The sequence below is a fragment of the Capricornis sumatraensis genome, chromosome 2 (assembly GCF_032405125.1).
Source record: "Capricornis sumatraensis isolate serow.1 chromosome 2, serow.2, whole genome shotgun sequence".
Lineage (NCBI taxonomy): Eukaryota > Metazoa > Chordata > Mammalia > Artiodactyla > Bovidae > Capricornis > Capricornis sumatraensis.
The window spans coordinates 202,360,814-202,649,171 of record NC_091070.1 but is presented as its reverse complement, the minus strand read 5'-3'; the positions used below and the strand labels follow the sequence as shown (position 1 = coordinate 202,649,171).

Here is a 288,358-nt window from a genome sequence, read left to right as displayed (position 1 = left end):
AATTTAGTTTAATTTTCCCCCTTTATTGAGATATAATGGACATATAGCACTGAATAAATTAAAGGTATACAGCATAGTAACTTCACATACATGTACTGTGAAATGATTACCACAGTAAGTTTAGTAAGTTTCACTGCCTCAGATAGTTTAAAAAAAATTTTTTTTCCCCTTGAGAAGTTCTAGTCTCTTAGCAACCTTCAAATACGCCATACAGCAGTGTTAACTACAGTCACTGTGCTCTCCCCTACACGCCCAGTACTCATTCATCTTATGACTAGGATTTGTACCTTTTGGCCACCTTCATTGAATTCCCCCACCCTTTTCCTTCGTTTTTAAAGCTGAGCAATAGTTCAGCTATATACCACATTTTCTTTATCCCTTCACAGAGTCAAAGCTTTTGAGATATACAAAGTCTTTCCAAGGCTGGAGAGATACCGACTGTTTCATTGGCTATGTAACAGCTGCTGGGTGTGGTTTCTGGATAAGAATGAGGGGTCAGGATCTCTGCCAACTCACCTAAACAGCCAGATTTCATCTCTGCTTTCAAATATTCTGTTTACTTAAACTGAACAAACAATGATAAATTGAGATATATTTTTAATGAGAGAGGGAAAAGCTATGGTACTTGCTAGAAATTATGAATAATTATTCTTTTAGAAAATTTAAAAGTGCTAACCAATAAAGAAAAGGTAAGATTACCGTTTATGCACAAAGATTGGATTTTCCTGTGAAATTTTAGTTAAGTGGAATTAAGTTGCTGAGATTACAGAAATTCTGCCAAGTATGTATTAAAAGGTATTGAATCAGGGTGAAATAAGCTCTATATCCATCCAAACTGTAAACGGTTCCAGTTTTCTCTTTTGATTTGCAATTTTATTGCATACTTTTAAAGGGAACAGCTAAAGTGAATTTAATTGTCAAAGTACTAGTGTGTTGACCCATACCCTTTTGTTTAGGTAACTGTAGGAGAAGGAAATGGCAACCCACTCCAGTACTCTTGCCTGGAAAACCCCATGGGCAGAGGAACCTGGTAGGCTGCAGTCCATGGGGTCGCGAACAGTCAGACACGACTGAGTGACTTCACCTTCACTTTTCACTTTCATGCATTGGAGAAGGAAATCGCAACCCACTCCAGTGTTCTTGCCTGGAGAATCCCAGGGACGGGGGAGCCTGGCAGGCTGCCGTCTATGGGGCAGCACAGAGTCGGACACGACTGAAGCGACTTAGCAGCAGCAGCAGCAGAAGATTGGCCAGAGGTTTCAGAAAACAGATTTTGGTGTTGAATATAAGAGAGTCCCTCTTCTAACATGAACATTAAAAAAAAGAAAATTAATCTGAAATGTGTGGAAGTAACCAAGACAGAATTTCAGATATGTAAATCCAACTAATAAATACCTTTAGTTTGAGCATTCAAAATATCAATAAGTTTATCCACCACATTCACAAATTATAAGAAAAATCATATGACAGTTTCAATAGACATAGAAAAAGCACTTGATAACATTTAATATCTATTCATGAACACTCCTAACAAACTAAGAATAGAATGACATTTCCTTAGCCTGATAAAAGCTGTTTACAAAAACCCTGTAGCAAGCAACAAAGCTTTCCTTTTGAGACTGGAACAAGACATGAATGCCTGCAATCATCGCTTCTATTCAGCACTGTCCTTGAGGTCATAGTCTGTGATGTATGAAAAGGGAAAAATGAAAGATAAAGCACTGGAAAGGAAGAAATAAAACTGACATTATTTGAAGACCCTACGATTTTAGGTATTTTAAAACCTTAAATAATGTAAAGATTACATAAATAAAAGAACACAGTTGCTAGATATAAACCCAGCATTAACAAAATCAATTTTATTTATATATTCCTGTAAGAAAACAAAAATTGAAATAAAAAACTCACAACGGTATTAAAAAAATCAAGTCCTAGGAATATGTCTACCAAAATATGTATAAGACCTCTTCAGGGAAAATGGTAAAACTCTAATGATAGACATTACAGAAGATCAAAATAGTTTATGTGCTGCCGAAGTGAGCATTACAGAAGATCTAGAGAGACAGAAAGACATGTTTATGGATTGGAAGAGTGTATTTAGTCTCTTCAAATAGATTGATAGATTCAATGAAATCCCAAAGATAATGCCAACATGACAAGCATACTGTAAAATACTTGTGGGAATGTCATTGGATAAGAATTACCAATGACTGGAACAATGAAGAAGAGGGAAGAGTGATCCGTGGACTAAACCAAACCTGTGCACAACAGCATCCCTGTGTGTCCAGCACCTAAGTCCCTCTGCCATTATGCCCAAGAGAAAGACTGAAGGGGATGCTGGAGGAAATAAAGCCGAGGTGAAGGACAAACCACAGAGAAGATCTGCGAGGTTGTCGCTAAACCTGCTCCTCCAAAGTCAGAGCCCAAGCCTAAAGAGGCACTTGCAAAGAAGAGAGAGAAGGCACCCAAAGGGAAAAGGAGTGATGCTAGCAAGGATGGGAAGAACCCTGCAAAAAATGGAGCTGCCAAAACAGACAAGGCGCAGAAAGCTGAAGGCGCTGGAGATGCCAAGTGAAGTTTCATGATTCCATCCTCTTCCTGTCTCCACTCCCATTCTACCTCCACTCATCCCCATCTCTGTACTCCTCTCCTCAGCTCCATTCCCAATCCCTACAGATCCTTCTTTCCATCTTTATTCTCATTCCAATCCATGATCAAATCCTCAGATTCTATCCCATCCCCATCTCTATCTGGTCTCCATTCCATCAGCATCTCCATCTTCATGTTTATCTTCAGTTTCATTCATCTTTATCATCAGTTCCTGCTTCTTCCAGGGTTCATTTCTACCCTTTTCCACTACCCATCCTTGGTGATGGCGAATCTGTCTTCATTGCCATCTCCATTTTATCTCCAATGCACCCCATCCCTATATTCTTTTTTAAAAAATAATTTATAAGTATATTTACTTATTTTTGATTGTGCTGGGTCTTTGTTGCTGCTCACGGGCTTTCTCTAGTTGCAGCGAGCAGGGGCAACTCCTTATTGGAATACATTGTGGTGGCTTCTTTTGTTGTGGAGCCCAGGCTCTAGGTGCAGGGGCTCAGCAGTCGTGGGACATAGGTTTAGTTCCACAGCATGAGTAGTATTCCCCAACCGGGGATCAAATCTGTGTCCCCTGCATTGGCAGGCAGATTCTTTTCCACTGTATCACCAGGGAAGTCCATTGTCCCTATTCTTTTACCTTTCCTTTCCATCATCTCTTCCTCCAAGATACAAATAGAGGAAGAGTCTTGAAAAAATCTAAAAGTTTGATGGAATGTTGGGGGATTATGAGAATTGATGATCCCTCCATATAAAATTTCCTCCTCAGTTTCCAGGTGAGAAACTTCAAAAGTAATCACTCAAGTTAGATTTCAGATAGAACTCCACTGTTCATGGTGTATTTAGGGCAGGGTACTCTTGCCTGGAAAATCCCATGGACGGAGGAGCCTGGTAGGCTGCAGTTCATGGGGTTGCGAAGAGTCGGACAAAACTGAGCGACTTCACTTTCACTTTTTACTTTCATGCATTGGAGAGGGAAATGGCAGCCCACTCCAGCGTTCTTGCCTGGACAATCCCAGGACGCGGAGCCTGGTGGGCTGCCGTCTATGGGGTCGCACAGAGTCGGACACGACTGAAGTGACTTAGCAGCAGCAGGGACCAGAATAGGAAGTTGGAGGGAGTAGAGGAGGGGCAAGTCATCCTCAAAGAGATGTGAAGATGCAAAGAGACATGTCAGAGAACAAAAGAGGCAAAAGAGAAAGATGTGTATGGAGTAAGAGATCTCAAGTGCAATTTAATCTGAACCTCTTTCCCATTCCCTTCCCCTCTCTCCCACAGGTCATGCTGTGATACAAGGAATTCGAAGTAGAAAAAGTGAAAGTGTTAGTTGCTCAGTCATGTCAGACTTTTCGACACCTTGGACTGTAGCCCGCCAGGCTCCTCTGTCCATGGGATTCTCCAGGCAAGAATACTGGAGTGAGTTGCCATTTTCTTCTTCATGGGATCTTCTCGACCCAGGTCTCCTGCATTGCAAGCAGATTCTTTACCAACTGAACTATGGGGGAAGCCTAGAACATTACTTTTGCTAGCAATGCTTCTTCGTTTTTCCTTTTGATTCTTTGCTTTGGTTTCTGGTCAAGCCTGTTTGTGATTTGTCTACCTTGTCTTTTGAGCTGTGCCCCTTTCCATAGCTGGTCCATGAAGGGAGGGCACCAGACCGCTAGGCCAGGCTGAATTGCATTCCTGACAATCTGTTAATACTAGAAGTTAATCAGGAAATTCCCTGGCTATCCAGTGGTTAGGAGTCTGTTCTGTCACTACCGAGGGCCCAGGTTCAATCCCTGGTGGGGGAACCAAGATCCTACAAGCCGTGGAGCAGCAAAATAAAAACAAAAAACCAACAACAACAACAACAAAATTTAATTGTGCCGGGGTGATGAATTTCTCCCAGGGTTAGCAGCAAAGGTCAGGAGTCTAGTTTTATGATTGACATTTGGTCATCTCTGCCAGGGGATGATGAAGTCTCTCTGTTGGGTGAGATATGATAGCGATTGTTTGGTTTGTTAGTGCTTTTTGTTTGTCTGATTGTTTATTTGTGAGATAAGTCACTTTAAAATATTTTGTGCCTAATGGAAAGGAGAAGAGCCCTTTGAGATCTGGACTGAGTTTTGTGAATGACTAGCTGTACTACTATTCTGCTGAAGTTGTGGAACTGAAGCTGCAAATTGTAAAATGAAAGACTGCCTGTAGGCCTATACACGAGAAAAGACTTTTTGTTTTGTTTTTAGAGGTTTTTTTTCTCTTTACTATTTTTTTTTTTACTTCTTTGAGAAAAGCCTGAAATCTCATTATTCCAGCTTGGAATATTTTCCTACCTCCTAAGGGTGTTAACAAATTAGATTATAAAAACTTTCAAATTAAAGGAGATTTGTTCTGATTGGTTTATAGGGACTAACAAGAGCTTACATAAATCCAATATTGCCCAAATTCCCAAAAGACAAAGAAACTGAGCTTCTAATACTTTAAAAGGGTTAAAGAAAACAAAACAAAAACACTTCCTCATAGAAATGACTGACTCAGAGGCAATTTTATACAAAATCCAAGTTTATGTAATCAAATAAGCTTTAATCCTTGAACAAGTCAGACTGATCTGAAAATTTTGTCTAAAATACAAGCATGTTGTTTTCCAGATTTTCCAAATACAAACACATATTTTATTTGATATTTTCAGTTTACTTTTGTTTTCTTATGAAGAGAAAGGTTGACACAAACATTCTAATACTCAATATAGTACTCTAATACTATTGCTCCTGGTATAGTTTCAATCACCTTTATTATAACTTTTATGGAAGTGACTAGGTTCTGCTTCAGAGAGCAAGACATTGAGAACTGTCTATCACGGACAAATATTTTATCAAAACTTATAGGTTGGACCCTGACTCTGTGTGTGTGTGTGTGTGTGTGTGTGTGTGTGTATTTCCCAACAATAATGAGTAATGCTGGGTGTCCCATAATTCAGCTCAATTCTGACACTATGTACTCGGAGACAGCATGGGATCCCACAGAGTAAAGGTTCAGACCTACAACCTCCCCCACCCCGCCCTTCTCTAAAGGCTGTTATCTGTGCTTCTGACTAAAGGGCTACATTTTGGAGATTCTTACAATCCACTCTTCCCTTGAGTTTGATTAGTTGGCTAGAGAGGCTCACAGAATTGAGAGAGACATTTTACTCGCTAGATTACTGGTTTATTCAGTTCAGTTCAGTTCAGTTCAGTTCAGTCGCTCAGTCATGTCTGACTCTTTGCGACCCCATGAATCGCAGCATGCCAGGCCTCCCTGTCCATCACCAACTCCCAGAGTTCACTCAGACTCACGTCCCTCGAGTCCGTGATGCCATCCAGCCATCTCATCCTCGGTGGTCCCTTTCTCCTCCTGCCCCCAATCCCTCCCAGCATCAGAGTCTTTTCCAATGAGTCAACTCTTCGCATGAGGTGGCCAAAGTACTGGAGTTTCAGCTTTAGCATCATTCCTTCCAAAGAAATCCCAGGGATGATCTCCTTCAGAATGGACTGGTTGGATCTCCTTGCAGTCCAAGGGACTCTCAAGAGTCTTCTCCAACACCACAGTTCAAAAGCATCAATTCTTTGCGCTTAGCCTTCTTCACAGTCCAACTCTCACATCCATACGTGACCACAGGAAAAACCATAGCCTTGACTAGACGGACCTTAGTCGGCAAAGTAATGTCTCTGCTTTTGAATATACTATCTAGGTTGTTCATAACTTTTCTTCCAAGGAGTAAGCGTCTTTTAATTTCATGGCTGCAGTCACCATCTGCAGTGATTTTGGAGCCCCCAAAAATAAAGTCTGACACTGTTTCTGTTGTTTCCCCATCTGTTTCCCATGAAGTGATGGGACCGGATGCCATGATCTTAGTTTTCTGAATGTTGAGCTTTAAACCAACTTTTTCACTCTCCTCTTTCACTTTCATCAAGAGGCTTTTTAGTTCCTCTTCACTTTCTGGCATAAGGGTGGTGTCATCTGCATATCTGAGGTTATTGATATTTCTTCTGGCAATCTTGATTCCAGCTTGTGTTTCTTTCAGTCTAGCATTTCTCATGATGTACTCTGCATAGAAGTTAAATAAGCAGGGTGACAATATACAGCCTTAATGTACTCCTTTTCCTATTTGGAACCAGTCTGTTGTTCCATGTCCAGTTCTAACTGTTGCTTCCTGACCTGCATACAGATTTCTCAAGAGGCAGGTCAGGTGGTCTGGTATTCCCATCTCTTTCAGAATTTTCCAGTTTATTGTGATCCACACAGTCAAAGGCTTTGGCATAGTCAATAAGGCAGAAATAGATGTTTTTCTGGAACTCTCTTGCTTTTTCCATGATCCAGCGGATGCTGGCAATTTGATCTCTGGTTCCTCTGTCTTTTCTAAAACCAGCTTGAACATCAAGGAGTTCACGGTTCACATATTGCTGAAGCCTGGCTTGGAGAATTTTGAGCATTACTTTACTAGAGTGTGAGATGAGTGCAATTGTGTGGTAGTTTGAGCATTCTTTGGCATTGCCTTTCTTTGGTACTGGAATGAAAACTGACCTCTTCCAGCCCTGTGGCCACTGCTGAGTTTTCTAAATTTGCTGGCATATTGAGTGCAGCACTTTGACAGCATCGTCTTTCAGGATTTGAAACAGCTCAACTGGAATGCCATTACCTCCACTAGCTTTGTTCGTAGTGATGCTTTCTAAGGCCCACTTGACTTCACATTCCAGGATGTCTGGCTCCAGATTAGTGATCACATCATCATGATTATCTGGGTCGTGAAGATCTTTTTTGTACAGTTCTTCTGTGTATTCTTGCCACCTCTTCTTAATATCTCCTGCTTCTGTTAGGTCCATATCATTTCTGTCCTTTATCGAGCCCATCTTTGCATGAAATTTCCCTTGCTATCTCTAATTTTCTTGAAGAGATCGCTAGTCTTTCCCATTCTGTTGTTCTCCTCTATTTCTTTGCACTGATGGCTGAAGAAGGCTTTCTTATCTCTTCTTGCTATTCTTTGGAACTCTGCATTCAGATGCTTATATCTTTCCTTTTTTCCTTTGCTCTTTACCTATCTTCTTTTCACAGCTATTTGTAAGGTCTCCCCAGACAGCCATTCTGCTTTTTTGCATTTCTTTTCCATGGGGATGGTCTTGATCCCTGTCTCCTGCACAATGTCATGAACCTCATTCCATAGTTCATCAGGCACTCTATCTATCAGATCTAGTCCCTTAAATCTATTTCTCACTTCCACTGTATAATCATAAAGGATTTGATTTAGGTCATACCTGAATGGTCTAGCGGTTTTCCCTGCTTTCTTCAATTTGAGTCTGAATTTGGTAATAAGGAGTTCATGATCTGAGCCACAGTCAGCTGCTGGTCTTGTTTTTGTTGACTGTATAGAGCTTCTCCATCTTTGGCTGCAAAGAATATAATCAATCTGATTTTGGTGTTGACCATCTGGTGATGTCCATGTGTAGAGTCTTCTCTTGTGTTGTTGGAAGAGGGTGTTTGCTATGACCAGTGCATTTTCTTGGCAAAACTCTATTAGTCTGGTTTATTACAAAAGGCTATAACTCAGGGACAGCCAGATGGAACAGACACATAGGGTAACGCATGGGGTAAGGGCTTGGAGCTGCCATTTCCTCTCCAGGTGCTCTGCTTTCCCAGAAACTCCATGGGGCCTAGAAGCTCTTTGAACCGAAAATCCTGTTGGGTTTTTATGGACACTTTATTACATAGGCATTACATAGTGCCACCATTCCCAGGTGGCACTAGTGGGAAAGAACCCGCTTGCCAATGCAGGAGACATAAGAGACTCGAGTTCCATCTCTGGGTCGGGAAGATCCCTTGGAGGAGGAAATGGCAACCCACTCTCGTATTCTGGCTTGGAGAATCCCATGGACAGAGGAGCCTGGTGAGCTACAGTCCACGTGGTCACAAAGGATCGGACATGACTGAAACAACTTAGCATGTGTGATTGATTACATCATTGGTCATTGCCAATCAGTTCAGCCTCCAGCTTCTCACCCTCTCCCAGAAATCAGATTGGGATTGAAAATTCCCAACCCTCCAGTCATACAGTTGGTTCCTCTGGTGACCAGCTCCCATCTTTAGGTGATCAAAAACAGTCCAAAAGTCACTTCATTGATATAAGGAAAAACATATTTATTACTCTCAGTCACTTAGAAATTCCAAGGGAGCATCACCAACTCAATGAACATGAATTTGAGCAAACTGGGAGACAGTGGAGGACAGAGGAGCCTGGCATGCTGCATTCCACGGGGTCACAAAGAGTCAGATACAACTTAGTGGCTAAACAACAACATTATAGAACCTGATTACTGTTGCTATTAAAAAATTTGTCAGAATTATACTTCAGTTTAATTAAACCCATTAAATTTTATGTTTGTCTTAATCTTTCTTTTTTCAAAACAGCTTTGTTGATACCATACGACTAACACATTTAATGTGTATGATTTAATGGTTTATGGTTTGGGTATATTGCAATATTAATTTTTTTAATTCCAGTAAAAGAATACAAAAATGCTAATCTGAAAAGATATATGCACTCCTGTGTTCATTGCAACATTTTTTACAAAAACCAAGACCTGAAAGCAATTTAAGTGTTCATCAACAGATGAATCAGATGAATGTATAAAAAGATACAGTAACTACATACAATAGAATATTAGTCATAAAAATAGGAAATTTTGCCATTTGTGACAACATGGATATATCTTAAGGTATTATTCTAAATGAAATAAGCCAGACAGAGAATAACAAATACCATTAGACTGCACTCATTTGTGAAACATAAAAAGCAAACATGCTCCAAATAAATGAATAGACCAAACCAAGCAAAAACAAACATGCTGATACAGAGAACAGAAGAGTGATTTCAACAGAGAGTAGGGGTAGGGACAGGAGGGAGGGAGAAATGGGTAAAGGGGATCAGCTCTACGGTGACTGATGGAAACTAAATTTTTGGTGGTGAGTATAATGTAGTGTATATAGAAGTAGAAGTATAATATTGTACACATGAAGCTTGTATGTTATAAACCAGTTACTCAATAATAAATATTTTAAAAATTTCCTTGATTTATCTGAAAAAAATTATAAAATATATGTAACATAAAAATTGCCACTTTAGACATTTTAAAATGTATAATTCAGTGGCATTAATTGCATTCACAATGTTGTTTATCAGCATTAATTATTTCCAAAATTTTTCATGACCCCAAACAGAATCTTTGTAATCACTTAACAGTAACTCCCCCATCCAACCCATGCTCCAGCTCAGGTAACCTCTAGTGTACTCTCTGTCTGTTTGAATTTGCCTATTCTAGATAGTTCATATAAGTAGCATCATGCAATACTTGTCCTTTTGTGCCCTGGTTCTTCTGTTTATGTTTCCGAGGTTTAGTCATGTTGTAGCACGTGTCAGGATTTCATTTTTTATGGCTGAATAATAATCCATTGTTTTATAGATCTCATTGGTTATCCATTTATCTGTTGATGGACACTTGGGTTGTTTCATCTTTGGGGTACAGTGAATATTGCTGCTGTGAACATTGGTGTACAAATCCTGTTTTTCTTCATCTTAAACATTGTATGACAGTGATACCAGCATGAGTTCAATAATGAGTACCCGTCCTTCTTTATACCAGTATAAAATTGGAAAAATCTATTGTGTACTCACACCCATTCCTGCAACATCATCTTCAAGAATATATCTCATTCAATCCTACAAACCTGATTAAGGAGCAAAGGTTTCAATTCACATGTGGAATCAAATCCCACAAAGCTTTCCCAGGAACCTGAAATGGCATCTTATATGTTCTATTGTTTATAGCATTGCAGCCCTTCAGATAGGAAGGAAGGCCCTTCCTATGGTTTGGTAAGCCAAACCTCAGCTGATTTGGGGCATCTTAAGGAGAAAGGACTCACTGTCTTTATAGTACTACAGGTAAAATATGGTGGAAATAATTTGGTGGGGGGGGGGGTATTCCTAGCCATAAGATTGAAGGGCAAATAATGAAAGTCTTTAAAAGTTTAATCCTTATGAAATCTCTGGACAAAGGTTACATCTCTGGCTTTAGTGCCTGCTCATCACCATGTCGCCCGAGCTCTGCTGACCAGGCTGTGAGAAGACTTACTGCTCACTGTACATGAATCAGGCCAAACAATGTGAGGCCAGGCTTACTTTGTGATCAAGAATAATCTTTGGTAAAATACTTACGATCATAACAGGGGACTATTAAGAAAAATTGTATAAAACTTGTAATAAGGCAAAAAGATCGCTACATGTTCCTTCTTTTGAAGTTTTAAAAAAACTTATTTTGAAATAACTTTCAATTTTCAGAACAGTTTCAGTGATAGTACAGAGTGTTCTCATATATACCTGTCACTCAGAATCTCACATCTTATGTAACCATGTGCTTTACTTTTTTTAGTTTTTGAAAGTTAATACTTTATTCATTAAAGATATAATGTCAAAAAGCCCAGTTCTTCCTTAAACTTTTAATTCATATGCTGATTATTTGATTCTTCAAAGAAATAATTTCTATTAGTTTGTATTCATATGTTCAACATATGTCCATCATGTTTATATTCAGTTGTGTTCAACTGTTTTCTAATGAGTCGGCTCTTCATATCAGGTAGCCAAAGTATTGGAGCTTAAGCTTCAGCATCAGTCCTTACGGTGAATATTCAGGACTGATTTCCTTTAGGACTGACTGGTTTGATCTCCTTGCAGTCCAAAGGACTCTCAAGAGTCTTCTCCAACACCACAGTTCAAAAGCATCAATTCTTCAGAGTTCAGCTTCTTTATGGTCCAACTCTCACATCCATGCATATCTACTGGAAAAACCATAGCCTTGACTAGACAGACCTTTGTTTGCAAACTGATGTCTCTGCTTTTTAATACACTGTCTAGGTTTGTCATAGTTTTTCTTCCAAGGAGCAAGCGTCTTTTTAATTTCATGGCTGCAATCACCATCTGCAGTGATTTTGGACCTCAAGAAAATAATCTCTGTCACTGTTTCCATTGTTTTCCCATCTATTTGCCATGAAGTGATGGGACCATATGCCATGATCTTGATTTTTTGAATGTTGAGCTTTAGTCAGCTTTTTCACTCTCTTCTTTTACCTTCACCAAGAGGCTCTTTAGTTCTTCTTGGTTTTCTGCGATAAGGGTGGTGTCTTCTGCATATCTGAGGTTATTGATATTTCTCCCGGCAATCTTGTGCTTTATCCAGCCCAGCATTTTGCATGATGCACTCTGTATATAAGTTAAATAAACAGGGTGACAATATACAGCCTTGACGTACTTCTTTCCCAATTTGGAACCAGTCCGTTTTTCCATGTCTGGTTCTAACTGTTGCTTCTTGACCTGCATATGGTTTCACAGGAGGCAGATAAGGTGGTCTGGTATTCCCATCTCCTGAATTTTCCACAACTGAGAATCCTATGGAGGAAAGAGCCTGGTAGGTTACAGTCCATGGGGTCACAAAGAGTCAGACACAACTGAGCTACTTCACTTCACTTCACACAGTCAAAGCTTCGGCATAGTCAATGAAGCAGAAGTAGATGTTTTTCTGGAATTATCTTGCTTTTTTTATGATCCAACAGATGCTGGCAATTTGATCTCTGGTTCCTCTGCCTTTTCTAAATCTAGTTTGAATATCTGGAAGTTCTCGGTTCATGCACTGCTGAAGCCTAGCTTGGAGAATTTTGAGCATTACTTTGCTTGCATGTGAGAAGTGCAATGTGCAGTAGTTTGAACATTCTTTGGCATTGCCCTTCTTGGGATTTAAATAAAAATTGCCCTTTTCCAGTCCTGTGGCCACTGCTGAGTTTTCCAAATTTGCTGGCATATTTAGTCCAGCACTTTAACAGCATCATCTTTTAGGATTTGAAATAACTCAGCTGGAATTCCATCACCTCCATTAGCTTTGTTCGTAGTGATGCTTCCTAAAGTCCACTTGACTTCACTCTCCAAGATGTCTGGCTCTAGGTGAGTGATCATACCATCGTGGTAATCTCGGTCATTAAGATCTTTTTTGTATAGTTCTAGTATTCTTGCCACCTCTTCTTAATATCTTCTGTTTCTGTTAGGTCCATACCGTTTCTGTCCTTTATTGTGCCCATGTTTGCATGAAATGTTCCCTTGGTATCTCTAATTTTCTTGAAGAGATCTCCAGTCTTTCCCATTCTATTGTTTTCCTCTATTTCTTTGCATTGATCACAGAGGAAGGCTTTCTTATCTCTCCTTGCTATTCTTTGGAACTCTGCATTCAGATGGGTATATCTTTCCTTTTCTCTTTTGTCTTTCACTTCTCGTCTTTTCTCAGCTATTTGTAAGACCTCCTCAGACAGTCATTTTGCCTTTTTGCATTTCTTTTGCTTGGGGATGGTTTTGATCACCACTTCCTGTACAATGTCATGAACCTCTGTTCATAGTTCTTCAGGCTCTCCATCTGTAGGACCTAATCCCTTGAATCTATTTGTCATTTCCACTGTATAATCATAAGGGATTTGATTTAGGTCATAGCTGAATGGTCTAGTGATTTTCCCTACTTTCTTCAATTTAAGTCTGAATTTTGCAATAAGGAGCTGATGATCTGAGCCACAGTCAGCCTCTGGTCTTATTTTTGGTGACTGTATGGAGCTTCTCCATCTTCAGCTGCAAAGAATATAATCAATCTGATTTCTGTATTGATCATCTGGTGATGTCCATGTGCAGAGTGGTCTCTTCTGTTGTTGTAAGAGGATATTTGCTATGACCAGTGCATTCTCTTGGCAAAACTTTCTTAGCCATTGCCCTGCTTCATTTTATACCCTAGGCCAAACCTGCCTGTTACTCCAGGCATCTCTTGACTTCCTACTTTTGCATTCCAGTCCCCTATGATGAAAAGGACATCTCTTTTTGGTGTTAGTTCTACATCTTGTAGGTCTTCATAGAACCATTCGGCTTCTCCAGCATTAGTGACTGGGGCATAGACTTGGATTACTGTGATATTGAATGGTTTGCCTTGGAAATGAACTGAGACCATTCTGTCGTTTTTGAGATTGCACCCAAGTACTGCATTTCAGACTCTTGTTGATTATGAGGGCTACTCCATTTCTTCTAAGGGAGTCTCACCCACAGTAGTAGATAAATGGTAATCTGAGTTAACTTTGCCCATTCCAGTCCATTTTAGTTTGCTGATTCCTAAAATGTTGATGTTCACTCTTGCCATCTCCTGTTTGATCACTTCCAATTCACCTTCATTCATGGACCTAACATTCCAGGTTCCAGTGGAATAGAGCATCGGACTTTACTCTCACTACCAGATACATCCACAACTGGGTGTTGTTTCCACTTTGGTTCACTCTCTTCTTTCCTTCTGGAGCTATTTCTCCATTCACACCTACTGACCTGGGGAGTTCATCTTTCAGTGTCCTATCTTTTTGCCTGTTCATACTGTTCATGGGGTTCTCAAGGCAAGAATGCTGCAGTGGTTTGCCACTTCCTTCTCCAGTGGACTAGGTTTTGTCAGAACTCTCCACCGTGATCCATCTGTATTGGGTGACCCGACACAGCATGGCTCATAGTTTCACTGAGTTGGACACAGCTGTGATCCATGTGATCAGTTTGGTTAGTCTTCTGTGACTGTGCTTTTCATTCTGTCTGCCCTTTGATGGATGAGGATAAGAGGCTTGTGGAAGCTTCCTGATGAGAAGGACTGGCTGTGGGTAAAACTAGGTCTTGCTCAGGTGGGCCAGGCCATGCTCAGTAAATCTTTAATCCAATTTTCTGCTGATGGGTGGGGCTGTGTTCTCTCCCTGTAGTTTGGCCTGAGACCAAAAATTTAATACAAATTTTCATACAAATTCATACAATTCTAATATTTCATATTATTCTATTTTTATATCCAGAAATTATTGTTAATCATTTAAAGGTAGCTTTTACAATTCTTTTACAATTCTTTCACATTTCCTTAAATTTTAGTTGTGTGTATAAAATAACACTTTCAGTTATCTTTCCTTGATTGGTTTTTTCTAAGGGTTTATCAATGTTATTAATCACTGCAAAACATCAATTTGACCTTGTTGCTTTTCTTTATTTTATGCTTGTTTTCTGTTTCATTATTTCTGCCTTTATTATTATTTATGTCTTTATCATTATTTCTTTTCTTTTTTCATTTACCCCAAGTTAAGATGTAACTGACATATAACATTGCTTAAGTTTTAGGTATGCACAGCCCAATGATTTGGTGCACATTGTGGAATATTACGAAATGATTACCACAATAACATACCACAATAACATCTCCATCACCTCACATATTTGCCTCTGTGTGTTTGTATACAGTGAAAACAATAAGATTTAATCTCTTAGAAACTTTCAAGTATTAATGTTGTACTGTTAAGTATATTTACCACACTGTACATTGGATCCCCAGAACTTTTTCATCTTATAACTGAAACTTCATACCTTTTGACCAACTTCTCTCCATTTCTCCCCACACTAGCTCTTGGAAACCTGTTATTGTTGAATTGCCAAGTTGTGTCTGACTCTGCGACCTCATGGACTGTAGCCCTCCAGGTTGTTCTCCACTATCTCCCAGAGTTTACTTAAATTCTTGTCCATTGAGACAGTGATGCTATCTAGCCATCTTATCCTTTGCTGCCTCCTCCTTTTGCCTTCAACTGCCACTCTATTTGTTTCTATGAATTCAGCTTTTTTAGATTTCACACATAAGTGAGATCTTAGAGTATTTGTCTTTCTCTGTCTGATTTGTTTCACTTAGTAGATATACCCTCAAGGCCCTTCCATGTTGTTGCAAGTGGCAGGATTGCCTTCGTTTTTATGGTTTCCATAAAGTGGCTTCCTTGTCTTGGTTATTGTGAATAATGTTGCGATGAACATGGGAATGCAGGTATCTCTTTAAGAAACTGACTTCGTTTCCTTCAGATATATACCCAGGAAAGGACCTTTTAGTAATATGGTAGCTCCATACTGTTTTCCATAGTAGGCTGTACCAATTTACAGTCTCTCCAACAGTGCACAAGGATTCCCTTGTCTCCACATTCTCATCAACACCTGTTATCTTTTGTCTTGATGGTGGGAGCCATTCTGACAGGTGTGAAGTCATGTCTCATTGGGGTTTTGATTTTCATTTCCCTGATGACTAGTGATGTGAAGCATCTTTTCCTATACCTGTTGCCCTTTTGTATGTGTTCTTTGGAAAAATGTCTATTTGAGTCTTCCACTCATTTTTTTCAACTGGGTTATTTGGTTTTTTGCTGTTGAGTTGTATGAATTCTTTATGTTTGGATATTAATCCTTTATCAGTCATAGATGGTTTACAAGTATTTTCTCCTGATTCATAGGTTGCCTTTTCATTTCGTAGAAGCTTTTCAGTTAAAAAAAAGTCTCAACTGCTTATTTTTGATTTTGTTGTCATATTTTAAAATGTTATGTAGACCAATGGCAAGGAGTTTTCCCCTATGTATTCTTCTAGGTGTTTGACAATTTCAGGTCTTACTTTAAGTCTTTTTTTCTTTTTCAATAAAGTTTTTTATTTTATTTATTTATTTTCGGCTGCACTGGATCTTTGTTGCTGTGTGTGCATTTCTTTAGCTGTGATAAGAGGGAGCTACTCTCTAGCTGAGTGTGGGGTTCTCCTTGCCGTGGCTTCTCTTCTTATAGAGCATGGCCTCTCGAGTGCAAGCCTGGTAGTGGAGCACTGGCTTAGTTGCCCTGAGGCACGTGCAATCTTCCCGGACCAGGGATTGAACCTGTGTCTCCTGCAATGACAAGCAGATTCTTAACCACTGGACCACCAGGGAATTCCTTACATTTAAGTCTTGAATTCACTTTAAGTTAATTTTTGTGAGTGGTATAAGAGAGGGGTCCAGTTTCACTCTTTTACACGTAGATATCCAGTTTTCTTAACACTCTATTAAAGAGACTCCCCCTTGCCTATTGTGTGTTCTTGTTGCCCTTGTCAAAGATCAATTGACCTATACATGTAGGTTTACTTCTGGGCTCTTGATTCAGTTCTATTTGTCTATGTGTCTATTTTTATGCTGTATGCCTTTTATGCCTTGATAATATAGCTTTGTAATAAAGTTTGAAATTGGAAAGTATTTTGCCTCTGACTTTGTTCTTTCTCAGGATTGCTTGTTTTTTTTTTTTCTTTTATTATTATTATTTTTTACTTTACAATATTGTATTGATTTTGCCACACATCAGTATGAATCTGCCACAGGTGTACATGTGTTCCCAATCCCGAACCCCCCTCCCACCTCCCCTACCTCACCCAACATCATCCCTCCGGGTCATCCCCGTGCACCAGCCCCAAGCATCCTGCACCCTGCATCAAACCTAGACTGGCGATTCATTTCTTATATGATATTATACATGTTTCAAAGCCATTCTCCCAAATCATCCCACCCTCTCCCTCTCCCACAGAGTCCAAAAGACTGTTCTATACATCTGTGTCTCTTTTGCTGTCTTGCATACAGGGTTATCATTACCATCTTTCTAAATTCCATATATATGCGTTAGTATACTGTATTGGTGTTTTTCTTTCTGGCTTACTTCACTCTGAATAATAGGCTCCAGTTTCATCCACCTCATTAGAACTGATTCAAATGTATTATTTTTAATGGCTGAGTAATACTCCATGGTATATATGTACCACAGTTTTCTTATCCATTAGTCTGCTGATGGACATCTAGGTTGCTTCCATGTCCTGGCTATTATAAACAGTGCTGCGATGAACATTGGGGTACACGTGTCTCTTTCAATTCTGGTTTCCTCGGTGTGTATGCCCAGCAGTGGGATTGCTGGGTCATAAGGCAGTTCTATTTCCAGTTTTTTAAGGAATCTCCACACTGTTTTCCATAGTGGCTGGACTAGTTTGCATTTCCACCAACAGTGTAAGAGGGTTCCCTTTTCTCCACACCCTCTCCAGCATTTATTGCTTGTAGACTTTTGGATTGCAGCCATTCTGACTTGCATGAAATGATACCTCATTGTGGTTTTGATTTGTATTTCTCTGATAATGAATGATGTTGAGCATCTTTTCATGTGTTTGTTAGCCATCTGTATGTCTTTGGAGAAATGTCTGTTTAGTTCTTTGGCCCATGTTTTGATTGGGTCGTTTATTTTTCTGGAATTGAGCTGCAGGAGTTGCTTGTATATTTTCGAGATTAGTTGTTTGTCAGTTGCTTCATTTGCTATGATTTTCTCCCATTCTGAAGGCTGTCTTTTCACTTTGCTTATAGTTTCCTTTGTTGTGCAGAAGCTTTTTATTTTAATTAGGTCCCATTTGTTTATTTTTGCTTTTATTTCCAGTATTCTGGGAGGTGGGTCATAGAGAATCTCAGGATTGCCTGTTTATTTGGGGGTCTTTTGTGGTTCCATATGAATTTTAGGATTGGTTTTTTTATTCTGTGAAAAATGCCATTGGAATTTTAGTAGGGATTGCATTGACTTTATAGATGGCTTTAGCTAGTATAAACATTTTAACAATATTAATTTTTCCAGTCTATGAACACAAAATATTGTTCTCTTTATTTGTGTCTTCAATTTCTTCCATCAATATCTTATGATTTTCATTATCCAATTCTTTTTTCCCCTTAATTAAATTTATTATTTTATTGTTTTTGGTGCTATTTTAAATGGGGTTGTTTTCTTAATTTCTCTTTCTGATAATTTGCTGTTAGTGTATGGAAACTCAACTGATTTTTGTATGTCAAGTTTGTATTCTGCAACATTACTGAATTATTTTATACTAACAGATTTTTGGCGGCATTGCTTTTGATTTCTTCCTTGACTCATTGATTGTTCAGAAGTGTGTTGTTTAATTTCCATATATTTGTGAAATCTTCAGTCTTCCTCCTGTGACTGACTCCTAGTTTCATACTATTATGGTTGGAAAAGATACTTGGTATGACCTCAGTCTATTTAACTTTGCTAAGACCTGTTTGTGACTTGATATATGATCTATTCTGGAGGAGGTTCAGTGTGTGCTTGAGAAGAATGTGTATTCTGTTTTGTTGCATAGAATGTAATATATCAGTTCTTTTTGTTCAAAAGTGTGGTTCAAGTCCAATGTTTCCCTGTTGATTTTCAGCCTGGTGACTTATCCATTGTTGAGAATGGGGAACTGCCTCCTACTATTATTGTATTGTTGCATATTATTACCTTTATTAAATTAAATATGTTAATTTGCCTAATATATTTAGGTGCTCTTATTGGGTGCATTTATTTACAATCATTTACCCTCTTGCTTCATTGATCCTTTTATCATTAGTGTCCTCTTTGTCTCATAACATTTTTTGCTTTGTCTATTTTTCTGATAGAGTTTAGCTCACCTGCTCTCCTTCTGGTTTCCATTTGCATGGGATGTATTTTTTCATCTTTTTACTTTCAGCCTATGTGTGTCTGTAAAGCTGAAGTGAGTCTCTTTTAGGCAGCTTATAGTTGGGTCTTGTTTTATCCATCCAGCCCCTCTGTCTTTTGCTTGGAGAATTGAATAAACTTACGTTCAAGGTAATTATTGATAAAGACTCACCATTGCCATCTTGTTCATTGTTTTCTGGATGTTTTACAGTTCCATCTTTCCTTTCTTTTTTTCCTGTTGTCTTCCTTTGTGGTTCGATGATCTTCCATAGTGGCATGCCTCGATTCCTTTCTTTTTATCTATTATGGGTTTTTATTTTGTGATTACCATGAGGCTTACATAAAACAACATATAGTTATTAATATAGCAATTTTATTTAAGCTATAACTGATCACATACAAAACCTCTACTTTTTTATTGCTCCCCCATTTTATGATTTTAATGTCACAATTTACATCTTTTTATATTGTATATTTGTTAAAACTATTATAACTATAGTTATATTTAACACTTTTGTTCTTTAACCTTTACGCTAGAGTTAAATAGATAACACTTTACCGTATCACAGTAGTAGAGTATTCTGAATTTGACTATATCCTTACCTCTATCAGTGAGCTTTATACTTTTCAATGTTTTCATGTTACTAATTACTGTCCTTTCATTCCATTGAAGAACTCCCAGTTCTTAGAACAAGTAGGTCTAGTGGTGTGAACTAGCTTTTGTTTGTCTGGAGAAGTCTTTATCTCACTTTCATTTCTATAAGACAAGTTTGCCCGCTAAAGTATTCTTAGCTGAGCAGTTTTTTATTATTATTGCTTTTAGGTGGAAAGTTTTTTTTTTTTCTTTTAGCACTTTGTACATATCATTCTATGATCTTCTTTTTTGCAAGTTTTCTGCTGAGAACTTTACTGATAGCCTTATGGGGGTCCACTTGCATGAGATGAGTTAAATAATTTTTTTTCTGCTTTCAGAATTCTCTCTTTGTTTTTGTTTTTTGACAGTTTTATTATAATGTGCCTCAGTGAGGTCTTCTCTGAGTTGAATCTATATGGGGACCTATGAGCTTCATGTATCTAGATGTCCATATCTCCTTCCAGATTTGGGAATTTTTCAGCTCCTTTAAATAAGCATTCAGCCCTTTTCTCATTCTCTTCTCTTTCTGGGACTCTCATAATGCAAATATAGTAAGTCCCCTACATATGAATGAGTTCCTCTCTGAGAGCATGTTCATACGTTCAGTTTGCTTATAAGTCCAACAAAGTTAGCCTAGGTATCCAGCTAACACAATTGACATATAGTACTGCACTTTAATAGATGTATAATACTCTTCAGAATATTATATATAGAGCATATGATAATAATAATATACAAAAATAATATATAAAAATAACATATAGTAATATATAAAAGTAAACAAGTAATATATAAAAGTAAACACAAAAATAAAGAAAATATATTAAATCTTACAGTATAGTACCTTGAAAAGTACAGTAGTACAGTACAACAGCTGGCATCAGGAGCTGGCTTTGAGTGATTGGAGAAGAGGCAGGAGATGGTAGAGCTAAAGGACTGTCAGCAATAGGAGAAAGAGGGCAGGTTGCAATTTCACTCAAGCCTGATGGTGATAGAACGCACATGTGCATCTTCAAAAGCTCTCCGCTTGAAGGTTCGTGCGTACGAGTCTTGCTGCATTGTTTGCACATATGACATATTGTGTCACATAATTCACGTAGGCTTTCTTCACTCTGTTTTTGTTCGGTAAGAACGTTCAAGAATGTTCTTTGTTCTCCTCTAGCTGGATAATTTCAAATATCCTGTCCTCTACAGGTTCTTTTACTGTGTCCTGTCTGCTGTTTATGCTCTCTATTTATTGCATTTTCCATTTCATTTATTGTATTCTTTACCTCCAGAATTTGTTTGGTACTTTTTTTAAAGTTCTTATCTCTCTATTGAACTATTTTTCAATATTTCAATATGCAATGATTCTACTGAATTATTTTGTTCATGTATTGGTTTCCTGGTTCCATTGAATTGTCTTTTTTGATATTTACTTATAGCTCACCAAGTTTCCTTAAAACAGCTATTTTGAATTCCTTATTGGACAAATTGTAGATATTCATTTCTCTGAGGTTGGTTACTAAAAAATTATTATTATTTTTTGTGGTGTCATGTTTCCTTGATTGTTTGCGTAACTTGAAGCCGTGCATTGCTCTCTTCCCACTTGAAGTGGCAATCACCGATTTCATTCTTAATGACTGGCTTTGGGGTAGAAATATTTTCTGTCACCCCTGCTAGGCATTCTGGGGCTTTCTCAGACCTTTTCTAAGGGTACACTGCTCCATACTTGTCCCCTCTTGTGGTAGAATCCTTAAGCTTTCATACTTTCTCAGTAATGGTACTGAATGCTTAAGTTTGTGATTTCCCCCAGGCCTATAGAGTTGGACTGGCTTTCTTGGTGAGCTTGCTGTGTTGTTGCTGAGTTGTTCAGTCATGTCTGACTCTTTGAGACCCTATGGACTGCAGCACACCAGGCTTTCCTGTCCTTCATCATTTCCCGGAGCTTGCTCAAACTCACGTCCATCGAGTCGGTTATACCCTCCAACCATCTCATCCTTTCTTGTCCCGCTCTCCTCCTGCCTTTAATCTTTCCCAGCATCAGGATCTTTTCCAATGGGAAAAGTCAGCTCTTCCCATCAGGTAGCCAAAGTGTTGGAGCTTCAGCTTTGGCATCAGTCTTTCCAATATTCAGAACTGATTTCCTTTAGGACTGATTGGTTTGATCTCCTTGCTGTCCAAGGGACTCTCAAAGTTCTTCTCCAACACCACAGCTCAAAAGCATCAATTCTTTGGTGCTCAGCCTTCTTTATGGGTCAATTCTCACATTCATACATGACTATTGGAAAAACCAGAGCTTTGGCTATATGGACCTTTGTTGGCAAAGTAATGTCTCTATTTTTTAGTATGCTGTCAGGTTTGCCACAGCTTTTCTTCCAAGGAACAAGCATCTTTTAATTTCATGGCTGCAGCCACCATCTGCAGTGATTTTGGAGCACAAGAAAATAAAGTCTGTTGCTGTTTCCATCGTTTCCCCATCTATTTGCCATGAAGTGATGGGACCGATGCCATGATCTTGGTTTTCTGAATGGTGAGTTTTAAGCCAACTTTTTCAGTCTCCTCTTTCACTCTCATCAAGAGGCTCTATAGTTCCTCTTCAGTTCAGTTCTGTCGCTCAGTTGTGTCCGACTCTGTGATCCCATGGACTGCAGCACGCCAGGCTTCCTTGTCCATCACCAGCTCCCAGAGCTTGCTCAAACTCATGTCCATCGAGTTAGTGATGCCATTCAACAATCTTATCCTCTGTCGGCCCCTTCTCCTCCTGCCTTCAATCTTTCCCAGCATCAGAGTCTTTTCCAATGAGTCTGTTCTTTGCATCAGGTGGCCAAAGTACTGGCGTTTCAGCTTCAGCATCAGTCCTTCCAATGAATATTCAGGACTGATTTCCTTTAGGATAGTTCCTCTTCACTGCCATAAGGGCGGTGTCATCTGCATATCTGAGGTTATTGATACTTCTCCCAGCAATCCTGATTCCAGCTTGTGCTTCATCCAGGCCTGCATTTTGCATGATGTACTCTGCATATAAGTTAAAAAAGCAAGGTGACAATATACAGGCTTGACATACTCCTTTCCCAGTTTGGAACCAGTTCATTGTTTCATGTCTGGTTCTAACTGTTGCTTCTTGACCTGCAACAGGTTTCACAGGAGGCAGGTAAGGTGTTCTGGTATTCCCATCTCTTTAAGAATTTTCCATGGTTTGTTGTGATCCACAGTCAAAGGCTTTAGCTTAGTCAATGAAGCAGAAGTTGGTGTGCTTGCTAACGAACTGCAAAAGTTCATTCTCACCGCTGCTGGGAGCACTGATAGGGAGCCAGTCTTGAGGTGGGGATGTGTGGCCTATGGAGTTCTGGGGGTAATGCGGGGCAGCTGGGGGGATTTGAAGGTGAAGCATCTCCAGTGGCCCATGCACAGATCTCCTGATGGAGTTTGTGGCACAGTTACTAGGATCTGTGTCTCTTGGAAGCCCTATGTGGGCTCTATCTGCTGCTCCCTACCTTTCTGTTGTGCAGCACACCTCAGGTTTTGGGATGGAGCAACAAAGAAGTGGGAGTCTTTGGCAGTGACCTGCACAGCTGAGGATGCTGGGCACCCACTCACAAGCTCACTTTCCTCCATGGGAGGAATCATGGGCCAAAATGGTCCCTTCTTAGCACTGAGCTGTGCCTCTCTGGGGGAAGTAAAGCAAAACTGGCCCTCTTATCATCTTTGTTCAATCTCAAATTGCCTAAATTGTTGCTCTTTGGGAGGAAGATGGTAGAAAGCTCTTATTCTGCCATGATGATAGCGTAACTCTTTTGAGTCCTTTCAATGTTATACTATAGTCCAATAGGATTTATTAGTTAATTCTCTAGGGGATGTACCTTTGACTTGCTATTACTACTAATTACAGCCTAGATTCACTGAAGTTACAAGTTGACTTGTAGATTTTGCCTCATAAAGGTGTAAATGATATTTGGCCAGTAGAGAAGATAACTCCAAATGTAGCGCAGTTCATTGTTCTGCTATAACACAGTACCATAGACGGGGTGGATTATAAACAATGGGGATTTATTTTCCACAGTTCTGAAGGGTGTAAGTCCAAAATCAGGGTGCCAGCATGGTCAGGTTCTGCTGAGGGCCCTCTTCTGTGCTGCAGACTGCCGTCTTCTCGTTATATCCTTACATGCCAGAAAGAGAGGGACAGAGCTCTTTGGGGTCCCTTTCATAAGGGCACTAGTCCCATTCATGACAGTTCCAGCCTCCTTACCTAATTATTTCCCCAAAGCTCCACTTTCTATTACCATCACATTTCAACATATGAATTTTGGGGAACACAAACATTCAGTCCATAAGCCTCTACTTTAGCTAACTTATTTAAACATTCCCTCCCCATGTAATTATGTAAATCTCTGTCCTTTAACTCCTCTCTCAATCAGCTTTCCCAGTCTTCTGAGTTAAGCTTTAAAAATTTTTACTTTGATAGAATTACTGTGAACCTGGGACTGAGGTCTGAGGTGACATTACTGAGAAATTAAGATCTGCTCTACAGTTATATAGAGTGACAATTCAGAAAGTCCTTATGGTCTTTTCTCCCTTCTTAGAAAAATAAAATTAAACATATAAAGAGTAACAGTGATCACCAATGTATTCATCTTCCAAGTGTTTTTCTAGTTTTATGGATATAATTGATACAGTATCAATGATGTAAACTAAATAATAGTATATAGTTTATTTTTATTTTTTGGTACTGCCCTGTGGCTCTTGGTGTCTTAGTTCCCCAACCAGGGATTGAACCGGTGCCCACTGCAGTGGAGGCTTGGATTTCTACCCACTGAACTGCCAGGGAATTTCCTCACCAGTTTTTCCATTTCCATGTCCTTTTCCTGTTTTCTAGAATCCAACCCAGGATGCTACATTACGTTTGTCAGACTACATGTTTGAGGTTTATAATGATACATGGCATTCGTTTTTATTCACTCTGACTCTAGATACAATTCCATTCTTTGACTGTAACCAAGGTATACATTCTCCCATTGGCACATATTTAGGTTGCTTCCAAACGTCCTTTACAATTATAAACTGGTGCAATCCTAGGGTGATCCTTATCAACTTTACATTGTCAGGAAACAGAGAGAGAGCATTTATCTGCAGCATCTGTCTGTAATTTATGATGAAGTGCCAGCCTATAACCTTCAAACTCTGGCTCTAATTTTCTGTTCTAGAAACAGACAGCCTTCAGGTTCCCAGACAACCTTCCAAGTTCACTACTGACTCCTCTAGCTCTCTAATGTTTTCTATTGTGCCCAGTGCTTTCCTGTTCCCCAGACTTGCCTTTGCTGGTCATCTGCCTCACCCCACCATAAGCTCCAGCAGTATCTGTTAGAATGCTGTACAGATTAAGCGCAGAATGGGATTATATGTATGGCTGAGCCCCTTTGCTGTTCACCTGAAACTACCACAACATTGTTAATCGGCTGTTGTTGTTCAGTTGCTCAGTCATGTTCGACTCTTCGGACCCCATGGATTGCAGCATGCCAGGCTTCCCTGTCCTTTACCATCTCTCAGAGCTTGCTCAAACTCATATCCATTGAGTCAATGATGCCATTCAACCATCTCATCCTCTGTCCCCTTCTCCTCCTGCTTTCAATCTTTCCCAGCATCAGGGTCATTTCTAATGAGTCAGCTCTTCTGCATCAGGTGGCCAAAGTACTGGAGCTTCAGCTTCAGCATCAGTCCTTCCAATGAATATTCAGGATTGATTTCCTTTAGGATGGACTGGTTTGATCTTCTTGCAGTCCAAGGGACTCTCAAGAGTCTTCTCCAACACCAACTGTATTGTACTAGCTACACCCCAATACAAAATAAAAAGTTTAAAGCTTGAAAAAAAGTGAGCAGAATGGGATTCATAAGTATGTTTAAGAAATAACTATGTTCTTGATTTTTTTTTTTAATGATCAGTATGGATATGGAATAACACCACATCGAGGCATATGAAAGTGAAAGAGATTTACCATGCTCACAAGCTGTAGAAGAGAGAGGCAGGCATGCCATACAGGGGGCTTATGTGGGAGGATCACTAAGGGAGCCTGCTCAACCAAGCTGGGAGAGACTGAAGACGGTGGGCAAGTTCCTTCCTGAGGATCAGGGTTATGTACACAGCAAAAGGAATGAAGGGATTTCACTGGTGTGCTTGATGCCACTAGGTCACAGTCAGGATAGGACAAGAAGGGGAACTCGTGGCAGGGACCAGCCTCCTCATATCATCCACCTTTTCTCCCAGGCAGGTGGCTCACAGACTGTGGGGCTGTTGAGGCAGCAGGAAAGTATGATAGCTAGTCTGTCCCAGGTGGTCTCATACATCCTAAATGGTTTCAACTCTGTTATCTACACCTCCAGCCTAGACTTTACTTCCCAAGCATCTGACCCATATATCTATCTGCCTCTGGAATATCCCTATTTTGCTATCTCATGTGCTGTGCTGTGCTTAGTTGCTCAGTTGTGTCTGACTCTTTGCAGCCCCATGGACTGTAGCCCACCAGGCTCCTCTGTCCATGGAGATTCTCCAGGCAAGAATACTGAGTGAGTTGCTATGCCCTCCTCCAGGGGATCTTCCCAACCCAGGGACTGAACCCAGGTCTCCTGCATTGCAGGCAGATTCCTTATTGTCTGAGTCACAGGGAAGCCCATGAATACTGGAATGGGTAGCCTATTCTTTCTCCAGGGGATCTTTCCCAACCCAGGAATCAAACCAGGGTCTCCTGCATTACAGGCAGATTCTTTATCAGCTGAGCTACAAGGGAAACCTGGCGATCTGATAGGTAACCTCAAAGTCAACCTGTTCAAAAATGAACTCATCATCTGTAACATGCCCTGAATCTGTTCCCCTTCCAATGTTCCCTATATCTTAGGGAATGACATAAGCAAGCTCCCAGAACTCAAGGTAAACACCTGGGAGTTTCCTTGGGCTCACTTCTCTTCCCCAGCATTAACCTAACACAGCACTAAGTTCTGTCTATTTTATTACCTTAGTGCCGGAAGCCAGTGTGAGGAATCCCGCCCGTGACAAGGTCATGAGGAAGGAAGCTGACATACGCAAGGCGTGCTCAGACTTCAGGGACCCCTCTGGAAATTCCTAAGCATGTACTCCAACAAAAATCTGCCGGCTTTTGTGCTCTGCTTTTCCACTTTTCTGATATTCTCTGGGAAAAAGTCAATTCAGGGTTTTAGTCTTCTGCATTTGAAAGGGATGTTTCAGTTAAACCCCTCTGATAGCTCTCTAGCCTGCCTAACAGGTTCCCCAGACCTCTTGCAGCTTGTGAATTGCTTACAGCCCCCCAACCGCGGGAGGCACAAAGCTTAAAATCATCTTAAAGATATAGAGCCTTTTCTAAAGAGTTAAAAATTATATTGGTAGAGGGTTTTCACTGTTGACTCAAGGATTGCTGCCAGACCTCCATATTCTTTATCTTTTAGGCACCTGGAAGGATGTTAATGTAAGCAGGATGTAGAAAAAGATACATAGTAGTTTTGATGTTAGCAACACTAGACTTTTGAGTTAATTGCTTCTCTTTTGCTGTAAATCACTGTACTCCCTCTACTTGTTATAAGTTGCTGTATCCTTGCTGTGTAAGAATGTAACTTTATTTAGTGCTTTCTGAGAGTGGCACCAGACCTTGGGAAAATCAACACAAATAAGTCTTGTGGTTGACAAACCCTTATCAGAAAAAAGGCTGTAAAATGTTAATTGGCCCTTTTGGTTGGAAGATGATGTAAATTACCTAAGACTTGTGTATACAATTAGGTATGCAGAGAAAAAAGCCTAGTTTTGATAAGAGTCTGGACTGCTAAAGCTGCATAACTTTGTGTTACCCATTGATCTCCATGTTTTATCAAAAGTATAAAAGGCCTTCTGAACAATAAAGGAGGGGACCAGATTCTCGGACCAGATTCTCAGACCAGTTTCTCGGACTAGTCTCGGCCTGGTTTCTTGGGAATCTGGCTCCCCCCGTGTCTCTCTCTCTCTCTCTCTTTTTCTCTCCCTTTTCTTCCCTCTGCTCTTTACTTTAATTTCAGGCTGAATTTCCATCTGGGACGCGGAGGCTCGCCAGGTCTACTTATTTGCCCTGGTTATTAAGATCCGCGCGAAAGGGAGCTTAAGGCGAGGCACCCTTAGATATTCAAGCGGGCACCGGTGGCCCAACGTAGATGGTGCAAATTCCTTGTCTGGAATTTTATTGGTCTTCCGCGTAAACCAAGCTATTCAGCCCTCTTTCTCCACTTAATCTTCCTACTGCACTATAGTTTCTTAATCTAATCTTATATTAATAAATAAGCAAGTCTTTCCACGCCAACGCCGTCCACCCTTCGAATTCCCTGGATCCACCGGGGCTGGACCCCGGCACCTTAGGATAGACACATTTGTCAACTGAATTCACTTTTTATTCACTTTTGCATTTATTCAATGTCTTTTTATACTAGAACCTGTCCTGGCTTCTGGAAAACAAAAGCCAGTGCTTCTCAAACTATCCTAGTGAAGGACCATTTCTTTTCTTCTTTCTTTTTCCAACCAGTCAAGAATGGATTCTTTTGGGACTTCCCTGGTGGTCCTGTGGTTAAGAATCCACCTTGCAATGTAGCAGACTCAGGTTTGATCCCTGGAGAACTAAGATGTCACATGCCTCGGAGCAACTAACCCATGGGCCTCAACTACTGAGCCCACATGCCACAACTAGAGAGTCCCTGAGCCACAGTGAAAGATCCCCGTGATGATGCAACAAAGATCCCGTGTGCCCCCACTAAGACCTGATACAGCCCAATAAATAAATGAATATTTTTTAAAAAGAATAGATTCTTTTATAGAATACAATGAAAATCAATTACTAGAAAAAGGACATAAAAAAAGAATGAAAGGACATAAAAAATACAAGTCCCAGTTTTTCATTACTAGATTCAATCAACAGAAATTACTTGCCAAATTACTATAAAAGTTCATAAATGTTTCTCTCGATTCCTGTACCTATCTCATTGCAGACTGGTTAAGTTTGCAAACTGGTGTCATCCATGGACCACACTCTGAGTAGAACAGAGGAGAGAGAGAGCAAACAGAATGGAGGATGTATATGTGGGCCTCACAGTGAGAGGGGGGAAGGCAGAAAAGAAAGACTCTTAAGCAAATAAATAATAACCACATCATCAGCAAAAAAGCAATTAGTTATTTGCACCAAGATGTGGCTAACCCAAGGCAATGGGAGCCCAGAGAAGGCAGGTAACCCAGCCTAGGTATCAGGAAAGACTACCTTATAGGAGGTACAAGACAGGAGTTAGTCAGATTGCAGATGCTCTAATGACGCGCAGGAAGGATACTCTTGCCAGAGAAACACGCTCTGGAGACATTAAGTAGCATATGGCTTTTGGAATTACCTTCCTATGATTTGAAGGACTGCTCTTCTCTGAGCCTCAGTATGTATAAATGGATGTGATAATCCTCTCTGAATGATGAAAGAAGTGGTGGTGGTGGTCCAGTTGCTCAGTCGTGTCTGACTCTTGCAACCTCATGGACTGTAGCCCACCAGGCTCCTCTGTCCATGGGATTTCCCAGGCAAGAGTACTGTAGTGGGTTGCCACTTCCTTCTCTAGGGGATCTTCCTAAACCAGGGATCGAACCTGGGTCTCCTGAACTGCAGGTGGACTAAGCCACCACAGAAGCCCTGAGAGAGATAAGGATGAAAGCGTAATGATATAACAATGCCCAGTGCTTGGTACCATGCTTTTCTGTGTTTGGAATACTTACAGGAATCAGAGCTACCTTGGATGGTGGGGTAGAGTGGGTGAAGCGACAGGTCACTGACCCAAGACCGGAGTCCAGAATGACCCAGGCTGAGGGGAAATAGGGCGGCATGCCTGCCCCTGAGTCATTCCCAGGCCTGAGGCATATTTCTTTAGGACAGTCAGCAGATCATGAGTGTAGTTTTAGGTGGGGGCAGGAGGCAGGACCCCAGGATAATCTCTTCCTCTCCAGTCCCTGGTGTTCCAGATGTCCACAACAAAAATATGTTCTATATTAAAAGACTGAAGGGTGGGTTGTCTCCATCCTGTTATGCCTTGCCCTGGGGGAAGGGGGCTGATGAAATAAAGACATGAATGGATTGTTCATGAATCACAGAGCTAATCCTCTCAAGTACTGGTTGCTAATAGTGAGAATCAGGAAGATCGTCAGAGATCCCAAATCTCAAAGCCAGAGTGATGTGAAACTGACATGAAATTAATTAATACATTTGATTTATGAAAATAATTTTCCCTGATGGCTCAGAGGTTAAAGCATCTGCCTGCAATGCAGGAGACCTGGGTTCGATCCCTGGGTCAGGAAGATCCCCTGGAGAAGGAATGGCAACCCACTCCAGTATTCTTGCCTGGAGAATCCCATGGGCGGAGGAGCCTGGTGGGCTACAGTCCACGGGGTCACAAAGAGTCGGACACAACTGAGCGACTTCACTCACTCATAGAGGAATAAGGTGTTAAAAAATGACCGACTCTGTTTGTCAAATATGCTTCATTCCACAAATATTTTCTAAGTGCCATGTTAGAAGAAAACTAGGTGTAAGGTAACTGGAAGAGGCATCAAATGGGAGTTAGAGAAGGCCCATAAAGAGGTGATACCAGAGCTGATACCTGAGCAGGTGTTAGTTATGGAAGCATTGGAGCACTACTTCTCAAAGGCCTGCTCTCAGTCACACCCTTCTTAGTGAAGACACTGATTCTTTTTTTTTTTTTAAGACACTGATTCTTAAGACTTATTATCTCACCTGTTACAATAGAGCAGAAGTCCCTGCTCTCACCAAAAGCTCTCTTGTCTATTTGTACCTCAGGTCCTGTCTATTCTTCCCTTATTATTGTCACCCCTATAATTGAACCCTCTCTCTGCTTAAACGTCAGTTTCAGACTCCTTGGAAAAGGAGTGTGTCTACCTTATCAGCACCTGTTCCCTCCTTACGCACTCCAGTCCAGCTTCCATCTCCTCTGTAACTGCCAAAGTCATAGTCAAAGTCACCAAGGCTCCCACCTTGTCAAATCTCATAGGCTCTTACCTGGTTCTGAGCAACATTCGATGTAGTTTAACATTTCCTCTTTTACATACATGTTTCCCTGGATTTTTTTTTTTTTCTCCTGCCACATGGCTTGTGGAATCTGGGCCCCCTACCATGGAAGCCCAGAGTCCTAATCAATGGACTGCCAGGAAATTCCCTCTCTTGGCTCCTTGAAATATAATTTCCTGACTTTCCCTCTGTCTGGTGGTTATTTCCCAATGTCTTTGGATGACCTCACTGTTATACCTGATCTTAAATGTAGGGGGAACTTGGGTTCTGTCCTGTTATCTTCCTAGTTGATATCATCCATTCTTATGACCTTAAAACCACCATCTCTATGCTGACAACACCTAAATTTACATTTATACCCCTGATCTCTCTCTGAACATATTTGTTTGTTGTTTGTTTTAGTTGCTAAGTCATGTCTGACTCTTTTGCAGCCCCATGGGCTGTATGTAGCCCACCTGGCTCCTCAGTCCATGGGATTTCCCAGGCGAGAATACTGGAGTGGGTTGCCATATTCTTCTCCAGGGAATCTCCCCGACCCAGGGATTGAACCTGTGTCTCCTGCACTGGCAGGTGGGTTGTTTACCCTGAGTCACCAGGAAAGTCATCTCCAAGTCAACATGTCTAAAGTGGAATTCTTGTCTCAGCAGCCTCTATATCTTCCCAAATCCCTATCTTTCAGTATTACCAAATGGTGCAGTCAGCACTTGGTTGCTTCCCCAGTAATCTAAGGGTCACCTTTAATTCTTCTTTTCCTCCCAGTCCTTTACCATTCAAACCCACTACCAAGTCCCATCTTTAAAAATTCTAAAATATTCTTTAATGACCATCATCAGCACCCCCACCCCTGCCGACCACTGAACAGTGACTTCTCTTTCTTGGAGACCTCCTTTAGCTTTTTAACTGGTGTCCCTGCTTCTCTCTTGTCCATAAGCCTCAAAGGAATGGAAGGATTATTTTCTTTTTATCAAGGTATAGTTAATTTACAATGTTGTGTTAGTTTCAAGTGTACCGCAAAGTGACTCAGATTCTTTCCCATGATAGGTTATGGCAAGACACTAAATATAGTTCCCTGTGCTATACAGTAGGCCCCTGTTATTTTAAAATTAATTTTAAAATAATTATTTTAAAAACTTAGATCATACCAATTTCTTGCTTAAAAATCCTTCAGTGGATTTTTCACCCCTAGAATAAAACCCAAACTACTTTCCACCGTCTCCAAGGCCCTGCTTATCCCTGCTCTCATGTCACTCCATCCTCCCCCTTTATTCACATCACTGAGGTCGCCTGGCCCTCCCCTGCCCCACTGGCTCCCCAAGTTCTTGCTTCTTCCACCTTCCTCCAATCTTCCCGTGTCTGGTTCCTTTCGGGCACTTGGTTCTCAGCTCACCTGAGAACAGCTCACTTGTCCTGCTTTGTTTTCTCCACAGTGCTCACCCCCATCTAAAATTATGTTTATTATATTTTTTTCCTGTCTGCCCATTTAGGATGAAAATTCCCTGAGCGCAAGGACTTGGTTCTGTCTCGTTTGTCACTGTATCCCTAGTTCCAAAAGATAGCGCCCAACACACAGTGGGTAGTCCCGAAGTACCATAGGAAAAAAAGGCTTTGTTTCCCAGAGCTCCCAGTTTTCAGCTGGTACACTCAAGGACATCGGTACCTGGCCTATAGCGGAGGCCACGGCAAGAACCCCGAGCTGGTGGGGGTGGTGCTGGAAGCTCTCCTGTCTGCAGACGCCCTACACCCCTACACCCCGGCCTGCTGATCCCTCCAGCCTCCTTGCCTCGTCCCTCCATAATGTCCACATGGCCTGCCCGAAGTCTGAAACCTCGGGGTCCCCACCCTCACTTAGGCCAAATGAAAATGCTCAGAAAGGCGGGTGGGGTAGGTAGGGTGGTGGAGACGTGAGCCACAAGTAATGAAAGTCTTGAGGTCCCCTGTTAGGGACCCTGCTGCCTTAGGGCAGGCAGCGCGAGGCTGAAGCGCGGCAGGGTGGGGCAGCGGCTGCTGGGTGGGTCGGTGGGTGCGGCCCTTGGCTCCGCCCCCCCGCGCGGAGAGAAGTAGAAGCTGAGCGCGGTGATTGTGGCGTGGCGGTACCTGCGACGCGCCGCGAGTCTCAGCTCTGCTCGGGTGTGGGTCTGGACCGGAGCGCGGTGTCAATGTGCAACCCGTCCCAAGTTCAGATGGAGCAGGGGGCCGAGGGCCTGAACCAGTGGCGTGTGGCTTCCCACCAGTTCACAGAGGTGAGTCAGGGCGTCACCCCAGGACACCGCGTGGGGGCTGAGGGCATGGAGGTTGGGGTAGTCGAGGGAAGCAGAAATCTGGAGGATTAGGGGTCCGAGGAATAGGTTGGGAAGGGAAGGGATGCGAGGAAGAGAACATTAGTCATGTGTCGTTTGTTCCGCTAGTAGTCTTAGGGTTGGGTGCTGGAAGTAAAGATTTCAGGTAACTTCTGATAGAGACTTTTCTGAGTACTCTGGAAAGAAGACAGAGAAAGTTGGCGGAAGCAGACAGAGAGGAAAAAATTACTAATTGGCAGGCCTTTGACAGACACTGGGAATAGGATGGTGAGTTTACCATCAGATATTTCATCGATCGTTTTGTTAATAAGTAGCCGGATGATTGGAAGTGTAGAAATAACTGTAAAGAAGAAATATAGGGGCCACAGTAACAGAGCAGAGGTGTGTGATCTGATTTAGGATGTGGAGGAGACAGCTGAGTATTCATTCTGGAACGGGAGAGAAATGGTTAGGTGAAGGGTTGGCAGGTCCCGAGCCCGGAGACAGAATGCCTCCACCTTGGAGGTAGTAAAGATTCAGGAAGAGACCGAGGCTAAGAGAGTGATGGGAGAGTGGTCAAGGGGAGGGGAGGCAGGGACTCTGGAACCACCTAAGTCCTGCTGGGCTTGAGTTAGTTGTTCCAAGAGCAGGGGAAAGCCATTGAAGAGTTTAAGTATGATCAATCACAATTAGATTTATCTTTTAAAAAAATACTGATTAGTAAATGGTAAAATATATGATGGTAAACTTACATTGTACTTCGAGTATCTGTCAAAGGCCTGCCAATTAGTAATTTTTTCCTCCCTATCTGCTTCCTGTCAACTTTACATGACTTTACAACTTTGTCTTCTTCTCTGAGTACTCAAAAGTCTCTATCAGAAGTTACTTGGAATTTCTTTAATCCCAGCACCCAATGCTGAGACTATTAACTGAATAAATGACACGTGATTTATGTCCTGGTGGGTGTGGGCAGAATGCAAGGCAATAATTAGAAGCTATCATGATAATCCAATCAAAGTGGTGGCTGAACTAGAAAGGTGAGAGTGGAGAAAATGGAGTAGATCTTGGAGTCATTTTGGAGGTAGAAATCACAAGAATTGGTAATTAACTTGGATTGGCGACATTTTCTGGGAGCAAAGGATGAGAAGGAACAGGAATAATAGTTTTTTTCTCCTGGGGGTAGGTTGCGGGGTGGGTGAGTGGATAAAGCTGATCCTGGGTTTTGGACTTAGTCCAAAAACTAAGTGCCTTTGGGCTATCCAAATTGACTGAGCGTTAAGCATCTGGAAGATTCTGAACAGGTCTGCCCTGGAGCTATTGATTTAAGAATAATTGACTATAAACAGAAGTGGATGTATTAACATGAGAAAGGTCGCCCAGAGAGTAGCATAATGCAAAAGGGGACTGAGGAGGAAGGCCCCAGTGAAGGGAAGAAGAAAAGCCTGGCCAGTGTGTCCCTGTGCTCCAGAGGCCAGGGGGAAGGGGCCATTTAAGGAAACAATGGCCATTATCCTTTTTATGGGAGAAGAATCTAAAAAAGAGTGGGTATATGTGTGCTGCTGCTGCTGCTAAGTCGCTTCAGTTGTGTCTGACTCTGTGTGACCCCATAGACAGCAGCCCACCAGGCTCCTCTGTCCCTGGCATTCTCCAGGCAAGAACACTGGAGTGGGTTGCCATTTCCTTCTCCAGGTCTATGTATATATATAGGTATAACAGATTCGCTTTGCTATACAGCAGAAAATAATACAACATTGTAAATCAACTATACTCCAATAAAAATTTTTAAAAAGAAAGAGAACAATGGCCAGTAGTCTCAGAAACTCGTGAAAGGTCAAGCAGGGGAGGACTCTGACACGTGTTTGGACTTGATAACATGGAGATCATCAGTGACCTTTATGAAAGCTGTTTCTGTGGAGAAATGGGAGCCAGACTGAACTTGGAGGAATAATAAATTATGATAGTGGTAAAGTCTTGTAGACATCCCCAAAGAAGTTTGCCTGTGAAGAATCAGGAAAGGAAAAGGGAGGGAAAAGTGGCTGTGTACCCCAGAAATACCCATCCAGTAGATCTCTGGATGGGTATTTAATAGGCACACGCCTATTATGTGCCTACTTTATGTTAGTTACTGAGTGTAAGGGGTGAATTAAATGGATGGAGTTTTGATAAAACGATAGGATGGCGATTTCTTTTCTTCCATAGTCAAAACACATGATCACATCTTCAGAGTTAATGAATGATAATTTCTAAATATCATCTTAGATGTAGTTCTTTCAAAATTAAAAAAAAATTGTTTTGAAATACAGTTGATCTACAATGTCATGTTATTTTCTGCTGTTCAGCAAAGTGATTCAATCATACACACTTATATATTCTTTTCCCTTACGGTTTATCAAAGGATATTATATATAGTTCCCTGTGCTATATAGTAGCAACTTGTTTACATAGATGTAATTCTTATTCAAATTCCCTAGTTGCTCTTAAAATGTCCTTTCCAGTTAGTGTGTCCAAACCAAAATCCACTTTAAGTCTCTTTGAAATTAGAAGAGTTTTCTTTTTCCTTTACTGACCTTTCATTTTTCATCATATTAACTTTTGCCTTGTAGACTATTCCTCCTTGTAGACTTATCAGATTGCTTTCTTGTGGTATGATTTCAGTTCAGTTCAGTCACTCAGTTGTGTCTGACTCTTTGCGACCCCATGGACTTCAGCACACCAGGCCTCCCTGTCCATCACCAACTCCCGGAGTTTACTCAAACTCATGTCCATTGAGTCATCCAACCATCTCATCCTCTGTCGTCCCCATCTCCTCCCACCTTCAATCTTTCACAGCATCAGGGTCTTTTCAAATGAGTCGGTTCTTTGCATCAGGCGACCAAAGTACTGGAGTTTCAGCTTTGACATCAGTCCTTCCAATATTAGTCCTGAATATTCAGGACTGATTTCCTTTAGTATGGACTGGTTGGATCTCCTTGCAGTCCAAGGGACTCTCAAGAGTCTTCTCCAACACCACAGTTCAAAAGCATCAGTTCTTCGGTGCTCAGCTTTCTTTATAGTCCAACTCTCACATCCATACATGACCACTGGAAAACCTATAGCCTTGACTAGATGGACCTTTGTTGGCAAAATAATGTCTCTGCTTTGGAATATGCTATCTAGGTTGGTCATAACTTTCCTTCCAAGGAGTAAGCGTCTTTTAATTTCATGGCTGCAGTCACCATCTGCAGTGATTTTCGAGCCCCCAAAATAAAGTCTGTCATTGTTCCATTGTTTCCCCATCTATTTGCCTTGAAGTGATGGGACCAGATGCCATGATCTTAGTTTTCTGAATGTTGAGCTTTAAGCCAGCTTTTTCATGCTCCTCTTTCACTTTCATCATTATGATTTAGCTCGGTCTAAATGATTATATATTGTATTCCTTCTAAAGATCTTAAAGCTAATTGGATTCCTTATTTGGGGTAAAGATGTCTCCAAGGTAGTATCTGGAGATACATCTGGCTCCCACCTTTGGTGACATTAGGTGTGGCCCTTGAATTTGGGGAGAGAAAAGCCTCATTGATCTGTTTGAACTTATATTTCAGCTTTATTGTCAGAAAGTAATCTGTAATTTTACCTTCGATCCATCCAAATGTCCCCCTCCCAACTTATCATTCACTTTCATTTAGACAAATACTAATTTTTCCTTAATCAAAAGTTCCCTTAGAGGTTATAAATTGATTTTCCAATTCCACCATTCCTTCTGTATTAGTTTGTACTCTTCTGTAAAGTAGGATATTTCTTAAACAACTGGAATCATTTGGTGAATTTGAAGTAATAGTTTCCTATCAGACAGAATAAATGCTTAATTTTTCACTTCAATTCACAATGTTCAGAGCTGGGGTAATAGCTGACCCATTGTCACTTTTGGTTCATGAATTTTCATAGATTTAATCTATTAAAATCAACAATTGTTCTTTTTGCATCTCAAATTGTTACAAATGTGGCCAGTGGGAACCCCTTCTGTGCTCCTTCTTAAACATTTAAAAAATTATGGTAAAATCTGTAAAACATAAAAATATTATACGTAGTTATGTTTATATAGTTCAGTGGGATTAAACACATTCACATTACTACTTTCTGTCTCCTTGAATTTGACTTCCTTAAGTATCTCATGAGTGGAATCATACATTGTTTTTTGACTGGCTTATTTCACTTGGCTTAATGTCTTAATGTTGAAGCCTGTGTCAGAATTTCCTTCCATTTTAAGACTGAATGCTATTCTACTGTATGTATATATATATATCATATTTTATTTATCTGTTGATGGACACTTGGCTTGCCTCCACATTTTGTCTATTGTGAATGATGCTGCTCTGAATATGTGTGTTACATATCTATTCCAGTCCTTGCTTTCGAGTGGGTTGCCTTTAGGCTCTTTTGATAGTGTCTTATGATGCACAAAGGTTTTAAACTTTGATGAAGTCCATTTTGTCCATATTTTCTTTTGTTACCAGTGCCTTCAGTATCATCTCTTAGAAATTATTGCCAATCCAATATCATGAAATTTTTCTGTTTTTTCCCCAAGAGTTTTATAGTTTGGCTCTTACATTTAGATTTTTTTTATCCATTTGAGTTAATTTTGTATTTTTTTTTTTTTTAAAACCCTTGCCTGAGATCAGCATGTACACACTGCTATATTTATTAATTTATATGATTTATTTCTTTTTGGCTGTGTGGGGTCTTCACTGCTGCATGTAGGCTTTCTCTGGGTGCAGAGAGCAGGGGCTCCTCTCCAGCTTTGATCGCTTCTCTGGAGCACAGGCTCTAGGCCTTCTGACGTCAGTAGCTGCAGCACGGGGGCTCATTAGCTGTGGCTTGTGGACCCTGGAGCATACAAGCTTCAGTAGTTGTGGCCTGTGGGCTCCACACTGGGGCTTCAGTAGTTGAGGTGCATGGGTTTAGTTGTTCTGAGGTATGTGGACTCTTCCCGGACCAGGGATCAAAACCGAGTCCCCTGCCTTGGCAGGTAGATTCTCATCCACTGCATTCACCACCAGGGAAACCCATGTATATGGTGTTAGGTAAGGGTTTAACTTCATTTTTTTGCATGTGGATATATCCAATTATACCAGCACCATTTATTGAAAAGATTGTCCTTTCCCCTATTGAATGGTCTTGTCATCTTTTGACAATCATTTGACTATATATGTAAAGATTTATTTCTTGGCTTTCTTCCTTTCTGTTGGTCTATCCTTAATGCCAAAAATAGGTTTTGCCTTTTGTGTTGTTTTTTGGATTTTTGTACCTATATTCATAAAAATGTTGGTTAGTAGTTTTTTCTTATTTGTAATATCTTTGTCTAGCTTTGGTATCAGGGTAATGCTTAGCTCATAGATTGGATTAAGAAGTAGTCTCCTTTTTTTCAGTTAAAAAAAAAAGTGTTTAGCTGCATTGGGTCTTAGTGGCACTTGGGATCTGCATCATGCAGGATCTCTAGCTGTGGAGCGTGGGCTCATAGTTGGCAGCACATAGGCTTAGTTGCCCTGCAGAGTGTAGAATCTTAATTCCCCAACCAGGGACTGAACCTGGATCCCCTGCATTGTATGGTGGTTTCCTAGCCACTGGACCACCAGGGAAGTCCCCTTTGCAATTTTTTGTTAGAATTTGAGAAGCATTGACATTTTTCTTTAAATGTTTAGTGTAGGATTCAGCATGAAGCCATCAGGTTCAGGATCTTTCTTTGTCCTGGAAGCTTTTGGTTACTGATTTACTAGGTGTGGGGGTATTCAGATTTTCTATTTTTTCATAATTTGGTGTTGGTATGGTTTTTCTATGATTTTATCCCTTTCATTTAGATTATCCAGTTTGTTGGCATGCAGCTGTTCATAGTACTCTATTCTTAACATTTTCATTTCTGTATAATTCGTAGTAATGTATTCACTTTCATTTCTGTGATCAGTAATTTGAGTCTTCTCTTTTTCTTGATCAACTAGCTAAGGGTTTGGGATTTTGGTAATCTTTCCCAAAAGCCAACTTTTGGTTTCAGTAATATTTCTCTAGTATTTCTTTCCTGCTAACTTTGAGTTAATTTGTTCTTTTTCTAGCTAGGTTGTTGGTTTGAGATCTTTTTAAATTATAAGCATTTATGGTTATAAATTCCCTCTTAGCACTGCTTTTGCTCCTACCTTGCAAGTTTTTTAGTGTTGTTTCCATTTTTGTTTGTCTAAGTATTTTCTAATTTCCCTTGTGATTTCTCTTTTGACCTATTGGTTTTTTAAGAGTATGTTGTTTAATTCCATAAATTTGGATATTTTCCAGCATTCTTGTTATTATTGATTTCTGTCTTTTAAAATCTCTTGAGCCTTAATTTGTGACCTGACATGATCTATTCTGAAGACGAATGTACCATGTGCATTTGAGAAGAATGTGTATCTTGTTGAGTAGAGTGTTCTGTGTATGTTTGTTGTATCTAGTTGGTTCATGTTTTGTTCAACTTCTGTTTCCCTGCTCATCTTCTGTCTGGTTGTTCTATTTATTATTTAGAGTGAGATATTGACATCTCCGACTGTTACTTAGAACTGTTTATTTGTCCTTTCAACTGTCAGTTTTGGTTTCAGATATTTTGACCTATTATTAGGTGTAAATCTTTATAATTATGCATCTTTTTGCTATGTTGAACCTTTATTAATATACTGATATATAATGTCCTTTGTCTCTTGAAACTGTTTTTGTTTTAAAGTCTATTGTGTTGGATAGCCACTAGTGTAGCCATGCCAACTCTTTTGTTTACTATTTCCGTGGAATATCTTTTCCCATCTTTTCACTTTCAGCCTATTTTTGTCTCTGGATCTAAAGTAGTCTCTTGTAAACAACATATAATTAGACCATGTTTATTTGAATCCATTCTTCCAACCTCTGTCTTGATTGGAGAGTTTAAACTGTTTATATTTAAAGTAATTAATGATAGGGAGGGACTTCTGTCATTTTGCTCTTTGTTTTCAGTATGCATTTAGCTTTCTTGCACCTTGATTCCTGTATTATATCTTTTGTGTTTAGTTGAATTTTTTTTGTAGTGAAACGTTAATTCCCTTCTCATTTCCTTTTGTGTATATCATACAACTATTTTCTTTGTGTTCACTATATGGATTAAATTTGACATCCCATAATTATACTAATTTGAATTTATACTACTTTAATGTGATTAAAATAAAAGCTCCATCCAGTCCTGTCCCCATTTCAGTTCAGTTATTAATGTCACAAAGTTACATCTTTATGTTTTGAGTACAAAAATACAAACTAGTACATTTTTTATGCATTGGTACCTAAGAAAACTGTTTTCCTTCATTCTCACTCTCACAGCACTTATGACAGCAGATATGTGGGTTTTCTGCAACAAGAAACTAACTGCCTGGAATTAGTGCCCAGTCCTGCAGGTTAAGGGCTTAATCCCACAGACAGTCCCCTACCCTTTATTTCCTCTTTTCTTTAATATTTATTTTTAAATTTAAAAAATAATTTTATTTATGTTATTTATTTTTGGCTGTGCTGGGTCTTTGTTGCTGTGTGGATTTTTCTCTAGTTGCAGTTTGAAGGCTTCTCATTGCAGTGGACTATCTTGTTGTGGAGTACAGGCTCTATGGAGCTCAGGCTTCAGTAGTTGTGACACATGGGCTCAGCAGTTGCAGCTCCTGGACTCTAGGACACAGTTTCAGTAGCTGTGGTGTACAGGCTGAGTTACGCCATGGCATGTGGGATCTTCTCAGCCCACAGATAGATCCCACGTCTCCTGCATTGGCAGCCAGATTTTTTTACCACTGGGCCACCAGGGAAACCCCGTTATTTTTATTTATTTGGCTGTGCTGGGTCTTAGTTGTGGCATGCAGGATTTTTAGCTGAGGCATACGAGATCCTCTAGTCGCAGCATGTGGGACCTGAGTTGTGGCCTGGGAACTCTTGAGGCATGTGGCATCTAGTTTCCTCACCGGGGATGGAGCCCAGGCCATCTGCTTTGGGAGCATTGAATCTTAGCCAAGGGACAGCCAGGGAAGTCCTTGGCCCCGGATTCAGACACCAACAGATTCACAAGTCCAGGTTGTCACCTTGGCTTCAGACCAACTGTCTGTAAATTGGGACCCGTTTCTATGACCTCCTCCTGAGATCTGATAATTTTCTAGAGCAGCTCACAGAACCCAGGAAAAGTTTATTTACTATTGCGGATTTATTACAAAATGATATCTTAAAGAATACAATTGAACAGCCAGGTCAAGAGCTACATAGAGGGTGAAGTACGAGAAAGGGGCACAGAGCTTCCATTCCCTCTCTTAGGTACACCACCCTCCGAGCACCTCCATATGTTCAACAACCCAAAAGCTCCCAGAGCTCTGTACTTTGGGGATTTTTATGGAGACTTGATCATGTAGACATCATCAATTATTAATTCACTTTCTAGGCCCTCTCTTGTCTCTGGAGAATGAGAGATACGGCCCAAAATTCCAAGCTTCTAGTGATGGCTTGGTCTTTCTGGTGACCAGCCCCTATCCAGAAGGTCACCAAGAGTCACCTCATTAGAACAAAAGATGCTCTAATGGTAATAAACTTTTCCAGCATTTATCTGGGAATAACTTAATATCTCCTTCATATTTGAAGGACAGTTTTTCCAGTTATAAGATTTTTGGTTAGACAGTTTTTTCAGCGTTTTGAATATATCAACCCACTGTCTTTTGGCATCCAAGTTTTCTAATGAGAAATCTGTTAATAGTCTTATCTGTGATCCCTGATATGTGATGAGTTACTTTCTTACTGCTCTCAAGATTCTCTTTGTCTTTAGACAGTTTGATTATAATGTGTCTCAGTGAGGATTTCCTTGATTAATTTTATCCTACTTGAAGTTCACTGAGCTCTTTGGAGGGCTATATGCATGCCTTTCACCACATTTGAGATGTTTTCACCCATTATTTTTTCAAGCAGTCTCTCTGCTCCTTTTCTCTCTCTTCTAGGATTCCCACAATGCATATGTTGATCTGCTTGATATTGTCCCACAGGTCCTTTCGGTGTTCATTTCAGTTTTCTTCAATCTTTTTTTCTTCTTGTTCCTCAATTTGACAATTTCAATTGTCCTATCTTCAAATTAGCTGATTCTTCTGCCTATTCACATCTGCTTTTGAATCCCTCTGGTCAGTTTTATTTTAGTTATTATATTTTTAAGCTCCAGAATTTCTTTTTAGTTTATTTTTAGGTTTTCTGTCTTTATCAAAATTACCATTTTGTTCAAACATCAGTTTTGTGACTTTGTCAACATCTTCTTTTAGCTCTTTGAGCATCTTTAAGACAGATAGTTGTTTTAAATTCTTTGTGTAGGAAGTTCATCATCTCGTCTTTCTTAGACATTTATGTTTACTTTTTTCCCCCTTTGAATGGGTCATAACATTCCTGTCGTTTTATGACTCATGATTTTTTTGTTGTTGAAAACAGGACATTTGAATCTTATGATGTAGGAACTCTGGAAATAAAATTCTTCCTCTTCCTCGGGGTTTACTGATTTTGTTTATAGTTTATTTAAATTGATGTATGTTGTCTCTGTGACAGCATCAGCCTGAGAGGTAAGCTTAAGGTTTCCCAGATATTTTATGAGTCTGGATCTTTTCTTAGGTATGTGTGGTGACTTTCTAAATTTTCCATATATGTGGTTGCTCTGGAGTGTGTGTGTGTGTGTGTGTGTGTGTGTGTGTGTGCGCACACACACACGTGCTCAGTTGCTTCAGTCGTGTCTGACTTTTTTCGACTCCAAGGACTGTAGCAGACCAGGCTCCTCTGTCCGATTCTCCAGGCAAGAATACTGGAGCAGGTTGCCATTTCCTCCTCTAGGGTATCTTCCTGACCCAGGGCTTGAACCCCCTTCTCCTATGTCTCCTGCACTGCAGGCAGATTCTTTACCCACTAAACCATCTGGGAAGCTTTTAACTATACTAGTTCACAAAAGGTGAAAAAGGGAAAAATGAAGGGAGAAAAACACAGATGCCAGGGACTTCCCTGGCGGTCCACTGGCTAAGACTCCTTGCTTCCACGGCAAGGGGCACAGTTTCCATATCTGGACTGGGAACTAAGATCCCACAAGCCATGCAACATGGCGAGAGAGAGAGAGAGAGAAGGTGCTGGTCCTTTCAAATCCCCTATAGGAGCTGTCATTTGGAGGGGGAGGTTTGTGACAATTGCAGTGGGAGCTGGAACAATGGCTTCCCACCTCTTTCTGCACCTCCTGATCAGAAGCAGCAGTTAGTGATTAGAACACAGAATACCCATTATTTGGAGCACAAAGTTTTCATTGCCCACTCTGGTTCCCACAAGTTGAGGCAGGCTGCTCCAGAAATGTGTGCACAGCTTCCTTGTATGGGACCCAGGATGTTTGGGAATAGCCACTAACTACCTAAGAACTGAAACTGACTGAAATTAACTGCAGCCTACCTTTCACACCTTCCCTTGAAGTCACAAGCATTTAATAGACTCCATTGTTCCAAAGTAATTACGTCAGGCAAATTCTACAGTCAGAGACGTGAATTTCTGGTGCTTCCTACTCTACTATCTTCCCTGGTGTCAACTTCAGCTGTGTCCATTTTACGCGTTTGAAGTGTGGTGTTGGAGAAGACTCTTGAGAGTCCCTTGGACTACAAGGAGATCCAACCAGTCCATTCTGAAGGAGATCAGCCCTGGGATTTCTTTGGAGGGAATGATGCTAAAGCTGAAACTTTTGGCCACCTCATGTGAAGAGTTGACTCATTGGAAAAGACTCTGATGCTGGGAGGGGTTGGGGGCAGGAGGAGAAGGGGACGACAGAGGATGAGATGGCTGGATGGCATCACGGACTCGATGGACGTGAGTCTGAGTGAACTCCGGGAGTTAGTGATGGACAGGGAGGCCTGGCGTGCTGCGATTCATGGGGTCGCAAAGAGTAGGACACGACTGAGCGACTGAACTGAACTAAATTATCTTGGGACATTTCCTTATTTTCTGGCACAATAAGAAGCACCAGGTTCATTTATTCATTCCTTGCTCCAGACTTGGAGTCAGGAAATTCTCCTGACTCTTCCTTTTAGTAAGGAATGGAATTGAAGGCAAAAATCTGAGCATGAGGGATTTGTGCTTGTATAAAATATTTCCTATTTCAATATAGCATTATTTTTGTTTCTGAATTTTATAATTTCGCTTATGCTGAAAACCCAAATTTCTCACAGTATTATGTTAAAACCTTTTTATTGTGATAAATAGCACTCAAACAAAAGTGTGAATGTAAGTGCACAGTTTAACAGATTATTACAGAATAAGGACCTTGGAAACACTGTTAGCACCACGGCAGCCCCTATGGTTTCCCTTATCATTGTCTCTTTGCCTCCTTCCCCTCTATTATTACTCATAGTCTATTGTCTGGCCATAACTTCTTTGAATTCCTCTGTCTACCCTGTGGTGTTCCTGTAATTGGTAAAAGCTGCAATTGCTTTAAGTTTTGTTTTCCTTTTTTTTTTGTTTAACTTGTGTTTGAATGTTGTTCATTTTTCCTTGATCTTCAACAGAACTTTTCTGGTGAATTTTCCTTCTCTTTTGAGAAATTACAATCTTCCATTTCTGTTTTGGTGTTTTAGTATCTTCCGTGGATACTGTATTTTGCTCATGTTTTGGTTTTCATATTTGAATGGATTGGTCTTTTCTGGAGAGATACTGGGGTTGTGTTCCCAGTCTCTCAGCTCAAGAGCTCTCTCTATTGCAACAGTAATTGACAACTTTAAAAAATATGATTCTTGGATGGTGTCCTGTTTCAAGAAATTCTACCACCAATCTCTTCTCTTTTCTCTTAATATCAGTCAGTCAAGGAATACTACCCTTGACTTCCAAGACAATCCCCGACCCTTTCAAAAAGCGCTCTTAAAAGTCATCCCCTTTTCTTTACTTCCTCCAATGCTTGATCTCAGACTTAACCACTGCATTCCAACTCAGATGAGAGCCTTTTTCCCCCCCTAAATTAGTACCTCTAAAGTTTTTAAATTTAGTTTTGGTTGTGGTGGGTCTTTGTTGCAGCCCACAGTCTTTCTCTAGTTGTGGTGAGTGGGCTCCTCACTGCAGTGACTTCTGCTGGAGCACGGGCTTTAGGAGAGAGGGCTCAGTAGTTGTGGCGCACAGGCTTACTTGCTCAGCAGCATATGGGATCTTCCTGGACCGGAGATCCAACCTGTGTCCCCTGCATTGGCAGGTGGATTCATAACCACTGGACCATCAGGGAATTCCTGAGAGCCTCTTCTGTAGGTAAATGTTTGTGAATGGTTTCTAAGTTTTGCCAAAGCCGAGACCTGTCTGAACCTTCCATTCTTCTTAGCTTTATGGTTTTCTGAACCTGTTCTGCTAGTTTGGGATGATCTTACACCCTCACACTTAAACATTATCTGGAATTTGAGAGTTTTCTCAAGAGTCATAGCTGAAAGTACAGATTGTGGAATATTTTATTTGCCCTTTATACTTTATATGAAATAAAACTAAAAGCATGCTAAGCAGGTAGAGTGGCATGAGTCACTTCTGGGCTTCCGCCATGCTTCTGTCAGCCAGACTGGCATTTTATTTATTTATTTGCCACACTGTGCGGCATGTGGGATCTTAGTTTCCTGAACAAGGATCAAACCCAAGCTCCGTGCAGTGGAAGCAAGGAGTCAACTACCAGACTACCAGGGAAGTCCCCCAGACTTGCATTTTAGGAAACCCAAACTGGAGAATGGCCTGAAGGTGTGATAATTCAGACAAGAGATGATGAGGGCTTGGATTAAGGGGGGGGTCTAGAAATGGGGACATGTGGAAGTGTGGTTTAAGCTATGGTGAATCTCCCCTGACTTTCTTTCTCCAAGGATGCTGAGAAGTCAATGTCCATCTTGAACATGTCTTCATCTCCCGGAAGCAGTGGAATGCACACCTCTTGGAACCATAGTCCATTAGGCATTCAACACATCCCTCAGTGCACAGAGCTGCAGAGGATCCCCTTGGCTTCTGCTGAGGCACCCAGGCAGAATGCCAGCAAAATGGGGCCACAGTTCAGTATGGCACTGCCTGACCACCATGTGAGCTACTGCCCCCAACTGACTTTCACCCCTTCCCAGATGACTTTCACTCAAGGAATGTCTCCTTCACAGCCAGGAATGATGATTTTCGAGGAACCCCAGATGATGCCCCTAGGAGAGCCCAATATTCCAGGGATGGCCATGACCTTTGGTGGGAATCTAAGGATGCCCCTTAATGGGCCACCAGCCTCACCTCCCAGTGGAATCCCAATGATGTCCCACATCAGAATGCGAACAATGTCTTATCCTGGCCTCCCAACAGTAGCTTCTAACAGAGACCCTTTACCACCTAAAGCATTATTAAATCCAACCGTGCCTTCCACTGAGGCCCAAGCACTGCTCCCTCCTGTGGCTCAGATGTTGCCTCCTAGAGAGCCCCACAACTTTGGGATGTCCCCAGGCGGATCTCCAGTATTGCTGGCTTTTAAATCCCAGGGCTCTTTTGTGAACCAGCCAGTCTCCCAAGAAGACCCCTTCCTACCTAAGCAGCCCATACCTGCTCCACAAAGAGCAGAGCGGCAGTACTCCAGGATCCAGGAAAAGGCACCTCAGCGGAGATCCCCAGTTTCAAGGCCTTACCGCTGCAACTATGAGAACTGTGAAAAAGCTTACACTAAGCGCTCCCACCTCGTGAGTCACCAACGCAAACACACAGGTAAATGAAGTATCAGACATGTAGGTTGGGTGGAGAAATCTCTGGGTTTTAGATTTGTGGGGGACCCCTGGTTTGTAATGGTTTGGAATTAGCCCGTCATCCTTAAAGCTTGGGATCAAGCTCTGTTGGCCCCACTGACCTGCTTTCCCACAGTCTGGCACGCCTGTGCTGAGATGGAGACTGCTCGTTACGCTATCTCCTCACTGCCTTCCTACATTTTTCCTTCTGATCCCTCAGCATAAACAGCTCTGCTTCATCAAGTCAGACCCCTTTCCTCCGACCTGCTAGCCTGTTCCTCTAAATCCCTTCTCTCCCTTGTCATTCCCCAGGTGAACGGCCCTATAAATGCACGTGGGAAGCCTGTACTTGGTCCTTCTTCCGTTCTGACGAACTTGGAAGACATACTCGGATACACACCAAACATCGACCACATAAATGTGACCAGTGCGGCCGACAGTTCATGAGATCTGACCATCTCAAGCAACACCAAAGGACTCATATGAGGACTCCAAGATCTCCAGACCCACCGGCAGACAGTGGATGTGTGGCTGGTCCTCCTCCTACTCCTGGTCTTTAGGTCATTTTGCTCATCCCCTCATTTTGGCTTCTCCACCCAGATCGTGCGTGCCTCTGACCAGCTAGTCTCTTTGGTGGGTGTAGGCTTTGATGAAGAGACTAAGATTATGAGGCAATGGTGAAGCCCATATGAGCTCTGGACCCAGTCAGGGTTCCTCAGAAACTGCTGGATGCCCTCACATCTCTGGGGCCACCTACTTGTGCCAAGTTCAGCCACATGGGAAGATGGAGCAAAGTAAAGAATTGGAGCTTTATTCAAAAGCTCTTTATCTTATGTCACTCCCAGCTTGAAACCCTTTAGCGACTCTCCTTTGCCTGCTACCCCTTATTTTGGTCTTTGACAGTTTCCAGAGCCAGACTATGTTCAAATCCTGAATTTACCACTTACTAGCCATGTGACCTTGGGAAAGGTTTTTGACCATTGTGCCAGGTTTCCTCTTCTGATAAGTGAGAAAAACAGTATTGGACTGTTGTGAACATGTCTTATGTACAATATCAAATGCTCTCTGGCACTCACTAGCCACATATCCAGTTTGTCTCCTCCCATCATTTCCAGACTTGGATGAAATGCTCCCCACAGGACATGGGATCTGATATCTCAAGTAGCCACTCCTTCTTCCCAGGAGTGTGGAAGAGTTAATGCTCCAGGCATAGTGTTGACTGTTGGGAGCTGGGAGAGATCCAGGCAGATAAATTGCCTCTTCTTCCCTCCCTTGCCTGAACTGGTGCAGGATTTCTCCTGTGGGGAGGCCATTTCTCCCATGGGGAGGCCTCACCGGCAGCCAGTGCGCACAGCTTCTGCGCCTCTTCCAGGCTTGTCATGGAGCAGACTGTGCTGTCGCCTCCCATTCTTCCTTACCTTGTGCCCCTTTTCTCATCCTCAATGCCCTGGGTTTTTGTCACCCAAATAAAACACTGATGCTTAGTTCATGTTCCATGCTCTGTTTTCTAGGTGACTTGCGGGTGGAGGACATTAGACTGGGACAGAGAAGGATGAACCCCACTGTAATTTCCCCTCTGCCCCCCACCAAGCCCAGGTACCTGGACTCCTAAGCCAGCTGTCACAGGGCCTGTTCTGCCCTGTCCCTCCCCTGGGGTTAAGGGCATAATGACTCCCCTGGCAATTCAACCACAGTTAGTTCAGAACCTCATTTCTGGACCTCAGCCTTACTGTTTTACTGACCAGCAAACTAATAGGAACTGGCCTAAGTCCTCAAGTAGCAGAGCTGGGATCCCAATCAGGAGCTGCCCACTTCAGAGGTGGATCTCTTACCGTAGAGGTGATATCTTCTGCAGGTGTCTCCTAGGCCCAGCACTGCCAGGAGATGGCCGCAGTGAAATGAGTCAGGTCTGGTTCCTGTGGCCCAGAGACCATCTTGGTCTAGAGGCTGAGAGGTCCACCTTGGTGCAATGGCCATGGAGAGGAGGAATACCTGAAGGGGGAAGATCAAAGACTTTCTGGAAGAGGTGACCTTTGAGCTCAATAAGGAAGGGTATATAACATCTAGTAACCCCTTAGTGTTGAAAGAAACCCATCAGATGAAAGAAAGAATTCCAAGCAGAGGGAAGCTGGATCTGGTAATCTGCTCTGAGGAAAGTCAACCTGCAAGCTTCCTTTCATTCAGCACATGTTCTTGAAAGAACCCACAATACAGACAGCACCACAGCTGTGAGGAACAACTCATAGTGAGGGGCTCAGAGAAAACGAAAGGATGAGTCAAGGAAGAAAGACTTCTCAAAGAGGTGCCTGAATCAGACCTAAAGGTTTTATGGGGGCTAGTTGGGTCTCCCATTTCCTGTATGTCTGCCTTTGATCATGCTCTGTGCTGGACAGTAAGGACTCAGAGAATGACAGTGCCTTGCTGGAGGGCAGAAAGATCATGGACGAAAGTTCTGAAAGTGCTCCATGCTGCCAAGGAGAAGAGTCAAACCTCTGTGGACTCAGACTTCTGGGCATCTGGGGGCGTTCTCGTGGCCTTGGTTGTGCCTGCCTCTCTCCCTTCCACCCTGACCCTGTCCTGCAGGACACCTTGGTCTGTTTCCTAAGTGACTCCCTTATACCTGGGCCTGGCATCCTGGTGGCTTTCACCCCAATTGTGAGCCAGGGTAATGGATCTGATTTTTAAAAATTGGGGCAGAGGGCAATCTTCTGTGACCAATTTCTGGCCCCAGGGACAGGAGTCTTAGGTATCCGAAGTCCCTTTGGTTTCTACCTGAGCACTGAGTCCCTTCCATGGAGTGGAGCATCCCAGACTTAGTGGGCCAGAGCTGGTCTCTTGGCATCCCTGCTGGTAAGATCAGCAGAACAGGTTGCTGTTGGGGTGCAAGAGAGATCTGTTGGTGACCCATCACATTCACTGAGGAACGGGAGCAGATAGGAACCAGAGTGTGCAAGAGTGCGCTATGTATACTGCAGTGGTGGGAAAAATAGGCTTCCACCCCTTGGAGGTCACAACCTCGTAGAAGAGGGATGTAGGAAATAGACAGCATACTGTGAGGACAAGTATCTGAAGGTGACTATACTAGGCCAAAGTATTCTTGCCTTGAGAACCCCATGAACAGTATCAAAAGACAACATGATAAGATACTGAAAGAAGAACTCCCCAGGTAGGTAGGTACCCAATATGCTACTGGAGATCACTGGAGAAATAACTCCAGAAAGAATGAAGGGATGGAGCCAAAGCAAAAACAATACCCAGTTGTGGATGGGGCTGGTGATAGAAGCAAGGTCCGATGCTCTAAAGAACAATATTGTATAGGAACCTGGAATCTTAGGTCCATGAATCAAGGCAAATTGGAAGTGGTCAAATGGGAGATGGCGAGAGTGAACGTCGACATTCTAGGAATCAGTAAACTAAAATGGACTGGAATGGGTGAATTTAACTCAGATGACCATTATATCTACTACTGTGGGCAGGAATCCCTTAGAAGAAATGTAGTAGCCATCATGGTCAACAAAAGAGTCTGAAATGCAGTACTTGGATGCAATTTCAAAAATGACAGAATGATATCTGTTCTTTTGGAAGACAAACCATTCAATATCATGGTAATCCAAGCCTGTGCCCCAACCAGTAATGCTGAAGAAGCTGAAGTTGAATGGTTCTATGAAGACCTACAAGACCTTTTAGAACTAACACCCAAAAAAGATGTCCTTTTCATTATAGGGGACTGGAATGCAAAAGTAGGAAGTCAAGAAACACCTGGAGTAACAGGCAAATTTGGCCTTGGAATGTGGAATGAAACAGGGCAAAGACTAATAGAGTTTTATCAAGATAACGCACTGGTCATAGCAAACACCCTCTTCCAACAACACAAGAGAAGACTCTACACATGGACATCACCGAAATAGTCAACACTGATATCAGATTGATTATATTCTTTGCAGCCAGACATGGAGAAGCTCTATACAGACCGCAAAAACAAGACTGGGAGCTGACTGTGGCTCAGATCATGAACTCCTTATTGCCAAACTCAAGACTTAAATTGAAGAAAGTAGGGAAAACCGCTAGACCATTCAGGTATGATCTAAATCAAATCCCTTAAGATTATACAGTGGAAGTGAGAAATAGATTTAAGGGCCTAGATCTGAAAGATAGAGTGCCTGATGAACTATGGACGGAGGTTTGTGACATTGTACAGGAGACAGGGATCAAGACCATCCCCATGGAAAAGAAATGCAAAAGAGCAAAATGGCTGTCTGGGGAGGGGAGGCCTTACAAATAGCTGTGAAAAGAAGAGAAGTGAAAAGTAAAGGAGAAAAGGAGTGATATAAGCATCTGAATGCAGAGTTCCAAAGAATAGCAAGAAGAGATAAGAAAGCCTTCTTCAGCCATCAATGCAAAGAAATAGAGGAAAACAACAGAATGGGAAAGACTAGAGATCTCTTCAAGAAAATTAGAGATACCAAGGGAACATTTCATGCAAATTGGGCTTGATAAAGGACAGAAATTGTATGCACCTAACAGAAGCAGAAGATATTAAGAAGAGGTGGGAAGAACACACAGAAGAACTGTACAAAAAAGATCTTCCTGACCCAGATGATCACAATGGTGTGATCACTTACCTAGAGCTAGACATTATGGAATGTGAAGTCAAGTGGGCCTTAGAAAGCATCACTATGAACAAAGCTAGTGGAGGTGATGGAATTCCAGTGGAGCTGTTTCAAATCCTGAAAGATGATGCTGTGAAAGTGCTGCACTCATTATGCCAGCAAATTAAGAAAACTCAGCAGTGGCCACAGGACTGGAAAAGGTCAGTTTTCATTCCAATCCCAAAGAAAGGCAACACCAAAGAATGCTCAGACTACCACACAATTGCACTCATCTCACATGCTAGTAAAGTAATGCTCAAAATTCTCCAAGCCAGGCTTCAACAATATGTGAACTTCCAGATATTCAAGCTGGATTTAGAAAAGGCAGAGGAACCAGAGATCAAATTGCCAACATCTGCTGGATCATGGAAAAAGCAAGAGAGTTCCAGAAAAACATCTTTTCCTGCTTTATTGACTATGCCAAAGCCTTTGACTGTGTGGATCACAATAAACTGTGGAAAATTCTGAAAGAGATGGGAATACCAGACCAGGTGACCTGCCTCTTGAGAAACCTATATGCAGGTCAGGAAGCAACAGTTAGAACTGGACATGGAACAACAGACTGGTTCCAAACAGGAAAAGGAGTACGTCAAGGCTGTAAACTGTCACCCTGCTTCTTTAACTTATATGCAGAGTACATCATAAGAAACACTGGGCTGGATGAAGCACAAGCTGGAATCAAGATTGCCAGAAGAAATATCAATAACCTCAGATATGCAGATGACACCACCGTTATGGCAGAAAGTGAAGAGGAACTAAAGAGCCTCTTGATGAAAGTGAAAGAGGAGAGTGAAAAAGTTGGCTTGAAGCTCAACATTCAGAAAACGAAGATCATGGCATCTGGTCCCATCACTTCATGGGAAATAGATGGGGAAACAGTGGAAACAGTGTCAGACTTTATTTTTGGGGGCTCCAAAATCACTGCAGATGGTGATTGCAGCCATGAAATTAAAAGACGCTTACTCCTTAGAAGGAAAGTTATGACCAACCCAGACAGCATATTCAAAAGCAGAGACATTACTTTGCCAATAAAATCCGTCCAGTCAAGTCTATGGTTTTTCCTATGGTCATGTATGGATGTGAGAGTTGGACTGTGAAGAAAGCTGAGCACTAAAGAATTGATGGTTTTGAACTGCGGTGTTGGAGAAGACTCTTGAGAGTCCCTTGGACTGCAAGGAGATCCAACCAGTCCATTCTGAAGGAGATCAGCCCTGGGTGCTCATTGGAAGGACTGATGTTAAAGCTGAAACTCCAATACATTGGCCACCTCATGTGAAGAGTTGACTCATTGGAAAAGACCCATCAGCAGGGAGGGATTGGAGGCAGGAGGGAAGGGGATGACAGAAGATGAGATGGCTGGATGGCATCACCGACTCAATGGACATGAGTTTGAGTGAACTCCGGGAGTTGGTGATGGACAGGGAGGCCTGGTGTGCTGCGATTCATAGGGTTGTAAAGAGTCAGACACAACTGAGGGACTGGACTGAACTGAGGAAGATAAAGGAGCTAAAAGGATGATTGGAGAAGAAATAAATCTATCCTTCACATCCCCCAATGTTATCTTGGTTTCAACACAAGACAGGATAATGGATGGATAAGACACTGTGGGCTCTCGAGTAAGTCTAAGTTTTAATCCTGCCTTTGCCATTCCCTAACTCTGTGTGTGTGTGTGTGTGTGTGTGTGTGTGTGTGTGTGTGTGTGTGTGTGTGTGACTCAGTGTGTTCGTCTCTTTGCGACCCCATAGACTGTAGCCTGCCAGGCTCCTCTGTCCGTGGGATTCTCCAGGCAAGACTACTGGGATGGGTTGCAGTTCCCTTCTCTAGGGGATCTTCACAACTCAGGGATCAAACATGGGTCTCCCTCATTGCAGGCAGATACTTTACTATCTGAGCCACAAGGGAAGCCCTTGGGCAAATTAGTTATCTCTGCTTCAAATAGCAGTGAGGCCAGATTAATAGATTCAAGTTCAAGAGAGACAGTTCAGTTCAGTTCAGTTCAGTCACTCAGTCATGTCCGACTCTTTGCGACCCCATGAATCGCAGCACGCCAGGCCTCCCTGTCCATCACCATCTCCCGGAGTTCACTCAGACTCACCTCCATCGAGTCGGTGATGCCATCCAGCCATCTCATCCTCGGTCGTCCCCTTCTCCTCCTGCCCCTAATCCCTCCCAGCATCAGAGTCTTTTCCAATGAGTCAACTCTTCGCATGAGGTGGCCAAAGTACTGGAGTTTCAGCTTTAGCATCAGTCCTTCCAAAGAACACCCAGGACTGATTTCCTCTAGGATGGACTGGTTGGATCTCCTTGCAGTCCAAGGGACTCTCAAGAGTCTTCTCCAACACCACAGTTCAAAACCATCAATTCTTCGGCGCTCAGCCTTCTTCAAAGTCCAACTCTCACATCCATACATGACCACTGGAAAAACCATAGCCTTGACTAGACGGACCTTATTCAGCAAAGTAATGTCTCTGCTTTTGAATATGCTATCTAGGTTGGTCATAACTTTTCTTCCAAGGAGTAAGCGTCTTTTAATTTCATGGCTGCAATCACCATCTGCAGTGATTTTGGAGCCCCAAAAAATAAAGTCTGACACTGTTTCCACTGTTTCCCCGTCTATTTCCCATGAAGTGATGGGACCAGATGCCATGATCTTTGTTTTCTGAATGTTGAGCTTTAAGCCAACTTTTTCACTCTCCTCTTTCACTTTCATCAAGAAGCTTTTTAGCTCCTCGTCACTTTCTGCCATAAGGGTGGTGTCATCTGCCTATCTGAGGTTCTTGATATTTCTTCTGGCAATCTTGATTCCAGCTTGTGCTTCTTCCAGTCCAGCGTTTCTCATGATGTACTCTGCATAGAAGTTAAAGAAGCAGGGTGACAATATACAGCCTTGAAGTACTCCTTTTCCTATTTGGAACCAGTCTGTTGTTCCATGTCCAGTTCTAACTGTTGCTTCCTGACCTGCATACAGATTTCTCAAGGGGCAGGTCAGGTGGTCTGGTATTCCCATCTCTTTCAGAATTTTCCACAGTTTATTGTGATCCACACAGTCAAAGGCTTTGGCATAGTCAATAAAGCAGGAAAAGATGTTTTTCTGGAACTCTCTTGCTTTTTCCATGATCCAGCGGATGTTGGCAATTTGCTCTCTGATTCCTCTGACTTTTCTAAAACCAGCTTGAACATCAGGGAGTTTACGGTTCATGTATTGCTGAAACCTGGCTTGGAGAATTTTGAGCATTACTTTACTAGCATGTGAGATGAGTGCAATTGTGTGGTAGTTTGAGCATTCTTTTGCATTGCCTTTCTTTGGGATTGAAATGAAAACTGACCTTTTCCAGTCCTGTGGCCACTGCTGAGTTTTCTTAATTTGCTGGCATAATGAGTGCAGCACTTTCACAGCATCATCTTTCAGGATTTGAAACAGCTCCACTGGAATTCCATCACCTCCACTAGCTTTGTTCATAGTGATACTTTCCAAGGCCCACTTGACTTCACATTCCAAGATGTCTGGCTCTATATTAGTGATCACAACATCATGATTATCTGGGTCGTGAAGATCTTTTTTGTACAGTTCTTCTGTGTATTCTTGCCACCTCTTAATATCTTCTGCTTCTGTTAAGTCCATACCATTTCTGTCCTTTATTGAGCCCATCTTTGCATGAAATGTTCCCTTGGTATCTCTAATTTTCTTGAAGAGATCTCTAGTCTTTCCCATTCTGTTGTTTTCCTCTATTTCTTTGCATTGATGGCTGAAGAAGGCTTTCTTATCTCTTCTTGCTATTCTTTGGAACTCTGCATTCAGATGCTTATATCTTTCCTTTTCTCCTTTACTTTTCACTTCTTTTCACAGCTATTTGTAAGGCCTCCTCAGACAGCCATTTTGCTTTTTTGCATTTCTTTTCCATGGGGATGGTCTTGATCCCTGTCTCCTGTACAATGTCACAAACCTCCGTCCATAGTTCATCAGGCACTCTATCTTTCAGATCTAGGCCCTTAAATCTATTTCTCACTTCCACTGTATAATCATAAGGGATTTGATTTAGGTCATACCTGAATGGTCTAGCGGTTTTCCCTATGTTCTTCAATTTGAGTCACAGTTAACCATATTCAAAAATGGTTTGACCTAAAAAAGAGGGAGGGATTTTTGTACTCCAGGTGAGATTTGACCAGGTTATGGAAATAGAGGTAGAGGGTAGTAGATTTAGGAGAGAAAATTAACCCTGGTAAAATTAATTAAATTTGGTTGGTAAGGGAGTGGTCAAGATGACACCTAGGTTTCTGGCTTGTGTTGTAAGTAACACAGAAGAGAACTGGATGACAATCATTTATTTTTATTGTGATATTTAATATGTGCAAAAAATCATATATATATACACACACACACACACACAATTAAAAGACTAATTTAAAAAAATGAAGATCATGGCATCTGGTCCCATCACTTCATGGGAAATAGATGGGGAAACAGTAGAAACAGTGTCAGACTTATATTTTTGGGCTCCAAAATCACTGCAGATGGTGACTGCAGCCATGAAATTAAGAGACACTTACTCCTTGGAAGAAAAGTTATGACCAACCTAGATAGCATATTCAAAAGCAGAGACATTACTTTCCCAACAAAGGTCCATCTAGTCAAGGTTATGGTTTTTCCTATGGTCATGTATGGATGTGAGCGTTGGACTGTGAAGAAGGCTGAGCGCTGAAGAATTGATGGTTTTGAACTGTGGTGTTGGAGAAGACTCTTGAGGGTCCCTTGGACTGCAAGGAGATCCAACCAGTCCATCCTAGAGGAAATCAGTCCTGGGTGTTCTTTGGAAGGACTGATGCTAAAGCTGAAACTCCAGTACTTTGGCCACCTCATGCGAAGAGTTGACTCATTGGTAAAGACTCTGATGTTGGGAGGGATTGGGAGCAGGAGGAGAAGGGGATGACAGAGAATGAGATGGCTGGATGGCATCACGGACTCGATGGACGTGAGTCTGAGTGAACTCCGGGAGATGGTGATGGACAGGGAGACCTGGCGTGCTGCGATTCGTGGGGTCGCAAAGAGTCGGACACGACTGAGTGACTGAACTGAACTGAACTGAAGCTTCTTTAAGGTTTTATTGTCTTAATAAAATTTGGAAAAAAATCAGCCATCGTTTTGTCAGTTTTTTGTCACCCCTGCTCTCCTTCTGACACACAGACACACAGTCTGACACGCAGTCCAACAAAGGCGGACATTTTAGTCATGTCTGACTCTTTGCGACCCTCTGGACTTTAGCCCACTAGGCTCCTCTGTCCATAGGATTCTCCAGGCAAGAATATTGCAGTGGGGCCCCTGCCCTTCTCCAGGGGATCTTCCCAACCCAAGGATCGAACCAGCATCTCCTGTATTGACAAATGGGTTCTTTAGCTCTAATGCCACGTGGGAAGCACTGCCCCAAAGATCTGCTGCTGTTGCTAAGTCGCTTCAGTCGTGTCCAACTCTGTGTGACCCCATGGACTGCAGCCCACCAAGCTGCTCCTTCCATGGGATTTTCCAGGCAAGAGTATGCCCCAAAGATCAGTAATACTCAATTTTTTTTTCAGTCTTTGAATGGCTGACTATTTATTTTCTGGATGTCAGGAAATTGTGAATTTACACTGTTGATTGTTGGATTGTTTTATTCTCTTAAGTGTGGTGTTAGCTTTTATTTCTAGCGTGAATTTTACTTGGAATTAGTTAGATCTCTTTGAGGCTTACTATTTTTCTCCCTTTGTTGTTCAGTTGCTCAGTTGTGTCCGACTTTTGACGACCCTATGGACTGCAGCACACCAGGCTTCCCTGCCCTTCACTCTCTCCTGGAGTTGGCTCAAACTCATGTTCATTGGGTCCGTGATGCCATCCAACCATCTCATCTTCCGTCACCCTCTTCTCCTGCTGTCAATCTTTCCCAGCTTCATGGTCTTTTCCAGTGAGTCAGTTCTCATCAGGTGGCCAAAGTATTGGAGCTTCAGCTTCAGCATCAGTCCTTCCAAAGAACACCCAGAACTGATCTCCTCTAGGATGGACTGGTTTGCTCTCCTTGCAGTCCAAGGGACTCTCAACAGTATTTCTCCAGCACCACAGTTCAAAAACATCAATTCTTTGCAGCCATCTTTGTTTGTCGTAACTTTTCTGCCAAGGAGCAAGCGTTTTCCAATTTTGTGGCTACAGTAACCATCTGCAGTGATTTTTGGAGCCCAAGAAAACAAAATCTGCCACTCTAACTTTCAAATAATGAATGACAACTAGATTTCTTTTCATATAGTTATTTCATATATTTTAGCATTCAGTTACTTTAGTACTGAACCCTTTTATTTTACCCTCACTGGCTTCCCTGGTGGCTCAGATGGTAAAGAGTCTGCCTGCAATGCAGGAGACCTAAGTTCGATCCCTGCATCTGGAAGATCCCCTGGAGAAGGGAATGGCAACTTACTCCAGTATTCTTGCCTGGAGAATCCCATGGGCAGAGGTGCCTGGCGGGCTATAGTCCATGGGGTCACAAAGAGTCAGACATGACTGAGTGACTAACACATTTATGGTCTATTATTCTTTGATGTGAATTATCTGTTTATGATCTTGTCCATTTTTTCTTCTTGGTTTTGATGTATTTTCCCCTCATTTTTAGAGTTTGAATTGTTTTTTGATTTTATCTACCATCTATTTATATATTTATGGCCATGTAAAAGATTTTTATTTTCATGCAATCAATTTTCCTCACCTACTTTTATCGTATCTGGATTTGAGTCATAGTTAAAACCCTTTGTCTAAATTCTGGTTATAGAGGAATTCATCTATTTTTTTCCTAGTAATTGTATCTTGAATATTTTGCTTTTAGATTCTTGATCCATTTGAGATTACTTTTACTTATGGAATCAGCTATAGATCTAATATCAACTTTTGCTAGTAGGTTAAGCAGCTATCCCAGAACAGTTTCTTTTCTTTCTTATTTATTTTGTCCATACTGCACAGCATGTGGGATCTTAGTTCCCTGACCAGGAATTGAACCCGTGCCCCCTGCGTTGGAAGTCCAGAGTCTTAACGCCTGGATTGCCAGGAAAGTCCGTCTTTAATAAAACAATTCTATTGATTGATTTTTGGCTGCTCTGGGCCTTTGTTGCTGCGCAGGCTTTCTCTAGTTCCATTGAGCAGGGGCTACCTGTAGCCTCAGTGTGGGCTTTTCCCTGCAGTGACTTCTCTTGCTGAGGAGCACAGGCTTCTGAGCACAGGCTCAGAACTTGTGGCACACAAGCTTAGTTAGCCCACAGCACGTGGAATCTTCCCGGGCCCGGGATCGCATGTGTGTCCCCAGCACTGGCAGGCAGATTCTTAACCACTGGGTCACCAGAACACCCTCAGGCCCTCTGCTAACTCCCAGGGTTGTCTCCTCTGACTCCCCCAGCACCACAGCCCTCCCACCGTGGACACTGTGTATTCTGTGCCTCAGGCTACACTAGCACCTCCTTTCCCTCCATTCTCAGAACTTCATAAAGTTCATTTTTCTTCCAGTGATTTGTTACTTTCATACTTATTTCCCCAATATCCTTATATCTATTTATAGGCTTTCTATTTTATCCCCCCTCATCCACTGGCTCCCCGTTACTCTTTGTTGGCCTTGCAGCCAGAGCAGAGCCCGGAGATCACCCTCCCACAACCCTGTCAATGCAGACACTGCACACTGCCGGCCTCCACCCACACCACCACCCTCAGGCCCTCTGCTAACCCCCAGGGCTGTCTCCTCTGACTCCCCCAACACCACAGCCCTCCCACCATGGACACTGTATTCTGTGCCTCAGCCCACACGAGCACATCTATTCCCTCTCAGGCTCCCAGCCCCTTTCTACAGCTCACCTGCATCCTGGAGGATTTCTTCCTGCCTGATCAGTGACGGTGGACCAGCTCTGCTTCTGCAGTGACTGCAAACCTGCAAAGTTGTCTGCCATCCACCTTCTGCAACTATGCCTTCTTCAGTGAGATCTGAACCCCGACCTCAGAGAGAGGGCTCATCTGCCAAGCTTATCCTTACTCTTAAGCTTGTCTTAAGAAACAGTTAGAACTGGACATGGAAAAATAGACTGGTTCCAAATAGGAAAAGGAGTACGTCAAAGTTGTATATTGTCACCCTGCTTATTTAACTTCTATGCAGAGTACATCATGAGAAACACTGGGCTGGAAGAAGCACAAGCTGGAATCAAGATTGCCGGGAGAAATAGCAATAACCTCAGATATGCAGATGACACCACCCTCGTGGCAGAAAGTAAAGAAGAACTAAAAAGCCTCTTGATGAAAGTGAAAGAGGAGAGTGAAAAAGTTGGTTTAAAGCTCAACATTCAGAAAACCAAGATCATGGCATCTAGTCCCATCACTTCATGGTAAATAGATGGAGAAACAATGGAAACAGTGACAGGCCTTATTTTTGGGGGCTCCAAAATCACTGCAGATGGTGACTGCAGCCATGAAATTAAAAGATGCTTGGTCCTTGGAAGGAAAGTTATGATCAACTTAGACAGCATATTAAAAACCAGAGACATTACTTTGCCAACAAAGGTCCGTCTAGTCAAAGCTATGGTTTTTCCAGTAGTCCTGTATGGATGTGAGAGTTGGACTATAAAGAAAGCTGAGTGCCAAAGAATTGATGGTTTTGAACTGTGGTGTTGGAGAAGACTCTTGAGAGTCCCTTGGACTGCAAGGAGATCCAACCAGTCCATCCTAAAGGAGATCAGTCCTGAATATTCATTGGAAGGACTGATGTTCAAGCTGAAACTCCAATACTTTGGCCACCTGATGCAAAGAGCTGATTCATTTGAAAAGACCCTGATGCTGGGAAAAATTGAAGGTGGGAGGAGAAGGGGACAACAGAGGATGAGATGGCTGGATGGCATCACTGACTCAATGGACTTGACTTTGAGTAAACTCTGGGAGTTGATGATGAACAGGGAGGCCTGATGTGCTACAGTCCATGGGGTCACAAAGAGTCAGACACGACTGAGCGACTGAACTGAACTGAAAGCTTCTCCTTTTTCAGTCTCAGAGTCCCATATAGTGTTCCCTTATATCTTAGAGTTTCTCTTTTATTACAGTTTATTCATTCTGTGTATCAAACTTCTCTTGTGTAAATCACTGTTTACTGTCTCCTGATTGGACTCAGAATGGTGCAGTCACAGAGCATGTTTTTGTGGTGTGAAAGGAAAATGCAATTAGTATCCCAAACTGTACTGTATCATTGCCTACTGCATACAACTGTGTCTACTAATGAGTTTATTACATTAGAAATATATGGAATTGGTTTTAATGCTTCATATAATATGAAATTCTTAGTGGGTTATTATATGAATGTTTTAGTGAAATGTGAGGAAAGTAGCTGAGATATTTAATGGGGTGAGAGTGTGTTACTATTTTTCATATTTAGGTTAATGTCTAGAATTCATTGTCCAGCAGGTTAAACTTGGATAATGAGGGATGGCTGTATTATCTTTTCTCTTTGTGGTGGCTGCAACTGACATAAGATCCTAATGCACTCTCGTATCTCTCTGGTCTCCTTCCCACCCCGTTGAGTTGATAATTTTCCTTGGCAGTTGTTACTGAAGATTTTGGAGGGAGGCGGGGCCTTTCCTCTTGGCATTCAGAATCTTAGTTCCCTGATCAAAGATGGAATTCATGGCCCCTGCAGTGGAGGCACCAAGTCTTAACCACTGGACAGCCAGGGAAATGCTTCGAAAAGCTATACATTTTTAAAATACATACATTTGTGATAAACCGAAATAAGGAAAATCAAGGGAATTTGTATATACAAAATTCAGAGTAGTAGTTAATCCTTGATGATAGAGAGTTGGATGGGAGAAGCATATGAGTAGATACAAAAGTGTCAGTAATATTCCAGTTCTTAAATTGGGTGAGGATTCTAATTCCAGTCCAAACCCTATGTGTGATTTTTTTCAGGGCTGACCTCAAGGCTGTGCCTGGCTGGTCTCCTGGGGGAAGCTGCCCTCCCCACACCAGACATGGTACACAGCAGGGCTCTGCAGTTTCTGAAGGGAGATGAAGGACCCAGGGTCCCTGGGAGCAGACAAGCTGGTGCATGGTTGTATCTCTTGCCTGCTCACCTCCATCCAGAGGCCTTCTTACCGGAGCCCTGGTGAGACATTCTTCTTCACCCAGGACTTTTCTAGTCTTAGCCCTTCCTCCCCAGACTCCCCAGGTGCATGAAAAGACAGGAAGTGTTTGTTTGTGCACCTTTGGCAGTGAGATCATTCCAGTCGGCCTGCATTATCTGACCCTTGACTGGTGCTGTTCTGAGAGAGTGTCAACCCAAATAATCGATAAACAGTCTATAATAAGGAATAGAAGAAAGTGTGATTCTAGCCATACTGAGGACTAGCCTGGGGGTGTAGTCTCCACCAAGAAAGAAAGTGCCCTGGAGACAGGTGGGTGCCATTCAGCACAGCTTTATATCTTCTCAGAACAAGAACATACATCAAACACAACATGAGTGTATTCCTTCAAGGTCTCAAAAGAAAGAAACTAGCATGCGGTGAGTCAGTGTGGCCTTGGCACCTGAGAAGGGAATCTTCCAGTGAGTACTAGCATTGGTGTCATTGGAAGGGTGGCATTGATCCCTATTCTCAAGACATTCTTTTCACTTCTAGACAACGCATGCTGCTCTTCTAGACTTAAAGCAGATGTATAATGGATGTTTGGCCAAAAGCCAGGCTGCTGTAGCCACAAAAAGTTCAGGCCAAATGTTGCATATGCCAGAATGCTTTCCCCACATTCCAATGGTGAAAACCTTTTCCATTTTGGAAAATGGAGCATCAGGGAGCCAGCACCTCTTTGTTTCACCTCTTTCTTGCAGGGTCACAGGAAGTGGGTAGATATTTGACTTTTACCCGCAGTTTGACTTGTTGTCTTAATTAAGCATCTTGGCACCTGGCAACTCAACAAATTCATGCAGCCGGCAGGGTGCTCCATTGAGCCCTAAGCCTTTCCGGTAGAATGAAAAGCCTGAGGGTTCCATGGGCATTTCCATAGCTCTGCCAGTGGACCTTGGGAGCACTAGTGAATGAGATGTGGCAACTTTTAGTTCTGAGAGGAACTGTTGGTCTTGAACTCCTTGGCTGAGTTTCCCTGTGGGTCAAATGAGCAATCCGACAGAGGGGCTCTGGGAAAGCTAGGGAAGCAGCTCCCTGGCCACTGCTCATGGTTCTGGGACCAACAACTGTCAGAGACACCTCCCACTGTGCAGTAACTGTTGTTGAATCCGAGCAGGTCCCTGGTGCCAAGATAAGCCTTGCAACCCCGTGTGTTATCGATTCTCACATAGTGCCAGTATGTGCGGGCGTGTGCTGTCATGTCCGACTCTTGCCACCGCATGGACCACCAGGCTCCTCTGTCCATGGAATTTTCCAGCCAAGAATACCCGAGTAGGTTGTCAAAACACAAAAATTGAGATTCATGGTTTCTGTCAGAGTATAGACTCCTCCAGGGTCACTTTCTTCAGCAGCTCAAAGAGACCTGGAGACTTGGTTAGACTGCCATCACCATGGCAGATATCACCTTGTTAAGCTTTGTGCTGGAGGGATTTCCCTGATTGTCCAGTGGTTAGGGTTCCTCGCTTCCACCATAGAGAGTATGGGTGTGAGCCCTGGTGGGGGGATTAAAACCCCTCATGCCTCGCAGCCAGAACAAATAAACTGTGTGGTGGAGAGTCTGTTTTGGGGTGCATTACTACAGACCCTTCTTTCAGAGTGCCCTGACAGTGTTTGCTTTGGCTGGGAAGCATGAGGAAGATGAAGGGGAGAGGGCCCAACCATCTGAGACCTCCTTCTTCTACAAGTTGCTATTTGGCTCCCTTAGGTTTGATCCACCCGTGACAAGTTCCTCCTCTGGACTATGCTTGCAGAGGCTAGAGCCTCCTTGCCTCCATCCCTGTGGTCCTAAGGGAACCAACAATAAGGGATTGAGGACAGTAGGTGGTAAGACTTAGCCAGATTCAGATTTCTAGGTTTGTAGATGCTGCTTGAGTTGGTCCTGGGCAGCTGGTCCAAGACACAGTTCAAGTCTTAACTGACACGTTCCTAGGTGTGGAAAAAGCCGCCACTGCCAAAATAGCGAAGACTGATGGAGAGAGCAGGTGTTAGAGTAATGACCTGGCGCCCTCTCCTGGGCAACCTGGGCTAAGGTCTCCTCAGAAAGTTCCCTGAACTTGATTCTTCGCTGGCAGTCTCAAAGGAGATTGATCTAGGCCAGGGAAACCCAGACCAAGGGCTGGCCATGGGTCACCTGATGCGGGGGCTCCTGGGGAGCCGGGAGATAAAGAGTACTGCCACTCTTACGTGGACCTCCTGACGTTCCAAAAAACAAATCAACAAGATTATGGGCCATGCTAAGATCCCTCTGTCACCACAAGGGATCGAAGCCCTAGGCCAAGATCAAGGTTCAACAGGGATGTGGGGGAGAACTGCACTTCTTGACCTTTTTTAAAAATTGAAGTTGACTTACAATGTGTTCATTTCTGGTGTTCAGCAAAATGAGTCGGATATCTATATGTGTGTCTGTATGTATTCCTATTCAGATTATTTTCCATTTTAGGTTATTACAAGGTATTGAATATACTTCCCTGTGCTATACAGTAAGTCCTTCTGTTTACCTACTTTGCTTTTTTAAAAAATATTTCTTTGGCTGCACGGGATCTCAGTAGTAGCACATGGAATCTTCATTTCGTCACGTGGGATCTTTGGCTGCTTCATATAGACTCTCTAGTTGTGGCATGTGAGTTTAGTTGCCTCGTGGAATGTGGGATCTTCCCAGACCATGGGTTGAACTGCTGTCCCAGCACTGCAAGGCAAATTCCTAACCACTGGACCACATTAAGAAAGGAAACATCCTTTCCCTGGCAGCCAGCTCTTGACACCAGCACCACCACTGCTGTGTCCTGACAGCATTTGGGGAAGGCAGAGGGGAAAATGAAAACGCTTTGCCTAAGAGAAAAAAAGTTGAGACAACTGTTGAGGAGGTTCCATTTTTTTAATAGATTAAATTCATCCAAATGAGCTTCATTTAATCTGAGACTGCTTGACACTGAAGTGACCAAGTGTCCCCCTCCTCTTAACTCCATAGAAATGGACTTTCAAAAAAATATGAGCTCAGAGATAAAATGCTACATTCTTTATACATTTGAACTATGAATACAATTCTCTACATATAAACATTTTTACATGTAGAAATAGAAGTAAATACACAGATAGTGATCTACAAGGATTCATAGCACACTGATTAAAACATTTGCTATGTACAGGAAATTCGATGCAGAGTGCTTCTGATTCTACTGAAATGCATACACGGATTCTTTATGTTTCAGAAAAAAAATAAATGAAAACTTTACAACTTTACAACTAATATTAAGCATCTACTATATGCTGGCATGGTGCTATTTGCCAAGCAAAGTCTTAGCAGGGAGACTCTTTCAGTTCAAGTCATTTCCTCAAAGGCTGCTGGGTTTGTCATCATGGGAGAAATTCATCTGTGGACTCTCTGATGCTGCTTTAAGTGATCGGATCGGGCAAAGTCTTTGTTGCATATAGTACACCGGTAGGGCCGCTCCCTGGTGTGCCTTTTCTTGTGTCTGTTGAGCTCATCCGAACGGGAGAATGCCCATGTGCATCCATTCACGTTACATTTATAGGGCTTCTCTCCTGGAACCAAGAAAGAAAGGGAGACTTGTCATGATTCAAGGTAGCATGGGACAGGGAAGTTGGAAAAGAATGGAGAAGAAAAACTCTGGGCATGTTGCAGTGGGACAGAGAGAGACAGAAGACAGGACTGGACTATGTGTATGGGAAAGGAAGAGGAGGAGGGCAGGATAGGCTAGAGGGCTGAAGGAGGAAGAGGAAGAGAAAAAGAAAAGTGGGAGGGAAAGCAGGAAGGTAGTGGTGGGTAGAGAAGGTTGCGTGGGGGGTCATCTGTTGGGACTCTGGGAATCCATGAAGAGACAGTCCCAGAAGAGGTAGGGTCAGGACCATCCTAAGAGCTCAAACAAAGCCCTCCACTTCTTCCAACATCCCAGGCAGTCAACACCACAAAACGCTGCAGCCAGGTTGCCTCTGGAGCAGAACTAGGGTCTGTTCTTAGGACTGCTTTTTATACCCTTGCAGACTGGCTGACCTTTTCTAGAGTCTTCTGGGTCCCAGACTTAGAGGGAGATGGCAATGATCTCAAATGATCCCAACGTTTTGTAAAGGCAGAGGCCTTTAGTTATTTTCCTGACACCCCCATGCTTCAGTCTTTACTCACCTGTGTGCACACGCTCATGGATTCGCAGGTGGGAAGATTTGGCATACGCTTTCCCACAGTTATAGGTGCAGATGTAAGGCCTCAAAATGTCAGGCCTCTTCTGCAATGGACACCTCTGAATCTTGGGATTCCACTTCTGCATTTCCACAGGTTGTCCTTGGATCAAATGAGAACTGGCAACACACAGAATTCTAGGATATGACAATGATGCTGAGGATTGTGGCGTTATATGGGCTTCATGGAGAGTGTCATCATTGACTGTCTTCTTCTGACCCCCATAGAGAGTCTGGTCCCCACTGAAGTTCATCTGTCCTACACTGAGGGTCTGGTGTTCATCCATGGTCTCCATCTGATTCCCACAGATGGTCTTGTCTGCAGCGAAGGTCATCTGGGTTCCACTGAGATTCTGGCATACAGTGGGGCTCTTCATCTGACCCCCATAGAGGGCCTGATCCCCACTGATGGTCATCTGGCCTCCACAGAGGCTCTGGTCATCACTGAGGGTCCCTACCTCGCTACCCTCATTGGAGATTGTCCTCTTGTTTGCATTAACAACTGTTACTTGACAATCAGTGATAAATGTCGTTGGGGTGTCAGTGACATCCATTAACTGGGATGCTCCTGTTGGGTTTCTCTCAAAGGAGGTCACCTTGGGGTCAAAAAAAAGTCACTTTAGGTTTTCAAGGGGCAAATCAAGGTTTTAACATGGGCGGTGATTAGTTCTGTCCAGATGTGAGAACAAGCATAAATCTTCATTGTGGGCCTCAAAGGATTCATTACCTGGCTGTTCACGGACTCCATTTGGCTGACGTCATCATGGGCAGTCAGAGGTACGCAGAGCTCCGACTCTGGTGCAGGTGGGGTTTTTGCCTCGTGTATTTCATTGATCTCGTGAAGAAACTCCTCAATGTCCTCAAATGTCACAAAGAAAGAAGTCGTGGAAGCCTCTTTGCTGGTGCCTGATAACTGAACTAGATCTTCAGTTGTGGGTTTCTGCAAAAAAAGTTAAAGTTCAGATACCCTATCCTGTTCAAATTCTGATTCCGTACACCCACCATCACTGCTTAGATAAAAGCCTACAGTTGCCTCTTAATTGGCCTCTGTGAATCTGGAGTTGACTCCACCCTGTGTGCCCCCTGCCACACACACATAGAGTAATATTTCTGAAATGAAAACACTTCCTTTGCACCTCCTATCTATTGGTGGAGGTGGGAATCTAGATGAATGCAAACATCCCACTATTCCCTGCAGATACCTTGCTGTACAGACTTCTTAAAAATTGATGTACCCTTGATGTACCATATTATACATCACAGGTGTACACTCTAGTGATTCACAGTAGTTAAAGGTGAAGCTCAAATTGTAGCTTATATAAAATATCAGCTATATTCCTTGTTTTCTACAATACATCCTTGTAGCTTACCGTATACATAATAGTTTGTATCTCTTAATCCACTATCTCTATATTGTCCCTGTTTCCATGCAGAGACTTTTCCAAAGCTGCCCGATCTCCCAGATATCCTACTGGACATTTGGTTAAATTGATGAACTCCCAACCACATTACCTCACTTTATTGACATTATTACCCCAGAAAGAGGAGCCATGATAAAACCCTATTAAAGAAGAACTCACAGAAGTTCGAAGAGGTGAAATGACTTAGCTTGAATTGGACCTATCTTGCTCTGGGTGCTCACTGACCTGAAGCACTGTAGAAAATACCTGCTGAATCTTCCTGGGATTCCCTCTGGCATTGCAGCTTCCTGAGGACTATCCTGGAAAGCATCAGCTTCCAGAAACCAATCCAGGAAGAAGCTACTCTACAGGCAGAGGCTTAATGTGCACATGCCCAGACTCTATGCTTCTCTTCTCAGTAGCCATCCTTATGCTTCCAGATTCCTATGCATTTGGTAGAGAGTTTACAGTTTGACTGCCAAGAGCCATGGTGTCAGTAGCCTCACAGTTTTCACCCTGAGTGCCTCTTTGTAGCTCTTGCCATACTCTAGTCAGAGAAGTCTGCTCAGTTTTGCCATATCCCTGCCCTGTCTCGAGTTCAGCCTACCTCTGTCAGCGAACTGTCTTGGTACTATAACCTGTCTTATCAAATATGATCTCCATTCCCATCCTGCCACCAAAGCCTGGACACCATGCCTTGTCCTGACTCTCAGAACAGAGACACTGATATCATAATTCTTCCCAGGTTATGTTCAAAACTTATGACTATACAGCCATTGAATACGGTAGACTGAGGACACTCTGACGTCGTCTTCTACACAAAATCCATAGAAGAAATAGATGGCCTTACATCTGTTATCTACAATCACACTCTGAAAGAAGTGGAATTTTCAAAGCCACAGTGTAGCAGAGGTCACTGTCACTTGCAGGTGTGGAAATGGATACTTTCATGAGGCCAATGTCATTGTGGAGACACTCCACCAGAAGGACCATCAAAACCTACAAACTCTCTGAGATGAAGGCCTCATTGAAAGTCAACTTCTAATAATGTCTTACTCTGGCATTTCCTTTCCTCCCATTTTTACTCTTGAAATGGTGTCATGCCTCTCTGCTCCTCTTCCCCCATCACTGAACTTAAAGTTCCTCAAGGCTAGAGGACTCTATTTTTTCCTTAGAAGGGTCTGACAGATCCAGCTGGACATACATCAGAGTAAAGGGACCAAATGAAGGACTTCTGATTCCCCCCCCGCCCCCACCCAGCTCTCGGTCTTCATCCAGCCTCTAAAGTCTCAGGATGTGTTTGGCATGTCAATGACATCTGTCATCTGGCACGTTAGTTACTTGGATTTACTCTCATCAAAGCAGTTCCCAGTGGGGTCAAAAATTGGTCTCACTTAGGTTTCCAGGGGGCAAAACAAGAGTTTTAACATGGGTTGATGTTAGTTCTGCTTGAGAACTGTCCCAGGGATGTTCAAGCATGCATAAATCAAAGGATTCATTACCTGAGGCTCTGGGGCAGCTGGGGTCCTTGCCTTACGTGTCTCATTGGCTTCCTGTAGAAATGCCTTAATTTCCTCAACCGTCTGAAGATAGGAGTACCTCGTCACCTCTTTGCTGTTGCCTGATACCTGAACTAGATCTTCAGTTGTAGGATCCTGCAAGAAAGAAGTTCATGGGTCGTACCCAGATCTAATCCCAGTTCCACACTCCCTTCTTCTCCATCCCTGCTGATACAGTCCGAAGCCCACCAACATATGTTGCCCAATGTCCGTAATTGCATCTTCATTGGCTTCTATGAATTTGGAGTTGACTCTAGCTCATACGCCCTCCACACACACTAACATTTCTAAAATGAGAACTGTTCCTATGCTACACTCCTCTATCGGTAGAGGTGGGCCTCTGGATGAATGCGTGGGTGCTCCACCGTCCCCTGCAGAGGCTTTGCCCCACGGACTATTTTTGAAATTGATGTATACTTGGTGGGTGATGTTATATGTTACAGGGGTACAATATAGTGATTCACAGTAGTTAAAAGTATACCCCCCAAAAAAAGTTTACCCAGTTTTAGTAATTATAAAATATTGGCTGTCTGTTTTGTACAATATATCCTTGTAGCTTATTAAACACATAAGAGTTTGTAACACTTAATCCCCTCTCTCTGTATTTCCTCCCCTCCAATCCCCAGAGAGACTTTTCCAAAGATGCCCCATCTCCCAGACATCCTACTGGAGATTTGCTTACATCAATGGAAGTCCAAACACAGTATCTCGTTTGATTCACACAACGACCCCAGAAACAGGAGCCACGCTTAAACCCTGTGAAAGAAGAATTCAGGACTTGTCTGGTGGCCCACTGGTTAAGACTCCACCTGCCAGTGCAAGGGATCACTTCCTCTTCTCTCCTTTCCTTTCTTGAAATAGTGTTTAGCCTGTCTACTCCCCTTCCTGCACCACTGGACTGAAAACTCCTCAAGACTAGAGAGCTCTATTTCCTCCTTAGAAGGGTCTGACAGAGATAGTTGGGTGGTCTTCAGAGAAAGGGATCCGGTGAAGAACTTCTGATTTTGCTCCCAATTCTAGGTCCCCATCCAGCCTCTAAAGTCTCATAAGGTGTTTGAGGTGTCAATGACATCTATCATCTAGGGTGTTACTTGGGTTTACTCTTATCAAAAGACTTCACTTTGGGGTTTAAAAGAAAAAAGGCCTCACCTACGTTTCCAGGGGGCAAATCAAGGGCTTTAACATGGGTTGATGTTAGTTCTGCAGAAAAAGTGTCCCAGGGATGTTCAAACATGTGTAAATCATCATTGTGGGTCAAAAGATCCATCACCTCATTCTGCATGGATTCCTTTTGGCTGTCCTCTTCATGGGCAGTCGGAGGTACACAGGGTTTTGGCTCAGGTGCAGCTGGACTTCTTGTCCCATATATCTCATCAAGTTTCTGTAAAAATTCCTCAAGCTCTTCTATCGTTTCAAGGTAAGAGTCTCTTGAAGCCTCTTCGCTATTGCCTGACCAATAAACTTGGTCTTCAGTTGTGAAATCCTGCAAAAAAAAAGGTTCGAAGTTCGTGTTCTCTACCTAGCTGAAATCCCAATTCCACACACCATGTGCCTCCCTCTCTGATGACCTAATTCTAGTCTAGCCCACCATCATTGCTTGCCTCAGTTCAGTTCAGTTCAGTCACTCAGTCATGTCCAGCTCTTTGCATCCCCATGAATAGCAGCACACCAGGCCTCCCTGTCCATCACCATCTCCCAAAGCCTACCAAAATCATGTCCATTGAGTCCGTGATGCCATCCAAACATCTTACCCTCTGTCATCCCCTTCTCCTCCTGCCCTTAACCTTTCCCAGTATCAGGGTCTTTCAAATGAGTCAGCTCTTTGCATGAGGTGGCCAAAGTAAAAGCCTGCAATTGCCTCTTAATTGTCCTCTGTGAGCCAGAGGTTGACTTCATCTTGTGTAGCCTCCAAAGACAGTCAGAGTAATATTTCTGAAACTAAAACTCTTTCTATGCTACCCTTATCTATCAGTGGAGGTGGGAAACCCGATAAATACATGAATACCCTACAATCCCCTGCAAAGATATTGCCTTACAGAGTTTAATAAATTGTAACATAGTTTTGATGTTTAAAGTTTCAGGACCCATATAGTCTGAAAATGAAGATGAAATATATTCCATGGAAATGGAAACCAAAAACCAGGGTAGCTAAACTACCTTAGAAAATCTGCTAATCAAAGCTGTTGCATGAGACAAAGAAGGTCAGTATGTAATGATGGCGAACAATTAATCAAGAGATATAACAACTATAAATAAATGGACTCAACATAAGAACACATAAATGTGTTAAACAATACTACAGTTCTGAAGCCAGAAAGAGACAATGACACAACAGTAGTCAGGGACTTCATTCTCCACTTTCAACAACAGATAGGTCATCCAGACAGAAGATCAATACAGAAATGTTGTACTTGAACTGCCTGTTAGCTCCTATGGACCTAACAGTCATACTCACTACATTCAGTCCAGAACAATTTCCAAGATAGATCATAATCAAATTTCACAGAACAAAAACAGACTTAAAAATTTATTAAGACTAAGATCATACCCAGTATCTTTTCTTACCAAAATGGTGAAAAAGTAGAAATGAAACAGAAAGATTGGAAAATTCACAAATGTGTGGAAATTAAACAACACTCCCTAGCAGCCAATGTATCAGAGAAAAGATCAAAAGAAAAGAATACATTTTGAGACAAATGAAAATGGAAATATATATATAACATACCAAAACCTAGGAGAGCAGCAGCAGCAGTTCTGGAAGAGAAGTATCTAATGATAAATGCCCTTATTAAAACTCGCAGGATACAAAGTCAGCATACAAGAATTGGTAGTGTTTCTGTGCACAAGGAACTCTCAGAAAGAGAAATTAAAAAAAAAAAAACCCTTACAATGGCATCAAAATCATAAGATACTTAGGGATGAACTTAGCCTTAGAGGTGAAAAATCTGTACAGTGAAAATTATAAGATGGTGATGAAATTGAAGAAGACACAAAGAAGTGGAAAGATATCCCCTCTTCTTAGACTGAAAAAATTTAATATTGTTAAAATGTCCATATTACCCAAGTTGATCTACAATCAAAGGGATTCCTATCAAAATTCCAATGGCCTCTTTTCACAAAATAGAAAAAGAACAATTCTGAAGTTCAACTCAACCCATCAAAGATACTAATTACAAAAGCAATTTGAGAAAAAAAATTAAAAAGCTGGAGGTAAAGCATCTCCTGATTTCAAACTTATATTATATAGCTATAGTAATTTAAACAATATGGTGCTGGCTGAAAAACAGACACACAGATGAATGAAACAGAATAGAGAGTCAGAAATAAAGCTATGCATGTAGGTCGACTCATCTTTGACCAGGGTACCAAGAAGACACAATGCAAAAAAGATAGTCACTGAAATAAACTAGATTCACACAGGCTTAAGAATGAAACTGGATACTTATCTTATAGAACTTACAAAAATTTAACTTGAAATAGACTAAAGAATTAAATATAAAATTTGAAACCATGAAGTTTCTAGAAATAGACATGGGGGGAAAATCTCCTTGACATTGATCGCGGCATTGATTACTTTGGATCTGACACCAGAAACATGGGAAACAAAAGCCAAAATAAACAATCAGGACTCCATCAGACTGAAAGCTTCTGCACAGTAAACAATGAACAAAGTAAAAAAAACAGCCTGTGGCTGGGAGAAAACCTTTGCAAACCATTTACCTGAGAAGGGGTTCATATCTAAATACACATGGAAACCATACCACTCCATAGCAAAACAACAATCTGACTTGTTCTTATAAATGGACAGAGGACCTTCATAGACATTTTTGCAAAGAGATACAGACAGTCAATAGGCACATAAAAAGATGCTGATCATAACTAATCATCAGAATAATGGAAAGAGAAACCACAGTGAGATAGCACCTCATACTTGTTAGAATAGCTATATTAACAAAAAGAGAAGATATAAATTTGGGGCAGGATGTGGATAAAAAGGGGTCCTTGTACACTGCTGATGGGAATGCAAATTTTTGCAGCTGTTGTGGAAAACAGTATGGAATTTTCTGAAAAATTTAATACTAGATCTACTATGAAAGTGAAGTCTCTCAGTCATGTCTGACTCTTTGCGACCCCATGGACTGTAGCCTACCAGGTTTCTCCGTCCATGGGATTTTCCAGGCAAGAATACTGGAGTGGGTTGCCATTTCCTTCTCCAGGGGATCTTCCTGACCCAGGGATTGAACCCAGGTCTCCCGCATTGTAGGTAGACGCTTTACTGTCTGAGCCACCAGGGAAGTCCTGAACTACTGTATGATCCAGTATTCCACTGCTGGATATTGAAAGGAAATGAAATTTATATCTGGAAAGAGATCTACTCTCAGAGGTTCATTGCAGCCCTAGTCACCATAGCCAAGATATGGAAACAAGTGTCTGTCCACAGGATGAATGATCAAGAAAATGTGTTCTTTAGGTATCCAGAGTTTTTGGAAAGTTTTGTGGTCAATAATCTAAAAAAAAAAGAAAAACCCGAGAAAGAACTTTTGCTTTTACAAAAAGGGGTAAAAATGAAAATAGTGCTCATCATTTGTTTCGCAGTGAACTTGAGTAGAGTGGCAGCTCCTTGCTGGGGAAGTACACTCAGCATCTCCTTAGCAGCACAGCATTGAACTCTGTCTGTGACCGTCTGTGGTTTATTTCCATTTGTTCTGCTAATCCTTGTGCAATAAGTGTCCTAAACGGCCTCATTGCTGTATGCCATTTCAGCTTACACATGTTTTCATAGGAATGTGCCACTTTCTGAGAGCAAAGAAAGCCCTTATATATACTACAGAACATTATCTGGCCATCAGAAAGAGGGGAATCCTGACATTTGTGACAACATGAATGAACCTAGAAGGCATAATTCTATGAAATGTCAGAGAGAAACATGAACTTCATGGTATTACTTATAGGTGAAATAAGAAAAGGGCGTCCTAAGTGGTGCTTGTGGTGAAGAACCAGCCTGCCAGTGTAGGAGATGTAAGAGATGCGGGTTCAGTCCCTGGGTAGAGAAGATTCCCTGGAGGGGAGCATAGCAACCCACTCCAGTATTCTTGCCTGGAGAATCCCATGGCCAGAGAAGTCTGGCAGGCTCCGTAGGGTCCCAGAAAGTCAGATGCAACTGAAACGGCTTTACACGCATAGGACTGGAGAGAAGTGTGGTGGTTGCTAGAGGCTGAGGGTCGGGGAAATGCGGGATGTTGGTCAAAGAGCACATAAGTCATAAGACAAAGAAGTTCTGAGTATCTAAGGTACAGCCCAGGAATGACAGTTAATCACACTGTATTGGACACTAGAGATTTGCTAAGAGAGTGAATCTGGAGCATTATCACCCAAATTAGAAAGGTAACCACATCAGGTGATGATTGTGTTAACCACTTTGAGTGTGGTTATCATTTCACAACATACACATACATCAAATCAGCATGTTGTACACTTTAAAACTATGGGGAGTTCGTCAGTTCAGTTCGGTTCAATCCAGTTGCTCAGTCATGTCAAACTCTTTGCAACCCCATGAACCGCAGCACACCAGGCCTCCCTGTCCATCACCAACTCCCGGAGTTTACCCAAACTCACAGCCATTGAGTCAGTGATGCCATTCAACCATATCATCCTCTGTTGTCCCCTCCTCCTCCCACCCTCAATTTTTCCCTGCATCAGGGTCTTTTCAAATGAGTCAGCTCTTCACATCAGGTGGCCAAAGTATTGGAGTTTCAGCTTCAACATCAGTCCTTCCTATGAACACCCAGGACTGATCTCCATTAGGATGGACTGGTTGAATCTTGTTGCCCTCCAAGGGACTCTCAAGAATCTTCTCCAACACCACAGTTCAAAAGCATCAGTTCTTTAGTGCTCAGCTTCTTTATAGTCCAACTCTCACATCTATACATGACTACGGGAAAAACCATAGCCTTGACTAGACGGACCTTTGTTAGCAAAGTAATGTCTCTGCTTTTGAATATGCTATCTAGGTTGGTCATAACTTTCCTTCCAAAGAGTAAGTGTCTTTTAATTTCATGGCTTCAGTCACCATCTGCAGTGATTTTTGGAGCCCCCCCCCAAAATAAAGTCAGCCACTCTTTCCACTGTTTCCCCATCTATTTGCCATGAAGTAATGGGACCGGATGTCATGATCTTAGTTTTCTGAATGAGCTTTAAGCCAACTTTTTCACTCTCCTCTTTCACTTTCACCAAGAGGCTCTTTAGTTCTTCTTCACTTTCTGCCATAAGGGTGGTAGTTATACCTCAATAAATCTGGGTTTAAAAATATTTTTTTTTTCAAGGAAAGGAGAAATCAGTGCCCCCTCGTGGATTATAACTCCCTCTCTAGATTGTCCAGTTTCTACCAGCACTCACCCAGGCCCCTCCACACATGGCTATGCATTTTGCACCTCCTTCTACCCTTCCCACAGAGGTTGCAGCCACCCTGTACCACGCAGTGATCTGGGGACTCTGGGGACCATCCAGGTAGCAGCCTTGCCTTCAAGGGGCGTTTGGAAACTGGAACCAACTGGACAAATCTCAACACTGTCCACTCTGCAGGAATGGGACTGTCTGGACCAGGGCACCCCCTGGTCAGTGCGTGCATGCAGGGTTGCCCAGTCAACAAGGCCCCAAAGAAATGAACCATTTCGAATATTTGGGTTCCTCTTCCCCAAGTCCTAGCCCCCTGCTAGGATTCATGACTGTCCACCTAGGAGTTGCTGACCTTCCACCCCAGCGCACAGACTTTGGCCCCTCTGTTTAGCAAGTTCACACTCACCATTGACGCATCCATCAGGTGCTCAGGGTCCTCAGTGTGGTGTGTCAAGAGTTACCAGGACTGGGTTGCTGGCTGGAGCGCCTGCCCTTTTATAGAGCCTGGGTGGGATGTACTGGGGTCCCAGACCAACATTCTTTGGTTGGCCACGCCCTGCTGGGCGGATCCCAGCCGTCAGAAACCAATCACCTGGGAATTCTCGACCTCTCAGGGTACCTACCTGATTAGGTCACCCACAAGGCACTTCGGGACATTTTTAGTCTTTTGCCAGGTGTTCAAACAGTGTGGGGTAAATGAGTTACACAGTTCGCCTATTTAATCCTTACCATAGTCCTATAAGGTGGAATTTATAAGTGTCAGCGTACTATGCAGAAACTGAGGCTCAGAGAGGTTAAACAGGTTGCCCGAGGTCACACCCAGAGTCAGTCACGTGTTAATTCAAAAGGTTTAGTGTTTGTAATCCAGGTCCTTAAACACATCAGAGGTGTCAACCCAGGATCCAATCAGCCACTGACTTCTGTATATTTCATCTCTTGGCTGTAAACAAAATCTGAAGTACCTCCAGGGTGAAATCCTGGATTTGATGAGAAATCATTTCCATCTCCCCCCTCCTATCCCCAAGTGTTACTGTAACTTGTTTCATCCCGGCGCAGTGATCCACGTCTGGGGTCACAAGAGTGACTTCCGATCCTCTTGCAACTCCCCTCCAGGTCCGTGTCTGGTCCCCACCGCCAATAACAAGCACCCAGGCTTTAACCATTCATAGACCTGCTCAAGGGGCCCCCCACCAGCCTCCGATCTGTAAAATTTTAAAAGCAAGCAGCACACGTCCCTTCACCTGTGCCCCAAGAGGTGAGGCTAGAGAGGTAGAAGGAGCCTTCCTGGGTTCTTGGGCCGACATCTAGGTCCTTGCTTCTGCGCAGGCTGCTGGGAGGACCTGTCCTCCTGAGCATCTCCAGTCCTCTTGCCCTCCACTCACTCAGAGGCTACAGCTCTCCTGGGATCATGACTGTATAATCCTAAGGGATTTGATTTAGGTCCTACCTGAATGACCTAGTGGTTTTCCCTACTTTCTTCAATTTGTCTGAATCTTGCAATAAGGAGCTGATAATCTGAACCATAGTCAGCTCTGGCGTGTTTTTGCTGACTGTATGGAGCTTCTTTATTGTCAGCTGCAAAGAATATAATCAATCTAATTTCATTATTAACCTTCTGGTGATGTCCATGTGTAGAGTCATCTCATGTGTTGTTGGAAGAGGGTGTTTGCTATGACCAATGCGTTCTCTTGGCAGAACACATTCTCTTGTTAGCCTTTGCCCTGCTTCATTTTGTACTCCAAGGCCAAACTTGCCTATTACTCCAGTTATCTCTTGACTTCCTACTTTTATATTCTGGTCCACTATGATGAAAAAGACATCTTTTTATTTTGATATTAGTTGTAGAAGATCTTGTAGGTCTTCACAGAACTGTTCAACTTTAGCTTCTTCAGCATTAGTTGTTGGGGCATAGACTTGGATTACTGTGATATTGAGTGGTTTGCCTTGGAAATGAACAGAGATCATTCTGTCCTTTTTGAGACTGCATCCAAGTACTGTATTTCAGACTCTTTTGTTTACTATGCTGGCTACTCCATTTCTTCTAAGGGATTCTTGCCTATAGCAGTAGATATAATGGTCGTCTGAATTAAATTCACCCATTCCAGTCCATTTTAGTTCACTGATTCCTAAAATGTTGATGTTCACTCTTGCTGTCTCCTGTTTGACCACTTCCAGTTTACCTTGATTCATGGACCCAACATTCCAGGTTTCTACGCAATATTGTTCTTTACAGCATTGTATTTTGCTTTCACCACCAGACACATCCACAACTGGGCATTGTTTCCACTTTGGTTCAGCCTCTTCTTTCCTTCTGGAGCTATTTCTCTGCTCTTCTCCAGCAGCATATTGGACACCTACTGACCTAGGGAGTTCATCTTTCAGTGATATATCTTTTTGCTTTCTCATATTGTTCATGGGGTTCTCAAGGCAAGAATGTTAAAGTGGTTTGCCATTCCCTTCTCCAGTGGACCACGTTTTGTCAGAACTCTCCACCATGACTCATCTATCTTGGGTGAGATATAATATAATATTCTAACTGATTAGTAACATAGGCAAGGATGTAGCCATTTCATTCTCAGTCGCTTTTGCTCTTATGATTGTGAACTACACCAGTTTTTCTGGCACTTTTGACTTAATCTTAGCTTTCTGCTGGATCCTGCTCTCTTTTGCATCCAGATTATTTCTGTGGTAACTATTTAGACCTTTTTTTTATTTTTGCTTGTGAGACTGCCCAGAGAGACGCTGAATATCACCAGAGGTTTGCTGCTCACTGCTTGGGCATCCTGAGGCAATGCACCACAAAGGGAATTTTAGAAAAAAAAAACAAACTACTAGGCTCCTAATTCTTCCAGAGTGGTTCAACAGTATGGTAAAAACTGCTTTTATTTGTTATTCCCACAATGTGAAAAAGACTGTTAAGACAAAGAGAAAAATGTCAGGGCTGCTGTGAGGTTGTCTCTACCCAGGAGTAATGTCATGTTCATGTCATATACCCTAACAGCACACTTCACCTCTGTGATGAAAAAGGGCATACATCCAATCTAGCCATAGAAAACTTCCGAAAACCTTTAACTGAGGGACATTCTATAAAATACCTGGCCAGTGCTCTTCAAAAATGTCCAGATGGGGAAAAACAAGGAAATAGAGAAACTACTATAGATTGGAGAGGATCAAAGAAGCATGTCAATGAATGCAATATGGGATCCTGGGCTGGAATTTTAAACAAACAAAAAACAATAGTGGAAAACCTGTCAAAATTCGAATATAGTCTTCTTAAGCATTCTAGCTAAACGTGTGTCCATTTTGTGAAGCTTTTAGAAGAATCAGCTTTTAGTTTCACTGATTTCCTACATTCTTTTTCTATTTTGTTTTCTCTACACTAATCTTTATTTATTCCCAAGCTGTCTTTGGATTTAGTTTGCTCTTTTCTAATTCCTTGAGGTAAACATTTAGATTGTTGATTTGATATGTTTCTTCCTTTTTAAAGTGAACATTCCCTCTTTAGTACTGTTTTTACAACACCTCACAAGTTTTTATTGTGTATTTTCATTATTATGCAAATGAAAACTTTTTTTTTTAAGATTTCCACTTATCTCTAAGTATTTATTTCTGTTTTTATTTCTTTCTTGACCTGTTGGTTGTTTAATTCAAACAGTTTTGGGAATTTTCCAGTTTCCCTTTTGTTATTGATTTTAACTTCATTCTATTATAGTCAAAGGAAATACTTGGTAACTTTATCCATCTTTAAAAAAATCTATTGAGAATTGATTCGTGGTTTACTAAATTGTGTGTATTAGAGAACATCCCATGTGGAGGTGGGAAGAATGTCTGTTCTGTTGTCGGGTCTTTGTTAATACTGATTGGTTTTTTGTGTTGTTCAAGTTGTCTTACTTCTGCCTGGTTCTATCCATCATTTACAATGTGGTATTGACATCTCCAACTATATTACTGTGGGACTATTTCTTCCCTCATTGCCTTCAGTTTTTGCTTTATATGCTTTGGTGGTCTGTTATTATGTACTTGCTGCTGCTGCTGCTAAGTCGCTTCAGTCCTGTCTGACTCTGTGCGACCCCGTGGACTGCAGCCTACCAGGCTCCTCCGTCCCTGGGATTTTCCAGGCAAGAGTACTGGAGTAGGGTGCCAGTGCCTTCTCCAATTATGTACTTAAATGTTTGTAATTATAATTACCTTCTTGTTGTATTGAACCTTTAAAAAGATATGTAATAAAGCACTCTGTCTCTTGTAAACTGTTTTGATTTAAAGTCTCCTATCAGCATAGTTACTTCTCTTTTGGCTACTATTTGTGGGGACTATCTTTTCTATTCTTTCAGTTTCAATCTGTTTGTGTACTTGGATCTAAATGGATTCTCTTGTAGACAGCATTTAGTTGGATCATGCTTTTTACTGCACTCCACCAGCCTCTGTCTTTGGAGTGTTTAGTCAGTGAAAGTAATCCCTGCCAAGAGGGCATCACTTCTACCACTTTGCTGCCTCTTTTCTTCTCTGTGCTTCATAGCGTTTTTTGTTGCTCACTTCCTCTATTACTGTCTTCTTTTAGGTTTAGTTGAACTTTGGTATGCTTAATTCCTTCCTTTTGTATCTATTGTACAGCCATTAACTTGTGCCTACCACGGGGACTATGTTTCACATTATGAAGCTTTATACTCTAATTTGAAATTATACTAGCTTAACTTCAAAAACATAAGAAAATTTCGCTCCTCTGCAGCTCAATCTCCACCTCCTTTCAGGAAGAGCTAATGGGAACAATATTCCCTAAATTCTGGCCTGTTTAAAATTGCTTTCCGACAGCCTTGATACTATAGGTAAAGGATTCCACAGTTTCTTTCCTTGTGTAGGTGCTATCCCACTGTTTGTGTGTTGTTGCTTTTACGGATTATTTACATCAAGAACATAATTTCAAACTGATTTCTTCCACTTGAGTCTTTCTGCTTGAAGAAAAGGAGAAAAAAATATCTGCTTATGGAAGAATTACTTTTTACTTTTAAAGTTTAAGAATTCTATGAGGATACATCTCAGAGTTCACTGTACCAAGTTGATTTCTCTAGATAAAGATGGTGCCTTTTAAATATATGCAGATGAATCCTATTTAACGTCAAATGTTTTCTTGAATTAGAATTTTAAAAAATTAGTTCCTTGACTTCTTTGGTTGTCCAGTGGTTAAGAGTCTGCCTGCCAATGTGAGGGACAGAAGTTTGATCTCTGGTCCGGCAAGATTCCACATGCCTTGGGGCAACAGCTACTTTTTTTTTCCTCAATTTATTTATTTAGTTGGAGGCTAATTACTTTACAATATTGTAGTGGTTTTTGCCATACACTGATATGAATCAGCCATGTGTTTACATATGTTCCCCATCCTGAACCCCCCTCCCAACTCCCTCCCCGTCCCATCCCTCTGGGTCACCCCAGTGCACCAGCCCTGAGCACCCTGTCTCATGCATCGAACCTGGACTGGCGATCTGCTTCACATATGATAACATACATGTTTCAATACTATTCTCTCAGATCATCCCACCCTCTCCCTCTCCTACAGAGTCCAACAGACTGTTCTATGCATCTGTGTCTCTTTTGCTGTCTTGCATACAGGGTTATCGTTACCATCTTTCTAAATTCCATATATATGCGTTAGTATACTGTATTGGTGTTTCTCAACTGCTAAGCCAGCACTCGAGAGTCAGTGCTCTGCAACACGAGAAGCAACTGTGATGACAGGCCTAGACAACACAGCTAGGAAGTAGCCTGGCTCTGCACGGCCAGAGCTCCTTTCATTTTGTTCTCTATACCCTTTACTATACTTCCATCTTATTTATTCTCACTGACACCCTATAGTGTAATTTTCATTTCTGAGATCACTTTGTCTTTTTCAATCTGTTTCCTGCTTTAGTAAATAAGCTACATTTTATATGATCCTTTGGTTTGGCCGTTTTTGTATTTTTGCATCTTTGTTTCTTGTGATCCCCTTCCCCCATATTGACAATTGCCTATTTAAATATTTGAGATTCAGGTTGGATTCTTCTTTTGCAACTTTCCTCTGCCAGGGACTTTCGGGGGGCTTCCTTTGGTGGCTCAGATAGTAAAGAATCCACCGGCAATGCAGGAGACCTAGGTTTGATCCCTGGGTGGGGAAAATCCCCTGGAGGAGGGCATGGCAACCCACTCCAGTATTCTTACCTGGAGAATCCCATGGACAGGGGAGCCTGGCAGATTACAGTCCCTGGGGTCAAAAAGGGTCAAGCATGACTGAGAGACTAAGCACATGAGAGGGACTTTTTAATTGTCTTTTTGTCTGAGAAAAATAATTGCTTCTCATTTTTAACAATTATTGTATCTTTGTATCAAGGTTTGATTTTTCTTGTTTATGTTTAGAATGTGTTGGGTTTTTCTGGACCATTTATTTGAAAGGAATTTCTGGTGTATGAGGTGGGGAAATTTAGTACTTTTCAGTTCAAGACTGTCTTCTTTTGTTTGCACAACATAGAGCTATTTCTTTAGTACATGAGCACTTTTATTTCTGCTTGCTTTCTCTGATTCTTAGATCTTCTCTAAGTAGAATCTTTATTCTGGGCTGTTTCCTTCCTTCTTTCATCACCTGCTTAAGCTTCCTGGAAACACTACTGTCTTCTAGGGTGCCCCCTCTCTCTTTTTTGCATTCTGCTACTGCTGCTAAGTCATTTCAGTCATGTCCGACTCTGTGTGACTCCATAGACAGCAGCCCACCAGGCTCCCCCGTCCCTGGGATACTCCAGGCAAAACACTGGAGTGGGTTGCCATTTCCTTCTCCAATGCATGAAAGTGAAAAGTGAAAGTGAAAAGCTCAGTCGTGTCCAACTCCTAGCGACCCCCATGGACTGCAACCCACCAGGCTCCTCCATCCATGGGATTTTCCAGGCAAGAGTGCTGAAGTGGGGTGCCATTGCCTTCTCTAATCATACGTTTATTCAACAGAACTCTTTTACTCTGCCCAACAAAGTACAAACACAATATTATCTAAAATGCTGCAGAGTTACAAAACTCAAAACAAAATTCATAGTACTGAGTGTACAATAAAAGCCAAAAAAGCAATGTGCATGTTGCTAAGGTAACCTGCACCAATACCATGAATATCAACACAACAGGGAGTTCTGTGATGACCAGGCAGTTATTATTGTCAACTTACCAATTTCAGAGAGAGAGACATGTGTGTGTGTGTTTGTGTGTGTGCCTGTGTGTATGCATGCACGTGAATACATGTGAAAAGAACCATTTGGGGCAGATAACAGGGTATTTAGATCCAAAGGTCAGAAGAGGACTCAGGCAGGGGAGCAGGGCCAGGCTACCAGGAAGGACAGCTGGGCATGCCCTTTCCTGTGGGACTCTGCCACACAGATAACCAGATAGGCCTCAGGTCATCTGTGGAATGGGGAAACATGCTCCCAGGTTGGGACGGTACCACTACCTAGAGCCCTCTGCTCATCCTTGCATCTTTACAAGCATTATCCCAAACCAACAACAATTCTGCAGCTGGAACCCTGCCACCTGGGAAAAATCTCAATTGGTGCCTTCATCTTGGAAGTCTGCCTCAGAGGGAGGGAGGGAGTTCAGCTGGGAAAGAGACAAAAGTGAGCTGGCTGAGATATAAGTCACAGGCGCAGAACTTTGGTGGCCTGCTTATCCAGAGGAGTTGGAGCTCGAATGGCTCCTATGGAGGGAGTGGCAGGGGGCGGGGGGCATGCGACCTCTTTCACCCGAGGGGGTGATGGGTGACCTGCACCCCATGGGAGACAGTGCGAGCATTCTCCTGGGAGGGCTGGCTCGCCTGGGGGATGGCTGAGGCCAGGGGGCAGGCACAGCAGTAGCAGTGATCTTCTGGCCATCGATCTTTCCTCTGGCCATGTGCTTTCAGAACCTTCCCAGCCTCACCTGGATTCTCAAACTTCACATAAGCCTAGCCTTTAGACGGATAGGGGTGCATCTTTTTGGCAGACATGTCAGTCATTTTAATTTTTCCACAGGTGGACAATATCTCCACGATGGGACCCTTGGTCACATTCCTGGTCAGCCTCCCACTGTGGACTTTGGTGGATTTAGGGAAAGGGCTCTGCCTTTTCCTCCTCTTTTCATCTCTTTTGGGTGGTTTGGATGTGGAACAAGAATGCCACTTGTCCTGTCTGCCCCAAAAAGGACTTGGAGAGCCTGAGGAGCCTCTGGAGCTGGAGCCATGGGAGGTGCTGGGGCTTCCGGAGTGGCTGGAGCCAGGCCTGGTGCTGCTACCACCGGAATCACTGAACCTCTTCCACCATCTTTCCTTCTTGCTTGATTCATTGAGGGGCCATTTATCTTTAGAGTGATCCTTTGACTTCTCATTAGAGCAGTCTTTGTGTTTGGTAGGAGAAGGAGCCCTTGTTGTTGTTTTTGAGTTGTTCAGTTGTGTCTGACTCTCTGTGACCCCACGGACTGCAGCACACCAAGCCTCCAAATCCTTTACCATCTCCCGGAGTTTGATCAAACTCATTTCCATCGAGTTGGTGATGCCATCCAAACAACTTGTCCTTGATCGTCCCCTTCTCTTCCTGCCCTCAATCTTTCCCAGCATCAGGGTCTTTTCCAATAAGTCAGTTCTTCAAATCATGTGGCTGAAGTATTGGAGCTTCAGCTTCAGCATCAGTCCCTCCAGTGAATATTAAGTGTTGATTTCCTTTATGATTGATTGGTTTGATCTCCTTGCAGTCCAAGGGATGCTCAAAAGTCTTCACCAACACCACAGTTCAAAAGCATCAATTCTTCAGTGCTCAGCTTTCTTTATAGTCCAACTCTCACATCCATCCATACAAGACCACTGGAAACACCATAGCTTTGACTATATGGACCTTTGTAGGCAAAGTAATGTCTCTGCTTTTTAATACATTGTCTGGGTTTGTCATAGCTTTTCTTCCAAGCAGCAAGTGTCTTTTAATTTCATGGCTGCAGTCACCATCTGCAGTGATGTTGGAGCCCCCAAAATAAAGTCTGTCACTGTTTCCACTGTTTCCCCATCTATTTGCCATGAAGTGTTGGGACCAGATGCCATGATCTTCATTTTCTGAATGTTGAGTTTTAAGCCAACTTTTTCCACTCACCTCTTTCACTTTCATCAAGAGCCTCTTTAGTTCTTCTTTGCTTTCTGCCATAGGATGGTGTCATCTGCATATCTGAGGTTATTGATATTTCTCCCAGCAATCTCGATTTCAGCTTGTGCTTCATCCAGCCCGACATTTCGCATGATGTACTCTGCGCATAAGTTAAATAAACAGGGTGACAATGTACAGCCTTGATGTACTCCTTTCCCAATTTTGAAGGGGCCCTAGTGCTGGACTTTTTATTATTTTTTTGGGCTTATAGCATGCTCTTGTTTTTCACTCCTGGTAAATTCATTCTCCCCTTTTGAGGTGTTCAAAGCAGAATGGCAGCCTCACTTATGTGAACACTCACTTCTAGCTGGAGTCTGGGAAAGGGTCCCTAATGAAGTGCAGTTGACGCCAAAGTGCAGCAACTTGCCGCTGCCGCTGCCTCCTCCAGGTCTTCTCAGCCTCCGAGGCCAGCGCCGCCAGAGGTGTTTTTATTTACTCTCAGTTCTCTGTTTGATTTTTAGGAAGAAGTGTGTGAAGTATCAGATCTGTTACCCACTGCCTCAGGTAGATGCGATGTCCAAAAAATACCTAGAGTGATTTTTAATAAATGCCCCCAGAGAAAATGGTGTTTGCCCCAGGCAAACTTTGAGTCTGGTCAAATATTGTCAGTTTTGCAACTGGGGTCTTCCAGGGACCCACCAGACAGGTCAAAGAATGAGAGTTCTCTGGGAAGGGGTGCTTTACAGGAATTCCAGCCTTGTTCTGTCCTCTATAATGGCTGCCAGGCTGCTAGTTTTCACCATGACAGCAGGCTGTTAGTTTTCAAGTCCACAAGGAAGCCTTGACGGATGGAAACAGGACAAGCTGAAATACCACAGAGCTTGTTGTTCTTTTCATGTCAGCCATTTTCCTCATATAAATGCTCCCCAGTCTCAAGTCTGCGACTAATTCCTTGAGTTTAAAATTTTTTATTCTAATCCATTGTCATTACTTTTATGGAGGAGAGGATTTTAGAAGGTCCTTCACCATTTTCACTGCCTTCATTCTTTAACTGTAGTTTTCATTTTTACCCTTCAAATTATAAATGATAGATTTCTTTTCATATATGTACAGGCTATTAAAGTATATTTTCATGTAAATTGTCTATTCAGTGATTTTGTCCATATTTTCCTCTGGGTTTTGGTATATTTTCCCCTCAGTTTTTAGAGTTTGCCAGTTGTCTCTTGATTTTATCTGTCTGCCTGTTAATCTCTCTATTGTTTGCCCTGGGAAAGATTTTTATTTTCATACAGGCAGTTTTACCAACTCTCTTCTTTTATTGCATCTGGACCTGAGTCTTAGAATTCTTTCTATAAATTCTGGTTATATGAGCCAATTCATTGGAAAATGAGCACCCTGCTGCTGAGAAAGATTGAAGGCAAAAGGGGAAGAGGGCAGCAGAAGATGAGATGGTTGATAGCATCACCAACTCAGTGAACATGAACTTGAGCAAACTCCGGGAGATAGTGGAGGATAGAGAATCCTGGCGTGCTTGCAAAGAGTAGAACATGACTTATCAACTGAACAGCAACGTAGAGGAATTCACCTATTTTTTTCTGGTGCTTGTTGTTCAGTTGCCCATACGGCTGCATGTTTTACTTTTAAACACTTGATACATTTGTGTTTACTTTTACACATGGAATGAATTATAGATTTAATTGCAGCTTTTGCTACTAAGTTAAACAGCTATACCCACATTTTCTTCCTTTCTTTTCTTTTTTTTTTTTTTTGGCTGCACTGCAGCCAGTTCTCTGACCAGGTAATGAACCCAGACCACAGCAAAGAAAGCCCAGAATCCTAACCACTGGACCACCACAGAACTCCCCCAGCACAATTTCTTAATGTTCATCTTTCTTCTATTGATTTGTCACTTTTGTACTTATTTCTGATATGTCCTTGTGTCTCTTTATAGGCTTTCTATTTTATCCCATTGATCCATCTCCTCATCCACTGGCTCCACATTGCTATTTGTTGGCCTTGCAGCCAGAGCAGAGCCCGGAGATCGCCCTCCCACAGCCCTGTCAATGCAGACACTGCACACTGCCGGCCTCCACCCACACCACCACCCTCAGGCCCTCTGCTCACCCCCAGGGCTGTCTCCTCTGACTCCCCCAACACCACAGCCCTCCCACCATGGACACTGTATTCTGTGCCTCAGCCCACACGAGCACCTCTATTCCCTCTCAGGCTCCCAGCCCCTTTCTACAGCTCACCTGCATCCTGGAGGATTTCTTCCTGCCTGATCAGTGACGGTGGACCAGCTCTGCTTCTGCAGTGACTGCAAACCTGCAAAGTTGTCTGCCATCCACCTTCTGCAGCTATACCTTCTTCAGTGAGATCTGAACCCCGACCTCAGAGAGAGGGCCCATCTGCCAAGCTTGCCTTTACTCCTTAGCTTGTCCTCTTTCAGCCCTAGAGTCCCATATAGTGCTCCTTTATATCTTAGAGTTACTCTTTTATTACATTCTGTATTTTATTCTTCCACTGCTTTCAGTTCAGTCACTCAATATTGTCCAACTCTTTGTGACCCCATGGACTGCAGCATGCCAGGCTTCCCTGTCCATCACCAACTCCCAGAGTTTACCCAAACTCATGTCCATCGAGTCAGTGATGCCATCCAACCATCTCATCCTCTGTTGTCCCCTTCTCCTGCCCTCAATCTTTCCCAGCATCAGGGTCTTTTCGGATGAGTCAGCTCTTCACATCAGGTGGCCAAAGTATTGGAGTTTCAGCTTCGGCATCAGTCCTTCCAATGAATATTCAGGACTGATTTCCTTTAGGATAGACTGGATGGATCTCCTTCCAGTCCAAGGGACTGTCAAGAGTCTTCACCAAACCACAGTTCAAAAGCATCAATTCTTCAGCACTCAGCTTTCTTTACAGTCCAACTCTCACATCCATACATGACTACTGGAAAAACCATAACCTTAATGTCTCTGTTTTTTAATATGCTGTCTGCTGCTGCTAAGTCGCTTCAGTCGTGTCCGACTCTGTGAGACCCCATAGACGACAGCCCACCAGGCTCCGCCATCCCTGGGATTCTCCAGGCAAGAACACTGGAGTGGGTTGCCATTTCCTTCTCCAATGCATGAAAATGAAAAGTGAAAGTGAGGTCAATCAGTCGTGTCTGACTCTTTGCGACCCCATGGACGGTAGCCTACCAGGCTTTTCCGTCCGTGGGATTTTCCAAGCAAGAGTACTGGTGTGGGATGCCATCGCCTTCTCCGAATATGCTGTCTAGGTTGGTCATAACTTTCCTTCCAAGGAGTAAGCAACTGTCTTTTAATTTCATGGCTACAGTCACCATCTGCAGTGATTTTGGAGCCCCCCAAAATAAAGTCTGACACTGTTTCCACTGTTTCCCCATATATATGCCATGAAGTGACGGGACCAGATGCCATGATCTTGGTTTTCTGAATGTTGAGCTTTAAGCCAACTTGTTCACTCTCCTCTTTCACTTTCATCAAGAGGCTCTTTAGTTCCTCTGCACTTTCTGCCATAAGGCTGGTGTCATCTGCATATTTGAGGTTATTGATATTTCTCCTGGAAATCTGGATTCCAGCTTGTGTTCCTTCCAGTCCAGCGTTTCTCATGATGTACTCTGCATAGAAGTTAAATAAGCAGGGTGACAGTATACAGCCTTGATGTACTCCTTTTCCTATTTGGAACCAGTCTGCTGTTCCATGTCCAGTTCTAACTGTTGCTTCCTGACCTGCATATAGGTTTCTCAAGAGGCAGGTCAGGTGGTCTGGTATTCCCATCTCTTTCAGAATTTTCCACAGTTTATTGTGATCCACACAGTCAAAGGCTTTGGCATAGTCAATAAAGCAGAAGTAGATGTTTTTTTGGAACTCTCTTGCTTTTTTGAGGATCCAATGGATGCTGGCAATTTGATCTCTGGTTCCTCTGCCTTTTCTAAATCCAGCTTAAACATCTGGAAGTTCATGATTCACCTACTGTTGAAGCCTAGCTTGGAGAATTTTGAGCATTACTCTGCTAGCATGTGAGATGAGTATAATTATGCAGTAGCTTGAGCATTCTCTGGCATTGCCTTTCTTTGGGACTTGAATGAAAACTGACCTTTTCCAGTCCTGTGGCCACTGCTGAGTTTTCCAAACTTGCTGGTATATTGAGTGTAGCACTTTCACAGCATCATCTTTTAGGATTTGAAACAGCTCAACTGGAATTCCATCACCTCCACTAGCGTTTTTCATAGTGATGCTTCCTAAGGCCCACTTGACTTCACATTCCACTGCTTGACATAATGTAAAATCCTTAATGAATTTCAGTTTTAGTGAAATTTCAAGAAAATGGCTGGGATTTTTAATGGGGTGGGAATGTGTTACTATTTTTCATATTTAGGTTAATGTCTAAAAGTTCACTGTCCAGCAGATTAAACTTGAATAATGAAGAATTGTGTACTATCTTTTCTCTTCATGGTGGTTGCACTTGATAAAATACTCAAGTGCATGCTCATCTTTCTTTGGTCTCCTTCCCACCCCAGTGTGTTGATAATATATTGAATTTTTCTTTGGTGGTTGTTATTGAGGGTCTTTTGTTTATTTGTTTGTTTGGCCACACCTCACAGCACTCAGAATCTTAGTTCCTTGCTGCTGCTGCTGCTGCTGCTAAGTCGCTTCAGTCATGTCTGACTCTGTGTGACCCCATAGACGGCAGCTCACCAGGCTCCTGTATCCCTGGGATTCTGCAGGCAAGAACGCTGGAGTGGGTTGCCATTTCCTTCTCCAATGCATGCATGCATGCTAAGTCGCTTCAGTCGTGTCCGACTCTGTTCAAACCTATGGACAGCAGCCCATCAGGCTCCTCTGTCCACAGGATTCTCTAAGCAAGAATACTGGAGTGGGTTGCCATTTCCTTCTCCATTAGTTCCCTGACCAGAGATCAAATCTGTGCCGCCTGAAGTCTTAACCACTGGATAGCCAATTCCCAAAGCTATACATTTTTAAAATACATACATTTGTAATAAATCCATAGAAGGTAAATCAAGGGGAGATATACATATATATATATATGCAAAATTCAGAGTAGTAGTTATTCCTAGATGATAGACAGAGGGTTAGATGGGAGAAGCACATGAGTAGATACAAAAACTGCCAGTAATATTCCAATTCTTAAATTAGGTGAGGATTCTGGCTCAAGTCCAAGTCTTATGCGTGATTTTTTTTCAGGGCTGACCCTAAGGCTGTCCCTGGCTGGTTTCCTGGGGGAAGTTACCCTCCCCACATGGCATGTGGTGCATACCAGGGCATTGCACTTTCTGAAGGTGACCCATGGCCCCTTAGATCAGACAGGCTGATGAAAGATTTGTTTCTTGCCTGCTCACTTCCATCCATAAGCCTCTTTACTGGAGGCACTGGTGAGGCACATCTCTTCACTATGACTCATATCTCTCCACATCTAGCCCTTCTTCGTCTTGCTCTCCAGGTCTCCCAGGTCCATAAGAAAGTAGACGACTTTTGTCTGGGGCCCGAGGTGGCTCAGTGGTAAAGATTCAGAAGCTGTGGTTTCCATTTCTGGGTCAGGAAGATCCCCTGAAGGAAGAGTAGCAACCCACGCCAGTATTCTTGCCAGGATCATCCCACGGACAGAGCCTGGTGGGCTGTAGTCCATGGGGGTCACAAAGAGTCATGTATGTCTAATCACACAAACGCACAGCAGTAAAAACATTGCTCTCTACCTGCAAACATCTGACCCTTGACTGGTACTATTCCGAGTGGTTGTCAACCCAGATAATCATTACATAGTCTGACATAAGGAATAGAAAAGAAAGTGAAAGTGAAAGAGAGAAAGTGAAGTCACTCAGTCGTGTCTGACTCTTTGCGACCCCATGGACTGTAGCCTACCAGGCTTCTCTGTCCCTGGGATTTTCCAGGCAAGTATACTGGAGTGGGTTGTTGTTTCCCTCTCCAGGGGATTGTCCCAACTCAGGGATCGAACCTGGGTCTCCCACATGGCAGGCAGACGCTTTACCATCTGAGCCACCAGGGAAGCTAAGGGATAGAAGAGAGTATTATTTTAGCCATACTGAGGACTAGCCTGGGAGTTCAGTCTCTACCAAGGAAGAAAGTGCTCCGGAGATACGTAGCATTCAGCACAGTTTTATATCTCTCAGAACAAAAGCATACATCAAACATGACAAATATTCCTTCAAATTTTCAACAGAAAGAAATTAGCATGTATACGGTAAGTCAGTATGGCCTTGGCATCTGGGAAGGGAGTCTTTCAGGGAGCACTAGCATCGGTGTCATAGGAAGGGTGGCATTGATCCCTGCTCTCAAAGTAGATGTTCTTTTTACTTCAGGACAATGCATTCTCTTAATCTATGGTTAAAGCAAGTGTGCAATGGATGTTGGACAGGCCAAAAGCCAAGCTGTTCTAGTTGCAGGCAGTGACTGTTGTTGACTGTGAGCAGGTCCCTGGTGTCGGTAGACTTTCTGCAGCTCCGTGTGTTATTGAGGCTTATGCTTTCCAGAAAAGAAAGTAAAGTCCTTCAGGGTCACCATCTATAGTAATTCAAAGAGACCTAGAGAGAGATCTTGTTAATTTGTCTTTTCCATGACAAAGATCATTTTCTTATACCTTGTGATGGAGCATCTCTTGATGGGGTGCATTGCCACAGGCCCCCTCTCTCAAAGTGCCCCCACACAGTACAGTTTGGTTGGGAAGGAAGAGAAAAAAGGGGAGGAGAGGGCCCAGTATTTGGTGGGAGGCTTTAGAACTGGTGCCCTCCCACTGACCCATTTGGGGATCTTGATGGTATTTGTCTACTGGGTTACCAGAAAGGCTGCTTCCTTAGAGTGGGGACTCTACCAATGAAATGCCAGGAAGCCATCCAATGGCCCACCCAGTCACCCTTTTCCTGGGCCCCATTTATCTACATTTACTCTTGTCTTACATGTCTCCACAATCTCTCAGATTGGGCAAGAGAACAGTGTCATAGGCCAGGTGTGTTAGTTGGCTTTGGATTCATCAACTCTGATTTGCTTGAAAAGTGCATCTCTTTTGATAGGCAATTAGGGCCTTTCTAGTACCTCAAGTGCAGCAGCACCATCAGTGTGACATTCTTTGTTGATGCAACTGGATTCTGCAGGAGCAAAACACCTCCCTAAATGTCAGTTCACTCCTGTCAGAGAAGGAGGCCACTGGAACATCTGGAAGAGCAGTGGAAAATCCATCGTCAGAGAATTTTGGCCACACTAGTGGTGGCCTTCCTACACTCCTATTCTGCCCAGACTGGTAGTTTCTCTCACTGCTGGAAGCCTCCAACTATTAAAAAGTTCTATGCAACCTGCCATAGGCCCTTGTTGAAGTTAGTAATGATACTTTTTGAGCATTGAAGGCACAACAGAACCGCCCCCGCTCCTTGGCCTGAGTAGCGCTGGCTAACTGCTTAGTCCTTGGCTTCCAGCTGCCCAGTCAAGGAGGGGATCTGTGCCATTGCCAACACTTGGATCAAGAAAACTGGCAAATTAGAGCAGTCCATTAGGAGGCTGAGGCAGAAGTCCTTCTGGCCCTCTAGAATAGACCCTAATGGGTTATAGGCCATCTTTATCTTGCTTAACAAACATAGGGGCTCATGGGTACACTCACTCCTCCAGGCAGGCCTAATCGTTCAACTTGGAGTGGCTTAGATAATGGCCCTCATACCAGTCAGCATGGTCACACCCCCTCAATGTCTGGCTCACAGAGGACCTGATGGTGTAACCTTTGCTTCTCATTCAGATCCTAAAGGACCCAGGAATTAAGGAGTCCAGTTCCAGGAGGTCAATACCTATTTGTGATCTTTGGGGCCAGGCCATTACAAGACTATGGATGGCTTCATGCTGGAAGCTCCCTTCCCTACACCAGACCTGGGGCAGATCCCTGCAGTGCAAATCTCTGAAGCAAGTGGCTGCAAGGACACCCACACCTCCTTACTAGGGGTCTTGGCTGAAGCATTCTTCTCCCATCTGACTCAATATGTTTCCACTCCTAGAATTCCCCTTTCCCACCTCTCTCTCCCTTCCACAAAATGGTAGGGGTCTTTTGTTGGAGGCAATGAGAGAACTCCCCCATAACTGTATGTAATGTAACCCTTGCCTGGTGTTTCACAAGGAAAGAAGGAACGTTGGAGAGCTGCCACCTCTTCTTCTGGTTGCCTGCTCACTCTCCACAGTAAGTGAATAAAGCCTTGATCCCTACTTTCAGGTCGGCTCATTGTCCTGATTGATCATCTCAATACCTGAGTGCAGGCCATTGGGTGATGGGTTCTCACAGATGTTTATTTTTGTACTTACATTAATTCATATCATACTTAATACCACATTAAGAGATAATTAATGTGAGACCCTCAAAGACCCAGGAATCTAGCTCCTGGGGCCTCTGGAGTGAGAGTGGGTGGGTCAAGTAGAACTTTAAATGCTGCAGGGCAAACTGAAGCCCTGGGATTTGCAGTCTGCTTCTTTGTGAAGTCTTGCAGTAGAAAGTGCCTTTCTGAGGGGGCCCAAACTTGGCAATAAACGGAGGGCTTAGCCAGACACTTTTTCAAAGGAATATTATTCAAGCTGGCACTTGGATGAGGGTTCAAGTCAGACCTAAGAGGACAGGGCCTGCAAGAGCTGGGAGAAGGACCTAAACAGCAGATGAAGATGGCTAAGCTCCTTAGGAGCAGGTGTTCAGTCATGCCCAGGACAAGAGAGACAGACCCCAGGTCACTGCAGCTGGAGACGTGTCAGCAGAAGCCTGAGGCCCCATGGAAAGGAAACATCTTTCCCCTGCAGCCAGCACTTGACCAGTCCTCCTCCTCCAACACCCCCACCTGCTGTATCCTGAGAAAGCAGAAGGGGAAAAGAGACACTTTGCCTTAGAGAAAAACAGCTGAGACAGGAGGTTCAACTCTTTAATGAACTTCATCCAAATGAGTTTCATTCAACGAGACCGCTTGACACGGGAAGTGACCAAGCGTCCCTTTCCCCTTAACTCCGTAGAAATGGACCTCCAAAGAAATAAATGAGGCGCTCAGATATGAAATGCTACATTCTTTCTTCTTTCTTTCTTTTTAACTGAAGGCTGACTGCTTTACAATATTGGTTTGATATCTGCCATACATTGCCATACAAGCCATAGGTGGACATATGAACCTCCCTCCCACCTCCCGCTGAAATGCTAATTTCTTAACACATTTGAACTATGCATGCATTACAATCATCTACATAAAACATCTCTACATGTACAAATAGAAATAGAGAATTTCTATTGAAGGAATAAAGGATTTCTACAAGGATTCATAGCACACTGATGAAAACATTCACTAGGTACAGAAAAGTAAATGCAGAGTGCTTCTGATTCTACTGAAGTGTACACACATATTCTTTACACATTACATTTATACAAAAATTAATGAAAACCTTAAAATTTACAACTAATATTACAACTAATATTAAGGAGTTACTATATGCTGGCACGGTGCTATTTGCCAAGCAAAGTCTTAGCAGGGAGACTCTTTCAGTTCAAGTCATTTCCTCAAAGGCTGCTGGGTTTGTCATCATAGGAGAAATTCATCTGTGGACTCTCTGATGCTGCTTTAAGTGATCGGGTCGGGCAAAGTCTTTGTTGCATATAGTACACCGGTAGGGCCGCTCCCTGGTGTGCCTTTTCTTGTGTCTGTTGAGCTCAGATGAACGGGAGAATGCCCATGTGCATCCATTCACGTTACATTTATAGGGCTTCTCTCCTGGAACCAAGAAAGAAAGGGAGACTTGTCATGATTCAAGGTAGCATGGGACAGGGAAGTTGGAAAAGAATGGAGAAGAAAAACTCTGGGCATGTTGCAGTGGGGCAGAGAGAGACAGAAGACAGGACTGGACTATGTGTATGGGAAAGGAAGAGGAGGAGGGCAGGATAGGCTAGAGGGCTGAAGGAGGAAGAGGAAGAGAAAAAGAAAAGTAGGAGGGAAAGCAGGAAGGTAGTGGTGGGTAGAGAAGGTTGCGTGGGGGTCATCTGTTGGGACTCTGGGAATCCATGAAGAGACAGTCCCAGAAGAGGTAGGGTCAGGACCATCCTAAGAGCTCAAACAAAGCCCTCCACTTCTTCCAACATCCCAGGCAGTCAACACCACAAAACGCTGCAGCCAGGTTGCCTCTGGAGCAGAACTAGGGTCTGTTCTTAGGACTGCTTTTTATACCCTTTCAGACTGGCCGACCTTTTCTAGAGTCTTCTGGGTCCCAGACTTAGAGGGAGATGGCAATGATCTCAAATGATCCCAACGTTTTGTAAAGGTGGAGGCCTTTAGTTATTTTCCTGACACCCCCGTGCTTCAGTCTTTACTCACCTGTGTGCACACGCTCATGGATTCGCAGGTGGGAAGATTTGGCATACGCTTTCCCACAGTTATAGGTGCAGATGTAAGGCCTCAAAATGTCAGGCCTCTTCTGCAATGGACACCTCTGAATCTTGGGATTCCACTTCTGCATTTCCACAGGTTGTCCTTGGATCAAATGAGAACTGGCAACACACAGAATTCTAGGATATGACAATGATGCTGAGGATTGTGGCGTTATATAGACTCGGTGGGGAGTGTCTTCATCACTGAGTTTCTTCATCTGACCCAGATAGGTAGTTTGGACCCCACTGAAGGTCATCTGGCCTCCATAGAGGCTCTGGGCATCACTGAGGGTCTTCATCTGGCTACCCTTGCTAGGGATTGTCAACTTGTTTGCGTTAACAGCTGTGGCTTGACAATCAGTGATGAATGTCTTCAGAGTGGCAGTGACATCCATCAACTGGGATGCTGCTACAGGGTTTCTCTCATCAAAGGAGGTCACCTTGGGGTCAAAAAGAAAGTCACTTTAGGTTTCCAAGGGGCAAAGTAAGGCTTTAACATGGACAAAAACTGTCCCAGGGATGACAGAACATGCATAAATCATCATTGTGGGCCTCAAAAGATTCATCACCTGCTTCTGCAGGGACTCCTTTTGGCTGATGTCATCACGGGCAGTCAGAGGTACACAGAGCTCTTACTCTGGTGCAGCCGGGCTTCTTGTTTTATACGTCTCATTGACCTCCTGGAGAAACTCCTCAATGTCCTCAAGTGCCGGAAAGTAATATGTCATAGAAGCCTCTTTGCAGTTGCCTGATAACTGAACTAGATCCTCAGTTGTGGGTTTCTGCAAAAAAAAGTTAGAAGTTCAGATGTTGTGGTGGTGGTAGTTTAGTCACTAAGTCAGGTCCAACACTTGCAAACCCATGGACTATAACCCACCAGGCTCCTCTGTCCGTGGGATTTTCCAGGCAAGAATCTTGGAGTGGGTAGCCATTTCCTTCTCCAGGGGAATCTTCCTGACCCAGGGATCAAACCCAGGTCTCCTACATTGCAGGCGGATTCTTTACCAAATAAGCCACCAGTCAAATGTTGTACCCAGTTCAAATTCTAATTCTACACACCCACCATCACTGGGTGTATAGGTTTCCTAAACATCTGGTAGAAAGTTTACAATTGACTGCAAAAAGCCATGATGTCGTAGTCTCACCCTTTTTCACCCTGTGTGCCTCCCTGCAGCTCTTGTTTTACTCTGATCAATCAGTCTTCTCAGTTTTGCCATGTCCCCATCTGGTCCCTTTCTCAGCCTGCCTTTCTCAGCAAACTGTCTCAGTGACTGTAGCCTGTATTACCAAATATGATCTCCCATTCTCATCCCTGCCAAGAAAGCTCAGACTCTTCTACATTGTTCTGACTCTCAGAGCAGAGAGACAGCCGTGATAATTTGCCCAGGGACTATAATCAAAACTTATCATGATACATCCATTGAATAAGTAAGCTGAGGACATTCTGAAGTCTTCTTCTAAACAAAATCCATAGAAACGAGAGATGGCCTTAACTTTAACTGTTATATATAATCATGCCTGAACCTAAGTGAAAATTTCCCAGCCACAGTGGAGCAAAGGCCAATGTCACCTGGAGGTGTAAAAATAGGATATGCTCGTGAGGCCAATGTCACGGTGGAGACACTCCATCAAGAAGGACCATGAAAACTTATGGATTCTCAGAGATGAAGGTCTCATAGAAAGTCAACTTCTAATGACACCTTAATCTGGCACTTCCTTTCCTCCCATTCTCACTCTTGAAATAGTGTCATGCCAGTCTGCTCCCCTTCCTCCATTACTGAACTGAAAGCGCCTCAAGACTAGAGAACTCCTTAGTGAGTTCTGACAGATATAACTGTGACGACCTCAGAGAAAATGGACTCAATGAAGGACTTGATGTTCACTCCCCCAGCTCTAGGTCTGCATCCAGCCTCTAAAATCTCAGGATGTGTTTGGGGTGTCAGTGACATCTGTCATCTGGGATGTTATCTACTGTCCTCAAAAGATGTCCCCTTGGGTCAAAAAGGATCTTGCCTAAGTTTCCATGGGGCAAATCAAGGGCTTTAACATGGGTTGATGTTAGTTCTGCACAAGAAGCGTCTGAGGGATGTTAGGACACGTATAAATGGTCACTGTGAGTCCAAAGCCTCTTCACCTGGTCCTGCATGGGCTCCTTTCGGTTGTCCTCTTCACGCGCAGTCAGGGGTGCACAGAGTTCTGCTTCTGGTGCTGCTGAGGTTTCTGTCCCATATGCGTCATTGAGTTCCTGGAAAAATGCCTCGAGCTCTTCCATTGCTTCAAGGTAAGAGTCTCTTGAAGCCTCTTGGCTATTGCCTGATAGCTGAGCTTCAGTTGTGGAGTCCTGAAAAAAAAAAAAAAGGAAGCTCATGTACCCTGCTACTGCTGCTGCTAAGTCACTTCAGTCGTGTCCGACTCTGTGTGACCCCATAGACAGCAGCCCACCAGGCTCCCCCATCCCTGGGATTCTCCAGGCAAGAACACTGGAGTGGGTTGCCATTTCCTTCTACCTAGCTCAAATCCCAGTTCCACGTTCATGCTTCTCCCTTCCTATTGATCCAAAAGCCTGCAACTGCCTCTTCACTGGCCTCTGTGAATCAGAGAACTCCATCTTATGTAACCTTCAAGACAGTCAGAGTAATATTTCTAAAATGAAAACTCTTCCTATGCCACTATCTATCACTGGATGTGGGAATCTAGATAAATGTAAAAATATCCCACCACCCCTACATAGATATTGTCCCACAGAGTTTTAAAAATCATAATATGATTCATGTTTAAGATTTCAGGACACAAGTAGGCTTGTGAAATGACGATCAAATATATTGCATGGAAAAGGAAAACAAAAACCAGGTTAGCTACACTATATCAGGAAAATTCACTGGCCAAAGCTGTTACACGGGAGACAGAAGGTCATTATATAATGAAAGGGAACAATTAGTCAAGAGATAGACCAACTGTCCCCTGGAAGAGGAAACAACAACCCACTCCAGTATTCTTGCCTGGAGAATCCCAGGGACAGAGGAGCCTGGCTACAGTCTATAGAGTTGCAAAAAATAGTAAGACTGAAGCAACTGAGCATGTGTGCACAGATGTCCAATAGGCACGTGAAAAGATACTGTTTATTCAGTTCAGTTCAGTCACTCAGTCACTCTCATCCAACTCTTTGTGATCCCATGAGCCACAGCAAGCCAGGCCTCCCTGTCCATCACAAACTCCCGGAGTTTACCCAAACTCATGTCCATTGGGCCAGTGATGCCATCCAACCATCTCATCCTCTGTCATCCCCTTCTCCTCCTGCCCTCAATTTTTCCCAGCATCAGGGTCTTTTCAAATGAGTCAGCTCTTCACATCAGGTGGCCAAAGTATTGGAGTTTCAGCTTCAGCATCAGTCCTTCCAATGAACATTCAGGACTGGTTTCCTTTTGGATGGACTGGTTGGATCTCCTTGCAGTCCAAGGGACTCTCAAGAGTCTTCTCCAACACCACAGTTCAAAAGCATCAATTGTTCAGTGCTCAGCTTTCTTTACAGTCCAACTCTCACATCCATACATGACTACTGGAAAAACCATAACCTTGACTATATGGACCTTTGTTAGCAAAGTAATGTCTTTGCTTTTTAATATGCTATCTAGTTTTGTCATAACTTTTCTTCCAAGGAGCAAAGAAGTGTCTTTTAATTTCATGGCTGCAGTCACCTTCTGCAGTGATTTTGGAACTTCCCAAAATAAAGTCTGTCACTGTTTCCCAATCTATTTGCCATGAAGTGTTTGGACCAGATGCCATGATCTTCGTTTTCTGAATGTTGAATTTTAAGCCAACTTTTTCACTCTTCTCTTTCACTTTCATCAAGAGGCTCTTTAGTTCTTCACTTTCTGCCATAAGGGTGATGTCATCTGCATATTTGAGGTTATTGATAATTCTCCCCGCAATCTTTATTCCAGCTTGTGCTTCATGCATCCCAGGGTTTCTCATGATGTACTCTGCATAGAAGTTAAATAAGCAGGGTGACAGTATACAGCCTTGATGTACTCCTGTTCCTATTTGGAACCAGTCTGTTGTCCCATACCCAGTTCCAACTGTTGCTTCCTGACCTGCATATAGGTTTCTCAAGAGGCAGGTCAGGTGGTCTGGGATTCCCATCTCTTTCAGAATTTTCCAGTTTATTGTGATCCACACAGTCAAAGTCTTGGGCATAGTCAATAAAGTAGAAATAGATGTTTTTCTGGAATTCTCTTGCTTTTTTGATAATCCATCGGATGTTGGCAATTTGATCTCTGGTTCCTCTGCCTTTTCTAAATCCATCTTGAACATCTGGAAGTTCACGGTTCACGTATTGCTGAAGCCTGGCTTGGAGAATTTTGAGCATTACTTTGCTAGCATGTGAGATGATTGCAATTGTGCGGTAGTTTGAACTGTTTATTAAGGAAACACAAGTAGAAACTCCAGTGAGGTAACACCTCTACCTGATAGAATAGCTATATCCAAAAGACAAGATATAAATCTGGGGCAGAATTTGGAGAAAAGGGAATTCTCAAGCACTACTGTTGGGATTGCAAATTTTGCAGCTGTTGTGGAAAACAGTATGGAACCTCTTGAAAATTTAAATACCAGAACTACTGTATGATCCAGTATTCCACTCCTGGGTGTTCAAAGGAAATGAAATTCATATCTTGAAAAGAGATCTAAATTCCGAGGTTGATTGCAGCCCTAGTCACCATAGCCAAGATATGGAAACAACCCAAGTGTCTGTTCAGCAGATGAATGATTATGTGTTATTCAGGTATCCAGCACTTTTTGAAACATTACCATTTTCCTTTTTGGAAAATCTACACTAGTACTTGTTTTCAGTAATCTACAAAAGAAATTTTTTTTTGCTTTTACCAAGAGTTGAAAGTGAAAATAGTGTTCATCATCTGTTTGCAGTGAACTTGAGTAGACTGGCAGACCCTCCCTGGGGAACTACACTCAGCATCTCAGCATGAAGTGCCATAGCCTTGAACTCTCTCCGTGACCATCTGTGCTTTGTCCTCATTTGTTTTGCTAATCCTTTAGCAAGAAGTGTCCTGAGGCTTTATACCATTTCAAGAGGTTTCATAGGAATGTTGCACTTTCTGAGAACAGAGGAAACCTGTGTATATATTACAGAACATCATTCAACCATCAAAAAAGAAAATCCTGACATTTGTAACAACATGGATGAACCTAGAAGGCATTATTTTATGTGAAATGTCAGATAAACCTAAACCTTATGGTACTATTTTATATGTAAGATAAGAAAAAGCATTTGAACTCATAGAATCAGAGAGAAGAGTAGTGGTTGCTAGTGGCTGAGGGGTCGGTAAATGAGAGAGATTGGTCAAAGAGCAAAAAGTCTTAAGACAATTAAGTTCTGAGGATCTAATATATAGCTTGGTGATGACAGTTAATTGAATACCAGAAATTTACTAAGAGATTAAGTCTTAAGCATCATCACCCAAAACAGAGAGGTATCCAGTGATGACTGTGTTCACCACTTTGAGTATGGTCATCATTTCACAATATATACATACATCACATTAGCATGTTGTATATTTTAAATCTATGGGAGTTTGTCAATTATACTTCGATAAAATGAAAGCAAAAGTCACTCATTCATGTCCGACTCTTTGCAACCCCATGGACTATACAGTTCTTGGAATTCTCTAGGCCAGAATACTGGAGTGGCTAGGCTTTCCATCAGAGAAAGCAGTGGCACACCAACCCAGTACTCTTGCCTGCAAATCCCATGGACGGAGGAGCCTGGTAGGCTACAGTCCATGGGGTCACGAAGAGTCGGACACGACTGAGCGACTTCACTTTCACTTTGCACTTTCATGCATTGGAGAAGGAAATGGCAACCCACTTCAGTGTTCTTGCCTGGAGAATCCCAGAGACGGGGGAGCCTGGTGGGCTGCCGTCTATGGGGTCACACAGAGTTGGACACGACTGAAGTGACTTAGCAGCAGAGCCTTTCCATTCTCCAGGGGATCTTCCCAACCCAGGGATTAAACCCAGATCTCCCGCATTGAAGGCGGAGCCACAAGGGAAGGCCTACTTCAATAAAGCTGAGCATAAAAATACATTTTTTCAAGGTAGGAAGAAATCAGTGCCCGTTCCTCATAGATTATAACTCTCTCTCTTAATTGTCCGATATCTATTAATGCCATAATACACCCAGACTCCTCGATACACGGTCACGGTCACACATTTTTCATATCCTTCCATTCTAAGCAGAGGTTGCAGCCACCCTGTTCCACACAGTGATCTGGGGACTCAGGGGACCATCCAGGCAGCATCCTTGCCCTCAAGGGACCTTCGGGGACATGCAACTGAACAGGTCTCAGTGCTATCTGCTTGCAGGAACCTGTCTGTGTGAGGGCAACCCCTGGACAGTGCATGCACACAGGAGTGCCCAGTCAACAACCCTCTGAAGAAATGAGCCATTTCGAATGTTTGGGTTCCTCTTCCCCAAGAGTATACTCCTGCTAGGCCTCATGGCTGTCCACCTGGAAGCTGCTGACCTTCCACCCCAGCGCACAGACTTTGGTGTCTGGTTTAAACGGTGCAGACTCACCATTGGTGCATTCAGCGTGTGCTCAGGGACCTCAGCGTCGTGGGCCAAGAGTTTCCAGGACTGGGCTGCTGGCCGGAGCACCTGGCCTTTTATAGAGCCAGGGACGGATGTACTGCAGTCCCAGACCAGATTTCTTTGGTTGGCCACGCCCTGCTGAGTGGATCCCAGCCTCAGAAACAAATCACCTGGGAATTTTCAACCTCTCAGGGTATCTACCTGATTAGGTCACCCAGAGGCACTTCTGGATGTTTTTTTACAGTCATTTACCAGGTATTCAAACTATGCAGGGAAAATGGTTTACACAAAATGGCAACCCACTCCAGTACTCTTGCCTGGAAAATCCCATGGATGGAGGAGCCTGGTAGGCTGCAGTCCATGGGGTCGCTAGGAGTCGGACACGACTGAGTGACTTCACTTTTACTTTTCACTTTCATGCATTGGAGAAGGACATGGCAACCCACTCCAGTGTTCTTGCCTGGAGAATCCCAGGGATGGGGGAGCCTGGTGGGCTGCTGTCTCTGGGGTCTCACAGAGTCGGACACGACTGAAGTGACTTAGCAGCAGCTTAGCAGCACAGTCATATGTGGTAGAATTTATAACTGTCAGCATGTGCAGAAAGTGAGACTCAGAGAGGTTAAGCAATTTGCTTGAGATTACACCCAATGTCAGTCACAGGTTCTAGATTCGAACTCAAAAGGTTTATAATCCAGGTCCTTAAACACATCAGAGGTGTCAATCTAGGATCCAATCAGCCTATATATCCAATCAGTTCTGTATATTTCATCTCTAGGCTGTAAACAGAATCAGAAGTGCTTCCAGGGTAAAATCCTGGATTTGATGAGATCACCTAGAAATCATTTCGATCTCCCCTCGCCCACCCCCAAGTGTCATGGAGACTGTTTTATTCCAGCAGCATGATCCACGTCTGGGGTCACAAGAGTGATTCCTGACCCTCTTGCAACTCCACTCCAGGGCTGAGTCTGGTCCCCACTGCTTATGGCTCATCCATCAAGAGTAAGCTTCAGGGCTTTAACCATTCACAGACCTGCTGGAGGGGTGCCCCACCAGCCTCAGGTCTCTAAAAATGTTCAAGCTGCTCATGCCTGTTTGCCTGGCCTGATGTGGGTTGAGAGGTGAGTTGAGTGGGACGGAAGGAGCCTGATCGGGTCCTTGGACCCACTTCCTGATTCTGGCTTCTGCTGTTGGCCGCTGGCAGGCTTGTCCTCATGGGCCTCTCCAGGGCTCTCGAGCTCCGCTCATTCAGAGGCTGCTCCTCTGGAGAGATCAGTTGATAATCCAAACAGTTTTCTCACACAGACTCTTTTATCCCCAGGCAAGCACTGTTCTGTTTTTTCTCACTGTCCCACATATGTGAATGAAAAAGTATAATGTTTCTTTGTGTTTTTAGACTCATACGGATGGCATTGTTGTTGTTCAGTGGCTAAGTCATGTTTGATTCTTTTTGACCCCATGGACTTCAGAACGCCAGACTTCCTTGTACTTCACTATCTCCAAGTTTACTCAAATTCATGTCTTTTGAATGGATGATGGAACCATCATACTGAACCACTCACTATGTTGGAACCATCTCATCCCTTGTCCCCACCTTCTCCTCCTGCCATCAATGTTTCCCAGGATCAGGGTCTTTTCCAATGAGTTGGCCTTTCCCATCAGGTGGCCAAAGCATTGGAGCTTCAGCTTCAGGATTAGTCCTTCCAATGAATACTCAGGGTTGATTTCCTTTAGAATTGACTGGTTTGATCTCCTTGCAGTCCAAGGGACTCTCCAGAGTCTTCTCCAACCAAAAGCATCAATTCTTCAGCACTCAGCCTTCTTTATGGTCCAACTCTCATATCTATACATGACTACTGGAAAAACCATAGCTTTAACTATACAGACCTTTGTTGGCAAAGTAATGTCTCTGCTTTTTAATATGCTATCTAGGTTTGTCATCGCTTTTCTTCCAAAGAGCAAGTATCTTTTAATTTCATGGCTGCAGTCACCATCTGCAGTGATTTGGGAGCCCAAGAAAATAAAATCTGGCACTGTTTCCACTTTTCCCCATCTATTTGCCATGAATTGTTGGGACCAGATGCCATGATCTTAGTTTTTAGAATGTTGAATTTTAAGCCAGGTTTTTCACTCTCTTCTTTCACCCTCATCGAGAGGCTCTTTAGTTCCTCTTCACTTTCTGCCGTTAGGATGGTGTCATCTGCATATCTGAGGTTGTAAATATTTCTCTCTGCAGTCTTGATTCCAGCTTGTGACTCATCCAGCCCGGCATTTCCCATGATGTACTCTGTATATACACACATGATGGCATGGCATTACTCAACTCGTGTTCTGAAACTGGCCTTTTCTCACTGGACCTTATATCTTCTATCTGTTCTTGTGGATAGTCACTTAGCGCAATGCTTTTACTGTGGCTTTTTTTCACTTTGTATGAGTAGAGTAATGAGGAAATTTATCCAAGAAAATTTGGGCGCCTCAGGAGGGACTGGCTTTTCTTTTTAAAATTGTTTAATTTGGGGGACATGCCACGTGGCATGTGGGATCTTAGTTCCCTGATCAGGGATGAACCTGTGCCCCCTATAGTGGAAGCTCAGAGTCTTAGCCACTGGACCACCAGCATATTTAGGAGGCATCTGGTGTGAGCCACCAACAGGACAAAGGAGAGCTGGTTCCTTTCTAGGTTATCTTCAAATAAATTTGGAAATTGCTTTTGGTTAAGGACTAAGGGTCTGTCCATGTTCATGGCAAAACAGCAGGCTCAGGCCTCTCAAATCCAGTGTCACTGACTGAATTTGCATTGATTTGTAAAAGAAATATAGTAAACAGTTTTAAGAAATTTTAGTCTGAATCTTATGATAGCTTTGATTTTGAAAAATTGTGTCTGTCTAGTGGGAAAAGTAAAACTTTGGTTAAAAGATAAAAGTTACACTCTGGCAAAAATTTAAAACGTCATGTGAATAACCATATAAGCAACTAAGTACTGGCAAAAATTTAAACATCATTTCTCTAATATTTTTTTGCTTAAAGAGTTTTTTTTAATAAGAAAAGAGAAAAGCTACCTGTAACATAGAATGAACATATGGGAGTCAACATCAGCTCAATAATTCATAGTCATGAATGGAATTCTAAGAAACTCCTCTCTCCAAGATTTTTAGCTGATTTAGAAAATAAACTATTGGGTTAGCCAAAAAGTTTGGATTTTTCTGTACCATCTCGTGGAAATAACTGAACAAACTTTCTGACCAACTCAATAAAGCCAGGAAATTAAAATTTCGTCAAAGTTAATTTTTTATGCCTAGTCACAGAATACCTTTTGATAAATTAAATTTGGAGGCTGAATCTGGAGCTTAAAAGATGGTTATATGACTTCTTGATTTTACCACTAAGAGAAATAAATCTGAAAATATGTCATTTTAATTTACGTAGGATTTGGTTTAAATAAAAAGGTTAAATTAAAACAATCACCTAAATTCCTCATGGTTACCTCATGAGTCATATAGTTTATTATTACTTACAATAATGTTAAGGATTCTAAATGTAAAAATGGGTGTCTAATTAAGTTGGATCATAATTTGGATCACTAGCATCTTTTTATGGAGAAGGCGATAGCACCCCACTCCAGTACTCTTGCCTGGAAAATCCCATGGATGGAGGAGCCTGGTGGGCTGCAGTCGATGGGGTCGCTAGGAGTCGGACACTACTGAGCAACTTCATTTTCACTTCTCACTTTCATGCATTGGAGAAGGAAATAGCAACCCACTCCAGTATTCTTGCCTGGAGAATCCCAGGGACGGGAGAGCTTGGTGGGCTGCCGTCTATGAGGTCGCACAGAGTCGGACACGACTGAAGCGACTTAGCAGCAGCATCTTTATAAATTTTGTCCTTCTAAATCTTGGAAAATACAAAAATTATGTGAGTCTATGGAGTTATGCTAACTAAACTGAACAAAGTCATATTTCTTCATCAGATACTTATTATCAGCAGTTGTATTATTTTTTAGTGATAATTTAATTATGTCATGTAAAGTTGCTAACTGACGTTAGGATCTTGGACTAATCCAATACTGAGAGATAACAGTAGTCATTTTGTATCTGAAAGCCTCATAGAGGTTAAAATTCAGAGAGGGGGAGAAAATAAATTCTTAATTGCCATACAATCTTCAAATGATTTTTTTACAGTATAAAACAAATTTATTTGCAGGAATGCATAATTTTAGATTGTTTGCCATGAGCATTTTGAATTTATGACAAGTCTCATTTTCTTGTTAAATGTGCATTTCCTGGAGAAACTGGTGTATAAAACCTTAATTAAGTATAAGTTCAAATGAGTTTTTAACCTATACATATAATTTTTTACCATATATTTCTTCTTCACGAGACTCAAAATAAGATGGAAAATTATTCCGAGTATTAAAGTGCTTGTTCTAAAATAGTGCATCTTTGCACTAGCTTTAGAGTTTCTAAGAATCACCTGGAAAAGACCACAAATTACAAATGTTAGTGAGGATGTGGAGGAAGGGGAATGCTTGTACACTGCTGGTGGGAATGTAAATTGGTGTGTCTGTTACCAAAAGCTGGGTCTGGCTGCTTGCTCCTCAAAAACCAGTACAGAGGAAAGGTTGGGACTTTCCTTGTGGTTCAATGGCTAAGACTCCCGGCGCAGGGAGCCTGGGTTGGATCCCTGGTTGAGAAACTTGATCCCACTCAGAGTCTGCATGCTGTAATTAAAGATCCCACATACCACCACTGAAAGATTCCATATAGCACAGGAGGGTTGCAGATCCCTGCATGCTGCAACCAAGGCCTGGTACAGCTAAATAAATTTTTTAAAGAAAGAGCGAGGCAAGGTTGGTGAAAAGAAGTTTGCTTTATTCTGGATGCTGGCAACCCATGGGGAGGTAAGAGCTTTTAGCTGAAGGGAGGAGTCTACATGGAGAAACAGCAGTCAGCTCTGACAGTTCTGTTCAGTTCAGTCACTCAGTCATGTCCGACTCTTTGCGACCCCATGAACTGCAGCATGCCAGGCCTCCCTGTCGATCACCATCTCCTGGAGTTCACTCAGACTCATGTCCATCCAGTCCGTGATGCCATCCAGCCATCTCATCCTCTGTTGTCCCCTTCACCTCCTGCCCCCAATCCCTCCCAGCATCAGACTCTTTTCCAATGAGTCAACTCTTTGCATGAGGTGGCCAAAGTACTTCAGCTTCAGCTTTAGCATCATTCCTTCCAAAGAAATCCCAGGGCTGATCTCCTTCAGAATGGACTGGTTGGATCTCCTTGCAGTCCAAGGGACTCTTAAGAGTCTTCTCCAACACCACAGTTCAAAAGCATCAATTCTTTGGCGCTCAGCTTTCTTCACAGTCCAACTCTCACATCCATACATGACCACAGGAAAAACCATAGCCTTGACGAGATGGACCTTAGTCGGCAAAGGAATGTCTCTTCTTTTGAATATGCTATCTAGGTTGCTCATAACTTTTCTTCCAAGGACTAAGCGTCTTTTAATTTCATGGCTGCAGTCACCATCTGCAGTGATTTTGGAGCCCCCCCCCAAAAAAAGTCTGACACTGTTTCCACTGTTTCTCCATCTATTTCCCATGAAGTGATGGGACCAGATGCCATGATCTTCGTTTTCTGAATGTTGAGCTTTAAGCCAACTTTTTCACTCTCCTCTTTCACTTTCATCAAGAGGCTTTTTAGTTCCTCTTCACTTTCTGCCTTAAGGGTGGTGTCATCTGCATATTTGAGGTTATTGATATTTCTCCTGGCAATCTTGATTCTAGCTTGTGTTCCTTCCAGTCCATCGTTTCTCATGATGTACTCTGCATAGAAGTTAAATAAGCAGGGTGACAATATACAGCTTGATGTACTCCTTTTCCTATTTGGAACCAGTCTGTTGTTCCATGTCCAGTTCTAACTGTTGCTTCCTGACCTGCATACAGATTTCTCAAGAGGCAGGTCAGGTAGTCTGGTATTCCCATCTCTTTCAGAATTTTCCACAGTTTATTGTGATCCACACAGTCAAAGGCTTTGGCATAGTCAATAAAGCAGAAATAGATATTTTTCTGGAACTCTCTTGCTTTTTCCATGATCCAGCAGATGTTGGCAATTTGATCTCTGGTTCCTCTGCCTTTTCTAAATCCAGCTTGAACATCAGGGAGTTCACGGTTCACGTATTGCTGAAGCCTGGCTTGGAGAATTTTGAGCATTACTTTACTAGCATGTGAGATGAGTGCAATTGTGTGGTAGTTTGAGCATTCTTTGGCATTGCCTTTCTTTGGGATTGGAATGAAAACTGACCTTTTCCAGTCCTGTGGCCACTGCTGAGTTTTCCAAATTTGCTGGCGTACTGAGTGCAGCACTTTCACAGCATCATCTTATAGGATTTGAAACAGCTCAACTGGAATTCCATCACCTCCACTAGCTTTGTTCGTAGTGATGCTTTCTAAGGCCCACTTGACTTCACATTCCAGGATGTCTGGCTCTAGGTGAGTGATCACACCATCATGATTATCTGGGTCATGAAGATCTTTTTTGTACAGTTCTTCTGTGTATTCTTGCCACCTCTTCTTAATATCTTCTGCTTCAGTTAGGTCCATACCATTTCTGTCCTTTATCGAGCCCATCCTTGCATGAAATATTCCCTTGGTATCTCTAATTATCTTGAAGAGATCTCTAGTCTTTCCCATTCTGTTGTTTTCCTCTATTTCTTTGCATTGATGGCTGAAGAAGGCTTTCTTATCTCTTCTTGCTATTCTTTGGAACTCTGCATTCAGATGCTTATATCTTTCCTTTTCTCCTTTGCTTTTCACTTCACTTCTTTTCACAGCTATTTGTAAGGCCTCCCCAGACAGCCATTTTGCTTTTTTGCATTTCTTTTCCATAGGGATGGTCTTGATCCCTGTCTCCTGTACAATGTCACGAACCTCACTCCATAGTTTATCAGGCACTCTATCTATCAGATCTGGGCCCTTAAATTTATTTCTCACTTCCACTGTATAATCATAAGGGATTTGATTTAGGTCATACCTGAATGGTCTAGTGGTTTTCCCTACTTTCTTCAATTTCAGTCTGAATTTGGTAATAAGGAGTTCATGATCTGAGCCACAGTCAGCTCCTGGTCTTGTTTTTGTTGCCTGTATAGAGCTTCTCCATCTTTGGCTGCAAAGACTATAATCAATCTGTTTTCGGTATTGACCATCTGGTGATGTCCATGTGTAGAGTCTTCTCTTGTGTTGTTGGAAGAGAGTGTTTGCTATGACCAGTGCATTTTCTTGGCAAAACTCTATTAGTCTTTGTCCTGCTTCATTCCGCATTCCAAGGCCAAATTTGCCTGTTACTCCAGGTGTTTCTTGACTTCCTACTTTTGCATTCCAGTCCCCTATAATGAAAAGGACATCTTTCTTGGGTGTTAGTTCTAAAAGGTCTTGTAGGTCTTCATAAAACCGTTCAACTTCAGTTTCTTCAGTGTTACTGGTTGGCGCATAGACTTGGAGAACTGTGATATTGAATGGTTTGCCTTGGAGACGAACAGAGATCATTCTGTCATTTCTGAGATTGCATCCAAGTACTGTATTTCGGACTCTTTTGTTGACCATGATGGCTACTCCATTTCTTCTGAGGGATTCCTGCCCTCAATAGTAGATATAATGGTCATCTGAGTTAAATTCACCCAATTCCAGTCCATTTTAGTTCGCTGATTCCTGGAATGTCGATGTTCACTCTTGGCATCTCTTGTTTGACCACTTCCAATTTGCCTTGATTCATGGACCTGACATTCCAGGTTCCTATGCAATATTGTTCTTTACAGCATCGGATCTTGCTTCTATCACCAGTCACATCCACAACTGGATATTGTCTTTGCTTTGGCTCCATCCCTTCATTCTTTCTGGAGTTATTTCTCCAGTGATCTCCAGTAGCATATTGGGCACCTAATGAACTGGGGAGTTCCTCTTTAGGTATCCTATCATTTTGCCTTTTCATACTGTTCATGGGGTTCTCAAGGCAAGAATACTGAAGTGGCTTGCCATTGCCTTCTCCAGTGGACCACGTTCTGTCAGACCTCTCCACCATGACCCGCCCGTCTTGGGTTGCCCCCGAGGCATGGCTTGGTTTCATTGAGTTAGACAAGGCTGTGGTCCTAGTGTGATTAGATTGACCAGCTCTGACAGTCATCTTGAAATTGGTCCAGGGGTAGTCTTCTTGGAACTGTGGCAGTTTACATCATGGCTAGAGTCTGGCCATCATGTGGTTAACTTCTTCCACCTGGTAGGGCTCAGTATGTATGAAACAGCTCACAGGACATGGCTCAGAATATTATCAATAGCCCATGAAGTCACTCAGTCATGTCCGACCCTTTGTGACCCCGTGGACTGTAGCCTGCCAGGCTCCTCCATCCATGGGATTCTCCAGGCCATATACTGGAGTGGGTTGCCATTGCCTTCTCCACAATAGCCCACGAAGAGGAACTAAATGCCTTAGACTTTTCTTAATGACTAAACCCATTATTTACTCTTGTTGGACTGTTTTCCTCTTCTCGTCCCCATGGACTGTAGCCCTCCAGGCTCCTCTGTCTATGGGATTCTCCAGGCAAGAATATTGGGGGAGGGTTGCCATTCCTTTCTCCACAGGATCATCCTAAGGTAATGCTCCCCACAATGTGTTTTAGAAAAAAACTACTAGGCTCTTAATTCTTCCAGAGTGGTCCAACAGTGCAGTTAAAACTGCTTTTGTTTGTTATACCCACAGTATGAAAAACAACTGTCAAGACAAAGAGAAAAACTTCAGGGCTGCCATTAGAGTGTTTCTGCCCAGGAGTAATAAGTCATGCTCATATCTTGTACCCCAAGGGACATTTCACCCTTGTGGTATTCTTCCCCAAAGGGCATAATAAGTTCAACCTAGTCAAGAGAAAACTTCAGAAAATCCTTAATTGAGGAACATTCTATAAAATATCTGACCAGTACTCTTCAAAAGTTGGAAAAAATAAGGAAATAAAGAAAACTACCATAGATTGGAGAACATCAAGGAAACATGTCAATTAATACAATGTGGAATCCTGGCCTGGATTGAAAACAAACAAACAAAATCGTTCAGTAGTGGGAAAACTGTCAAAATGCAAATATAGTCTTCTCAGTCAATCTAGCTGAAGGTCTGTCCATTTTTAAGCTTTTAGGAGAACCAATTTCGGTTTCATTGATTTCCTCTGTTCTATTTTCTGTTTCATTTGTCTCTTCTTTGTGCATTGTGCGTCTTCAGTCACTTCAGTCGCATCTGACTGTTTTCAGCCCCATGGACTGTAGCCCACCAGGCCCCTCTGTCCATGAGATTTTCCCCGCAAGAATACTGGAGGGGGTTGCCATGCCCTCCTTTGGGGATCTTTTAGACCCGTGGATAGAACCCACATCTCCTGTGTCTCCTACACTGCAGGCAGATTCTATACTGCTGAGCCCCCGGGGGAGGCCCTTATCTCTGCTCTAACCTTTATTATTTCTTCTTCCTACTAGTTTTGGGTTTAGTTTGTTAATCTTTTCTAATTCCTTAAGGTGTACATTTAGGTTATTGATTTGATATGTTTCTTCCCTTTTAAGGTTAGCATTCACAGCATTAAATTTCCCCCTTAGCACTGTTTTCACTACATCTCACAAGTTTCCATCTTTTCATTGTATATTTTCATTGTTTTGCAAATGCAAACAGTGTTTTTCACTTGCATTCATCTCTAAGTATTTTCTTATTTCTGTTTTGATTTCTAATTTGACCTGTTGCTTGGTTAAAATGGTTAAAAGTGTGCTGTTTAATTCCCATAATTTTTTGAATTTTCTAGTTTTCCTTTCATTATTGATTTTAACTTCATTCTGCTGCAATCACAGAAAATACTTGGTGTCCTTAACATCTTTAAAAAATCTATTTGAGAATTGACTTGTGGTCTAACATATGGTCTGTATTAGAGAATGTCCTACGTGCAGGTGAGAAGAATGTTTATTCTGTTGTTGGGTAGAACGTTCTCCTTGTTAAAAGTAATCGGTTTTTTGTGTTGTTCAAATTCTCTTACTTATCTTCTCTCTGGTTCTATCCATTATGGACAGTGTGGTACTGAAATCTTCAACTATTGTTATAGGACTGTTATTTCCTTCTTTTCCTTCAGTTTTTGCTTCATATACTTTGGAGGTTTGTTATTATGTCTGTAAATATTTGTGTTATCTTCTTGCTGTATTGAAACTTTTATGTAAATATAATTTTTGTACAGGAAGGAAGTGAAGAAATGGAAGCACTGATCCAATCTATTACAAAAGCCAAGTAAGGAAGTGGACAAAAACTTATGTAATAGAAAAAAGGCATTTTTATCTGTGGAGGTTAGCTCCTGCGCTAAGCTTAAGCTAATCTCTCAACCCAGTTGGCCAGTGGAAGCGGCAGATGTATTAAAATAAGAATAAATATTCTCCAATAATAAAATCCTCACATGGGGGTTTCTCGGCTTAAAAACTCTGTGCCTTGACTGAGATACTCACCAGCACTTGACTTTGGGGGAAGAGAACCTGTTACATTAGAGGAAGATTTTCTTAAAGTCTCTAGCTTGTGAATTAAGCAAGATCTTCAACTCTTTGAGTGCATGAGATCTTTTTTTAAATTTTTCCTTCTGGAAGAAAGTATGAATTGGTTGAGAGATGGAGAGTGATTTTAGGAAAATTCTGCAACCCCAGAATTACTTTTCGAAAAAAGAAGTTTTATTCTGAAATCATTTCAAACTCACAGAAAAGTTGCAGGACTAGTACACAGGACTTCTATACGTCCAACCAGACTCCCCAAGTTTTAGTATTTTGCCACATCTACCTTATCGTCCTTATTGGAATTTTCTCTCTTTCTCTGTATATATGTAGACATATTTGTTTTTTCCTGAATCATTTAAAAGTTAGGTTGCCACACAGTAGCCTCCAATTAAAGTGAAGTGAAGTCGCTCAGTCATGTCCCGACTCTTTGCGACCCCATGGACTGTAGCCTACCAGGCTCCTCCGTCCGTGGGATTCTCCAGGCAAGAGTACTGGAGTGGGGTGCCATTTCCTTCTCCAGGAGATCTTCCCAACCCAGGGATCGAACCCGGGTCTCCCGCATTGCAGGCAGATGCCTTACCGTCTGAGCCACCAATTAAAATAAATAAATTTAAATTTTTAAAAAAAGGTTGCACACAATGCTCCATTAATACATCAGTTCAGTTCAGTTCAGTTCAGTTCAGTTGCTCAGTCGTGTCGGACTGTTTGTGACCCCACGAATCGCAGTAGCCAGGCCTCCCTGTCCATCACCATCTCCTGGAGTTCACTCAGACTCACGTCCGTCGAGTCCATGATGCCATCCAGCCATCTCATCCTCGGTCGTACTACCCTTTAATGCTTTAGTGTCGATTTGCTAAAAGAAAGGGTACTCTCCACAGTAAAACCAACCAGCAAATCAGAAAACTAACATTGGCGCAATTTGCCTATGTAATTTATATACCCCACTCACATCACTATTATTCTGATATCTTCTATAGGTCCAAGATCCAATCCAGAACCACACATTTAGTTGTTATGTCTCTTTATTCTCCTTCAATAGGCAACAGCTCTTTGGTCTTTCTTTGCTTTTTATCATCTCGACGTTATTTAAAGAGTGCAGACGCACACTCTGGAGCCCGTGCTCTGCAACAAGAGAAGCCACCGCCGCGGCAATGAGAAGGCCGAGCACAGCAGTGGAGAGCGGACCCTGCTCACCACAACTAGAGAAAGCCCATGCGCACCAATGAAGACCCAGCACAGCCAAAAGAAATAATTTTAAAACGAAAGAAAATTGAAATAATGGAAGAAGACAAAAAAATTGCAAAGGAAAGGCTAGGAAGGACTTTTATCGAAGATTTTGAGTGGAAAAGCTTACATTTCTGCAGGCAGAGAGTTCTGGAAAAAATAAGTACCTATATTGACGTCAGTCAGAAGTAATTCCTTGGGGCCACCTCTTTAGTGGGCTCAGAATCAAAACCCACCTCCAAATCTGTCCTCCTCTTATGGGAGCCAAAGAATTAGAAGGTCATTTCCACATTGGGCTGAACTCCTAGGTCACTCAGGTCTTCCTGTTTTCCATACACTAGGTGGCACCCAAGTTAAGGGCTTGTCCCCATGGTCAGTTAGGGTAAGTTCTGGCTTATTCCTCTCTCTTCAAAAATATCTAATGTGGGGATTACTAATCAAAGTGTGACTTCTTCCAACTCTCTCCCTGCAAATGTTACTTTAGGGCCATTCTGCATTTTTAATTAAATCCTCCTTTCCTGTCAACCTGATGTAGACCGGATGGAAAGGGTTTCTGGATGACACCCCATTCCCCCAGGAAAGGAGGGGAGGGAAGCAGGTGGACTTATAAGACTCCCAGGCACTTCCAGCCCTCTGTATGGTAGGGCAAAGGTTTAGGACAATGCATACTTTGCCACAGGTGTTACATTTTAGCACCAAAACATGCAGAAGCTTGAGGGAGGGCACACAGAAAAGATAAAGAGAAAACAAGAGGGTCTGGGTAGGGCCCTGCAGTGACCGCTTCTTGTACATGAATCTATTCTCCAAGTACCTGCTAGGAGCTAAATTGAGTTCCCTTTAAATCCTCGTATTAATGTACTAACCCCCAGTAATTTCAGAATGTGACTGTATTTGGAGATAAGATCTTTAAAGAAGTAAGTTAAAATTGAGGTGATTAGGGAGTGTCCTAATCTTGGTATTAGTCACTAATATGACTAGTGTGTTTTTTATTTGTTTCGTTGGCTGTGTTGCAGCATGTGAGATCTTTCTCGTTGCTGCAATGTGGGATCTAGTTCCCGGAGTCAGGGATCAAACCCTGGCTTGGATCAGACTCCATGCATTGGGAGCATGGAGTCATAGGCACTGGACCACCAGAGAAGTCCCTGGTATCTTTATAAGAAGAGGAAATTTGGCCACAGACATGCACAGAGGAGAGATGCAGGGAGAAGACAGCCATCTATAGGCCAAGGAGAGAGGTCTCAGAAGAAACTAACCCTGTCAACTCCCTGATCTTGGACTTCTAGCCCCCAAAACTGTGAGAAAATAAATTTCTATCTTGGAAGTCATTCAGTCCATAATATTTTGTTACGGCAGCCCAAGCAAACTAGTACAGAATCTATTGCATCTGGAAGCAGATTCTGTAATTATATCGCTTTTAAAGCAAAGTGTTTTCCAAACAAGAGACTTTCTGTACCTGGTTACCTCTATGGAGATCGCAAAGTTAGTCAAAATATGTTTTTTAATTAAAGATGTCCACTCTGTTAATGAAGCAATACTGCCCTTCATTTCCAGTTGCTCCCAACCCAGTCATAATACTGCTAAATATTTCACAGTCACAACCTTGGGTTCTACCTTTTTCTCTCTTCCAGTGTACTAAGAAAACATTCCAAAGATTATCCATTTTTCCTAAATGCTTTGAAAGGGTTTAAATAATATTATGTTTCTTGGTTGTTTGGTCTCATCTGACACAGTGATGACCTATTGCTGTTCTGTCCTTCAGTAGATGCTTGCAAACAAAGCAACTATCTTTCTGTGTAGCCTAAGAGAGCCACAATGCTTTTGTGAAAAATATTACAAAATTTTATGGGACTCTGGCTCCACTACCTAGAACATAATATCTCTTCAAGGGAACAGCATCTTTCCAACAACTGAGAAAAAAAAAAACTATTTTCAAGAACTCCAGACATATTGCAGTTTCACAGATGTACTCTTTATTGGACATGATTGGAAATTTTCTCTTTTCTTTTCATGCATAAGAATAAGATAGACCTATGGCTAATGGGATTCCATATTCAAAATGTGTTGGGTTTCTTTGTGCATTTAAATGAACACGATTCATATGTATGAGTTTCCATAACAGCATAAGGCAGTTAACAAGCTTGGGGCACTAGTGCTGCCAGAGACATGGTGAGCAGGGGAATCAAATCCAAATCAGAATAAGTATCTATTCCCATGGGGGTCAAATCACTACTACGTTTGATTTGTAGTGCCTGACTGTCCCCAAGTGCAGGGGGCTAAGGGTTTGTGACTTGCTCATAAATCGGGCCACAGTAATGGCAATAAGGGCTTCCCTGGTGGCTCAGACAGAAAAGAATCTGCCTGCAATGCGGAAGACCTGGATTCGATCCCTAGGTTGGGAAGAACCACTGGAGAAGGGAATGGCTACCCACTCCAGTATTCTTGCCTGGAGAATTCCATGGACAGTAGGCTATACTCCATGGGGTCACAAACAGTCAGACAACTGAGTGACTAACGCTTCACTTCAATGGCAATAAACATGTCAGCCTTGGGAAGGGGAAGTGCATGTGATTCAGCTGGGCTTAATTTAATTTTTGAATCCACTGGGCAAGTACTGGAGTGACTGGGGAGGGAGGCTGACTGACATCCACGGAACAGGTCATCTTGTTTACCAAGTTAAGGAGCGTCTCCTCCATTCTGAAGATTCTCAAGGTGAATAAATACTCTCATAGTCTAGACCCATTTTAAGAGGGTCTTAAATCCACCTACATATCTCTTCTCCAATCTTCCTTGTCATCGATTTTCTTATCTTGTCCCTTTCAAGTCCCCAACCATAATGTTAACAGTTTACCACTTTTTTGTATGTCCCTGGGGGGCTTTACCTTGGAACATCTTCCCTAACAAGGAAAGTGTACCAGTTGTGCTACCTGAGTCCTGCCCACTGGAAGGATTTCCCTTCTCTGTAGTCTGTCAGGTGAATAGAATCCAGTAGCACACTGCTGGCCACTACCAGCGTCCTGTGCTGAGTATTCTGTAAAAAGTTGAAATGCTTTCTCCCTTGGCTCACTGATCATAGGAAACTGTGAGGTCATTGGTGTTGGCTGAGGGATGGGCGGCAGGGGACGAGAGTGGACAGAGTAGGAATGTAAACAGTTAGCTCGTGCAACTTTCATGCATATTCAGACTCGAGCCTGGTCTTAAGGGACCACTCCCACTTGATGCATGAAGTACCCTCTGTTTTATGGTTTGAGATCAGTTGGGGATGCATAATCACCAAGTGTTTTGTGATTAAGTGTTGTTGTACGCTGCTGGAGTCCAGGAGCAAGCCAGGTGCTAGTTCCCAAAAGAGCCATTTGCTGAATTCGACATGCTTTCTAAATGATACTCTATTTATTAGGATAAAGTTAGCTGGCAACTTCAGATGATTGTACTTGCAGACTTATTGTATGTTTGTTTCTATCACACCAGAGTATCTCAAACCAAAGGCCACCAGCCCCATTCTTTCAGTTCAGTTCAGTTCAGTCGCTCAGTCGTGTCCGACTCTTTGCGACCCCATGAATCGTAGCACACCAGGCCTCCCTGTCCATCACCAACTCCCGGAGTTCACTCAGACTCATGTCCATCGAGTCAGTGATGCCATCCAGCCATCTCATCCTCTGTCATCCCCTTCTCCTCCTGCCCCCTGGGATGCCTCCTTCCTCCCAGCATCAGAGTCTTTTCCAGTGAGTCAACTCTTCGCATGAGGTGGCCAAAGTACTTCAGCTTCAGCTTTAGCATCAGTCCTTCCAAAGAAATCCCAGGGCTGATCTCCTTCAGAATGGACTGGTTGGATCTCCTTGCAGTCCAAGGGACTCTTAAGAGTCTTCTCCAACACCACAGTTCTAAAGCATCAATTCTTCGGCACTCAGCCTTCTTCATAGTCCAACTCTCACATCCATACATGACTACTGGAAAAACCATAGCCTTGACTAGATGGACCTTTGTTGGCAAAGGAATGTCTCTGCTTTTGAATATGCTATCTAGGTTGGTCATAACTTTTCTTCCAAGGAGTAAGCGTCTTTTAATTTCATGGCTGCAATCACCATCTGCAGTGATTTTGGAGCCCCCCAAAATAAAGTCTGACACTGTTTCCACTGTTTCCCCATCTACTCCCCATTCTTTACTTTGTTATAAATAGTCAAATAGGAGATTTTTTCATGCCTCCATTTTTTCCCCATCTGCCTCCCATCCCAATTTTAAAAATTTTTTTAAAAGAAGAAGAAAAGGAAGGATGGAGTGTTAGAGAGTCCTTTAGGAAAATTGTCTATATTGGGTCCTGAATCCCATAAAACTGCCATATAACTATTTATCCTCCTCATGGGAAGCATATGGGATTAACAGACTGTGACAATGGTCTTTTATTTTTCCATAATATTGTAACTTCTATCTGTTAAAAGGCTTTCAAGACCAAAGAAAGCAACTTAAAGAAAGGAATTTATGTTATAAAACTTTTATTTGATCTAACATTTGATCTTGCTCTTTTGAGTTCAGTGGTTTCATCTGGAGAGACATAGGAGTGACAGAATTCATACCTTTTTGTTACGGGAAATTTCAACCATACATAAAGCAGAGAGAATAGTATAATAAGCCTCTAAGCACCTATCTTCCAGCTTCAACACTAATCAACATTCTATTCTTGTTATTTATACACTATCATTCCTACCACTATGTGTTTTCTTTTGCTGGAGTATTCTAAAACAATCTAAGACAGCATATAGTTTCACTTTGTAAATTCTTCAGTAATATAGACTAATTTTATAAACATAGCATAACCACAATTTCATTATCATTGCCCCCAAAATCAACAATTAACTCCTTAATATCATCTAACAATTAGTCCATGTTCAGTTTTTCCCAATGGTCTCAAAATGCCTTTTTATAGTTGGGTTATTTAAATCAGGATCTAAACAAGATATACATATTGCATTTGGTTGGAAGGTCTCTTTAGTTTCTCTCTCATTTTCTAAGGTAAATACAGTCTTTTCTATTGGAGAAATTTGTGTTTTTTCTAGTTTCCAAAATAGGCATCAGGTTTCTAAATATAAGGAAAAAGCCTTAGCTAAAGAGCCACATATTATTCAGACTAGTCTAAGAAAACTAATAAATTGAGTAAATGAACTTGAATAGATTAAAAGCGCACATCAGAATAGAATCGTTGGCCCTGGTGACCCAGTGGTGAGGAGTCTGCCTGCCAGTGCAGGAGACACGAGGAGGATGCCACATGACACAGAGCGACTGGGCCCCTGCGCTGCGACTATGGAGCCCAGGAACAGTAACTACTGAGCCCACGCACTGCAACTGCCGAGGTCGGTGCCCTGGAGCCCCTGCTCTGCAAGGGGAGGGGCCCGCACAAGCCTGCGCAGAGCGACTGCAGGGTGGCACCCCACCCCCATCATCGAAACTAGCGAAAAGCGTGCGCAGCAGCAAAGACCCAGCACAGCCAGAGATAGAAAGAACAGGATTGTACCTTTTGGTCAGAAACATAGGAACCAAAGGCAAAAATCTGCCAAGCTTATGGCCAATTAATATATATATACACACAACACTGTATTTTCCGCATTTTGCATTTATTTTGATATTGCATCAAGTGCATTGCCAAGCCAAAATACAAGCTTTCTGGGACTTCCCTGGAGGCCCAGTGGTTAAGATTATGCACTTCCAATGCAGGGGACACAGGTTCAATCCATGGTCAGGGAACTAAGATCCCACAGGCTGAGCAGCCAAATAAATAAATAATAAAATAAATACAAGCTTCCCAATTAAAAAAATAATGGCATATGAATTTCCCTTTGTTTTAAAGTCTTCCTTATACCTATTAATGGTATTTTGGTTTTGCCTTCACTTATAGGACATTGCTGCAACAATCATATGACTCTAAGGCAAAAGTTTGGGCACAGAGCCTGACAGCCTTCAGCATGATGGCCGTAGTAAGGAATTATTGCTTTTTTCTTTGTGGTTAAGTTTGTGTATATATTTTAATTGTGTATGTATTTTATTATGTCATAAGTATAAAACAAGGTACATTCAGGGAGATATATCCGTACACTTTTCCTTATAGGTAATCATTTTTATTTATTAGTTTTTGGTTTATGCACTTTAAAATTTTGTATATATGTGTGTGTGCATGTGTGTGTGTGTGTATATATATATATATACTTTTTCCATTCTTATACAAAAAGTATAGTACTATACATACTGTTTTGCATGTTGGTTTTCTGCACTTTTATCCTGGAGGTCACTCTTTAGCAAGACATAGAAATACTCTTGTTTTTACAATTGATGAATACCCCATTGCATGTATGTACCATTGTTTATTCACCTGTCCTCTGTAGATAGACCTGTGAGCTGTTGATACTCTTATATTATTACACAGTGTGCTGCAATAAATAGCCTTGAGCATTCATCATTTCAAATTTTTGCCATTTTATCTTACCTAGAAGGGAGGTTTCTTGGGCATAGAATAAATGCACACATAATTTTGCTAGCTAATGTCAAATCTCCCTCCACAGTTGCACCATTTCTCATCTCCATCAGCAATACATGAAAGTACCTGTTTCTGCACAGTCTCACCAGCTTAGTGTGTTATCAAGTTTGAGAGTTTTACAAATCTGATAGATAAGTAGTGCTATCTTATTTTAGTATTAATATACATTTATCTTACTATACAAGTAGCAAATCAAAGTTAAGCATCTTCTCATATACTTAAGAGCTATTTGTATTTACTTTTCTTTAAGTTTCCCATTTACTACTGGATAGTTAGACTAAGATTTGAATTGCTTTTCAATATTTAGAAAAATTTTACATATTAGGGATATTGGCCTTTTGTGATATTAGTTACAGTTTTGTCTTGGTTTTTATTTAACTTTGACATTGCTCGTGGTATTTCAAGCATGCAATTTTTCAACTTTTGAAAATTTCAGGTAGATAAATTTACCCTTCTTTCTGTTACTGAATCCAGATATGGAATCAGAGGAAAGTCCTCCTCATTCCTAAGTTGTAAAAAAATTGACCTATGTTTTCCTCTAGTATTTGTGTGACTTTCTATTTTCACATTTAAATATCTGACTCACTTGGAATTTACCCAAGTGCAAGTCATGAAGAATGGATCCGATTTTGTCTTTATCCACTTCGCCATCAGTTGTTCCAACACCATTTGTTTATCAAACATTAAATGCCTGTATACCTTTGGAATCTGTCTTTAGATTTTATATCCTGTTAAATTAACTATATATCTATTTATGCACCAATACCATGTTTTAATAAAAGAGTTTTAAAAAAAAAAACTAAACTAAAAACTAAAGAAAGAAAAGAAAACAAAGTCGCTCAGTTGTGTCCAACTGTTTGTAGCCTACCAGGCTCCTCAATCCATGGAATTTTCCAGGCAAGAATACTGGAGTGGGTTGCCGTTTCCTTCTCCAGGGGGTCTTCCCGACCCAGGGATCAAACCCGAGTCTCCCACATTGCAGGCAGAAGCATTATGGTCTGAGCCACCAGGTTGGATTATCTTTAGATTTTTATATCCTATTCAATTAACCTATTTATTACCTACTTATGCACCAATACCATGTTTTAATAAGAGTTTTTTTAAAAATAGAGTTGATTTACAATGTTGTATTATACATCATGAGAAACGCTGGACTGGAAGAAACACAAACTGGAATCAAGATTGCCGGGAGAAATATCAATAACCTCAAATAGGCAGATGACACCACCCTTATGGCAGAAAGTGAAGAGGAACTAAAAAGCTTCTTGATGAAAGTGAAAGAGGAGAGTGAAAAAGTTGGTTTAAAGCTCAACATTCAGAAAACAAAGATCATAGCATCCGGTCCCATCACTTCATGGGAAATAGATGGAGAAACAGTAGAAACAGTGTCAGACTTTATTTTTTTGGGCTCCAAAATCACTGCAGATGGTGACTGCAGCCATGAAATTAAAAGACGCTTACTCCTTGGAAGAAAAGTTATGACCAACCTAGATAGCATATTCAAAAGCAGAGACATTCCTTTGCCAACAAAGGTCCGTCTAGTGAAAGCTATGGTTTTTCCTGTGGTCATGTATGGATGTGAGAGTTGGACTGTGAAGAAGGCTGAGCGCCAAAGAATTGATGCTTTTGAACTGTGGTGTTGGAGAAGACTCTTAAGAGTCCCTTGGACTGCAAGGAGATCCAACCAGTCCATTCTGAAGGAGATCAGCCCTGGGATTTCTTTGGAAGGAATGATGCTAAAGCTGAAACTCCAGTACTTTGGCCACCTCATGCAAAGAGTTGACTCATTGGAAAAGACTCTGATGCTGGGAGGGATTGGGGGCAGGAGGAGAAGGGGATGACAGAGGATGAGATGGCTGGATGGCATCACTGACTCGATGGACATGAATCTGAGTGAACTCCAGGAGTTGGTGATGGACAGGGAGGCCTGGTGTGCTGCGATTCATGGGGTCGCAAACAGTCCGACACGACTGAGCAACTGAACTGAACTGAACTGAACTGATTAGTTCCTGATGTACAACAAAGTGATTCATATATATATACATAAATATATATAATATATGAATAAATATATTCTTTCCCATTATGGTTTATTATATTATATTGAATATAGTTCCTGTGCTATACAGTGGGACCTTTTTGTTTACCTATTTTATGCATCGTATTTTGTATTTGCTTTTCCCAAATTCTTAATTTATCCTTCCCCCATCCCCTTTCCCTTTTGGTTACCCTAAGTTTGTTTTCTCTATCTGTGAGTCTGTATCTTCTTTTTTGGGCTGTGTTGGGTCTTTCTTGCTGCGTATGGCCTTTCTCTAGTTTTGGAGATTGGGCGCTACTCTCTGGTTGTGGAGCATGCGATTCTCGTTACAGTAGCTTCTCATTGCAGAGCATGACCAGCTCTAGGCACATTTAGCTCTATTCATGTTGCTGCAGATGGTATTGTTTCATTCAATAAGAGAGTTTTAATAAATGTTTCAATGTGAAGTAGGGCTAGTTTTCCATTTCTCTTCTTTTTTAGGAGATTTCTGGTTAGTCTTGTATTTATTTTCCAAAATAATATATAATCAACTTGTCTGGCTCCAGAAAAAAAATAATACCTGAAGATAACTCCCTGGTAGCTCAGCTGGTAAAGAATCCGCCTGTGCAGAGGCCCTGGTTTGATTCCTGGGTTGGGAAGTTCCCCTGGAGAAGGGATAGGCTACCTACTACAATATTCTTGGGCTTCCCTGGTGGCTCAGATGGGAAAGAGTCTGCCTGCAATGCAGGAGACCTGGATTCAATCCCTGGGTTGGGAAGATCCCCTGGAGGAGGGCATGGCAACCCACTCCAGTATTCTTGCCTGGAGAATCCCCATGGACAGAGAGCCTGGCTAGCTCTAGTCCATGGGATCTCAGAGAGTCAGACACCACTAAGCACAGCACAGAAGATAATTTTACTGGGATCACAAATTGTAATTTGTAGAGTATTGACCTCTTTCTGATATTGAGTCTTCTGATCAATAATATGGTATGTTTTCTCATTTTTTCAAATCTACTTTTTGTCCTAGGAGTATTTTATAGTTTTCCTCATGCAGGAGGGCCTGATTCGATTCCTGGGTTGGGAAGTTCCCCTGGAAAAGGGATAGGCTACCCACTCCAATATTCTTGGGCTTCCCTGGTGGGGAATTACACCTCATTACACAATTCTCATTAAATTTGTGTCTGCATTTTATTTCATTTTATTTTTGCTGTTGTGAATGGAATCAGGACTGTCTTCCTCCTTTATTTCTTACAAGTGATTACTATTTCTTCCAAGTGGTTACAAAGCTCTTTATTTCTATATGCTAATTTTATAACATGCTATGTGACAAAATACATTTATTCTTCATAGGAATAAATTTTCCATTTATTATAAGTTTCCTAGAACTATATCATTTGCACATGAACATAAATTTACCTCTTGTTTTTCCATTCTTATATTTCTAATTGTTTTCTCTTGTGTTAAAATAGTGGACATCCTTGTCTTTATGATTTTTGTGATGAGTTCCAACACTATTTGTCTGATACCAGCTGTGTGCCCTACAATTCAATTCAGTTCTGATACCAGCTACTGACAGTTAGTGAAGATTCCACAGGTTAAGGCTTTCAGTCCCACAAGGATGCCCCCACATCAGGTCCTGGGTGACCCTAGCCCACCCACACTTCTGCCTGGCTGGATACAAATTTGGGACTTCCCACAACATCTTCAAGTGGAAAAGTCACTAGATCCACTCACAGAACTCAGCAAAGTGCTATATTTACAATGACCATTTTATTACAAAGGATATTGATGAACAGCCAGAGGAAGAGATACTACCCTCCTAGACTATTAAGATGTTCCCCAGCTGAGGAAGCTCCCTAAGCATGCTGGCTCTGAGTTTTTAAATCGTTAGTTTGGTGATTGAACTCAACCTCCAGTTCCTCTCCACTTCTTGAAGTTGAGCGTGGGGCTGAAAGTTACAATGCTCTAATCAGGTGGTTTGGTTTTTCTGGCCCCAGCCTTCATCCTGAAGCTACCAAATCCCTCTCTGCTGTGAATCATAACAATGAAACCCCTCATTAGCATAAACTTAAGTATTGAGTTTATAAAGTATTAAATATATAAATTCAAGTATCAAGGGGCTTGTTTTGAGTAATAAGACACCCCTATCACTCAGGAAATTCCAAGGATTTTTGAAGTTCTGTGCCAGGAATCTGGGAGAAAAAAAAATTTTTTTTTAATTATATCACCAGTAGGAAAGCCTCTAGGGTTTGCCCACTAATTAATTTGGGGCCAAGATATTGTAAAGGAAATATCCCTCAATTTCTTTTTATTGAGTCTTTAACATGAATAGGCTTTGAATTGTGTTGAAGGCCTTTTCAATATCTATGGAGATTATCATTTCCTCCTTAGGTGTATAAATTTGATACATTATGTTAATAGATTTCCTAGTATTGAATGATCTTTATATTCCTGAAATAAACCCCACTTAGTTATATGTATTTATTTAATGTTATTAATATATTCTTACTAATATTTTACCTTTTTTATTCATTTACTATCAATGTTATACTTGTTCCACAAAAAGAAATTGGAAGTGTTTCTTCCTCTTCTATGATCTAGAATTCTTTAAGTGGCATTCAGTTATCTTATTTATTTATCTTATTTTTTTATCATGATTTTCCTATTTATTTGCATAAATTATACAAATTAATAGGCTCTGTTTTGATGGCCCTGTCTGGCTTGTCATTAGTTTGTATGTTTTATAGTTTATTTTAAAAATTAAGTTATTCAATAGTTTGTGTACATTGTTAGTGTTTTTAAATAAGCCTTTTGATTTCTGTATTACTTTTACTCTGTTTTATCAGTTCACTGATTTTTCACTCTTATTAATTCTTTGCTTGTGCTTAACTTCGGTTTTCTTTGATCTTTTTCTATCTTTGGGACATCAATGTTTCATTTACTTACTTTCATATTCATTGACAGAGATATCCAACATAATGAATTTTCTTCTGATAACTCTTTTTTTGCCATAGACCATTTATTCAGATGTCATGTTTACACTATTAGCAGTAGTCTTTTCAAGAGTTCTAATTTTTTAACTTTTCCTTCATTGAAGGAATCATTTAAAAGTATGTGTATTAAAACTTTTTTCCAAGTGGCAGAGACTTTATTATTATCATCAATATCTAGCATTGTAGTCATAGAACACAGCTTGTTATTGGCATTTAAATTTTTTACATTATTTTATTTTATTATTTTTAATTGAGGTATAGTTGATTTACAATATTATGTTAGTTTCAAGTATACAGCATAGTGATTCATAGTATTTTTACATATCATACTCCACTAAAAAAGCTGACTCATTGGAAAAGAACCTGATGCTGGGAAAGATTAAGGGGAGGAGTAGGGGGGCAACAGAGGATGAGATGGTTGTATGACATCATCGACTCAGTGGGCACGAGTTTGAGCAAACTTCAGAAGATAGTGAAGGACAGGGAAGCCTGGCATGCTGCATCAGTCCACCGGGTCGAAAAGAGTCAGACACGACTGAGCGACTGAACAACAGCAACAAAAAGGTATTTCAAGATAATGGCTGTAATTTCTTGATACCTTGTCACTTATCTGTTTTATACAGAATAGTTTGTACCTTTTAATCTCATACCCTATCTTGCTGCTCGCTTTTCCCCTCTCCTCAATGGTAACCACTAGTTTGTTTTTTATATCTGTGAGTCTTTTTCTGTTGCTATATACATTCATTTTATTTTTTAGATTTCACTTATCATACAGTATTTATCTTTCTCTGTCTGACATTTCATTAAGCACAATATTCTTTAGGGCCATCCACGATGCTGCAAATGGCAGAATTTCATTCTTTTTGTGGCTGAGTAATATTCCATTGTACATATATATCACATCTTTATCCATGTGCTGTTGATGGGCACTTGGGTTGCTTCCATTTCCTGGCTATTGTAAATAGTGCTGCAGTGAACACTGGGGTGTGTGTGTATTTTTTAATTAGCATTTTTGTTTTTTTCCAGATATATACCCAACGGTGGAATTGCTGGATCATATGGTAGCTCTATTTTTAATTTTTTGAGGAAGTGACATACTGTTCTATAGTGGCTGCACCAATTTACATTCCACCAATTGTGCACAAGTATTCTTTTTTTCTCCATATCCTCTCTGATATTTGTTATTTGTAGACTTTTTGATAACAGGTATGAGGTGATATTTCACTGTTGCTTTGATTTGCATTTTTCAAATAATTATCAATGTTTGTTGCCAGTTTTCTTTATGTCCTAAGATGTCCATTTTCAGGAACATTCCATGTGTACTTCAAAAGGAGGCATATTCATTAATATAAGTATTCAAATTTGATATACATTTGTAAGAGTTACCATACCGATTATGCTGTTTAGGTCAGTGATACTCAAAGTAGCCAGTCTACTATGTCACTAAGCATACAATAGTTCAGCTGATTTTTTTTTTCTTTTTGTGGCAAGACTTTCCAAATGAAGGAAGTAGTGCATTGATTTATATTCTGAAGCAAGCTTCTTATCTCACTGCATCTGCTAACCACAGTTCTTGAATTGGCAGCAGTCTGCAACCACAGTTTCAGTAGCACTGGATAAGGTTTCCTAGATCCTTATTCTTATTTCATCCACTTGCTTTGTCTTGGAATGAGCTTAATGTATCAGTCTTTTCTCTTGTTAATGTGTTTCTGTTTCCTCTGCATCTGCTGTAGTTTTTATTTGGTGGAAGCTGACTCTATGTTATTGACTACATTTTTTAATTAGCCATTAACGTTTCTTAAAGTCCTCCTTTTTATTTTTAAAGTCTTTTGGTCAGAATTCTATCTTGACAGATACCAACATCATGACCCTTGCTGTTTTGTGTTTTGCATCTTGCCTGGTATAAATTTATCCATTCTCTTAATTTTAAGCATTCTAATCTCTTTGTTTTAGGTGTGTTTTTAAATAACATAGGATTAGACTTTGCTTCATTTGACAATTCAAAACTCCTTTCATGTAATATGTGAGTAAGCCTCACTTATAGTATTGGTAAAAATAAGTTTTTAATTATAAACTATTTTACCATATAGTCATCTCTCTCTCTGTTTTAAAAAATATTTCTCTTGACTTGGAGAGGAGACGAGATGGCAGAGTAGAAGGACCTTGAGCTCACCTCCTCCCACAAGAACACCAAAATCAAAACTAACTTCAGAACAACCACTCATAAAAAAAGACTTGAACCTACCAAAGAAAGACCTCCCACATCCAGAAACATGAAGAAGAAGCTCAACAAGATGGCAGGAAGGATGCACTCATCATATAATCAAATCCCATACCCCTTGGGTGGTCGAATCACAAACTGGAGAATAATTATATCAGAGAAGTTCTCTCACCGAAGTGAGAGCTGTGAACCCCTTATCAGGCTCCCCACACTGGGGGTCTGGTATGGGGAGGAGGACCCTCCAGAGCATTTAACCTTGAAGGCCACTGGGGCTTGATTGCAGGAGTGCCACACCATGGGTGGAAGCAGAGACTCCACTCTTGCAGGGTGCATGCAAGTTCTCATGCACACCAGGAGCCAGGGGAAAAGCTGTGACTTCACTGGAGCCTGAGCCAGACCTACATGCTGGTCTTGGGGAGTCTTGTGGGGAGGGAGAAGATGTCTGTTATTCTCTCTGGAGTCATAAAAGCTGGTGACAGAAATATCAGGAAGTCTTCATCTACTTGAACTATTGTTGGAGGCAGATATCTTGCTTGGGTTGCTATTATTCAATCTCTCAGCCATGTCTGACTCTTTGTGACCCCACAGATTGAAGCACACCAGGCTTCCCTGTCCTTCACCAACTCTCAGAGTTTGCTCAAACTCATGTCCATTGAGTCAGTGATGGCATCCAACCATTTCAGCCTCTGTCGTCCCCTTCTCTTCCTGCCTTCAATCTTTCCCAGCATCAGGGTCTTTTCCAATGAGTCAGTTATTCACATCTGGTAGCCAAAGTACTGGACCCTCAGCTTCAGCATCAGTCCTACCAATGAATATTCAGGACTGATTTCCTTTAGGATTGACTGGTTTGATCTCCTTGCAGTCCAAGGGACTCTCAAGAGTCTTATTCAGCACCACAGTTCAAAAGCATTAATTCTTCGGCACTCAGCCTTCTTTATGATCCAACTTTCACATCAGAACATGACTACTGGAAAAACCATAGCCTTGACTATGTGGAGCTTTGTTGGCAAAGTGATGTCTCTGGTTTTTAATACACTGTCAGGTTTGTTGTGCCTTTTTTTCCAAGGAGCAAATGTTTTTTAATGTCGTGGCTACAGTCACCACCTGCAGTGATTTTGGAGCACAAGAAAATAAAGTCTTTCACTGTTTCCATTTATCCCCCATCTATTTGCCGTGAAGTGTTGGGACCAGAGGCCATGATCTTCGTTTATTGAATGCTGAGTTTTAATCCAGCTTTTTCACTTTCTTCTTTCATGTTCATCAAGAAGTGTTATCTGCATATCTAAGGTTATTGATATTTCTCCTGGAAATCTTGATTCCAGCTTGTAATTCATCCAGCCTGGCATTTTGCATGAGGTACTCTGCATATAAATTAAATAAGCAGGATGATAATATACAGGCTTGACATATTTCTTTCTCAATTTTGAATCAGTTCATTGTTCCATGTCTGGTTCTAACTGTTGCTTCTTGACCTGCATGCAGGTTTCTCAGGAGGCAGATCAGGTGGTTTGCTACTCCCACCTCTTTAAGAATTTTCCACAGTTTGCTATGATTCACACAGTCAAAAGCTTTAGCATAGTCAATGGAGCAGAAGTAGATTTTTTTTCTGGAATTCCCTTGTTTTTTCTATGATCCAGTGGATGTTGGCAATTTAATGTCTGATTCCTCTGCCTTTTCTACAACCAGTTTGTATATCTGGATGTTGTTCGTTCATATACTGTTGAAGCCTAGCTTGAAGGATTTTGAGCATTATATTGCTAGCATGTGAATAAGCATGATTGTATGGTAGCTTGAACATTCTTTGGCATTGCCCTCCTTTAGAATTGGAATGAATTAGCACCAAGACCTGGCCCCACCAATCAGGCCCCAGTGCCTTTGGCCAAACAACCAACAGGGTGGGAACACAACCCCACCCATCAGCAGACAGGCTGCCTAAGAACCTCCTGAGCCCGCAGCCAGCTCTACACATATCCTTTGACGTGACCCTGCCTACTAGAGGCCCAAGACCCAGCTCCATTCACCAGTGGGCAGGCACCAGCCCCTCCCACCAAGAAGCCTGCACAAGTCTCTGGACCAGCCTTACCAACCAGGAGGGAGACACCAGAAGCAAGAAAACTATGATCCCACAGCCTTCAGAACTGAGTCTACAAATGCAGTTCAGAACCTACCCTGGGACCAGCTGATCCCTGGCCCTTGTGTGATGAGAGGCGACAAATATGACGTTCCCCACAGAGGGCACTTCTCCAAGGTCAAGAAACAAAAATAACCTTCCATATACATAAAATACAAATAGAAATTTAGACAAAATGAGTTGGCAGAGGACTGTGTTCCAGATGAAGGAACAAAATAAAACAGAAGAACAACAAAGTGATGTGGAGCTAGGCAATCTACCCAAGAAAGAGTTCAGGGACAGTGATGGTAAAAACAATCAAAGAACTCAGGAAAAGAATAGATGCACATGGAGAGGAGTTACAAGAGGTTTTTGACAAAGAGTTAGAAAATATTAAGAACAACCAGAGTTGAAAAATACAATAACTGAAATGAAAAATGCACTAGAAAGAATTGAGAGCAGAATAAATGAGGCAGAATGGGTAAGTGATCTGGAAGACAGAATGGTGAAAATTACTGCCACAGAACAGAATAAAGAACAAAGAATAAAAAGAAATGAAGACAGTCTAGGAGATCTCAGGGCAACAGTAAACACACCAACATTCAAATTATAGGGGTCCCAGGAGAAGAGAGAAATGGCCTGAGACAACATTTGAAGAGATAATAGCTGAAAACTTCCCTAAGATGGGAAAGGAAACAGTCACCCAAGTCCAGGAAGTGCAGAGAGTCCCATTAATGTTTAACCCAAGGAGGAACATGGTGAAACATATAGCAATAAAATTGACCAGAATTGATAAAGAGAAAATATTAAAAACAACAAGAGAAAAAATAATAAATAACATATAAGGGATTCCCCCATAAAGTTATCAGCTGATTTTCCAGCAGAAACTCAGCAGGCCAAAGGAAGTGGCACAACATATTTAAAGTGATGAAGGCAAAAACTTACAACCAAGAATACTCTACCCAACAAGACTCTCATTCAGATTTTGGTGGGTCTCAGGACTGTTTGAATAATTTAAAACTCTTTCCTACAAGCAGAGGACAGGGACAGTATGAATAATATCTTGATAGTACTGGGCAAAGACTTTGATAGTCAGTTCAGTTCAGTTCAGTTCAGTTCAGTTCAGTTCATTTCAGCCGCTCAGTCGTGTCCGACTCTTTGCAACCCCATGAATTGCAGCACGCCAGGCCTCCCTGTCCATCACCAGCTCCCGGAGTTCACTCAAACTCACGTCCATCGAGTCGGTGATGCCATCCAGCCATCTTATCCTCTGTCGTCCCCTTCTTCTTCTGCCCCCAATCCCTCCCAGCATCAGTCTTTTCCAATGAGTCAACTCTTCACATGAGGTGGCCAAAGTACTGGAGTTTCAGCTTTAGCATCATTCCTTCCAAAGAAATCCCAGGGCTGATCTCCTTCAGAATGGACTGGTTGGATCTCCTTGCAGTCCAAGGGACTCTCAGGAGTCTTCTCCAACACCACAGTTCAAAAGCATTAATTCTTCGGTGCTCAGCCTTCTTCACAGTCCAACTCTCACATCCATACATGACCACAGGAAAAACCATAGCCTTGACTAGATGGACCTTAGTCAGCAAAGTAATGTCTCTGCTTTTGAATATGCTATCTAGGTTGCTCATAACTTTTCTTCCAAGGAGTAAGTGTTTTTTTAATTTCATGGCTGCAGTCACCATCTGCAGTGATTTTGGAGCCCGAAAACATAAAGTCTGACACTGTTTCCAATGTTTCCCCATTTATTTCCCATGAAGTGATGGGACCAGATGCCATGATCTTCGTTTTCTGAATGTTGAGCTTTAAGCCAACTCTTTCACTCTCCTCTTTCACTTTCATCAAGAGGCTTTTTAGTTCTTCACTTTCTGCCATAAGGGTGGTGTCATCTGCATATCTGAGTTATTGATATTTCTCCCAGCAATCTTGATTCCAGTTTGTGTTTCTTCCAGCCCAGCGTTTCTCATGATGTACTCTGCATATAAGTTAAATAAGCAGGGTGACAATATACAGCCTTGATGTACTCCTTTTCCTATTTGGAACCAGTCTGTTGTTCCATGTCCAGTTCTAACTGTTGCTTCCTGACTTTGATAGGGAAAGAAGCAATAAACCCCTTTTGATCAATCTGTGCCTCCGAGTGAGGTTTCAATTTCCAATCTATTATGTAATATGAAATCAAAGCATGTGGTCTTGTTTATGGGGCAGGGTGTGGTACTCCCAGATTCTGAAATGAGATCTGCTGTATGAAGCTGTTACACTCACTTTTCAATCACCTCTTTCATTTTTACACACAACATTTTTTTTTGCCGTATCATAATGCAGTATTTATTCTGCCCATTAGTAACTACTATTTGATAACATTATGATATTATTAGAACTTAATATAAAAGAAGTTCAACCTACTTTTTTTTTTTACATTTCAACACTGGATATTAACCAAAAAGACAGTATAAATCAGTATGGTTGAAACCTTTATGTCAAAAATTTATAATAAATGTTTGGTATTAGTCCACATACAATTAAGTTTTGGGGGTAAAGTTATTTGGCTTAAAGAAAGAACATTTGGTTTACTTCACTAACAGGAATATCTCTTAGTGCTGGAATGGCCTCTTCTTGGTCCTTCTCATCCTGTTGATTTTTGGCATAGTCATCTGTGATATTATGAATGGAGTCGAGTGGAGAGGTACTCATCATGTTTATTCCAAATAAGAGGACATAACCGATGCCTACGGTAATGAGGAGATACACAGGCGGAGCAACAACCCAATACTTTTAAGGCCAATAAGTTAAGCCTAAGGAGTTTAGCCAAGATTCAGGAATAAAAGCCCACACAAGAAGCCAAATTGGGAACTTAAGAAAAGAACAAAGCCATAAATTGCTCTTTCTGGCAATGACAATGGTGAATTTTCCACCATTTTCCCCGTGGCTTTAGATATTCTTGGGTCCTCCAAGCGCTGACTCCTACGCACAGTTTTGAGTGAGAGTAATGGTCCCTGCCTTGTTTCTGTCTTTATGGGAGTATACTTAATGTTAAGCCATTTAATATGATGTTTGCTCTTCAGTTCAGTTCAGTTCAGTCGCTCAGTTGTGTCTGACTCCTTGCGGCCCTGTGAACTGGGGGTTCAAAAGCACGATAATTTTGAACTGTGGTGTTGGAGAAGACTATTGAGAGTCCCTTGGACTTCAGGAGATCCACTAGTCCGTCCTAAAGGAGATCAGTCCTGGGTGTTCTTTGGAAGGACTGATGTTGAAGCTGAAACTCCAATGCTTTGGCCACCTGATATGAAGAGCTGACTCATTTGAAAAGATCCTGCTGCTGGGAAAGATTGAGGGCAGGAGGAGAAGGGGACGATGGTTGGATGAGGATGAGATGGTTGGATGGTATCACCGACACAATGGACATGGGTTTGGGTGGACTCCGGAAGTTGGTGGTGGACAGGGAGGCCTGGAGTGCTGCAGTTCATGGGGTTGCAAAGAATCAGACACGACTAACCGACTGAACTGAACTGAACTTAGTTTCTCAGAAAAACAAAAGAAAAGACTCTTCATCATAGTTAGGAAATAGCCTTTGTCTCTTGTTTTACTTAGTGTTTTTTCCAGAAGCTCTTCTTGAATTTTCTTAGCCGTTATATAATTGTACAGTTTTCAACTTGATTTTCATCCATGTGATTAATTAGGTTGAGGTTTCCTAATTTTGAACTATCTGTAAGGGGCCAAGGTAATTTTTATTTTTAGGTTTATTCTTAGGTGGTTAATAGTTTTTGCTGCTATTGTGAATAGAATCTTATTTTCTATTACATTTTCTAATTGGTTATGGCTGGTATATAGGAAAGATATTGATTGTTTTTTTAACGTTAATCTTGTATGTGGTCACCTCGCTGAATTTTCTTATTAATTCTAATAGTTTGTCAATTGATTTTCTTGGGTTTTTCTATGTAAACGATAGTGTCATTTGCAAATAATCACAATTTGCCTCTTCTTTTTTAATACTTTTACCTCTTATTGCTTTCCTTCTCTTTTTGAATTAGAGAAAGTAAATGATACCATTTGAATAGTAGTGGTGATAAAGGTCATTCTTGTCTGTTTCTGACTTCAATTGGAATGTGTTCTATTACTTCACCATTAAGTATGGCATTTGCTGTAAGTTTTTATCATTGTTTTATTAAAAACAAACAATGCATCAAATTAAAGCTATTCTTTTCCTACATGCTAGGAAATTTTTTCTTTTATATCATTAGTGGATGTTGAATTTAAGACAGTCATTTAAATTTTTTTATTTATTAATATAATAAGTTAAATTGATATATAATCTAATGCTGAGCCATCTTAGCAATGCTGGGATAAATCCTCTTTGGGCTTGATGAATTACTCTTTCAATACACTGCTGGATTTAACTTGTTAAGATTTAATTTAAGACTTTTGCTTCATTGCTCATATGTGGGATCATGTACATATATTTTTTCTCTTGCCCTTACCTGGCTTTGGCTTCAGGATATGCCAGTCAGTAAAATGTGTTGGGTGGCTTTCCATCTTTTTTATTTTTTTCTTCTCCTTTCTATCTTCCTTTCTTTCTTTAATGAAAACTTGTTTTTTATACTTAAAGGCTGCTGAGAAACGATTTCTAGTCCTATGAAAGAAAATCTAACATCATAATTGAAAACTATGGTAACTATATGTACTCATTAACTACTATTGAAGTTTTCTAAAACAACTTGAAAACATCATGTGCATGTTTAATTTCAGTATAATGGTTTCAAGAACAGGCATACATGTTACATGCATTAAGCCTAGATTATAAATGACTGTCATCACCATCATCATTATCAATATCACCTTCACATTTTCTTTTAACTTATTTGATGACTCATTGCAAGGCTTTTATGATGGTGTCAGTTCAGTTCAGTCGCTCAGTCGTGTCCGACTCTTTGCAACCCCATGAATCACAGCACACCAGGCCTCCCTGTCCATCACCAACTCCCGGAGTTCACTCAGACTCGCGTCCATCGAGTCAGTGATGCCATCCAGCCATCTCATCCTCGGTCATCTGTTAGTGGTAATAATAGTGGTTTTGGACTCCAGTACTCTTGCCTGGAAAATCCCATGGATGGAGGAGCCTGGAAGGCTGCAGTCCGTGGGGTCTCGAAGAGTCGGACATGACTGAGCGACTTCACTTTCACTTTTCACTTTCCTGCATTGGAGAAGGAAATGGCAACCCACTCCAGTGTTCTTGCCTGGAGAATCCCAGGGACAGGGGAGCCTGGTGGGCTGCCATCTATGGGATCGCACAGAGTCGGACACGACTGAAGCAACTTAGCAGCAGCAACAATGATGGATTAATCCGAATATGGTGAACTGCTGCTGTTGCAAGAACTGATGCTTTTACAGCTGGAGACTGTGAAGCAGGAATCTGTACTGTAAACCTTGGCTCTGTGAGGGACATTGGAGTCCCTATCCTAGTTGAGGGCTTCCCTGGTGGGCTCAGCTGGTAAATAATTAACCTTAGTTGAAACAAACATGGTTTGTGGGATTGGGTGACTGGAGTGGGAGTACTTGGAGAAGGCAATGGCACCCCACTCCAGTACTCTTGCCTGGAAAATCCCATGGACGGAGGAGCCTGGAAGGCTGCAGTCCATGGGGTCTCGAAGAGTCGGACATGACTGAGCGACTTCACTTTCACTTTTCACTTTCCTGCATTGGAGAAGGAAATGGCAACCCACTCCAGTGTTCTTGCCTGGAGAATCCCAGGGACAGGGGGATTCGGTCGGACACGACTGAAGCGACTTAGCAGCAGCAGCAGGAGCAGTGGGAGTACTTGGTGTGCCAAAAACTGAGCCAACATTTACCTGTGGAACTGTTACTCTACCTGCAGAGTATATGTCTTTGTTTGGTAAGGATTAAAGTCTATAGGTTGGAACAGCCAAGCAGTATCTATCGAGTGGCAATCTGCTGCTGTTGCTAAGTCATGTCAGTCGTGTCCGACTCTGTGCGACCCCATAGATGGCAGCCCACCAGGCTCCCCCGTCCCTGGGGTTCTCCAGGCAAGAACACTGGAGCGGGTTGCCATTTCCTTCTCCAGTGCATGAAAGTGAAAAGTGAAAGTGAAGTCGCTCAGTCATGTCCAACTCTTCGCAGCCCCATGGACTGTAGCCTACCAGGCTCCTCTGTCCATGGGATTTTCCAGGCAAAAATACTAGAGTGAGTTGCCATTGCCTTCTCCAAGCGGCAATCTAGGGCCTGAATATGGCTTGATTGATTCCAAAAGAGTTTGATTTCTTTCTTCAAAGTCTAATAAAAAAAAATCTCTTGGGGAAGGAGAGGTAAAAGATTGGTTAGCACAGCACTGGATTGCCAATTGCAAACCATGAGCATCAACGGTAACTCTCTTAGAAATTTTTGCATCATCTAAAATTGTGGTCACAAATTGAAAGGCAGACTCCAACATCTGATTTACAACTCTTATCTCATATTCTGTAATCTGCATGTCCTTCAGGATTTGTGCCATCATCTCTGCATCTTTCAGCATGCTCTTGGGAGAAGGCATCTTGCCAAACTCCATATAATATCCAGCGATCAGACTTCTCGAGTTAAATCACTCACATGAACGTATTTCAGTGGTTTTGATGCAAATCCTTTGCCTAGTGCCTGGTTTACCTTGCCTAACCTACCCTCCATCTCTGCCCTGTTGTGCACCCTGACCAGTGAGCAGGATGTTCAGCCTTTTCTTCTTTTCTTAAAGAGATTTTATAATGTGAAAATTATGTATCCTTCAAATGTGTTTCTCTCTTTTTTAGGCTCTGATATCATGCTACTTTCCTGAGTTGAGGAAATTTCATCTCATACGCTCTAAAGTCAACTTATTTATTTATAAACAAGGAATAATCTTTCCCCTGAAGGTCAACTAGAACTCACCTATTTAAAGTTCTCAGCCTGTTACCTTTTAACTTTGTCATTCAATGACAATATTTTCAGTTTTTCTATGATTATTGCCCCATTTGGTTTTCTAATTCTTTTTGAAACAATTTTGGCTACTTTTTTTAAAAACTGGAAAACATAACTCAGAACTATGAGCTTTAACTGGTAAAGAAATTGGTATCATAATAGGCATGAATTTGTTATTTATTTGGGGGCAGTGAAAAATCCAGGTAATCTTAAAGGTAGCCCTTGGCCTGCTGCCAACTGATTATCACTTGCAATCAATTATCACCTGAATGAATGATGAAGGCAAAGTGTTGGCGAACTAAGTGGCCTCTGCCACAGAACGGTATGGAGGGAAGAAGGGATTTGTGAACACAATAAAGAGGAATTTCCTTCTGAACAGAATGAAAAAAAAAAAGACAGAAATGTGAAACTCAATACCCTAAAATTTTGATTCAAGACAAGTCCCAAACCATTGACTTTCTATGTCTATCATAAAAATAATTTATTTCTTGCAGTCATGGGGCTGATAGTAACTGAAAATCAAATCCAAAGTGTTATATTGAGGATTACTGTAGTATAATACCAATTAAATTCACAGCCTTGCCAGTCTGTTATGTGAATGTCAGAGTGTTGACAAGAAAAGAAAGCAGTCATAACTCTGAGCATCTAAAATCCTACCCGCCTTGAGTCTCTCCGGCCAGTGGAAGTGGCTTCTCTTCCCCTGCTGAGGCTGATGGGAGACTTCTGAGAATCCTTGTCAGCAGGAGGAAACAGTGACACAGTTCTGTGAAAGCCTTTTGTTGACCCCTTCTGGTAAATCAAAGTAAATTCCATGAAAATACACGTGAGTGATGTTTCTGCAGAGCCACTGTTCTAGATGGTATCACAATGTCCTTTCCTAAGTACCAGTTGCTTCACCGGATACCCTCCTACCATATGAAAGTGACAGAATGCTACATGTTACTGATTCACATTTAAAAAAATAAAATGTTGTTGAGGCAAAATTCACATAACTTAAAATTAATTATTTTAAAATGAACAATTCAGTGGCATTTAGTTCATTCACAATATTTTTTTCCAATATTCTAATACCTCTGAAATGGAATTTATGTTACAATCAATGATATGCTATAGTTTAATTGATAATGTTTCATAAAATTCTTCATCAGTTCAGTTCAGTTCAGTCGCTCAATCATGTCCAACCCTTTGCGACCCCATGAATCGCAGCACGCCAGGCCTCCCTGTCCATCACCATCTCCTGGAGTTCACTCAGACTCACGTCCATCAAGTTCGTGATGCCATCCAGCCATCTCATCCTCTGTTGTCCCCTTCTCCTCCTGCCCCCAATCCCTCCCAGCATCAGAGTCTTTTCCAATGAGTCAACTCTTCACATGAGGTGGCCAAAGTACTGGAGTTTCTTCATAGTGGAATATAAATAAAGGTGCACCTTTCAATTGATGGTGTCTTAGAGTAGTTGAATTTGGGTACTTGGTGGTTTTCTTGGATTTTTGAGGAAGCACACTTTATATTTGGATGTCTTGCCAGCCACTCATCTACTGAGTTGAACTGAAAGACCATTATTAGCTTTGAGAGGAATCCAGAGCAAAGGAAACTGTCCAATTGGTCTAGCCTGCAATCTAAGTAAATGGGCCAGTTGGTCTCCATGACCCACCAGATTCCAATCATGTTGCAATCACCTTGCTGGTGGAGACTATAGCAAGCCCAGGAGCAGCAATGCAGAAGTGAAGAAAACCATGCTCTGTCTGATAAGTAACTGATCTCCTTTGAGAAACAGCTTTATCTTACTACTAGGCCCCGATAGAGACTGCATGCTTGTCCCTGGGACAACCAGGTGACCTTCCTTCCATAACCTGGAAACTAGTTGATCCATTCTCAATTCTGTAGTGTCCAAAAACATTCATCATCAGATGGAAAGGATACAAATGAGACCAGGCCTAAGCGTCTTCTCCTTTGCCACTCATCCCTCAATAAATACTTATGTCTTAACAGGCAGAGGTTGTTTGAATGGATAAAGAAAAGCAAAACCCAAATACCTGCTGTGTATAAGAGATGCACTCTAAAAGATGAAATAAAATGGAAGGAAAAAATATATACCATGCAAACAGTAAGCTTGTGAAGGCCGGAGATACTATATGAGTTAAAGACTAGAGATAAAGATAGATACTTCAGGACTTCCCTGGTGGTATAGTGGTTAAGAATCCACCTTCCAAAGCAGGAGATGCAGGTTTGATCCCTGGTCAGAGAATTAAGATCCCACATGCCAGGGGCAACTAGAGAAATCTCACGTGCTGCAAGGGAAGATCCCACACATGCCACAACTAAGACCTGACCAAAATAAATAAATGAAATAAATATTTTAAAAGATAGATATTTCATAATGGCAAAGTGATCAATTCACCAGGAAGCTATAGGAATTACAAATTTGTGACAACAGAGATCATAACCTAATGACAGAGTTTCAAAATACATGGAACAAAAATTGACAGAACTAAAAGAAGAAATACACAATTCTACAATCATAGTTGGAGATGAAAAGAAACCCTCAGCAATAGACTAATAGACATAAAAATATCAAGAAAGACATAGATTATGTGAACAATATCATCAGATATCTTGCCCTAATGGAAATTTATAAAACTGTATACCACAACTGCAGGATATATATTCTTTTCAAACATTGTACACATTGTACACATCATGGACCATATGCTGAGCCATAAAACAAATCTCAATAAATTTGAAAGCTTTGATATCATACAGAATATGTTCTCTGATCACAATGGAATTAAATTAGATATCTATAATTATAAGCTACCTAGAAAACTCTCAAATATTTGGAATTTAAGCAACACAATTCTAAACAATCCATGGATCAAAGAAGTAATCACAAGGGTAGTTAGAATGATAATGAAAACATAAAATGATTAGCAGGATGCAGAATAAACTTTATAGCTCTAAGTACTTGTGATTGAAATTAAGAAAGGATATAAGCATCTGAATGCAGAGTTCCAAAGAATAGCAAGGAGAGATAAGAAAGCCTTCCTCAGCGATCAATGTAAAGAAATAGAGGAAAACAACAGAATGGGAAAGACTAGAGATCTCTTCAAGAAAATTAGAGATACCAAGGGAGCATTTCATGCAAAGATGGGCTTGATAAAGGACAGAAATGGTATGGACCTAACAGAAGCAGAAGATATTAAGAAGAGGTGGCAAGAATATGCAGAAGAACTGTACAAAAAAAGATCTTCACGACCCAGATAATCACCATGGTGCTATCACTCACCTAGAACTAGACATCCTGGAATGTGAAGTCAAGTGGGCCTTAGAAAGCATCACTATGAACAAAGCTAGTGGAGGTGATGGAATTCCAGTGGAGCTATTTCAAATCCTGAAAGATGATGCTGTGAAAGTGCTGCACTCAATATGCCAGCAAATTTGGAAAACTCAGCAGTGGCCACAAGACTGGAAAAGGTCAGTTTTCATTCCAATCCCAAAGAAAGGCAATGCAAAAGAATGCTCAAACTACTGCACAATTGCACTCATCTCACATGCTAGTAAAGTAACGCTCAAAATTCTCCAAGCTAGGTTTCAGCAATATGTGAACCGTGAACTTCCAGATGTTCAAGCTGGTTTTAGAAAAGGCAGAGGAACCAGAGATCAAATTGCCAACATCTGCTGGATCATGGAAAAAGCAAGAGAGTTCCAGAAAAACATCTATTTCTGCTTTATTGACTATGCCAAAGCCTTTGACTGTGTGGATCACAATAAACTGTGGAAAATTCTGAAAGACATGGGAATACCAGACCACCTGACCTGCCTCTTGAGAAACCTTTATGCAGTTCAGGAAGCAACAGTTAGAACTGGACATGGAACAACAGACTGGTTCCAAATAGGAAAAGGAGTACATCAAGGCTGTATATTGTCACCCTGCTTATTTAACTTATATGCAGAGTACATCACGAGAAACGCTGGGCTGGATGAAGCACAAGCTGGAATCAAGATTGCCAGGATATGCAGATGACACCACCCTTATGGCAGAAAGTGAAGAACTAAAGAGCCTCTTGATGAAAGTGAAAGAGGAGAGTGAAAAAGTTGGCTTGAAGCTCAACATTCAGAAAACGAAGATCATGGCACCTGGTCCCATCACTTCATGGGAAATAGATGGGGAAACAGTGGAAACAGTGGCTGACTTTATTTTGGGGGGCTCCAAAATCACTGCAGATGGTGATTGCAGCCATGAAATTAAAAGACACTTACTCCTTAGAAGGAAAGTTATGAGCAACCTAGATAGCATGTTCAAAAGAAGAGACATTCCTTTGCCGACTAAGGTCCGTCTAGTCGAGGCTATGGTTTTTCCAGTGGTCATGTATGGATGTGAGAATTGGACTGTGAAGAAAGCTGAGTGCCGAAGAATTGATGCTTTTGAACTGTGGTGTTGGAGAAGACTCTTGAGAGTCCCTTGGACTGCAAGGAGATCCAACCAGTCCATCCTAGAGGAAATCAGTCCTGGGTGTTCTTTGGAAGGACTGATGCTAAAGCTGATATTCCAATACTTTGGCCACCTCATGCAAAGAGTTGACTCATTGGAAAAGACTCTGATGCTGGGAGGGATTGGGGGCAGGAGGAGAAGGGGATGACAAAGGATGAGATGGCTGGATGGCATCACCGACTCGATTGACGTGAGTTTGAGTGAACTCTGGGAGTTTGTGATGGACAGGGAGGCCTGGCGTGCTGCAATTCATGGGGTCTCAAAGAGCTGGACATGACTGAGTGACTGAACTGAACTGAATATACCCCTTGGGCTTTCTTATATGGGCTTCCCTGGTGGCTTAGACGGTAAAGCATCTGCCCTCAGTGCGGGTGACCTGGGATTGATCCCAGTGTTGGAAATATCCCCTGGAGAAGGAGATGACAACCCACTCCAGTACCCTTGCCTGGAAAATCCCATGGATGGAGGAGCCTGGTAGGCTACAGTCCATTGGGTCGCAGAGAGTCGGACACGACTGAGCGACTTCACTTCACTTCATATACCCCTTACATTTTACCATGGAATGCTGGCTGGCATCCCCAACGTTATGGTCCAATGGATCAAATAATTCTCAGTTCTCATTGGGTGGTTTCATGGCCTCTCACAGACAAGTGTTTAGTTTGTACAACAGTCGTTGTAAGCCAAAAATCCCTTCTCAAGTAGTGGCCTGTGGTTTGTGGGTGGGATCAGAACCTTGCTTCAGAATCCTGGGTGCCCATGCTGTGATTCCCCAATTGGAACTGCCTGAAGGTATTAAGTAAGATTTCTATCACAAAAATACATCCAAAACATTGGGTCTGTTGGATAATCAGGCCCAACTAGTAACACGGATTGCACTGCAACCTAGGCCTATCTTTTGGAGCCAGGCTCCTCTCTAAACCTACAGGTTACTGATAAATGAGTCAGAGCAGCACTCTCAAATATAGTACACATGGCCTTCAAACCCAAGAGGGCCACCAAGCTTTCTAACTCTTTGAGGTGAGTGGTACAAGGTGTGGCCTCTTGTTTCTTACTTTAATTTTTGTTCATTTATTTTTAGTGTAGACAAGCAAAAGAATTGTCTCACAAGGAAGTCTGTAAGAGACTCCAGATTTTGGAAAGACTGGCTCAACAAATTAAAAAAATACATGTGTTTAAAAGAAAAAAAAAAGAAAAGATGTCTTAGCTTGAGCTGCTATAACAGAAATAACTATAGACGGAGTGACTTAAAAGAAATGTATTTCTTAGAGTTCTGGCAACTGAGGAGACTGTTCTGGCAAAAAATTAAAAAAGCCAATAACATAAAATAGACCACAGGAGTCCGCTCAGGAAAGCTGATAATTGATGACATGCAACTGGTAGGGGAAGGAGAAGGGAGATACCTGCAAGAGCTAGAATTTCAAAAAAGCTGAAATGGTACAGGGAGAGACCTCCCACAAATCCTGGAATCCATGGGAGTTGAGTGTGAAAACAGAAATCTTTTCCTTTGTGGAGATTGTTGGAAGCTTCTTCAATCTACTGCAAATTCTGGAGACTTCTGGGGGTGGGGACAGGGGCAGGGCTCCCAAGAATATCCCAGGAGACTCCATCCTGGGAGGAGGGAGCCACCTCCCACTCTGCCTGCTCGACCCCCACTCCCCACCTCTCCACCCACCGCCTGCACACACACTGTCCTGGGACTGCTCGGGGTTGGGCCACACGTGCCCTCCAGCCATCCCAGAGAGGTTTTCATCTTCCTTTCACCCCTAGAACTGGAGGGGGACCACAAAGGCCTTGCCGAGACCCCTGTCCTCCAGCTCCTTGCCCTGGACTTTGTCAATCCTGCTCCCCACTGGCTTTTGCCCCAGGGGCACAGAATGCTTTGGAGAGGTAGTCATCTTGATCAGGCCTCACGGGCACCTCCAGTTCTCATCTACTTGGTCCTTTATATTGAGGTACAATGTTCACGCGATGAAGTGCACAGTTCTTAATGTACCAGCTGAAGGCAGTAATCACATTTTCCTTCAGGATGGCTGCAGCCTTTAAGGCACAGGGCCTGGCATGTAATGGCCTAACTAAATGATTTCCCTGGTGGCTCAGAAGGTAAAGAATCTGCCTGCAATGTGGGAGACCTGGGTTCAATCCCTGGGCCAGAAAGATCCCCTGGAAAAGAGAATGGATACCCAGTCCAGTATTCTTGCTTGGAGACTTCCATGGACAGAGGAGCCTGGCAGGCTATACAGTCCATGAGGTCACAAAAAGTTGGACATTACTGAGTGACTAACACTTTCACTTTCACTTTACAGTTAAATACTGAACAATTATTTGTTGAAAAACTAATGAACAAAATCAAGTCAATGTACATTTCCACCAACAGTATATAGAAATATGGCGCCTATTTCAACCACACCCTTGTCAAAAATAGGTATCACAATTATGTTCAAGTTTTAGCTATTTGATAGTCATAAAATGATTTCACATGATAGCTCTCAGTTCTTCAACTCTTTGAATCGCAGTAAGGTGGAATGCTTATCTGTATGGTTATTGGCTGTTGCACTTGTGTGAATTTCCTAATCATGTTCTTTGCTCATCTCAAAACGTGGGAAATTTGTCCTGTTCGTTGGAAAAAGTCCTTCATAATTCGCCTGAGCAAGACCAGGGCAGATGGAGTGGCTCTGGATCTTGATCACAGCACGAACACACCACCTTCCCTTCCCCACAGTTTCTAAGAAGCCCCTGAAAACAGGGCACATGACCACTTCCTGGGAGAGCCCAGAGGATGACAAAACCCACTGCCACACTTAAGGAGTGCATAGTCCTGGTGAAGAGAGGGGAGGAGGGGGAGGGGTGGAAGAGAAAGAGAGAAGGGAGAGGAGGAAAGGAAGAAGAGAGCCAGGCCAGACCCTCAGGGGCGCCAGTCTACTATTTTCTAGCTGAGCTGTCAACAGACAGGGTGAAGAGGGATGGGCTTCTAGGATTCCTTTTCATTCTTCCTCCTATATCCACATCCCATCAGTTCCTAGTTCCAGTTGACCCTACCATTGCCTCCCACCTTGTTCTCCTGTCTCTAGCTCCCTGCACCAGCAAGCCACCAGTGATCTTTCTTAAAGACGAATCTGACTGTTTTCAACCTTCTTCCCAACTCTCCTCCCCATGCCGCCGCCCCCCCATACCCTTCAGTGGCTTCATATTGTTCTCAGGGTTGAATGAAAACTCTGTTAAAGTTGACTCTGCAGCCCCATGGCACCCCAACCTGAAATCCCTCTCCCAGGGCCCTCAATAGGACACTGCAATGCAAGGGTCTCTTCAGAAGTGATGCTGGGTTTCTGTGGAGGGTCAGCTGTGTGGGCACCGCAGAGCAAGCTCCCCTCGGGCCTGGCGGAGAGACCCACTGTCACCTGCAGTGTGATACAGGAAGTGTGGCAGTGGCTCCCAGAAGGGTCAAGAGAGAGGCATCCCTCTCTCACGCCCTTTTCCCCAATCCTGGACTCCATTTCCCCAAGGAATGAGGCGCTCTGGACCAATCATTCTGAGGGATTTCCTAATGACAGCAGCTAAGGTGGCACTTGAAGAAAAGGAAAGAAACCATGCCATGTCCAAGACAGAAAGATAAATGATTACTCTTAGGATAAAACCCAAACTCATCACTGTGGCCCCTAGTGCCTACCTCTGATCTTGTCTTCCTGTTCTTCCCCTCCTTACCCAGTGGTCACCACACCAGCCTCTTTTCTTTATGTCCTTTCAACACACAGTGTTCCTTCCATTTTAGGGACTTTGTACTTGTTATTCTTCATGTCTGAAACACTCCTTCCCCAGGTATTTTGTGGCTGTTTCCATCATTTAAACCTCAGCTCAAATTTCAGCTCCCCGAGAATCTTTTCCTGACACACTGTTTAGCCCCCTATCCTATTACCCTATTTTTTTCATAGCTCTTGTCCCTATGAAACTTACACTATCTATTTTACTGTTCATAGGCTAGATATGAGCCCCATTGGGAAATGTTTGTATCTCATTCACCCACTGCATTCCCAAAGCCTAGAATAATGCCTATCACAGACACACATTGGTGTACCACATCCTTGTGCTCACAGGAATTATTCTATCAGGAGAGAAATATGTTAAACAAACAATCATGCAACACTGATTACAAACAGAATCAAGTGTTTGAGGCTGAGGTGCAGGACCCTTTCCCACTGCTTTGTCCACTTCTGGCGCCAAATACCCTGTGGGCATTTGCTGCTGCAAGACCCTGGCTTCCCCTGGAAACTGATTAGAGCTCAGAGCATTCACCCAGGAATTAGGCCTCAGAAGCAGGGCAAGGTTTGTATCTCTAGGCCCACTTCTCCAAACTTTTGGGATCTAGCTAGGTTTGTGGCTGCAGCAGCAATTTTCCCCTCCCCCTCCCCCTCCCCCTCCCCAGGTCAGAATAGGATACAACATTGATAGCTCACTTGAGTGGGCTGTCTGTTCCTCCCAGATTTTTGACAAGCCCCTGGCTTGGGATCTGGTCTGCTTAATACCTTACAACAGCAGTCCCCAAGCATTTTTGCACCAGGAACCGCTTTCATGGAAGACAATTTTTGCACTGATTGAGGGGAGGGGGTGGTTTCGGGATGCTTCAAGCACATTACATGTATTGTGCACTTTATTTCACACCATCAGCTCCAACTCAGACCATCAGGCATTAGATCCTGGTGCTTGGGGACCCCTGCCTTACAAGCTCCACTCCATCTTCCATGCCCAATGCCCAGGGTCTTCCATGTCTGCAGGCTATTTTGCAAAGGCTGAAGTTAGGAGCTGCTTCCCCAGTCCCTTTGTCCTTTCTCAGGACCTTCTGCCTCTTGAATTGTCTCTCTCTCTCCAGGAAGATCAGCAAGTTTCTTCCCTTGTGGGATACTTCTTCCAGTTGCTACCTGCTCGGGGCTGTGCTCTTGGACCTCTTTGGAACCCACACAAGCAGCTAGCTCCCAGACAAGTGAAGTTTCAGAAAGCTGGGCTCCAGTAAAGTCCCATGGGACCCCGATCCACAGACAACCCAATCAGAGAAGTTGCAACCGAGGGTCCCCACCTCACACCATCTTGGCAGCCACCCTGGCAAGCTCTGCCTTGTCTGGTTGATCTCTTCAACGCTCAGCAGTGTCTGGTACGTACTTAGCAGTTAATGAACAGAGGCAATTAACACCACTAATTCACATAGTGGAAAAAGGCACCGTGTTAATGTATTACATGGATTATTGGCACTTCGTTTACGCAGGTACCATGACAGTTTCCACTTTGAAGAAACGAGTGCAGAGAAATTAAGTGACTCCCAAGGTCAGAAAGCTGTGCACTCTCTTTTCATTGCGCGATGGCGCAACGCAGAGGGAAAATGCCAGAACTCCAGGCAGTCCAAGAAACCGGCGAGCTCCTGGGAGGCAAGGTAGGTGACAGGCTCTGCGCGGTCAGTAGTTTTCATACTGGGTTGCCAGCCGGCTTGCTTTCCGCTAGCACAGACCGGAAGCGTTCCTGTCGGCCACGTTTCTAAAGCGCACGACCGGAAGTTTCTGTCCGCGGCTTTGAGGAGATAGTGGAGCCGCTGGGCCGCAGTCGGGAAGCCTAGGTGTGGAGGGGCTGAGACTTAGGAGACAGCTGGGGCCGTTGGGGAGACTCAGGTGGCGGGACACTGGCGAGGTCCCGACCTGACCCTGGGCCAGTCTCGTCCTCGCGGCCCGCCTCCTCACCCCGCCCCCACTTGGGGCTGAAGTGGCTCCGCCTCCTGATCTGAGCCTGGTCCCTCTTCAGGCACTGACCCTTGACCTCGGGGCGCTCCCCCATCCTTTGGGCGCGATGGCTACAGGCGCGGATGTCCGGGACATTCTAGAACTCGGGGGTCCAGAGGGAGATGCAGCCTCTGGGACCATCAGCAAGAAGGACATTATCAATCCGGACAAGGTAGCAGTGGTGCCTGGCAGTTGGGTAGCGGGAGTGAAGTGGTGAGGAGGAGTGACAACAGACGAGGGCTCGAGGAGAGATGAGGTGCCGCACTGGAGTGAGACGGGCGGTAAAAGATGTGGCATAACGGGACAGAGAGCGTGTGTCACCTTGGTGAGGTGGGACGGAGGGGGGGACACTCGCGGAAAGTGGTGGGGACCAAGAGAGTGTGACGTGTGTAGGCGAGGACCTGGAGAGTGACACTTGTGTGGGCTGTTTGGGGGAGGGGCATCAAGTCGGGGTGACCATGCTGAGATACTGGAGAAGTAGCTTCTCCTCTGACAGGTCGCGCTCTGAGGTTAGAGGCGCCCCTGGAGTGGGTTTCTGTACCTTCATAGTGGGTCATGATGTGTCAGAGTGTGAGTGTGTGTCGCTCTACCTGTAGGTGCTGGTTTGTTCAGGGATTGAGCTGGGCTAAAGAATTTTCAGGAAAGGGAGTTTAGGCTGTGGTTCCTCTCCTGTGGTTTCCCTCCCCAGAAAAAGTCCAAGAAGTCCTCGGAGACACTGACCTTCAAGAGGCCCGAGGGCATGCACCGGGAGGTCTATGCACTGCTCTACTCTGACAAGAAGCAAGTATTAGAACCCCAGGGCCCCAGGCTTAGGCCCCTGACCAGCCTGCCTGTCCCTAACTCCTGATTATCCCAGCCAGTTTCCTCCTCACCCGGGGCTCTTGCTTGCCTACTAGGATGCAGGAGCTCGATGTCTCACTCTAGGACGTGACTTTCTTGCTCTAGGGTAGAGCAGCGGCCTGGGTCCAAAGGCTCTCTCCACACCTTCTGACTCTATAATCTCCCACCTCCTTAAACCCTGCTCCCAGGGATGCACCCCCACTGCTGCCCAGTGACACTGGCCAAGGCTACCGCACAGTGAAGGCCAAGTTGGGCTCCAAGAAGGTACGGCCCTGGAAGTGGATGCCATTCACCAACCCAGCCCGCAAGGATGGAGCCATGTTCTTCCACTGGCGAAGGGCAGCAGAGGAGGGCAAGGACTACCCCTTCGCCAGGTTCAATAAGGTGAGCCACCACCATGGGGACATAGGCCAAGGTTGTGCCCACCTACTCTGAGCCACATGCCTGAGCTCTCCAGTCTCCTGGTTGGCTCCAGAGGCACTCTCAGACCAGGTCTCGACCATGGTTGCCCACTCAGTCCTTGGGACGCATGCCTGCAGGGTCTTCTCTGCCCTTGGGGTCCTGTCCTCTCCTAGCCCTGCTCTGATTTTTGGGGTGCAGCCTTGGCCTTTCAGTTGTCGCTGTTCTTCAGAGCTATGTCCTAGGTGCTCTACTCTGCTCTCTCTCTACTTTCTCCCTAGTGTGTCTCATTTACACCATGACCTCAGTTACCCTCTCTATGTCTCTAACCCCAACTTAATATCTCCAGTCCAGAGCAGCAGTTCCCATATATCCAGTTGTTTGCTTACCTCTCTCCCTAAAGGCCCCACAGGTACTTCAGATCAAGTGGATTCCTGTAAGCAGAACTTATCATCTTCCCTCTGTTCCCCACCCCTAAACTTGTTCCCCACATCAGTGAATGACACCACCATCCACCCAGTTACCCAAACCAGAAATTTGGGACTCATCCTTAACTAAGCCTCCTTTAGCACTCATATTATTTCAGTCAACACCAGAACAAAGAAAGTAGGGAAGACATACAACAAACATGGAAACAAATAAGTTGGATTCTTTCAGATAGGACCGATCAATGAAACCAGGATATGAAGCGAGATAAAGAGGGAACTTGTAGATGTAGGGGAGGCCTAATCTAGGTAGGGTGGTCAGGGAGGGCCGCTCTGAGAAGCTAGGATTTGAGCTAGACCTCAGTGATACATCTCGTCATGAGTCCTGCTGATGGTTTCTATATAAATGACATCTGCCTATGTTCTTCATTCTCTGTACCAGCACCCTAGCCCACACTGATTTTTCTCTGGTCTAGATGACTGAGGCTCAGATGGAACAGGGCCCTACCCAGACTTACCCAACCAGTGAGAAACAGCTGGGCTAGGCCAAGATTCCCTAGCCATTGTTTAAGCCACTACACAATATGGACCCCAGTCCCTGCAGCTTAGAGCAGCCTAATCTTTGAGCCTGAAAGCCCAAGGGTCTTGTAGCTGGACTCCCAAAGTCCTGACTTCTTTCCCCTCAGCCAGTACATCCACTTGCACCTGGATATGTTCCCCTGAATGGCTCACAGGCTTTTCAGACTCAGCATGTCCAGGTGTGACCCATCATTCTCCCCTATACCGCCAAATTGCTTTTTCTCCACCTCACCACCATCTTTAGGCCCTTCAGGTCCAGTGGAGGGAGAGGCTGGAGATGTAAGACTGAGTAGGGATATCTAAGAGGTAGGAGGTTTGAAGTGGGGGAGGAAAGGTTGGATGAGACAATTCAAGGTGAAAAAAAGAGTGTTCATTTTGTATTTTGTAAATACTGCTCCATGCCAGGACTTCCCTTGTAGCTCAGTGGTAAAGAATCCACCTGCCAGTGCAGGAGATGCAAGTTCGATCGCTGGCCTGGGAAGATCCCCTGGAGAAGGAAATGGCAACCCATTCCAGTATTCTTGCCTGAGAAATTCCATGCACAGAGGAGCCTGGTGGGCTACAGTTCATGGGGTTGCAAGAATTGGATATGACTTAGCGACTGAACTATATATGTGACACACACATTAGTTCAATTCAGTCGCTCAGTCATGTCCGACTCTTTGCAACCTCGTGAATCTCAGCACGCCAGGCCTCCCTGTCCATCACCAACTCCCGGAGTTCACTCAGATTCACATCCATCGAGTCAGTGATGCCATCCAGCCATCTCATCCTCTTTTGTCCCCTTCTCCTGCCCCCAATCCCTCCCAGCATCAGAGTCTTTTCCAATGAGTCAACTCTTCGCATGAGGTGGCCAAAGTACTGGAGTTTCAGCTTTAGCATCATTCCTTCCAAAGAAATCCTAGGGCTGATCTCCTTCAGAATGGACTGGTTGGATCTCCTTGCAGTCCAAGGGACTCTCAAGAGTCTTCTCCAACACCACAGTTCAAAAGCATCAATTCTTTGGCGCTCAGCCTTCTTCACAGTCCAACTCTCACATCCATACATGACCACTGGAAAAACCATAGCCTTGACTAGATGGACCTTAGTCGGCACACACATATATATATATAAATTTTCTTATTCTTTCCTGTTTTAGTTTATTGCAAGTTAATTGAATATAGTTCCCTGTGTTATGCAGTAGGACCTTTTTTTATCTGTTTTATATATGGTAGTTTGTATCTGCTAATCCCCAATTTCCTAATTTATCCCTCCCCTATCCCCATTTGGGAACCATAAATGTGTTTCCTGTGTATGTGAGTCTATTTCTGTTTTGTGAATAAGTTCATGTGTATCATATTTGGATTCCACATATAAGTGATATCATATGACATTTGTCTGACTTCTCTAGTTGCATCTATGTTGCTGCAAATGGCATAATTTCATTCTTTTTTATGGCTGAGCAGTATTCCATTGTGTATATACACCAGTTTTCTTTATCCGTTCACTGTCAGTAGGCATTCAGGTTGCTTCCATGTCTTAACTGTTGTCAATCGTGCTGCTGTGAGCATAGGGGTGCATGTGTCTTTGAAATTAGAGTTTTCTCCAGGTATCTGCCCAGGCACAGGATTCTGGGTCATAAGGTATTGAACTGACTCTTGAAGGATGTCACCAGGTAATAGTAGGAAAGAGTACAGTGACTTGTTCAGGCAGAGGAGTCATCATGAGCAAAGACATAAACGAAAAATCAGTCATGTGTATGGGATGCTGTGGGCATTTCCCTGTTGATGAAGCTTGAAGTCCAGGACAGAACATGGTGGGAGAAGAGGCCTGAGAGGCTAGCAGGGCTGAGTCAGGCAGGGCTTGGCAGGCAGGCTCAGGAATGGGCTTTGCACTGATGTCTTTGGGGAGCCACTAGTAGGTTTTAAGTAGAATGGTGTCAGGGTCAGATTTGAGTTTTAGAAAGATTGTGGTGATTATGGGTGGAGAACAAAGCCAGAGTAAGGAAACTAACCATCTTCCCGCCAATGCTGCTCATTCCTGGGGTCGTGCTTTCAGTCAGTGGCTCCCCATACGATTTCTTGCTCAAGCCAGCAACTCAGGAGTTACTTGTGGCAGCATCTTCCCTCACCCCTTATGGCCAGTTGTCACAACCTGTGCTGTTTAAAGCCTCTCAAGTCTGTGCCCTTTTCTTTACCTTCTGCTGCTACTGCTTTATTTCAGGCCTCTTCACTTCCTACCTGGATTATTTCTTAAACCTGCCAGTTGGTCTCCCAAGCTCATATTTCACCCCCTCTGTCTTCACTGTTGCCAGGGTGGTCTTTGTAGAAGAGAATCATGACTATCTCACTCCTCTCTTTAAAACTAACCTTCTGGCTCCCATCACCTACAAAATGAATTCCAAACTCCTTAGCAGGCGTATAGGCCTGCAGCAGCTCCCCTCTGCTGACTCTCCAGGCTCTCTCAGGCCTTTCCCTGTCTTGCTGTTTTCTTGTTCCCCTAATGTGTCCTGATGCTTCTGGCCATTTCTATCTCATCACTGTTTACATGGTCCCCCTGCTTAGGAGTCTATCCACTGCATTCTCTCACCAGTTCACTTCTATTATACTTAACCAGGCCTCATTTATCTCTTCCCTGTCAACCCTTGTCCCAGGCTGAATCAGGTGTCACTCATTACATCCTAGGCATACCTTTGTCATCAATTTTGCCTCACTGTACTAAATTAGTTTTGCAGCCGGACCGTGAGCTCCGAGAAGGTAAGGCCCATCTTACTCAGCATTGTGTCCCTAGCATAGGTCTAGCAGGCCCATGATATTAATAAATATTGGCTGATCTCTCTTGCTTGACTGTGAACTTCTTTTTATTTTTATGGCTGCACCATGTGGCTTGTGGGATCTTAGTTCCCCAACCAGGATTCAAACCTGGGCCCCAGCAGTGAAAGTGCCAACTCCTAACCTTTGGACCATCAGGGAATTCCCTGATCATGAGCTTCTTGAGAACAGGACCAGCTACACTGTTCCTGAGCATATTTTTTTTTTTAGTTAAATGGAATTAAAATGCATAGGAGGGATACTTAACCAACTGCAGAGAGATCAGAAGGATGAGAAGTTTTCTAGGTAGAATAAATGTGGAAGTGAGAAGGCATTTCAGGCAAGAACAACAAGGCTGAGGGGGAGAGCCTGGTATATTCCAGTAACTGCTAGTTGCTCAGCTGGAACTTAGGGTCCATGGACAGTGGTTGCAGAGGGAGGCCAGGTCATTTACCATGTGTTCACTGATTGATTGAATAAATATTCATTAATACCTACAGTGTGCAGGTCCTGTGCTGAACCCAGGAGGTAGGAAGTGATCCAGACAACCCTTGATCTTGGCAAGTTTGAAAATTATCCAGAAGGCACTTTCAAAGTATCAGGGAGCCTTTGAGGGGTTTCATAAGTGATGGTTGGGTAACATCAGTTATATATTCTAGAACAGTGCTTTTCAAATTATCTGTGATAAAGGACATTTTTTAAAATTTCCCAATTCATCAGAGACTACTGAAGAGAGTAAAATTGTAAGAAAAGACAGAGCATCAGTCCATGCTTCTTCTGAATTATTTAGCAGCATATGATGCTGTAGAATTGTCGTGAAGCTTTCTAAATGCTTATTCTCATTTCTGTGCTTACTGTAGACCAGGTTTATAGCAGCACTGGTCTAAAGGCTGCCCTTTAGCAGTGTCAGAGAGGTCCCATCTTGGCTGCAGATGGAGAATTGCCCGGAAGAGGATTAAATGGAGGCAGAGAGACCAGTGGGGAGGCTGTATCTCTATCCAGGCAAGGGGGTAGTGATGGTCTGGACACGGGCATGGCAGTGGAGAATGGGGAGGTAAAAGCCACAGATTTGGGAAAGAGGAGGGGTTCAAGGGTAAAGGTAGGAATTAAAGATGCCTCCTAGGGTTCTTGCTTGGGTGATGCCAACATTGAGATCTGAACCGGAGGAGATAGAAGTTTGAGGGAGCACAGTGAGCTCAGTACAGAACATACTGAATTTTTTTTATTGAGGTATAACTTACATATATATTAGCTTCAGTTTAGAAGGTAATGATCCCATATTTGTATATAGTGTGAAATGGGCACCCCAGTGAATCTAGTTAACACGTATCACCTGAACACATTCAGTTTGAGATGTATGTAGGACTTCCAGTAGGAAATGTCCCAGAGGCTGTTGGACACAAGGGTTTTGAGAGCCAATGTCGTTTGATGGAGAAACTTCCCTGGTCCAGCCTAGCACTGTCTCCTTCCTGGGGTCTCTTGACTGACAGACCCAGCCCATAGTGGTGCTGTTTCCCCTGAGGGAGGTCTGGGGGACGGGGCATGGGGGTTGGGATGGGGGTTTATGCTGGGAGCAGGATTCAGGTGCCTTTTCTATAGAGATGAAACCTTGGCCAGCTTGGGGAGCTGCAAGTCTCCCTGTCACCACTGGGTGGCAGGAGTGCTTCAGACAAGTGTTCCCTGCTAGGGGCTCCTGGACCTTTCTCTGGAACTTAGCCGTCTGCCCTACTCCAGAGTTGACCCTTGGACGCCACAGACACGCTTACCTGTGGGCCCCTTACCTTAACCATGGGGTCAGGAGCATGTGTTTTGTGCAGTTAGTCCTGGAGTGGATCCAGAGGCGGGCGACAGTCCTGGAGCCTATCAGGGCCTTTGGTCAAGCCATCAGTTTCTTTCCTTGCTCTGGAACCATCTCCAGGGGTCCTGTGCAGGGTCCCAGGCAGAGGATCTGCTTTTGTCCAGCGCAGGGATGGGCAATCAACAGGAGGGACTGTGGTCACGGGGCTGCAGCCTGTGCGACGTGCCGTGACGCGGGTGTGCCCGTCCCCCTCCGCACCGCCCCACCCCCGCCTGTAGACAGTGCAGGTGCCCGTGTACTCAGAGCAGGAGTACCAGCTCTACCTTCATGACGATGCTTGGACAAAGGCAGAGACCGACCACCTCTTTGACCTCAGCCGCCGCTTTGATCTGCGTTTTGTCGTCATCCATGACCGGTATGACCACCAGCAGTTCAAGGTGAGCTGGCGCCTTGTTATCTGCTTGTGTGCCCAACCCCCAGGCCCGGCAGGCCACTAGCTCCGTGCCTTCTTTTTCACACACCTCTGAGTGTTTGTCTCTCTCTCCATGTCTGTCCTTAGAAGCGTTCTGTGGAGGACTTGAAGGAGCGGTACTACCACATCTGTGCCAAGCTTGCCAATGTGCGGGCTGTGCCAGGCACAGACCTCAAGATACCAGTATTTGATGCTGGGCACGAGCGACGGCGGAAGGAACAGCTGGAGCGTCTCTATAACCGGACCCCAGAGCAGGTCAGTGCCGAGTCCCACAGACTCTTCAAGCCCTGAGACCCCTGACCACTGCCTCCATCCTGCACGCCCTCGGCTCCCCTACTGCCCCCGCCCTGACTCCATCCAGTCCCACCCCTCACCAGCCACCCTCCCTGCTCCCTGCACCTCCCTCCTGGCCCCTTGCTGCTCAGAGGCCCTCACAGACTGCCCAGCACCCCTCCATCTCCCTCTCTCCCCTCACTGCCCCTTGAATTTCACACTCCTCTCAGCGTCTCTCTTTCCCAGGTGGCGGAGGAGGAGTACTTGCTGCAGGAGCTGCGCAAGATCGAGGCCCGGAAGAAGGAGCGGGAGAAGCGCAGCCAGGACCTGCAGAAGCTGATCACGGCGGCAGACACCACTGCCGAGCAGCGGCGCACGGAACGCAAGGCCCCCAAGAAGAAGCTCCCCCAGAAAAAGGAGGCTGAGAAGCCGGTGTGGAGACTAAGCCAGCCCAGCTCAGGGTGGGGGGCTGGGACTAACATTGGGCCCTCTCCCTGTGACACCCTGGTCTCCATAACTGCTCCTCCCCAGGCTGTTCCTGAGACGGCAGGCATCAAGTTCCCGGACTTCAAGTCTGCGGGCGTCACGCTGCGGAGCCAGCGGGTACGTGAGTCACCTTGTTCTCTGTGTCTGGGCCTCGGCTCTATGGCCTGAGCGCTGTGGGCCAGGGGCCTGGAGCAGGTGGAGGCGGACACACAGGATCTCAAGCGAATGCCAGGCTGAGCTCAGCTTTCAGCCTCTTCTCCTCACTGGCTGTAGACCCAGAGCTGCCTCTAGGAGTTAACTTCTCTTCTAGTCCTCCCCACCCCGCCCCAATTCCTTTTGTCCCCTTCATTCTAAACTGCTTGTCGGGAGAGGGTCCTGCTTGAGCTGAGCTGCCTGGGTCATTGCAGATGAAGCTGCCCAGCTCTGTGGGACAGAAAAAGATCAAGGCCCTGGAACAGATGCTGCTGGAGCTGGGTGTGGGTGAGTGTGGGGGCTGGGCCCCTCAGGATGGACCTTCCCACCAACCCCCTCCCTCCTCCCCAGGCGAGGTTGTGGATGAAGGCCGGGGTGGTAGGAGGCAGTTCTTGCTGCTGGCCTCCCACCACTGTGCCTCCTGCCCGCCCACAGAGCTGAGCCCGACACCCACAGAGGAGCTGGTGCACATGTTCAATGAGCTGCGGAGTGACCTGGTGCTGCTCTACGAGCTCAAGCAGGCCTGCGCCAACTGCGAGTACGAACTGCAGATGCTGCGGCACCGGCACGAGGCGCTGGCCCGGGCTGGCGTGCTGGGGGGCCCCACCACCCCGGCCTCAGGCCCGGCCCCGGCCCCGGCCGAGCCAGCGGTGTCTGAACCCACTCTTGGCTCTGACCCCAGCAAGGACGCCATCATCGATGTGGTGGGCGCACCCCTCACGCCCAATTCGGTAAGAGGCTGGACCGACCAGGAGAGCTCCAGCTGGCCCTGCTAGTGAGCACATGCAGGTGCATGCACGGGCCCCACCCCCTCTAGCGCCCGAAACAGGGATCATCACTCTGAGGGGTTCTGAGAATGAGTGGGTGGCCAGTGGGCGTCACCTTCCTGACTCAGAGCATGAAACACAGGCACCGAGCCCGAGTCCAGCCATTGACCTCGGCACCTTGTGTCTCCTCAGAGGAAGCGGCGGGAATCGGCCTCCAGCTCCTCTTCTGTGAAGAAAGCCAAGAAGCCATGAGAGGCCCCACAGGGTGTGGGACGCTGCTGTGTAAATAGAGCTGCTGAGCTGGACTGGGCTGCCTCCTTTTCCTCTCACCACTTCTGACGCCCCTGGCTGGGAGGGTGGCCGGGAGGGGTGGCCCTGGGGCTTGCCTGCGCTGAGGCCCTTGGCAGCCCTTTAACCAGTGACCAGCTCCCCCAACTCCTGTATCCGGGAACACCCATCGTTCTACACTTGGGTTGGTTCTCACACAGCATCCCAGCTGCTTCTCACACAGCCTCATGCTCAAGACAGTCCCCGCAGCCCTGTGCATATTCAGAGGGTCTCAGGTGCTCCGCTGATGCCAGCTCTGCTTACTGGTGGCCTTGAGCACAGGGCAGCCTGGCGTGTGTGCTGTCCCCCACAACGTCCAGATGCCGTCAGGCCCGGCACCACCTGGTCCACACACACACACCCAGGGCCTCATTTCCCCGACTTTATTCAGTGGCACGTTCACAGCGGGGACGGGGGCAGACACGAGGTGGGGCCTGATCTGTCCTGGAGCCCTGGGGGCACCACACACCATGCACTACAGATGGGAGGGGGCACAGGGGGGCTTGGTGGCCCCAGCAGAAGCCTGTGTATTGGGAGGAGGCGGTGAGGAGGAGTTCCCCCAGCCCAGGCCCACAGTGGGAGGGGCTGATCCTGGGCTGAGGTTGAGAGGTGGGGGTAGGGGGCACAAAGTGTCTGTTCCAGAGGGGCCAAGTGGCCAGGCCTTACCCAGGGCAGAAGCCCACAGGGCGAGCTGGGGGACACTCTGGACACAGAGCTGTGCCACTCTCCCTTTGCCCCTCTGGTGAGGGAGAGGAAGGTTCTGGGCTGGGCCAAGCAGCTACCCTGTCCTGCCCCATCCCATCCTCGGCCAGTCAGAACGGCTTTGACGTCTGCTTGAAGATGAAGCCTCGATACGCGAGTGTCTTCATGATGTTGGCAATATTCTTGCAGTCATCTAAAAGGAGGGAGAGGAGACAGTTAGGTGGGCCCCAGATCCTTCCCCTGTGGGCCCACAGGTGCTCCTAAACGGGTGTTATGGGAAGCAGGATCGGATTCAGGAGCCAAAGGCTCTAAACCAGGGGGGTCCTATCCCCAGGTGGCAGCATCTCCAGCTTCAGGTTGGGTCGGCAGGAAGCCTGGTCTCAGGGCCTCAGTCCCATAATTCATGCTGGAAATTGGCCAGCGTGTCCCGCCCGGCCCCAGCGGTGATGTATGGGCGCCGTCGCAGTAAGAAAAAGGCAGAGTAAATGTGTAATTTCTCCCTTGACGGCCCCCGGCCGCTGGGCGATCCTTCTTGTTGCCGCCGCGTGGGGACGGCCCGTCCGCCACACTCCGTCTTCCCGCCACCCTCCTTGATGTCTCCATTTCATTACTGTGCGGCCATTCATCACGCCCACGGCCAGGGTGACTTTGCCGGCACTTGCGTGTGTGTGGGAGATGTGGCCCAGGACATAATCACTCGTGACAAGGCACAAGCCTTGGCACTTCCAGTCGGGGCCCCAGGCTCACAATGCTCCAGCAGCAGCTGCCTGGGTGCCTGGTTCTGTGCAGCCCCGGCCAGCAGAGAAGGGCCAGGTCTGTGGTCCTCTCATGCCCTGGCCAGCAGCCTTCTCCCAGACATGCCTGTGGAGCTCAGCCCAAGCTCGCTCTCCTTCCCAGGTAGGCTTCAGACCCTGACTCTGGCAGTATCTCAGATTAAAGACATCTGCGCCTGCCAGATCCTAGCAGCAGTGTCTTCAGTATTGATTCCCATGAGAAACTCCATGGTGAAAGCCATCCCAGACCCCAGACACGGGTAGCCACAGGCGCAGGTACTCCTGGAGGCTCAGTGTCATGGTCATGGACCAGGACTCCCTGCACCACCCGCCTCCCACATCCCATAGGTGGCTCCTATACCACAACCGGGACAGCTGCCACAGCCCTTACAAGACCAATGCCAGGACTGCAGAAGCACTGTACATCGATGTCATAATCAGGTGGGGGAGGGGTGGTAAGGTCAAGGTGAGGTCAGGAGGCCCTGCATCTGTCAAGGACCAACCCCCTCCAGTAAGCTCCCAGCCTCTCCTTGCCAGGATCTTAGACTAGGAAAGGGGACCGACCAGAGCTAGGACAACTGTGGGAGTGGGGCAAGTCCGGTCAGGCCAAGCCTTATGCCATCAGCTGGACCCCAGCTCTGCAGACCCTGCAAAGGGCAGACAAGTCACACATGGTCCTGTTTCTCAGAGCTCGAGATGGATGTAGCCAGCTGGGGTGGATGTGGACACAGACAGGTGACCCAGGCATTTGGGAAGCCATGAAGGCTGGTCTGAGGCAGAACAGTGCGAAGACAGATGGGTGGGTAGTGGCGGCCACGGCAACTCCAGACGTGACCCATCCTTGTGGTTTATGGGCCGGACACGCGCCCTGCTCAGCTGCCGCCCCGTCATTTGTCTCCCTTAGTGTGCACGCCTAGTCTGTGGGGGTAGAGGGTGGAGGGAGGGGGCTGCGACAGGAGGAGCCAGGCAGCCGACAGGAAGGGGAATGGGGCAGGGCTGTGCAGGAGGGGCGGGTGTGGGAGCGGGACAGAAGGGCCTTAACGACAGAGTCCAGGAGCTGTGATGGTACTGTTGATAGGGTGATTTTCTTCCCAAGTAAATCTGGCCTTGTCAGGGCACCTCCAGTCCTTCCTGTCTCTGACACTCTGGGGACCATGGCCACTGTGCATATTAAGAATAAGTCCCCTCGTTATCTGCAATTACCCAGCGGCCACACACCTCATTTCTTCCAGCAGAAAAGAAAATTAGTTTTCTATTGACTTCATCTGGCTCCTCCCTCGTTGCTGGACAAATCGCTCAGTCTGCCTCCCCTGGCCCAAGTGAATGTGCCCAGCCCCTCCCCCCAGGCCACCAGCCATCCAGTGGGCAAGCACTGATCTCCCACCTGTGCCTGGCCTGGGGCTGGGTGAAGGTCCATGCACCCCACTCTCAGCCCTGACCTCTCCTCACTCTACACCCTGGAGGGGTCCATCCACATCCCGAGCTCCAGCTACTTCTGAAAACTGCCTCCTGAGCTCCAGGCCACAGATCCAGATACCTTGGGAATATATCCTAGATTCACACACAAACTCAAAACGGCCAGCAGTGAGCTAGTTTCCTCCCCCCCAGCTCCTTCACTCTCCCGTATTCTCCATCACAGTGAATGGCACCCCGAAATGTCCCAGAAGAAGCCTGGCATGCTGCCTGCTCCCCCAGTCCAATCAAGCATGAACTGAAGGCTTTGTCGTCCTCTCTCCTCTTCTTCCCTTCACTCTGGCACCTCCTCCCAGTCCAGAGCCCAGCATCTCCTGCTCTTCCAACAGCAGCGGCTTCTTTCTCCCCTTTAATCCATTCTCACAGCCAAAGTGATTTTTCTCACACAAATCTGATCACGTTCTTTTCTCCTTAAATCTCTTCAGTGGCTTCCCTGCCCTCAAGTCCACACACTCATTATGACTTCAAGGTTAAAGCCCTGCAAAACCGGACCCCTGCTATCTCTGGTCTCACCCCTGCCACTCTCTACCCTCAACCCCCGGATTCCAGCCTCAAGGGGCCACTTACTGTTTTCTGAAAATGACAAAGTAGGTTTTGGAGTCAGTCAGACCTGTTTCTAGTCTTAACTTCGCCCGTTGGCAAGTTTCCCCAAACTTCAGGTTCACCGGGGCGATAAGAGGTGCTACCTGAGTGTTATGCGAGGAATGAGTGAGTGAAACTGCCATCTTGTCTGCCCATGCTTTATGTCTGGAATAGCTCCTCTTCTTGATGGGTAGGGAAGGATGCTAGTTTTCAGGATGGTCCAGTGGTGAGAAGGTGTATACTGTACAATCTGTGGTATAGGTGACATAGGGGCCAGCACACTTGGTAAAACCACTTATCACTCATGCCACAAACTCTGACTACTGACTTTGTCCACCGGGGATTCCGGAGTCTAACTTGTTGTAACTCGTCTATCATAATGAAGAGAGACCCAGACTAGGCTCATCCAGCAGGTCAGTACTACTGCAGTTTTGGGCTTCCACCCCTGGAAGCTGACCTGAGTCAGCACTCCACTGATCAGCACAGACACAAATCTGGGCTTTTAATAGTAAGTTCAGATAGAGCTCTGGGTGAGCCTGATAACAACATGGCCTCCCGAAAGTCCTCGGCTCGAAGCCCTGGGTCAGCAGTCCCATCTTGTGGCCCATCACTGAGTGACTGGGAATAGCCTGAGGCTGTTCTGGGGGGTCAAGAGCAGGGAGCCTTGTGCCCACAGCAGAGGCCTCTAACAGTAGGTCTTCCACACCTCCAAATTCTAGAAGACTAACCTGTATTTGGAGAAGGCAATGCATCCCACTCCAGTACTCTTGCCTGGCAAATCCCATGGACGGAGGAGCCTGGTGGGCTGCAGTCCATGGGGTCGCTAAGAGTTGGACAAGACTGAGCAACTTCACTTTCACTTTTCACTTTTCACTTTCATGCATTGGAGAAGGAAATGGCAACCCACTCCAGTGTTCTTGCCTGGAGAATCCCAGGGACGGGGTAGCCTGGTGGGCTGCTATGAGGTCGCACAGAGTTGGACACAACTGAAGTGACTTAGCAGCACCAGTGGCAACCTGTTTTTATGTTCCTGCAGGATCATCCTTGTGACAAGACCGCCCTCATCTTTTGGGGGGCATTAATATTTTCAATGTTGGAATTAATTCTTAATGTTTTTATATTGCCAAGGCTGTAATGGGGGGGAGGGGCTAGTTGCATACATTCCTCAAAGGTGAGTGGGGTCAGCACTTAACAGGATGAGCTTGCTGGCTGGGCCCAAGGGTAGTCAAATACCTGCTTGGCAAGGTAGCTGCTAGTGGAGGGTGGCTCAGATCGCTCAGGACAGCCTGTGAGAATTCACACAGGGCAGCCCCCTGCGGCTGACACGCTCCAGCTGGTGCCCTTGTCTGGGACCTGAAAGAGGACAGGATGCGGAGCCTGGGCCAGGGCCACCCTCAGGAGGGAAGGGGCCCCAGGAAGCTCTTGGAGGGCTATCTATCCACACACTCACTCATTCAGCAAATACACTGACATCTCCTGGGTGCCAGGTGCACAGGCCCATGCTGGGCCACGGCCTGCAGACCCTGCAGCTCCCTGCCCTCGAGGAACTTCAGAGACTGCATCTGCAGGTGGCACAGTGTGAACAATGCTGTGCAAAACGCAGGCACCAAAAAGGGCACTTCGTTCAGTCAAGGGTCAGGAGAAGACTCCTGGGAGGAGTAAGTTAAAAATGCAGAAGCAGCTAGCCAGCAAGGTGGGGAGCTGTTCTCAGCACAGTGAACAGCACAGGCACACTTTCAATGGGAAATGTGTGGTGTCCCCCCAAATTTAAGATGAGCAGATGGTGGGTGGAGGTGAAGAAGAGACAGGGGAGTGGCGAGGTCAGCACTGGCTGGCCAGAAGAATGCCTGCAGAGCCCCAAATGCCGAACTAAGGAGCTTTAATTTCTTTATTCTGGGAATGATGGTGAAGACACATATTTGAGGAGCATGATGGGCTCCGATTTGAGTTTCAGAATTATCCTTTGAGGACTGGAGGGGTTAACCCAGAAGGCAGAGATACCAGCTAGCAGACTGTACTATGTATTTCTGGTCCAGGTCAGAAATGCTGGCCCAGAACAGGCCAGTGATGGTGGAGATGAAGGTGTAGAGAGAATGGTCATGTGGAGAAGCGGAGACAAGAGATTTTCAGGAAATAGAATGAGCAAGACTTCATGAGGGGTCTAGCAGGGCTGGAGGAGGCACAAGTCTAGGATGTGAGTACTATTCACTGTAATAAGGCAAACAGGAGAAAGGACAGGTTTAGGTCAGTGATGAACTCAGGTTCAGATGTATTAAGTCCTGAGACGTCTATGGGGCAACTAAACTTATCAGGCATTTCTTTTATGGCTTCTGGGCATTATAGCTTGCTTAAACAGGCCTTCCCTATCCCAGTATTATTAGAGAACTATCATATATTTTCATCTAATACTTTGTTTATAAAAACTCTGACTTTTTAGTCTGCCTAGAATTTACTTTTCTATGTGGTGAGAAACAGATCTAACTTGCTTTTTCCCCTAGTGGATAGCCAGCTGTCTTGTCACCACTGACTCAACTGTCCACACCTGCCCCACACTTTTGAAATGATCCCTCTCATATATACGGAGAAGGCAACGGCACCCCACTCCAGTACTCTTGCCTGGAAAATCCCATGGACGGAGGAGCCTGGAAGGCTGCAGTCCATGGGGTCCCTGAGGGTTGGGCACGACTGAGCGACTTCACTTTCACTTTTCTGCATTGGAGAAGGAAATGGCAACCCACTCCAGTGTTCTTGTCTGGAGAATCCCAGGGACGGGGGAGCCTGGTGGGCTGCCCACTATGGGGCTGCACAGAGTCGGACACGACTGAAGTGACTTAGCAGTAGCAGCTCATATATACAATTTCCATACGTGGATCTGTTAGAGCCAGGAAAGAGAATGAACATGAAATGACCAGAGAGGCAAATCATACTGAGAGGACACCCAGAGCAGAAGGGTAACAAGCTGCTGACCTTATGAGGCTGTGAGGCAGTGAGGCCTAAAGGAAGACTCAGACACAACTGAGGTCCCCTGCCTAAAACGCTCAGCATGGCAACACACTGCATAGTGATCTCCACGAGCCAGCGAGGAACAGGGCTGGAGCACGCAAAGCAGGGACCCAAGAGATGGGTGGAGAGAACAGCGCAAGGAGCAGGAACCACTGGAAGGAAGACGGCAAGAACCTGGCGCGTGTCAGCATTCTAGAACCTCAGCCCATCTCTGCCTCCTTCTGCCGCAGCACGCCTGAGCGCAAAGGATCAGAGGGACTGCCAGAGCAAATTCGCTCCCAGCCCCACGTGGGACATACTTACTCTAAGAAGTTATTGGCTGTTTATCTGAAACCCTAATTTAACTGGCATACTATGTTTTTATTGCTAATTCGGCTACTCGGTGCTGAGGGCAGCATCTCAAGCTATGGCTGGGCGCAGTTCAGGGCACAACAACAAACGGGAGCTCAGAAGACAGGAGACCAAGGCAGGGAATACAGGACTAAGCCAGCAGAGGGCCCCTGCGTATCCCTAGATTCTGGGTTCGAATCCAAACTCCATCACTGGACAACTGTGTGAACACAAGCAGATTACTGTACTTTATTTAACCTCTCTGTGTTTCAGATTCTTCTCTAAAATGGGAATAATAATTCATAACTATAGCAACTACTTCCCTCAAAGGGTTGTTAAAAAGATGAAATGAGTTTTTATTTGTGAAGTGCTTAAAACAGTGGCTGGGTTAGTTATTAGTAGTAGTATTGGTAGTGTTATTCCAATAGTATCCAATGATAATATTGTTATTCCAACAGAAATACTCTGCTAACCCCCAACTCCCATTCCTTGTCCCAGACACAGCCCACGCAGTCCCCAGGGCCCACAGACAGGGTGACCTTGGCCCATCGGAAACACCCCACCCCAGACACAGATTCCCTTCTCCCCACCAACAGGGCTCCTGCAGCTCCCTGCCCTCCCCCCAGACAGGACCCTCTTAGCCTCAACTCCAAAGTGACCCCTTCTTCCAGCCGCCCCCCACCCCGCACAACCCCCCTCCACCCCACCGAGGTGCCTGGAGGTGCCACAGGGCTGATGGTGAAGGATGACGGTGGTTCCACAATAAGGGGAAAAGGCAATTTCATCTTGATTAGCAGGCGATTTCTCTCTCCGTAATAAGCGCGCTCCAAATAATTAGCGTGTTTTACGTAATAATGAAATTACAGAAATGCAGTCCACTTATTCAAACAACTCACCATTACCATATTTTTAAATATTAGACTTAATTAGAGTTTATCACTTCAGAGAAGTATGCGGACCGAAGATGTTTTTAAAAAAATCCTCATAAAGTGTTTATTAAGCGCTGGTAAAGCTGGGATAATGATGTGTTTGGAAATTAAGGCAATCAAACACTTACCGCCGCTCCTGGAGGCCGGGCATGGAAATGAGGCCATTACACGCCCATTACCCGCCAGCTCGAAGCCACTTGGGGGGCGGGGAGAGGATGCGCCTGGCCGAGAGGGCACAGTGCCTGGAAACGCCTGTGCCAACAGCCTGAGACAGCCTGACCAGTAAGCACAGAATCACTTATAGGCCACTAACATGTGGCCACCGGGAGCCTGACTCAGACTTGGCCAGGCAGATGACGGGACAGGTTCCAAATGCCAAAGGCACCCAAGACTAACCTGGGTCCAGACTCCCAGGCCTGGCAGGACAAGTCAACTACATTCAGACCCCAGTGGAGTCTGGGACAGGAGCCTGATCGGGTAGCCAGAGAGGTCAATGAAGAGAGGCAGAAGCTGCAGACCCAAGTGTCCTCTCCCAATTCTAGGCCACACAGGAAGGGGAGCTGGCATGGTAGAGCAGGGTCTAGCAGGAAGCCCGGGGACTGAGTCAGGGGCCGGGCTCAGGAACACACCTAGGGACAGACTCGGACTGGTCAAAGTAGGCAAGAAGGGTGGCGGCAGAGAGGGGCGGGTTGGCTCCAGGCCCCATTTATCCCAGTGAATAACTAATTCCAGAATTTATAGTGCTGGGTTTTTGTTCTGTGGCCATTTATATCTGCGAGGGGAGGAAATGAAGAGGCAGCGCGGACGCCACATCTTTCTGTGTTATTGCTTGTCTGCCATTTGCAAATCATTATTAATTGTGGGCCCTGGTGGCGGGCCGGGCGGGGGCCGGGCCGGGTACATCCACATAGCTCTTCATCAAGGACCCCAGCCGCTGCCCCAGAGAGCCAATTACCCCGCCCTGATTGGGATCAGATAAAGAGGGAATTTTTACAAATTAGGGAATAAATAGAATTTCCACACAGGGCGCGGGCAGGACCTGAGAGGCTGTAATGAAAAACCATCCGTCACCATCAGCGCGGGCTGGGCACGCAGCCCCGGCACTCCCTCCCTTTGTGGGCCCGCCCTAATGCTCAGGGGCCCAGGCGTACAGGTCTAAGGACACCCCAAAGCCCTCCAAGGCCTGGAAGCAGGGAGAGGAGTTCCCACTGGGGCGCATGCACACCCACCGGGCCCAGCTTGGACACGATCCCTGTTGCCTTACCCTTTCCCTGTCTGCCTGTCCCTCAGGGTCTTGACAGGAGGAGACTGAGGCAGTCCTGAGTTGGGGACCATGGGGCAGAGACCACATCCACGCCCCTCCAGCTATGGCAGCCCCAGGGCAGAGCCCCAGACCCGTGGACCAGTCACTCTGGGCTCCCATTAGCGCTCCTCCCCTTGGATCATTAAATATGTATATCTTATTACACGCCTTGTTAGAGTATCGAGCTCTATTGACTGATGATAAATCCTGAGCCTCGTCCTGGCCATAAATTTATCTGGAGATGATGAAGACTCAATAATCTAGTCAGGCAGATAATATCATCGGGCCTTAAAAAAGATCATTACATTATATGTCAGAATTAAAAGTGAAATACGCCGTAGTAACAGGGCGGCTGCTCTGGCCATTACAACGGGTGCCTGCCTCCCCCCACTCATCCCCAGCCAAGACCCCACTGGGCTAGAGGGGCCAATAAGCCTCACCCTCCTCCTGGCTCTGGACACCATGGCTAAAAGTGCTTGATAACCTAAGGCCAAGTAAAGAGGATCTGGTGTGGGAGGGGAGCAGGGAAGAAGTGGCCACTAAGAACTGCGGAGCACACCCGCCATGCCTGGCAGCCTCTTCTGCCCCAACCAAGCTCCCACCTTAGCCTGTCCCTAGGGGTCTCCTGTGGAACTGTCTTCTGGGGGCCCTGGAGTGGCTCCACTGGGAAGGTGATGGGGCTTCCCCTCCTTCCAGAATGGCCTGACCAATGAGGGCAGATTCTTTCCAGAATGGACACCCAGGACACAGAGAGGTTAGGCTGCTTGTCTGCATGCCCCAGGCACCTGTGACGTGGCCCCAGACCCACAGGCCAGCAGCCTATCTGAGGTCTGTCCTGGGAGCATGCGCTGTCAACACAGACCATGGCCACCTCCCTCCCAGGAGCCCTGCCTGTCACGGCCTCTGCATCCTGCCGTTTGCGAACCTTGCTGCCAGCCTCTTAGTGTTTGCCGTCGGCACTAACAACCATCTCCGTTATATCTTATTTTCACCCGTTTCCACAATCACACCTTCCACCTGGCTAACCTCCTCCACTGTTCTTCCTTTGAAATAATAAATTCATACATCTCTACTGAAAGTGAAGTGAAAGCGCTTAGTCATGTCTGACTCTTAGCGACCCCGTGGATTGTATCCCACCAGGCTCCTCCGTCCATGGGATTTTCCAGGCAAGAGTACTGGAGTGGGTTGCCATTCCCTCTCCAGGGGGTCTGCCCAACCCAGGGATCGAACCTGGGTCTCTTGCATTGCAGACAGACGCTTTACCGTCTGAGCCACCAGGGAAGCCCAAAACAGGAGTTTTCCCAACTCAGGGATTGAACCTGGGTCTCCTGCACTGCAGATTCTTTCCCATCTGAGGCACCAGGGAAGCCTTTCTTTCCCCTCACTGGAACCTCAAAACCATTTCGATCCCTCATCTCTCCAGGTACATCCCCCTTCTGGTCTTTCTGCCCACTGTTGGCTGCTTATCCAACAGCCACTCCCTCTCTGCAGAGCTAGTGGAGCCCGCTCCTCCTTCACTGACCCAGGGGGAACCCCCAGGGTCTGAGCCATTTGTGGGGATCCTAACCCCTTGCCAGTCATGGGTTTAGGAGCAGCCAAGCATTCTGGCTACTGGGATATGATGGTAAGTTTGCTGAAAGACCTTCCAAGAAAATTTCTTGACTCTTAAGAAGAGAAGCATGAGGGGGAAATAGTCCTTTATATTCTGGCTGGACGTTTTCATGTCTGTACATCATGTCTGGGACCAAAGAAGCCATCTCCCAGCCTTGAGGGCAGTTAGTCTGTGAAGAACATGCTGAAGATAAAAGGACAGAGAAACGAAAAACAAAAAACCCCTGAATGTCCTTGATGACACTGCTGAGATGCTAAATGAACCAACCCTAGGATAACCTTACCTCTCTTGTGATGTAATAAACCCTCTTATTGTTTAAGATTTAAATTGGGTTTTCTTTTTCTTGTAGGCAAAAGCATAGTAACTGATACAGAATCTAAAGGCAGGAAAGAGAGTGAGAAAATAAATCAGGGGAGGCAAAGGGCAGCAAGGGCACTATTTGAGGCTAGGGAATTGGTAACCCCTGTTATGTTCTCTTAAAATATTTGCTCAAAATGTTTTCCTGCTATATCTCAGGATACAGGCCATGTTACCATAAAGGCTAAAAGAAGTCAAGCTTAGATGGGAACCCAGGAGAAAACAGAGGGAAGAAAATACTTTACTGAGAAAGGATTTTTATGTATGTGACGTGCAATTTAAGTAGACTTTTTCAAAGTCCCACAGCAATACAAAGTCAACAGACTCACTCATGGTTTCTTCTTCCTCCCCTGCCCTTCTTAGCAATGTCACTTCCAATGTCTAGATTATCTCATGGTCCAAAATGGCTGCTGAAGCTCCAACCATCACATCCACATTTTAGGAAAGAGGAAGAAGGAAAAAAGCAAGACTAATGTACTTTCCAGCTGAGTCATTTCCCTTTCAGTATTGCTCCTGAAAGGGATAGGTGTGTTCAGTGTGTTCAGGCCCGCACACTTTTCTTTTTATCTCACTAGCCAGAACTCAGAGATATTAGCATCTAGTTGTATGAGAAACTTAAAGAAAGTAGCATTTAACTGGGTACACCATGTTACCCCTAATTATCCAGGGGCTCTATCTAATGAGGAAGAAGGTCAATGGCTATTGGGTACATACCAAGTAGTTTTGGTCCAGGCAACGTAACGGATACACCTCACTTTGGAGCCTGGATTCCACAGTCCATCATCTCAGTCCTTTCTTGCCAGTAGTTTCAACTCTCTTGCTCCCTTTTCCTCCCATCACCCTTGCCTGGAAAAACCAAACTCTGCCTTCTTTAAGCTTACATCTGGGCTGAGTGTGACTAGAGAAAATAGTAACCTTAGAGGCTCATGTGACTCATAAAATCAGAGTCATCGACCTCACCTGGGTGTATAAACACCACCCCGTTTTCTGTGTACATGCGCTCTTTTTCCTTAGTGACAATCTCACATTTTCTCTACTTTCTACAACTCTCTAACCCCTACCCCCAGCATCACCCGACTGCCTCACCCACACAATCTTGTCTCCTACTTCACAGGAAGCACAGAAGCCAGCCCCCTGCACCTGGGCCGGTCCCCGCCTTTCATCCTGATACAGCAGAGGAATTGTCCTGAAGTTACTTCCGAAGCCACCCTCTCCCCAACTCTACCTGGCTTCTGGAGTCTACCCTGACTGCTTTTCAGGGGTCTTACATTGTGAGTAACCCCCGTTCTCTCTGATACAGCTTCAGTGGGCTGACTCCGGCCTTGAGACGCTTCTCTGGGTTTCAGTGGCACCACCCTTTCTCCCCTCCCCTCCTCCAGCCCCCGGGCCTTTCCTCCTAACCACGGTCATTAGCCTTCCTCCCTTTAGACTCTCTGCACTCTCCCTCAGCAAATGTAAGCTTTATTTACCACCTATCTTCTAATAGTTTCTCAACCTGTACACCTACTACCATCCTCTTGGTCCAGGAGTCAACCTCTCTCAACCAGGTGACATTACTGCCCCCTCTCCACCTCCTCCTCCATGGTGTCCTTCTAAGCCACAAATCTGGTCATTTCACTCCATCTTAAACCCCTTCAATGCTCCTGGAACAGAAAAAGGACATCAGTAGAAATGTCGTGAAACTGAAATAAGGCCTTTTGTTTAATAAGCAGTAAGGGACCAATGCTAACGGCCTGGTGCTGATGGCTGCACTGCAACTGGGCAAGAGGCTAACACTAGGGAAAGCAGGGTAAGAGAAGCTTCTGCAAACAGAAAACCAGTTCCAAGTAAAAAGTTTAAGAGTTCATAATTCAAACCACCACCACCACCACTTTCAACAAAGCCTCACTGCTCCAAGGATAGTGTCCAAACTCCTCCACTCAGTTCCGGGGATCTACCCAGGGTCCCTCTCGGGCCTCATCTTTCCCACACTCCTGTCAGACTGTGGAATTCAGCCTCTTCTCCCTCTTGGCTTTTCCACATGTTCTTCCTTCTGCCTGGGAAGCTCTTCCCCCACTGCTAGGCCGTTCTGAGGGACAGAAGCTTGCTGCGGTTTCCTGCGGTCCTTGCCTGCATCCCCATGGTGACGCTAGGAACCCCTTCTGTGTGTTCCCACAGCAGCCACTGTTTCTCCATGTGACTGCCTCTGTCACCCCCTGCTGGACCACAAATCCCTTGACGGCACTCCTGTTATCTCCACAGAAGCCCTCAGTAAATACGTAGTAAGTGGAGGAAAGGAAGGACTGGAGGAAAAGAAAGAGGGAAGGATGGGGGGACAAGATCACGTGAGCCTACTCTGGCCCTGATACCTGCCGCCTGCCGCCCAGACAGGCCCCAGCCCCAATCCTGCCCCAGGTTCCCACGTGCTGGCAGCTTCGGCTCCTTTCCCACCTCCACTCGTTCCGAGTATCTTTATTTCCCCAAGATCTGCTGTGCCAGAGACAGGTTGGGACCTGAGCTCTCATTGACCTGGCCAGCCCGTCCTGAATCAAGACATCTAGGGCCAGAAGGAGCAGTGTTGGGCTCCACAGTCCCTGCCAGTGATGCCCTGGAGAAGGGCCTAAGCAAGCCTGGGGACTCTGGGAGCGGGGGCTGCCCTCCCTAAGCCCAGTCCCACCTGGTAAATATTTCATCCTCAAGCTGCTCAGCTAATCCCTATTAATTTCAATGCCGCCGCCTTGCCTGGCTCAGCTCCCAATGCATTATTTATCCCCTTTGTTTGTTTGTCGCTAACAGGTGGGCCCCAGCGGAGGCGCTGACTGGGGACAAGCCCACTCCATCACAGTGTGGCTGTGAATTAATCATGAGGACTAATGGGAACCACCTCAGCTCCAGGCACTTCCCTAGCCCCCTCCCCCTGCCCTGGCACCCAGGGGTGGGCCTGAGCTGTCTCAGCACAGCTTAACTCAATTCAAAACAACACATTTTATCCACTATCTACCCACAGGAGTCAGACACTATGTTATGCTTCGGGGACACAAGCTGAACGAAAGAGACAGAAATTCCTGCCCTCAGGGAACTTTCAATCTAGTGCAGCGGAGCGGGGAGGGGGCATTTAACAGATTCTTAGTGAGGACTATGACGGCATGCTCCAAAGGTTGAGTGTGCAGGGGAGGGGACCTGACCAAGGCTAGGAGTCAAGGAGTCTTCCTTGAACAGCAAACTGAGCTGTGCTCCGAAGGCTAAGGGTGGGAATGGGGGCTCCCAAGGAAAATAAAGCCAGGTGGGAAAGCCCGGAGGTAAATGAAGGCATGGCAGGTTCCAGAGAATGAGGAAGGGTGCTGTGGGCTGCAGTACAGGGGGCATGAGGAGAGAGGCTTCAGAAGGGGCCCCTACATCAACGAGGCCCAGCCTGGGTATGCTCCTCTCCCTAAGTGACCAGCATTTGTCCCAGGAGATTAGCACAGAGTCCTCCCAAACACCTGGACACAAGCACACACTCACACCACCTCTGCTGACTTGAGCAGTGTCTGAATTGCTTGCCCTTTGTGCCTGTGGCACTGGACAAGTGGTCAAGACTGTAAGCCTTCAGCTGCACAGATCAGGAAATTCAGGTGAGCATTTGGCCTGGAGGACTCTAAGGAGGCCAGTGTGGGCCTCTGAATGCCCGGAAGCTTAGGTGTGGCAGGCCAGGGCTGGGGACACTGACTGGCCTCAGCCACCATGCTCAAATCACCTCCTAGGAAGGAAGTGGCCTCATCTCTGAAAACTCAGCACCAGACTGGGCACCCAGAAGACCCCAGCAAACACCTTCTGAATGAATCACTGCACAAAAACGAATGCCCACCATCTCCCACAAAGACCTTTCCCCAGACACTCGCCTCAAGTTTCCCAGAGATTTATATAGATAAACGGGCTAACTCATAAGCAGGGTGGTACAATACTTTCATGGTAAGCCTCACAGGTAGGCACCATCAACAATCCCACTTTAAAGAGGAGGAAACAGAGGCCCTGGAAGGTGCATGACTTACCCAGGACCACACAACCCGAAATGATGGATGTAATCAGAATGAGGTCAGCATGGCTCCAGGCTCCTGGCAGGTCCATAGATCTGCCCCTTCGGTGGAGGGATTTCCCCCAGGAATCTCCCTTGGTGACTCCAGGGATCCCCAATCTTGAGAGCAATCCTAAAAGGGACCTTGTTTATGAACCAAATGTAGCTCTGCCAGGGCAAAGACCTCACAGTGCACATGCTTGGGGGTTTGTAATTCTATGCAAAGTGGTCACTTTGAAAATCCATATGTCTCCAGGCTCTCCGTACATCACGGTGTCAAGTCATGGAGCAGTGGCATCCATTAGCAGCTCCCAACGCCAGGGCCTGGGTGCCCATATGCCTGATCCCACCCCATGTGCCTGTCCTTACTAGGGGCTGCTCTGGCAGCATTAGCCACGCTGTGAGAAGGCTCAGGCTAGCCTGCCTGCTTGACCCAGCCTTACCCTGACCCAAACGCCTGCTCTACCCCGCTCAGCCCCTGTCTTCTTGGAGCTAGGCAGCCAGCATGGAGGCAGCCTCGATAACTCGCTAACGTGCTGCCCATGCTGTCCTTAAAAATTTATGACTGTGCAACATGAAAAATCCGGCTGAGGAGCCGTCATTAGCAGCGCTGTCTCCCTCCCCCACCAGAGCCGCCCTCGTAAATTGAGATTTATGGCTGCAGCAGGCAGGGCGGGGGCGCGTGCAGACGATGAGGATGTTGTGGGGGAGACAGGAGAAACCGATGAGGCCGCGGTGGGGCCGGGGGCTCCCCCCTGCGGCAGCTCCGGTTCATCGCAGTCTGCGGAGATACCTACCGAGAGCCGCGTCTGGCCTGGGGTGTCAGCCTAGCGCCCAGGCTGATTCCCTTTAGCCGCCGCACCGGAGGGGCGGAGCCTATCTACGCCAATCACTGGCTCCTCGAGGTCTCGGGCCATATCCTCAGGTCCAGGGGCCAGCAAGCGAAGGTCTCTTAGTAGGATGACTTGGGGAGGGGGAAGGTTGGACCGACTGGGTCTGCCTCCCCCCCACCCCCCCACTGTCCGTTTCTCCAACCAGAGGCATCTGGGTTGGGCTGTGACTGTGGTATGCCACCCAGAGAATAGCAGGGAAGGGAGGGAGGGAGAAGGATGTCAGGAACCCTTCCGAATTCCCTCTCTTGCAGGTAAGAAAGGCCTGAGGAGAGGTTACAGGCGGGAAGGCAGGATGCCATCAGTCTCAGAGCCGCCCCAACCAGAGACCAGGCTGGGGCTGAGAAGAGGAGGTGAGACCGCGAGCCCGCACCCCCACCCCCGCCCCCGCCCCAGGCCCTCCCTATTACCTCCCCTCCGCCTACCCCCCTGCTCACTTAGCCCTGTCAGCCAGGCCATTATGAAATTGGGGTTTCATTTACAGACTAATTAAACATTACAGCTTGTTCACAATTACAACGCGGGGATGAGGGAGTAACTAATTACGGAAGAAATGAGCTAACATTTATCTCTGCTCCCACCCTCCCTCTCCCCCCCACCCCCCCAGTCCGGCTTCCTCCCGCTCTCTGGTCAGTACCAGCTCGCAAGGCTTATTACCTAGGATGGGGGACTGGAAGGGCCCGATACCCACCCACCCCAGACACAAGGTCAGACTGTTCCCAGCCACCCCAGGGGAGGGGCTTAGTTCCCAGGGCCCTGCCGCCACAGACAGTCAGGGCTTTTGCGCAAGACCCTGTGGGTGTACGGGACCCTGTGATGGTGCCTGTGGCCATGAGATGAGGGTGGGGTCCTGCTTTGGTGTGTGAGTGCGACAGCAGTGTGGAGCGACGTGACTGTGCATCTTCATCTTTGGGGCAAGGCATGGGACTACAAATGATGATCTCTGTGATGGAGTATGAGGATGAATGACCCACGCCCTGACCCCCAAGCCCCCAGGGCAGTACAGGAAAGAACCAGGAGGCTGCAGGAGGTGATGGTCTAAGCGGGACCCAGGACCAAATTCCCCACTGGGCGACCTTATTCAATCAGCCAGAAGCAAGAGAGGCAGCAGGTGACCCTGCCCTAGGGCTCAGCTCGTCCCAGTCCTCCAGCTGGCCTTGGCTTCTGGCCAGATTTGCACACCCCCACCCCCACCCCCTGGGGCCCAAGGAGCCTCCTGGGGGTCCTGGGGTGCCCCCTGTGGGCAAGAGTCCTGGGGTCTGGCTGGCTTGCTGCAGAGTTTAATAATAGTAACAGTGAGAGTAAGCGTTTCCATCCTTCCTGCCTTTGGGCAGAAGAAGAAAGGAAAGAGGGAGAGGAGGGAGTGGAGGGAGCGGGCTGAAGGGAGGCTTTGAGGCCTCAGAACTCACATCAAACGGCCGGATCTGGGCCTAATTGTCTGACCCCTGCCCCTGCCTTCAATCAGCTCTGCGGCTCCCCGCCCGCCCCTCGCCTAACTAGCAGCCATGTTCTCCTCATTAGGACAAGCTCCCCTTGCACACGTGTCCCCGGACATGTCCCCAGCACTCCCAGCTCCCAACCCTGCCTGGCGGGAGGGTACAGCGGGGACCCCGTTCTGGAGGGGCTCCTGGGACAGCTGGCTGGCCTGAGTGGCTCAGCACCTCTCCGAGCGGCGGGGCCCCAGGGGCCACATGCTGTGACATGTCCCTGGGCCGGCTCAGCCGCTGTGTGCATTCTGTCCTCTGTGTGTCCTTCTTGTTACAGCCCAACTGACTCAGACACAGCTCCTGAGGGTGAGCTGTGTTTGAATCCTGCCCCCTTGGGGCTGGTTCAGCCTGGCCGGGGGTCTGCTGTGGGCCACGGTCTGCATTCAGAGGCCAGGAGCTGAAGGACTTTGTCGGCCTACTGTGCATGGATGGTTCCCTTAAGCAGATCCAGGCATGGCGATGTGTGAGCATCTGGGGCTGGTGGCACGGCAGGGAGGCAGGGGAGCTGGGTGGTGAGCTCTGATCCTAGAGAGACATGTGTTTGAACCCCAGCTCTCCCACCTCCTTGCTCTGCTGCCCTGGGTGTGTGACAGCCTTCCTCAGCTTCCTTAAATACGATATAGGTGACAGCCCCAATCTCACAGGGCCTGAGGAGTCACTGAGGTAGCAGGTGTAGAGTCGTCTCTACTACACGTGGCACCAGCAAATCTTATGGAAAGGTACAGTGGAAGGATGGTGGATTCGGACCGGGACAAATTCCCTTCTCCACAGGCCTCACTTTGCCCAGCTGGGTCAAAAATGTCAGGGACAGAAAAAGCTGTGAAGAAGGGTTCAGAGCCCTGTAGGAAAAAAAAAAAAGAGCAGCTCCCAGGGGACCCAGCTGATACCAGGGGCAGGAGCTCCGATGCTGGAGCCACAATTTGGGGACAGGGATGTCACACAGCAGTGTCAGGTGGCAGGGGCCCAGCTTAAGGACTGTCAGGTGGCACTGAGGTCAGATGAGGCAGGTTAGGAGGGATGGTCCATGAAATAGATTGTCCCTTGAGTACTGTGGGCTTGGGAGGAGAGGGGTGCTAGGACCACCACGGGAATGCAGGCTCTCTGGGTCACTCTAGGTATTCATTCTCGAGGTACCAGACCTGTACGGGACTGGGGGAAGGGCTGGACTGGTCTGGGCCTTGACATTGTCTCTCACCTTAAACCAGTGGTAATGACTTGCAAATATTGATGGAAACGCAAACTACAGAGATTGTGTTTTTCGGGGAGTGAAGGTGGGGAGAGGGATAAGGAGAAAAATAAACTGAAATGAAGTCCGGTTATCTCCCATCTGTGGCTGCTCCTAATCCCCCAGCCCAAAGGAATCCAATGCAGCCCCTTATCTGCCCTGTCAATCACTCCATCACCGCCCAGTGCTTGGTGGGCACCACACGCCCTCGCACACACTCAAGCACATGCTCACACATGCACACACTCACTCCACGACTCTTGCTCTGACACTCCCGCCCACCCCAGCCCATTACTCCTCTGAGTAGAAGCAGCCAGCACGCAGGTCCTGCCAGATGGATGCAATTTGCATAATATCAGCAGCGGAGGCTGCAAGATCACCAGGGGTCAGGGCGCTGACATCCCCGCACAGTCTATCTGCAAGTGCTAATTTGGCCGGCATTGATCTGTCTTTCTGATTTCTTTGTCATTTACGTCTGCGATGGTTTGACAGGAGATACAGAGAGAGACAAGGGGAGGCCAAGCCGGGCCTGGGGCTAGGAAGGTAGGGAAACAAAGATTGTACTTCCCAGTGCATCATACACACACAGCACACACAGGCAGACACCAGAACCTCCTTCGCCTGTCCACCACTCCACTCATCCATCCATCCATTTCTCCATCTCTTGTATCTGGCAAGGGCCAGTTCCTCAGATGTTCCTGGGCTCCGAGTGCACCAGCCCAGGGAGGAAGGTGTGAACAGCCCCAAGCACTAGGCAGGCAGCCCAGTGGAGGCCCTGTAGATGCCTAGACTTGTCCCTTCTTGTGGTCAGCCACCACCCCCGGCTCATCATTTTCTCTGGGACACTCTAGAAAGAACTGGATGGGGTTAGGGGAGAGGGGGAAGGGGGGTGGTAGTGCTGGGGAAACACACACTCCAGCTGTCCCTCCCTGCTCCTCATAAGGGAGCTATGCTGACTTCTCCCCTCCCAGCCTGCCTGCCCTGAGGATGGCCAAAGCTAGGAGTGGGGGGCGAGATACCCCTCTGCCTCTCCAGGATGGCCAGGAACAAGTCTGTCAGGTCGCAGAGGCCTCACCTCAACACTTCACCACCCTCAGGTCATCCGAAGAAGTCCAGACTGGGCTCTGGCTGATTCTGAAGCCCTCGAGCTCAGCCAGCAAGTCCCAGGTCAGATCTACATCCTCCCTGCTGGGCCCTTGGCCACAGGCCCCACGTTCTCCCCTGCCTTGGGGGGAGAGTTCAGCGCAGGGATGGGTAGGAGATGTCATGCGGTGGGGAGGCGGGGAGAAGATGGGAACTCTGGGAAGGAAGAGCCCACTGCAGAGAAGTGGACATGGTCACCCTGTCAAGGGAGGCAAAGGAGCTGGAGCCTTCCAGGAGTGACCCCTCCGCCAATGGCTCTGTCCCAGCCCCACCTCTTTCCCTCGCCCAGGGTAGCAGGAGCAGGAGCAGGGTGATCAGAAGGAACTCCCTGCTGGGCAGTGGGGGGGGGAGGGTTGCTGGCGTTTGGTGTGTGCTAATCCCGGGCCCGAGGTCTTCAGAGGGACCGGGGAACTTCAAGGAGGGGAAGGCAGAGCTGTACTGCAGACGAGCTCATTAGCCAGCACCCCCACCCCCCCACGAGGAGGAGGGCGGGCGGCCCAGGGAGCTCGGCGGCGGAGGCGGCAGAGAAAAGGCTGTCACTGTCCTTTCTTCCTTTTGGTACAAGCATCTCCCCGAACCGATGATTCTCCTGCAGTGACATCTCTCACGGGCGCTAATGAGATCCGTGTCACAGAGCTAATGCGCTCTGACTGGACTCTGATAGACACCCCACTCCTTCAGGGGAGCCTACAGGCGGGCACTGCCCCCCAGGGCCAGGCCCCACCCAGCCACCTGCCAGCCCAGCTCTCTTGCCAAACTGTGCTGGGCAGCAAGCTCCTGAGAGGGCTCACCCGGTGATCTGCCATCCCATCTCACCTGGAGCCTGTGGAATCCCCGGTCCCTGAGCAGAGGAGCTAAGCAGCCAGGGCAGGACCACCCAGCTGGGCACCAGGGAAGGTTTCGATTGTTTGCCCCACCTGTGACGCCGGCAGTCTGCAGGGCCTCCATGTCCCAACAACAGGGGAGATTTTACTGAGGTTTCCTGTGTGGATTTCCAACAAGAAAGAAGGGCCTGTATGTATGTATGGCCTGTATGTAGGGTATGTCAAGTGTGTAGGGCCTGATCATTACCTCTACCTGGGGCCTAGGGATGTATTCTGTGCACTCACACTGGGAGGGCTAGGCAAGACCCTCAGAGGGGTGGCCCCTAGCTGATGCTCAGGATCTCCTGGATGGAAGGCAAACGGAAATCACTGTTAAGGGGCAGGGCCCTGGCTCCCAGGGCAACTGTGCCAGGGTGGCCACGCCCGCTTCCCCTTTCTTCCTCACCTGCTGCTACCAAAGCTTTGCAAAGACCTGTGGGTTTTATGTGACACTGAGAGAAATGCCAAACGTAAGCTTGTTTTCTTCCTCACTGTCTCTGCTGGCAGCACAAGGCCCAACACCAAAAAAGGTGCTCCTAGTTCAGCACGGTGGTAAGAATACAGACTTTGTGCTCGGATGGACCCGAGAGTGAATCCTGGCTCCTTGGTCTGACTGCCTGTGTGACTGCAAGTAAGTTACTCATCTGAGCCTCAGCCTCCCAATCTGTAAAATGGGGATGACGATGGCTGCCTTCATCAGACTGTATGAAACCTAAATGAGTTAATACAAAGCCCCCCCAAATAATGTGAATGTGCTGTGCTGACCACTTGCTGAAATGAAAGAAGGCACACTCAGCAGTGCCCGGTGGAGGCTGCCCGAGGCAAGAACACTAACGGAGCCCGCTGACACAGCCGGTCAGCAGTTCTGCAAATGTGTAGTCCCCCTCACCTGCAACCTGCTCCATGCCACCCTGCTCCCCGGGGTCACGAGGCTGAATCCACTCCCCCAGGAAGAAGCGTCTCTCCCTGAGCCCGAGGCCACGCTGACAGCCCCTGAGCCCCTCTCTGGCAGGCGTTCCAGCCCTGATGCTCCCCTACTGCAGCCCCCAGGGCCACGCCCTGTCCCCATCCTGGTTACGGAGCCCAGTGGGGCAGGACCAATACAGGTTTAGCACCTACCACAGCTCCTGAAACACAGCAGGTGCAAGGTAGCCATTCACCACCTCCTTCCCCTTGCCCATGGTCAGCTGGCCGGCCCTGAATAACCACCACCTCCCGCATAGCTTACTGCCTGCATCCCTCACCTACCCTCCCCACTGCCCCCTCCATTGATTGCCCTGTGGCCTTCCCTTCCGTGATTTCTCATTGCTAGTCCTTTCTACACAGACTCTCAGATGGCACTGACTGGAACCAGCTCTGACCAGGTCATTCTATCCAAACACCCTACGGCTCCCCCTCAAACAGCCCAGCCATGCACATCTATCCCAGCGGGCCCCTCCATTCCACAGCCAAGGTCCCTGTCCTGCCTGGCCGGCCAAACCTCCAGCACACCTGCCCCCTTACTCTGTCAGCACCTCCACCACCCCAGTGCCCAGCAGAAGTCCCCGCCAGGTAAGCCCCACAGCCCTCCCCTGCCACCCATACCTTAGAAGGAGACTCAGGAGATTCCTCCAGGGGCCAGGATCATTGGAGCTCAGCACACCCTGCCACTCCCCACCACCCGAGGCATTGCGGGAGAAGCCAGCAGCCCCTGGAGAGGGCTAAGCTATGGGACCTGCAGAGCCCTTACCCAGAGTCACCAAGGCTGCCTCACCCCCCGGCAAGATACATACCACTCCCCACTTGGGGCTGGCAGCTCCTCACACAGTTAATTAGCACCATGTCACTGAGGACCAGCCTGAGTGGCCAGTGACAGGAGCTGACCCCTGACCCCAGGGCTGGGAAACAGTCCACATCAAACTCTTACAGCGCGACCCTTTTAGCACGCACAGTAACTCAGGGCACCGCCAGCTGAAGCTCATTAAAGCTGTCTCTTTGGCGCGAGGGCCATTAACCTCACCGCTCAAAATCTGCACCTCCCCTCCCCGCCTCCCCCAGCCCAATTAATGCCCTGCATCCTCCCTTCCTTCCAAGCACCCTCACCCACTCCTCAGAACCAGCCAGCAACTGGCAGGGCAGCCCCCTTCATTCACAAGTACAAGGATCGAGTGCCAGGAGCCCCCCGTGCCCTGGGCAGAGCAACAGAGGAGGCAGCTCCTGGAGCACCCACTGTGCGCCCAGACTGCGCCAGCTGTTCCTAACAGCCCAGGGAGGCAGGTGGCACTGCCTCTGATCTAAGGCCACAGGGCCTGAACTGCTGCTAGCTCCAAAGCCCTGACTTTGCTGCCAGCAGCCAGAGCCTTGGGTGGCCCCTGGGGCCCACCCAGAGGGAAACACCTTCTTCTCTGAAGAAGGAGGGAATACTTCAAGGGTCCCCACCCCGAGCCAACATGGGTGAACAGACAACAACGCCATCACTGAGTCCCAGGAGGCAGCAAAGAGTCGGAACAAGGCACCCCTTCCTCTCACAGATACACAGAAGCAGGGAGGGAGCCCCGCTCAGGCTGTGGGGTGAATCACCCTAGTCCTGCCAGCCCCTCCGCCTCTGGCAGCTCCTCTTTCCCTGGGCCAACACGCCTTCCCACGGGCCCAGGTTCTCTGCTCCCTCGCTTGCCCAACACCCTTGCCTGATTCATCGCTCACTCGCCGTCCGTTCATCCACCAGAGCGTTTGTCGAGCACCTACTTAGAACTAGTGTGTGTAGCACTCAACTGCCTCATTGATTCTGGACCAGAGCTCTGATCCTGTCTTTTCCTGTCTCCTTAAAACCTCACAAAAAGCCACATCCTCTGACCTGGCATTCAAGCCTGGCTTATTTCCCCATTTATCTTCTAGCCATTTCATTCCCTAACCCAAATGTTCCACTCCAGTCACAGGAAACTACTTGCAGATGTCCAAAATTGTCCTCTCATCACAACAGGCTGCCTCCTGCCCTTGCGCTTTGGTATACAGATGGCCTCCCCAAAGTAGAAAACCCTTCCCCCAACTGTCTGCCTAGCAAACTTCTATTCATCCTTCAGGGATCCCTTGACTCAGGTCTCATCTTCTCTAGGAAACTTCCTGCTGACTTCGACGGCCCATCAGCAGGATAGGTTTGGGGTCTCCTCTAGGCTGTATAAAACAGCTCCTATGGGAGGGAACAGCAGTTGTGGGGGATTCCCAACTCCCCACGCCTGATGGCCACTTCCTCTTTCCCCCGGGACCCCAAGAGAGCCTTGAGGGCCAATAAAAATGATATGGGGGCATCCTCAAGCAGTGAAATGTAAATGAAGAAGAAGCCCTCGGCAACTGACGCCAGAGAAACCATCCTCGGGGCAGCCCAGGTGTTTCTATCCCGACCCTGAGCACCCTGGGTGGAGACTGCCCAGTTCAGCCTCTGCCTCCTCCCAGGAGCTCCCTGAGGACAGAACCATCCGCTCAGCATGCCCAGCCCCAGCAGGCACCTGCAGTGTCTGCGGAAAGGATGAGGCCAGTCTGCAGCAGGTGACTGGACACCTTTCAGTGTATCTTGCCGGGCCCCTTCCCTGTCATACCTCCACAAAGGTACACAGGCTATGCTAATGTGTAACATCACCCAGGAACACCCCTGCTCCTCCCCACTTGGAACAAAGCCTATACCTGTCAAGTACCCTGCTTGAAAATATTTGCATGCACACGTGTGCAGACACACACACCAAATGAGATGCACAGAAACGAACAAACACGTTTTCTGATGGATACACACACAGGCTGATGGTTGCTTCCAGAGAGACAGGTGCCCTCAGGAAGGTGTACACAGAACACTGTGACCCATACACACATACACGCATCCCTCAAAGAGACACATTACAGGGACACTTACAAACTCCCAGACACACACACAGAGACATGCAGCTGAAGGTGCCATTCACCCCCTCACAGACACACGTCCACAATGGTGTATAAGAAGCCAGCAGAGCCTCCCATGCCTAGAACCAGCCCCCTCCCATGGAGCAATCCCCCTGAGGAGGCACCCCCATCTAGTACCCCAAGTGGCCCCTCCCAGCCCAGGCACCACTCAATGGCGGCTGCTGCTCCTACGGGGTAGTTCAATACCCTGTGGACGGAGCCATCGGTCAGAAGGACCCCGACTAATTAAAAGCTGGTGAGGTTTAAATAATTCATCTCCTTAACTCCCATTGATCGCCCAGTTTAGTGGCCACAGACTTGAAACAATATTAAACAGCCTTTTCCAGCTCCACGGGGGGTGGGTAAGCTGACGTGCCCACCCCTCTGAGGACATCACCCGCCAGAGATGCAACCCAGGGTGGGATCCCTTGGTCTGAATCCAAGGCCACCTGTGATCCACCCAAAGCCCAGACCCCAGCCTCCTCCTGAAAGTTGTTTTGAGAGACCCTTTCCTTTCCAGCAGTCAGGTTCCACTCTCCCCTCACTCCTCCCTCCTTCCCCGCTCCCCCCAGCTACGGAGAGCACCCTGCTGGAGCACTGAATGAGCCCCAGAACCCCTCTGTGTGCCACGGGACTGGGGTGTGTGGGCAGGGGACTGACCAAGCTGCCAGGGGGATGTGTGGAGGGACTGACCAATGCCGCTGTGGGGCCGGCCTATGTGTTGCAGGCTGAGGCCCTTGTTCATGTCTAGAAGTCCATTCTTGGGCCAGCAGCCCATGGCGAAGCTGTAAGCCTGGAAGACAGGAGGCAAGAGTGGTTACCAGAGGCCCTGACCCAACCCCATCACTCACCAACACCCCCAGCCCCCCATGTCTTCCCAGCAAGGGCTTACTCTCATCACGCCACTTCATGAGAGTCCTCCCTACTTGCTGGGTTCCCTTTCCACCAGAGTCCCTCCAGAAAACCCTTTCCACCTTCAGAGCTCCCTCTCTCCTGGGTGTCTTCCCATCAGAGGTCCCCAGCCCGCATGGAGTGCCCCTCACCAAGCTCCTCTCTAGAGCTCCCATTTATTAAGATCCTCCTTCTTAAGACTCCTCCTCCCACCAGGCATCCCCTTCATCATGCAACCCCCCTCCCCCCCATCCAGAGTCTCTGGGCCTCATTGGGTATTACTGGTCACAAAGACTGGTGGTGGGAGGGACTTGGAGATCAGTATATCTAGACTTCTCTCCAAAGACAGGAAAACTGAAGCAAGAGACGAGGGGGCCAGCCAAATGCCTGTGGTCAAGGTGCTTTTGACCTGGAGGTAGGCCAGATTGTGGAGCTGAGTGCCATATGGGCCTCAACTGAAGAGGGGGAAGGTCACCTGGCCGACTCAAGCAGCTGTGAGGGGAGCACACGAAGAGTGTGTGTTTGTGTGTGTGTGTGTGTGTGTGTGTGTGTGTGTGGTGGGAAGCAGATCTCGCTGAAGGTCAAGTGCTCACTTATGCATATTCAAAGCGGCCACCCATCGATCTGTACTTAATTGTTTTCCTGGGGTTGGGGAAGCAAGCGCTGGGGGCATCGATCTGTTCAGCCCCCAGCACGCCATTGCCCCCCTCTGTCTCCAGGCCACCACCCACCTCCTCCATGGTCGGGGGTGGGGCACACATCAAGCAGGGATAGCACCTCCTCTCACATCCCTTACAGGCATGACAACCAGCTATCACAGATGAGGAAACTGAGGCCCAGAAAGAAGAGACTCACAAGGGTCAGAACGCTATTAAGTGGCCCAACAGGGTTTAATTCCTATTCAGCCTGCCGGCAAGTCCCACGCTTCTATCAGTGGGCTTGCATTGCTAGCTGACCCTTCAAACAGTACCCATCTCTTCTCCCAAGAAGTCCCCAGCACCAGGCTGTCCTTCTCCCAGTGGCAGGAAGGTGACAGGGTGGTTAAGACAGTGATCACTGCAAATGATGTCTGGGTAAGTTCCCAGAAGTTGGATGGTGAGTCCACTGGTGGAACTAAGGTGACTGTTAGCCATGGGCAGGCAGACACCACAGAGCTCCCGTCCACCACTGGGCCAGAGAAGTCCCCGTCCCACCACCGGGCCAGAGAAGTCCCCGTCCCACCACCGACTGCCTCCCAGCGGAAGAGTGCCCAGCACGGTGTCAAAACAGAGCACAGGAGGCTGAACACGCAAGCTGTGCCAGGACCAAGGGGCTGAGCAGAGGGCTGGCACCCTTCCTTCCCAGCTGCAGGAATCAAGTGTCAGCCCTGTGGGCCCTGGGAGGCCAGGAGAGAGTGCACCTCAACCTCAGCTCCCTCCAGAGCCACTTTGCTTGACCACAGGGGTACCAGCCACCCCCCGACTTCCCAGCCCGCTCTCCCACGCTTCCCCAGGCCACAGCTGTACCCACAAATTGGGGGCTGAGCACGAGGCTCAAGGACAGGGGAGAGGACGCTGGCTTGGAGCCAGGGCAGCGCGGGGATGCAGGCAGCAGGGAGAGCAGCCGGTGGGCGGTGCACAGCTGGAGAAACTGCTGAGCATGGTCAGGGCCGCGGCTGGAGCGCAGTGGGCCAGAGAGCAGTGGCAGGCCGCCTTTCAAGTACTTTAAAATCACTTACAAAGGCCGGATTAAACGATCAGAAATTCCATTTAATAGGACAAATAAAGAAATAACAATCTACTCTATCAGCCTGGAGAAGGCGAGCTGGATGGGTTTTCTTTCTTTTTTTCCCCCCCTCTAAAAAGGAAAAAGGGAAGGAAGGGGGAAAAAAGAAGGATAATGTGTGTTTACTCAAGCAAAGAAAAAAATATTTAAGTGATGTCGGGGAGAAGATTGCGGTAACTAGTGAAGAATAACACCGTCTACTTTGCTGTCAAATCACACCCGAATTTCAGTAATAGATTCTCGGCTGACACTCAATTCAATTCGAAGGTGATCCTGCTTTATCCCAGCCCATCAAATATTAAACACTTGCATTAGCAGGTGCTGCCGCTTCCCGGCTTAAAGCGGCGGGCGGGCGGCAGGGCTGCGGAGGCCCCTCTGCTCTGCGTGCGGCTCGGGGACAGGGCAGCTTGGCGTTATCTGCGCGTCATCCTGAGCCTTATCGCCGCTAAGCGGGAAGACCACTTCAGATAACATTAGGCGCCTGCCCCAATGCGTCACCGTGATTAGATTATTATTATAATGATGACTCCCCAAGATCTTCTGCAGACTGGGAAGTGAGGGGGCAGCAGAGCCCAGGAGGGCCTGGCTGGTCCAGGACAAGCCGAGGCCCACAGTGGGGAGGCAAGGGTACCAGACAAGGCGGCAGCCCGGTCCTGCCTGACGAATGCCTTTCAGGAAGGGCAGTCTAGCTTGTCAGAGCCAGGGTGAGATGAATTGGCGTCTCTGCTGTGGCCGCCAGTGGCACGCCCCACGGTCTCCTATTCCCAGATAAGGCGTGCTAACCAATTGCTGCCATGGCATGGCCTCAGCCAGCACTTTCTCCGGGGGCGCAGGCGGGGGCAAGGAAGGCGCGTGCACATGGGTCTGCCAAGCTCCTAATAAGAGGGATTTAATTTTTACAAATGCTGCTTCCAGCGGGGCCTTCATGTACCAGCCAAAGTCCAAAATGATATTAAAAACGGTTAATTAAAACTGCTCTCCTTCAGCCTGGGCTCTCCCCGTGCTAGAGAACCCTGGCAGGCCTCCTCCAGGTACTGCCCCGCGCCTCTACAGAGCCGAACCTTCTGACGTGACGGCCTGCCTCGTGGAACCCCCCCGAGGCACAGTCCCAGGGCACAGCACCACAGCTCCCCCCAGCTCCTACTATCTCAGGCACCCCTCAGGCACAGCTAGCAGACAGCAGAGAACACAGGTTTCTTCCGCCACGTAAGCATCTATCGGCGTGTTCTGGATCTTGTTCCTGCTGCCCCTCTGGGCCTGTACATTCAGGCCCACCACCCCCGGCACTCACTGCTGAAGTCCCTACCCCTCCCCAGATACACACACCACTGAGCACGGGTATACACATCCATACAGGCACCAAATTCTCCCTCAGGTGACTCAGCCCATCCTTCCATTCCCTACGCCCCTCCCGACGCCCTCCCTCAGAGATTACATCCATCTGTGAATCTGAGCAGAGCCTTCCCAGGAGCCCAGCTCAGGGCAAGGTGATGTGGGCTGTGTCTTACAGGTTCTGGCAGAGAGGTCAAGGCTGGCACCAGAGAGCCATCAGAGCAGGAGGATCGGGGACGCTGAACCCTGTGGGTTGCCCACAAGGACACCGGAGACAGACAGGCCCATGCTGGAGATGACTAGAAGAGCTTCCTGAAGGGAGCGGTACTGGAGGCACCAGAAAGAAGACACAGCAAGGACAAAGGAGGATGACAGGAGCAAGCTGGATGGCAACAGGCAAGGGCTGGGCTGGGGCGGAAAACGTGGATACATCTTGAGGTGCTGTCTCCCAGCTCCGTGCAATGCTGGCATCAGTCAAGGGGCCCGAGTACCATCTACTGCCCCCCTTTACTCCTGCCTGCTTCCTATCCCCACTCCCTCTCTCTCTTCTGCCAATCTGTGGGGCATGGGCTAAGGGACCCAAAAGCTTTCTGACCTGATCAGTGCTGGGCAGAAATCTGAGAGCCAGAGCCTGTGCCCGAGCCCCTGTCCCATGCTGGTTCCCAGTTCTCTGGAGGCCACTTCTCCAGCTGCACCTCTCCTAGCTAGTGGGCCCACCTGCCCAGCTGAGGGTTCCTGGCCAGACGGTGGGGCAGGGGCAAGGATGACTGAGGAGTCCTCTCCAGGGCAGGCAGAGCCAAGGTGAAAGATGCTGGGCCTCCCAAGCCACCCACCCCAGCCCTGTGCCAGGCAAGCATGCACACTTCCCTTCCCCTGAGCTGCTGTAATTTCCATGCGCAGGAAGCAGGTGCCGAGCTGTTCCCGGCTGGCTCTCCCCTCTCGCGGCTCTGCCTGCCTTGGCTGCTGCCCCATTAGCTTAGTGGCCAGCCATCTGCGACGGGCCTGCCGCGCAGCCCTGCTGTAGGCGCGGCGGGTGGCCCCCTGTGTAACAGGGAGCTTTGCCATTAGCGCCTTTAATATTCTGACACCTCAGCACAGCCTGCTATTACATGCAAACGCTGATCGCCCTGTGAAATTACATTGCTGGGCCCGCGAAATGGAATCGTGTATAATCAGCCTCCTCCATGCACTGTCAGTCCCATCACAAACACGGCACCCGGCGGCTTACGGGGGCTTAGCAGCTGCGACAAGTGTATTGGGTTTAATAGATGAAGTAGCCCTCATCGGCAGCAGCATCAGATCCTTCAAAGAGGAAAGAAGAGGCATTGACAGCTGCTAGGGTGGCTCTGCCCATTGGTTCACCACCCGCCAGGGCCCTGAGAGTCGGGTGGACACAGCGTGGGCAGGGCAGTGGCTGGGGCTAGAACCCAGCTCAGACCACAAAGAGAAGCACAAACTGGCAGAAAACCCAGAACCTGAAAGTTGGCAGCGGCACGTCTGAGCCATCCAGCCTCCCCACGAGATCGCCCTGAGGGGTGGCCTATGGGCGGAAGGGCCATTTCCCAAGACGAGGAACCAAATCAAATCACCTGTGTTTCCCATAAATGCCCAACAGACAAAGACAGGGAGGTGACACTCTGGAGGATGCAGCAGAGGAAGCCTGACAGACAGAACTACTACCTAATCTTTTCTTTAACCGGACAACATGTCGATAGTTGGTAAACCAAACAGCAAGGCTACAGAGATACATGAGGATGGTGTACCCAGCAGCCCGGGCCTCATGGAAAGCTTGTGCGTTCAGAAGTTGGTTCCCAATTCTGCCAGTTATTAGCAGTGTAACTTTGGTGATAACCTAGAGGGGTGAGACGGGGTGGGAGGTGGCAGGGTGGTTCAAGAGAGGGGACTTGTGTATACCTATGGCTGAGTCACGTCGGGGTATGGCAGAAACCAACACAACATTATAAAGCAATTATCCCCCAATTACAAATAAATACTTTTTTAAAAAAAAAGCACACCATAACTTTGGATGAGTCATTAAACCTCTGAGCCTCAACTTCCTGTACTATAAGATGGGACGATAGTTCTTTCTCCCAGGTATACCTGAGGTCACTCAGGAACACCCAGTCCCACCGCCACCCCCAAAATGTTCTTGGTGCCATCACGCAAAATGCAGACTGTCTTTGAGAATGCTGTCACTCCTTTTTCCAGATTCAGCTTAACACTGATTATGGCAGACTGTATTTGCCAGTGATGGTCATTAACATTATCTTCAATCTCACATATGCTCTCCTTCTGATATGACTCTGATAAACCTGCCATCAAGAGGGGAGTCTATACCCCTTTGGAAAGGGGTGGGCTTCTGTTATGACCTCAACCAAAAGAGTAACGCACAACTAATGCTGTGTGATCTCAAGGCTATTTCAGAAATGCCAAGGCAGCTTCCTCCTCATTTGCTAGAACACTTTCCCTGACCCTTGAGCGGCCTGTAAGAGGTCAGACTGCTCTAAGGCAGCCATGCTGTGAGGAAGCCCAAATCAGTCCAGGAGGAGAGACCACGTGGAGAAGCCCTGGGACTAGATGGAGAGAGAGAGAGGTGTCCAGCCAGCCTCCAGCTGCTCCACCCAAACTCTTCTGAGTGTCCCCTTCTCGGAGGTCCTTCCTCGCAGTCTCCTGTAGAGGCTCACCTGGTCACGTGCGGCTCCTGCCTGCTCCCTGCCTGTCTCTGTCTGCTCTACCACTCTCCCTGCGTGGTTTGCTCAACTCCCTGGTCTTCAACCTGTCCAATTTTCAAATCAATTATTCTTTGCCACTATTTAAGTGTCAAACAGATATCTTCTATTGCCCACTTGGCATTTCCACCTGGAGTCTACTCAGGAAATTCATTTTCAATAGGGTTAAAACCCATTTCAACATCTCCTCTCCAAAGTGTTCCCTTTCCTGGGCTCCTCAATCCCAGTGAAAACTCTTACCATCTACCTGGTCTACCAGAGATGCAGGGGGTCAGCCTTGCTCCCTTCTTCTTCCTTACCTCTCCTCAAGTCCTGGGATTGCTGCTTTATGCCCCACAAGACTCTGCTTGAGCAACTCCTTAGCCTACCTAGGGTGCCCTCTGCCTTCTCCCAGGTTTTATCCCTAATGAACACATACTCTTCTTTCAGCATTCAGTTCAAAAGTACCTTCCTTCAACTTTCCTGGTGGTCCAGTGGTTAAGAATCCACCTACCAATGCAGGGGACTCCACCTGCTCTGGAAAGACTCCACTTGCTGCAGGGCAACTAAGCCTGCGAACCACAAGAGAAGCCACCGCAACAAGAAGCCTGCGCACCACAACTAGAAAGTAGCCTTTGCTCGCTGCAGCTAGAGAAAATACGTGCACAGCAATGAAGACTCAGCACAGCCAAAAATTAAGAAAAAAAATTTTTTAATGTATATATACATAAAAAAGTACGTTTCTTTACCAAGCCTTCCTGACTCTTCCCTTCCTTAAACACACCCCGACTCTGAGTAGCACCTGGAATATTAGATTAGTTTACACATCTGATGCCCCATGATGTTGGGAGTCTCTTGGGGTGGGACTGTATCTGCTTTCTCTGAACGGTCTCCCCTGAGGGAAGGGCCTAACTCTGCCAGGCCTGGTTTTCGGAGAGGCTGCTCCTGCCAGTCCTATTCCATCTCCTTCAGGAACCATGGATGATCTCGCCTAGCAGAAGAGCAATTCCGCCCCATCCCCAGCCATCCTTGAACTGAGGGCTCAGCTACCTGGGTTAGGAAAGAAGGGGAGACTACTTCTGTCTCCTCCTTTTCTGAACTCTCGGCTTATGGATAGCGTTGACTCCATTCTTCAGGCCAGCAGAGACCTGGGCAACACAGCTATAGCAGCAGAAGGAAGGATGCTCCCATCAGGCGGCACAAGACCATCCTTCCCGACCCCCAGCCGGCAGTTCTGCATGTTCAGTGTTCCCTGGCTGCCGACACACTTCAGGGGCACCAGAGCCGCTGCTGCCTCTGTCCATCAACAGAACCTGAGTGGGATAATTATCTCCTCTGTGTACTTAACCTTCCCGCTCACTGCCGAACAACAGGACAGCTGCCTCGAGTACATGGGACCACCACCACGGCAAAGGCAGGAGCTGCGCTACAGGTCCAGGACCCACAGTTATTTGGAAGACAGCTGCCGGCTCAGTTTGATCCCTTGGGTCCTGAGTCTATTTTTAGGTGGAGTGATCTCCTTCATGTTCCCAGAGCCCTTGCTTCTCTGCTGAGTCAGAGAGGACTTGGGGACACTGAGGCTTCTGGGGAGAGAAGCAGGTAAGGAGCATAAGCCCTGCTGCCTGAGCCCCCAGAGAAGAGGTTGGCCTGTCTGGGGCCCCATGTGCCACCAAGTCAAGGCAGCAGGTCAGCCCGAGCCAGCTGCCCAGGGAGAAAGCCACATTGTGGGTTTTCTTTGTTTTCATTACAATTTTCTCTCCCATTGCTTCTTTGGAGCCGGCCTTTTCCTCCCCGGGGTGCTGAGGATTGAATGAAACACCACCCCCGGCTCCAATAAGTGTATTTCAATTACATCTGTCACTGCATAACGATATAATGATATATCATGTGATATTAAATCCATGGTAATCATATCAGGGATTTTTTTTAATCGTGCACTAATCGCATTATTACATCTCTATAATTAACAACAGGAGGTATGGAAATTCAGTTAAGGCAGAAGGCTCAATGTACTCCCCCACCAAACCCCCGCCCTAGCTCCCCCAGATTAGGACCCGATTAGGAGATGGGAACTGCAAAGCACTAGCAAGACGGGCCAAAGCGTCCGCCTCTCAGGACCAGAGCCATGGGCAGAGCCTTCAGCATCCAGGGCTGGCAGACACAGGCCAGACTGAGACCCGGGTGCTATCTGTCCTGTGGCTGCTCAGGCAAGAGCCTGGGGCAGAGGCCACACACGAGAGGCCCAACTACAAGGCAGCTGGGCCTTCCAGACCTCCAAGCCATTGTGGCACCAGATCTTCTCCATGGGGAGGGGTGTGACCTTTCCTTCAGACCAGCAAGGCCCCCAAAGGTGCTGGTAGGGCACAAGGCAAGCTCCTGCCTCATGGCCTCCTGAGCCAGAATTCTTCCCTCTGCCCTAGTCCTTTGTGTTGGCAGCTCTTAACATCACCAAGTCTAACAGCTGTGATGTCTCTGCCTTTTGGTCCTGTCATCCCTGAGCTGAGCAGATCCAGTTCTTCCAGGGGCCATTCCTCCCCAGTTCTCTCTCTGAAGTTTGGCCCTGAGTACTGCATGATAAGTGGGTTTCTGATAACCATTGGAGTCATTCCCCTATCCCCCACAAATGGTCCAAGTTCTTATGTCCTCCCACCCAGGCCTATATGGAGAAGGGAGGGGCTTGGGATTGCGGCCTGAACTATGTCAAATGACCCTGTCTCTCCCACCCTCTTCCTGATACTGAGCTGTCAGGACTAATCCCCTCAGGGGTGTCAGAAACCAGTCTGCAAAGCAGAATTTTGTGTTTCAAGTCCAAAGCTTTGAACTTGGCATGTAACTAGTCCTCAGTGAGGGGCAGGCATTTTGCTAAGTTTGACGCTCAGAAGTCAGACAGGCCTGAAGATGAAAGAGAAAAATCATGTCCTTTTTCCTAATAAAAAGGAGACACTAATAGCAGTCAGCACTTAGGCAAAGCACTCTAAGTTTCTAAAGTGCTTTCCAAATTAAAATATAATCCTTCATCAGGCATGTGACACCACTACCACCACAGCCACCCAGCCCTCACACGCGAAGGCATGCGCATGCTGGCACCAGGACACACCTTCCCTTCTCCCCTGCACATGCAGAAAACGGAAAAAGTGCTTCCACCTTCCTCCCAGACCGCCCTCTCTCTCTGCTGGCGTGTTCATGTAACACACACACCTCATGAGCAAATCCATGTGCCAAGCTCTGTGCCCAGTGCCAGAGATCAACCACACTAGGCCACTGACTTCAAGCAGCTTCCAAGCTGGAAGGAGACACATGTCAACTCACACAGGGTCGAGGACTCAGATCCGACAAGAGCCCCAAGGGAGAAACCAGCCTTGGAGGGAATAACCAAGAAGGACTAAGATGGCCTTCAATGCGACTTCCAAGGTGATGGGCCTGTGGAAGGTGGATATGCAGGCCAGGAGCTCAGCTCAAGAAAGTCCTCGGAAAGCACAGCGGTGGTGCAGGAAATTGCAGGACTGGGTAAGATCACCCAGGTATAGAATAAGCCTTGAGGGCCAACGAGGCCCTTCTTCCTCTGCTGTCTGGATGGAAACTAGGAAGGCTGAGAGACGGGAAGGCTGAACACCAGTGTCTCCAGAGCTAAGGCTCTCTGGGCACACCCAACATCCTGGCCTCCGCTCTCCTGTTATTTCCACCTTCACTTAACCCAGATGTGACAGGATGAAGCAGCACAGACTTCTTGGTCACACTGACTTAGTCACGATGAACACTACTGAGAGCCTGTTATATGCCAGACCACATGTGTGAGTGAGTGAGCGCTCAGTCATGTCCGACTCTTTGTGACCCCACAGGCTGTAGCCAGCCAGGCTCCTCTGTCCACAGAACTTTCCAGGCAGGAACACTGGAGTCAGTTGCCACTTCCTACTCTAGGGGATCTTCCTGACTTAGGGATTCAACCTGCGTCTCTTGCATCTCCTGCATTGGTAGGTGGATTCTTTACCACTGTTCCACCTGGGAAGCTAGCAATATAGACACAGTACTGTCCCCAGAAAGCTTCCAATCTACTGGAGAGAGCCCATGTTAAATAAACAGCAACATATATAAGCACTAAGTTATAGCTTTCAGAGGGACTCAAAGAAGAAAGGTAGGCTGTCTACAGGACAGAAGAGGGGAACCTGACCTAGATGGGGAACTCTGAGGACACTCAACAGAAACTGACTGACAGGGAGGTGACAGGGGAAAGACTAGTGCTAAGGCCTCTAGGCAAACAGCACTTAGAAAGAACCAAGTCAAGGCTAGTGTCCCCAGAGCACAGACAGCCAGCATGAGATGAGGCTAATGAAGAAGGCAGGAGATGCCAGGGCCTCAGAGGACACGATGAGGGTTCCGTACCATTTCCTAAGGTGATGGGAAGCCATCAAAGTGTCTGCCACTGCCATGCTATGCCATCTTAGGTGCTCCAACAACATCAAAAGTTAGTTCCTTGGCACATCTAACCCTCCCTATTCCTAAGGGTGGACAGGCCTGGGAACCCGGGACCATTTTTTTTTTAATCTAGAAGGAGAGAAAGAACCTGCATGAGCAGATGACCTCATTCATTCATTCTAAGATTCACACATCCACTAAAGGCCTGCCAGACCCTGGCAACTCAACTGAATCCCTTATAAACCCTGTCCTCATGGAACTCCCAGTCCTTTGCAGGGAAACAGATGCCAGGAAATGCCTGATCACAGTGATATGGAGTGATTAGAGAGAACTGAGGTAGAGACAGAAAGAAGGACAGTGCTCAGGCCCGTCGGAGGCATCCAGAGCTCAGCACAGGGAGGGCTGTCCCCGGATCCTCTCCTCACCGCACCAGCCAGGGTGGGTGGGGAGACTGCACTCCCAACAGAGACTGCAGCCCGGGCGGGGGGCAGGGGTGGCAGGAGGGCCCTGAGCGGCAGCGAACCTAAGGCAGGATCTTCCCGTTGCAGAGATGAAGGCTGAAAGGCTGTGACCAAAGCCACTGAGGAGAAGACGGAAAAGCTCACTGTATCATCCAAGGATGGGGGACGGAGCACCTTTAAAACAAGCAACAGGACTTGAACAGAAAATCATTTCCCGAAATGGCAACTCCAGTCCCCAGGCTGTTTCCTCTTTGGAAAACAAGGGGCTGGAGGGTGATGGCGTGGAGGAATAAATTAGGAATTTGATATACACTACTATATATAAAATAGATAAACAACAAGGACCTACTGTATAGCACAGGGGACTATATTCAATATCTTGTAATGACCCATAATGGGAAAGAATCTGGAAAAAAAAAAACATATATACACATATAGCTGAATCACTCTGCTGAACACCTGAAACTAATACAACACTGTAAATCAATTATACTGTGAAAACTAAAGAAAATGGGGGAGAGGAGCTTAATTACCTGATTTCTTAGGTCCATTGCTGGTCTGAAATTCACCAGTTGGTTCTTCAGGCTCCCATAAGAGTCAGGCTTATTTCTGTTCCCACATCTTTGCTTATACTATTTTCCCACTTAAAACACTAGCCTTCTTCTACCCTCTCCAAGTCGTACTTCTACCCTCTCCAGGCCTTCTTGTACCCTGCCAGGACACCACCTTCAGGGAGCCTTTCCTGATTTCTCTTCCTCCAGCCTCTACGACCCACCCTGACCTCCACAGTTCATACCACAGTTCTCCCAACAGCACTTTGCTTAATTACGTATGGTCTGGTACCCTTACTTGACTGGTCAAGAGAATGTCTTGTCACTTTCAACCCCTGACATCCATTTCAGGGGCAGCAGGGAAGCTTCACCAGCACAGGCCAAAGAAGCAGGCGGAAGTCTGGGTCCCCACTCCCTCTGCCCACAGCCCTTTGAGAACTCAACAGGCCTCCACTTGAAAAGGGTGCTGAAAGCAATGATGTCTCCAAGTGCGATGGGAGATATTTGTGTCTGCTTTACCCTTGGCTTTTTGCTCCGGTTCAGGTAGGAGCGGGGTGGGCCGGCTGGCAGATCTGAGAGCGCGGCACGCCCCAGCGGGCAGGGCGCACAGCGCGGAGGAAGGCGCGAGTCAGTCTGGAGTGCTCCCCATTTATCAAGCTCACGCAGGCCGCCAGCCGAGCGAGTCTTTCTATCATTACACCTCTCAAAATCCGATTCATACCACTAATCCTGCCTTCATTCTCCCAGATTAATAACATCTCTTTCAACCTTCACAGTGTGATAAATAGACAAAGAGAGAACAAAAGGAGAGACAGAAGAGAGAGAAAGAGCTGGAGCAAGTCCCCATAATAGAGAGAGCCGAGAAAGAGGAGAGGGAAAAAAAGGAGAGCGGGCCAGAGCAGGCAGCGGCCAGAGACTGCGACGGTCTCAGAGAGCCGAGAGGAGAGAGCGGCTGCGCCCCGCTATGCGCGGCGCTCTGTCCCCGAAGAGAAAGAAAGGCTCGTTAACAGCTCCTTCCTGCCTGCACTTTTGTTCCAATTCTTTTCTTCCCTTCCAATCCTGCTTTAGGTCAAATTCCAGTGAAAATGAGTCTCCTGGTTTCCTGGTCTCCTCCCAGCCTCCCTACCAGGCCCAGGGAACCAATCTGGCCCCTGGCACAGGGCTGGGGCTGGGCAGGGGCTTAGCGAGGGGCGGAGCGAGCTGGCCTAAAGCCCAAACCCCTGCCCCTTTCCTGCTCCTTAGGTAGAAGAGGGGAGAGAAGAGAGCAGAGCCAGGGGCCCAGGGCTCTGTCCTGCGTATTTCTCCAACTAAGGCTCTAGCTGGGCCAATCCAAGGCCCCAGCTGCTAGCAGCTCAGCTAGATGGTGAAAGTGGGCACCCCTTAAGCTTGCAAAACACCAAGGTATGGCCCGCACTAACACATGGGGCCTGTGACACTTCTTGCTCTCCCTGCCCATGTGTGCGCCCAGACTGGTCTCCACAGCACAGCCCCCACCCTCCTCTCAGACAAGTGCAAGGGCCCTCTGGATGCCTGGCTGAGCTCTTCCAAGAGGATTCAGGCACTCGCTTGCTCTGGGCTCTGGAATACAACACCGTTCATATTACGCTATAATTCACATTAACCTTTGCCTTCACTCCACTAGGAGTCTGTCCTTGGAGTTCTCTAGGCCCAGGAACAAGGTGCCCATGGCGCTTCCATTCATCCTCAACTTTGCCCAAAGTAGCCCTGGCAGGAGACTAAGCCAAACAAGGCTCAAGCCGTCCTTAGGACTGAAAAAATATTCCCATGCAACTGGCAAGCTTCGCTCCGAGGCGAGGGGACAGAAGCCCTCCATGTGCACCCACTCACTTCCCAATCCATCAGACTGGATGGGGATCAGTCAAGCTCCCTGGACCACTGTCTCTTTCAGCACACCCTCATGACAGGAGGTGGGGCGGCATATATGCAGAAGGCAGGCCTGTTCTGCCCAATCCAGCGTAGTAGGAGGAGTCTTCCATGAAAGTCCAGTCTTTCCCAAGGATGGAGCCTGATGGTGGACGGGAAAGACCCAGACTAGTCCCACAGTAGAAAGCTGGTAGCCTGGTGATTTCTTTAGAAGTAGTTTCCTCCTAGGGAATATCTTGCAGACACCTGTCAGATACTTTCCTCCAAAAAGCCTCCCTCTACCCTCTGCCCCAATCACCGTCTTCCTTTTGGATCAAAATGGCTGCTACCTACTCCCACCACTCACTATGGGGACCACATCGCTTCCAGTCCCAACTCTCGAGCTTGACCATTGTATCTCTGCTTGGGGAAAGTCTGGAGAAAAGGAGGCTTCATAGGGGCAAGGTAGAGAGCAATGTAGGTAAGAGGGTACTCCTTGGGATCAAATCCCATTCACCAAAACCCCAGTTCTGCTGACCTTCCCTCAGTTCCATATGAGAAGGACTGTTCACATTGTCACCTGCTCCATCTGGCCTCCGGGATCAGATTCTTATAGTAGGGAAGCCTGGAAGAATGACCATGACTAATGTTTGTCCAACAGTCCAACTGACCAAAGGACTGAAGAGGGAGGACAAGAAGGAGAGAGAATGATTGTCTCGGTAACGCTATAACCCACCTAGCCCACCAGTAGTACCCTGGGCTCCAGGGCAAGCTAGGTCCAGCTGGCACACAGGCCCATGAGGCCTCCAAGGCCAAGGTCACAGCAGAGTTCCAGAAGCACTGAGCTCAGGCCCTTCCTTCCCTAAGAGCCCAGATTGCTGGCAGATCAGAGGGCCTCAGCCAGTCAAGCCTGCAGCTTTCAAGACACAAGCAGCCAGCAGGCCCAGACACCCCCAAACTTGCTCTAACCAGCTCCCCCAGGGGCTCAAGAGAGCTATCCCCCCCAACAGTGGGACAGTTCTGGCCCTGGGAAGAGAAATCACGGTGGCCCCTCTATCCTTTGTCTTTACCCAACATACAAACCAGGGCCTCCCTGCAGCCATCCAACTCAGAGGTGAATCCCCTGCAGCAGAGAGTCAACCTTCACCCCAGTAAAGGACCTGCCAGTGGTCAGACAGAAGAAAAGTCAGCCAGACACAACAGGGTCTCCAGCAGGTCAAGAGGCCAGACCCGAGTGATACTCTCCCCGCAAACCAGACTTGAAAAGCTCTTTCCCTGAGTACCTGGTACACTCTTTCCCTGAGTACACTCTCTGAGGCGGCCGGGGGCACAGAGCAGGGAAGAAGTTGGGTCCTAATGTGTAAAAAGCTCCAGCAAAGCAAAATCATTTACTCTTCAGTGCGACTGCTCAGCAGAGCTAATAAATCTTGCATGAGCAGGGCCGATTCTAATTTCCTAATATGAAAAGGCATTTGGATTGAGAGAGAGGGGGAGATAAAAGTGATTGAATCTCCAATAGTCCAGGTTACTGACAAGAAACATCCTGCTCAGCCCTGAGAGAAGGATGGCAGCGCCCGGCCGCCTGCACACACCCATCCGTTCTGCCCCCCTCTTGGCGCGATACATCTCAGTCTCTTCTATTGACAGGACGTGGCTTTAAACACAGTTACACAAGTTATCATTTCTGCCTTCTGATCAATCTGAATTTTCAGGACAATTACCCTCTTAATCAATGATTGCTATCAGCAGCCCTGCGCCTGGACGGATTTCTCAGCAAGGTAATCATGCCGCCAGGCTGGACGGCGCGTGCATAGGCAATGAAGCTCCGGGTGGGGTCTCCTCCCTCCCTCCCGAGCCCCCATATCCCAGCGCCACTGCCAGTATCGAGGACAAGCACGGCAAAGTGTGAAGGCCACTTCAAGGAGCGATGGGAGTAGAGGATGGGAGGGAGGGGGCCCAGCCGCCCCGCCAGCCTTCCAGGCCGCCCGATTACGGAACAAACCTATTAAAACACGAGATTTACTGCCTACCACGCTGATACATCTCCACATGCCCTCCTGCCATCATTCCTACCTCCTAATTAGCCTAATAAAGCCCAATTCTAATTATGGGCTCAAACTATTAGGGTGAGTAAGTGCAAAGAAAAGAGAAATATTGGTTTTACTAATCTCTCAGAGGCTCTTGGTTCCAGAAACTCCTTTTCTTCTATACACTCGGTTCACGCGGGCTCCTGACTGGAATGGCAGGAATCACCTCCTCCTGCTCAGAGGTCCGGGCATCTGGAACAGTCACAAAGCTGGCCTGGCCTGGAGCCAGGAGGCCACCCAGCCCCACACGCTCTCCGGGGTACTTCCACAGTCAGCCCTCCATATAAAGAAGCGCAGGGCCCCTCAGGAGAAGAGGGGAGGTGAGGGGAGGGTGGAGTTGGTCTCTGCCTCAGGGTCAAAGTTAGCCAGACGCTACATCTGCCATCATGGGGGCAACTCAATTTCTCAGATCACCTGTTGTTGCATAAAGGATCTACACCAGAAAGGCCAACGGTGGAGTGAAAATGGCATGGTCCAGGACACTGACACATCAACTTATGCTTCAGCGTGGGTGGCAGATACAAGTTATACGCGGGTAGAGTGGGTTATGGGATTAAAACAGGCCCTCACAATTTGCTATTTCATTCTGAGGGGGAAAGAGAATTAGAAAGCATGGATGTACTCACTTTCTGACATTTACTGAGTGCTAACCATGGGTCGAATGTTGGGGATACATCAGGGAACAGTAGAGAAGTGACCCTTACTCTTAGGAGGTCACAATCTACTGGGAAAGACAGACAAGTGTCTTTCTGTCTGCAAAACAAAAGCAATAAAACAAAACTGCACACAAATGTTCATAGCAGCATTATTTAATAGCCATAAGGTGGAAGCAGCTTAAATGTCCATCAACTGATGAGCACATAAATAAAATGAGGTATATTCATACAATGGAATATATTATTCACAATAGAAAGAAATGAAGAGCTGATTCAAGGTGCAACACGAATGACCCTTGAAAATTATGCTAAGTGAAAGAAGCCAGAAACAAAAGGCTACATTTAAGAACTTTCCAGAATTGCATGAATAGGCAAATTTATAGAGATGAAAGTAGATCAGTGGTTGCTTAGGGCTGGGGTGTTTGAGGGGAAATGGGAAGTGACTGCTAGTGTTTTAGGGGTGACAAAATGTTTTAAATTTAGATGATGATGGCTGCAAAACCCTGTGAAGATACCAGGAAACACAGAATTGAAACTATTTATTTATTTATTGGCCACACTACATGGAACCTTTGTTCCCTGACCAGGGATCGAACCCACATCCCCTGCAGTGGAAGTGTGGAATCTTAACCACTGAACCACCAGGGAAGTCCCTGAACTGAAACACTTTAAATGGGCAAATTGCATGGTATGTGAATTATATCTCAATAAAGCTTTTTTTTTTCTCTTTCCTAAAACATGTACAGTAGGATGGAAGTAGTACAGGCTCACCAGCAATGAACAGAGCCAGGGAAAGCTCCAGCACAGAGCCTGACTGTGTCTCAGGAACTCGAAACAGGTGTCTGAAGAGAGACAGTTACCGATGGGACAGGGGGACAGTCTGCACAGAGGATAGAGTTAGGTCGTGAAGGGTCAGCAGGAGTTCACAAGGCAGGAATGAAGGAAGGGACGTCCCATGCAGATGCAGCCAATGTGAATAAGGCCTAGAAATGGACAGTCACACAGACATTCTTGGTATTACTGGAGAGGTACATTCAGGGGCCAGGGAGCTTGTACTTTATTCAGGAGACACCAAGCTTTCTCAAGCAGAGAAGTTAGGTGATCAGTACAGGATAGCTTGGGGTCTGATGGTTCAGGTAGGAGAAATAACACGTCCAAGTAGCAAGGACATGTTTTTGGAGTCAGATATCCAGGATTTAAAATTCTTCAATTCTTCTTCAAATACACTCAAATAACCAGCATGTGCTGGGAATTTGCTACTTTTCTCACTATTTTATCCCCAGTGCTTGGCAGAGTGCCCGACCTAGTAGGCGCTCAACAGCCATCTACTGAATGAAAATGAATGAATGGATGGCTATGTTGAATTCAATCCCATTTGCCAAGTGTTTATTGAATACCTACTGTGAAGCTGGGACTCTGGTTACACAGAGTGAGCTCTTCAAGGGTAGGGACTCTGTCTGATCTCTGATCTCTTCTGTCTTACTGCCTTACACAGGTTCTGTTTGGCATAGGGCAGGTGCTGAAGTCAATGTTAATTCCCTTTCCTCTCCTGGTCCAGGAGGTTTTCCTGAGACCCAGTGATTCTTGGAGAGGCATGGCCTGAATACTTCACTGTGGTTGGCAAGAGAAGTTGAAGCTATAAGGGTGGAAGGAGCAGAGGGTGATGCCCATGGTATTCATCCCAAAGTCAGCCATGGTGCTCAGGAAGCCAGCAGGCAATCCGAGTTGTCCAAGTTAGTAAAGGACTGAGCAGGAATGAGACTGTTTCCACAGCGCATTCTCAGAACCCTCTGCAGACCGCCCTGCACCCGCAGCAGCAAGCCTCCTCGCAGGGAGCCAAGCACAGGTAGGGTGGGAACAGAAGCTCAGGACTTGCAGGTAGAGGAGGGAGGAGGAGGGGAAGATCTGGTCCTTCTCTCCTGAGCACCGGTCCTGCCCCTGGACAGCTGCCATTTCTATACCTCCCCTCTGGTCGGGAGGGCCCTTCAGCTCATGGCTGACCACAGTAGGAAGGGGGCTCCTCCATCTCCCAGCCCTCAGGCCTCTCCCCTCCCCTCGCTTTCCCTCCCTCCTTCTCCTTCCTGCAGAGCTTCCCTCGAGCCATAAAAATAAAATAAAACACAAACACCCACAGTCCAGGAGGAGGGCGTCAGACAGATAATGGGCATTTTATATCTTTTTATGACACTCCCCATAGGCAGCTCGGCAATCACAGCGCAATAAAGGCAGGCATGCAGCTTGCATAGTTAAACAACTGCCGGGTAATTAGGCACAGCAAACACACCACTGGGGAGGCCGCAGGGCTGCCCTGGGACCTGCCTGCAGCCCGCCCTCCTGCTTGCAGCCACGTAGGTGCCAAGCCCAGGCCTAGCACCAGCAGACCTGGTGGTGGTGCAGAGAACAGACCACCGGCTGCTGCCGTATGCATACTTGGCCTCACACCTGTGCATGCTCACAGACACACCTGCCCACACCCACACACAAGCACTTCCTGAGCAGCTAGCTTGGACCTCATCTCCCCAGGAAGGCCGCTCCTCTCTTCCAAGTCAGATAGCCAAGGGCTAGAGAGAGCCCTGCTCTAAGGCCCTTGAAGAGGTCTCAGGCCTGGCTGCAGCAGGGGCTCTCTGCTGCAGGGAGCCCCGAGCTTCCTGAGCTGCATAGGCAAGGGGACATCTGAGCACAGAGGCGTGATTACATGGGCTCTTTCTCCTGTAAATGCCAACTCAGTACAGAGCTGGATTCAAGTGAGTCGACCATACACACATTCCTATTGCTTCATTTGCTACCTCTACTGCATTTCCCCCTATCTGCCTTGACCCGTCCATCTTCCCTCCTAGATCCAGAGCTCTGTACAGGTGGAGAGCGGACCTGATTCATCTCTGAGTCTACATGCCCTGAGGCACAGGGCTGCGACGAAGAATGGTGGTAAGTGAGGTGTTAACTGAGATGTGCTGGCCCAGGCAGAGAGCAGGTCACTTGCTACCTGAGGCTTAGGTCCAGGCTGATCAAAATACAACCGGTAGAGTCAGAAGCCCTCACCAGGGCTGAGGCAGCTGCACTGTGAGTCCACCAATGCCCATTCTTCCTCTAGTGATCCAGTCAATCAAATTCAAACTTTCAGGGAATGAACGGCTAATTGATGAAACAGAAGAAGCAAACCCCTGCTCCAATCCAACTTGAAGACTGAAACAGACTCTAGGAGCCACGCAGATCAGCCCTGAGTAGGCTGGGGAAAACTTAAGCACCCAACCCTATACCACTCTTCCCTCAAATGGAGCTAACAGCAGGCCAGGTGAGCTCACAGAAGGGCCCTGGGTTAACCCAGCAGAGTCCCATATGAACGTGAACCCAACTCACTTTACTTTACCTGGTGTCTATCTGGCCATCAGTCCCTGTCTGCCAAGATCACAGGCCAGAGGAAGGGCCTGGACTGTACCCTGCCTTTAGAGTACTGAGAGGCCCCCTCCCGCCACCTCCTGTAGAAGGAGGGTGACAAGCTTCTCCTCACCCCATATTCTCATGGAGAAGCCACCCAAAACCTCAATAGCATTAAGCTCCAGTCCAGGTCACCTCAAACTCTGGGATGACCAGCCATCCAAACTCCTTCCCAACATCTGAGTCCCCAGCTCTCCCGACCTGATACCAGGTGATGCCTTGCCTTTCCCAGACCCTCAGTTTTTCCCAATAGGATACAGCAGTAGCCCCAAGCCTAGAGCTCAAAGTAATAAGAGTCAAAGAGGGACTTCTCTTGCCTCCCTTGGATCTGTCACATTTTTTGCTGGGAGCAAACTGAGGAAACCTCAGGCCCCATAAATGATCTCAGGATGGCAACGGGAGAAGAGACCACAAGAGAGGTCACCTTGCTCAGCTTCCTTATTTGTTAGATGAGGACACTGAGGCCTCAGAAAGGGCACAAGACCCAACGCTAGAGCCCACGTCTTTATCCTCCAGCTTCGAATTCAGTCCAGAGTTCTTTGTCTTGCGCCATGCTGTCTTCTAGAGACAAGGCCTGCATCTGCACAACTCCAGGTGGGGTCAGACCACAGGGCCCATACCCACACCCTCCCCTGAATTCCCATGCGAGGGCACATACACATAGTTGAGTATACACACACATGCTTCCCCACAAGGAGAAATACAAGATCCACACCTTTAATCACACATAATGTGCAAGTACACATGGGCTCACTCTCTGACACACAGATTCCCATTAGACAGGTGTCGTTCCCAAGAGAGCTGGAGCATGAGGCCAAACTCTGTCCTTCCCCAACCACTGCCTCATCGGCCATACAACTAGGAATGGCCCGTGTGTGTCTGCCCAGGCCTCCAGCCCAGGCCAGACCAGAGGAACTGCCTTCAGGTAATATCTGCTATGGGACTAGTCACAAGAAGAAAGTCATGGAAGGAGAGAACCTGGATTAACACCCTGGTCATGTGACTTTGAGCAAACTTCTTAATGTCTCTGAGTCTCTATTTCAGCACCCACAAAACAGGGACAATGGCCCGGTCTTGGGGAGGAGCTGTGAGGACTACATGTATGAAGCGCGTGGAGCACAGAGCCTGGCTCCAGCTGGGACTCTATTACTGACACTGACAGAGGTGACCACACCTGCCTTTCCAGAGTGGACTGCCTCCTGCGTTCAGGAAGTCTCTGTGCCCTTTTCTCCCCTTTTTTGTAAGTCCTCCCAGTTTCCAGGGTCCAAAGCAGCAACAACGACAACACAAGAAGGAAGGAAGCAAAGAAAAAAGAATGAACCTGTGAGAAGGCGGAGTAACTAAGGGTGCCCTTGGCTTCTCAGACTTCACACTGAACTCTGATGAGCCCACCTCTTCCACAGTATCTATGCCTCTACAAGCCTCCTGACATCCCCTCTGCTCACCTCACCAGGTGGTCAGAGAAGCAGCAGACCTGGTCCCTTCCCTCAAGTGGCTTACCGTCCTGCACAGGGACAGACCAAACCACACACACCAACCAAGAGGCATGGACTAGCCCCTGTCCGAGGGTGAGAGTACAGGCTCTGCAGTCTGGATGCCAAGGTTCAAATCCAGTCTCCAACACACCCAGGACAGCTCCCCACTCTCCCCTACTCCAGAGTGGGCTGGGAATTCACTTCCTCAAAGACACAAAAGAAAGACAAAGGAGGCTCTGGGTGGGACCAGGACCGAGACGCTGCGTCATTTGACAGGACACTGACTCTGAGCAGCAGCCAGCCAGAGGCACACAGAGCAGGGGCAGGCCTCAGGGTGGAGACCTGCCATGGAGGGCACTGCAGGCCACCCCCAGCTGGAGGTCGACTTGTAGCAGCTGCAGGGGAACCTCACAGAGGAAGGAAGGATCCTGGCTGCCCTGAGCTGACTCCTCTCCCTTCCCCCTCATGGCCACACCCACCAGGGATGCAGAGCAAGGCAGGCTGGCTCCCTGGCGGAGGCTCTGCCGGGCTGCCTAACCCCACGCCGAGTACCAGCACTCTTCTAGAATCTTGACAAACAGCACCTAATTGATTCTTCACTCTGTAATTTCCTACGTGTTACCGTAAGGATTCTGGGGTCTTCTGGCCAAGCAGTCTCAGACTGTTCACAGCCAATAATGCGACAAAGCCTAGTGGCCTCTTTCCCTCTCTGCCATCCAGGCCCACAGGCTCTTTTCCCTCACCTGCACGTAAACACGGCAGCTTCCTGGAGCAACTGCCCCACTGTTAGAAGGCAGCTGAGGCTGGCTCCACCCCAGACCACGGGAAATGGTTCCTTCCTGTGCTCACTTGCTTTCTCCTCCACTAAAAGGCATACACACAGCTGGCCCACATCGTAGCTTAAAAATTGAAAACTACTGTTTGTAGTTCCCAAGTGCAGCAAGCTCCTTCCCTCCAGGCCTCTGCTCACATGGCTCCCATTTGACTCCTGAAAATTCTTGTGTCTTCCAAGGCTCACCTCGAGTCTCCTCAGTGAAGCTTGGCTGACTGCCTCTCCCACACCCCAGGGGAAACATCGGTTTGCACTGGAGACAACAGGGCAAATCAGTTTTGAGCGTGGTCCCTGGAGTAGACTGCCTAGATTCAGGTGCATAACTCCATCACTCGTTGGCTGCTGAATCTCGTGGAAGTTACTTAACTCCTGTAACTCAGTTTCCTCATCTGGAAATTGGCTAATAGCACTTATCTCAGAGCTGTTTGAGGACTCAGTGAATTTATAAAAAGCATTTAGAGTGGCACCTATTTGTTATTATTAATTAACTCTACAAGTGAGGAAAGCAAGGACTGAGAAGGTAAATAGCTTGTCCAAGGTCACAGCACAGCGAGGTGGCAGAGCCGGGAACTGCCCGAAGGTGAATGTGACTCTGTGCCCATGAACAGCCAGGCACGCTGGTGGCGGCTAGAATCCAGGACATGAGATGACAGATTCTGTTCCTTGGTGTCAGCTGAGGGTAAGTCAGTCTGAGGATGGCATTCGGCTCCTCCTCCCTGGGCTCACTTGAATTTTGCTGGAGGAACCCCTCTTTCCTAGCTCCTGCCCACAAAGGCTTATACGTCTACCTTGAACTCCTGTCTCTTTGGCCCTCATGGCCTAGCTGCCTCATCTCTGGTGCTCTGTGTGAGGGCAAGGGAGGAACAGAGGCGCATGCTATCACTTCATGCCCAGGACAACTCTCGGACTGGGTACTGTTCTTGTTGCTTTACAGAGGATGATACTGAGGCTGAAAGAAACGAAGTGACTTTCCTAAAATCTCACAGCTAGTAAGCGGGCAGAATCAAGATTCTAAACCACGCCTACTGGACTGCAGTCTGCGTGTCGGATACTGGTATCTTTTATAGTCAGAGAGGTTAAGGAACTTGCCCCAGATCACACAGCTGGTTGGCGGTAGTATCATCTGGTTTGAGCCAGACTCACCTGGCTCTGAATCTCTTTCTCTTGCACCAGTGGTCTCTGGTCTGAGCCACATGCACAGGGCCCAGTGTACCCATCAAGTATCACCTGAACACTAAGTGAAGGCTAAGTGTCAGCTACGGCCATACCATTTGTCTAGGATGATGCAGCTAGCATTGTAATTAAGAAAATACAAGCTCCTTTAAAAGCCAACCAAATTCACTGCAGCTTTTTTCATTATGCAATTTTATCACCATACACCCAATATTAGTTCCACCAGATGTTCAAGGCCAAAAGCAATGTCCTGTGAAGTTTTTTAACATTACTAAGAGCCCCATGTGCTCTGTCTGCCTACCTCCCTAAGAGCTCTCCAAAACCACACTTAGTACTTTTCTCAGGTACTTTCCTGATTCTCAGTCACAAACTCACAATACAGAAGTAGCTTTTGTGTGGAAGAACTGTCTAAAGGTCATTAACATAAACAGGAGGCACAGTCCTTGCCAGGTCTTGAGTCCCATGAGTATTAAGAAGTAGTGTAGTCTCCAGCAAAGAGGACCCAAGTCCTGAGCTAGGGAGGGAGGGAAGGAAGGAAGGACGGAAGGACGGAAGGACAGACGGACGGACGGACGGACGGACAGAGTCAGGGAAGTGAGCTTCTGCCTTTCCTATCCTGGCCTGCAACTCCTTCCCTTGCCCATCTGCCAAGGAGACATGGTGGGGAAAAGACCAACACCTACGTGGGTTCTAATCCTAGCTTTCCGTCTTCCTGGCTGTGTGCCTTTAGGCGAATTACTTAACTTCTCCATCAGGGATATCTGGCAGAGGACTGGGCATCTGGACTCTGGAGCTCGTTAGTCTGGTGTTAATATTCAGTGTGGGTTCAATGAGTGCTTGTTGATACCTAGTGTGTACCAGGCCCAGTGCTGAGCACTGGACATACAGAGATGGGTGGAAAGTAGGCCTCGAGGAGCTCATAGTCTAGTAGAAAAGACAAACATGTAAGCAGATGATTACAAGATCATGTGATATACTCATTACCAAGTGCTGAAGCCCTACAGAGAAGGAGGTGATTAACTATGTCTACCAGAATCGGTGAAAGTGAAAGAGGAGACTGAAAAAGTCGGCTTAAAACTCAACATTCAGAAAACTAAGATCATGGCATCTGGTCCCATCACCTCATGGCAAATAGATGGGGAAACAGTGGAAACAGTGGCTGACTTTATTTTCTTTGGCTCCAAAATCACTGCAGATGGTGACTGCAGCCATGAAATTAAAAGACACGTGCTCCTTGGAAGAAAAGCTATAACCAACCTAGACAGCATATTAAAAAGCAGAGATGTTACTTTGCCAACAAAGGTCTGTCTAGTCAAAGCTATGGTTTTTCCAGTAGTCATCTACAGATGTGAGAGTTGGATTATAAAGAAAGCTGAGTGCCAAAGAACTGATGCTTTGATCTGTGGTGTTGGAGAAGACTCTTGAGAGTCCCTTGGACTGCAAGAAGATCCAACCAGTCCATTCTGAAGGAAATCGGTCCTGAATATTCATTGGAAGGACTGACGCTGAAGCTGAAACTCCAATACTTTGGCCACCTGATGTGAAGAACTGACTCATTGGAAAAGACCCTGATCCTGGGAAAGACTGAAGGCAGGAGGAGATGGGGATAACAGAGGATGAGATGATTGGATGGCATCACCAACTCGACAGACATGAGTTTGAGCAAGCTCCAGGAGTCGGTGATGGACAGGGAAGCCTGGCGTGCTGTAGTCCATGGGGTTGCAAAGAGTTGGACACGACTGAGCAACTGAACTGAACCAGAATTGGGGTAGCATCAGAGAAGGTTTCACAGAAGAGGGTTTTGAAGGATAAACAGGAGTTTTTCCAAAACTCTAAAAGGGAAAAGGAATGTAAGCAAAGGGAACAGAATGAGCAAAGGGAAGTGAAAGTGTCCTGCCTACTGGAAGAGCGGCGAGAAGTCTGCTGTGGCTGGAATGCTAGAGGACAGGAGCTATGAAGACAGGGATGCTGCCATGAGCTGCATCTGCCAGGCCTTGGGTACCATGCTCAGGAGGAGGGAGGGGCCTCCCATACCTACCCTCTTGGCTCGGGTGCTCTTCCTGTCAAAACACGCACACTGCAATCGCACCCTTTCCTGGGTCTTTGATTTAAGAGTTCCTCTCCTGGCCCTGACAGTAAGGCATTTCTGTCCCACAGATTATAACTCACTCTGGGCTATTATTCAGCTCCCCAGCCTTGGCCCTGCTGCAGTTAGTCCAAACATAATATCCTTCATGCATATATTATCTGTCTCCCTATTATCTGGAATCATTCCGGAATTAAATTTCAGTCCTGCAATATTGGCTTCAGGAGCGGCGCGCTTTATGGGCTAGTCAAAGGTTAGAATACCAATCAAAATAACAGTGCCGATGCAGCGAGACATTTTAATATTCCAAAACCCGGTAATTGTAAAAGGACATAATATTTTTTCCCTGATTACCCCAAAGGCAACACATGTTAACAAGGCGAAGGAAGGAGTGAAAGAAATTTCAGAGTTCAGACAGCTGTTAAGACATATTTAAAGGAAAAGCCCAGGCAGGGCACTACGCCATGGGGGCAGGGAGATGCGAAGAAAGAAGACAGCCTCTCCAGCTCCAGCTGCCCCGACTCCAAACACAGCACTGGTTCCTCTGCCACCTTTGGGCTTCATCTCAAGAGCTCATTCCCAAGGGGTGATGTCACAGGGGATGGGATGAAAGGAGTAAAGCTCAGGACGTGGATTCTTGAGGCCCAGGTTCCAGTTTCAGCTCTTCAATCCAAAGCCTCCAGCCTCCAAGCTGACTCCTCCCAGGGTTTCAGCTTCGAACACCGTGGCAAACGCTCCAGGCTGCTCTCCCACTTGGCCTCTCCTTGTCCCTGCCTGTGCCCCTGCCTCTCCCATACTTCTACCAGGTGCTTTGTGTCCTGTTCTCGCTGCTAGAGGCCTTCATCTACCTGGCCGCAGAGCTAGTTCCCCTTAAGACAGTGGCCTATGTGACGCTGTCAACACCCCACAGACAGTACTCTGTACTCCGGATGACGCTGAAGACCTGGGCCACAGCCCCTACCTTTCTGGTCCTGACACTGAGTGGTCCAGAAGCATCCATCTCAGTGTGAGCCTTCCTCCTTCCAAAATAGAACAAAACAAACACCTGGCAGGGCCCCTACATCTTCGCACCTCTCTTGGTTTCTGTTTTTGTTTTGTTACTGTTTTTTCCAAATCACTCCAATAAGGGGTTCTGCAGCAAGCACCAGGTGGCCACCACTGTATAGAGAATCCCAGACTCTGTCAGCCTGCCTATCACTGGAGCAGCTCTCTCCCCACAGCACCAGAAAAGTGACCTGACCGGCAGAGTTCCAGACCCTTTCAGTCCTGACGGCTTCCCGGCTAGCTCAGCCCACTCACTGGAGCCTCCAATCTGCACCATCCCGACTTGCTGACCTGCCTATGGCCCCCAGCGAAGAACTTCATTAAGGCCGAGAATTTATTCCTCCATAAGCCCTTAATTTATTACTGCACTGATTGGGACTCTGAATGCTCCAAGGTCAGGAAAAGTCGTACTCAATCGTAGACACCAACCCTCCCTTCAGCAGTTTCTCCTGCTGTCCACTCCCAGAGGAGAGGGGAGAAAGAAAGGCTTCGTGCAGGGACCCAAGGAGGTCTCCTCTCCCTCTTTCAGAGCTGGTCCCAACCCCATCCCCTTCAGGGCACCCAGCAATTGTGGCAGGGTGTATGGCACAGATGGCAGAGGCAAAGTGGAGCAGCAATCTTCACAACCTGCTTCATCTGAGTCTGTCAAATTCTAGGTGACCTCCAACCCTACAACTTCTCAGCAGGACTGTCTGAGCCCTGTCTGCCAGGACTGACTCAGAATCCTCCTAAGGCTGCCTGCCGGCTTCCCCAAAAGCCCATCAAAACAGGCCCAGGCAACAGAGGGAATTCCAGACCATTTGTGAATGTATATGCATACACTTGCATGGCGTGGTCTGACCATACATGAAGTGCTTATTGTGCAGGCATGCACTTATATACATTTATACCTGTGTCCTGCAGTGAATATACACATATTATGTATGCATATGTACATATACACATATTCACATCCTTTGGGACCTACCCATTTCTTGATCTCTTATTTACAATAACATTCTCCTCCACCTAATCTTGGCCACCCACCCCTTTGGACGCAACTTGGAGCCTGCCAGCACCTAGAAGCGCCCCGTCTCTGAAATCACTGATTCAGATATGCCGCTTTCCAACCACAGTCTCTTATTCTTCCATCTGGCATGCTCCACTATGCTGGTTTTTACCTGTCCCTCATCTTCTTGGGACCCATCTACTTTTTCCATATCTGCCAGGTCCCCTGCTGTCTTCTCTTCCTTCAACATCCAGCTTAAACCCCACAGTCCATCCTGGCAACCACTGTCTTGACAATATCTTCAACTGTTGCTTTCATCACACCCCTTGGGAATCTCTCTCCTGTGGATGAATCTAAATGTCTGCTTTCTGCATGTGCACAGCCAGGCAGCTGAGCTCTGCTAAAGAAAAGCCACACAGCTGAGCAGAGAGGTTCTGTTGTGAATTAGTGTCACCAACATCAACTGGACCCTCAACACTGCCTATAAATCCTACTGAACCTCTCAAGTAAAGCTCACACTGCTATTCTTTACTGAAACTATAGCAATCCTTTTCAACTTTCTGCCAACCTTCCCAGCCCTCCCCTAGTCATTATTAGCAAACAACTGATCTATTTCACAAAGAAACGCAAAAGCCATTAGAGGGAAACTGCCTCTTGTCATCACCAAATCCACAAGCCTACTTGCACCTGTCTGCACTTCTCCTCCCCCGTCCCAGTGGAAGAGCAGCCTTCCCCCTGAAGACAGTCAGTGTCAAGCGACTGCGCTTTCCATCCCTTCTCCTGTCACCTTCTTAGAGACCTCCCTCACCCCTATATTTCAACCTTTCTTCTCTAATACACAAACGAGAACATACATCTTCCACCTTAAAACACAAAACTTGCCTCGATTCCACAGCTGCCCCACCACAGCTCTTACCCTCCCTCCCTCCTTCAAAGCCACATTTCTGAAAAAGTTCAAATTTCTCTTATCTCATTTACTCCCCAATGTGCTCCAGCTTTGACCCATCCCTATCATGCCATCAAGAGGGTTCACCAGGGTCGCCAAGGTCCTTGAGCCCAGGTCTGGCACTTGTATTTCAGTCTTTACATCATGTGGCCCCTCTGAACTGACCAATCCTTTTTTCCCAGAAGATACTCTTTTTCTTTGGTTTCTGTGGCCTCACCCTCTCCTGACCTACCTCCTCTTCTGCCATCCTTCCACTGTCTTTTTTCGCTCTGTTTATTCTCTTCGGCACAGGTGCAGGCAAAGCTAACTTTGAGTTCTAACTTGGTCACGTACCAAACTGAGACGCTGAGCAGGTTTCGTCATCACTCTGTGCCTCAGTTTTCTCAACCTTAAAATGCAAGAAATGACAGTAACTACCGTACAGAGTTGTGAGAATTAGATAATGTAGGTACGTGAGCACAACACTGTCCAACACAGACATAACGTGAGCTCTATAAGCACGCTAGGGATTCAATGCCCAGCCCAAGTGAAAAAACAAATGAAATTAATTGTAAGAATGTATTTTATTTAACTTGGTATATCCAAAGATTATCATTTCAATATGGACTCAGCATAAAAAATTATTAAAGAAGTATTTTGTATTTTCTCATACCAAGTGTGTAATTTACACTAACAACACATCTCAATTGAGATGCTAAATCTTCATCAGAAATACTTCAGCTGTATTTAGATTTTAAACAATTAACAGTTGAAAATACAGATTTACCAATCCAATTCTAAACATACTTAAAAGTTTCTCTTGAAAGTTTTCAACTTATGTTTAGTTAAAATTAAATAAAATTTAAAATTCGTTCACCAATCCTATTAGCTACACTTCAAGTATTTGATTGCTATAGGTGACTGCTGCTGCTGCTGCTGCTAAGTCGCTCCAGTCGTGTGCGACTCTGTGTGACCCCAGAGACGGCAGCCCACCAGGCTCCCGTCCCTGGGATTCTCCAGGCAAGAACACTGGAGTGGGTTGCCATTTCCTCCTCCAGTGGCAACTATACTGGACACTGCCAGGTCTAGCACACAAAACACAACCATTAATTAAGAAATATTATTACTACTAGTGACCACTCCCCCTCTGCCTCTAGTTCTGACGCTCCCTCCTATATGTATCAAACATTGATATTTCCCAGTCTTCTGTACTAGGCTCTCTTTTCTTCTCATCTTAATCACTCCATTCCATGGCTTCAATTATCACTCACACACCAATAATGCCCCCAAATCTGCATCTCTTATCCAGATCTTATCCCTGAGTCCCAGGACTATATATTCAAATACCTTCTCAAAAGCTTCACCAGAATGCCTCAATGGCATCTAACTCAATGTGTCCCACACTGAATTCGCCTTCTCTTCCAATGCCTACACTTCTTCTTCCATTATCTCGGTAAATTCGTTCCAATTCTCCCAGTTGCTCAAATCATAACCCTTGGAGTCATGATGGTTTCCTCCTTCATCCTCAACCCTCACAGCCAATCGGTCACCATCTCCCATCTATTTTACAGTCGGTTCTGCTGGAACACTCATTTTGAAAGAGCAAGCTTGTTCCAGTGCAACTGGAGTATCAGGGGACGATTCAGCAGGACACACACTGTGCATTGATGTGAGGCTCTGTCCATAAACAATATGAGATCAACACAGGAAGCTACACCCAGCTGAACAGAGCTGTGCAAGAACGTACAAAATGCACACATCCCAAACACATACCAGCTACCTGGACCACCACTTGTGCTACAAGCCACATCCATCTGGTTACCATCTCTGGTTTCAGAGAACTCTCGTTCCGCCACTTCATAGTAACTCACAAGCTGCAACCCTTCTCAAGCTCATTTCCAAGTAAACTTCAAGTTTCTTCAAGGTAAAAATGCCATAGTTATTGTAGTATTTGTGTATTTCTTAATCATTTAATGCATGTAAAGTCATACTACTCATAGTTTTTATTTTATTACATTTTTAAAAATTAGATTCCCATCTCTTTTCATGTGCCACTGATGAAGTTTGTAAGGACTGTGCTCCTAACCCCACTCTTACTGCATAGCTTTCCACAGCATGGTGATCTACAGGGAGGTGTATGCTCCACCACAGGAGAACCGACTGTACCATTTAATAGTCCAGACTCAGTCCATTTCTCTACATTTCCACTGCTGTCACTTCAATCCCAGTAACTATCATTTTTCACCTGAACTAAGCAATGGTCTAATTCCATGGTTCTCAAGTAGGTACGGTACCTCCCCACTCCAACTTCGTCCAGGCCACTGGAAATGTATGTTTGTTTGGGGTGGGGGGTGGCACTCTCCTGGCATCTAACAAACAGGGGCTGGGGATGCTACAAGCTCAACCATGCTGCCCACACAATGATTTGCCCATCCCAACACGCCAGCTACAGCTCTATTACTGGTCCCCTGTCTCTACCAGCTCTCTCTACACTGCAGCCTGAGAGGTCTTTTTTTTTTTTTCAAAACGCAAATCAGATGACGCCTCTCCTATCTTCAATCGTGTCCCCTCACCCTAAGGACAAACAAAGATCAAAACCTAAAGTCTGGTCTACAAGGTGCTGCCTCCCCTCTAGTTTCAGTTCAGGTCAGCCTTCTCTCTTCCCCACATTCATGTGCTTCAGACAGTCATTTGTCCAGCAAATAATGACTACACATCTACAGTGTGCCAGGGACTATCCAGAGTGACAAGGACGGAAGAGGGAACACAAGAGACAAACATTCTCTACCCTCATGGAGCTCACATTCTAACTCCATGAAGCTGCCAGGCTTCTCTTCACCCAAAGCCTTGCCATATATGGTCTCCTTTGCTCAGTCGATTTCTGCTCATCCCCCAGGTCTCAGCTTAGGCCCCCTTCCTCCCCCTTATCCCACTAAGTCAGGTGATATTATCCTATGATATCCTGTCATATCCCTTGTGATATGATCCTATGACTCTGAACTTCTTGGTATTATAACACAACTGAAATTGTTTATTTAACATACATATTTTCTGTTATATCGCCAGGGCCCAGCAACAGTATCTGGAACACAAAAGGCACTCAAGAATATTCTGCTTATTTATGCAGATGTGTATGTTTATATATGTGCATGTGCCTTTACAGGTTATGAATATGTATATATAAACACATTTGTACATGTTTTCATGTTTCTGCAGGTGAATAGGTATATACACATGTATTCAAGTATGGATACATGCATACAGTGTTGGGTACCTGAGTGTATTCATTCACATGAGTACACATGAGTACACATGCGCATGTGTGTATACACTCTTCTGGCCCCTCAGTGACAGCTCTGACCTCCTGGAGGACGCTAGAAGCAGGGCCCTAAGTCCTCTCTAAGCTGACAGTTCAATAAGAGCATAGATCATTCAATGACATTCCAAATGTCAGCAAACACTAGTTCGCTCCTCTCTGCTACAGGGAAAGTAAGTGGAGGCGGAAGAAGTGGAGACTTGGCCCTGGAAGAGTTGCCCTTCCCTGAGACCACCCATGCCACCTACGGACAGGAGAGGGCAGCTGAAAGACCACATTCTGCCTCTGCTCAGACCAGAGGCCTTAGTCAAGTGCGGACAGAGACGTCAGTCCCAGTTGCTTGCTCACTCAGCAGGTCTAGGGGGACAAGCAGGCCCGGAGCCTCCCCATTCTTTTCATGGGGCAGAGCCCTCCTGGGGCACTGAGGAGAGGAAAGGAAGGGAAGGGGGCAGGACAAAGTAAGGTCAAGGATGGGAGAGAAGCCCAGACAGCCAGGGCCTGGGTCCCATGCGGGGAAAGAGGAGTGAGGCTTTTACATGGTATTCCCACAACCCTGGCAATGGCCTCTCTGGCTTAGCTTTTCTCATTGCTCTTTTTAAGGGTGCAGAAATCCCTGCGCAACCTGCACATGTCATGCAGTATAAAGGTCAGAAAGATCGCCATGTGCCTGGACCTCCAGGGTCCTGCAGCTTCCCTGTCTTGAATGGCTGATGAGGACTACAGTTGGATCACCTCAAGCACAGCTACAACACAGTGTGGCTGGAGAGCAGAAAGGAAGGGGTGAGACCCCTGGTTTTTCTTAGACCTACGTGGTCTACCTCCCAGGAGGCGATCACAGAGTCCTCCGTTTCCCCTAGTACCCATTTCCCCTTCTACAACTCAGCACAGTCTGGCAGAGAACCAAGCTGAATAGGCTCAGCACAGCTTCCTCCACTGCCAGCAGCACCAAGGTAGTCCCGAGTGGCAATGTTATCACACGGGTCGGCTGGTTTCCTGCCTCTCTGCCAAGGAACCTAGAGGCAGGGAGCTATCCATACACCACAAAGTCTAGTGAACTTCACAGAGCAATTGTTCATGGTCAGCGCCCGCCTCGCCTGGCCGGCCCTTCACATTGCATTTGCAGAGACCAGCAAGCAGCCTCAGATGCACTCTGACAGCTGGCACGCCGTCTCTTCCAGGCACACGGGCCTTGCCACACCCGCACGCATAGCCCTGCCAAGGCCCGCGTGAGAGGCCCTCTCTGGAGCCAGCTCTCAAGGATCAGTCAGCCAGCTAGCAATTGCTCACTGGGCATACACTCTGCACCTAGCCTTGATCTGGCCAGCGGGGACACAGAGAGGACCTAGGCTCAGTCTCTGCGCTTTGGAGGGACACGCCTGCAAGGAAACACATGGACTCAAAGATCACGGATATCCAGAGTGTTAAAGCCTTAAGGCAAAAGATCAACTTCTGAGCTTCTCAGCTCAGGTAAGACCTGAGCTGAATCATCAAGGAGAGGGAATATGCCTGATGAAGATGACTGGGGGTGCTTCAGACGGAGAGAAGGCCTCACGCCAAGGCCCAAAAGCAGGACAGAGCCTGGCCTCCTCAGCCCCAGCTGGGAGGCAGTAGGAAGCTATTGTTCAGCTGCAACCAGATCAGCAGGAGAGGTGGGGAGGGGTCAAAACACAGACAAGCCAGAGGGCAAAGGACGAGCACACCAGAGGACAGCCAAGGAGTGCACACACACCGCCACAGAGAGCAGCTGCCCCGGGACCTGCAGAACAAAGCCCAGGGTGGCTGTCTTCCACGGCTCCTCCAAATGCTCGCTTGCCTCCAGCACCCCCACACAGCAAAGAATGCTGCTCCCCCTAAGCACAAGTCCCCTCTTCCCAGATCCCGCCTTCCGAGAATGCCCAGTTCAAGACCCTAATCCTTACAATACCAGAGGGCCTGGCCCTCTAAGATCTCTCCTTCTCTGAGCACTCCTCTCCCCCCACCCCCAGGGAATCACTGTTCTGACTCCTGGTGTATTCTCCCTCCTCTGAGCTTCCTGGGAGTCACTGAGCTGGCTAATGGCACAGGTTCCTGGGGCTGCCCCTGGTCTGTTACCCTTCCATCAGAGGGATTCATGGGAGTAAAGTCTCCTGAGTGGCCTGGGCCTCCCACAGCCAGGATCCTAAGACAGCAGGGAGTCTATTCCTACACCTCCCTTCTTCTGCTTACGTAGGAAGTACAGCACACACTAGGAAAAGTATAGCTTTCTGAGTGATTCATTCTCTGCCAGGGCCCACTTTCCTAGCTGCACGGGGTCCCTCCTGGCCCACAGCCTCAGCGCCCACTCCCCATGTGCTTGGGGCTAGGTGAGTGCCAGCCTCCTCCCCCACGCCCAAAGGGAAGTGGGTACTAGTGTTCACAGGCTCGGCTAGGGGTAGATAGAACCAGAGCCAGCCTGGGCCAACTCCACCTCACCACCAGAAGGAGATGCCAGTGCCAGTCAGGAGGGTCAGAGGTCACACTCATGATCACTCCTGGCACTTCCCTCCGAGAGGAATGCAGCTCAGCCCAGAGCGGGAACTCTGAGCAAGAACCGGAAACTCCCCTTCATCGGGACTTCTCTGCACATCTAGGAGACACCAAGGAGGATGGTGTCAAACTCCACCCAGCAGCCTGGTCCCTTAAGCAGCTCCCCACTCTCAGAAATAACCACAACCTTCCATATTAGATAGGGAGGAGGAAAGAGTATTGAAGAAAGAAAAGAAAAGAGAACAACAAGATGGAAAGAACAGAAATGAGAAAAGAAAGCAAAAGGGATGGCGTCTGAGGCACAGGAGAACCCGAGGACACGTGGAGAGGGGCTCAGATACAGTACCTTTTTCAGGTTAATCCACTGCTTGAAGTAATCTGCTACTGGCAAACCCAAGTACTGGCACTGTCCTGGGAGCCTGAAGAAAGAGATGGGGGAGAGAACAAGTTGAGCAACCCATGTCGCAGGTACGGAGTCTTAAGACAGGAAATTAAACAGAGTCTATAAGTCAGACCCCCAAAAGGCTAACAACCCACCAACCATGGGTCCTACCCCACCCAAGAAAGGCACCCCACCTTCAGCACCCTGGACACCAGGCTCCAGCTGCAGTCTTCAGATCCAAATGTGAGAACCTGGAGACTCTATTCAAAATAATATCAGACACACTGCTTTCTGATGGCCTACGATATTGCTAAGGTTCTTACTTACATTTTCACATTAATTCAGGGTGATGCTGGGAGGTGGTAGATCTGTACACTTTATAGATGAGAAAACAAGAGTCAGAGAGGCTACCCAAGTCCCCACAGCTAAAACACGACAGTGTCAAGAGCTGAACCCAGGTCTGTCTCCTGCAAGAGCTTGTGTTCTTTCCAGTGCAACAGGATGTGGCCATTTTGTTACAGAGACAGGAGGAGACAGGAAAAAGAGCACATGATTTAGAGACAGCTGGGCAGGGCCTTTGCCTCACATTTAAGTCTCTAACAATAAGCTTTCAGTGATAGAGAGGAGAGAGATAAAAAGATGTCAGAATGTAAATCGAGAGTCTGTTCTTGATTTTTCTCTAAATTATAATTTATAAACTCTCCCCTTCTAGCTGATGATGCCATTTTGCCTACACAAATCCATTCAAACAAATACTTATTAAACACTGATGTTTAATAAGAGTTAGGCACTCAGGACTCAAAAAGTAAAACTTAACTCCTGCGCATGAGGGACTCACAGTCTGTTCAGCAGAATGAACAGTAAAAGAAATAGATTACAAGCCTTAAGTTAAAGCACTGGGGTACATGGAAGGATGGAAGAAGATACAATATCAGCTGGGGAAGATCACAGTTTTCTTGCTAAGAAGAGCTTGGCCACAGGCAATAGAGAGCCTCTGAAGAGTTGTGATTTACAAAGATAGTTCCGGGGGCAACAAAAACAACACATTACAAAAGCCAAGTAGTAGCCAGGAGACTAGACAGTAGCCATAGAGACAGTGAGCAAGCAACAGAAAAAAAGAGATGGAAAGGAAATCTTGGTGAGCGAATGAGAGAAAGTGGTAGAACCCAATCCAGAGGCAAGTGGCTAGACCAGCTTTGTGCTTTTGTGCTTCTTACTGAGACAAAGTTAGGGACACAGAGAGCATATGTGACAATGCAGACGAGACCAACCAGCATTTAGTAGTTTCATTACTGTTTTTAAATTCTCTTCATACAGTATCTCCCTAGACAAGGCATCATCCCACGGCCTTCCCTCTACTAGCCCACCGGATGGAGGCATGAGTTTGGGAATGCGAATTGAGGTATGCCTGACGCCTGCTAAGCACTCAATATGTTGAGTTTGAGAGCCCTAGGAGACATTTGGCAGTGGAATGATGTCTAAGAGGCAGATGGATATCCAGTTTTGAAGAGAGATCTGGCCTGGAGATACAAACTGCTGAATCACTCGTGTAACTTAAGTAAAATTAAAGCCACGAGAGAAGACAAGATTACCCAGGAAGACTATGGAATGAGAGGAGCAAGAGCGCCCAGGTTAATGTCTCACAAAGCTCAGTCAGTGAAGAGTCCGCCTGTAATGCAGGAGACCCCGGTTCGATTCCTGGGTCAGGAAGATCCACTGGAGAAAGGATAAGCTACCCACTCCAGTATTCTTCCCTTGTGGCTCAGCTGGTAAAGAATCTGCCTGCAATGTGGGAGACCTGGGTTCAACCCCTGGATTGGGAAGATTCCCCAGAGAAGGGAAAGGCCACCCACTCTAGTATTCTGGCCTGGAGAATCCCACGGACTGTATAGTCCATGGGGTCACAAAGAGTCAGACACAACTAAGTGACTTTCACCAATGACAATGACCACCAAGCTTTGCTGAGCTAAAATGAAATGAGGCCACCTGTACCAGTCAACACTAGAGACAAGGAACTCACTACTACACACAGCAGTCAGCTCTAATTGTGGGCTCCTCCAGTTAACAGAACATCCTTCCTTAATGCTAAACTTTAATCTGTCTTTTGTAATTTCCACCCACAAGTCTGAGGCATGTCTTTAGAAACTACAGAGAATGAGACTTCCATCTCTTCCTTGCAGAACCTCTCAAGACGCGCCAGCCTAGGGAGCTTCCTTCCAAGTTCCCTTCTCCAGGTCACATAGCCTCAGCTCCTTCGAGATAACGTGTCATGAGGCAGGACTCACCCAATCCACCTCCATGCCCAGAGGGCAAGGCTCCTCGTATCAGAGAGCCAAGGTAACACATGCTCTTTGGACCCTATGTCACATCACCTGGGGCCTCCCCGGTGTCTCAGATGGTAAAGAATCCACCTGCAATGCAAGAGACCTGGGTTCAATCCCTGGGTCAGGAAGATCCCCTAGAGAAGGGAACAGCAACCCACTCCAGTATTCCTCGGTGGCTTCCCTGGTGGCTCAGACGGCAAAAGCATCTTCCTACAATGTGGGAGACCCAGGTTCAATTCCTGGGTTGGGAGGATGTCCTGGAGAAGGAAACAGCAACCCACTCCAGTGTTCTTGCCTGGAAATTCCCATGGACGGTGGAACCTGGTTATGGTCTACAGACTACAGACCATGGGGTCACAAAGAGTTGGACACGACTGAGCGACTTCACTTTCACTTTCCAATATTCCTGCCTGGAGAATTCCACGGACAGAGAAGGCTAGCGGGCTACAGTCTGTAGGGTCACAAAGAGTCAGACATGACTGAGTGACTATACTTCAGACTTCAGATCACCTGTGGTCAACCTAAAGGATGATGAAAGCTTACTCTTTCTGGAATAATTGATTTTTGAGCCTAAAAAGCAAGTCATTAATGTCAAATGCCATAAAGCAGTCAAGTAAGAGAGAGATGAGAATAACCCAATGAATTTGGCATCAGTGGGCTGGTAGGGACAGAAGGCAGCAGGTGACGTGTTGAAGAGTGAGTAGAAATAAACTGGACCCAAAAAATAAAAAAAAGAAATAAACTGGAGATCACAAGCAGAAACTCCCTCTTGAGGAGGTTTGGCAACAAGAATCCACTTGAAATGACTGTTTCTACCCTAGAAAGTGTTAGGGCAGTCAACCTTCCCTCCATTGCTCTTCAACCGTTTGACAGACACTAGCTTTTTCTGCTTTATTGACTATGCTGAAGCCTTTGACTGTGTGGATCACAATAAACTGTGGAAAATTCTGAAAGAGATGGGAATACCAGACCACCTGACCTGCCTCTTGAGAAACCTTTATGCAGGTCAGGAAGCAACAGTTAGACCTGGACATGGAACAACAGACTGGTTCCAAACAGGAAAAGGAGTACGTCAAGCTGTATATTGTCACCCTGCTTATTTAACTTATATGCAGAGTACATCATGAGAAACACTGGGCTGGAAGAAGCACAAGCTGGAATCAAGATTGTCAGGACAAATAGCAATAATCTCAGATATGCAGATGACACCATCCTTATGGCAGAAAGGGATGAGGAACTAAAAAGCCTCTTGATGAAAGTAAAAGAGGAGAATGAACAAGTTGGCTTAAAGCTCAACATTCAGAAAACGAAGATCATGGCATCTGGTCCCATCACTTCATGGGAAATAGATGGGGAAACAGTAGAAACAGTGTCAGACTTTATTTTTGGGGGCTCCAAAATCACTATAGATGGTGATTGCAGCCATGAAATTAAAAGACGTTTACTCCTTGGAAGGAAAGTTATGACCAACCTAGATAGCATATTCAAAAGCAGAGATATTACTTCGCCAACAAAGGTCCATCTAGTCAAGGCTATAGTATTTCCCCTGGTCATGTATGGATGTGAGAGTTGGACTGTGAAGAAAGCTGAGCACCAAAGAATTGGTGGTTTTGAACTGTGGTGTTGGAGAAGACTCTTGAGAGTCCCTTGGACTACAAGGAGATCCGACCAGTCCATCCTAAAGGAGACCAGTCCTAGGTGTTCATTGGAAGGACTGATCCTGAGGCTGAAACTCCGGTACTCTGGCCACCTCACGCAAAGAGTTGACTCACTGGAAAAGATCCTGATGCTGGGAGGGATTGGGGACAGGAGGAGAAGGGGATGACAGAGGATGAGATGGCTGGATGGCATCACCGACTCGATGGACGTGAGTTTGAGTGAACTCCAGGAGTTGGTGATGGACAGGGAGTCCTGGCATGCTGCAGTTCATGGGGTCGCAAAGAGTCGGACACGACTGAGAGACTGAACTGAACTGAACTGAAGTGGGAGTCAATGTCTGTGTTTTAGGCTGCTAGTAGAATAAGCACTTACTTTTCTAAGACCTGAAATACCTTACCATGGGGAAGGTTCCTCTCCACACCCAGATGATACAGTGACACTAACTACAACCAGTCAGTTTCCTGGGAGGGAAAGTCTGGCTGAGACCAAGAGGATGAAGGGGTATCCAGGCAGGACATCTCCATGTGGGAACCAATGACCAAGATTATGAGGAAATGAGGCAAGATTCTGAAAGACAAAAGGTAGCTTTAGGAACTAGAATGTGGTTGCCTAAGACACAGAACTGTAATATTTGGGAAATTTTCTCATTCCCTTCAATTTTTCTTTCATGTTCCTTATCCTTGGTGTTTATGAAAATGCTTGCTCAGGTCAGCTACTTTTAAAACATCACATGTAAGGCCTGTGAGTGAAGGGGGCACCAGAAGCAGCAGAATCTGCAAAGGAGCACATCAGGGGACTGGCCGGGAAAAGGCAAAGGTCCGGGGTCACCTATCACGCTCCCCAGGCACCCTCTGGTTCATTTAGTTGACCCAGGCCAGGAGTGCTCCTGGCTGTGGCTGGCCATGGGAGAGGAAGGGCTCCCCCTTCAGCAGGATTTCAAGGGCAGATGTCAGCTGTCGGCTGTCAGACAGAAAGTGTCCTCTACCCAGGCAGGAAGTGTCTCACGGGATCCTGCCTGGTTCTCTTGAAGGAGGACAGACTAGACAGACTGTCAGGCTGAAGACACAGCTTCAGATATGGTTCGGCAGCATCTGGAGTGCTGCCTGGGCTCCTTGTCTGACTGAAGCAGAGAGCGGCGGGACCATCACCCTCACTCGGGGCTTGTACAGTCATTTGTGGGTATACCTGCCATTTGTAGACTCACAGGCATTCCAGTTGTCGAGTCCTCCAGCTGATGGAAGGTCCTAGCTCTGTGACTTCAAGACGCAAGCAGTACGCCTGCTACAGGTGTGGCAGGACCCAGGCCTGTCTTCACAAGAAACACAGAGCTATATGCCAGAACTTGAACTCCCAGGTGCCTATGGGAAGAGAGCTAGCTACACATCTCTATGACAGAACCCTAGCCCAGCTCAGAGAGCACCAAGAGAAACCCCATGAGGAAGGGTAGGTTACAGTAGTTGTCATCCCTTCATAAAAGAGGAAACTGATGCCCAGAGAAGAAAAAGGATTTGCTTGATCAGACAAGAAGCCAAGGGTAGAACCAGAAATGGGATCTAAGCCTTCTGACTACACAAGGCATCAGTCATGTAGATGCAGTCTTTACAAGTCCCTAGGAAGGCAAGGTCTGGGTTTCACAGGGGCAGGTAGCACAATGGTTGGTGCTCAAGGTCACTGCTGGGTCCACAGTTCTTAGGAGCATAAGGCTACTGTCAGAGGGTACTAGTGGGCACGTGGTGCCACTAATTTGGAAAAGAAAAAGGTGAAAGTGCCCCTGGCACAAAGGGCCTGAATGCTGTGAGTTTCTACCAGACACTGATCCCAGGAAAAGAGCCACTGGCAGTGGGCCCTGGACTAGCCTACGGGCATGAACGTGCAGGCAGGTTTACGGTGCCCAGGCCTCCATGCAGCTGGGATCCCTGGGCACAGAGCTCCTCAACTGCCCAAACATCATCTGGCCATGCTTATTACTGCTGCCCAATGAAATTTTATGCACCAAGTCCACAGGTGTGATTTCCCCTTCTTTATGAGGGTCGGAATGACATCACTGATGGCCAATAGAAAAGAGCCAATTATGTCCAGGCCATAAAAAGGAATGGGAATTTTTTTTCAACCAAATCAAAACTTCCTTCAGCCTCATGAATGCAAGGGGCCCTCTTTAAGGAAGCCCCCCACCCCAGTCCTGCCTGCGGGCTCTAAAAGGGATATGATTGCTTTCCAAATACTATGGGGCCTAAGGGCCAGAGAGGGGCTCTGCCTTTGGTGTTTACCATGGGGCTCGTCTCTTATCACACTGGCCGCCTAGGGTCATCAGAACAGACCATGAAACCTTCCCCTCTGAGGCCTGACTGGCTCCCTGCTACTCCATCCAGGGGGAAGTCAGAAAAGATGGGGTACTCCTCAAGTTCCCTTACTACTTCGGCTAAGTAACAGAATGCAAAGAAAGCCCTCTTCTACTTAGAAAGAAGAGTATGGGAGGAATAAGGGTATAAGAAACAGCCCCCTCAATAAGCATATAGCACAGAGCAAAGGGAGCCCCACCACCTGCAGCCCTGCGCTAGGGCTAGGCCTAGACAGCCCTGATGGCAAACAGGTGTGACCAGCTCGGCGCCAGCCAAGGCAGGGGACTGGCTCATTAAGGGAACGCCACCCTCGCTAATGGGTAAACGCGGGATGAAGCCATTGTTAGCAAGAGCTCAGCTTTGAAGACTGGGTGACACAGAGCTGGGGGGCTCTGCTGGAACTGCTTGGCCTCAGCAGAGGGGGCCAGCGGCATCCATGGAGGTCTGACAAAGAGACTGGCAGACACCAAGAGCCAGGAGCAGCCAGAGAGCAGGCACCAGTGCTGGCAGAGATCCTGGACACTCTTCCTTCTGGGTTTCTTTCTCTGCAAGTTTAGGGACGTGCAGGTCACTCTCAAGCCTTTAAAGGGAGGAAGTCAGCTGAATCTAACGGCTATGTTTGGCCCCTCTCTGCTTCTCTGGAAAGGCTGTGGGACCCAGATCTCGGAGTGATGTAGGCTGTCATTTTTTGTACCCAAGAGCACATTGTTGCTCACCTGCAAGGGCAAACTATTTTGTTCCATCTGATATGCAGAAAAGGGGGCATGTGGAGCTGCAGAGGCGAACAGCTGGGAGAAAGGCCCTGTCTTCTTTAAAGTCATCTCAGAGCACAGAGGCACGGAAGGCAAGCCTGGGGAAAGCGGAAGCGGCACACGCAGCCGACCGGTCAGAGAGGGAGCTCCTGTTGAGGGATCACCTATGAGGGGTGTGGGGCTTGTTTCCATGAGGGGCTCTACTCTTGCTCATTCTGATGCAAATCTTCCCACAGATGCTGTCACTGGCCGTCCTGCACCTCGGAACGCATTTCCTAGGCTTGTCTCCAAGTCCCACCGAGGCTGAGCCTCAGGAAAGGTCCCCTTCCCCCGGGCCCCAGTCTGCAAGTCCTAGTCAGAGCCCCACAGTCAGCACGACATGCGTCTGCATCCAGCTCAGGCAGGCTACCAGAGCCCAGGCAGCACTTTACTGGGGATGCAGCTCTTTGTCTCTCCTGTTCCCATTTCCCCACCCAGAGGAGATAAACAGACCCCGGGTGATAAACGGCCCACCTTTCATGATCACTTTTCCTCAAGTTGAGGAGAGTAGCTGGTGATGGATGGGTTAGAATTTGGTTATCAGGAAGGGCTGTCAGCCAGAGGTGCCTATCTCCTCCCCCACTACACAGGGCATCATTATGCTGTGGCATCAAGGTAAAATATGAGCAGGGGGAGAGAAGGAAGCAAGGAAGGCTGGGCTTCCTTCCCTGTGTGGGGAGGCCGGCTTCCCACAGAGCCAGCCGAGCTACAGTGAGAGCAGGCATGGGGCTGGGACCTTAGTTATCTGCCCATGACACCTTTTATCTCTGCACAAATTGGTCCTTCCGCCCCCACTGCATCCTCTTAGACAAACAGAGGCAGGCACAATGTGGCACCACTGCAATCACGTAGCAATTTAACCCGAATTAGTGAGAGGGTCAAACCAGGAAATAAGGGTTTCTCATTTCAACAGGTTCCTTAGTCTCTGCTCAGAACCACCACGCTACAGGAAGGAGGGGGGAGAGAAAGGAGACTCATAATTGAATTCACTCACTTGGCCTCTGCTGATGTATAAAAAATTAATGCTCGAGCCTCGTACTTATCAAAGCCGGCCAGTCTCCATCTCACCTGCGAGACACACCATGGTAGAAGACACAGCCCAGTCACTCCCGGCCAGGCAAGGACAGGAAGGGAGAGGAAAGCAATGCCTTGCACCAGCAACGCCTACTAGAAATCTAGGCTAATGTGTGGGGTGTGGGGGAAGGAGAGGGGCAGCGAGGGTATAGGAGGTGAGCACATCAAAGACGATCCTGGACAGTTCAAGAACACACTTCAGGGCTTCCCTGGTGGCTCAATGGCAAAGAATCCGCCTGCCAATGGCAGGAGACATAGGTTCGATCCCTAGTCTGGGAAGATTCCACACGCCGTGGAGCAACTAAGGCCGTGCGCCACAGCTACCGAGCCTGCATTCTAGCGTCAGGAACCACAACCACCGAAGCCCAAGAACCCTACAGCCCGCGCTTCGCAACAGGAGAAAGCGCTGCAGTGAGAAGCCTGCACGCCGCCCCTGCTCACCACAACGAAAGACAAGCCCGCACGGCAGTGAAGACCCGGCAAAAGCAAAACTAACTAATTAGACAAAACAGAGTACACTTCAGTCCACAGAGAGAAAAGACATTCTGGCTCCACCCTCCACCAGGAGACAGCCAGTAACCCCTCTCTGTCTGTCTGTCTCTCTCACTCACACACACAAACACATACACCCAGCTCTGTGCTGAAAGTTATCACTGCCTCTCCCCGTCCACCCCCACACACACCTATGCTGAAAGTGAGAAAGCCAATGGGTGTACACACACACACACAGAGCTGTGCTGAAAGTTAGTAACCGCCCCCCACCTCTCTCTCTCTCTCTCACACACACACACACACACACACACACACAGAGCTGTGCTGAAAGTTAGTAACCGCCCCCCACCTCTCTCTCTCTCTCTCTCTCACACACACACACACACACACACAGAGCTGTGCTGAAAGTTAGTAACCCCCCACCCCTCTCTCTCACACACACAGAGCTGTGCTGAAAGTGAGAAAGCCAACATGAGTGTACACACACACACGCACGCACGCACAGCTGTGCTGAAAGTGAGGAGGCCAACAGGAGTACTGACAGCATTGACAAGGCTGAAAAAGCAGGGAGTGGAGAAGTCACCTCTGCTCCCCAATCACTTCCCCCACTGCAGACCCTGGAGCTAGAAGGGCCCCTGATGGGGGAAAGGACGAGGTCTGTGGTTCTGCCGCACTAGGAGAAAACTTGGTCAAGTGACCATGTGTCCCCGGGCAAGTTATATCACCTCCATGACCTGCTCTGTGAAGGTTAAAGGAGCCAGCCAAGGGAAACATTTCATAAATAAGCACTTACAGAAGGGATCCCGGCTGTAAGGAGGTCAGCTGAGACCAAACCTGCAACTGCCTTTGGAGACGCTTCCAAGCCGCCTGCATTGAGAAGACAGTGCCTTGGTCAGGAAAAGGCTCTTGGAGAAGCTTTCCGGGGATGACAGTCAGGGAAATCCAAAACCACACAACAGCTGCCAGAATGAATTCCAAGAAGCTTGGGGATGAGGGGAGGACTTGTGGACAAGAAGGCACCTTGGTACTCACTCTCCAAATCTAAAAATTCAGCATGCACATAGGAGGCAGCAAATGCCAAGGCTCCAGTTTACACACAAAGTGGGAGAACTTTCTACTTCAATTGAAACCATATATTTACAAGTATCACTGAGATCCAGGACCCTCAGGGGGCAGGGGCCAAGCCACCGTGATTCCTAGAGAGGCAGAGCTTTCAGGACCACCTAGGAGATAACCAGAGGATGAATCTAAGGATCACTCCAGGAGAGACTACTGCGAAAAGGCCGTATCATTTCCGGGGATGGGAGGGCAATGCTGGGGAGCACTTACAAATATTCAGCTTCAATCCCCTCTGCTCTCTCTCTCACACACACAAACACACACTCACTCACTCTCACTCTCTCTCTCTCTCTCTCTCTCTCTCCCCCGTCCCTCCACTCTTCTCTGCCTGCCCACAGCCCTGGGAGGATGCACTGCCGACTTCTCGGCCCCCTTGGCCCCCACACTTGCCCCCATCCTCTGGGACGGCTGCAGGTTACAATTCCAACCACAGGCTTCAGAAAGATGATACACTTGCCAGAGCCTGCAAAGGGTCAGGAGAGAGTACTGTTTGAAATACCAGCGTGACAGCTGGCTCCTTGTCTGTCTCTTCCTCCCCCACCCCCCTCCCCAAACTTGTCATGGTACAAGAAGTCTATAAGCAGCCCATCAGCTTTAAATATCAGTGTGCGTGAAGCAGGAGCACGGGAGCGAGGGAGCGGGAAGCAGACAGCGTGCCTCTGTCGCCACTGCCTGTCAGGGAACACTAATGAATTTCACCACCAGCAGCCATGCCTTAGATGGGGGTGGGGGTGGGGTGGGGAGTTTTCTAGGGAGAACTCTCACAGTATTAAAACGTCTCTTCCCAAAGCCCTGTGAATAAACGCCACTGCAGAACCGAGAACTATGCCTGCCACTACGACTCAGGGCAAAGGAGGGAGAGGGCTTGGGTCGAGCCCTGAGGTCTTCCCAAAGAGAAAGGGGAGTGCAAGTGTGAGGCTGGAGCAAGACAGCTGAGCCCCCCAACAGGAGGTGACCGCCATCAACCGTATTCATCTCTTAACGGCCTTGGGATGCTTGGCTGAGAGGACTAGGAGGACAAGAAGAAAAGCCTCAGGCAGGGAGAGAGTACCAGTCGGCCAGACTCACTCCCTCCCTGCTCCAACTTCCTAGCAACTTCAGCCAGCTCACTTCACTTGAGCCCAGAAGCAAGGGCTCCTAGATCGTTCCAGATCTAGGGGAGGTGGGGTGAGGAAACCAGAGTACCAGTCAGTTCCAAGAGGAAGCTACTTCCGCCACGGATGTTACGAGCCAGAGCTTATTATGCTCTCCATTTTACAGATGAGGAATGGAGGCGGAAGGAGTAATGTGACTTTTCCAAGATCCTACAACTAGCAGGCAGTGGAGTCAACACTCAAACCCAGGTCTCTTTCACTTCTAAAGGCCCTGCTCTTTCCACAGTACCACCACCTCTCTGAGGAGGGGCTGACCACTCACCGGCTCCTGAGTGCCCTCAACTGCCAGGCCCTGCCCTGCCCCTCCACTCCCTCCCCTAGAGACACATGCTCCTCTGGCTGGCATGGGCCACAGCTGCCATGCAGCACACGGCAGGGCCCCGGGCCAGGGTGAACCCAGCCTGACAGAGCAAGCCCTGGGCATGAGCCAGGCCATCACCTGGGAGTCTCCACGACTCAGAGGGCATGGCTGCAGGCAGGAGCCTTCCCTCGGGTGCCCTCCGTACAGCTCTGATCAGCAGTGTCTGATCTGGCAATGACCTGCTGTGCAGGGGGCAAATGACATTTAATTTCCTCTCGGTTTCCCTATGGTACAGACTAAAGGCCGTCACCTGCGTCTGGGTCTGGCAGCACAGCTGGAAGTGTTCCCAGACATGCTGCTCTGGAGAGTTCCCAAACAGAAACCAGAACACAGGCGGGTGCAGAGGGACGCCCCATAGGCCAAGCTGCCCATCCTCCCAGAGAAAACCAACCTCGAATCCCCACAGGCCAGCAGATGTTCCAAAAGGTTCTGTATGTGTGTGGTGCGCCTCCCTGCGCCACGGCTTTCCAGCCCACTTGCCACCTATCTCTAGTCCCATTTCTCCCTCGTGGAGCCCATATAAACAACCACACACAGCACACAAGAGCCACAAACACCCTGTGGAACATATAACATGCGCCTACCCAGTGCCACAAATACGCCACGAAATCAAATACTGTGAATCTCGCCAGCCCCTCTCCAGTGAAAGGATAAGACAGGCACGTCTCCAGAGCCTCTCCTGCTGCTGTTCTTCCAGGAAAAGGGCACCGTCCCCGCCTGTGTGGCTGTGAGAAGTGCTGGAGTGGCTGCCAGGACTTGGGCAGGTGGAATGGCAGAGGCCCCAGTAGGCAGCAGGGAGTGGGGTTGGGGGAGGAGGGTGGGCAGGTGCTGGGAGGTTTCCAGCGCACTCTGGTCAGTGTCTCGGATGGTGAGCTCTTTGCTTTTTTGGCTCAGGCACTCTGTAGGGGTTTGAGCAGTCTCAAAGATACCTCACTCATCCCCCACTAGAGTCTCCATCTGGCCTATGGCCATCTTGACCCTTTGCCTGGGCCCTTGGCCCTTTGCCTGGCCTACAATGCCCTCTGGAGGCTCCACAGAGAGCATCCTGCAAGCACTCGGGATGCGGCAGGCAGCCTGACCTCTGCTTCAAGGACACAGCTGTTCCCCACACCCCGCTGATCTCCTCTGCCCTGAGCCCGGCTCCCCCGACTCCTTCAGAATGTGTAACCTAGCCTACAGAGTCACACTTCTGGTGGGCATTTTCAACTGTGCTCCATGGAGCTCTAGCATTCTAGGAGGGACATGGAGCTACTTTGTGGACTGGTGAGGGTGAGAAGAGGAAGAATGGGCAGGGTCTTGCCCCAGCTTCAAAAAGAACAGCTCAACTTTCATAGATTTTGTAATATTGGGCTTTCTTTAACAACATTTTTTTTTTTTTTAAGTTTCCTGCTAAAAATATTACCCATTCGATCTCTACTGTGCTGTCTGGGTTCTCGCGGCATTCACCGTGTATCTTCTCTGTAGTGTTTGTTCTCAGGCTCTACCTTTCTTATTACTTAGCCTACAACTGGTTTTGCACATGCTGCTCCTTCTGTCCCAATCACCTGGTGGTCCCCAGAGTCCCCAGCACAGTCCTTACTGGGCCCAGAGCAACTCTCAACAGGGGCTCACTTTAGGCTCCTGCTGGAATACTCTTCCAGGACACACAGTGGCTAGTGTCTTCAATGGAAGTTTCTAACAGTATTCCTCGGAAGACAAGAGTTGCCGTGGGTGGTAACTGACATTTACAGGAAGGTCCCAGTGAAGACGTGTGGCACGTGCCACTCTTAAGTCACCAACTGCAGCACACCTGCTACATCATCAATCATCTTAACCAACCAGGGACCAAGGAGGCTTTTGCATCTGGCCAATCTATGGGCAAAATGCAGTACATTCCAATAGGAAATACCACTCATTAGAAGTTTCCAAGCCACAGAAGCAGGACCACTGGCACACAGGACGATGCTCCTCAGCCAAGTACTCAAGAGCCTGCCCTTATAGAGGAGGCGCTCGCACGTGCGTGCTCAGTACTGTCCAACTCTTTGCGACCCCATGGACTGTGCCCGCCAGGAGTCACGAGTCCCACAGTTCTGCTTTTCGGACTGGAAATGGGCAAAAGCCCTTGGCCCATCAACCAGGCCTGCCTCCTGGGTCTCCTCCAGCCAGCTCTGGGGAGGCGGCAGCAGGAAGGCAGGGGACTGTGCTCCTCTGCGCTGAAGCCACTTGTTAATAGGCCCCAGCTTCCCTCCTCCCCGGGGAAAAGGCGGCAGCAGTGAGCCCTCTCCCTCCCTCCACAGCCCCCCACCCCGCATCCGCCTCCCAGCAGGGCCAGGGAGGAGAGCCATTAGCGTGTGCCTCAGCAGACAATGGGGAGGAGAAGTCTCCAGAGCAAAGGACAACTGCAGCAATTAGAATGCAGGGAGGTTCAGAAGCTATTTAACTGGGTGACCCTGAGGTCGCTGCATCTGACTCCCATCCCTGGATAAATATTGTATGAGAGGGGAGGGGGGCCGGCGAGGGAGCCAGCAGAGTGCTGCTCCTCCCTCCACTCCTTTCCCCACCCGACCCGGCTGCCTCCAGCCACACACACCAAGAACATTATTTACAGCCCTGACAGTCAGAGCAATCACTCTGCTAACCAAGAGGGAATGGACAAAGTCGACTTACCCAAAATTGACTATGGCAATTGAAGAAGAATCCAGGGCTGTGGGGGAAGGGAGCAGAGCCAATACTGAGATGTAAAGCTTCTCCCAGATTATGGGTCCAGCTAGCATGAATACTCTCCATCACACCAAAACCACCAGCAGGTGAAGCTGGTCCCAACTGGCAGACAGTCATCAAAAATGGAGCACTCTTCCACCATCTGGGGGCCCCGTAACAGAAAAACTCCTGGATCTCACCACTACCCAGGCTGTCGCTGCTCAGTCGCTAAGTTGTGTCCAACTCTTTGCGACCCTGTGGACTGTAGCACGCCAGGCTTCTCTGCCCTCCACTATCTCCCAGTTTGCTCAAATTCACGTCCGTTGAGTCGGTGACACTATCTAACCATCCCATCACACCCAGGTGTTCCCTGGCAAAGATGGGAGTCCCAGCTACCTGCCCAGAGGAAGCCACATGCCACTTACTTATCCAGCAGGTCCCTTAGCTGACTTAGTGGGTTAAGGCCACGAGCAGGAAAGTCAGACAAAGCAGCAAGGGGTCAGGGTGGGGGAAGAAGAGGAGAGCGTCTGAGCACGGGCTGCGCCTCAGCCCCCACGTGCCGCTCCTCCAGTCCTGCTCTAATGCACCCTGACATGCCTCTGAAGACAGAGAGCTGTTTGCAGTCAGCACCGTGATTTGTTAGTAATTATTTCCATGGTGTCACATTGCTGTCACTCTGTTAACAAAGAGACAGGCTGCCTCGGGCTGCCTGCAAGAAAGAATCGCAGAGAAAAAGGCCTGTCAGGCTCCCGGGACTCTCTGGGCTGGCTGGCTTTCTTCCCCAAACCAACATCCTTGCAGGCTTTGGAAGAAACAGTTTTACAGAACTATCAAGTCTGAGTCGTGTCACCCGTTAGCCAGGGACAGAGAATTTATCTCACCCGCTCACAGGCGCCCTTCCCAAAGCCCGACAGAGCTAAGCCCCCAGAGTCTACAGATCATTCAGGCATGGGCCAGTCTGCCAGCAGCAGCCTTGGGATCCCTGGCCCACACCTTCCCAGCCCTCTGCTTCCTGACTTCCTCCTCACTGGGGTGTTCACAGCCTCCTCCGTGCTCTCAAGAGCCTGATCACAGTGACCAATTTCAGAAGCAGCTGCCTAGCTGGCATGGATGGTGGTTAGGGAATACACAGTGGAAGGGCATCTTCCCTCCTTGAACCTGCCAAACACCGTTCAGGACCAAAGATGCTCAGGTGCCTGAGCACCTGTGAGGAGATCCTCTCTGAGCTGCCTAGATCGGGACAGAATCCACACTAGGAGAGCTGCTGGTGGTTTGCTTTAACACAAAGTAATGTCTACATTACCCTGGCTGGGAATTAGAGGAGAGATTGGCGAGCACTGACAAAACAGAGGTCACTCACCTTACAGGCATGGAAAGTTGGAGATTAATTCTCTCCTCTCACAGAGGGAATCAGACTCCAGGATAGTAGAAGGAGGCGCCAATATTGAGAAACCCTTTCACTGCCAAGCAGCAGTAGTAGCAGCAAAAAAGGACGACGAAAGCCCACAAAAGTCTGAGAGAGGCCCTGTCAAGGTGGCGAGGGCCACTGCCACTCAGCTCCTACAGAATCCCAGGGGACAAAGGAGCCTAGACGAGACTCCAAGTCTCCTGGCATCTGCGTCCAAAAGACAGGGCAGTGCTGGCTGCACGCACTGAAATGAAAGCCCCCCGAAGGCAGGACGTACGGAAGCTTTATCTCTTTGTTCACTGCTAAGTCCTCAGTACCTGGAACAGTATAAGACATATCATGGACATTCAATAAATATCTGTTGAAAGAATAAATAAACGGGTGACTAGGGCTCAAAGGCCACTTCCACAGCCCTGGGGTCAGCCTCTATCATTGGGGGTTCAGAAAAGAGGGAGGCCGGTGCAGACTCCACAAGAGACAGGGAAGACCACATGTCTAAGGGGCTGGAATTAGGTTTAAAAGGACGAGGGAGATTAGGACAAGCTGGCAGGACTAGGCGATGCTCGTATTAGATTGAACATTCACATACTCACTTGATAAACACGAACGAAAAGACCAAAAGAAGGTATACAGTCCAACAAAAGAACACTGCAGTATAGTAATACAGTGGAACCCTGCCCAGCAAGAAATAGGGTGAACGACCAACGACGACACGGATGAAGCTCTTGTATATTACATTGAGCACAAGAGTACATCTTGTATGATTCCATGTACATGAAAGCCAAAAAGAAGAAAATGAGCCAGAAGTAACGGAAGTCAGAGTAGTGGTTACCTGGAAGAGGGTAGGCATTACTGACAGCAGAGGGGCACAAGGAAACTTTCTGGGATGATGCAAAAAGTTCACTTTGATTTGGCTGGTACACAGGTGTAGACATGTATAACAATATACTGAGCTGACCATTTCACACTCGTATACTGGATGTACCCTACTGTACCTATTTCATACTTCCATTTCTAAAAGGATAAATTTTTTTTGGTTTTCCTTTTTCTTTTTTTGGCTGTACCACACGGCATGTGGGATCTTAGTTCCCCGACTAGGGATCAAACCTGAGCCCCCTGTGTTGAAAGTGTGGAGTCTTAACCACTGGACTGCTGGGGAAATCACAATAAAAAAATTTTTTTTTAAGTTGGGTCTCAAGAGTCACACAAAAAGTATCTCACCCATACAAAAATATTTTCTAGCATCAACCGTGGAAGTTCAGGAATTCTCCCTGGAGTTCAGGACACAAGCCCCCCATTTTTCACTCTCTGTTTTCCAGAGGACATCACTTCAGTCGTGTCCAACTCCATGAGACTCTATGGACTGTAGCCTGCCAGGCTCCTCTGTCCATGGGATTCTCCAGGGAAGGATACTGGCGTGGGTTGCCATGCCCACCTCCAGAGGATCTTCCCAACCCAGGGATTGAACCTGCGTCTCTTACATCTCCTGCATTGGCAGGCAAGTTCTTTACCACTAGCGCCACCTGGGAAGCCCTCGCCAGAGGACAGAAGGGCCCAAATGAATGGCCAAGGCCTGTGAAGGTCCGAAACTGTTCAAAACACAAAGCAATGCCACCTGAGTCTTAGGTGGAGCCTCTATTCCACACAGACTCCACAGAAGTAGAGCTGGCGCCCTGGTCAAGCCATGCCCTGCTGGTTCTGAGGTTTTCTGAAGGAGCCTCTCAGGTTCTTCCACGGAGCACAGAACTTCCAGCCACTGCCCAGAAGAGCCACAGACACAGAAACAATCTGTCTTCCTGACAAGCCAGGCAGAGACCAGCTGATCCACTCCAGCTCTAGGTGATGGTCAAGGTCCGAGTGTCTACGGCCCCTCCTGCCAGCAAGGAGGAGGCAGTGAGACCCTCAAGGATGGTCGAGGGGCACTCCATCCATCAGATCGGGGGCCAGACACCTGGCAGCCACACTCACCTCAGGACCAATGAAGCAATAAAGAGTCGTCTAGTCAGCAGCGCCACAGCAGGCTCCCACCACCAGAAACATCTCAGCGCCTGACTGGCCACTACATAAACACCTCCGTCTTTTATCAGGGTTTTAACTGAGCAGAACTCCCACTCCAGGGATTCCCACAACCACTGAAGTGCTTAAGACCCTCCGACACCTTCCCAGGGAGCGAGGAGATGAGTCTGCCACTGGAGCCCCACCCTGCAGCCTAGAAATGCCCAGAAACTGGAATACCAGAGGCTCCGTCTGCCCGGGAGGGGCTGTGCCCGCACACCTGATGGAAAAGCTTCTTTCTCCCCGAGTGTCCCTGCAGGCCGAAGGTCTCTCCAGTCCTTCCCTGGACTCAGGCTCTGAGGGAAGGCTGCAGGCTGCAGGGCCTGCCAACCCGCAGCTCCAGAACCACGTGGAAAAGGGTTGGGAGGAGCGCCAGCTGGGAGCCAGGAGCCTGCTCCTGCCCCGAGGCCCACACGCTGGAGATGGGTAATCCTCAGCCAAGCCCACCGTCAGCAGCCCCTTTCCTGCCAGGTCCCGGCCCCAGGACAGGTGCAGGAAGGGGCTTGCCCACATCTGTGAGAAGGCTGGCTCCAGAGGCCAGAGCTCTCAGGTGGAGGCGGGGCATCCCTCACTCCCCAGCGCCCAGGAACCCTGGGCCCGAGGAGCTGTCAGGCTAACGAGGCTACCCCACCACCACTCCATCTGAGCGTGGTAGGCTGCGCCGCACGACTGGCTTCAGGTGGCTCTTCTTTAATTAATGGCATCCCAGGCTCTGCAGGGAGCTTCACCCCACAATGAATGGCCCTCTCTCATTAGAGGCAGGCCTGCCATGATGTATTCAGGGCGAGGGCCAGGATTCATTTCCCTGTCTGTGGGTTGGGGATGGGAGGGAGGGGGGAAGCAGCAGGGAGAGATTTATATCGAGTGACTTGGATTAGCTGCAGCTGAAACATGACCCCATCAACGCAAGCTGCCTTCTTGGGGCTAACCCGACGCACCTCTGCTGACGAGAGGGCTCTAGGGAAGCTAAAGGGAGGGCAGAAGGTCTGGTTCTTGTTCGTTCTGGGCTCAGGCTGCAGCTCAAAGGCCCAGAATTCCTATACAACCTCCAGAAGCCCCTCCCCAGCCCACCCACACACACGGTGTGCAGCGCAAGCCTGGCCTGACTCTGAGCTGATCTCGCCTTACCGAGAGCGTCTTCGTGGCCAGGAAGCTGACCCACGGGCTTCACAGCTATATCAAAGCACTGACCATGGTAATCAGCTGTTTCTCTTGCTTTCTATGGGAAACACCCTCACTCCCTACCTCAGAGTAGGAGTCCACAACATGGGAAGGCCCCACGTCTGCAGCTGTGTGGGCAGAACCCAAGTATGTGTGGCCATCTCAGACCTCGGGCTACCCAGTGCGCGGGAAAAGGCAGGCATCAGTCTGATGTGGAAACATGTTGGCAGTACCGCACTGCGCTGACCCCTTAGGCTGACCTCCCTCCAGGGTGGGGGAATCCTGAGCAACACTCCTTCTCTCCCCCTGGAGCCAGCCCACAGCGATCATGAGACTGAGCAAGGTGGCCTGAGGTCTTCAAGGCAAAAAGGAAAACGTGGCCCATGCTTCCAATGTACTTCCCATAGCCCTGCAGAGGCTGCACTCTGCTAGCCATACAAGGTGGTTTTAGGCCGTGGAGCTGGGTAGGTTTAGGCTGGCAGCAAATAGCACACAGGCCTAGAAACTTACCCTACAAATCCCACTAAACTTGCTGTTCAGTTTTGCTTGTGCTTGGGAGAAAAATCCTACTTCAGAGCCTGTCCTCCATCCTCGGCCCTCTGAGAATGCCCAGTTCACTTAGATGGAGGGTGGGCCCTCAGCTGCTGCTGCCAGCCAATCAGAAGGCTGCTCTGCAGGCCTGCTGTGTCCCAGGGAGGCCAGGGCAGAATGCCTATCATCTGTACACACAGGCTCCATGTCGTCCACACTTTCCCCGGCCCTCGTGGTGGAGCATTGATATATCCTTCCTTCCCTACTTAGAAAGAGATGTAGCTCAGTTCCGCTTTGCTAAGCCCTATTTGGCAATGTGTCTAAACACATGCAAACTTAATTAGTTCAGGAGGGGAGCCCAAGCGCTTGCAGTGACAGATAAAAGTATCAGGAAATGAGACAAGTCAGGACTGCCAGGGAGTTCTGACTCAAGCCCCTTCCCCCAACAGGCTGCTAATCAAAGGTGATACAGCTCCGTGCCAGAACCAACTGGCAAACCCATGGACAAGGTTCTCACGAGCTTAGAGACACGATGAGATGCCCACGTGCTTTCAAGGATACTATAGGATAGAGGTGTCCAAAGTAATATTGGTAGTGGTTTCCTTAAAACAGATCAGCTGTTTTAAGGAACAGCTTCCTGGGTCAGCTTCCTGGTAAGGCGAGATCAGCTCAGAGTCAGGCCAGGCTTGCGCTGCACACCGTGTGTGTGGGTGGGCTGGGGAGGGGCTTCTGGAGGTTGTATAGGAATTCTGGAGGATTCATTCATCTGTAGATCAGCAAGGAGCCTCTCAGACAGCCCCAAGCCATCCCCCACCACACCTCCCGGCCAACCACATCCCCAGAGCAAAATAAACACAACGGTCCGGCCCTCCAACCAACACCAGCCCAGGTACCAGAAGCCCAGGGTGTCAGAGAACATCCCAAGGTTCTGTCACTCAGTGCAAACAGAAGAGAGGAGGAAGGGCACTCCCACCAAGCCCAAAGCCATGCTGGAAGACAGAAGCAGATGGGCAGATACCCAAGCGGTCAAACACGCAGCTTCCAGAGTTCAAATCCCTGCTACAAAGTGGTTGCGTGCCCTTGACAACTTACTTACCTCTCAGTGCCCCAGTTTCCTCCGTCATGTGTTAAAAAATAATTTATTTCATAGGATTGCAGTAAGGATTAAATGAGATAATGCATAAATAGCACAGCAGGACTCCTGGTATGTAGTAAGTAGTCAATAAATGTTGGCTATCTTTATTATCTGATGTCACTTTTCCAGAGCAGTTCTAGCCCTCAGTCCTGGGGACACAAATGTCTCAGAGAAAGCCCTTCACATTGCTCCTAGGACCAACCCCCTTCTCCCTCACCCAGGCCCTTGCACCATCTCACCCAGTACCCACCCTGCAGGACCCAACATCCAGTGCTGGCAGGGGAACCCAGGAGCTTCTTGGTGAGCAGTGCAGTCCTCTACCCCCTCACACTCAGTCTGGGGCAGGAGGAGCTGAGATTTTTTCTTCCATTCCATTCTCCCTGAATCCACTCACTACCACCTGCTGCCATTCTTCCTGGGCAGGGATTCTACAGGCCCACTCCATGCCTTTGTCGTCGTTTCTTGAACACACATTTACTGAACAATTACTACATGTCAGGCATTGTCCTGGGGTTATAATGGTGCACACAATCTAGGGAAAGAGACAGACAAGTCGAGGCAGCTACAACACAATTTCATGTATGAATAAGTACATGTACTCCAGGAACATACAGGAAGGCACCTAAAAAAAAAAATGTTAGGAGGGATCCTTAGGAACTGGCCAGTTAGAGCACCTGGCCAGGGGTAGGGGGAGCCTGAGTACATAGAGAGCATCATGAGATGAGGCTAGAGAAATAAACAAGAGCCTTGAAACCTTCAATAATCAGTGTGACTTTGCCTAGAGGACAAGGGGAAGCCTTGAAGGGTGTTAAGTGGGTATGATGTAATCTGCTACAATTAGGAGAAAGAAATGTAAGAAACAGGACAGCTGGAGAGACCAACGAGCAAGAAGACATTCGTAGGAATCCAAGAAGAACATGTGACCTGAACTAGGGCAGGGGTAGTGGGTTCGGAAAGAAGGCAACAACTTTGAGAAACCTCCGGGAGAAAGGATCAATAGGGCCTGGCAATTAACTGGTTATGGCTAGAGGAGCGAACCAAGGAAGATTTTCAGTTTTCTGACAGAACTACTGAGTAGATGGTACCAGTGAGTCACTATTCAAGAAAAATCTGGAGGACAAGGTGTTGGGAGGAAAAATAACACCTGAGCTTTAAGTTTTAAGGCTTCCTTGATAGCTCAGCAGGTAAAGAATCCACCTGCAGTGGAGGAGACGTGGGTTTGACCCCTGGGTCAGGAAGATTCCTTGGAGGAGAGAATGACAACCCACTCCAGTATTCTTGCCTGAAAAAGCCCATGGACAGAGGAGCCTGGCAGGCTACAGTTGATGGGGTCGCAACAGTCAGACAGGACTGAGCAACTAAGCACAAGCTTTAAGGGTATCTAGGTAAGACAGAGAAGAGGAGCTGGATATGAAGGCTCAGAGTTCAAATGGCAGAGGGAACAGATTCCTTTTCTCCAGTGGGATCACTGCTGCATGTCGGCTCCATTTCTCATATAGAGGAAAAGATGAGAAGACAGCGTACAGAGAATAGCTGAAGCTGAGAAATAGATGAGATCACTCCCATAAGTGTGAGTGTGTAGGATAAAAAGAAAAGACAGCTAGGAGAGAGATCAAAGAAATGCCAGTAGTTAAGAAACACCAAATTTAAGAGAAAAGGGAAAAAGAATCATAGAAAGGAAAGGGAAGGAAAAAGTCAGAGAAACAGGAGACATAAGTAGAGATGAAGAGTGCTTCGAGGAGGAGGAAGTAGGCTGATGAAAGATGCCCAGAGGGCCCAGGATGACCCCCAGCAAGCCTTTCAAACTTCACCTACACATCCCACGAGATACTGTGTACCCCACAGAGTTCTCCCCAGCATGTGCTTCCTCTGCCATGGGACTTCTCTCCAGGGGACAGCACTCTCTGCTCTCCCACCGTCCTGGCTGCGAGACCCTCAGAAGTCCCTGTTGAGACTGTGTGCATGTGCGTGCATGTGTGTGTGTGCGTGCACTAAGTCACTTCAACTGTATGTGTGTATGCGCACGTGCACGTGCATGCATTGTCACTTCAACTGTGTGTGTGTTTGCACGCACACGCGTGCGTGCGCTGTCACTTCAACTGTATCCAACTCTTTGTGACCCTATGAACGTGTGTGTGTGTGCACGCACGCACGCATATGCACGCACTAAATCGCTTCAACTGTATCCAACTCTTTGTGACCCTATGAATGTGTGTGTGTGTGCACGCACGCACGCGTGTGTGCACGCACGCACGCATGTGTGCACGCTAAATCGCTTCAACTGTATCCAACTCTTTGTGACCCTATGAATCTGTGTGTGTGTGCGCTAAGTCACTTCAACTGTATCCACCTCTTTGTGACCCTATGAACTGTAGACCACCAGGCTCCTCTGTCCATGGGGTTCTCCAGGCGAAAATACTGGAGAGGGTTGCCATGCTCTCCCTCCAGGGGATCTTCCTGACCCAGGGATCAAACCCACATCTCTTGTCTCCTGCATTGGCAGGTGAGTTCTTTACCACAAGTGCCACCTGGGAAGCCCAAGCCCCCGTTGAGTATGTATCCCCAAATCAAACAGTAAGTAGGATAATTTGAAAAGTGTCTTTTTTTTTCAGAGACAATGTTTGTCTGTACTTGAAACAAGAAGGGAGGGCTATGTAGTCTAGAATGCGTTCAATCATCTGAAAAAACAAAAGGAGTGTGAATTCAGGAGTGACTCTCACAGAGGTGCTTCCACCTGCCTCCTGACTGGGTCTTCGTCCTGATGGATTAAGAACAAAATAATACAAAAAATTTCGTGTCCGAGTATTGAAGTAACTGAAATAGATCTCATTTTCTTTGGCTAGACAGCCTAGTATTAAGAGCTCTCCCCTAGTTGCCGTTCTTATAAATTATCATTATATTTTCAAACAGTTTGCTACCCAGGTGGCTGAGTTTTTCGTTGCAAAATATTAGTTCAGATGGTCTCACACAAACTTCTGTTAAATGTTAAATATCTTTTGATCTCCAGACTTCCTGGTCCACATCTGCACAGCACCAACAGAGGGGTGCGGCATGCAAACTGCACAAGGAGAGCCGGGGAAACACCCAAGTCGAATGCCAGCCCTGCACTCACACACTTGGCCTCCAATGGCAGGAAAATGCCCTGCTCCCAAGCTGAGGGGAAGCTGCATGAGGGCCCTCCCGGCAGACCCGGAGTGGAACCCTGGACCCTGCTCCTCCACAGCGGGGTCTGAGAATCCTGACCCTCTCCTCCAAAGGGCCTCTTCCCCTGAGGCATGGAGGCCCAGGTCCACCCTCATATCAGCTCTTCTTACCCCCCAGCCCACTCCACAACCCCCAGTCCTCCTAATCTGCTCCTCTTCTTAAACCCACATGCCACTGAGAAACCCTGTGGCCTAGCTTCTAAGCCACCTGTGCTGTTCAGCTGGCAGACCCAGCTCTCCAAACTACAGGCGAAAAGGCAAGCTCCACAAAGGCAGCACCTGTGCAGGTGTCCATCCTCACTGCATCTTCCCTGTCCTCTCACCATGCCAAAGACGGAAGCCTTTTACAGAGACAACACAGAGCCCGGATAAGCAGAGGAGAGAGAATAAGGTGAAAGAGCACTAAACTCTACAAGGAGCTTCAAGAAACAACAGGTAAGCCAAAGGAAAGGTACGTCAGGTAGGGAAGGCAAGCTGACCAAGAGCCAAGACTGCTAGTGTCGTTTCTTAAAAAGGTTTAGAAGGAAAATGAAATCTGCACCCACTGTATTAAAACCCACCTGAGATGCTAAAGCTGAAACTCCAGTACTTTGGCCACCTCATGCGAAGAGTTGACTCACTGGAAAAGACTCTGATGCTGGGAGGGATTGGGGGCAGGAGAAGGGGACGACAGAGGATGAGATGGCTGGATGGCATCACTGACTCGATGGACGTGAGTCTAAGTGAACTCCGGGAGTTGGTGATGGACAGGGAGGCCTGGCGTGCTGTGATTCACGGGGTTGCAAAGAGTCGAACACAACTGAGCGACTGAACTGAACTGAGCAGAATCTGAGATGACAGCATCAAAACCCACGTAAACCTGAGTGTCACCCCATTCAGGCTGACAAAAGATGGACACAAAATTAATTCGTCAGGATGGGGGGAGATTTCTTTTCTCCAGTGGGATTTCCACTGCCACTTCAGTCCCCATTTCTCAGTGCCACACTACTCAGGCCCTTCCCAACAAAAGTGATGTGAAGCTGGCTGCAGGGAGAGGGAGGCTGGTGGGGGCAGGGGGCGGGGGGGAACAGCAATGAGGGGGAGCCGTGGCTCGGAGAGACTAGAGTGGGAAATGAAAATATTTGCTGAGTTCCTTAGACTTAGTTAAATTTGAAAATAGATGTCAAAACAAGAAGTGAGCCACATACTAACAAGTTGTTAGGTCAGTTTAACACCACCCTTGTCAGGCTCATCAGCAGGCTTTACTAGGCATGTGAGAAGGTGATGCTTCTGATGAGAGCCATCTGACAAGAGGCTCCGGCAACACGGAGAAGCTGTGCGCCGTCACGCAGCACTGCTTAGGTTTCCTCTCTGGCTGTTTTTATTTTGTTACACATTTAATTAAGAGCCTTCCCAGCAGTTACGTGGAACCCTGCTTTGAAAAGGCAGCCACAGAACTCTCCTCCCCCCACCCCTGCCACCAGACATCTGACTCCTCCCTGCACTCTCGCTTCCAGAGCTTGGCTGGCCTTCACGAGCCAGACCCACACCAGCTGCCAAAGTCAGCCCCAGCTTCTTTTGGAAGCTATGTGGCCTTAAGAATTTGATTATGCCTAGCTGGGTCTACCACTTTGAGCCTCGGGTTTTAATTTGGCTTTGTTTTCTCATCTATAAAAGAGAGACAACACCTCCTACCCAAGAAGACAGGTAGGAGGACTGAGAGACATACGGCATGTGCTCATTAACATTTTTTTAAATTGCACTTTATTACAGTCACTGCCACTTTCAAAAGGGTGTATTGTTTGTATTTGGTCCCTTAATTTCTTATTCCTGATTTGTTATCAATGTATCACTCTTTTTCCTTCCTTTTTATACCCTTGCCCCTTGCTTGTACCATGAGCTACCTCGAGAGCAGAGATGGTGTCTATATTTGTTTGCCTTCTCAGAGGCCCTGGCACTTATGCTGGGGGAACACACTTCAACCTTCCATGCCTAGACAAGTTATGGATTTTAAGATTCTGCCAATCTAACTGGTTGCTTTGCCTTCATCTCCCAACTGATCTCATTTCTTCCATTTAATGAAATTCTTTTGGCATCATAGAGTAGTAATGTTATCATAGAAATATCAACTAAGAAATAAGATCAGAAACATAAAATGTAGTTCTTGAAACTGATGTTAGCTGTCATTTTCACGTTTTTCCTTTTTTCCTTTATTCCCTCACTCCCTTAGTAGTTGAAATAAAAAAGTGAAACAGACTCTCCAGGAGGTAAAGGAAAAGAGTAACCCAGAAACTGCGCTCATTAACATCTGAGTTTCCTTTCACATGTGCTCTGATTCCCCAGCCCGATCCCTCTTCTTGATGACATCAGTTCCATCAAGATGCAAAGCAGCCTCCTGAGTCACCAAGATTTGTCCAGGGCTCACCATGCCAAGGCTTCCAATGCCAGCCATCTCCTCTCCTTGTCATGGAGAAACCGACCCCAAGCTTCGGAGGCCCAGCCAGATAGTCCCCAACATCACGTGCAGGAAAGCTCTCACATACGCATATAAGCACACCCATTCACCCCTATCACAGAAGATGCTGAAATTGTTTGGGACATGAACACAACAAAGAGAGGAAGCCACTGGGAGAGCAGGAGTCTCAGCTAACTAAAGAAACCAGGCCTCTGGCCTGGGCCACACGAGCCCTAGAACCTTGGGTGTCAGCCTGTACTGTGCCCCACCCCGGATAGCTTCTCCTGGGTTGGAGCTCCCTCCCCAGGAGTCCCTTCTCACTTGAGTGCTCAGAGCTGCCCAGGATATGGAACGCCGTAAACCAGAGCAACAGCATTCTTCCTCCTCACCTTCTCCTCGGAACCCTTCTCTGACTCAGCTCTGCCTCCAGCCACAGCCCCTATTAAGTTCCCCAACAATGGGCATCATCGGGCGCTCTGGAGCGTGTGGTATGCAGTCAGCATGCACACATGATCTAAGGCCCGGGGAGACAGGTGTGCGGGCGAGTATGTGACCTGGGCCTGCTCTTCCTCCCACCTCACCTAGAGGGTTGGGTCCAATAGCAGGCTGGACAGCCACCCGGGTGCAGAACTTCACCTCAATGCCCAGCAAAAGGCATAGAAAGGATCTTGGTGAGAAAATAACGCTTGAATTGGAAGGAAATGTCACTCCAGAGACACAACTCCCCACCCCCACCAATACCCCATCTTATGCTCAAAAACTCACACACATACACACACAGAATGCTCGTTGCTGCCTTCAGTCACAAAGAACACAGAGGTATCGATCCTATCAATCCTCAGCAAACAGCACCCTCCGCTCCCGACCTCCACCCTGCGTTCGTTCCCTGGGGACTTTCTGAAGCCAAGTATCCATGAGGGTAGACAAGAGGCAGAAGTGTCAACCCAGCAAAGGAACCAGCTCTGTCTTCCAGAACTGGGGCAGGATCAGGAGACAAAGGAGAAAAAGCAGTGGGGACAAGGGAGGGAAAGAGGAGGCTGGTGACCCAGCAGCAGCATCCCTCTCCCATCTCCACCCTGGGCTCTCTGGGGGCTCATCAGGGCCTCACATCCCACATGAGAGCCTAACATAGCATCATGGTTAGGAAGATGGACCCTGGAGCCAGGTTGCCTGGGTCGTAATTCTGGCTCTGTGTGTCCCTGGGCAAGATACTTAACCTCTCTGTGCCTGAATGTCTTCATCTATAAAATAGGAATAATAAGAGTCCCAAGGGTTAGTAAATGAGTTACTATTTTTAAAGCATTTAGAAGAGTAAATACTATGTATTTGGTTTAGAAGAAAATTAAAAACCCTCTTTTAACTCCTTTCTTTCAGGGCAGTAACGTGTAGCCCACAATAGGAAGAGCTCTCCCAGCACAGGTAAGACGGCAACAGCAGGGCTGGAAAGGTCCATCCTGAGGCAGAAGGCAGAGCTCCCAGCCCTCGTTCTGCCCAGGCAGCCCCCAGATCCAAGGACTGCCTGACCCAGCTGCCCTGTAGGCTTGGACATTTGCAGGCTCCAAGCCCTGTCAGCAAAGGAGTCCTGCTCATACTCACATGACTTTTAAGTCCCAGTCTCCACAGGTGACAAAAATTGACTTGACGTTTGGATCTAAGAGGCCTTCCTTCGCCATCCACTCATCGACCCTCTGAAAAGTACACAACAAGAACAGATGAGATTTTCCTTTTTTTTTTAACCCTGAGTCTCTGAAGAGCCACAACAGTGAAACGCAGATAAGCTGCTTGTAATCAGAGCAGGAGAAAACTGTAATCTTATCCTACCACAGCTCCACTCTGGGCTCTCAGCCTTGGCTCAGAACTATGGAGGCCCTTGCAGGATGATCTCTGCAGGCAGATCCCATAAGCCCAAGTGCTGGAGGGGTGGGGGTGGGGGCAGGGAGCCCCTCCACTCTCCCAGAGCCTGGCAGCCCACCCTGGACAGGATAAGGACAGAAGCCAGTAGGTCAGTCCAAATTCCTCTGGTCCTCAAACAAAGGTACTGCCTAGGACAGACACAGGCTAGCCTGGACCATGAGAACAGGCTGGAAGGAGGCCCCCAAGCAGGGAACTCCATAGGATCGTTCGCTTGTTTAGTCATTCCACCCTCCCACCAAATGTTTACTAACCAAATGCATTAATTTACTTATTCTCCAAATGAAGGTCAAGTTAACTTTCACCAAGAGGCTAGCAGAAGAGGCTCCTCTGCTGGGCTGTAGCCCCATTCTGACAACTGGGAGAGCACAGCCTGGTCCAGTCACTAGAAATTCATCAACTGGCCCCAGAATCTGTATTTTCCTCCTCCTGGTTGGGGATTCAAATTCAACAGAATCTTTTGAAGGCTGAGCTCAATTCCTAGACAGGGAAAAAAACTGCTCCTAAACACACTTTAAGTCTTTCTTCCCCTTCATCCCTTGGATCCGTTTTATTATTTGCACTCACACTGCAAGTACAAATACTAAAATCAGTATATAACGAGAGAATTATCATAAAGCATTCACGAAGCAGTGCCTACTTTTCAGAAGATCCCAGGCATGGGGCAAGAGTGCAGCAGATCACACCGCTGTGCCACTCTCACAGGGGGATTATTTTTAAAGGCTATATCGCACAGTCGTTAGAAACTAGGGATTGAAAAATCAGACACATCTGGGTTCTAACCTTGGCTCTTCCATATCCTGGCTGTGTCACTGATGGGAAGTCATTTAAAAGTCATTTAACCCCTCTGAACTTCAGTTTCCTTCATCTATAAAACGAGGTAGGATGACTAACCTTACAGGGTTGTTTTGTGAATTATATGTGATAATGGATTAAATGCCTACCTAAAAATAGACAGTAGGCTGGGAAGGCAAGGAAGACAGATCATCTTAATACAATATAACAGAGGCATCAATGGAGAAGCACCCAGGATGCCATCGGACCAAGAAGAGGTGGAGGCCAGCCCCACCTTTCACGGGGAAAGGCGTCAGAAAGGCTGCATAAAAGATGCCTGAACTCATGGCTGGGTGGCTGAGTTTGCCTGACAGCTTGGAACATGGGACAGGAGGCAAAGGCACAGACATTCTGCGTCTGAGAAGCAACTGTCTGTTTAAAGTCTGCCTTTCCCACCAGACTAACAGCACCATGAAGGCAGGGGCTCTTAGGTGTCTTATTCACTGTCCTAATCCCTGACCCAGCACGGTCTCTTCTCAATCTCTTGATTGAGATATGAGTAAGAAGTAATGTGACTGGAGTTCTGCAGTGACTAAAGGAAGGGCAGAAACTGAGGCTGGGGGAGGCCAGACTGTGAAGGCCTTGTGAACCCAGCAGATAATGGACAGCCCATGATAACCCTGGGCTTCCTGGATCCTAAGAGGTTCTGGAGGTCTGGTCCAGCTGAAGCAGTCCTGGAGCAGGGGCAAGGGTCCCATGCAGTTTCATGGCCACGGCAGCCCTACCTCCTGGGACATGAGGGCCAGACTCTGCAGACCCTCTTTAGAGTCTGCACCCCAGAGCATCCTCTTCAGTGCAAGGGTCTCCCCGGCAGCTAAATTCTGGACCTTCCACTCCTGAATGTGTGTCTCCCAGGCCACTCTGGCCCCAGCCCTTGCACGGACACACACGCACACACACACATGCATGCACACATGCATCCTTTCTCTAGGGTGACCTAAAGAAAATCAGGAAGACATTACATAAGAAAAGAGGTAAGGCAAACCTGGAGCTCCCTAAGTCAGCTAATCTCGCTCCGGTTCACTGGCCTTAAATCCCCAAGGTAAGTGCCTGCCCCACCTGCTAGGGGGCTCCCCAACGCCCCAACTCCTGCACAGTGGTCCTGGAAAAGAGAGCAGGACAGGACAGGACTGTCAGGAGGCAACGCCCAGCAAGACCAGGCCTCTACCATGGGAAGCACTCGCTGCTCCTTGGAAGCTTAGGGCCAAGGCCATTCACTCATGCAGCAGGTATTCAGTGAGCAGCTTCTGCTACGAGGCTGTCCAGGGAAGTCATGTGTTTGGAATCAGGCCTGTCCTTTTCCTTCCCTTCTCTGTTTCAATGGAGAGATGGTTGGAGGGACCACCAAGACAACCCGCAGTAGCCAGCCTTCCTGGCTACTGAAGGTGTGGAGAAGCCTAGTCTGGGATCGGCAAGAACAAATGTGTTGAACGAACACCCATCCGGGCATCTGCTCAAGGCCTTGGTTAGGATGAGAACTAGCTCCTCAGCTCTTTAACCAGCTCAGGGCTCATGGGAAAAAGCGGAGCCCAGACTGGTCTCCTCGAGCCCCCAGAGACTCCCTCAATGAGAGCAATCTGCCCTCTTCACCCACAAAGTACACTGAGACTGGGTGAGACGCAGACTCCTCTGAGCACCCTGTTTCAGGGTTGGCTCGGGGTCAGCAGGAGAAAGCCTCCTGAAGACCAACCTCCCCCTCAACCAGCACCACTCAGGAGAAAACTCCATAACCTCAACAGCCCTGGTTTGGTACTGGCCCAGAAAAAGCATCTTCCTCCCAAGATCCCAGCAAGAGACGCTCCAGGGAAAAGCTGCCTGTCCCCTGGCCTCGCTCTGGGATGCTGGCTGGCAGACAGGGACGGAAGGGTCCCCTCTTTCTCCTTGAGTCTCGTCTTGGAGAGAGCAGTCCAGGCTGAGGAGACCCCTTAGTCATAAGGGTGAATCTCCCCACCCAAGAAGAGGGTCAGTGGGGCTGGGAGACACCTCAGAGCTCATCTTCTCCCTGACCAGCCACAGAGCCTGGGCCTGCATGCTCCCTGAGATCAGAAACATACTCGGCCGCTGGGTGAGCCTAGACCCGTCTCTCTGGCCCTAGTTCCACCCTGAGGAGCCCCAGGAAACTCAGTCTGCATTTCTCTCCTCCATGGGACAGGCCCTCTGGGCTCAAGAAAAAGATCTTCCTCCCTGCCACCACCCTGCTCCCTCCAGCGTAGGTGTGCTCTGCTGTCCCCCCCAGACACACGGCTTGCTCCTGTGATCAGGGCAGAGCTTGGGGCTTGCCGCTCTTGCTGCTGCTGCTGCTGCTAAGTCGCTTCAGTCGTGTCCGACTCTGTGTGACCCCATAGACGGAAGCCCACCAGGCTCCCCCGTCCCTGGGATTCTCCGGGCAAGAATACTGGAGTGGGTTGCTCTTAAGGATAAATAAAGCACCTAATGTGATCCACAGGCTTTTTCTCCTCTCCCCTCCCCCTAGAGAAGGAAGTTGCGGGGGGGGGGGGGGGGGCGGGCTCTCTCCCTCTCTGAAAACCCCAGGCCAGCGGGGGTGGGAGATGAGCTGAGGCCAAGCACGGCTTCCCAACTCCCTCAGGCTGGAGCACAAGAAGCAGCGTCTTAACCTTTTCCAGCTCCCCAAGGAGAACATCCCAGAAGTGTGGTCTCTGCCAAAGGTTCTAAAGCCTTTAATTTGATTTTCCTCACATAGGCAATTGTTGTAATTATTCTGATTAGGAATCATTACCCAGTGCAGCCTCCGCACCCCTGACAGGCACAATGCATCCAGCGGCAAGCTGCAGTGGGGCAGGCGGGCCGGCCGCACCTCCTGGAGGAGCTGACAGCAAACAAAAGCCATCAATGGGGAGTTCTGGGTGAGTTAATGAAGTGCTCACATGCCACAAGAAGCCAACACTAAAGCTAAACAAAAACACCTCCAGTCCCCGGGGCCGCCCGCAGTGCCGCAGCTCGGCTCCCCTGCTCCCAGCCGCCCGGCGCAGGCTGCCTGATAGTCGCCGGAGCCACCGGCCAGCAACAGCCTCGGGCTGCGAGCAGGCGGGGCCTCCACCGACTCCCGGGAGTGCGCGGACATCTTGTCAGTAACCCTGACGGGAACAGCTGGAGATGACAGATCAATGGTTCAATACTCTCAACAGCATGTCACTGATGTGACAGCAAATGTTATTCTAATCAAGCCATAATCATAGTCAAATTACACGGCTACATTCTCAGGAGGGGAGGGAGAGAAAGGCGGCAGGAAGGGGTCAGAGGTCAGGAATTAAAGGTCACTCAACCTACCTCCAGCACTTGCTGCAGGCTTGGCTGACCATCCACCATGGCTTGAATAATCCCGGTGAGCTGAAAGGAAAGAGAAATAGCCTATGGGTGGAAACCGGGGACGCAGGGACTCAAAGCTGCACTGGAGTCTTTTCTGTTTTCCTCCTTCTACAGTAAAGCCTCTGACCTGCATAGCTGTAGGCTCCAAACCTGGCAGAAGCCTTGGGGATCACACACCCCCACAACTTCCTGCCCCAAGATGGGGGCACAGGCTGGGTCTCAGACCTGTTTTCAGCTTTCATGTTGCAGAAAATCTGATTTTACACATCTTTTGTATTCAGTAGGTGCAATAACTCCTCCCGAATTACTGTGCTAGTAGTCCGCCAGGCTCCTCTGTCCATGGGGATTCTCCAGGCAAGAATACTAGAGTGGGCTGCCATGCCCTCCTCCAGGGAATCTTCCCAACTCAGGGATCAAATCCAGGTTTCCCCCACTGCAGGCAGATTCTTTACCAGCTGAGCCATCAAGGAAGCTATCAAGGCTTTAGTTTTCACGTAGGCTGAGGGATCTTTCCAACCCAGGGATTGAACCCAGGTCTCCCGCATTGCAGGTGAGTTCTTTACCATCTGAGTCACCAGGGAAGCCCAAGAATACTAGAGTGGGCAGCCTATGCCTTCTCCAGGAGAACTTGCTGACCTGGAAATCGAACCAGGGTCTCCTGCACTGCAGGCAGATTCTTTAGCAGCTGAGCTACCTGGGAAGCCCAAGTAAATTCACCTCCAGGCTCCTTAGGAGTTCCTGCAGAACTCAGGGAATGCCCGCACACGGGACCAGCACCTCTAGTTCCAAGTCCACCTCTCTCTGAGCCTCGGTGTCCAGCACTTCCCCCTCTGCACCAGTGAAGGGCCAGGGTGCCCCCCAGGCATCCACCCTTCACCCTGCATTCCTGGGCCCTTGATACCAGCTGGCCAAGCAGGAAACTGGCACCTTCAGGAGAGGAAAAAACCTACAAACCTAGTCTAGGGGATTTCTCACTCAAGGGCCTCTGTTCCACCCAGGTCAGGCGTACTTTCAAACCAGCTTGGTGCTTTGGTCTGCTTTATTTTGAAGTGGAAAATATCCCTCAAGTACAGACTAGAGAGGCTGCCTTCAGGGCCTGCAGCAGGAGGCCCCTGCACAGACGTGGACCCAGCTGGAAATCACCATGGCCGGCATGCCCCTGGCCACTTCCAGACAGAGTAGCATCTCAGGCCTGCTTGGAAACTTCTCTTTTTTTTTAAGGGTGGGGGGTGGGGATTAAACTCCAATTAAACTATAATTATGTGTAATGAATACCAAATACCCAACTCACACAAACCGCTGGCTCTAAGAGGGAAGGTTATTTTCTCATAGCGACTTACATGGAATGGTAATACACACCTTTTAGGGAAGAAATTTTCATTTTAAGAACGCTGAGTTCCTCTAGGTGGGTTTCTGTAGTTCATCAAGTCATTATTAGGTGGTATTTTAAGGAAGTGTAAGGACACAGCCACTCTATTTTATATTCCAGAAACTGTTTTTATATTAATCTGTATTTTAATTGGGTAACAGCTGCTGCCTACAGACTTCCCATGGTCTAAAAGGAAAATAAATTAGAAAGATTAACTACACTGTTGTTTCGCGAGGCTTTAACCCACAGCATGCCCACCCGGCTGGCACTTCTACACCCTTTCCTTGCTTGGAAGACCAAAGAACTGCCCAGCAGAGGGAGGGCCTGAGCCAAAGAGAAGAAAAGGTGGTCCCTTGAGGGCTCCGGTGGGGATGGGGAAGAGCCCCAGGTTTGTAGCTTTCATCGTGGAGTGCTGAGACTTCTCCTTCCATTCAGTCAGCATCTACTGCTGGAAAGGCTGGGCCCCACTCAAGCAAGCAGGAATCCAGCAGTGAAGAAAGGCATGACAACCCTGCCATTGTGGAATCTGAGTTCTTGGCAGCCCAGTCCTGGCCCAGTCCAGTCGGCACCCAGAGCCACACTGAGCAGGCAGGGCCCTGTGTTTTATCTCGGCAGGGTCTGGAGCAGGCCTGTTGCCAACTCCAGGCCCCACAGCCAGATGACTGGTTGCACCCACTACTGCCCTTTCTCGCTCAGCTTCTCTCCTGCTAGGTTCTCCTAGGGCTGAGTCACATCCCCAAGCCTGGCGCTGGGGCTTTGGATCAGGACAATCCTGGAAAAGAGGGCACACAGCCATTTGTCAGGGAAAGCCCCAGGGCCTGCTCACAGTCTCGTGTCCAGTCTGAGTTTCCCGAGGCAAGGTTGGGTCTCCTCCTCTTGGCTCCCACCAAGTGTCACTCAGACGAACTCTGAAGGGCTTCCAGAAAATCCCTCTTACACAGGAGACCAACAGCATCCTTGCCAAGAACCCTCGCTCCTTGGAGATGGGACTGAGGTCAGCACCTGCCCTAGGTCCCAGGAAAAGCACAACATCGAAAACAACCACCGAGGTGCTGACCTGCGGGGTCTCTCACCAAAGACTAGGCCCGCCTCCTGTCACTGTGGGGTGCAGGGGTGCAGATGGCCTCCAGAATTCTGGGGCTTTCTCACACTACCCCGCAGTGGTCAGCAATCCTAGAATCATCAGCCTGGGAGGAGCCTAGTAAGCTTGGCTTCCTCCCTCTCTCCATGCTTCCCAAACCGCCTGTGGGCCAAGGCATGGCTTACAGCTTACAGCTAAGGGACTTGTACTCAACCCCCAGAGACACAGGGGCTTGAGATCCTTTCAGGAACAGGCCTCGCTCCCCTGCATTAACGCCTCCAACAATGGACCACATCTGATCAGCTCTGTCAAGGCACTCGATGAAGATGGTGGAGGGTGAAATTTAAGAAGTCAATCCCCGTACCTGATATCGACAACCTATAAGACATACCAGAAACTGTGAGGAAGAGAGAAAATATAATAAAATACATACTGGGAAGTGATACCTTAGGCCTAACCTAAATCTTTCACGCTGCTATTTAAGCCCATTCCCACTTGAGTTAATATATGTTTGTAAAAAGCTTTCACATTCTCACAATGAAAGGTACTAGAGCAAAGCCAAGTATTTATTAAGCTGAGAACCAGGGCTCACAGGCTAAACAGAGCTCAGAGACCTTAACCACTTAAAGCAGGAGAGGTGAGAGGAAGGATTAATGTGTGCTCTGTGGCTCCTTTCACTGAGGGATTACAGATTAACTCCCGCTTCCCCAGACTCAGAAACCACAAGGCGAGGGGCTTCTGACCCTGACTGATAACGTAACTGGTGACTGAGATCCCCTACCCGCACCAGAGCTCTGTCTGGGGACAAGTGGGCTTCCTCGTTTGTAAATACAGGCAACTACAGGAAGCAGCCCTGGATGCTCGCTGCCAATAGCATGTCAGCATCCAGTGCTTTCTCCCTTCACAGTTTATCTCCAGCACAATCGTATTCTGACACCAAGACAGTTTGTTGATTACATAAGCACTTGTCTCTGGTGTGCAATCTGATAATCAGACCCACTCTTTCTCCTCAGACAAAGAGACCAATAAATCTCACCCTTTACAAGTACAGGTGCAAGACAAAGCCCTTTACTGGCATTTAGCAAAATGGGTATTTTTTCCTAGTTCGTTTTTTTTTCCACAGTGACAACAATAACAAAAAGGACTGCACGTGGTCAGGGACTGTGCAGTAGCCCAGCTGCTACAGGCAGAGATGTAATGACCTGGAGTGGATTCTAGAGGTGGTAGGAAAGGGCTTGGGAAGGAAGAAAACACACCCCCATCCTGTTTCTGTCAGAACATCTCCAGGCAGCCTATCAACTGGGACTAAGAAAGGACCTCAAGAAGGCTAATGACATGCTCATCACTCAGAGCAGTGAGAGTGTCTGCACGCAGGCTGCAGACTCACTCGAGGCAGAACCCCTCTTCTGGCTGCCCGGCACTGAGCCCGTCTCTATTCTAACACAAGCATGTGCTTGCGCATGCACACAAATGGCCAGGGTTCTTTAAAAAAAAAACTTCTGGTCCAAGAGAGAAAATCCTCCTGGAGGACCTGCTTAGAAAAATCTGGAGGTTTGGGGTTGTTCCTTACCCTTACCAATGAAAGATTCCTTGTGGCTGGAATGATCTCACCCCTCCCCGTCCGCAAAGGCACATTCTGCCAGACTGGATGAGGTCTCAGAAGGACAGCCCCATCCTGTGTCTGTGCCTCCCTTGGTATTACAGTCCATCTAGTACGAAGACAGGGCGATATCTAGATGACCTGAGGTTTTTCAAAGAAGACGTTACTTACTCAAAAGAGCAGTGAGCAGTACAGCTACCCTGGGGGGAGGCAGGCTGTGGTAGAAAAACTCCTTGACACTAGCCACTTGAGGAACATGGATTTTTACTTGGTGCCAGGCCCTAAGGATAGGACCGACAGGGATCACACCTAGTTTCTGCCATCAAGGAGCTCACAGTCTAGTGGGGAGATGGACAGATGACTGCAATATAACGTATCTGACGGTGCTATGCTGGGTTGAGCACGGCCCAGCCTGGGCTCAGTGAAGGTTTCCCAGAGAAGGTGACCCTGAGCAGAGTGCTGGAGGACAAGCGGACGGCAGGCGGGGCACACAAGCAGAAGGACCATCGTGTGTAGAGACAGACTGAGGACAGTGAGGCGGAGATGAAGCAGGGAGATCTGAGGCTAGATGAAAAAGCAGGGACCAGGCCAGGGGGAGTTCTGAGCCCTGGGAGCCTGAGAGAGGATGGCAGAATCCATGCCTACAGCACAGTCACAGCCTCACTTCAGAGCAGGCTTCATAAGGAGGATCCTATGCCACCAAGCCCGCTACCCTCCAAATTATGTATGTGTGTCCCTCAGTGAGACTTTCCAGAAAAAAGAAACATCTCTCATCAGAGTCTTGCAATCCCTTCTCCCCTCCCTCAAAAGAGAAGCAGTAGCAACTTTGCTCTGAAAAACCCCCGTTTCCCAATATCCTCAAGCGTCCACTCCTGCCCAGAGCTGAGCTCCAGCAATGCTCCACTCCACCCCTAAACAAGTACCAGCTTCCCCCAATTTAGGCCTGCCTGTCGACGTCAGGCAGTGAGCTGGAACTGGAGGCCCCAAGGGGGAGGCCGCACACAGAAAGGAGGAAGGAAAAGATAAGGGGACACTACACTTTCAGGCCAGTGGAGGGCTCAAGAACCTGGCTAGTTTCAGGAAAGTCTTCCCTTCCCTTCCCATAAGGAAGGGGATTTTCATCATCATTAAAGTGATGATTTTTTCCCAAAGGGGGAAACAGGACAGATTAGCGCCCCCTAGTGGTACAGGTAATTCCCAGGGGAATGAGGGGAGAAAAGTTGTCCCCAGTGGAAACAAGAGCCTCATCATCATTGGTTGGAGCATCAAAAGGCTTGAGAGACTAGACACCTTGGCAGATGGATACCTACAACAAAAGGCCTACCTGGGGCACTGGCATCAAGGCCAGGAGCTCAAGACCTCACATCTGGGCTAAGTTAGTATCAGAGACCACTGAACTCCCCAACCAGCACAGGCAAGCATTTCCCCAACCCCCTCCACACCAAAGGGATTGTTTGGGGATTACTTGAGAACTTCTGTCCTCCTGATTCACTCACATGGAGAAAGCAGGTCCCTGGATGATGGCACAAAGTCTCTAACGTACTCTCACCCAAACTGCTAGTTGTTCAGTCGCAAAATCATGTCCAACTCCTTGCAACCCCATGACCTACAGCACGCCGGGCTTCCCCATCCTTCATTATCTCCCAGAGTTTGCTCAAACTCACGTCCATTGAGTTAGTGATGCTATCTCATCCTCTGTTGCCCCCTTCTCCTCTTGCCCTCAATCTTTTCCCAGCATCAGCTTCTTTTCAAATGAGTCAGTTTTTCGTATCAGGTGGCCAAAGGATTGGAGCTTCAGCTTCAGCATCAGTCCTTCCAATGAATATTCAGGGTTGATTTTCTTTAGGATTGACTGGTTTGATCTCTTTGCTTTCACGTTTTCCCAGGATCTCTGCTACCACACACACTTGGCCCATGATTCCACCACCCCAGCATAGAGCATATAACACGATGCACCACAGGGAAAAGCAGCCACAGAAGGCTTCTTCATACAGTCCTGAGAGTCAAACTCTTCTGGGACACCTCCTCTCTGCCAATGACTCTTCTGAGCCCCTAGCAAGTGCCAAGATCTCAGTCCCAGTTTCAAAATCCATAAAATGGGGCCACACTAATCTGTTGGCAAGGTGGCCAAGTACAGAAGCAGCCTAGGATAAGGATAAAGACATCTCCGCATTGGCCATGCTGTCCTCATACCCCACTTGGACTGCCCATCTCTTTCCTTAGTGATAGCACTGTGCTTCCCACAAATGCCATCAATGCTTCACAGAGGACCACTTCATTCAAGGACAGAAAAACATCACCAGACAGCTAAGAAAGCCTCAACATAACCAAGAAGCTGAAATCTTCCCCTCCTGCCAAGGACCCTAAGGGGCAACGGAACTGAAAAGAAGCTGAACCCTAGAGGCACCACCCAACTCCTAGACTCCAAGTGCCTGGTTTACCAGGAAAGGTAGCGATGATGAGGAAGGGAAAGTGTCAGGGAAGCCGGGAATCACTACAGGGAAGAGTGAATCACTACTCTCCCTGGGTTCCCCGATGACCACAGTGATCCGAGGGGAGTGGCAGACTTTGTAAAAAGCCAACTGCTGGGCCCAATGTGTACCTGCCTTAACCACTGAGAAGACCTATGCTTTCCCTAAGCAGCCGGTATAGAGCACCAATGATCCCCAAGCTCCTGTCCCAGCAGCACCTGCCGCTAACCAGGGCCCTTACCTCTGTACAGAAGGGAGTAAGCTGTGGATGGACTACGGGCTGGACATACATGTGAAAGGTAGACTCAATCTCCATGGTCCGGCCATTTAGCTTCAGGATGGGGAACTCGATGATTTCCTGGAATGGCAAAGGCACAGAAAAGGAAGAATCAGTTGTTTTTTTCTAAACTAACCATCTCAAAGAACTCCAAATCAAGAATAGGGGAGCGTTTTGGACTCATTAGCTCCTGCCAGGTCAAACTGAAGACTTTGAGTGAGAAGATGCCAGCTCAGTTATAATCCTGACCCTCCCACAGTTAACATCCTCACAGGTTCCAGGGACCCAAGGCACACTCCACCCTCACTGTCTCTGGGAAGGGGAAGGACACAGTGGGAGCGTCTGGCCCTGTTTCCCCCCACCCCTGGCTCTCCAGCAGGGGTCTGCTCACTCCAGCCCCTAAAAGGAGAACCCCCTTCCTCCTGCCTGGGTCCCTTCCCTGGAAGGGGCCTAAGTCTCCAGCCACATAGATAACCAGCCATCAGACTAACGCACAGACCTCTGTGCATGAAGTTTAAACAGAGACAATGAGTTTCATTAGTTTTTACAAAAAGAAAAAAAAAAGAGAGATAAGCAGTAAATAAAGTCAAAGGAGCCAAAGACGATACTGAAGAGGAGAAACCTGAGTAAGAGTATTAAGAGCTAGTGCCTCCCACCTTTCTCTCAGGCAGCACATCCACCCCTCAGCGTCGGCCCCCCCATAACCCAATCGCTTAGCCAGCCCTTCCGAGTCCGCTGGAACGTAATGGAAGAGAACGAGGAGGAGTGACAATTTGTTTGGTGTCTCTAAGATTAATTTGTCTCCGTTATTTAATAGAGATGCACAGCACCAAGGTCCTGGTGTGCAAACAGGCTTGCAGCATGCCGACTGTGCAGCCCGCTTCATACATCGTTCCTGGAAAGGGAGGAACACGCCAGGGCGGGGGGAGAGGGCTGGAGAGAGCACGCACGCGCCGGAGAGACGAGGGGAAGCCAGGAGAGAGAATAAAAAAAATTATTGCTTTTTAATATTCAAAAACAGTTTGCAAAATTTAATCAAAGCAGAGGAAAAGCTAACATTTTTACCACTTTGACATTTTTATTAGTGCTTTCATAAATTTTTAAAACATGAATGGAATTAGTTTACAACACACACACACACAAAAAACTGCCCTGAAAACATCTGGAAGAGACAAATAGGAAATAATAAAATAAATAAATAAAAGCAAAATCCTCCGAGTAAAATTAGCATGTGAAAGAGGCCTCCACTGCAGAGACAGGAGGGGGGCTTTGCCCGCTCAATGGCCCCCACAGTCAGCTCCAGTGGCATCCTTTCCCCAGGTCACCCATTCTGCTGAGGACCTTTCCAGCATCACTAAAATCAAGGCAAATTGGTTCTCTCCAGGGACATCCCAGAGAAACAACACAGAAGCCGCTGACACCTGACTGCAATCAGGAAATGGATGAGTGGGGAGACGGAAGGAGAAATGGCCTGTCTCCCTGATATTCCACGGCAGCCTGGTGTCTCCCCACCAAACACACCTGCTCTATGGGATTCGTTTTTCAAGCATCTTTATCCAACAGATCACAGCAGGACTGAAGACCAAACCAAGGCAGCCAGACTTCATGACAGAGAAATTCAAAGCTTCTGGCTGCCTGGGTTCCCTGGGCTGCCCCAAGGATGGGGAAGCTGTCAGGAGTCCCTAGAGACAGGAAGGGCAGAAAAATTAAGACTGAGGCAGAGGAGGGGCGGAGAGGAGGCCCAGGCTGCTGCTTAAACTAAGTGGTGCCTCTCCTCCCAGAGTTCCACAGGGTAGGCCAGAGAGGAGAGCTTGGCTCTGAAAAACAAAACACACACACACACAAAGTACACACCAGCCCCCTTGAAAAATCAGATACCCAATATTTCCAGGCTGTAACTCTGAGGTGGGGCTCATGTGAGTTAGGCTCGTTTCTGATATATCCTTCCTCTGCCACTAAGTAGAAGAAACACTTCTCCAATGGAAAGAGCTCCATAGCCTGGTGGGTTTGGCAGCCCTGGTGTCTAAGGAAACAAATACAGCCAGCTCCTCACTAACAATGTTAGCTGGGCCCACAATGAAATTTAACCTGTGACACAACTGTACTTTTCATTTAAACTTTCATTTGGAGAGAAGCAGTGTTTGGAGACCTGCAGTTTGTCCTGCTAATAAAGACAAGTGTTGGGACCTTTAAGGATGCCATTCATCTCTGGCTTTTATTAAATTCAATTTTCTTAAGCCCATGATACATTATGAAATTAGGAGTTGACATTCCTCTGGAAACAAAAATATCTATCAAACATAAATAGAAAAAAGCCCCTCTATTACCAAGAATTTATGGCTTAAAGTTGATCTCTTTCCACTTTTTTACAAGCACATGGTTTGTTTTAGAGATCTGAAATGTTATTATAGATCTAGAATTTTATTAGTATTTATTGTAAAATAGTAAGCGCTTCAGCTCCTGCTCTGACCAGCACCGAGTCAGCATTCCCAGTAGATACTCTTAAAACTTGGCCTTTGGGTTTCCCTACTGCAGCTCAATCCTTCCTGCCACTGGCTTCCTCGCCCCTGGGGAAATGGAGCCAACCTAAGCGCTCACAACTTAAAATCACCCTCCCAGAGAGGGGGAACAAGTCAGCCTTGGCTCTGTATGAAGAGGGGTAACCCCTCTGAAATGTCTGCGGGCCAGCATACAGCAGACTGGACCTATCCTAAACACCTCTCCAACGCTGTTTGGCCATCAGCCAAGACTTCTCTCCAAGACCAAGAACAAGGCCAATCTCAGAACATGATTTTGCAGGGGTCCTACCTCAGCACCACCATCAGCTACTGTAACAACGACCTTACACACTGGCATATTCTTTTGAGCCACGGAAGATGTAAAAGAGGAACTTCTGATAGAAGACCCTTTGGGGAGTTAGAACAAAAAGGATCTCATTTAGCTACTTCTAACCTTTCCATATTCCCCAGACAAGCCCAGAACCTCAAAGCACTGTTCTCAACAGCCCATTCATGGGAGAGAACCCCCAGTCTGTACCAGCTGACAAAACTTTGCAGCCTGTACACCTAGGGTAGGCCAAACACTTCATAAGTTTTCAGCTGATAATGATCAGAGAGGGAACCCCAAAGCTACAGGCTGATCACATTCATTCCATCCAAAGCTTATGAAGATGTCCCTAAGTGCCAACTCCTAGGGGCAGGTATTCGGATCGTGAACCTGTTATTCTGCCCTTCCTCCTTTGCCCTCCCTCAATTTCCTCATTCCCCTTGGACAAAGTTTTTTTAAAAGGAACAGCTGAGTGTCTGCTTGTGTAAAGGCAGCATCATGAAGGAAAGAAGAACTGGTTTGTATTTAACAGCCCTCTTTTCAAGCCCTAATAGTAATTTCACAATTCCTTACTTCTGTATGATGTTTGCATCCAATTAAACTACCTGAGCATCTACTCTGTATGGGACTCTGGTCAGGCTGTAGGAGTGTGATTTAGAGATAAGATGTGGTCTGCTTTGGAGGTCTGCTTTACTTTACATGAACCAGAGAGCAAAAGAACAAATGACGAACAATGCACTACGAGAAGTATCTTAATGGAGCAACATACCCAGGGTTATGCTTTTTATTATACGTTTTCAAATACATCTTCTCATCTTACCCTTTTTAATCCTGGAAGGTAAGTCATATTGTCATCATCATCAGGTCATAAACCAATACTATTAAGCACCTACTTTTGCCAGGCGGGGGCTGGGTGTAGACACAAAGGCAAATACAATGGGAGGCGTCTCCTCTCTCCAAAGTGCTGGGAGCCTGGGCAAGGGGTAGTGGGGAGCCGGCCCCAACACCTTCAGAGACAAACACAAGATGGAATCATTTCATTCTTTCCATTCCGTCTAGTCAAGGCTATGGTTTTTCCTGTGGTCATGTATGGATGTGAGAGTTGGACTGTGAAGAAGGCTGAGCACCGAAGAATTGATGCTTTTGAACTGTGGTGTTGGAGAAGACTCTTGAGAGTCCCTTGGACTGCAAAAAGATCCAACCAATCCATTCTGAAGGAGATCAGCCCTGGGATTTCTTTGGAAGGAATGATGCTAAAGCTGAAACAGTACTTTGGCTACCTCATGCAAAGAGCTGACTCATTGGAAAAGACTGTGATGCTGGGAGGGACTGGGGGCAGGAGGAAAAGGAAACGACCGAGGATGAGATGGCTGGATGGCATCACTGACTCGATGGACGTGAATCTGAGTGAACTCCGGGAGTTGGTGATGGACAGGGAGGCCTGGTGTGCTGCAATTCATGGGGTTGCAAAGAGTCGGACACGACTGAGTGACTGAACTGAACTGATGTGGCAGACAGTTAGAACTGGACATGGAACAACAGACTGGTTCCAAATTGGGAAGGAGCACGCCAAGGCTGTAATTGTCACCCTGCTTATCTAACTTCCATGCAGAGTACATCATGCAAAATGCTGGCTGGATGAAGCACAAGCTGGAATCAAGATTGCTGGGAGAAATATCAATAACCTCAGATATGCAGATGACAGCACCCTTACGGCAGAAAGTGAAGAACTGAAGAGCCTCTTGATGAAGGTGAAAGTGGAGAGTGAAAACACTGACTTAAAACTCAACATTCAAAAACGAAGACCATGGCATCCAGTCCCATCACTGGACTATTTCCCATTCATGGCAAATAGATGGGGAAACAATGGAAACAGTGACAGACTTTATTTTCTTGGGCTTCAAAAATCACTGCAGATGGTGACTGCAGCCATGAAATTAAAAGACGCTTGCTTCTTGGAAGAAAAGCTATGACAAATCTAGACAGCACATTAAAAAGCAGAGACGTTACTTTGGCGACAAAGGTCCTTCTAGTCAAAGCTACAGTTTTTCCAGTAGTCATGTGTGGATATGAGAGTTGGACCATAAAGAAAGCTGAGCACTGAAGAATTGATGCTTTTGAACTGTGGTGTTGGAGAAGATGCTTGAGAGTCCCTAGGACTGCAAGGAGATCCAACCAGTCCATCCTAAAGAAAATCAGTGCTGAATATTCACTGGAAGGACTGATGCTGAAGCTCCAATACTTTGGCCACCTGATGGAAAGAGCAGACTCACTGGAAAAGACCCTGATGCTTGGAAAGATTGAGGGCAGGAGGACATGGGGACGACAGAGGATGAGATGGTTGGATGGCATCACCGACCCAATGGACATGAGTTTGAACAAGCTCCAGGAGATGGTGAAGGGCAGGGAAGCTGCAGCCCACGGGGTTGCAGAGTCGGACACGACTGCGTGACTGAACAACAGCAGCGGTGGCAGACATTCTGCTAAATGGGCAACAGGAATGACGACACTGAATCCACCTAACAGCTCATGAAATGGGAATCCCTACTAGGCCTGTTTTACAGAACAACTAAGACCCCAAAAGCAGCTGTTACTTGCTCAAGGCTGCACTGCTAGGAAGGGACAGAGCTGGGACTCCAAACGGGGAAAATGAGACTTAAAGACAGTAGGACTAACAGCTCTCAAAATCTGAAGGGTCAAGAAAGATCTGATTCTTTTAGTCTGAAAGACTGTCTTTAAGGAGCTCAGTGCTCTATCTGCTAAGAAGAAAGACTGTTCTTGAGTTATAAGAGCAATGAATGTGAACCATCCAGGCAGAAAGTCCTGCAGGATTCCAACTGAAAAGCCTCCACTACAGCTGCAGGGACACACACAGTGCTGGGCTCTGTGCTCAGGGAGGGTGAGAACTATGAGCCTACAGTCTGCATCTCTAGCACTCAGGTCTGTTTCAGCACACAGACCCCACGCTCAGCTTTTGGTAAGTAAACACATAAAGGGGCTGATAAATGGCAAGAGAGAAGCCAAGAGCATGCCTCTAACAGGAAAATTCTGTTTTCACAGAGTTATCCATGGGACCAGGGAGGCGAAGTGACCTACCTAAGGTAACAAGATGGGAGGTGGCAGAGCCAGGCTGCAAAGAACTTTTCCACCAGATCCCCTGCCTCTCATCTCCCAGCCTCCCTCGACTGCTACAAACCACCAACGTCCCAGTTTTCTGTGTGCCTGGGACCACAGATTCCTGGAGCTGAAATCTGCTAAAATTAGGACAGCCGGTCACCCTACACCATCCACGGCTACCTGCACTACTAGGTTGTCCAAGGGCAGAGCACCACAACCTCCAAAAGCTGGTCTGCTGATGATGGATGGGAACTAGCCATAACTTGACAACTAAACACAAAAGCCTTAGAACTTGGATTTCTCAAAGTACCCATGGTTCCAAACCTATTGTATCTGCTGTCTCACTCAATAAAATGCCAGCTGTAAGTATTTTTTTTAAAGGGGAAGGAAGACAGAGAGATAAAAAGGAAGCACCAAGCAAATATTCTTATATCTTCTTGAGTAGAAGTTTCTCTTGGAGCAAAGATTTCAAACACAGCTACTTTCTAATTGCTGAAGTAGGAACCCCAGTGATTCTCTTGATAAACTGAAGACAAAACTGCAACAGCATTTCAAATGAAATTTCACACCCACAATCAGTAGATTATAATAAATAAACATGTAGGTTGCTTTCAGGGTATTCAAACTCCCTTAAGCTAAAGTGTCTGCAGTGGTAAGATTATATTCAAAGATACAACAACAAAAGGATTTTAAGCAGAAGGACTCTGGGTTAGGCATTTTTTGACAATGGGGCAGAGGGTTTAATAGTGTGGCATTCTTACAGACCTTTTCTCCAAAGCACAGATTCTTCTTTGCCCTGAGCCAATCTTTCTATGGTCTTCTCTGAAACGAGCAGATCATTTTTCACGGCTCCCCCTTCTCAATCTAGGAACTGGCATTCCCTCTGCTGCTGCTACATCGCTTCAGTCATGTCCGACTCTGTGTGACCCCAGAGATAGCAGCCCACCAGGCTGCCCCATCCCCGGGATTCTCCAGGCAAGAACACTGGAGTGGGTTGCCATTTCCTTCTCCACTGCATGAATGTGAAAAGTGAAAGTGAAGTCGCTCAGTCGTGTCCGACTCCTAGCGACCCCATGGACTGCAGCCCACCACGCTCCTCCATCCATGGGATTTGCCAGGCAAGAGTACTGAAGTCAGTTGCCATTGCCTTCTCCGGCATTCCCTCAGTTTACAACTAATCTATGCCTTCTCTCCACCCACTGATTCAAAGTCCAAAAAGTGTGCACTCCTGCAGAGAAAGGTTTGACAAAATCCAAAAGCAACATCATCACACAACAAGGCAGAAAAAGCAGTACCTAGTGAAAACGTGGATTTTATCCAGACAAAGACTTTTGGATAAAAGTTTCACGCAAAGGCAAGACCTTTCTCCAAGGGATCAAGGAGCCTCTTGACCACAGGGAAGAGGGGAAGTTGAGAGGGAGAATGGAGAAGTGCAGGCTGTGCTGGGGAATGAAGGGACCGTAGTTGACTTAACAGTTTCTCCTTTGGGGGGGAGAAAAAAAGACATTTTATGCACAAGGAGCTTATTTCTTAAACAAACACTCGTGGTTTTGATTTACACCACAGCCTGCTCCTAAATAATTTATGGCGGGTTAAATTTATTGCCGAGCCCTGGCTGGCTGCAAATTCGAATTGCCAAATAATTAGATTTTAGGGCAAAGCTTATAAATTACCCGTCGATTTGTCCGGACTTGTTTGTCAGTTGCTTTGTGCTTCAGGTCATCTTTGGCATTTGGCTGTTTGGGTTTTAATTGCTGATTTACACTTTGACAGATGAGAGCTGATGCTCGAAGTTTCAGGACAAGGAAGGGTAAAAAATTGAAGCTGTACAAGGCTGATTTTTCACCTACACGTCTGTCTTCACCCATTCCCACAGACCCCAAAGCAATTAAAATATAGAAAAGAGGGTGAAAATAGAGACTGCTGTTCTTTACGGCGGCGGGGGTAGGGGGGGAAGTGCAAACTGAATTACAATTCAGATTTTACTGAAATCTGAATTTTTAAAAACATATAATACCAATAAATGAAGGAGACCAAAAATCTTAGAAACTACATCCTCACCCAGGGGTGTACAAGCTGGTGTCTACACACACATGACTCTGAATCAGCCTCAGTTTAAACATCTTCAGGTACTCAATTGTAAATAACTTTTGATATTAGTGGCCTCTGTGAAGCTGACCCTTCCGGGCAGCAAACAACCAAATGATTTCTTTATAGCTACCTGTATACCTACATTTGTCAGGCAATTAATTTAAACAAATCTCAGGTTGTGTGCAGGAGAGGTCCCCCAAGGGCAGCAGTACAGGAGGGCATGGAAGTGAAAGGGCGCCAAATTCAACTTACCATTCTAATGGAGGGAAAAACTCTTTGGATAGTGCTGTGGCTCCGTCTACATGTTGATAGAAGACCTGCAGGCTCTCTTTATGCTCCCCAGGGAAGGAGGGCCTGCCTCCCAGCTACCTGCTGTACCCCAATAGCTTACTATGAGGCCATGAGTCAAAATAACATTAGTAGGAATTCTCCTAACAAGAGCTGACACATATAGCTATTACATGCATTCCAGGCACAGTTCTAAGCTCTTATATTTTATCCTCCCAATAGTCCTATAAGATTGGTACTATTATTAATCCTGTTTTGCCAATAATGCCAACTAAGGCATACAAAGGACAAGTAACTCACTCAAGGCAGGTCATACTGCACCGCATACTGGTGGCAGACACCAGACTCGGATCCAGAGGGTCCATTTCTGGAGTCCCTGCTCCTAAGCACTCTGCTATACTGCTTCTCATAGAACAGCCTCTGCCTCGGTTCACCTCACTTTGAGGGGAGGTTGAGAGTCCACATTCTGGCACGAGGGTACATGCTGCAGCCAAAGCCTGTTCAGTTAATCACCCAATAGGGTGGGGAAAGTTATGTAACACAGAAGATGAATTAAGGGCTTGGTTTGACAAAGTCCATTTTTTCCAATCAATGCAAATATTGTACTGAAGACCCACTAACCAGGAGTGAAGAGGTGGGGCTGAGTAACAGGTGATCAAGGCAGACCAGGCCCACTCAGGCAGAGAGTGGGCTCTGGCCAGGCAACTAGAAGAGAAGCCCAGAGAGGCTAGTTGGGCTTCAGGAAGCCTTGCACAGTAATCCCCATTCACAGTCCCAGGGGCCGCTCGTCTCTTCACAGAAGACAGCATCCCCCAAGGGAGCTTCATAGATCCCCTGCTCTCTGTGTGTGCCCAACAGCCACAAGCCAGGCCAGGGAAACACTTGTGCTGCCATGACGGCAGATTTTCAAAATCACTGACCAGTAAGCAAGTGACGCAGACTGGCATCTTGTCCACATTGCCTGAACACTTCTCTCGCACACTGGCTCATCGGAATCCACATCTCCATAAGGCAGGCATCACTGCCCTATTTTATAGACAAGAAAGCTAAGGTGGTCAGTGACTTAAAAGCACGCTCCCTTACAGGCAGCATAAATTCCCATCTCCTGGGAATTTATGAGAAATGCAAGTTTCTGGCCTCCAATCCAGACTTTCTGAATCAGAAATCCTGAGGGTAGACCCAGCAATCTGTGTTTTAAAAAGCTTCCAGGTAATTCTAAGACTTGTTGAAGTTTGAGAACCACTGGTGGAGTAGAGCAGTGTTTCTCAGACTTCAAATTACCTGACATCTTGTCAAAATACATTCTATCTAATGCTGGGCCTGATAACGGGCTTCCCAGGTGGCTCAGTGGTAAAGAATCTACCTACCAGCGCAGGTGGCCTGGGTTCAATCCCTGGTCCGGGAAGATTCCCTGAAGAATAAAATAGCAACCCACTCCAGTATTCTTGCCTGGAAAACCCCATGGACAGAGGAGCCTGGTTACAGTCCACAGGGGTCACAAAAGAGTCAGACACGACTTGAACAACTGAATGACAAGGGCCTGATATTCCGTATTTCTAACAAGATCCCAGGGGATGGGGATGCCACTCGTTCTCAGACCACATTTTAGCCAAGGTATAGTCTAGAATATCTGTGTGACTAAGTCCTTATCACAGAGATACTGACAAAAGAACATCAGAGCCCAGGGTTCTTGACTCTCAGAATAAACCCTTGCTCAGCCCACTTTCAAGCTCCTCAGGTGAGCCCTTTGTATCTGCCAACCACTCCTGGCTTCTGCCATCAGACATTTCATTCTCCTGGCTGCAGAGATCCGCGGTGGAAAGGCTGGGATGTCACACCCCAGAACTGTGTAGAGCAAGTTGACACATTTCTGTTAGGAAGCTTGCAAGAGGTTCTCCTGCCAAGGCAATGCCTGCTCCTTTCAATAACGTGATCAAGACCCAGGGCATCAGCTACCCACAGAGCACTCATCATACTACTCTCTTCAAAAAAATGAATCAAAACGTGGGGCTGGATACCTCTCCAAGGAAGACCTCTCATTACAGACATCACCCAGGAGCTTTCTTTATACCCCTGGTCCTGATTAAGTCTAACACTGGCCACAGATGTAGAGCAAGATTACAGCAATTCCTACAATAGCCTGAGGCCCCGAGCTGGAGACACCTCACCGCCTCCACACGATACCATGAACTTCCTCTAAGGCCTGCCCCTGGCACTGTTTCTCTGGCCACCTTACCTCTCTAGTGAAAGGAGACCGTATCAAAATGGCATGCTTCCTCCCAGGCATCAGTCCCACCTCCTCCATCTCCAGCTACCAATCCCTTTCAGCAGATCAGTTGGTTTTGCATTCAATGGCAACCCACTCCAGAACTCTTGCCTGGAAAATTCCATGGACGGAGGACCCTGCAGTCCATGGGGTCGCTAAGAATCGGGCAAGACTGAGTGACTTCACTTTCACTTTTCACTTTCATGCATTGGAGAAGGAAATGGCAACCCACTCCAGTGTTCTTGCCTGGAGAATCCCAGGGACAGAGGAGCCTAGTGGGCTGCCGTCTATGGGGTCGCACAGAGTCGGACACGACTGAAGCAACTTAGCAGCAGTAGCAGCAGCAGTGCTGGGGAGAGGTGGGAAGCACAGACTGTGATCAATATAGAGCCCCTGAACTCCATTTCAGACACTGCAATTTCAAGCCATAGCCCTCAGTTTATCACATTGGTAGAGCAAGATTCCAAGCTTTTCAGCCAATTATCGTCCTATCCACCATCACCATCTACTTCCCAAAGGACATGGTCAAACAGTTCATCAAACAGATACCACAGGAGTAAAGTAACTGCCTACATCACTAAGCTCACCTACGTCAGGTGTCCCTGACACAGGCCTTCATTGCAGAGCACTCCATTAATAACCACCGTGGGTTTCTGCTCTCCACTCCTCATCAAATCTCTTAGCACTACTGACAACCAGACCCCACCAGTACCCCAAAAAGCTATGAGCTACTAAAGAGTATGGTTCTCAAGCTTGTTTCTTTCCCAGCAGATCTAAGGGCTACAACACAAAACTCTTCTCCATTCCCACCATCACCACCTTAGTCCAACCCACTAACCCACTTTCAAGTAATAGCTTCTAACCGGATTCCCTCTGCCCATATTTAACCCCTTGGAACACCTTCCCTTCCATTCCCTTGAACACTGGCTAACAACATCTACTTCTGTTTCCTCTCTTCCACTCAACAACATTCACACTTCCTTTCCTGGCTTGCCAATTTTACTTTATCAACCTTACTGTGGACTCTGCACGTCCTTTCTTTCAGCAACATCAGCACCTCCCAGTGAGAGCCTCTGCTAGCAGTTAGCCTTCAGACAAGCCCTTGGCTGGAAGGGCCTCCCCTGGACTAGACACCGACCAGGGCACTGGAACAGTAGAACTCACACAACAGACATTTACTACCATGGACCAAGATCTCCTACTGGCCACTACAGACAGTTCAGTTGCTCAGTCGTGTCCAACTCTGCAACCCCATGAACCACAGCACGCCAGGCCTCCCTGTCCATCACCAACTCCTGGAGGCCACCCAAACCCATGTCCATCGAGTCGATGACGCCATCCAACCATCTCATCCCCTGTCATCCCCTTCTCCTCCTGCACTCAATCTTTCCCAGCATCAGAGTCTTTCCAAATGAGTCAGCTCTTCGCATCAGGTGGCCAAAGTGTTGGAGTTTCAGCTTCAACATCAGTCGTTCCAATGAACACCTAGGACTGGTCTCCTTTAGGATGGACTGGTCGGATCTCCTTGCAGTCCAAGGGACTCTTAAGAGTCTTCTCCAACACCACAGTTCAAAAGCATCAATTCTTTGGCACTCAGCTTTCTTTATAGTCCAACTCTCACATCCATACATGACCGCTGGAAAAACCATAGCCTTGACTAGACGGGAGGGTCAGGGTCTAAACAAGCCCATTCCAAGGCAGTTTTACTTCAAGTGAAGAGCTTCCTTAATGCTTGACTTCCCCTCCAGAGTCCTCCTCCCTCCTTTCTGATTCTCCCAGTACCTAACCAGGCTTTGCCCATAGCAGCACTCAACACACACAAACCATCTGTGCCTGTCCTAGCCTGCTCACCCTTCTGCTGCAGACCTGCCAGCCTGGAGGCGGGGGTGGGGGTGGGGTTGGCTGATGTCAATCTGGGAACACTCTTGTTCCAGGCTTTTAGGCAATGACTCAAGTTCCACAGCTAGAGCTCAAAACTCATCACATAAATGTATGACTGTGGGAGCTTTTTAAGTATTGTGAACACCTAGGATAAGGGGATAAAAAATAATCATTTCAAAGCATCTTAATCAAAATGATGCAGGATCCTTTTTCCCAACAAGACACAGAGATGGAGGAAGCACCTCCTAATATCCGTTTTCCTCATGTCAGACAACCGATTCCTGTCTACAAAGTACGAAATGTAATCAACAGAGGGGAGAGGAAAAACAAGGCAGGTCGGGGGCAGGGAGAAGTGAAGTGAGGCCCAAGACCAGCCCTACATGCTCCTCAGGATTTCACTCCCCCTTCCCCTTCCCAAAGCACCGGCTTTCTTCCTGTGGCTGTTACCTGTTGCTGCTGCTCACACAGACAGCTCATTTTGTCCCCACCTTCCACCCTCTCCAGTCTGTAGCAAGTCATTTCTCTCCTCCTGCCTCTTCATTAATCCTTCCCTCCTTCCTTCTGTTCTCAGTGTTAAGTCAGCCAGCCATTTATCTGTTTGAAGGGTATAAACCTCCCCAGTCTATGGAAGGAGGTCTTCCCATGGGATGCCTAGCAGATTCAGATCCTAACTGCCAGTGCTGGGAGCAGGGGGTTGGGGGTGATGTCATCCCCTAGCCCTTGCCTCTCCCTAGAGACCTCACAGTCCAGCCCAGCGCTACCTTCTGGGGCAGCTCCCTGACAATGCCTCAGGGCCTCAGCTCACATATTTCTATTTGACCCTCACCCTTCTGCCTCTCACACTTTTATTGCACAAAATTCTCTTAAACCTTTTGTAGCTTTCACAGTCTCACTGATGTTCTTGAATGTGAAAAATACCATAATAATGATACAGACAATCCTACTAGCCAAATGGTGAAATCACTGGCTGGGTTCTGGGACTTCCTTGGTGGTCCAGTGGTTAGGACTCAATGCTCTCAGGGCCTGGGTTCAATCCCTGGTTGGGGCCTAAAAGATCCCACAAGCCACGTGGCACAGAAAAAAAAAAGAAAAGAAAAAAAATTGCCAGTTCAAAGTCTTCATCCTCCCTCATCCTCCCTCTCCCTCATTTTCAACATCCACACAAGCAAGCTTGCAATCCAGCTCAGTTTTTTCAGACTTCGGTCAGTTGGTCCTGGCGCATTCTGTGAGCACCTTCTTTTGTTCCTGCTACAGCAGTTCTGAGAGCCCTTGGGTCCACTTGGCACTCCTGATCTCCTGGCTTTCCTTAATGGGGAGCTATGCGACCCCTCCAGAAGCAGGGCTGACCGTTCCCCTGCTCTGTGCGCCCACTGTGCCAAGTACTCACCCAGGCGATGGTGGTTATCATGTTCCTTGACTATGAGCCCTTTGAGGGCAGGAACCATTTCTTGTTTTTATATCCTGGCATCTAACATAGAGGTTGAAGGTTTTATCCAAAAAGTAAAAAGAGGCTTTTTCATTGCCTCTAAGGTGGTTACCATGAGGTCCTATTCTTTTACAGACTTGGTTGGTTTTGTCATGTCCAACAAAAACCTTAAAAGGCAGCTCAGTGTCACTGTTCGTTTACAACCTCTGATTTCATTCACCATTCATCAATGGCCCCATTCTTTAGAGCTCTTCCCCACCACCAACCTTAGCCCAGTGTCTAACAAAATCTGCATTCCAACAGCTGTCTCAGCCCTGGAGAGGCCACCAGATAATAACAGGCTGGGGGAAATGTCTCCTGATTTGCACTAAATTACGTGGTTGATTTTGTTACCAGTGACCCAGCGCTTCCCAAGGAAAGTTCCTGGTCCCACCCCCAGGCAACTCCAGAGCCTAGCTACACACTAGGGCAGGTTAAAGGTATAAACCCTGGGGAAGGCAGAGGGGCAGACTGAACAGTGCAAATAAACCCACTGCGACTGCATCTCTGCTATGCCAGACACACCAGAGAGCACCACCAGGCACCGGTGCCCCGCTCCCCGAGGTGTATATTTTACTTTCCCATTGCTATGTCTGCTCCGAATAAAGAAGGCCCGTTCGGCTTTCACTTGAAGTTTCAACAGGGCCAAGACCGGGACACAGCAAATGCTTGTTCCCATTCAGGGAGCACTAGTGAGGAGCCACAGTGAGAGCCTTGGGAGGCCCATCCCAATGAGGGACCACCAGGAAACTGCAGCCTGTGGAGGCGGGGCCCGGGGAGGGGGCAGGGGAGGCACCACATTTATGGAAGCAGCAACAAAAAGGACAAAAGGGCCTAGTGGGCTGCCCCATTCCCACCCATCACTGGCCACCAATAGAGGAATTCATTTATAGTGACCCTGGAAGAAGAGATGTGCTAAAGCAGACATATAACTAAGAAGAAAGGCAATAATTGGTCTGATGGGCAGGGGAAAAATTATTCCAGGAGTTGAGAGCCTATGCAAGAACACTTACGGCTCACACAGTCATCATAACTCAGCCCCCTCAAGCATTTTGTGCTCTGCTTATGGTGTTAACTTTAATGTCTTAACATATAACACCATCCGCACTAACACAAAATACTACACACGCCAGATGAGGCTGAGTTATAGTTGCTGTGGGAAGCATAACTTTGAATTTCCTGATTTTGGTGCATTTAATCTCAACCATAATGTTACATTAACGTCGGTTTTGCATTTCATTTCCCAGTTTAGAAGAATAGAATAGCGTCAGCGCCTTCGCCTGTCTATACAGAAAAAGGAGGCGGGCTGACTGGGGCCATGGGCAGATGGACCGCAACCCAGCAACCGGGCCCTGCTGCTAAAGAGCCTGACCTGACAACTCCTACTTGGAGGAACCTGGACCAGGACGAGTGAAAGGCAAGTAAGGGGTGAGTTCTTTCTCTAGGGAATGACCTTTCCATCCACTTGCAAAGTGCAGGAACCAGGAGCAGAGAAGGGAAGAAGCTGAATACAGAGCAACAGCAATGTGTGTGTATCAGGTGGGTGGGGGGGTGGGGGGTGGGTAGAGGGGGTAGGGCCCTCCTGCTGTCCAGCCTCGAATGGAGGAAGAGACCAGTACAGTGTGATCTGTAGGGATCGTAATCAATTTCCTGTGAAGTTTTCCAAAGTGTCTCTTTCACAAGACTAACAATGAGGAGTCAGCTTCAAATCATACCAAAAATCCACCAAATGCCCCTCTTCTATATTATCCCTTCTCCTGTCACCATCAACCCTCCCCCAACCCTGCCCTCCCCAAATAACCCAGCATCTGGACAACTTTCTATAAAAAAGAAATGCCTTTACTCATAGTTCTAACTCAAAATGCAGATGGAGTCTCTTCAAGGTTTCCTTAAAAAAAAAAAAGAAAAAAAAGTCCCTGTGGACAAAGAGCAAACACTAGAAAACCTCAACCCCAAAGGTCGTTTTCCTCCAAAGTTATGGGCGCTTGAATACAGATGGGAAGGAAAACAGTCAGTGGGGCTGCTGCGGAGCAGCGAGGAAAAGACTGCACCTTGGGGCCTGACCGAGCCTGATGGACAAACTCCGGGAGGGAGGAGAGGGGCAACCAGCACGTGTGCTCCCAGAGAGGAGCCCTGGGCTACCCCTCCCTGGCCATCCGGACAGCCCAGGTTACTTCCTCCTCCCCACGTTTAGTGGCCTACCCCTCATTTCCCTCACTCACGTTTGCTTCGGGCTTCTCTGAACACTGAGGTGGTGAGAGAACTTGCCCCCAGGTTAAAGCAGCACAATTAAAGCTCCCACCAAAGCTTTCAGGCTGCTCCCTGGGCTTCAGGGTCACAGCCGCCATCATCTGATGCACATCCACACCAAGAAGAGCAACGTGAGCTCTTGCCGACTGAGGACAAGGCAGTCACGGTTCTCAACCAGATGAAAACCTACTTTCATGTCAAGAAACAACTCCTGAGGCAAGAAAGGAATTGTATACCTCACGTTCTGAGTCTCTAAAACATGGTAATCCACCTAAATTACGTGAAAAAATATCTTCAAATGAAAAACAGTCTCATATTCAACCTATACCTATCATGTCAATCTGAATCAAAACACATAAAACAAAATGAGTGCAAATACCAGAAAGGCGAAAGCCTGTTACTGGCAAACCAGCCATTCCAGTTTCAGCAATCTGAACAAAGTGCAAAAGTAAACAGCAAAAATTATGACAAATGGAAAATACCAGATGTTTTACCATATTCACAATCAGTATTGTTAAGTACAACTGAGTTTGCGCCTGTCCGTTTGTATGGTGGCAATCCTTTTGGATAGTCCCTACAAGCTGACTCAGGGACTTCTGAATGGCAGACACAGATGAGGGAAATGAACCCCACGCCAAGACTCCAGAGAGGCCCTGGCCCAAAACTTGTTCCTGCCTCCTACACAAATGAGGGATATGATACACTCCCAGAAGAATCAGAAGTGCACTGTACTCAAGCATTCTCAAGGGTTCAACTCTTGGGAGCCAGGCAGGAGAGGAGCTGGGGTGGTTCTGATTCACAGTCCAAATGTATCCCCAGGAGGCATGCAGAGCTTGCCTGTGAAGTATCTCTGCAGGTGGACAGTCACCAAGCCACTAGGGAGAGGGGACCTAACCTGTACAACATATTCAGGTTCTTTCACTGTCATGTCTAGAAGCAGACACTCATCCCAAATCTCAATCTTTCCTGCTCCCATTCAAATTCTTTTTTGGTCTTTATTAAAATGACGAGCAAGTTATTATCATTCTCCTTGGAACAACTCCTTCCCAGTCTGGACAAAAAAATCAGTCACTAAAAGTATATTAAATTTTTTTTTTCTAAGTCTTAATTTTTGTGCCTTTAATGATTCTTGTTCCTCTTATCCGAAGCTTCTCTCCAATTCCTTCACTAGCCATGTTGATCAAAAGACCTAAACAATGCAGAGGCTATAATGAGAACCTGACCTGTGAAGAGCTCAGCGGAAGGACACGGTGTTATCTGGGACTGACAACTTTTCCAATCCACCTTCCAACTTTCTCTGAATTCTGTCAGGACTCCACCACCTGCAAACTTTAGGTAAGATTTTGTTTGTTTGTTTGTTTTCAGAGAGAGAGAGAGAGCGAGGAGGGCTTTAAGTTGCCAATAACAATAAGTCTCAAGTCACTCTGAGCCACCCATCCCCTTCCTGAGAGTGGTCTGGTTCAACAACAGAGCTGTCTGGCCCCAAACTCACCTTCCTACCTGTTGATCACAGCACTGTAGAGACCTAATGAAGTAGAGATGCGTTACATTTATCACTTGCCCTAGATCCACTCAGATCCATCACTATGTCACAGCAAGAAGTTAGATTGATCTGACAGGATTTGCTCTTCTTCACAAACCCATGCAAGTTATTACTCAGTACCCTATGCTCTTCTAGCTGTTTGCTGATTGATTATCTGACGATCAGGTCAAGTATCTTCTCTGGAATCACAGTAAACTAACGGGTCTATAATTTCCAAGATCATTCGTATTCGCCTTTTAAAGATAAGCAAGACAGCAAATGCTTCTTCCTGAGTTCTCTACAGCAACAGCTAACGCTTTGCTAATAATGAACCAGGACAGCCAATTCCTTAAGTGCCCTTGGAATCACATCATCAGGGTTCATTGACTCTGGAGATAATCTTTAATCAGGCTCAGATCCTGGTGAACAGCAGGAAGCCCAACTTCAAACCCGGTCCAGAAGGTTTCTTCCTTCCTCGGAAGGAAGTTGGTGATACAAGTGATTTAAGTCTGCACTGCATTACATTTTCAGCACTGCAATAAATTAATAAAAAGAAAAATTAAAAGAACAATGTCCTTGAAAGAGAAATGAAAGGTAATACTGACAGACCAAAATGAGACATGAATCAAGCTTCATCTTCAATAACATTGGCAGAACCCTCTTTAGGGCAAGAGCACAAAGCTACATCATTATCTCAGCATACAATCTAACTGAAAAGTTCAGAAACAAACATACACAGGCAGGTGTCAGGAAGCAGAAAGCAGGAAATGTCATTGAGAAGGTACCCAGCAACCGTGAGGCTTCAGAAGAGGGCTGAATCCTGTGCAATAGGGATGTGTTAGATTTTTAGACTCAGGTCCTGCTTGGGCTTACTCAGTGCCTGCAATCATCAGCAAGGGAGATATGGCACATTGGGGTATGGCTCCCTGATTCTCAACTCCAGAGAATCTATGTAACGAAGACTCCCAACCACCACCCAAGCACACCTATCACAGAATCTCCAGGAGGTTGCGGAGGTGGAGAAGATGATTCTGCAGCATGGGTAGGAGCAAGAGGCTGAGAAAAGAAGTGGCTCAGGCAGCTCCCAGGCCATCCTCCCTCTCATGCAAAGTTCCTTTCCCTACGACGCTCTCCTCATATGGCTCCTGTCTTCTCAAGCCTTAGCAGGCCTGCTTTCAGTCCTTTCCCAAAGTAGACCACTAGCTTAAGGGAGAATAGGAAAGAGAGGAGTAAGGGAAGGTAAAAGCATTATGGTATCTGCTTTCTGAAAAATAATCTCCTATCTAAAGATAGAAGCCTTTCCTGGGAAAAAACCATCCATGAGAAATGAACCCACTTCACCTCTGCAGGGCTCCTACCATCCTCTTCTCCTCCTCTAACTACTAAAAGCTACTCCCAGACCAACATGTCTACACACCCCCAAATTACACACCTGATAATCCAGCCCTACAGGGAAGAGTTACAGTTCTAGAGTCAGGCACACCCAATACCCCCACACTATAATGAGCTGCCATATCAGCCCCCAGGCACACCCCCAAAGCAAATATCAAGCACTCTAGTATCACAGGTGCACGAGTCTCTTGCTGCTAATCCAAGCTTCCTAGCAGCACTACCTCCGAAGGTAAAAGATCCCTGAACACAGCTGGTAATTAACTAAGAAAAAAGAAAAGCAAGAAATTTTCCTTTCCAACAGTGCAACAATGGTTGTTTGAGTTATCAAATGCTGTGTAACAAATCATCCCAAAACTTAGTAGCTTAAAACATCAATAATCATTTATTCTCTCTCAGTTTTTATGAGCCAGGAATTCAGGAGTGGCTCGGCTGGTCAGTCAGACTCAGGGCCTCTCCTGAGGTTGAAGTCAGATGTCCACTGGGGTTGTAGTTATCCGAAGGCTTGACTGGGGCTGGCAGATTCACTTCGAGACAGGGCCAGGAAACATCACTAGCAAGTTGGTACTGGCTTTTAGCTAAGAGTCTCAGTTCCCTGTACACAGGCACCTCTCCCCAGGGCTGCTTGAGTGTCCTCAAAGTATGGTGGCTGGCTTCTTCCAGAGCAAGTGATCCGAAAGAGCAAGGTGGGCTGCGATGCTTTTTATGACTGAGCCTCAGAAGTCACACAGTGTCTTCCGCGCTACTCTATTGACTATACAGGGCTAGCTCTGATTCAGTGTGGAAGGGGAACTACCACAGGTAGGAATATCGGGAGGCAAGGATCACTGGGGGCCAACTTGCAGGCTGACTAACACAGTATTCCTTCGAACAACATGCAGCAGCAGCAGGAGAAGGAAGGAGGGAAGGGAAAGGAGAGAGGAAGGATGGGACAGAAGGAAAAATTTGATTCTCAAAGGCTGAGACCAGAGAGAAACAGTGTGCCCAGTTGCCTCCAGAGGCCTCTCAGGTTTGCCTCGCCCTGGGATGCCTGAGGCAAGTCTTGCTTCTTAGGCAGGAACTAAGAAGACAAGAGAAAGTGCCTCTGCGTCCCAGAAAGCCAGTCTCTCCTCCCTCCCTCCTTGCCCACCCCACCTTTGCTGAAGCAATGACGCAACAGTTACCTGAGGATGAATCTGTGGCTTGTCACACGTGGCCTCAAAGTCCAGCACTAAAAAGTAGTGATACCTCTGGGGAGGGAAGGACATCATTGCCGCCATGGATGCGCCAAAGCTGTGGGCCGCCAGCTTTCTGGTGGATATGGAGCAGAACTCCGGAACACCACAAGGAGAAAACAAGTGAGAGCCCAGCACTTTTCTTGCTCTTGAAAGCAAATATGAAGAAAATCGAGCTGCTCCAGTCTGTAATGGTGCTAGCATTGAACATCCAGAAGCATCTAAAACTTAGGAGGGGAAAGTTAAAAAAAAAAAAAAAGGAAAAGAAAGAGAAAAAAAAAAGAACAGAGTCTGGGTTACTCCCTCCCACCGTGGCCCTGTTCCATCTAGTCTTCAGGAATATTCACACAACATGAACCACTCCCCAGTGTTTCTGTGCCCCTTTTCTAAACCCCAGTATTCATGACTGAAGCTCGAGACCCTAAACACTGGCCCCCACAGCATTATGACAGCTCTGAGTCTCCCAGACCATCTCAAAACAAGATGCAGCACTGGCCTTGATCTTTAAGTGGAGCTCTGAAGTTCAAAAGAGAGGAGAGACAAAAATGCTGTGGTCACGTCTCAGGTGGCAACAGTTACCATTAAAGCTAAGTTTCCCAAAGTTACCCGGGGGTGACCCCATTGCAGTCAGTAAAGGTGCTAGCATTGGGCGTTAAGTAGACTCAGACAAACAGCAGAAAATGCCCAGGATTCTCTCAGCTACATTCCCAGCCACTTGCCCCTGGCATTCCTTTCTGTATCTTGCCGTCTCCATATGCCCACCTCCCTTCTTCCAATTGGAAAGCAGGCAGAGGCATCACAGGGAGCTTGCTCACCATAGTCTGGGGACTCTCCAGCCCCCAGACAGTAAGTGGCACCTGGGGGAATGAATGACGCCTGCAGAGCACAGCTGGCAACAGCCTCAGCCCTTTCCCTCCCCTGCCTTTAGACTCTCTACTAGAGGCCTTGAATGACTGCAGGACTTTTTTAAATAGGGAAGAAAAAGAGAAAACCCAGATGTGGCAGTAATGGGAGCATTGCTAAAAATCTAGTAAAGTTTTCTGAGTGAACATGTGCAAAAAAAAAAAATCCAAATCACTTTTCAAGTTTTCCCTTTAAATTTGCAGAATCTCTGCTCCTTAGAGAGCTAACGAAATATAAAAATCAAAGCTTAAGTTTTACTCACAAATAACTCAAGCTTCCTTAAAAAAAAAAGAAAAGAGGAATAAAGCAGAAATTTTGTGTTTTTCCCATTTCATACCCAATACTCAAATTCCCTCAAACTTTAATCCTCGGAGTTAAACCAGAAATCTTGCTGCTCAATATGGAACAGCCACAGTTTAAGCTTTCTGAAGCCCCATTCTGACAGATCCTAAAGCTTGTCTCTGAAAGACTGCAGTGGGCACTCACTCCCTGCTGTAGCATGGAGGCCAGCAGCCGGGAAGTCCAGCGCACCCTCAAGGCAATGATGTTACTACCACCTGAGTGAACACAGACAATGCAAAGTATTACTTCTCATCCTGGCTCTCCTGCAACACACAAACTGACCTACAATAACTGGCCTGCATATTTATATGCTGGTGTGGGTCCACAATTTCCCCACTCCTATAGTGAGAGCCCATGTAGAACTAGGACTGAAAAGTATTTTAAGTTCTTCATGATCCCAGCACAAGCACAGTGCTTGTTTTCACCATGGATTCACAGCCTCTCCAAAAACGCAGCCCGACCCTGCAGCCCAGATCCGAGCCTGAGATAGACAAAGGCTGGCTTGAGTTCCATTATGGAATCCCTTGGAAAGGCAAACAGGCCAACACTCCTTTGAAAGCTGGAATCCAAAATACCTCTTCACGTCACCCACTCCTGAACAGTATTGGAAGCCTTGCTGACATGGGAGACACCAGTCTACTCAGGTTATACATTCTAGTTTGGATTCAAAGTCCCTCAGTGCCTTAGAACTCTTCTCTAAGTCCTCAAAGCCAGGCCATGTATAAGTACTTTTGAAGTAAAGTGTTTATGGTCAATCAGACCCAACTTGCCAAATACTGCAGGCAATTAAGCATCGTGATTAAGGAGCACTTCTGGCTTTGAATCCTGATTTTACCACTTATTTGCTTGCCCATGGCACCTTGGACAAGTTCTGTTCAATTCCTCACCTGTAAAATGACAATAGCAGCTCCTACTCCTTAAATGAGAGTGAAATGAGAGCAGGGTTTGGCACATAGGGCTCAATAAGTATTAGCTTACCATTATTACTATCATCCTGTTGGGTTATGCCCACCTGGCCAACCCAGGACCCCCATACTTTGAGCCTATAAACCCAATGCATAAGGCAATCTCAGAGTAACATCAACATCTTCTGCCTCCCCAGACTGCTCTAGACCTCCCATACCATATACTATACATGCCCCTATCCCCTGCCATGGACAACAAATACATTGATAGCCAAAGGTCCTCACAATGGCCAACGCTTCCTTTCTCAGCTGATTTCACCCACATCAGAAAGTTTCTCTCTTGTAAAAAGTCTTTGAAGGAAATTCAAAAAAGAGAGAATCCATGTATACATATAGCTGATTCACTTTTCTGCTATGTAGCAAAAACTAACACAACAGTGTAAAACAACTATACCCCCATAAAAAAATAATTTTAAAGAATTTTTTTAAAAAAAAGCCTTGAGAGCAGACAGTAGACCAGGCCTCCACATGTATGCAGTCACTGGGTTCCATACTTCCCTTACTTCTAAAAATCGAGTTCAACTCATGTCAAGAAAAAGAAGGCAGCTCTTCTCTTCCTACAAAAGTCAGTCTAAAAGCTTTAGAGCCATTAATCGTGGAAGAGGAAAGTAGAAGTCTCCATCAGCTGCAGTGGGAGGAACAGAAGAGTATGTGTGTTGGGAGGCAGGGGGTAGATATCAGCATTCATAAAGAGGCAGGAAGGTGTGATGCAGCTGGGTACGAAGGGCATCCACTGGGAGAGAGGGCAGAGCAGCCTGATGGGGGAGCCATGGGTAGGTAAAAGAAACACCCAAGAGGGGAAAGGACAGCGGCAACACAGGGAGATTAGTTATATACAGAGGGACTGACCCAAAAGGGGACTGCATCAAGGGTAGTGGGACCAGGCTTCTCACTGTTAATACGGAAAGGAAAAAACATCTGTATATCAAAGTGGAACTGGAAATAGCTTCAACTGGAATTGAAGTTGAACTCAAGGTTTCTGACATGTATGCCATAAAAATAAAGCTAGATGTAACTGTGAGGATGAGTATATATCTACACACAAATATATAGACACACGTATATATATTTTCTAGCTCTGTTTACTGAAGGGCCAGGGAGAAACAATCCTCTTTGGAGAAATGGCCGATTCCAGGGCTACAGCAGAGAAAGCTGTAGATGAGCTTAGAACATCTTGTTGTCCCAGAAAGCAGGGAGACACTCAAAGGATGCAGAAGCCAGCTTGAAGGGGTTCCCACTGGCAAGTAAATAATATTAATGGATTATTATGCACTGAATAAAAAAAGGAAACCATGAGGCCTTAAGATAAAAATAAATGAATGAATAACTTTAAAAGTTAAAGTTTGGCAAGGGAATTCACATAGTTTCAAAGTATCTACCCACAAAATGCTTACTAACAGGGAGTAAGTTTACAGTGCAGAAGCCTAGCAGACATCACCCCAATCCAGAGAGCAAAATGAACATCATCAGTAATGGGATTAGTCAAAATCATGCATCACATGACAGGATGCAATGAGAAAATCAAGGCATCATTTCTGTGATATTTCTATCAAAAATGCATGAAATGAAGTGCAAGTCACTCAATCATGCTTGACTCTCTGCGACCCCATAGACTGTACAGTCCATGGAATTCTCCAGGCCAGAATACTGGAGTGGGTAGCCTTTCCCTTCTCCAGGGGATCTTCGCAACCTGGGGAGCATTGCAGGCGGATTCTTTACCAGCTGAGCCATGAGGGAAGCCCAAGAATACTGGAGTGGGTAGCCTATTCTTTCTCTAGTGGATCTTCCTGACCCAGAAATCGAACCAGGGTCTCCTGCATTAGATGCATAACCTGAATCTAATCACGAGAAAATACCAGACAAGCCCTAAATGGGAGGCAGTCTACAAAATAACCAGCCTGTAATCTTCAAAAGTATCAAAGTCATGAATATCATGGAAATTTTACTGGGAAAAGTCTACGAGAGATTAAACAGACCTGGTAACTAAATGCAATGCATGATTTTGAACTGGATCATTTTGTTACAAAGATCATTATTGGGACAACTGGCAAAACTTGAATGGGATTTGAGGATTAAATGGAAGCAACATATCAACATTAATTTTGATGGTTGTGCTATGGTTAGGTAGGAGAATGTCCTTGCACGTAGGAAATACATGCAAAGTATTTAGGGTGACGGAGTGTTAGATAGGCAACTAAACAGTTCAGGAAAAAAAATTCTTTGTACTCTACTTCTAACTTTATATAAATCTGGCCTATTTCAAACTTTAAAAAAAAAATTTAAGCCACATGCAATGTTATTAAAAAAAAAAAAAAGTGAAATAGGGAACAGTACATGAAGGAGCCATAATCCCGTACTGCCTACAGAAGGTAGGCTGCCCGGAGGCTGGCAAAAGCCAGCCCTCAATGCACAGTCTCCATCCTAAGTGCCCCCGCCCAGTGCCCCCTCACTGGGCACTCCTGCCACTGCTAGCATCTGCTCCAGAAACACCCCTGCACTCCCTGCAGAGGTGCCCCACCTGCCTGTCTACCTGCTGACATCTTAGGGATTTCCCCTTTCTGTTGATGTCTTTATACTTCAGTCACAAGTCTGCAGAATGTAAGTCGATAACCTATATCATCAGCCGGGACTATGAGAATCTAGTTGACGGGCAGAACTCAAAAGGAACCGTTTATGTTCTCTGTATATCTATTTGCACACCAGCTTTCACCCGAGACCAAGATTTACACACATTTACTCTGACACCCATTTCCTTCTAGCAAATTAAAGGTAGTAAGTAGCCTATGGCAGAGAGGAAAATGAATGATTCTCTCTCCTCAAAATAAAGGGACCAGCCTCCCGGTGGGGCAGGGGAGGGGAAAACGGCCCGATTCGGAGGCGCAGGCCCGCGCCACAGCCCCTGGAGGACCGTCTCTGGGCAGAGTATTTACACAACAGACACAATGGCTCCTCTGCAGCCATTACTGTCGGTCAGGTAAATAACGCATGTGCCAAAACACACATTTAATGAGGGAAATAATATGCCTTTATAAAAAGCCTCGATCCGTATTTACCTGAGAGACCAGAGAAGCACCAAATCACCAGATTAGTGGAACCACAGAGGAGTCATTCTGGTGTCTTGGGTAAATAGACATTTTATAGCCTTCCATTACTGGAGGGGGAAGGAAGGGCGAAAGGAGGGGGCCATCCTTTAATATCCACATGCAGGCCAGGGGAGCCTGGGGGAGAGAAAAGAAGAGAAGCCCATCATGAAATATGGGGTCCACTCCCACCCCACCTCCCCATCCACTTGGGATATCTCTGGGGAGGGTATGGGTTTGTACCATCCCTGAACTCAATCCATTCCATAAAAAGCCCGACTGGGGAGTTCCCTGGTGGCCCAGTGGTTAGCACTTAGGGCTTTCACTGCTGTGGTCCTGGATTCAATCCCTGGTCAGGGAATTAAGATTCTACAAACCTCATGTTGGTGAGTGGGGTCAGGGAGCCAGACTGGGAGGCAGCAGTGCATTCCAGAGAAACCCCATGGCACTGAGGCAGGTTCTGGGTCCAGGTGACTGGAAGCACGTGGGACAGCCGCAGCATCCACAGCACCGAGTCTCAGGGCAAGTCCCTGTCCCAATCTGACCTGCAGCAGCACAGGTACTCGGGCACCTGAGCCACAGAGGCATCCTCAAGAACACAGTAACACCTGTCTGCAACTCATCAGTCACAGGCCCTGCCTCAAGCGGGTAAAATTAACCTGGGAAAAATATAAATAAACTGAATGCCTTTGAGAATCATAATGTTCAGTCTAATGAATGCATTCTTACTGCTGCAGCACTTTCTGTGAAAATCACAGACTGTCAAAGGTGAAAGAAAACCTAGAAGGAGACACAGTCCCGTCAGTCAAGGAAAATGAGCCCCAGAAAGAGAAAAGAACAGTCCAAGGTTCACAGAGCAAGTAAGGGTAAGAAGAGAAACTGGGACTCCCAACTCCCAGTTCAGAGCCTCGCCCAGCACCAGCAGCAGGCACCGGCACGTGTCCCCTCAGCTTTCCTGCAGTCTCACAGGGGAGGCCAGCAGCCTGAGGGCTCGGCCTAGTCTGCCGAAGGTGGCACGAAGCTTGACAGACCTACAAAAGCCTGGAACCTCTACGTGACTTCCTGATGGCCCCAAAGCAGAATGGAAGCAGGAACTCTAAAGCTAGGTCCTCATCTCAAACAAAACACTCTCCTCCTCCATGCAACCCACCGCCCTCCTGGCCTAGCACTTTAGCTACTTCAGTGCCACAAGGCTAGGGAGACTCTGTCCAACATCAGAAGCAGCTGCTAAACCCAAACTACCAGCAGGGCTAAAGTCGCTGAAGATCTTTGGGAACACAAAACTCTGAGAGCAACATAGGAGCCATAGGAGGCTCCCTCTCCCCTTCAATTAGCCCACCTCAGCCGCTCAAGACAGCACGGAAAAAAGAAGTGCCTGTTTGTGATTTGCCTGCTATTTGCTAACCCTCAGCCACATCCAGTGACTCGGGCCAACTCCTCTAAGGGGCCAAGGCTGAGAAACCTCTCTTTGCAAAGACCTGCATGTCAGCTGTGCCCATGGCACAGAAGAGGGGGCAAAGGCTCGTTTCCTAACACACCATAAACAGAATAGAAATGGAGAAAGGGCAGGGTATGGTATGGTACTCTCATCCCTTTAAGCTCCTCCCACACTCTTAGAACAGTATCTGACCCCAGATGGGAGGTACCCAGAACTGGCTACTTCCCTGCTTCCAAGATGGAGAACTGGAATAGAAACAAGTAGTTGTTAATAGAAACAAGCTGGTATGAGACAAACACTGGTTCAAATCCCGACTCCACCACATGTTCTTTGTAATGATAGCTAGAACAATAATGCCTATCTCATAAAGATTAAATTAGATCACATAATATGTACAAAGTGCTTTGCACAATAGTACGATCTCAGTTAAAGGGAACTATTGTTAATAAAGGAGAAAAAGGAAAGTACTATTTTCTGAAAATGTACTATAAGCCAGGCACTACAGTGGGTAATTTACATATTTCATCTCATTTAAGCCCCCTAACCATCAAGCAAAATAGGTAACAGCATTCCCATTTCACACATGAGAACACTAAGGCTGAGATGCACTCAGCTCTTCAGGGCTCTGTTCTCTCCTACATTTGAGGGCCCACGGTCTCCACTTGGCTGATCTTCCCATCAGCCATGGGGCTAACAATGCATATCAACTGTAGTTTTTCTTCTGAGCTAAGATATGACTTTAACTAAAAGAAACTCAACCATAAGCAATAATTAAGTCTGTCCAAATCACCCAAATTTGTTTCTAAGAAGAAAAACAAATTGCAGCCCTGGGTACAAAAGCGGAAACAGGAAGCAATGTCTTGGATTAGAACAACTGCAGCACAACGAACTCAAAGCCTCTCCTCCAACCCAGTTCCTTAGGAGCAAATCTTCCCCTCTCATAGAGCAAAGAAACTGGCAGGAAGCAGGGTGACAACCAGCTCGCGCTCAGGCCCCTTAACGTGACGTTTCCTTTTACAAATCTGCGCCTTGGCAATTGCTGCTCCCTCTGTTTTGAAATGTACTTCCATTTTCATCAGGCAAATGACTGCTCCTTCTTCAAAACCCAGCTCAAATCTCCCCCTTCTAGTAACTTTCTCTAACCCCTCATCAGAAAGTTGATTGCTTGAGTGATCCAGCAGCACAGTTTATTCCTACTTCCTAACTTTCATCTCACTATATTGTAAGATTTTAGTTACCTGATTCTCCTCTTACCAGTCGTTTTCAGGGAGATGAGAATTTTCAGGGAGTTTCATCAGGTGAGAATAATGGAAGATAGGTGTAGGGGTATATGTTACGTATGTGTGTGTAAAAAGTACTTTTTTAAGTTGGACCATTGAAACAATTTTAAAATTTCAAGTAGCATGAAAGTAAAGCATAGTTTTTCTCCATCTAAGGAGTATATGAGTTCTAAAAAGTGTGAGGAACACTGAACTAGGCCTAGATCCTTAAGGGCAAGGACCACGTTTTATTCACTTCTGTACTCTCAGCACAGGGCCAGGCACAAAGTAAGTGGGAGGCAACTTTTGAACGATTTACGACGTCAACTGCTCTGGAACTGGAACATGTCAGAACAGAGCAGGGCCTAAGAACCAGAAAAAGCTTCTTTTCTTTCTCTCTTCTTCCTACCCCCCCACCCCCCACCAATTCTGTCCTCCCCAGTTAGAGAGAGTGAGGCAGCATTGCCTTGGTGCGGGAATACTATTAAAAGGATTAATTTAGGGACCGGTGTTTGGATTGTCACATCCAATCACTACCCACAGATCTACAGCTTCCCAAATCAAGCTCATGCAAAGAGGAATCAATTGCAAGGACACAGAGGGTCTGAACAGGCATACTAATGGCCTCCTGAGGTGCCAGCGGCCAGCTCTGACACTCCCATAAATTATCTGCCTTTTGATTTTACCTGTAGCTGTGGGGCACGAGGCACAATTTTGAACATATCAAAGCAATCTCTCGTCACCCAAGGCTCTCCCAAGAATGTCCCCAAAGGGGGATGGTCTAAAAACAATGACCCAAAGGGAATCTGCTTCCCAGCAGGCCTGTTCCTAGCAGTCATCAATTAAAACCCAACAGGACCAAGTGAATAAACGGACGCAGATCAAGAGGGGCAGATGTGGACAAGGCATGCAGCAGACCACGGTTCTGCATCAACTATACCCCTCTCACTCAAAGGAAGAGAAATCACAGCAATAAACTCACACAATTTCATCGGGAGGCAACTGCACCAGCTGACAGCACACTCAACCATCCCGGGCCTCAGTTTCCTCACTTTTGTAGCAAGGACAATAACGCTGGCCACCTGACCCACTTCCCAGAGGGGCGGTGAAAAGTAACTTAAAAAAAAACATTCAAGAGGCACTTTACCAAGACGAAGGGCCACAAGGGTGGCAACACTAATAAATGGCCCTGACAGACTGGGAGAAATGACTGGTCACACTTTGATGAATTTCTTTCAGGTAGTTGCTCACCCAGTTCACTTCACTGATGGTGTTGGGGCTAAGGTCCACCCCAAAGAAAAGTTCTGGAATTCTGAATGGAACTCCTGCTGTCTGAAAATTTTCCATTGTGAAAAGCAGTGTCTTGCCTTAATTATAATTTACTCTTGTCTGCTGGCTGCCTCTGCCAGGGGCTGCATTTCTACCACATGGCCACAATGACAACTGTGAGGACCCCAAACGTACTAAGCCAAAGGCCAAGTCACCCGATTGCTAGCTGCTTTTTTAAAAAATTGTGTAAGATACTATTAATAACAAAAGTTAAGGACATTGTGCTGGGAGGTTTACATCTCATCAAATCCTTAACCAACCTTCCATTTTACAGACATGAAAGCTAAACTCAGAGAAGTCAGTCACTTGCCCAAGGTCACATAAGCACTGCTATCAGAAACCAATAGGCTTCCCTCCAGCCGTGCACACCAGAGCTTGTAGGGGGAGGAAGACAATTCATCAGACACTCAACAAATACTTTATTTGGTCCCTGAACCTGACACATACCGTCATACTCAACTAGGAGACATTCTCAAAACCAGGGAAAGGTCACCGGTTTCCTACAAGCAAACAAAGGAGACTAAGCAGGACGTATAAAGAATAAAGCAATATCCTGGGAAGCTTAGGAACATGGGTTCCCCTCCGTGTATACAGTTCAGGAAGTTCAAAGTAATTGACAGTAAGCTATGAGACCAAAGACTAAAATCTCTCCCAGGCTACCTTTATTTCTTACTTTTTTCAACAGAAAAGAGTTTCCCAAAACTTCTCATGCATTCCACACCAACTTGTCCTTCCCACCCATCTTTTCTAGTCTGTGAAATAGGAGCTGGTATCGCCAACAATTTCTCAGGTAGATATCCTTTAAGCTCAAGTAGATAAACCGAAAATTAGTGAAGAGGACAGCATACACATCGATGCAAAGATTTGGGTGTACTCAATCTTTAGTTCTCAAAACATTGCTTCAATAGTGAAAATATAAAATGTCATCCATATGTAACTGCCACAGCTTCCTTACTGGTCTCTCTGCCTATCCCAATCTATTCTTAACGTTGAACATTGAAATCAAAGCAAACTTTCCAAAACACAAATGTAGTATTAGGCTGCTGCTTAAAACTTTTCAACGCCTTCTCACTACTTTTATGATGGTCTGATCTAGTGGTTGGTTCACAGGCCAAACCCAGCTGCCACCTGTTTTTATGAAGTTTTACTGGAACACAGCCATGCTCATTCATTTTCATACTATGGCTGCTTTTGTGCCATACCAACAGAGTAAATCGTCGTGACAAAGACCCATAAAGGCTAACTATTTACTACCTGGTCCTAGACAGAAAGTTTGTTGACCAATTCTTTCTTTCCTACCCACTATTTAATCCTAAGGGTTGATAAGGCCCTGGCTTCTGCTTACCTCTCCCTCCTTCATTTCTTACCATATTCTCCTGTCCCCTGCCCATTGAGTTCTGTATGTTTCAATCACACTGAACTTCAGCTTCTCAAACTCAACAAAGCTCTGACCTTTACGCTTAATTTTTCACATCTTCATTCAGTTCTAGCTGAGTAGGTTACTTCCTCCATAAAGCCTTCCCTGAACCCACCAGTCTGGGTTGGAGCTCCTTCTAAGTACTCTCAGAGCACACATACTTACCTTGTTACAGCCCTCTCAGAGGTCTCGTAACTGCTTCTTTACTATCTGTCTTTCCCATGTAGGCTCCTTAGGGACAGAGATACCAGTTGTCTTGTTCACCACAAGCCCAACACCAAGCAAAATGCCTGGACCTCAGTTATTCAACAAACAGCCTCTGAGATCCTGGATATCAGTCAACAGAGTATAACTTTTTAGCCAGCCCCAAAAATCCTCATAAAATGGGAATAGGCTGGAATTAACCATCTACCCAGAGGTGATCCACAACCCAAATTAAACCATCCCAAAAGCCTTTGTAAAATGCATTTATAAAAAAAAAGAAAAACAAATAAATATGATCCTTCCTAATGTCTTAAGACGTGTATTTCTTAGGACAAAGAATTATTCCAGCTCTATTCAACATTCCTAAACTTCGAGTAGTGTTTGTGCGATGTCCACAAAGAAATCACGGCAGAACTTGAAAGTCTAGATACCCCACCTCCAACTCTCACCAGTTCATAAACTTTGCATAAGTTTCAGTCATCTTTCAGCATGTGGTATTTTGTCAGAAAAAGCTACAGAAAAGTAAAATGTGCACCAGTCCCCACTCCCTTCCCTCCAAGCCCAAATACTCATCAGGAAGACGGCAAGCCAAAACTTGACCATGCAGTAAGATTTCTCACCTCTCCTTACTTCGAAGATGCCAAGACTGGCCGCTGGGGATGCTGAAGGTTCAGTGAGAGCTGGAAAGCCCCAATGCTGTGGATAAATACACATCTCTGCAAAAGTCTATTTCAATATAAATGATCATATTCCCAGGGGGCTGCTCTTTGAAACAACTTAAGACCACACTATACCTCAAACTCCTAAACTCAAACTACTTTGGGATAACAGTTATCTATGTGAAAGCACAGTACCAGTACAGTTTTCAGAAGCTACTGCTGACCTCTGAACAACAGAGGTTTGAACTGTGTGGGTCTACTTCCTATGTTAGGGTGTTTTTCAATAAATATACTGGACACTTCTTTGGAGACGCGTGACAATTTTTAAAAACTTGCAGATAAGCCAAGCAGCCTAGACATGCCAAAGAATTTAAGAAAAAAATAAGATGTCATGAATGTGTTAAATCCAAGTACATATACATATAACAAAATATATGTGTTAATCAACTGCTTATGTTATCAGTAAGGCTTCCAGTCAAAGCTATTAGTAGTTAAATTTGGGGGAGTCAAAAGTTATAAGCAGATTTTTCAACTGTGTGGGGAGTTGGTCTCCTTAACTCTTGCGTTTTTCAATGGTCAACATATATATTTTTGGAATGATGAATTTCATTTTCTCTAGTGGTTTATCTCCTAGAGACAATAAACATTTAAAATATCTGAGCCTGGACTGAGAAATATTGCCATGAAGTGGTGGCTCTCTGGATAATCCGGAATCCTAGTTTACTCAAGGAGGGGACACTGCTAACAGCTGACAATATTCATAACTCAGGAACTGAAGCAGGGATTGGGGCAAGCACTGACTGCCGCAAAACCACAGGCTATATTGCAAATGGGCCACATAGACCAGGTAACACTTGCAGAATACATGCAGGTCTGCCTCAAGTTCTAAAAAAGTCAAGGTAACCAAACCCCAAGTCAAATCATCAATGGATAACTATCATATTTATCACTTAATACAGATCTTCCATAGTTTCTCTTCATAGCACGTAAATCTTACACCTTTTACTAACCACATCTTCCAAAAGACTGGAAGTTGCAGAGGTGCCCTTGTAAGCCAGCAAGCAACGCACTTGCACAAAGAAACACCTAGGTTTGGAACCAATCTACTCCTGTCTACCACTCTACACATTTAACACTTTATACTACTTAGATCCCCTAGGAAAATGCCACTTGCCAAACTACCCCACCACAAAGAAAACACTTTTCAAAATGAAAGGGAATAAAAGCACTTTTATTTGGAAATTTCAAGTTGCAAGGAGAGCTCTCAGCCAAGCTCTGTGACCTAGCTAGCCGATTATTTACAGGATCTTTGGGCAGGAATTGTTAATGAGCTTTTAATTTGGACTGCTTAAGTTGCCAAAGTGCTCTGAGCTCCAGTGAAGCACCACAGAATCCATAAAGGAAACCTTATCAATCACTTCCCGGCAGCTACCTTCCCCCAACCCCCACCTCGCTGAGGAGAGGCAGCCAAGTGGGTTTCTAACCAAGATCACAGACACACACATTAGCGGAGTCACACTCCAAGTCCCTGTTTATAAATTGGCTTTTAAATGGTAGGGAATTCAGGTATAATATACTTAAGCTCCAGGCATGAACCCACCAAAACAAGGCATGCTGTGTATGATAAAGTCCAAATAAAGCAGAATTTGATGAAGCCAATTTCTGGTAGAAACTCTACAATCAAAAATCATTCAGCCAATCACAACCTACTATAGTTCAAATAGTGTACAGTCTTTAGCCAATGGGATTCCTGTTTTTTTGCCCTTCAGCTGGAAGGCTGATAAAATGTCTGACAAGAACTAATACCAGAAACCTATAGCAGAGGCAATGATGGGTAGTAGCAGTTTGCAAAATCCAGCCCTAAAGACAGAATTCAAGCCCCCAAAGAGGAGCCATGTTCAGCATTTTTCAAGTCAACAAGACGCAGTTATATTTTGCAAGACTTTGCAGTCAAGCCCCAATCCAAGTTCATGACTTTTTAAGAAAACACCTGTTGCTGGAGCATTTGCAGTAAAAGCAAACAGGAAGCTAGCCAAGTTAGGCCCTTTATTCACTCTTTCCACCATAACTACTACCACGGATACAGATTTACAAAGACGTAAACTGCTAACCTAGCGTGTCTGCGCGTTATGTGTGTCGGAGAGGGGGTAAAGGGGATGTTCTATCTACCATCTCCTTACTAGTTTTCTATCCTCTTTGATCAAACCTCTTTCTCCTAAGGAACCCCAGGTAAGAAGTCAGCATGCTTAATCACCTCACCTAGCCTGTCCTGCAAAGCCCTGCCCCTCTCCGCCAGAACGTTTTTCAGTAAACCATATGCATCCAGGGTGAGCACATGGGCCAGCACCCCAAGCTGCCCAAACTGCGCGCCGCGACCCTCACCCCGCATGCATTACCAGGGCCCAATCTGGGGGGCCTCGCCGCATAACCCACCCCGGGATGTTGCCCCCAACTCGGGCCCATCCAAGTCCAAGGGATTGTAAGCGGAGGAGCAGGGGGCCAGGAGACCAGCCCTCCTTCCCAGGGCCGCCCCCGCCCCCCGTCAGCAGCGGGAGAGGCTGTCGCCATGGCAACGCCCCCTCCTCGGGGCCAGCGCGGCAGGCTCCCTCCAGGTGCAGGCCCCGACGTCTCCCTCGGCCTGAGCAGAAGCTCAGGACAGTTTACGGCGGCGGGCGCGGCCCGCGCCAACTGCGGCGCCGGCCAGGCAGAGGCAAGGCCAGCTCCGCCCGCTCCCCACCGCCCGTTCCCGGCCGCCTCAACAGCGGCAGCCAGCACCACGAGTCCACAACACACCGACTCACCTCCGCGCACTCTGACCCCGGCCGACGCAGCGG

The 288,358-nt window shown here is 46.4% G+C and overlaps 3 protein-coding genes and 3 pseudogenes across 6 annotated transcripts; 3 read left to right on the top strand and 3 right to left on the bottom strand.

The window, feature by feature from the left end:
* Positions 1–2,309: 2,309 nt before the first annotated feature.
* LOC138095928 (non-histone chromosomal protein HMG-17 pseudogene) lies at positions 2,310–2,575 on the top strand (annotated as a pseudogene).
* Positions 2,576–45,800: 43,225 nt separating this feature from the next.
* KLF17 (KLF transcription factor 17) lies at positions 45,801–47,248 on the top strand (the record flags this gene model as incomplete). The annotated part of the gene is made up of 2 exons (XM_068961742.1): positions 45,801–46,671; positions 47,001–47,248. Coding segments are annotated over 2 exons (1,119 nt in total), but the record flags the coding sequence as incomplete, so codon positions are not given.
* An 84,091-nt stretch (positions 47,249–131,339) lies between these two features.
* LOC138074103 (phosphatidylinositol N-acetylglucosaminyltransferase subunit P pseudogene) lies at positions 131,340–131,716 on the bottom strand (annotated as a pseudogene).
* A 2,357-nt stretch (positions 131,717–134,073) lies between these two features.
* LOC138070470 (transcription initiation factor TFIID subunit 9-like) lies at positions 134,074–135,357 on the bottom strand (annotated as a pseudogene).
* Positions 135,358–145,763: 10,406 nt separating this feature from the next.
* Positions 145,764–155,263, top strand: DMAP1 (DNA methyltransferase 1 associated protein 1). 2 transcript variants are annotated; one of them, XM_068964785.1, is made up of 11 exons: positions 145,764–145,825; positions 146,008–146,157; positions 146,674–146,765; positions 147,014–147,209; positions 153,094–153,252; positions 153,375–153,542; positions 153,807–153,992; positions 154,092–154,163; positions 154,454–154,526; positions 154,674–154,969; positions 155,198–155,263. In XM_068964785.1, the coding sequence occupies exons 2-11, from the start codon at positions 146,053–146,055 to the stop codon at positions 155,255–155,257; spliced, it is 1,407 nt and encodes a 468-aa protein (XP_068820886.1). In that variant the 5' UTR covers positions 145,764–145,825; positions 146,008–146,052; the 3' UTR covers positions 155,258–155,263. The 2 variants fall into 2 exon arrangements, with proteins under 2 accessions (XP_068820886.1, XP_068820887.1); XM_068964786.1 differs by lacking the exon at positions 146,674–146,765.
* A 462-nt stretch (positions 155,264–155,725) lies between these two features.
* Positions 155,726–288,092, bottom strand: ERI3 (ERI1 exoribonuclease family member 3). Of its 3 annotated transcripts, XM_068964874.1 has the most exons (9): positions 287,958–288,092; positions 285,486–285,561; positions 273,878–274,155; positions 253,584–253,700; positions 246,783–246,842; positions 242,346–242,437; positions 214,795–214,867; positions 180,637–180,736; positions 155,726–156,227 (listed from the first exon to the last, which is right to left on the bottom strand). In XM_068964874.1, the coding sequence occupies exons 1-9, from the start codon at positions 288,090–288,092 to the stop codon at positions 156,145–156,147; spliced, it is 1,014 nt and encodes a 337-aa protein (XP_068820975.1). In that variant the 3' UTR covers positions 155,726–156,144. The 3 variants fall into 3 exon arrangements, with proteins under 3 accessions (XP_068820975.1, XP_068820977.1, XP_068820976.1); XM_068964876.1 differs by lacking the exon at positions 180,637–180,736 and having other exon boundaries at positions 287,958–288,050; XM_068964875.1 differs by lacking the exons at positions 285,486–285,561; positions 287,958–288,092 and adding an exon at positions 279,192–279,275.
* Positions 288,093–288,358: the final 266 nt, after the last annotated feature.

Coding starts and splice junctions, on each gene's coding strand:
- DMAP1 (XM_068964785.1), top strand. CDS start 146,053: ATGGCTACAGGCGCGGATGTCCGGGACATTCTAGAACTCGGGGGTCCA. Junction 153,543..153,806: donor ATAACCGGACCCCAGAGCAG/GTCAGTGCCGAG, acceptor TCTCTTTCCCAG/GTGGCGGAGGAGGAGTACTT. Junction 153,993..154,091: donor AAAAGGAGGCTGAGAAGCCG/GTGTGGAGACTA, acceptor GCTCCTCCCCAG/GCTGTTCCTGAGACGGCAGG.
- ERI3 (XM_068964874.1), bottom strand. CDS start 288,092: ATGGCGACAGCCTCTCCCGCTGCTGACGGGGGGCGGGGGCGGCCCTGG. Junction 285,562..287,957: donor GTTGGGGGCAACATCCCGGG/GTGGGTTATGCG, acceptor ATTTATCCACAG/CATTGGGGCTTTCCAGCTCT. Junction 180,737..214,794: donor AGTGGATTAACCTGAAAAAG/GTACTGTATCTG, acceptor CCTGTCTTCCAG/GCTTACAGCTTCGCCATGGG.